At 49.0% G+C, this 282,783-nt stretch overlaps 1 protein-coding gene across 1 annotated transcript; it reads right to left on the reverse strand.

Moving 5' to 3' along the window:
* Positions 1-86,722: 86,722 nt before the first annotated feature.
* Positions 86,723-208,385, reverse strand: tat (tyrosine aminotransferase). Its single transcript, XM_085991976.1, has 12 exons — positions 208,345-208,385; positions 194,962-195,170; positions 194,075-194,179; positions 180,114-180,181; positions 179,161-179,319; positions 173,048-173,186; positions 164,394-164,446; positions 162,989-163,141; positions 140,888-141,016; positions 108,891-108,974; positions 108,712-108,810; positions 86,723-89,034 (listed from the first exon to the last, which is right to left on the reverse strand). The coding sequence occupies exons 2-12, from the start codon at positions 195,164-195,166 to the stop codon at positions 88,885-88,887; spliced, it is 1,344 nt and encodes a 447-aa protein (XP_085848102.1). The 5' UTR covers positions 195,167-195,170; positions 208,345-208,385; the 3' UTR covers positions 86,723-88,884.
* Between the last annotated feature and the right edge of the window lie 74,398 nt (positions 208,386-282,783).

Below are 282,783 nucleotides of genomic sequence, written 5' to 3' on the forward strand. Positions count from 1 at the left end.
GCCTTTCCCCACCAGTACTTCACCTTAGTGCCAGCCGTGGCTCAGTGGGCTGCACTCTCACTTCTGAGTCAGAAGGTTGATGGTCCAGGCCCCACTCCAGAGACTTGAGCCCATAATCCAGCTGACATTTAATGCAGTACTGAGGGAGCGCTGCACTGTCGGAGGGGCAGTACTGAGGGAGCGCCGCACTGTCAGAGGGGCAGTACTGAGGGAGCGCCGCACTGTCGGAGGGGCAGTACTGAGGGAGCGCCGCACTGTCGGAGGCGCAGTACTGAGGGAGTGCCGCACTGTCGGAGGGGCAGTACTGAAGGAGCGCCGCACTGTCGGAGGGGCAGTGCTGAGGGAGCGCCGCACTGTCGGAGGAGCAGTACTGAGGGAGCGCCGCACTGTCGGAGGGGCAGTACTGAGGGAGCGCCGCACTGTTGGAGGGGCAGTGCTGAGGGAGCGCCGCACTGTCGGAGGGGCAGTGCTGAGGGAGCGCCACACTGTCTGAGGGGCAGTACTGAGGGAGCGCCGCACTGTCGGAGGGGCAGTGCTGAGGGAGCGCTGCACTGTCGGAGGGGCAGTGCTGAGGGAGCGCCGCACTGTCTGAGGGGCAGTACTGAGGGAGCGCCGCACTGTCGGAGGGGCAGTGCTGAGAGAGCGCCGCACTATCGGAGGGGCAGTACTGAGGGAGCGCCGCACTGTCGGAGGGGCAGTACTGAGGGAGCGCCGCACTGTCGGAGGGGCAGCGCTGAGGGAGCGCCGCACTGTCGGAGGGGCAGTACTAAGGGAGCGCCGCACTGTCGGAGGGGCAGTACTGAGGGAGCGCCGCACTGTCGGAGGGGCAGTACTGAGGGAGCGCTGCACTGTCAGGTGCTGTCAGAGGCCCCGTCTACTCTCAAATGGATGTAAAAGATCTCATGGCACTATTCAAGGAAGGGCAGGGGAGTTCTCCCCGGTGTCCTGGGGCCAATATTTATCCCTCAACCAACATCACTAAAACAGATTATCTTATCATTTATCTCATTGCGTTTTGTGGGGCCTTGCTGTGTATGTTTAATTCCCAAATATATTCAAGTACTCCTGTAGCTTAACCTGTTCAGCTTTGCAGCCTATCGCTTTCATTAGCTTTGTATCATTTGCACTCTCTTCCAATAGTCCTGTATCTTCCTGTGCTACAAATATTTATCCAATTTTCCTATAAGTTGCATAGTCTCTGTCTCAACTGTGGCAAAACATTCCTTGCTCCAACAACGCTCTGCGTGAAGTCATTTTTCCCAACCTCCCTTGCTTATGACAATTTTAAATTGACGACTCCTTGTGGCTGCCCCTCCAGTCAGTGGAATTAGTCTTAGTATCTCAGGTCTCTCATCCTAACTATAGTTTCCCACACACAGCACTCTATCTGTGGCCTAGTTGATGCTTTGTACGTGTTTATTATTACCTCTTTACTCTTGTAATCTATACTATTTATGAAGTGCAAAATGCCTTTTTATGGCTTTACCTGCCTGCACTCTCACTTTCAGGAAGTCTCTCTATTCATCCACATTCTCCAACGTCTTTCCATTGAGTGTTTACTCCCATTCCTTGTTTTTTCAGCCAAAATGTATTTACATCCACTGACGGGTCTGCCCAATCCACTAGTCTGTCTATGTTCTCCTGGTTAACCTCTCTACTTTTGTGTTGTCAGCAAATGTCAACATTTTATTCCCAATACCAAATCATCAATATACACCAGGAATAAAAGTGGACCCAGCACTGACCCCTGGGGTGCATCACTTCCAATTCTTCTCCAATCTGAGCAACACCCAATAACCCCTACTTTCTATCCATGATGTTATATTTCTCTTATACCATCTGCCTGAATTTTTCTAACAAACCTCCTGCGAGACACCTTATTGAATGCCTTATTAAAATCCATACATACTACATCTGCATTCCCTTATTTGTTCAATCATCACTTCTTCAAAAGAAACTGTATTAAATTTGGCAAACATTAATTGTCTTTAACAAATCCATGCTTTCCTTGATTACATAGAATTACAAGCTCAGAAACAGGCCATTTGGTCCAACTGGTCCATGCTGGTGTTTGTCCTCCACACGAGCCTCCTCCCACCCCTCTTCATCTCACCCTACCAACATAACCTTCTATTCCTTTCTTCCTCATGTATTTATCTAGCTTCCCCTTAAATGCATCTATGCTCTTCGCCTCAACCACTCCCTGTGGTAGCGAGTTCCACATTCTAACCACCCTGGGTAAAGAAGTTTCTCCTGAATTCCCTATTGGATTTAATGATGGCAATTAATGCATGAATTTCTCTATTTTCTAATTTCATCTCAAGTTATGGATTAAAGAGTTTGCTCACAAATTGACATTAGTCTAACAGGTCTATGGTTACTTGTTCAACCTTCTCTCGCTTAGACAAAATTGCTACATTGATTACTCTCCAATCTCATGGCAGAATTTGTATATTTAAGAAGAATTGAAAAATTGTGGAATCACCTTTATTTTTTTCTCCAGCCAAGGGCCCAGAGATTTATCTATCGAATGACTCGAGTGGAATTCTAACCCATAACCCTTGAATGCCTTTTTAATCAGTAGTTAGAAGCTCAATGTGCTATCTGTTGTGCTACAGATGTCTGACTAATCTAGTTGAATTTTTTGAAGAGGTAGATAAGGGAGTGTCTATGGATGTTATTTATATGGACTTCCAGAAGGCATTCGATAAGGTTCCACACAAAAGATTATTAGTTAAAATGAGGGCGCACAGAATTGGTTGTAGCCTTTTGACCTGTGTTGGGAATTGGTTGTGAGATGGGAGACAGAGAATGAGGATAAAGGGTACGTACTCTGATTGGCAGGATGTGACTAGTGGTGTTCAACAGGGATCTGTTCTGGGGCCTCAACTTTTCACCATATTTATTAATGTCTTGGATGAATGAATATAGAGCTGTATATGCAAATTTGCAGATGACGCTAAGTTAGGAGGTACAATAATCAATGGCGATGGGAGCAGGAAGTTGCAAAGGGGCATAAACAGATTCAGTGAGTGGACAAAACTATGGCAAATGGAGTACAATGTGGGCAAGTGTGAGGTGATGGAGTCATAGGCCCCAATTTTCTCCCAGCCGTCGGGCTGGTTTTCAGGCGGGCGGGGGCTGAAAATCGCAGAAATAGGGGGTCATGACCCCCCCGCCCCCCCCCCGACTTTCGCCCCCCGTGTTTCAGCGCGACCCGAATCAGTCCCGCCCGCCGCAGGCGGGAATGGTCGGCGGGAGCCTAATGATCAATTATTGGCATGTTTAATCCTATTTTCAGGGTCCCTTGCAATTTTCAGCCTTTCCCCACGTAAAACACGCCTGGTGGGAACACCACTGATGAAACCTGGCGTGAACAAAGTTGGCTTGCTTGCTTTCAGCTGCAGGTCAATCAGGACTGAAGAGATTTAATCAGACAGCATTTGCAGGCTGCAGGACCTTGTTGCTGAAGGCTTGGGGCAACTTGTTGAAGGCTTAGGCACAGCTGTGGAAGGTTGGAGCCTCACACACTTCTCCAGTGTGAGCTCCTGGGAAGCCCCTCTCACCACCCTAACTCAGCGCCTCCTCAACGGAGGCATCTGCCAGAAGCATGGGAGGCCTTTTGTTCCTTCCCTTCCTGGCATTAGAGGATCTCCAACAGCAGAGGAGGCTGGAGCAACTCCAGCAACAGCAGCACCAGCAGGAGCGACAGGCTGCGGCTCAGCCACCTGGGGCAGCACAGGCCAGAAGGGGCCAGCGCATGGAAGGCCGTCGGCGCAGGAGATACCCCTCAAACAGGGTCTACAGGCACAGGCTCAGCTACCTCAACATGACTGAGCAGCAGTGCCAAAGGCGGCTCCGACTTTCGCGAGAGGTTGTGACTGACATCTGCGCAATGCTGCAGCAAGACCTGGAGCCCAGAGCACCAGGTCCACACTACTTACCAGTGGCCATCAAAGTCGCCACCACACTCAACATTTTTGCCTCAGGCTCCTTCCAGAGATCAGCAGCAGACATCAGCGGTATCTCCTAGGCAGCCGCACACACTTGCATCACGCAGGTAACCAATGCCCTCTTTGCCCTCGCGCACAATCACATCCATTTCACCAGGGATCGCGCAAGTGTGAGGGCGCGAGCGTTTGGACTAGCTCAGCTGGCAGACTTTCCAAGGGTGCAGGGCGTCATTGACTGCACACATGTGGCCCTTAGGGCATCCCACCGCAATCCAGGAGTTTTTGTCAACTGCAAGGGCTTCCACTCCCTTAACGTTCAGTTGGTGTGTGACCACAAGAAGGTGATTTTGCATGTTTGTGCCAGGTACCCTGGCAGCTGCCATGACTCCTTCATACTGCGCCAGTCTACTGTGCCTCCGCTATTCAGTCCGCCAAACGAACTTCAAGGATGGCTACTTGGAGACACGGGGTATCCCCTGCGCTCTTGGCTAATGACGCCATTGAGGAGACCAGCCAGCGAAGTTGAGGAACGCTACAACTCCAGCCACATTACCACCAGATGCATTATCGAGCAAACCATCGGATTGCTGAAGATGCGCTTCAGATGCCTCGATAGATCAGGTGGAGCCCTACAGTACTCATCAGCCAGGGTCTCCAAAATAGTTGTGGTATGCTGTGTGCTTCACAACATGGCACAGCGTCGTGGCTTGCCGATTCCGCGTTAGAGAGGGTGCAGAGGAGGTTCACCAGGATGTTACCAGGGCTGGAGCGCTTCAGCTATGAAGAGAGACTGGGCAGATTGGGTTTGTTTTCCTTGGAGCAGAGGAGGCTGAGGGGGGACATGATTGAGGTGTACAAAATTGTGAGGGGCATAGATAGGATGGATGCTGAGGAGCTTTTCCCCTTAGTAGAGGGGTCAATAACTAGGGGGCATAGATTCAAGGTAAAGGGAGGGAGGTTTAGAGGGGATTTGAGAAAGAACTTTTTCACCCAGAGGGTGGTTGGAGTCTGGAACTCACTGCCTGAAAGGGTTGTGGAGGCAGAAACCCTCACAACATTTAAGAAGCATTTGGATGAGCATTTGAAATGCCATAGCATACAAGGCTACGGGCCAAATGCTGGAATATGGGATTAGATTAGACAGGGCTTGATGGCCGGCATGGACACGATGGGCCGAAGGGCCTCTATCTGTGCTGTATTACTCTATGACTCTATGACTCTATGACCAAGAGGCTCCTCACAGAGCCGCCTCGGATGAGGATGATGCTGAGGATAATGCTGAGGAGGAGGACGGAAACGAGCATCCTGCAGCGGCCCGCCAACCAGCGGCACCAGTGCGCGAGAACATTGCTGGGCGGAATGCAAGGAACGCACTCATCCTGGGCAGATTTGCGAAGCCTGGTACATCAAACACTGCAGCCTCACTGCTTCTTAACTGACCATGGACAGTGGCCCATGCCTGCACATTCCTACCTATTTGACCAGCTTGCTGACATCTGCAAGTTATCCTAAGGCCTCTATGTGATATCCCCATTCGCCAATTGACAGACGCCATAACTGCAGCAGTTGCCACCAGATTTTTTATGTACAGGAAAATGATGGCATTAAAACTATTTACAAAACTTTTCACCCAAGTGACTACCCTTGTGATTAGTGGTGCTTTATTTTTCTCTTACACATGCTCCTACGTAGTGGTACCCCTGTGGCTTCAGCAGATGTGGAGGCCCCTTGCTCACTTTCCTGCTGCGCCTGTCTCGACACCTTTGGCGGGCGTCCTCTGGGGTGGTGAGCCTGTGAGGGCTTGCCAGCAGTCTGCTGCTCCTGCGGCTGTGCAGGGCTTGAGACTCCTATCTCACTGGGGTGTGGACTCCAGTGGGGCTCTGACCGAGGGCTCTGAAGTGGCATGGAAGTGTGAGCGCGTGGAGAGGAGCCCCCACTTCCTTGAGGTGTGCCAACAACCTCCCTCTCATGGGTCAGCTCCCCCTCAGCGCCTGCAAGTGGCTGGAGAGCGCCTTGCTGCACATCAGGGGGGCCATGGGGACCCATCTCAGCACTGGAAGTCCTGCTCAGAGGGACTTCCATGAAGGTCTGGTTTCGGTGCTCAATAGATGCCCATTGCTCCTCAAGAGATGCCATTCTATTCAGAGCACTCACCATGTTTTCGACACCCTGGCGACTAAGCTCCTCCATGGCCGCAGCCCTCCTCTCCTCGGCCGCAGCCCTTCTCTCCTCGGCCGCAGCCCTCCTCTCCTCGGCAGTAGCCAGCCTTACCACGGAGGTTGCCAACCTTTCCGTGGTGATGCTTTCATGCGCCAATGACTCCAATAAGGCTCTGCTCATGCTCACCATGGACTCTTCCATTCGCTCCACACTCGCAGCGATCCTGGAGACAAAACCTGCCAGAGACTCCTGCATCTGTGTATGGAGATCCATCACCTCCTCTCTTGCGGATGGACCCAGAGGCATAGGGTCGACATGCAGCTGAGCTGAGCTGGCAGAGGCCTGCGCCCTCCGACTAGGACTCTCCACTGCTGTCCCTGTCTCCACACTCTACTGATGCTCACTTGTGAGCTGTAATACACCAGGTGACAACACTATTCTATGTCCCGAAGGTCCCACCGAGGTGTGAGTGTCTGCGCTGGTGCTGGGTGCGCTTACTTCTGCTGACGCTGCGCCCTCAGAGGCTGGAGCTTCCTCTGAGGAGTCTGGCTGCAAAGCCTCTTCCTCCTCGGCAGTGGCGACGGGGGCTCCGGATGGTCCTGTGGGGGAGTAAAGGAAAGAGTTAGAGATGTGATGCCAAGGCTACTTGCACATTGGATTTGGCATATGCTCATAAGTCCAAATGATGTGGCTTCAGAATCATATCAGCAACTCATGCTATGTCAATGAGAGAGATGGGGAACTATTCTGTCACCAGCTTGCGGGCTTGCTCCTGTCTCTCCTGCCCCAGCATCCACAGGCACGTCAGCCCCAGCAATCTCGATCGTAGCTTCCCCCCAGGGGCTCAGGTGGGCGATTGAGGGTGGTCCTCCTCCAGTCCTCGCATGCTCTCGTCTATTGTGAGCTCTCTTTTCCTGCAATGAGGGAGACAAGTGGAGCTTGAGTGAGAGTGCAGGAGTGAGTGTAGAGATTGCATAGCATAGATACTTAGAAGGAGACAAAGATGTTGTGAGGCTGCAAGACCAAGGGCCCTCCCTGTGTGTTGTCAGTTGTGTTCCAAGCATCAGAGTGAGAGGCAGTGTGAGGGCTGCATGGTGGAATAGTTATGTGAATGTGAGCATAGAGAGATAGGGAATGGGTAAGGGTGCATGGATGTGACTGTGAAGTGGGATGTGGAGGAAGAGATTGCTGAAGCTGAGTGCTGTTGGGGAAAGGCAATGGGGATCAGGTTGAGGGTGATGGAAACTTCGTACTTACTTTCCCTGTGCAGTGAAGGTCATGGAAGCGCTTCCTGCACTGTATCCAGGTGCGACGGGTGACTCCCAGAGAGTTGACCTCTGCAGCCACCTCCATCCAGGCAGCCCTGGTCTCTTTGGGAGGCCTCTTCCTCCCTGAGCGAGGGTAGAGGACCTCCCTGTGGGCCCTTACCCCATCCACCAATGTCTGCAGTGACGTCTCGTTGAATTTGGCGGCAGCTCGGCCTCTGCCGTTGGCAGCAGCTGGTGCAGGCTCCTCTGCCATTCTGCAAGACTGGTTGAGAAGCCTGCAGAGGTTGAGAAGCTTGCTGGACACTTTAAAAGCACCACGAATGATGACATCACACTGTGGGGCTTTCTGACTGGAAATGGACAATTAGCAAGGGTGCCCACACGCTGGAACTTAATTGGCCACTTGAGGGAAAATTGCATGCAGCTGGCTGACCTATTTTTTTTTCGGGTTGGAACCCGACATTCGGGGGACCCAAAAATTTCCCGCACGATCCGGAAAATCGGGCCCATAGAGTCACAACGGCACAGAAGGATGCCATTTGCCCCATCGAGTCCGTGCCGGCTCTCTGTAGAGCAATCCAGTCAGTCCCATTCCCCCGCTCTATCCCCGTAGCCCTGCAAGTTTATTTCCCTCAAGTGCCTATCCAGTCTCCCCTTGAAAACACTGAGTGTCTCCGCTTCCACCACTTCCGTCGGCAGCAAATTCCAGGTCGTCATCACTCGCTGCGTCAAATAGTTTTTCCTCACATCCCCCCTGTATCTCTTGCCCAAAACCTTAAATCTGTGTCCCCTAGTCCTTGTACCATCAACTAGTGGGAACAGCCTTTCTCCGTCTAGCCTATCCAAACCCGTCATAATCTTGTACACCTCTATCAAATCACCCCTCAACCTCCTTTGCTCTAATAAAACAAATCCAGCTTCTCCAACCTGTCCTTGTAGCTAAGATCCCCCATCCCTGGAACCATTCTGGTAAATCTCCTCTGCACTCTCTCAAGGGCCTTCACATCCTTTCTAAAGTGTGGTGACCAGAACTGGACGCAATACTCCAGTTGTGGCCTAACCAGCGCTTTATAAAGGTTCAGCATAACTTCTCTACTTTTGTACTCAATACCTCTATTTATGAAGCCCAAGATCCCATATGCTTTGGTAACTGTAATGTCCGTGTGTAATTGAGACACGGACTGCAGAAGTTGGTTATAACAGGTGTTTACTGAGTGGAGACAAAACTGGAACTACTATACAAAGTTACTTCACAGGCTTATATACAGGGGTGGTCACTACTGGTACTGCAGTATACAGGGGCTGCAGAATATAGTTCCTTCTGCAAGGTACATACACTACAATTCCTCCCCTTTTAGCTAAACAGTACATAACATTCGATTAATAATTAAATAACATGTTTACAATTACAGTTGCTATATACATTAGCTGAAGTTAATCAATTATAAATTCAGTCTTTGAGGAGGCTTCCTGATTCTGTCCAGATAACGCCTCTTTGGGATATCAGGTTCTTCTGGCAGAGTTGATTCGGAATCAATGTCGTTGTTGGGTTCATCTGCTTCCAATATCACCGATTCTGAGGTAGATGCAATTGGTACTTCGGTTTCATCACCAGGTGTATAGGATCGTGGTGTAGATTTGACGTTTTCCAGTGACTCTAGAATCTGGTCAGCATGGCGTCTTACAATGCTCTCTCCAACGTCCACGGTATACATTAAAGGTCCTTGCCGTGTGCAGATCGTTCCTGGCTGCCATTTCTCTGTGCGGTAGTCCCGGGCCAAAACTGGTTGACCTATCTTGAAACTCCTGGTTGGCCTTTCATTCATATTCTGAAACTGCCTGTTCTCCACATCTCTTCTGATGTTTGGCTTAACCAAATCCAAGGGGCATCTTAGTCTTCGATTGAAGAACATCATGGCTGGAGTTTGGTTGGTAACCACATGTGTTGCATTCCGGTAGGCAAACAAGAAGTTATCCACCTTGTGTTGTAGGGGTATGTCTTCATTACACATTGCCTTGATAGCCTTCTTGAATGTTTGAACGAACCTCTCAGCCAATCCATTGGTGGCTGGATGATATGGGGCGGATGTGTAATGCTTAACACCATTGTTCTTTAAGAACCTCCGGAACTCTTCAGACACAAACTGTGGTCCATTGTCGGAGCAAATCTGTTCAGGCAGCCCATTTCTGGCGAATATGGTTCGTAAGACTGTGATAGTTTTTTCTGTGGTGGTTGAGGACATTTTTATTACCTCTGGCCACTTTGAATGTGCATCCACCGCAATTAAAAACATCGAGTCCATAAATGGACCAGCAAAATCAATGTGTACCCTTTGCCATGGAGATGAGGGCCACTCCCATGGATGTAGAGGGGCTTGTGTTGGGGCATTTTGGACCTTCTGGCATCCTGTACAGCTCTTGGTCATCTCTTCGATTTCTCTATCGATTCCCGGCCACCACACAAATGCTCTGGCTAAGTTCTTCATTTTTACCCCTCCCAGATGACCCTCATGAAGCTCATTGAGCACTCTATCCTTCAATTTGGGTGGAATTACTACTCTGGATCCACACATCAAGGTTCCTCGGCACACTGACAGCTGTTCTCTTCTCGGCGAGAATGCTGGCAACAGTGGTTCACCATGTGCTGGCCATCCCATCACCGTTAAATCATAGACCCTGGAGAATGTCGGGTCATTTCGTGTTTCCTTTTCTATGTTTGCATTCGTCACAGGTAGACATTCGACTATGGTCGAGTGGAATATCTCCACAGGATCCACTGCAGGTGCTTCTTCCACCGTCGGCAACGGTAGGCGCGACAATCCATCAGCATTCCCATGCTGTTTAGTTCCTTTGTACTCTATGTCATATTGGTGTGCCCCTAGGAAAAGGGACCACCTCTGTAGCCGTTGTGCTGTCACTATCGGGACGCCCTTCTTAGGGTTGAAAATGGAAACAAGAGGTTGATGATCAGTTAGTAGAGTAAATTTCTGTCCGTGCAGGTAGTGATTGAACTTCTTCACCCCCCACACCAGGCTGAGGGCCTCTCTGTCAATCTGGGCGTAGTTACGCTCGGCTGAAGTTAACGAGCGTGACACAAAAGCTATCGGCCTCTCTGAACCATCAAGGAATTTGTGTGACAGTACCGCTCCAACGCCGTAGGGAGACGCATCACACGCCAGTCTTATCGGTAGTGATGGGTTGTAGTGAGCCAATACTTCTCTTGGAGTGATCAGGTCTTTACACCTCTGAAAGGCCCGCTTACATTCATCGCTCCATTTCCATGCTACTCCAGTTTGTAGCAGGGCGTTCAGTGGGTGCAGAATTGTGGACAAATTCGGCAAAAACTTATGGTAGTAATTCACCAATCCGAGGAATGACCTCAGTTGCGACACATTTTCAGGCGCTGGAGCCTTAACCACCACTTCAATTTTGTCAGGGGACTTATGTAACCCCTCTTCATCAATCACGTGGCCACAATACGATATTTGTTTCTTAAAAAACTCGCACTTGGGGCGATTGGCTCGTAGCCCATGTTCTCTTAGTCTTGTGAGCACCTGCTCTAGGTTGGCAAGGTGTTCACTGCCATTTTCACCTGTCACTAGGATGTCGTCCAAGTAACACTGAGTCCCCGGAATCCCTTGCAGGACTTGTTCCATCGCTCTTTGCCGTATAGCCGGAGCTGATGCTACTCCGAATACCAGTCGATTATACTGGTAAAGACCTTTGTGAGTGTTTATCGTGAGATACTTCCTAGAGGATTCTTCAACCTCCATCTGCAAATATGCTTGCGCTAGGTCAATTTTTGTAAAACGTTTCCCTCCAGATAGTGAGGCGAAAATATCTTCTATCCTCGGAAGAGGAGACCGTACTGTGTGAAGGACTGGGTTCACAGTCACCTTGAAGTCCCCACAGATGCAAACCTTCCTTGGCTCCTCAGACTTATTGTTTAACGTTTTCTTCATGACAGGAACGATGGGTGTCGCCCACTCGCTCCAGTCTACCTTAGATAACACGCCTGCATTCTCCAGATTCTCCAGCTCTGCCTCGACGGCTGGGCGAATTGCATATGGTACCGGTCTTGCTTTGAAAAACTTGGGAATTGCATTCTCTTCTATTTTTATCGAGGCGGTTACGCCTTTAAGAGTTCCCAGTCCTTGTTGAAATACCTCTTTAGCGTTAGCTAAGATTTTTGACAATCGTCCAGGTGTGACGTCGTCATCCTTTTTACCAGCCACAGTCAGTGCCTGAATGGAGTGCCAGTCTAAACTTATCTTTCTGATCCATTCACGTCCCAATAATGGTGGTCCACCATCTTGCAGTATGTACAGATACAATTTCTGTATTTCCTTGCCGTTGTATTTGACAGGCACCCTTATTTTCCCTCTGGGGTATACTTTCTGCCCCGTATACATCTTCAAGACAATGGCTGTGTCTTTCAAGGGTATGTGTGAGAATAGCCGCTCGTAGTCTCGTTGATTCATGACGGTCAGGGCTGATCCTCTATCCAATTCCATTTTGAATGGTTCGGTGATCCTCTTTTGCGATTACGTTGTGTAGTTTGAGACAGCTTAGTCTCTTGTTCCCAGATTCACTATCGCTCTTCTGGTCTTCGGAACTACTGTCCGTCATCTTTTGTACTTTCCTGTACTTTTCCTTAGTAGTCTTTTTGTTGTCGTTAGTCTTCTTCCCAGACCTGCAAACTCGTGCAATGTGTCCCATCTTTCCGCATTGCCTGCATGTTTTGTCCTTGAACCAGCAGTCCTTCTGGTCGTGGGTTGTTCTGCCGCAGCGATAACATTTTTCAAATCCCCGTGTCATTTCATGGGTGCCATATTCCTGTGGCTTTTGCTGTATTTCCGCAGCTCCCCTTGCTGCTGCTTCGTACGATATTGCCACGCTGAAAGCCTTATCTAGCGTCCGCTCTTTCTCTGAGAGTAACCTCTTCTGGGTTCCTTCACTCAGGAGTCCACAGACAAATTTGTCCCGTAGGGTATCTGCCAGTCCTGCTCCGAACTGGCAGTGCTTTGATAGCTTGCGTAGTTCCGTAAGGTCATCAGCATTGCTCTCATCTTTATGCTGATTTCTCTTGTGGAATTTAAATCTTTCTGCTATCATCAGCGGTGTAGGATTTAGGTGTTCCTGTAGGATATCAACAATTTCGTTAAAACTCTTCTCCCACGGTTTGACTGGAGTGATCAGGTTCCGCAATAGGCCGTACGTTCTTGCGCCCATTAAGTTTAGTAGTACCGATGCCTTTTTCTCATCGGCTACTTCATTTGCCTTGCAATATACTTCGACTCTTTCCACGTACGTGGTCCAGTCTTCTATTTCATTATCGAAGGCAGTGATATTGCCAGTCTTCGGCATCTTGGAGATCTAAGATGGTGCCTCCCGCGCTTTGCCTTCTTCCCCGATTGAACAAAATGGCGCCTCCCGCGCTTTGCCTTCTTCCCCGATTGAACAAAATGGCGCCTCCCGCGCTTTTCCTTTTTCCCCGCTGGATTAAGATGGCGCCTCCCGCGCTTTCTGTCTTTTCCGCTGCTGCCAACGCTGTTGCTGGCGTTTTTATGCCTTGATGGCGACGCCCTATGGTCTTCACGTGCTTCCCCCCCACGCTGCTACCAACGCCGCTCTCCGCGGTCCCCGTGGCAAACTGCGGCTTTCTGCGCTTCTAATTTCTTTTTCTTTTATTTTAATTACTGTTCCCGTCGTCAGAGCAGACCCTATGGGACACTTTCCTCCCTCTTCTCGGGTCTGTACGCTGACCGGCTTCGTAGCACCGGCCGCGCCCTGTGTGCTCCACCCTCTCTCTCTCTCCTCTTCCCGACAACGCTGCTCAGCCCCGTTGAAAAGCCACCCGATCGAGCTCTAGCCTGCCGCAGCCCAGGAAGGATCAGTGTACTACCTGCCACCAGCCCGATTAGCTGGAACACCATAGACTGGAGAACCAAGCCCAGCTCTCGACAGCCTCTCCTGCAAATCTTCGAATTCGATGAATCAGAGGGCGGTTGCCCACGGTCGACGCCCGTTTCTTCTGTTTGTTTTTTCTTTTTGGATCTCTTCCTTCTGGCTTCGACCTCTAATGACTTCGCTTCAGGGATGGATCCCCGTGAGGTGGTGCAGAACTGTAGGTAAGTTCGGATCTGTTCGTCGCCAATGTAATGTCCGTGTGTAATTGAGACACGGACTGCAGAAGTTGGTTATAACAGGTGTTCACTGAATGGAGACAAAACTGGAACTACTATACAAAGTTACTACACAGGCTTATATACAGGGGTGGTCACTACTGGTACTGCAGTATACAGGGGCTGCAGAATATAGTTCCTTCTTCAAGGTACATACGCTACAGTAACCACTCTCTCAATACGTCCTACCACCTTCAGGGACCGATGCACATTAACTCCCAGGACCCTCTGTCCCTGCACACTCTTTAAAACTGTGTCATTAAGTTTATATTAACCTCTCCCTGTTCCTTCTGCCAAAATGCATCACCTCACACTTCTCTGTATTAAATTCCATCTGCCACTTGTCTGCTCATTCTGCTAGCCTTTCTATGTCCTGCTGCAGTCGACTGATATCACGTTTGCCAAACCCCCAAGTTTGGTGTCATCGGCAAATTTAGAAATTCTACTCTGTATTCCAATATCCAGGTAATTTATATATATCAAAAAAATCTGTGGCCCCAGCACTGACCCTTGGGGAACACCACTGTCTACCATGCTCCAGTCTGAAAAACAGCCATTTACCACAACTCGCTGTTTTCTGTCCTTAAGCCAATTCCTTATCCAAGCTGCCACTGACCCACTTATTCCATGAGTCTTAATTTTGTTAACCAGCCTTCTATGTGGTACTTTGTCAAACGCCGTCCGAAAATTCATGTAGACAACATCCACTGCATTCCCTTCATCAATCCTCTCTGTTACTTCATCAAAAAATTCAATTAGATTAGTCAAACACGATCTGCCTTTTACAAATCTGGGTTGGCTCTCCTTAATTAGCTTAAACCTCTCCAAATGCCCGTTAATTTTTTTCTTGATTATTGTTTCTAAAACTTTACCCACCACTGATGTTAAACTGACCGGCCTGTAGTTACTAGAATTGTCTTTATACCCTTTCTTGAACAATGGTGTCACATTTGCCACTTTCCAATCCTCAGGTACCTCCCCCACATCTAGGGAAGATTGGAAAATTATGGCAAGCGCTTCCACTATCTCCTCCCCCAATTCCCTTAGCAACCTGGGATGCAAGCCACCTGGACCAGGCGACTTGTCCACTCTATGCAAACCCAGCCTTTCTAGTACATCCTGTCTATCAATTTTCACCCCTTCCATTGCTTCTACCTTTTCCACTTCTACCAATATTTTGTCAGCATCCACCTCCTTAGTAAACACCGATACAAAGTACTCATTGAGTATTCTAGCCTTGCTCTGCGCCTCTAAGCATATATCACCTTCTTTGTCTCTAATAGGCCCCACCCCGCCTCTTATTACCCGCTTACTGTTTACATGCCGGTAGAAGATTTTTGGGTTCCCTTTTATGTTAACCGCCATTCTACTCTCATATTCTCTCTTTGCCAATCTTATTTTCATCTTCACATCCCCTCTCAACTTAATGTATTTGGTCTGGTTCTCCCTTGAAGAATTCACCTGACATGCATCATACACCCTCTTTTTTTGTTTCATCATCTTCTCTATCTCCCTCGTTATCCAAGGAACCCTTGCTTTGGTTCCCTTATCCTTCCCTCTTGTTGGAATGTACCTAGCCTGTACTTGGAACATCTCCTTTTTAAAGAGCACCCATTGTTCCATTACAGTTTTTCCTGTCAGTCTTTGGTTCCATTTTACCCTGGCTAGATCTTTTCACATCCCATTGAAGTTAGCCCTATTCCAGTTTAGAAGTTCCACTCTAGATTGTTCCTTGCTCCTCTCCATTGCTAATCTAAATCTTATGATACGATGAGGAGGCGGACCTGTGTGGGAGCGGCAGCGGGACCTGAGAGAAGGCGGAACGGCTATAAAAGAGCGTTGCAGAGGAGGCCCGACACCGGAGTGCTGCGAGTTGAGAAAGAGTCGGAGAGCGGGAGCAGTCAAACAACAACAACTGTGAAACCGCTAAAGTGACGTCACAACCAGGGAAGGAGCTGATTGGTAAGTAGGACCTGGTGAGTAATGCTGACAGAATTAGTCTCCACTTGGAGAGGCAAGGATTAATCGAGGATAGTCAGCATGGCTTTGTCAGGGGGAGATCATGTCTAACCAATTTGATTGAGTTTTTCGAGGGGGTAACTAGGTGTGTGGATGAGGGTAGTGCAGTTGATGTAGTCTACATGGACTTCAGTAAGGCTTTTGACAAAGTCCCACATGGGAGATTGGTCAAGAAGGTAAGAGCCCATGGGATCCAGGGCAATTTGGCACATTGGATCCAAAATTGGCTTAGTGGCAGGAGGCAGAGGGTGATGGTCGAAGGTTGTTTTTGTGACTGGAAGCCTGTGTCCAGTGGTGTACCGCAGGGATCGGTGCTGGGTCCTTTGCTGTTTTTAGTGTATATTAATGATTTAGATATGAATGTAGGAGGTATGATCAGTAAGTTCGCAGATGACACGAAAATTGGTGGAGTGGTAAATAGTGAGGAGGGAAGCCTCAGGCTACAGGGCAATATAAACGGTTTGGTTGGATGGGCAGAACAGTGGCAAATGGAATTTAACCCTGAAAAGTGTGAGTTGATGCATTTTAGGAGGACTAACAAGGCAAGGGAATACACAATGAATGGTAGGACAGAGGATCAGAGGGACCTTTGTGTGCACGTACATAGATCCCTGAAGGTAGCAGGACAGGTAGATAAGGTGGTTAAAAAGGCATATGGATTACTTGCCTTCAAGAGCAGGGAGGTTATGATGGAGCTGTACAAAATGCTAGCTAGGCCACAGCTGGAATACTGTGTGCAGTTCTGGTCGCCACACTATAGGAAGGATGTGATTGCATTAGAGAGGGTGCAGAGGAGATTCACCAGGATGTTACCTGGGCTGGAGTGCTTCACCTGTGAAGAGAGACTGGACAGGCTCGGGTTGTTTTCCTTAGAGCAGAGAAGGCTGAGGTGTACAAAATTATGAGGGGCTTGGATAGGGTAGATAGAAAGGAACTTTTCCCCTTAGTAGAGGGGTCAATAACCAGGGGACATAGATTCAAGGTAAGTGGCAGGAAGTTTAGAGGGGATTTGAGGAAAAATGTTTTCACCCAGAGGGTGGTTGGAATCTGGAACTCACTGCCTGAAAGGGTGGTAGAGGCAGGAACCCTCACAACATTCAAGAAGCATTTAGATGAGCACTTGAAACACCATAGCATACAAGGCTACGGACCAAGTGCTGGAAAATGGGATAAGAATGGAAAGGGCTTGATGGCCGGCGCGGACACAATGGGCCGAAGGGCCTCTTTCTGTGCTGTATAACTCTATGACTCTATGACATTGGAACCGGTTCTGGGGGAGGTGGGATCAGTTCAAACCGGACGGTTTGCACCTGGGCAGGGCTGGAACCGATATCCTAGGGGGAGTGTTTGCTAGTGCTCTGGGGGAGGGTTTAAACTAAAATGGCAGGGGGTTGGGAACCTGAGCAGGGAGACAGAGGAAAGGGAAACAAGGATAAAAGCAAAAGATAGTAAGGAGAAAAACAAAAGTGGCAGTCAGAGAAATCAATGGTTTAAATCAAACGTGGCCACAGTAAATAATAATTCTAATAGGTCTAAGAGCGTTAAAAAAACAAGCCTGAAGGCTTTTTGTCTTAATGTGAGGAGCATTCGTAATAAGGTGGATGAATTGGCTGTGCAAATAGAGGTAAACGAATATGATTTGGTTGGGATTACGGAAATGTGGCTCAAGGATGGCCAAGGCTGGGAACTCAACATCCAGGGGTATTCGATATTCAGGAAAGATAGGCAAAAAGGAAAGGGAGGTGGGGTAGCATTACTGGTTAAAGAAGGGATTAACACAATTGTAAGGAAGGATATTAGCTCTGATGATGTGGAATCTGTATGGGTAGAATTGAGAAATACCAAGGGCAGAAAACATTAGTGGGAGTGATATACAGACCTCCAAACAGTAAGGCGGAGGTTGGGGATGGCATTAAAAGGGAAATTAGAGATGCGTGCAATAAGGGCACAGTAGTCATCATGGGTGACTTTAATCTACATATAGATTGGGCTAACCAAATTAGTAACAATACTGTGGAGGAGGAATTCCTGGAATGTTTACGGGATGGTTTCCTGGACCAATATGTCGAGGAACCAACTAGAGATCAGGCCATCTTAGACTGGGTGTGATAAAAATAATAACTTCCGGGAAGTTATGTCATCACTTCCTGTGAACTGTGAACTATGAACTATGAACTGTGTACATACCTCACTTCCTGTCATGTGTCACTTCCTGTTGGACTGGTATAAATACTGGTCTGTTCAGTATTGTAAGAGGCTTCTACCAGAGGCATGGTAAAGACCTCTCTTGTATATAGTGTGTTTATAAGTTACTTAAAGCTTACTTTAAAGTTACTTGATGGTAAGCCTCCTTTTTCTTACATCAATTTAAGTAACTTAGTATTTACACTCACAAATACTAGACCTTCGGACAAACTTGGAATTAAGGATCCAGGGAACCACCCATCATGGAGAAAATCCTTAGACCTATTCGTCTGGACTTGGACCCGAATGCACCAGCAGCTGGCAGGGTATGGAAGCATTGGTACCGTACTTTTGAGAATTTTCTGGATGAATGTGAAGCGGATGCTCCTGCTAGATTGAAGATACTTATCAATTATGTGACCCCAAAAGTGTTCGAATATGTTGATGAATGGGATAATTACGATGAGGTGATTCGGGCACTTAAGAAACTGTATGCCAAGACCCCAAATGAGGTCTATGCTAGACATCTACTGGCCACAGCCCGACAAGGGCCAGGGGAATCAATTGACGAATTCCTGCAAGAACTTCGCAGGCTCAGCGTAGATTGTAACTTTCAGGCAGCCTCAGCTGAGCTGTACCGCCAAGAAATGATTCGTGATGCTTTCATCTGCGGGATTGCCTCTCCATTTATACGCCAGCGTCTACTAGAAAGTAAAACACTTGAGCTACAAAAAGCTTTTGACCTAGCTTGTTCACTGGATTTGGCAAAGAGAAATGCAGACCTCTATCAGCTGCCCAGATCTCGATCTGCTGCTGTAGCTGCAACCAGACAATTCAAGCGGTCTCAGGTGAACCCTATCATGGGGGAATCTAATTCTGATAATTCTGATGAAGAAGAGGAGGACGACCCCACTTTAGCAGCCTCTTGGCAATCTAGGAAGGAATGCTTCTTTTGTGGAGATGCTTTTCACCCTAGGAAAACCTGCCCTGCTCGCAATGCAATCTGCAGTTATTGCGGGAAAACAGGACACTTTGCTAAAGTTTGCCTATCAAGGGCCTCTACGAGGGCCAATCCAGCTAAGGCCTACCGAACTGCCCCAATTAGGGCCTATCAAGATGCTCCAGCTAGGACCTATCAAGCTTCCTCTCGAGCTCTCTCCCGAAGAAGCACACCGAGAGTTTTAGCCACTCTCTGTGCAACGACACCAATTACAGCTGCTTGCCCACAGAACCTGTCTCATGCAGCCACAAAAATTTCAATTAAAGGGCATACCTTAGATGCCTTAATTGACTCAGGAAGTACTGATATTTTTATTAAGGAACAGATTGTTGCGAAATTGAAACTACATGTCTTCCCATCGGACCAGGCAATTGCGATGGCCCAGTCATCACTTAATACCAGAATCTCCGGCTTTTGTGTTGTTGATATGACACTTCATGGTCGTATGTATCCCTCCACCCGACTTTCGGTGCTCAAGGACTTATGTAGTGATCTCCTCTTAGGACTGGACTTCCAAAAACAGCATAAGAAACTCACCATTGAGTTTGGTGGATCCAAACCCGGACTTACTATTTCTAATATACCGTCTAAATTACCATTTTATGCATTATCAGCAGCTTCACTTGATGAACCCTCATTATTTGCCAGTATTCCGCCTCAATGCCAACCGATAATAACGAAATCGCGACGCTTTAATCAGGAAGACCAATCTTTTATTGCGGCTGAAATCTCTCGACTTCTAGCAGAGGATATCATTGAACCATGTTCGTCGCCCTGGCGGGCTCAAGTCGTCATTGTCAAGAACCCTCTAAAACCTCACAAACAGCGACTATGCATCGATTATTCGCAAACCATCAATCAATATACCGACTTGGACGCCTACCCATTGCCACGCATTGATGATATGGTTAATAAACTGGCCGAATACAAAGTGTTCTCAACTTACGATTTAAAAAGTGCCTATCATCAGTTACCCTTGAAGGTCTCAGATAAGCAGTACACAGCCTTTGAGGCTAATGGGCGGCTGTACCAATTTCGTCGCCTCCCATTCGGGGTTACTAATGGAGTGGCTGTCTTTCAACGGGCAATGGATGGCCTGGTTAAGCAGGAAAACCTAAGGGACACTTTTCCCTATCTTGATAACATTACCATTGCAGGTCACGATCAACAGGAACACGACTCCAACCTCCAAAAATTTCGGGATGCCCTCCATCGCCGTAATTTGACCCTGAATGAATCCAAATCTGTTGAGTCGCAACCGACCATCAACATCCTTGGCTACTGCGTAGGCAATGGTATCATTAAGCCAGACCCAGAAAGACTTCGCCCGCTCCAAGAGCTCCCGTCACCTAAGAATCCGGCTTCTTTACGTCGGGCTCTCGGTCTGTTTGCATACTACGCTAAATGGATTCCTCATTTTTCGGACAAAATCCAACCCTTGCTGCATGCTAGATCATTTCCACTGGGAACAGCGGCTGTTGCAGCCTTTAACCTTCTCAAAAAACAGTTGGAGAAAGCGGCTCTTCACTCCATTGATGAGAATCTCCCTTTCGTGGTTGAATGTGATGCCTCGGAGGTGGCGATCTCGGCTACTCTGAATCAGGAAGGTCGTCCTGTAGCATTTATGTCCAGGACCTTACAAGGTGCCGAGCTACATTATCCTCCGGTTGAGAAAGAAGCCACAGCCATCATAGAGGCAGTACGGAAGTGGAACCATTTTCTAGCTCGCCAGCACTTTACATTGATCACGGACCAACGATCAGTCGCCTTCATGCTCGATAATCGAAAACGAACCAAAATTAAGAATAATAAAATACAACTTTGGAGGATGGAACTGGCCTCTTTTGGTTATACCATTCTCTATCGGCCTGGCAAGGAGAATGTGGCCCCGGACACCCTCACACGGGCATTCTGCTCCACTATGTCATCCTCCACCCTCATGGATGTCCACAATGGTTTGTGTCATCCTGGCGTTACGCGCATGCTACATTTCGTACGATCACGGAATCTCCCTTTTTCCACTGGAGATGTAAAGAAAATATGCTCAGAATGCCGGCTTTGTGCGGAATTAAAACCTCAGTTCTTCCGCCCCTCAGATGGTATACTCATACATGCAACCCAACCGATGCAACGACTTAGCATCGATTTTAAGGGCCCAGTGCCCTCTTCAACTCGGAACACATATTTGCTCACCATGATCGACGAATATTCACGTTTTCCGTTTGCCTTCCCCTGCTCCAATATGCTGGCGTCCACAGTAATCTGCTGCCTTGAGCAGGTATTTTCTCTCTGTGGCATGCCGGCTTATATTCACTCAGATCGGGGTCCATCCTTTATGTCGAGGGAACTCAAGGACTACCTCTCAGAACGGGGAATTGCTACAAGCAAAACAACACCATACCATCCCATCGGAAATGGGCAGGTAGAGAGGTATAACGGTATCATCTGGAATTCCGTACGTCTCGCTTTAAGATCTCGGGGCCTACCAGACCAGCAATGGGAAACAGTGCTTCCGGATGCATTGCACTCTATACGGTCCCTGCTTTCTACAGCCACAAATACTACACCTCATGAGCGGTTCTTTGGATTCCAGCGTCGCTCATCTCATGGGACATCACTCCCGTCATGGCTAACTACTCCTGGACCTGTATTACTCCGAAGATACGTTCGGACGTCTAAAAATGACCCTCTTGTAGACGAGGTCGAACTAACCGATGCCAACCCCACCTATGCAAACATACGATATTCCGACGGCCGAGAATCTACCGTATCATTACGGGATCTGGCTCCCTGCCCACCAGGACCTAGTGGGACATCGGGTGATGGCATTTCACCAGGAAACTCTTGGGACCTATCGGGTACCCCTCTCCAGGATCCTGATCGGACACCAACTAGCTTGGTGCCGGTAGAACCCCGTGCTCAAGGTTGCGACCCTCCCAGTACCACGCATGAAAGTACTGGTCCGCCACAGACCAGCTCTGCACCTCCCTCTGAACAGAGGCAGTCTGACTTTGAACCTATTGGGGCTCGTACTCGAAGCCATGATCTCCCCGACCCTTCACAGGGCAATCCAGGCCACACGGACTCTGGCCAATGGCCAACCGCATGTAAGCGGACCAGCGACCCTCTACGATGGGAATCCAAACGGGTGCGACTCTTCCTTGTTCGGCGGCTGCGGACCAAAAGGTAGACCACAGCCTCCTAAACCTGCAGGAGGGAAGAATGTGATAAAAATAATAACTTCCGGGAAGTTATGTCATCACTTCCTGTGAACTGTGAACTATGAACTATGAACTGTGTACATACCTCACTTCCTGTCATGTGTCACTTCCTGTTGGACTGGTATAAATACTGGTCTGTTCAGTATTGTAAGAGGCTTCTACCAGAGGCATGGTAAAGACCTCTCTTGTATATAGTGTGTTTATAAGTTACTTAAAGCTTACTTTAAAGTTACTTGATGGTAAGCCTCCTTTTTCTTACATCAATGGGTATTATGTAATGAGAAAGGATTGATTAGCAATCTTGTTGTGTGAGGCCCCTTGGGGAGGAGCGATCAAAATATGGTAGAATTCTTCATTAAGATGGAGAGTCACGTAGTTGACTCAGAGACCACGGTCCTGAATTTAAATAAAGGAAACTATGATGGTATGAGGCGCAAGTTGGCTAGGATGGACTGGGGAACGTTACTTAAAGGGTTGACGATGGATAGGCAATGGCAAACATTTAAATATCGCATGGATGTACTACAGAATTTGTTCACCCCTGTCTGGCATAAAAATAAAACAAAAAAGGTGACTCAACCATGGCTAACAAGGGAAATTAGGGATAGCATAAGATCCAAGCAGAGGACATATAAATTGGCCAGAAAAAGCAATAATCCTGAGGATTGGGAGCAGTTTAGGATTCAACAAAGGAGGACAAAGGGATTAATTAAGAAGGGGAAAATAAAATATGAGAGTAAGCTTTCAGGGAACATAAAAACTGACTGTAAAAGCTTTTATAAATATGTGAAGAGAAAAAGATTGGTGAAGCCAAGCGTAGGTCCCTTGCAGTCAGAATCAGGGGAATTTATAATGGGGAACAAAGAAATGGCAGACCAATTAAATACATATTTTGGTTCTGTCTTCACAAAGGAGGACACAAATAACCTCCCAGAGATGCCGGGGAACATAGGGTCTGATGAAAGGGTGGAACTGAAAGAAATCAGTATTTGTAGGGAAATGGTATTAGGGAAATTGATGGGATTGAGGGCTGATAAATCCCCAGGGCCTGATAATCTACATCCTAGGGTACTTAAGGAAGTGGCCCTAGAAATAGTAGATGCATTGCTGATCATCTTCCAACATTCAATGGAATCTGGAACAGTACCCATGGATTGGAGGGTAGCTAATGTTACCCCACTATTCAAAAAAGGTGGTAGAGAGAAAATGGGGAATTACAGACCGGTAAGCCTGACATCGGTAGTGGGGAAAATGCTAGAGTCCATTATAAAAGATGTAATAGCAGAGCACTTGGAAAACAGTGACAGGATCGGACAAAGTCAACATGGATTCACAAAAGGTAAATCGTGCTTGACTAATCTACTGGAATTTTTTGAGGATGTAACTGATAAAATAGATAAGGGAGAACCAGTGGATGTGGTGTATCTGGACTTTCAGAAGGCCTTCGATAAGGTCCCGCATAAGAGATTAGCGTGTAAAGTTAAGACACATGGGATTGGGGGCAAGGTATTGACTTGGATTGAGAACTGTTTGGCAGACAGAAAGCAAAGAGTTAGAATAAACGGGTCTTTTTCCGAATGGCACGCAGTGACTAGTGGGGTACCGCAGGGATCGGTCCTTGGACTTCAGCTATTCACTATGGTATGGTATGTTGGCCTTCATAGCGAGAGGGTTTGAGTACAGGAACAAGGGTGTCTTGCTGCAGTTGTACAGGGCCTTGGTGAGACCACATCTTGTGTGCAGAGGCTGGGAATTCTGCGGCGAGTGTCTCACCTCCTGACTCCCCAAAGCCTTTCCACCATCTACAAGGCACAAGTCAGGAGTGTGATGGAATACTCTCCACTTGCCTGGATGAGTGCAGCTCCAACAACACTCATAAGCTCGACACCATTCGGGATAATGCAGCCCGCTTGATTGGCACGCCATCCACCACCTTCAACATTCACTCCCTCCACCACCACTGGCGCACTGTGGCTGCAGTGTGTACCATCTACAAGATGCACTGCAGCAACTCGCCAAAGCTCCTTCAACAGCACCTTCCAAACCCGCGACCTCTACCACTTAGAAGGACAAGGGCAGCAGACGCATGGGAACATCACCACCTACAAGTTCCCCTCCAAGCCACACACCATCCTGACTTAGACCTGTATCGCCGTTCCTTCACTGTCGCTGGGCCAAAATCCTGGAACTCCCTTCCTAACAGCATTGTGGGTGTACCTACACCATATGGACTGCAGCGGTTCAAGAAGGCGGCTCACCACCATCTTCTCAAGGGCAATTAGGGATGGGTACTAAATGCAGGCCTAGCCAGCGATGCCCACATCCCATCAATGAATTTTTAAAAAAAAATTTAAAAAAAGTTTCGGTCGCCTTATCTGAGGTAGGATGTTCGCTGATACCTGGGATGGCAGGAATGATGCATGAGGAGAGATTGGGTCGATTGGACTCGTACTCGCTGGAGTTTAGAAGAATGAGAGGTGATCTCATTGAAACTTATAAAATTCTGACAGGACTGGACAGACTAGATGCAGGAAGGATGTTCCCGATGGTCGGGGAGTCCTGAACGAGGGGACACAGTCTAAGGATAAAGGGTAGGCCATTTAGGACAGAAATGAGGAGGAATTTCTTCACCCAGAGAGTGGTGAATCTGTGGAATTCTCTACCACAGAAGGCGGTGGAGGCCAGTTCATTAAATATATTCAAGAAGGAGTTGGATATATTTCTTAAGGCTAAAGGGATCAAGGGGTATGGGGAGAAAGCAGGGACCGGGTACTGAGTTTGGATGATCAGCCATGATCGCATTGAATGGCGGAGCAGGCTCGAGGAGCCGAATGGCCTACTCCTGCTTCTATCTTCTATGTTTCTATGATCACTCGTACCCAAGTGTTCTCCCACAGACTCTTGGTCGACCTGACCCACCTCATTTCCCAGCACCAGATCCAGCAATGCCTCCTTTCTAGTTGGGCCAAGAGCATATTGGTGAAGGAAATTCACCTGAACACATTTCAGGAATTCCTCCCCTCCTTTCTCTTTACCCTAGCATTATCCCAATCGATATTTGGGTAATTAAAGTCCCCCAATATCACCACTCTATAGCTCTTGCATATCTCTGCGATTTCCCTGCAGGTTTGCTCCTCTACCTCCCTCTCACTATTTGGAGGCCTATAGAATACCCTCAATGGCGTGATCATACCCTTTTAGCTCCTCAACTCTAACCAAATGGATTCTGTCCTTGTCCCCTCAAGAACATCCTCCCTTTCCAACACTACAATGTCTTCCTTAATCAGCACTGCCGCCTCACCTCCCTTTTTTCCTTCCCTATCTTTTCTGAACTATCCAACACACTCACTCTTTCATGCACCTTTTTCCTCTTTTCTACTCCTATATGCTGGTGCCCATCCCCCTGCCAAGTTAGTTTAAACCCTCCCCAACAGCACAAACAAACCTCCCCACGAGAATATTGGTCCTGGCCCTGTTGAGGTGTAACCTGTCTGGCTTGTACAGGTTCCAATGCCTCAGGAATGTAAAGCCCTCCCTCTTGCACCATCTCTCCAGCCACACATTTATCTGTTCTATCCTCCTATTCCTGTACTCACTAGCACGTGGCACCGGGAGTAATCCAGAGATTCCTACCTTTGAGGTCCTGCTTTTTAATCTCTCTCTTAGCTCTCTAAATTCTGCCTGCAGGACCTCAGCCTACTTTCTGCCTATGTCGTTGGTACCGATATGGACTACGACCTCTGGCTGTTCTCCCTCACCCCCCTCAGAGTGTCCTGCAGCCGCTCAGTGACATCCTTGACCCTGGCACCAGGGAGGCAACATACCATCCTGGAGTCACGTCTACGGCCGCAGAAACGCCTGCCTGCTCCCCTAACTATTGAATCCCCTACCACTATTGCTCTTCCACTCTTCCGCCCCCCCCCCGCCACCCCCCAACTGAGCCACTCGTGGTGCCGTGGACTTGACTCTGGCTGTACTCCCCAGAGGAACCATCTCCCTCACCAGTACTCAGAACAGAATACTGGTTGGAGAACGCGATGCACTCCGGGGACTCCTGCACTATCTGCCTGGTCCTCCTCTTCTGTCTGGCGGTCACCCATTCCCTCTCTGCCTGCATTCTAGCGGGGTGACCACCTCTAGAAACGTGCTATCCACGAAATTCTCAGCCTCGCGGATGCACCGCAGTGACTCCAGCTGCCGCTCAAGCTCCGAAACCCGGAACTCGAGTTGTTGTAGCTGGCGACACTTCCCGTACATGTGGTCGTCTAGGCTACGCGAAGCGTCCAGGACTTCCCACATGGCACAGGATGTGCACTCCACGGGACTGAGCTGTCCTGCCATGCCTCTATTTAATAGACTAAGAACTAACCAAGCAGAAATAAACTTAAAACTTAACAAAAAATACTCCCCAGCTACTCACCAATCAGCTCTTTCCCTCTATTTAGTAGGTTTAGAGTCTCACTTTAGACCCAATAAATCGGAGTATTTTCTAAATGGTGAGAAACTAGGAACTGTAAAGGAGAAGAGAGATTTGGGAGCCCGAGTACAGAAATCATTAAAAGCCAGTGACAGGTACAAGAAGTAATCAGAAAGGCTAATGGGATGTTGGCCTTTATCTCAAGAGGGCTGGAACATAAAGGGGTGGAAGTGATGCTGTTCCGAGCTCTGGTTACACCCCATCTGGAGTAGCTGCGTTCAGTTCTGGGCACCACACCTTAGGGAGGATATATTGGCCTTGGAGGGCGTGCAGCGCAGATTCAACAGAATGATAACTGGGGCTTAAAGGGTTAAATTATGAGGACAGGTTGCATAGACTGGGCTTGTGTTCCCTTGAGTACAGAAGATCAAGGGATGATGCTGGAATTTATTATTAAGGACGTGGTAACAGGGCACTTGAAAAATCACAATGTGATTAGGCAGAGTCTACACGATTTTACGAAAGGGAAATCGTGTTTGACAAATCTATTAGAGTTTTTTGAGGGTGTAACTAACAGGCTAGATAAAGGGGAACCAGTGGCTGTAGTATGTCTGGATTTTCAGCAGACATTTGATAAGGTGCCACACAAGAGCATGTTGCACAAGATTAGGGCTCATGAGATTTGGGATAAAATATTCGAATGGATAGAGGATTGATTAACAGACAGAAAACAGAGAGTAGGAATAAATGGGTCATTTTTGGGTTGGCAGGCTGTAACTAGTGGAGTGCTGCAAGGATCAGTGCTTGGGCCTCAGCTATTCACAATCTACATCAATGACTTAGATGAAGGGACCGAGTGTAATGTATCCAAGTTTGCTGACGGTACAAAGCTAGGTGGGAAAGTAAATTCTGAGGAGGACGCAAAGAGCCTGCAAAGGGATATCGATAGGTTAAGTTAGTGGCAGATGCAGATGGAATATAATGTGGGGAAATGTGAAATGATCCACTTTGGTAGGAAGAATGGAAAAGCAGAATATTTTTTAAAAGGTGAGAGATGAGTAAATGTTGGTAATCAAAGGATAGTATTAGATCCAAAGAGGAGTCATATAAAGTTGCCAGAAAAAGTAGCAAGCGTGTGGATTGGAAGCAGTTTAGAGTTCAGCAAGAAAGGACCAAGAGATTGATTAAGAGGGGAAAAATAGAGCATGAGAGTAAACTTGCAAGGAACATAAAAGCAGACTGTAAAAGCTTCTACAAGTATGTAAAAAGAAAAAGATTTGAGAAGACAAATGTAAGTCCCTTACAATCAGAAATGGGAGAATTTATAATGGGGAACAAGGAAATGGCAGAGCAATTAAACAAATACTTTGGTTCTGTCTTCACGGAAGAGGACACAAATAACTTCCCAGAAATGCGAGGGAACCAAAGGTCTAGTGAGAAGGAGAAATTAAAGGAAATTAGTATTAGTAAAAAAATAGTGCTGGAGAAATTAATGGGACTGAAAGCTGATAAATCCCCAGGGCCTGATAATCTGCATTCCCAGAGTAATAAAAGAGGTAGCCATGGAAATAGCCATGGAAATAATGGATGCATTGGTTGCCATCTTCCAAAATTCTATAGATTATGGAACAGTTCCTGCAGATTGGAAGGGGGCAAATGTAACCCCACTATTTAAAAAAGGAGGGAGAGAGAAAACAGGGAACTACAGACCGGTTAGCCTAACATCAGTAGTAGGGAAAATGCTAGAGTCTATTATAAAGGATGTGATAACAGGACACTTGGAAAATATCAACGGGATTAGACAAAGTCAACATGGATTTATGAAAGGGAAATCATGTTTGACAAACCTACTGGAGTTTTTTCAGGATGTAACTGGAAAAGATAAGGGAGAACCAGTGGATGTGGTATATTTGGATTTTCAGAAGGCCTTTGATAAAGTCCCACATAAGAGGTTAGTGTGCAAAATTAAAGCACATGGGATTGGGGGTAATATACTGGCATGGATTGAAAATTGGTTAACAGACAGGAAACAGAGAGTAGGAATAAATGGGTCTATTTCGGGGTGGCAGGCGGTGACTAGTGGAGTACTGCAGGGATCAGTGCTTGGGCCCCAGCTATTCACAATATATATCAATGATGATTTGGGTGAGGGAACCAAATGTAATATTTCCAAGTTTGCTGACGACACGAAACTAGGTGGGATTGTGAGTTGTGAGGAGGATGCAGAGAGGCTTCAAAACAATTTAGACAAGTTAAGTGAGTGGGCAAATACATGGCAGATGCAGTATAACATGAATAAATGTGGAGTTATCCACTTCGGTAGGAAAAACAGAAAGGCAGAGTGTTATTTAAATGGTGATAGATTGGGAAATGCTGATGTACAAAGGGACCTGGGTGTCCTTGTACACCAGTCACTGAAAGCAAACATGCAGGTGCAGCAAGCAGTTAGGAAGGCAAATGGTATGTTGGCCTTCATTGCGAGAGGATTTGAGTACAGGAGCAAGGATGTCTTACTACAGTTATGCAGGGCCTTGGTGAGACCACACCTGGAGTACTGTGTGCAGTTTTGGTCTCTTTACAGCTGGTGATAGAACCAACACGAAGGAAAAACCTACTTGACCTCGTCCTCACCTGTCGCAGGAGCCGACTGGTCTTGGCGGAACCCAAACTGAGCATCAGTGAGCAGGTTATTGGTGAGTAAGTGCTGCTTGATAGCACTGTCGATGACACCTTCCATCACTTTGCTGATGATTGAGAGTAGACTGATGGGGCGATAATTGGCCGGATTAGATTTGTCCTGCTTTTTGTGGACAGCACAAAGTTGGGCAGTTTTCCACATTGTCGGGTAGATGCCAGTGTTGTAGCTGTACTGGAACAGCTTGGCTAGAGGCGCGGCTAGTTCTGGAGCACAAGTCTTCAGCACGACAGCCGGGATGTTGTCGGGGCCCACAGCCTTTGCTGTATCCAGTGCGCTCAGCCGTTTCTTAATACCACATGGAGTGAATTGAATTGGCGGAAGACTAGCTTCTGTAATGGTGGGGGGCCTCAGGAGGAGGCCGAGATGGATCATCCACTTGGCACTTCTGGCTGAAGATGATTGCAAACTCTTCAGCCTTGTATTCTGCACTCACGTGCTGGGCTCCACCGTCATTGAGGATGTGGATGTTCATGGAGCCTCCTCCCCCCGTTAGTTGTTTTAATTGTCCATTCACGACTGGATGTGGCAGGACTGCAGAGGTTTGATCTGCTCCGTTGGTTGTAGGATCACTTGGCTCTGTCCATAGCATGCTGCTTCTGCTGTTTAACATGCATATAGTCCTGTGTTGCAGCTTCATTTTTAGGTATGCCTGGTGCTGCCCATGGCCTGCTCTTCTGTACTCCTCACTGATCCAAGGTTGGTCCCCTGGCATCTGCTTGTGCTGCAATGGAAGCTGAGACATCGCGGAAGTCACACCCCCATCCACATCAATGGGGCTGTGGTGGAAAGGGTGGACAGCTTTAAGTTCCTCGGAGTCCACATCACGGAAGACCTCTCCTGGTCCCTCAATACCTCCTCTCTGGTGAAGAAGGCCCAGCAGCGCCTATATTTCCTAAGGAGGCTGAAGGGATGTAACCTGTCACCCCTGATCCTCTCTAACTTTTACCGCTGCACAATAGAGAGCATCCTGACGAACTGTATCACAGTATGGTATGGCAGCTGTAGCTACTATGACTAGAAAGCCCTGCAGCGGGTAGTCAAAACTGCCCAACGCATTACCGGCACCCGGCTACCGACCATAGAGCACATATACCAGAAACGCTGTTTACGGAGGTCACGGACCATCATCAAAGACCCTACCCACCCCAGCCACAGTCTGTTCGCCCTCCTGTCATCTGGGAGACGCTACAGATGCATTCACACCCGAACGGCCAGATTTAGGAACAGCTTCTTTCCCAGGGCTGTCATCCTACTGAACTCCACAAATAAACTCTAAAGCCTGCACATCTGCCAATGCACTTTATTATGGTTATGTTTATGTTAATGTATTACAAGCCAAATGTATGTTGAATGTTTAAATGTCTTAATCTAAATGTACACTCTCGGGAGCCGCAAGCCTACATTTCGTTGTACTGCACTTGTGCACTAACAATGACAATAAAAGTTGATTTGATTTGATCAGACCCTGCATCATGGTTGGGTCCACAAGTGCTCTAATGGAGTTGTCCATCATAAGAACATAAGAAATAGGAGCAGGAGTCGGCCATTCGGCCCTTCGAGCCTGCTCCACCATTCAATGAGATCATGGCTGATCTTCTGCCTCAACTCCATTCACCGGTCCTATCGCCATATCCCTTGATGCCTTTACTAGTCAGAAATCTATCGACTTCTGTTTTGAATATACCCAATGACTGAGCCTCCACAGCCCTCTGGGGTAGAGAATTCCAAAGATTCACCACCCTCTGTGTGAAGAAATTTCTTCTCATCTCAGTCCTAACTAGCCTATCCTTTATCTTGAGGCTTTAGCCCTTGGTTCTAGACTCCCCAGCCAAGGGAAACATTCTCCCAGCATCCACCCTATCAAGCCCTGTAATAATTTTGTATGCTTCAATGAGATCCCCTCTCATTCTTCTGAATTCAAGAGAATACAGGCCTAGTTTACTCGATCTCTTCTCATACGACAGTCCCGCCATCCCAGGAATCAATCTCATGAACCTTCATTGCACTCCCTCTATGGCAAGTATATCCTTCCTTAGGTAAGGAGACTAAAATTGTACACAGTACTCCAGGTGTGGTCTCACCAAGGCCCTATATAATTGGAGTAAGCCTTCTTTACTCCTGTACTCAAATCCTCTTGTAATGAAGGCCCGCATACCATTTGCCTTCCTAATGGTTTACTGCACCTACACATTCACTTTCAGTGACTCATGTACAAGGACACCCAGGTCCCTTTGAGCATCTGCATTCCCCAAGCTTTCACCATTTAGGAAATGCACTGCCTTTATGTTTTTCTACCAAAGTGGATAACTTCACATATCACTTCCACACTGGAAATCATGGGCTGCATGCTATATGTAAAGCCCTGTTCAAGGTTCGAGCCGGACTCTTCCATGCTCCTTGACATTGCAATCAAGCTTTCAGCAGGCCTACCAATGCACCAAGCATTTCATCGTGCATACCCATCACCCTTCTTTTGAAAGGTGCCCCATCGAAGTCCTCATTTGAGTCTTGGCAGCAGAACTTGTGTGTGACCTTGCCCTCCGGGGAGCTGGCACCTGCACTACCTTTTCCCCCTGCCCTGGCTGCAGGTCACTCATGCCAGGTGACTCACCACGTGCCGATCCCATGTCTATACTACCTTCTAAAGTACGCGTAGTGCCAGTTTCTGAGCTGGTGACTGCGAGTGTGAGATCGAGTGACGGTGTCTCTTCTCCATCACTCTCTTCTTGCTCTTCCTGCACTGGGATGCTTGGAATTCTTGGGTATCTGAAAGGAGGAAGGCACAGGGGGAGGGTTGTGGTGAGGGGAGGGGGGAAAGCAAGATGTGCCTGCTTACACCATCAGCAGCTTGTAAGTGAGAAGAGATTGTGGGATGAGGGGGAAGTGGGATGCGAGAAGGAGGATTAGGTATGAGCATACCATCATCATCAATGGTTTCAGCCTCGCCGATTGCCATGGCCTCAGTGACAGCTCCTCCAATAATGTCAACCACAGTCTCTTCCGGCTGGGTCAGGATATGCAGCCGTGCCTGTCCTCCACTGGTTAGCTGCTGCTGTCTCCTGTTATGTGCCACATTGCCCTGCAAGAGAAAGGGAAATGTGTCAGTGAGTTTGGTGCAATGTGTTTGGATGATTTGCCTGTCATGGTTGAATAGCTGGCAGTGTATGCAAGGTGTGAGATGTGGGAGTGAGGCTTGTAGCAATGGTAAGTGTGTGAGGGTGAGGTGAAGCTATGATTGTGAGGTATGAATCGTGATTGATAGAGATTGTTGGTAGGTGAGTGATGGGAGTGTGGTGCATTGAGCAGTGGGTGAGGCTAGTAGTGCAGTTGGTGGGAGATGGCTTTTGAAGATGCTTTTTGTGTTTGTCAGCCGTGCCACTCTCACCTCTGAATCAGAAGATTGTGGGTTCAAGTCCCACTCCAGAGACTTGAGCACAAAAATCTAGGCTGACACTCCAGTGCAGTACTGAGGAAGTGCTGCACTGTCGAGGTGCCATCTTTCGGATGAGACATTAAACCGAGGCCCCGTCTGCTCTCTCAGGTGGACATAAAAGATCCCACAGCACTACTTCGAAGAGGGTGAACAGCCAGAGGTCGTGGTCCATATCGGTATCAGCAACATAGGTAGAAATAGGGATGAGGTCATGCAGGCAGATTTTAGGGAGCTAGGAAAGAGATTAAAAAGCAGTACCTCAAAGGTAGTAATCTCTGGATTACTCCCGGTGGCACGAGCTGGTGAGTATAGAAATAGGAGGATAGAGCAGATGAATGTGTGGCTGGAGAGGTGGTGCAGGAGGGAGGGCTTCAGATTCCTGGGATATTGGGACCGGTTTGGGGGAGGTGGGACCTGTAAAGGCCAGACGGGTTACACCTCAATAGAGCCAGAATCAATGTCCTCGCGGGGGGGGTTTGCTAGTGCTGTTGGGGAGGGTTTAAATTAATTTGGCAGCAGGATGGGCACCAGGATATAGCATTAGATGGCAGAAACAAAGTGCACAAAGAATTGGGAGAGACAGATAGCACTAGAGTAAGAAATACTGCGGTATTAGGTGGGATCAGACCAAAAGAGAATACAAGAAGGTCTAAGAGAGGTTTACAGTGCATGTGTGTAAATGTATGAAGTGTGGTAAATAAGGTTGGTGACCTGCAGGCACAAATAGCCACATGGGAATATGACGTCGTGGCGATAATGGAGTCCTGGCTCAAAAAAGGGCAGGATTGGGTATTAAATATTCCTGGATATAAGGTGTTCAAGAAGATCGGGAAGGAAAGAAAGGATGTGGGGTAGCAGTATTGGTTAAGGAGAATGCTACAGTGCTGGAGAGAAAGGATGTCCTGGAGGGGTCGAGGACAGAATCTGTTTGGTTAGAGTTAAGAAATAATAGAGGTGCCATTACACTACTAGGTGTATTCTATAGGACACCAACTAGTGGGAAGGATATAGAGGCGTAAATTTGCAGGGAAATTACAGAGAGGTGCAAGAACTACAGAGTAGTGATAATGAGGGACTTCAACTATCCTAATATAGACTGGGATAGTAATAGCGTAAAGGGCAGAGAGGGGGAAGAATTTTTGAAGTGTGTTCAGGAGAACTTTCTTGATCAGTATATTTCTGGCCCAACAGGGAAGGAGTCATTGCTGGATCTGGTTCTGGGGAATGAAGTGGAACAAGTGGAGCAAGTGTCAGTAGGGGAACATTTAGGGAATAGTGATCATAGTATCATAAGGTTTAGATTAGCAATGGAAAATGACAGGGAGCAATCTAGAGTAAAAATACTTAATTGGAGGAAGGCCAATTTCAGTGGGTTGAGAATGGATCTGGCTCGGGTAAACTGGAATCAAAGATTGGCAGGCAAAACTGTAATCAAACAATGGGCTGCCTTTAAAGAGGAGATGGTTTGGGTACAGTCGAGGTACATTCCCACAAGGGGAAAGGTAGGGCAACCAAAGTTAGAGGTCCCTGGATGACAAAAGAGATAGAGAGTAAGATGAAGCAGAAAAAGGGGCGTATGACCGATGTCAGGTTGAGAATACAAGTGAGAATCAGGATGAATATAGAAAGTTCAGAGGGGAAGTGAAAAAGAAAATAAGAAGGGAAAAGAGAGATTATGAGAATAGATTGGCAGCTAACATAAAAGACAATCCAAAAGTCTTCTATAGGCATATAAATAGTAAACGGGTAGTAAGAGGAGGGGTGGGGCCGATTCGGGACCAAAAAGGATACCTACGCATGGAGGCAGAAGGCATGGCTGAGGTACTAAATGAGTACTTTGCATCTGTCTTTACCAAGGAAGAAGATGCTGCCAAAGTCATAGTGAAAGAGGAGGTAGTGGAGATACTGGATGGGATAAAAATTGATAAAGAGGAGCTCCTAGAAAGGCTGGCTGTTCTTAAAGTAGGTAAGTCACCATGACCGGATGGGATGCATCCTCAGATACTGAGGGAAATTAAGGAGGAAATCGTGGAGGTACTGGCCATAATCTTCCAATCCTCCTTAGATATAGGAGTGGTGCCAGAGGACTGGAGAATTGCAAATCTTACACCCTTGTTAAAAAAAGGGTGTAAGGATAAACCCAGCAACTACAGGCCAGTCAGTTTAACCTCGGTAATGGGGAAGCTTTTAGAAACGATAATCAGGGACAAAATTAACAATCACTTGGACAAGTATGGATCAATTAAGGAAAGCCAGCATGGATTTGTTAAAGGCAAATTGTGTTTAACTAACTTGATTGAGTTATTTGATGAGGTAACAGAGAGGGTTGATGAGGGCAATGCGGTTGACGTGGTGTACATAGACTTCCAAAAGGCGTTTGATAAAGTGCCACATAACAGGCTTGCCAGCAAAGTTGAAGCCCATGGAATAAAAGGGACAGTGGCCGAATGGATACGGAATTGGCTAAGTGACAGGAAACAGAGAGTAGTGGTGAATGGTTGTTTTTCGGACTGGAGGAAGGGATACAGTGGTGTTCCCCAGGGGTCAGTCCTAGGACCATTGCTTTTCTTAATATATATTAATGACTTGGACTTGGGTGTACAGGGCACAATTTCAAAATTTGCAGATGACACAAAACTTGGAAGTATAGTGAACAGTGAGGAGGATAGTGATCGACTTCAGGAATATATAGAGAGGCTGCTGGAATGGGCAGACACGTGGCAGATGAAATTTAACGCAGAAAAGTACGAAGTGTTACATTTTGGTAGGAAGAACGAGGAGAGGAAATATAAACTAAAGGGTACAATCCTAAAGGGGGTGCAGGAACAGAGAGACCTGGGGGATTATGTGCACAAATCATTGAAGGTGGCAGGGCAGGTTGAGAAAACGGTAAAAAAGCACACAGGATCCTGGGCTTGATAAATAGAGGCATAGGGCGGGATTTTACTTACCGAGACCAGTTGGGGGCGGGACTGCTGCCTTCCTGGTTCTAGTCCCACCCCCAGTGATGTCTGACGAACAGGCGCTATTTTGCCCTGATTGGCCTTGTTAAGCCCACCCTGCGGGCTTGCAAGCCAATTAGGGAAAGCCAGTGTCGCTTCATCTGCCGGATTTCTTAAAGGCACATGCACCACACTCGTTTGACAGATGATTTGACAGTGTTTGCCAGCATTGAAGTGCTGTCAAACACTGACAATCAATGTACACAGGTGAGCCCTTGCTCCTAGGCTCTCCAATTACTCTCTCCTTAGGATAAAACAGATGGCAGCTGCAGCTGAGATTGCAGGAGCCATCTGTCACTTCTCCCGATGAGATGAGGCTACACAAACACTTCACAGCTTGTCACCTGCAGAAACATCTAACCACATTAAAATTACTTTCACAAAATCTTCTTACCTCTGATACTAATCAGTGTCCCATTGTATCCTTCACACCACTTCTGCAGCTGTCATCCAAACACCAACATAACAACAGACCCACCGCATGCCTCACTTACCCTGGCGGGGCTCCCCGACGTTGGGAAGCCTGCAGCAGCAGTCGAAAAATTGGGAAAATCCTCTTAACTGCCTGTTAACAGGTAGTTAACAGGCAGTTAAGTGGTTATAATCCTCTTCCCACCACTAGGAGTCAGGTCCCTGTGCAAATCGGGGACCTGACTCCTGGGAAGTTTGGTTGGAGGTGGGTTGGAAGCGGGTTCAGGACCCGCTCCCATTCTTTTTGACTTTCCCAGCAGTCCCGCCTCCAAAGCCGCCTCCTCAGGGCTGGTAAAATCCAGCCCTAAGAGTACAAAATCAAGGAAGTTATGAACCACCTTTATAAAGCTCTCGTTCGGCCTCAACTGGAGTATTGTGTCCAATTCTGGGCACCGCACTTTAAGAAGGATGTGAAGGCCTTAGAGAGGGTGCAGAAAAGATTTACAAGAATGGTTCCAGGGATGAGGGACTTCAGTTATGTGGATAGACTGGAGAAGCTGGGGTTGTTGTCCTTGGAGCAGAGAAGGGTGAGAGGAGATCTGATAGAGGTGTTCAAAATCATGAGGGGTCTAGACAGAGTAGATAGAGAGAAACTGTTCCCATTGGTGGAAGGGTCTAAAACCAGAGGACACAGATTTAAGGTGATTGGCAAAAGAACCAAAGGCGACATGAGGAAAAAGTTTTTTACGCAGCAAGTGGTTAGGATCTGGAATGCACTGCCTGAAAGGATGGTGGAGGCAGACTCAATTGTGACTTTCAAAAGGGAATTGGTTAAGTACCTGAAGGAAAAAAATTTGCAGGGCTACCGGGAAAGTGGGGGTGGGGTGGAGTGGGACTAGCTGAAGTGCTCTTGCAGAGAGTTGACATGGGCTGAACGAGTCAAATGGCCTCCTTCTGTGTTGTAACCATTCTATGAAGAGGAGGGTAGTTATCCGCAGTGTCCTGGGGCCAATATTTATCCCTCAACCAACATCACTAAAACAGATTATCTGGTCATTATCACATTGCTATTTATGGGAGCTTGCTGTGCGCAAATTGGCTGCCGCGTTTCCTACATTACAACAGTGACTACACTTCAAAAGTACTTCATTGGCTGTAATGTGTTTTGGGACGTCTGGTGGTCGCGAAAATCACAATATAAATGCACGTCTTTTTTCTTTTTATGCATTCGCTGACCTTGACTACTCGTGTGAGGTCATTAAACTTTCTGCACTGGATCCAGTGCCTTGGGGCAAGACTGCTGACAATGACTACTTCAGCTATCTGCTCCCACTGCCTTCTAACTGAGTCTAGAGGTCCTCCTGACCTCCTGCGGGTAGAGGACCTGTCTGCTCCTTTCTACCCCCTGCACTAAAGCCTCCAGGGCTGTATCTGAGAACCTAGGTGCCCTTTCTCCTCCCTTTTGAGCCATAACTGCACCTGCCCTTTAAGATGTGGAGACTGTGTTTAAAAGTGGAGGCTAGCTTTAAGTAGAGCTAGTTTCACACAAATCTGGGCCTCCTGCTGAGCGCTCAGCCACTCAGCAGCGGTCTCATTGCTGGGCTGCACACATCAATAATGTTAATTAGCGGGTGGCATGAATGTTACATGCTGCCCGCACTACTTTCAACAGGCGCATCATGATCCCTGCGCCCGTTTTCTGGCCTACTCGAATTTTTAGCCCTTGGTCTCCTTAGCTAAGGAAGGATGGCCTTGCCTTAGAGGAGATGCAACAAAGGTTCACTGGATTGATTCCTGGGATGAGATTGCTGTCCTTTGAGGAGAGATTGAGTGGAATGGGCCTATATTCTCTGCAGTTTAGAAGAATGAGAGGTGATCTCATTGAAACATATAAAATTCTTAGAAGGCTTGACAGGGTAGATGCTGAGAGGCTGTTTCCCCAGGCTGGGGAGTCTTGGACTTGGGGTCATAGTCAGAATAAGGAATCGGCCATTTAGGACTGAGATGAGGAGAAATTTCTTCACTCAGAGTGTGGTGAATCTTTGGAATTCTCTACCCCAGAGGGCTGTGGAGGCTTAGTTGTTGAGTACATTCAAGGTAAAGATCGATAGATTTTTGGGCACTAAGGTCATTAATGGATATGGGGACAGGGCGGGAGAGTAGAGTTGAGATTCAGCCGTGATCTTATTGAATGGTAGAGCAGGTTCGAGGGGCCTTATGGCCCACTCCTGTTCCTATTTTTTACGTTCTTATGATCTGATTGAGGTGTTTAACATGTTAAAAAGATTTGTTAGAGTAGATACAGAGAAATTATTTCCTCTGTGGGGGATTAAGAACAAGGCAAAATCATCTTAAAATTAGAGCCAGGCCGTTCAGGAGCGAAATCAGGAAGTACTTTTTCACACAAAGGGTAATGGAAATCTGGAACTCTCCCCCAAAAGGTTGTGGAAGCTGAGTGTCAATTGGAGCTTTCAACACTGAGATGGATAGATCTTTATTAGGTAAGGATATCAAGGGATATGGAGCAATGGCAGGTAAATGGAGTTGAGGTGATCAACCATGATCTAATTGTATGGTGGAGCAGGCTCGAGGACTGAATGGCTTCCTCCTGTTCCTAATGTTCCAATGTATAGAATTGAATGTAATTTTTCATTTTCTACAATTAACATCTCAATCAGATAATCCCTGAATCTTCTAAACTAAAGGGAATACAAGACTGCTCTATGCAGAGGAAATTTGATAGAGGTATTTAAAATCATGAAAGGTTTAGATAGAATACAACAACAGCAACTTGTATTTATATAGTGCCTTTAACGTAGTAAAACATCCCAAGGCGCTTCACAGGAGTATTAAAAGACAAAAAATTTGACACCGAGGCACATAAGGAGAAATTAGGGCAGGTGACCAAAAGCTTGGTCAAAAAGGTAGGTTTTAAGGAGCGTCTTAAAGGAGGAAAGAGAGGTAGCGAGGTGGACAGGTTTAGGCAGGGAATTCCAGAGCTTAGGGCCGAGGCAGCTGAAGGCACAGCTGCCAATGGTTGAGGGATTATAATCAGGGATGCTCAAGAGGGCAGAATTAGAGGAGCGCAGATATCTCTGGGCAGTGTGGGGGGTGGGGGGGAGGTTGTGGGGCTGAAGGAGATTACAGAGATAGGGAGGGGCAAGGCCATGGATGGATTTGAAAACAAGGATGAGAATTTTGAAATCGAGGCGCTGCTTAACCGGGAGCCAATGTAGGTCAGCGAGCACAGGGGTGATGGGTGAATGGGACTTGGTGCGAGTTAGGACAAGGGCAGCCGAGTTTTGGATCACCTCAAGTTTCCTTAGGGTAGAATGTGGGAGGCCACAGGAGTGCGTTGGAATAGTCGAGTCCAGAGGTAACAAAGGCATGGATGAGGGTTTCAGCAGCGGATGGGCTGAGGCGGGGTGGAGATGGGCGATGTTATGGAGGTGGAAATAGGTGGTCTTAGTTATGCCACGGATATGTGGTCAGAAGCTCATTTCAGGGTCAAATATGACACCAAGGTTGCAAACAGTGTGGTTCAGCCTCAGACAGATGTTAGGGAGAAGGATGGAGTCAGTGGCTAGGGAACGGAGTTTGTGGCAGGGACCGAAAACAATGGCTTTGGTCTTCCCAATATTTAAAATTTCTGCTCATCCAGAACTGGATGTCGGACAAGCAGTCTGACAATTTAGAGACCGTGGCAGGGTCGAGAGAATTGGTAGTGAGGTAGAGCTGGGTGTCGTCAGCATTTTTGAGGAGAGGGGTGATGACGGCAGAGTTGAGGGAGAGGGGGGGAACAGTACTTGAGGAGAGAGAACCGTTAACAATGTCCACTAATATGGGAGCCAGAAAAGGAAGTTGGGTGGTCAGCAGTTTGGTGGGAATAGGGTCAAGGGAGCAGGAAGTGGGTCTCATGGACAAGATGAGTAAATAAAGCAAAACTGTTTTCAATGGCTGAAGGGTCGATAACCAGAGGGCACAGATTTAAGGCGATTGGCAAAAGGACCAGAGGCGACATGAGGAAAAACTTTTTCATGCAACGAGTGGTGAGGATTTGGAATGCACTGCCTGAAAGGTAAAGGATACCGATTCAATAGGAGCCTTCAAAAGGGAATTGGATAAATACTTGAAGGTGAAAAAATTGCAGGGATATGGGGAAAGAGCGGGGAAGTGGGACTAACTGAACTGCTCTTCGAAAGAGCCGGCTCAGACTCGATGGGCCAAATGGCCTCCTTCTGAGCTGTACTATTCTATGATTCTATGAGTGATGGCAGAGAGAGTCCTGATAGGCACAGCCAGTAATGGTGGAGAGAGAGTCCTGTTAGACACAGTCAGTGACCAGGGAATCAGGCTGGTTATAAAGAGCTACCTGCCCTTTCCTTTGGCAGTGGGCATGTAGGACCTTGTAAAGCAGGAGGGGAATGTTTAGTTTAGCTGTACATGCTCTGGTCTGATCAACAGGGTTGCTGAGTCAGGGTGACCATTAGTTCAGTTTGTTCAGTGCAAGTTGTTTAGGAGTTAATGACCATCTAAACTCTCCTTGACTTTCAAAACAGCAGCACATTGTGTAAACATCGACCGTAGACCTCTTGCTCAACAACAGCATTCAGCAAAGACAGTAGCTGCTGATCGACACTAAGCACGCAAGATAGTGTCACAGGACTGCGTGTGGAGAACGGCACAGAACACCATGTGCCGTTATCACAAACTACAGTATCTTTAAATAAAGTAATATACCAGAAATAGCTGATCAGATGATTTCACTAAAACTGTAAACCAAATAGTGGGAAAGAGATAGAGGAACAAATTTGCAGGCAAATTACAGAAAGATGCAAGAATTAAAGAGTAGTGATAATGGGGGACTTCAATTATCCTAAAATAGACTGGGATAGTAACAGCGTAAAGGGCAAAGAGGGGGAGGAATTCCTCAAATGTGTACAAGAGAACTTTCACGATCAGTATACTCTTGCTCAAGAACTGGAATGTGCACATATCATGGAGATTATGAAGAGATTGGGAGAGAAGTCAAAAAAATAATTAGGAAGAGAAAGAGGAACTATGAAATTAAATTATCAAGGAACATAAAACAAAATAGTAAAATATTCTACAGGCACATAAATTAAAAAAAAGAAAGTCGGTATGGGAATAGGGCCACTAGGGATGGACAGGATAAAATCACAGGCAGCGATAGCGAAACGGCAGAAATATTAAATAATTATTTTGCTACAGTACTTACCAGGGAGAAGGATCAGGTGGACATGACATCAGAAAATGAAATTAGAATCCGAAATAACAGAAAATGCTGGAAATACTCAGCAGGTCAGGCAGCATCTGTGGAGAGAGAAACAGAGTTAATGTTTCAGGTCAATGACCCTTCGTCAGAACTGGAAAAAGTTGGAGATGTAACAGTTTTTAAGCAAGTGTGGGGCAGGGAAAGGGGGGAGGGGAGGAAGGAGGGGAGGAAAGAGGGGAGGAAAGAACAAAAGGGTAGGTCTGTGATCGGGTGTAAGGCAGGAGAGATTAAATGGCAAAAGGGATGATGATGCAAGGCGAAGGGAGATGGTAATGGGACAAGTAAAGAAACAAAAGATGGGCCCAGAGGAGGTGTAAATGGGAATATCAGAATCATCAACAACAGCTGCTGTCTGGAAAAAAATGATCTGAAATTGTTGAACTCAATATTGAGTCCGGAATTGTAAAGTGCCTAAACGAAAGAGATGCTGTTCCTCGAGCTTACATTGAGCTTCGTTGGAACAGTGCAAGAGGCCAAGGACAGAGAGGTCAGAGTGGGAGTGGGACGGAGAATTAAAATGACAAGCCACTGGAAGCTCGGGGTCACGCTTGCAGACTGAATGGAGGTGTGCCGCAAAGCGGTCACCCAATTTGCGTTTGGCCTCCCCAATGTAGAGGAGACCGCTCCGTGAGCAGTGAATAATGTATACTAAACTGCAAGAAGTACAAGTAAATCGCTGTTTTACCTGGAAAGGAGTGTTTGTGGCCCTGGATGGTGGGAAGGGAAGGGGGTGATTGGTAAGTAGGACCCGGTAAGTATTTCTACAGTTCAGTCGTTAAAGTAAAAGTAAGGTCTGTAGTCTAGAGTAGGTAGTGTTTAAAGGGAAGTAAGGTCCCTAGTGTATTTAATATTCTTTAATTTAAAGGGAGTAAAACATAGAAGATAGGAGCAGGAGTCGGCCATTCGGCCCCTCGAGCCTGCTCCGCCATTTAATGAGATATAGCCCATCATCCAAATTCAGTACCCTGTTCCTGCTTTCTCCCCATATCCCTTGATCCCTTTAGCCTTAAGAAATATATCTAACTCCTTCTTGAATATATTTAATGAATTGGCCTCAACTGCCTTCTGTGGTAGAGAATTCCACAGGTTCACCACTCTCTGGGTGAAGAAATTCCTCCTCATCTCAGTCCTAAATGGCTTACCCCTTATCCTTAGACTGTGACCCCTGGTTCTGAATTCCCCCGCCATCAGGAACATCCTTCCTGCATCTAGTCTGTCTAGTCCTGTTAGAATTTTGTAAGTTTCAATGAGATCCCCTCTCATTCTTCTAAACTCTAGTGAATATAAACCTAATTGACCCAATCTCTCTTCATACGTCATTCCTGCCATCCCAGGTATCAGTCTGGTGAATCTTCGCTGCACTCCCTCCATGGCAAGAACATCCTTCCTCAGATAAGGTGACCAAAACTGCACACAATACTCAAGGTGTGGTCTCACCAAGGCTCTGTACAACTGCAGCAAGACATCCTTGCTCCTGTACTCGAATCCTCTCGCTATGAAGGCCAACATACCATTTGCCTTCTTAACCGCCTGCTGCACCTGCATGCTTACCTTCAGCGACTGGTGCACAAGGACACCCAGGTCTCATTGCACTTCCCCTTTTCCCAATCTATTGCCGTTCAGATAATAATCTGCCTTCCTGTTTTTGCCACCCAAGTGGATAACCTCTCATTTATTCACATTATACTGCATCTGCCATGCATCTGCCCAATCACCCAACCTGTCCAAATCATATTGGAGTTTCTCTGCATCCTCCTCACAGCACACACACCCAGCCAGCTTTGTGTCGTCTGCAAACTTGGAGATATTACATCTAGTTCCCTCGTCTAGATCATTAATATATATTGTGAATAGCTGGGGTCCTAGCACAGATCCCTGCGTTACCCCACTAGTCACTGTCTGCCACTCGGAAAAAGACCCATTTATTCCAACTCTTTGCTTCTTGTCTGCCAACCAGTTCTCTATCCAAGTCAGTACCTTACCCCCAATCCCATGTGCTTTAACTTTGCGGGACCTTATCGAAAGCCTTCTGATTTCATTCAGTTCCTCCCTCGCATTAGACCCTATGTTCCCCGACATCTCTGGGAGGTTATTTGTGTCCTCCTTTGTCAAGACAGAACCAAAGTATGTATGTCATTTGGATGCCATTCCTTTGTTCCCCATTATAAATTCCCCTGATTCTGACTGCAAGGGACCTACACTTGACTTCACCAATCTTTTTCTCTTCACATAGACCCTAGGCAAGACGGAGGGTCAGAGGGATCTGGGTGTGCAAGTACACAGATCCCTGAAGGCGGCGGAACAGGTGGATAAGGTGGTAAAAAAGGCATATGGGATACTTGCCTTCATTAGCCGTGGCATTGAATATAAGAGCAAGGAGGTTATGATGGAACTGTATAAAACACTGGTTAGGCCACAGCTGGAATACTGTGTGCAGTTCTGGTCGCCACACTACAGGAAGGATGTGATCGCGTTGGAGAGGGTGCAGAGGAGGTTCACCAGGATGTTACCGGGGCTGGAGCGCTTCAGCTATGAAGAGAGACTGGGCAGATTGGGTTTGTTTTCCTTGGAGCAGAGGAGGCTTAGGGGGGACATGATTGAGGTGTACAAAATTATGAGGGGCATAGATAGGATGGATGCTGAGGAGCTTTTTCCCTTAGTAGAGGGGTCAATAACTAGGGGGCATAGATTCAAGGTAAAGGGCGGGAGGTTTAGAGGGGATTTGAGGAAGAACTTTTTCACCCAGAGGGTGGTTGGAGTCTGGAACTCACTGCCTGAAAGGGTTGTGGAGGCAGGAACCCTCACAACATTTAAGAAGCATTTGGATGAGCACTTGAAATGCCATAGCATACAAGGCTACGGACCAAATGCTGGAATATGGGATTAGATCAGACAGGGCTTGATGGCCGGCACGGACACGATGGGCCGAAGGGCCTCTATCCGTGCTGTATAACTCTATGACTCTATATCTATAGAAGCTTTAACAGTCAGTTTTTATGTTCCCTACAAGCTTACTCTCATACTCTGTTTTTCCCCCTCTTAATTAATCCCTTTGTCCTTTTTTGCTGAATCCTAAACTGCTCCCAATCCTCAGGTTTGCTGCTTTTTCTGGCCAATTGATATGTCCTCTCCTTGGATCTTATGCTATCCCTAATTTCCCTTATTAGCCACGGTTGAGTCACCTTTTTTTGTTTTATTTTTATGCCAGACAGGGATGAACAAATTCTGTAGTTCATCCATGTAATCTTTAAATGTTTGCCATTGCCTATCCACCATCAACCTTTTGAGTAACATTCGCAAATCCATCCTAGCCAACTCGCGCCGCATACCATTGTCGTTTCCTTTATTTAAATTCAGGACCCTAGTCCCTGAGTCAACCACTTCACTCTCCATCTTAATGAAGAATTCTATCATATTATGATCGCTCCTCCCCAAGGGGCCTCGCACAATGAGATTGCTAATTTATGCTTTCTCATTACATAATACCCAGTCTAAGATGGCCTGATCTCTAGTTGGTTCCTTGACATATTGGTCCAGGAAACTATCCTGTATACACTCTAGGAATTCCTCCTCCACAGTATTGTTACTAATTTGGTTAGCCCAATCTATATGTAGATTAAAGTCACCCATGTTAACTGCTGTGCCCTTATTGCACGTGTCTCTAATTTCCCATTTAATGTCATCCCCAACCTCAGCATTACTGTTTGGGGGCCTGTATACAACTCTCACTAACGTTTCCTGCCCCTTGATATTTCTCAGCTCTACCCATACAGATTCCACATCATCAGAGCTAATATCTGTAGGGGGGCATCTTTTAACTGGTTTACGGTAATTTACCTGGTCAGGCAGCTTTGCCTGCACTCTGACCAATTCCAACCTTTTACCTGGTTTATGGTAATTTACCTGGTCAGCAGCCTTTGCCTGCTACCCTTAAACCAATTTAAACAGTGGTTTCGAATCGCTACCCCACCTTCCAGTTCTGACTGAAGGACTTATAATTAATGATATATTAAAAACGGACAACTGGTCTGGGTGTGAGAAAGTCAAACTTTATTAAACTAAAGAAACTGTAATCATATTTTAAACTATACAACACGAACACAGTAATTACAGTAAATTGCTTAACAGGGGAAGGTAGACGGCAAAAATGAGGGATTAAATGGCTACAATGTTGATTAAACAATCTTAGCAATACCCCCTAAATTACCACCCCCTAACTCCTTACTAGGTTGCCTTGTTGAGGAGTCAGAAAACCTGCTCACCTGTGGTCCAGCGAAGTAAGAGAGAGATAGCTTCTCAGGAGCTATCTTTTATATCCTGCCAACTCCTGTTTGGTGCTGAAAAGGTCTGTGTGCAAAACTCGCGCCCAAAAGTTCCAATACACAAAAGAAAGGCTGTGATTGGCTGATTCAAAGTGGTTGGAGTGATTTAATGTGTCTACACTCTGGGGCCGGAATGTACCCGCCCACATCCGGAGTTCCTTGGGCTGAACAAAAGGAATCCAACTGCCATATTGTCTGAGTGATGGGTGATTCAAACCCATCCATTCCTAAACTGTTGCATATCAAAAGTCCTTTCCACAGCTTCAATGTGCCTCATTGTGTGTGTAGGGAGTTTGAATGGGTTTGGATTTCTGTGTAAACAGAGCTGATTGTTCTGCGGTTAGTCTCAAGTGGGTTAATCCCTTAAGTAAATAAACATCCTGCAGTTTTGTGTAAACAAACCTTGCCTCTCCACAAAGGGAACCTCCCTGGTTTGATTGACAGGTCTTTCACACACACACACTACAAGCTGCTTTTCCAAGCCCCACTGTTCTTGGCCAATGCTTTCTCTGACAGCCATTTTAAAATCTTTGTGATTGACCAAACTCCAGGGAACAATTTTATTAATAAAAATGAACTGTCATTCAGGTGTGCGAATTTTTCCACAGAACTCCTCGATTCCGGTGTTGTCCACGTGCTGTCCATCTCAGAGCAGTCTTTTGTGGCTCTGAGTATGCTTTAAAAACATTGATCCAACCCAGAGGCAATTCAAAACACATAATTCTTCATCCACGATGTGGACCAATATTTCCCGATCTTCAGGGAAAATAGGGGAATTTTGCGAACCCCTACATTCTCCCCTTTTGATACTCCCAACTTGATTGAAGTATCCACTCGAAGGAGTGAGCAAAATTTCCTGACCCCCCGACAAACAACCATCCCCTGTATTTACCTAACAGCTACCTACCACTGATCCCCGTCCTGTCCATTCCCCTCAAATTCAAGAAAAAACCATGGTACGGTAGGCATTTTACAGATACATCAATTTACAATAAGGGGTCTGATACCCCTGTGTCACTTGTTACATTATTCAATGCATCAAAATTTACAATCACTTGTTACATTACAACTTATTACAAAATGTTGCAATCTTAGTTACACAATGTAATCAAAATGACCCCAAGCACAGAGAGGGTCCTACGCCTCTGCTCAACTTGGATTGTCACAAAATAATCCCAAGCACGGAGAGGATCCTACGCCTCTGCTCAACTTGGGGCTGTAACACAAAATACAAAAAATCTTGAACAACACGCTTAAACAAACCCCGACCATCACGTGCCAATGATGGGTCGCAAAATTCGAGTGGGTATTGCTCCTCCCACCCGGGCAGTAAATGTACCTTCCACCCCCCCTTTGATGGTCTTAAACTTTAAAACAGACAGAATGGATTTACAGACCCGCCTGCTCCGCCAGCCCTGAGCCGTTCCCTTGTCCCTTTGTGGAGGCGGGGTACCCTCATGTTTAAAATTACCTTGGCACAGACCGAGACCAGGGAGTATGGGATCGCGACTCCCAGTCCCTCCCCCTCCCGTCTTCCCTCGACTGGCTGCAGAAGATGATGGGTGCCTGTGTGGTGGCTCTCCCTGGCCCCACACTCAAACTTGGATCCCAGATCCGGCCACCCACTCATCCTCCCCAGCCACACTTACACTCTAACTTTGCCCGTGGGCCCCCGGGTGAGTTCCTCCCTTCCCCGAATGCACCCACGCAACTCTTGGATCTCCCCCTCCCCTTTACAATCTTTCCCAGGCCGTCACCACCCACTCCTGGGGAACGCGTCCCTATCAGACAAGGCGCCCGCGCTTCCCCACCATGACTCCTCAACAGCGAGGTCTCCCGCAAGTGAACTTCGGTCAGGATAGTGCTGGGTTGGGGGCCGTGCCCCACCCAGCTGGGGCCATCTCCTCCGCGTAGGAGTAGGCAATTTTCTCCGGACCCTGTCCGGTTTCTCCCGAAGGTCGCTGCGGGGTTTCCCTCTGGATTTGTCCAGTGGCGAGGTGATCCCCAACATTCTGTATCCATATCTTCATTCGATGCCCAGCTCGGGCTGGGCAAACAGGGCTGCTTCATCTTCCACTCTCCTGCAAAACTTAAAAGGACATGCAGCCAGGTCTCACTGACCTGTTGCCTTAGGTGGAGACATGGTCGGGTCCCTTGACCTCAGACCAAAATACAAACATTTGGCGCACATGTAAACTTAAACTTACACTTAAACTCAAAACATTTGAAACATTCTAAACTTAAAATACAAACCTTAAAAGCACGCTATAATCAAAACGATAATCAAAACAAAGCTATAATACAAATGCCTCCCGTCTCCGGGCAGCCAGGCTTATCTCTGGCACTGTCGCAGATTACTGCTGGCTGCAGCGAAACTGGACTGCCTCCTGCCGCAGGTCCCTCGCAGTTTATGGCTGCTGGTTTGGGACCTCTGTTCTTTGGCTTCCCCCTGGTTCGGGAGATTGCCCTTTGTGGCAGGTACTCTGGTGACCATCTTTTCTTGGGCTTGCGGACCCGCTGAGACTTTCTGAGGGGCGTTTCTGTGGGGGAAGCCTTGGCTGATGGACCCTGTGCCTGGGTTGCAGCCCTAGCTGGCTGGGAACCTTCTCCCCCTGGTGCCAGCAGCCTGCACTGTATAAGATACCTGGCAGCCTGCTGGTACAAATCTCCCTCTCCCGATCCAAAACCTGGTGTCAGCTCCCTCCCTATGTCTCCTGCAAGAGGGATTGCTATCCCTGCCTCCCCAGGGTCCCACATCATGGGGGGGACCACTCTGGAAGTGGGCTGGGAAGCTGGTCCTTTTAAATAGGCCACTGCACCTGCGCGGATCTCCTCCCCAGAGTCCCGCGGCAGAGGCTGTGAAATCTCTGTCTTTAAACAAGCAGGTGCGCCTGCGTGAAAAAGCTGAGGAAGAGCCGCTGTGGTCCCGCAGGCAACTGCGCCTGTGCGAACAATCTCTTCACAGGGCTGGGGAACCACTACACTCTCACAGGCAACCGCGCCTGCGCATTCGATTTCTCTAAAAAGGGTTGGAAGAACCGCTGAGTCTTCCAAGCAGGCCGCTGCGCCTGCGCGTATTTTTTGGGAAGCGGGGATCTTTAAACGGCCGACTGCGCCTGCACACTCAGCCTCAAACTGAGCAAGAGCCACTGGGGGTTCCGGATCCGTGACTGCGCCTGCGCGAACCCAGTGCTGGGGAACCTTTTCCCTCAGGCGCGCGGCTGCCACCTGCGCGGGAAAACTGAAGATGATCCGCTGGGGGTATCAAGCTCGCGACTGCGCCTGCGCGAGCCCAGTGTTGGGGAACCTCTTCCCTCAGCCGTGCGGCTGCGCCTGCACAGGAAAACTGAGGAAGAGCCGCTGGGGGTACGGGCTGGGGAACTGCACCTGCGTGAGCAGTTTCTGTGAATGGATGGGCAGCAGCCTGCTGATTTCTAATCCCAGGCTGCTGTTTCTCAGTTTCTGATCCACCTAACTTTTTCAAATTTGAACTTTGGGCAAAACTAAGGTCCCACTGGGGCGGGGAAGTGTCCCAATTTGTGGGCTGGACAACTTTTCCCTGGGAACACGCCACAGTGCCTGTCTTTACAGGCGGTGAACTTGAACTTGTCTGGTCAGCAAACTCACGTTCTCTTACCCGGGTGGCTTTAAATGGGGAATTTTGGACTTGGACCTGCCTTTGGTCTGGGGCCAAAACTATCCCGTGTGCCTCCCTTGTCCCGGATTTCTGCTACCAGACCTGCTCTACAGGGGTCAGCGAACTCTCCTTCCCTGTTCCCCTGCTTAAGCAGCTTAGTCCTCCTTAACTCCATACCCAAACTCTCTTATCTTTCTGTTACAAGGGGTATGATCTGCTCCACTAAACCTTTGGTCGCAGGCCAGCTTATAAGCTGCCATTACCTCCCTAACCTCCCCCTCCTGCTCTGTTACTTCTGAGGTGAGGCGGGCATTCTCTTCCCGCAGTCTCATCTCGTTCCTCTTTGAACTGTAAATTTGACACTTTAGGAACTCTATCTTGTTCCTCGCATGGCTTTTGCCCTCGCTAGCTTCTTGGGTGAGGTGTGCGTTTTCCTCCTGGAGCCTCATCTCACTGTCCCTCGCCTCTGTGACTTCCTGCACAAGGTGCTCTATAAATGCCTGGCATTTCGTGACCTCTAGTGTGAGGCGTGCATTCTGTTCCCGCACCCTCATTCCACTAGCTCTGGCCTCATTCACCTCTCTTATGAGGCATTCTACCTCTGCCTGGCATTTTTCAAGCTGGGACTCCTGATTCTTGGCCTCTTTAACCTCCTCCTGCACATGATAGGTCAGTCTACATGCTGCCGCTAACATCCGCAGGGCTACCCACATACTGAAAGCAAGAAAAGCAATAGCTGGTGCTTTCTCCAGATCCACTTATCATTTCAAGAACTGCCTCCAGTCCTGCCGCGGTCGCCAATTTGTAGGGGGCATCTTTGAACTGGTTTACGGTAATTTACCTGGTCAGGCAGCTTTGCCTGCACTCTGACCAATTCCAACCTTTTACCTGGTTTATGGTAATTTACCTGGTCAGCAGCCTTTGCCTGCTACCCTTAAACCAATTTAAACAGCGGTTTCAAATTGCTACCCCACCTTCCAGTTCTGACTGAAGGACTTATAATTAATGATATATTAAAAACGGACAACTGGTCTGGGTGTGAGAAAGTCAAACTTTATTAAACTAAAGAAACTGTAATCATATTTTAAACTATACAACACGAACACAGTAATTACAGTAAATTGCTTAACAGGGGAAGGCAGACGGCAAAAACGAGGGATTAAATGGCTACAATGTTGATTAAACAATCTTAGCAATATCCCCTAAATTACCACCCCCTAACTCCTTACTAGGTTGCCTTGCTGAGGAGTCAGAAACCCTGCTCACCTGTGGTCCAGCGAAGTAAGAGAGAGATAGCTTCTCGGGAGCTATCTTTTATATCCTGCCAACTCCTGTTTGGCGCTGAAAAGGTCTGTGTGCAAAACTCACGCCCAAAAGTTCCAATACACAAAAGAAAGGCTGTGATTGGCTGATTCAAAGTGGTTGGAGTGATTTAATGTGTCTACACTCTGGGGCCGGAATATACCTGCCCACATCCGGAGTTCCTTGGGCTGAACAAAAGGAATCCAACTGCCATATTGTCTGAGTGATGGGTGATTCAAACCCATCCATTCCTAAACTGTTGCATATCAAAAGTCCTTTCCACAGCTTCAATGTGCCTCATTGTGTGTGTAGGGAGTTTGAATGGGTTTGGATTTCTGTGTAAACAGAGCTGATTGTTCTGCGGTTAGTCTCAAGTGGGTTAATCCCTTAAGTAAATAAACATCCTGCAGTTTCGTGTAAACAAACCTTGCCTCTCCACAAAGGGAACCTCCCTGGTTTGATTGGCAGGTCTTTCACACACACACACTACAAGCTGCTTTTCCAAGCCCCACTGTTCTTGGCCAATGCTTTCTCTGACAGCCATTTTAAAATCTTTGTGATTGACCAAACTCCAGGGAACAATTTTATTAATAAAAATGAACTGTCATTCAGGTGTGCGAATTTTTCCACAGAACTCCTCGATTCCGGTGTTGTCCACGTGCTGTCCATCTCAGAGCAGTCTTTTGTGGCTCTGAGTATGCTTTAAAAACATTGATCCAACCCAGAGGCAATTCAAAACACATAATTCTTCATCCACGATGTGGACCAATATTTCCCGATCTTCAGGGGAAATAGGGGAATTTTGCGAACCCCTACATATCCTTCCTTACCGTTGTGTTAATCTCTTTAGCCAGCAGCGCTACTCACCTCCTTTTCCTTTTTGCATGTCCTTCCTGAATATTGAATACCCCTGGATGTTGAATTCCCAGCCTTGGTCACCCTGGAGCCATGTCTCCGTAATCCCAATTATATCATATCCGTTTACATCTATTTGCACAGCGAATTCATCCACCTTATTACGAATGCTCCTTGCATTAAGACACAAAGGGGGAGAAATTCAGTATCGCCCCGTTTGGGGCGTAAGTATCGAGCGGGCGCGAAATTTTGCGCCCGGCGCAAATTATCGCCACCTACTGCTAAATTGACCTGCTTCGCCCCAGGAGGTGCTTGGAGCACTAAAACAGGCGCTGCACGACTGTCTTAAGGTGCTAAGACTGTGAAGCAAGGCGCTAACACCGAGGGCGGGCGCATTGCAGGTGCGGCCAGTTAGTGATTGCACGCAGACACGCTGGCACCGGTCTGCTCTTAAAGGGGAGGTTCGATCTTGGATTGCAGCCACACCCAGCGCATCGGAGCCCTGATTCTTGGCCTGGACAGACCTGCTGCCACATTCTTACGCCTAGGACCATGGAGAGGGCCAGGGAGCGAGCGCAGCGGTTCAGCGAGGGGGCCTTGCAGGTTCTGGTTGGCGCGGTGGAGCGCAGGCGATCTATCCTGTTCCCAGACAGTGGCAGGAGGCCACTGCCAACAACGACTATCGCAAAGCTTGGAGCGAGGTGGCTCACAGAGTGACCTCCAGCAGTATGGTGCCTAGGACCCCTGTGCAATGCAGGAAGAAGTTCAACGACCTCACTCAGGTCGTCAGGGTGAGTACCCTTTTCAGAATCCTCTTCATCCTTGCATGTCCACCTCACTTTGTGGCCAAAGGGTCCTGAAAGCCCCGATGCCCAGCCCTCATCCAACACCTATGGGCCTTTCATGAAACTCACATGCACATTCAGCACTTTACACACTGTAAGGGCTAATCGACCATGGGAGGCAGTGCAGCCAAGATCAGGGCTTCACACTGTACTCAGAGCCCGTCCTTTCTCTTGCAGGGCAAGCTGGCCCATAACAGGAGGCAGCAGCAATGGACCGGGGGAGGCTGACCTCACCTTCAAGCCCTCACCGATCTGGAGCAGCGAGTCCACCGGATTATGGCAGGCCGGATGATTGGCCCCGTCGCCACTGGAGATGCCGACCCCGTTCTGGACAGCAATGGAAGGTCACCACCTTTTTGACCTCTCTCCTTCCACTTGTGCCTCACGCCAGCATCCTTTGCCACTATTGAACCAATACAGTACATTGCAGCACTCATGCCTCCCTTGCTGCCACCCTGTCCTCACGCTAAAGCCACTCTTGTACCTCCCTGCTTTCAGATGCTGATTCACCAGGTGAGGAGGTGGGCCCTCAAGCTGCCACTGTGAGTGACTCTGAAGGCGACAACGAGGGGGAAGCCGGATCATCAGTGCCACCCTCAGCTGAGGCAGCCCATGGCCATAATGGGGACACGTCTTCCCTGGAGGGGAGCAGGGGGGGAATGGTCTGAGGAGGGTGAAGCTCCGGGGCCCAGCGGGCTGCAGCAACGCGGGCGGGGGGGGGGCGCGGGGGCGGTGTAGGGAAGCTCGGCGGCCTTCTCCCCGGAGGGAGAGTCTGGCCTCGAGTCCTGCTACAGTGAGTGCAGAAGAGGTGCGGCCCCTCGCTGAAATGAGCACCCAGGTGGAGCACAGGCACACTGAGCTCATGGCTGCAGTGGCAAGAATGCCCGAATCCATTGAGTCACTGGCAAGGAGTGTCCAGGACTTCGGCGCGTCACTGGCAATGAGTGTCCAGGACTTCGGCGCAGCACAGGCAAGGAGTCTCCAGAACTTCGGCGCAGCACAGGCAGCTGCCACGCAAGTGCTTAGTGCTGCAATGCAGTCAGTGGCTGGCCTCATGCAGACGCAGATTGAGGCCACACGAGCACTGACTGCTGCCACCCTCGCTGGATCGGGCACAAATCGCCGGGGCCCTCGCCGCGCCGCAGCAGGCCAGCAGGCTGTACTTCAGCAGATTGCTCTGCATGCTGCAGTGCTGCCCCATGGGAGTGCCAGTGTGTCGTCTGACCAGGGAGTTGCTGTTCTCCGTCAGGATGACAGCATTCCTGCTTCAATACTGTCACTTCTCCACTGCAGCTGCCACCACCTGTAGGACAGACTGCTGCTGCCCATGCAGAGTTGGAGCAGTCAGCAGCCGGGCCCTCCAGGCCCAGAGCTGGTCCAGGCCGTCCCTCAAGGGCATCTGCAGGCTCAGTTTCTGACACTCAGCAGCCTTCCCCCAGCCTTGCTGCAGCCACTGGGGTCCCATTGCGGAGGAGCTGCAGGGTGGGAAGGGGCGAATCTCGCAAGCGAAGCAGATCACCCTCGAAGGGCAAAAAGTAGGAGGTGTGGCAAAATGCTGTTAAATGTTTTATTGAAGTCCGAGGATCGTGGTCATTTTTTGGTTACTGTTTTGTTCATTGTCTCCAGGTTGTGAGAGCCAGTTATGTGACTGACTGCTTTTTTGGGGGTTTCTCTCTATTACTTTGTCATGCGGGAAGGGCACACAGTTTGTTCAATAAAGAAGTGTCTTTATTCAGAATGTGTATGTTTGCTCTTTGAACTATTTGTTGCCTTGACCGGCTTAGGGGTTGCGGCACGGTTTCATTCATGTTCTTTGAATGGCAGAAGCCATTCCCTCAGAGGGGGCCCAGAACCGACTTGCTATAAGCTGCTGACAGACGGCCCTTGCACTTTGTGCCTCCCTCCCGTCTTGGTGCTCCTCCTCCTCCTCCTCCTCCTCCTCTGGTGCTCCAATGTCTGGTGGCAGATGCTGAGTCCTGAGGATAGCCAGGTTGTGCAGCATGCAGCACACTACAACGAAATGGGAGACTCGCTCAGGTGAGTACTGAAGGGCTCCCCCGGAATGGTCCAGACAGTGGAACCATTGCTTGAGCATGCCGATTGTGTGCTCAATGATGTTCCTGGTCGCTTGATGGCTCTCATTGTATCATTCTTCAGTAGGGGTGCTGGGCAAACAGAGCGGGGTCATCAGCCAGGTGCACAGAGGATAGCCCTTGTCCCCGAGAAGCCAGCCTCCTGGGTGAGCCAGGGCCACAGAAGTCTGGTGCAGGATGACGGCATCATGACTGCTGCCTGGAAAGTGGGCATTGACAGTGACCATCAGCTGTCTGTGGTCGCAGACCAACTGGACGTTCAACGAATGGAACCCCTTCCAGTTGCGGTAATCCTCGGCATTCTCTTGCGGCGCCCGCAAAGCCACATGCGTGCAGTCAATGGCGCCCTGGACAATGGGGAAGCCCGCTATTCTTGCAAATCCCATTGTGTGCTCTTGTTGCTTGTCCGGGGTCATGGAGAAGGAAATGTACTGACGTCTCCTTTTAAAGAGGGCATTCATGACTTGACGGATGCAGCAATGCACTGCGAACTGGGAGATATTGGCAATGTCCCCAGTAGCAGATTGAAAGGAGCCGGTGACATAGAAGTTGAGAGCCACTGTGACTTTCACTGCCACCGACAGAGACGTCCTGCTCCTCAGTTGAGGCTGCAGATCTGGCTGAAGCAGGTGGCAGAGCTCAGTGACCACCTCCCTGCTGAATCGCAGCCTCCGAAAACACCGCTCCTCAGACATGTTGAGGTATGAGAACTGTTGGCGGAAAACCCTGGGATGGTAAGGTCTTGTGTGCCGACGCCTGTTGGCCCTCCTCCATCTGGCCATGATTGGCACTCTCTCTCGGGGTCTCTGAGCCCTCTCAATGTAATGGAGAAGCCCAACGTTCCCACCCATTGCAGCCCCTATAGTATGTGGCCACTCAAGGTTATGCCAATGAAAAAGCTAACCAACTACAAAGTTCTGGCCAGAAGCCAAAAGTACCTCTGCGAGCGCTGACTCAATGCAGAAAGCTCTCTCCCTTTGTCTCTCTGCAAATCTCTCTCTCTCTCACAGAAGGTGTGGAGATGCCGGAGTTGGACTGGGGTGGACAAATGTAAGAAGTCACACAACACCAGGTTATAGTCCAACAGCTTTATTTGAAATCACAAGCTTTCGGAGCGCTGCTCCTTCTTCAGGTGAAGTGGAGAAATGCATAAAGACACAGCTTATATAGTCAGAGAATCATGTCAGATGTTTACAGGTAACCTTTCCAACTGCCATTTATCACACCTCGGCAGGGAGATAATCACAGCAGTCAAAGGCGTGAATGGTGTCCAAACAGGTCAGTCAGGGAAACATTACATCAAAGAACAATGAGGTGGGGTCACAAGGGGTCAAATACAAGGGCAAAGACGCCCTTGTAAGAACGGGATATGACGCTCGACTCGTCGATCGACAGTTCCGACGGGCCACAGCGAAAAATCGCATAGACCTCCTCAGAAGACAAACACGGGGCACAACCAACAGAGTACCCTTCGTCGCCCAGTACTTCCCCGGAGCGGAGAAACTACGCCATGTTCTTCGCAGCCTTCAACATGTCATCGATGACGACGAACACCTCGCTAAGGCCATCCCCACGCCTCCACTACTCGCTTTCAAACAGCCGCCTAACCTCAAACAGACCATCGTTCGCAGCAAATTACCCAGCTTTCAGGAGAACAGCGACCACGACACCACACAACCCTGCCACAGCAACCTCTGCAAGACATGCCAGATCATCAACACAGATACCATCACCACACGTGAGGACACCACCCACCAGGTACATGGTACATACTCATGTGACTCGGCCAACGTTGTCTACCTCATACGTTGCAGGAAAGGATGCCCCGGAGCATGGTACATCGGCGAGACCATGCAGACACTGCGACAACGGATGAACGGACACCGTGCAACAATCACCAGGCAGGAGTGTTCCCTCCCAGTCGGGGAACACTTCAGCAGTCAAGGACATTCAGCCTCCGATCTTCGGGTAAGCATTCTCCAAGGTGGCCTTCGAGACACACGACAACGCAAAATCGTCGAGCAGAAACTGATAGCCAAGTTCCGCACACATGAGGACGGCCTCAACCGAGATCTTGGGTTCATGTCACGCTACATGTAACCCCACCTGATGCACTGTCATCCAGACTCGAGTCGACATTGGCTTGTTCTCTCTACACAGATGCGGCCGGACCTGCTGTGATTTCCAGCCAAAAAAAATGTTTTTTGTCTGTTTTTTTTGTTTTTCATACAGACCCCAGCATCTGCAATATTTGACCCCTTGTGACCCCACCTCATTGTTCTTTGATGTAATGTTTCCCTGACTGACCTGTTTGGACACCATTCACGCCTTTGACTGCTGTGATTATCTCCCTGCCGAGGTGTGATAAATGGCAGTTGGAAAGGTTACCTGTAAACATCTGACATGATTCTCTGACTATATAAGCTGTGTCTTTATGCATTTCTCCACTTCACCTGAAGAAGGAGCAGCGCTCCGAAAGCTTGTGATTTCAAATAAAGCTGTTGCACTATAACCTGGTGTTGTGTGACTTCTCACAGAAGGAGTGGTCCAAAAATGGCTACTACAAAGAAGCCAGGAAGAGCCCCCTTTAAATAGCACACCCCCAGCCCCACAGCGACTGGGAACCGTTCCAGTCGCTGGGAGCGACAGGCGGAAAGGAGGGGGGCGCCACTGAATTTTCGGTTCGGGGCACCCCAAGGGTGTTGCACCATGAAATGACATCAGGATCTGCGTGCGCAGCTGAGGCGGCGTTGCGGATTAGCGCCGCCGCTAAATGTACGCTCAATTTCGCGAGAGGCGCAGGTCTCGCCGCGCCCTGGCGCTAGCCGCCTCGCGCCCCACTTATCACCCTCTTAAGACGCTAACGGGTGGCACAACCAACTAAATTTCTCCCCCAAAGCCTTCAGGCTTGTTTTTTTAACACTCTCAGTCCTTAAAGAATTATTATTTACTGTGACCCTGTTTGATTTACACCCTTGATTAAGGCTTTCGATAAGGACCCGCATAAGAGATTAGCATGCAAAGTTAAAGCACATGGGATTGGGGGTAAGGTACTGTCTTGGATAGAGAACTGGTTGGCAGACGGGAAGCAAAGAGTTAGAATAAACAGGTCTTTTTCCGAGTGGCAGGCAGTGACTAGTGGGGTACCGCAGGGATCGGTCCTTGGACCCCAGCTATTCACAATATATATATAAATGATCTAGACGAGGGAACTAGATGTAATATCTCCAAGTTTGCAGATGACACAAAGCTGGGTGGGCATGTGTGCTGTGAGGAGGATGCAGAGAAACTCCAGTATGATTTGGACAGGTTGGGTGATTGGGCAGATGCATGGCAAATGCAGTATAATGTAGGTAAATGCGAATTTATCCACTTCGGTGGCAAAAACAGGAAGACAGATTATTATCTGAATGGCAATAGATTGGGAGAAGGGGAAGTGAAATGAGACCTGGGTGTCCTTGTGCACCAGTCGCTGAAGGTAAGCATGCAGGTGCAGCAGGCGGTTAAGAAGGCAAATGGTATGTTGGCCTTCATAGCGAGAGGATTCGAGTACAGGAGCAAGGATGTCTTGCTGCAGTTGTACAGGGCCTTGGTGAGACCACACCTTGTGCAGTTTTGGTCGCCTTATCTGAGGAAGGATGTTCTTGCCATGGAGAGAGCGCAACGAAGATTCACCAGACTGATACCTGGGATGGCAGGAATGACGTATGAGGAGAGATTGGGTCGATTAGGCTTATATTCGCTAGAGTTTAGAAGGATGAGAGGGGATCTCATTGAAACTTATAAAATTCTAACAGGACCAGACAGACTAGATGCAGGAAGGATGTTCCCGATGGCAGGGGAGTCCAGAACCAGGGGTCACAGTCTAAGGATAAGGGGTGAACCTGTGGAATTCCCTACCACAGAAGGCAGTTGAGGCCAACTTATTAAATATATTCAAGAAGGAGTTAGATATATTTCTTAAGGCTAAAGGGATGAAGGGATATGGGGAGAAAGCAGGGACAGAGTACTGAATTTGGACGATCAGCCATGATCTCATTAAATGGCGGAACAGGGTCGCGGGGCCGAATGGCCTACTCCTGCTCCTATCTTCTATGTTTCTAAAAGCAGGTTAACAAGGCCATGAAAATGCAAACAAAACATTGGAGTTCATGTCTAGAGTAAGAGAATTGCAAAGCAGCGAAGTTATGTAAAACGTATATAGAACCTTGGTGAGATCACAAATGGCGTACTGTGCACAGTTCTGGTCTCCATATTATGAAAAGTATATCGAGGCAGTGGAGAAGGTGCAAAAAAGATTTACAAGCATTATACCGGAACTGAGAGGTTCTAAGTATCCAGAATGACTAAACATGCTGGGGCTCTTTCTTTAGAAAAGGGAAGGCTGAGTGATGATCTAATAGAGATCTTTGTAATTATGAAGGGGTTTGATAGGGTAGATGTAGAGAAGAGGTTACCACTTGTGGGGAGTCCAAAACTAGGGGTCATAAACATGATAGTCACTAATAAATCCAATAAGGAATTCAGGAGCAACCTCTTCACCCAGAGAGTGGTTAGAATGTAGAGCTCGCTAGCACATGGAGTAGTTGAGGTAAATAGCAGAGTGCCTTTAAGGTGAAGCTAGATAAGTACATGACGGAGAAAGGAATAGAAGAATATGATAGGGTGAGGTGAAGTAAGGTGGGAGGAGGCTCGTGTGGAGCATAAACACCGGCATGGACCTGTTGGGCTGAATGGCCTGTTTCTGTGCTGTAAGTACTATGTAACTATGATAGATTCAGAACAGATCTAGCAGCTGAAAACTGGGCATCCATTAGGTGCTGTGGGCCATCAGCAGCAGCAGCAGAATTGTATTCCACCACAATCTGTAACCTCATGGCCCAGCATATCCCTCACTCTACCATTACCATCCAGCCAGGTTACCACCAACCCTGGTTCAATAAGGAGTTTAGAAGAGCATGCCAGGAGCAGCACCAGACGTACCTAAAAATGCAGTGCCAACCTGGGGAAGCTGCAACACAGGACTACATGCATGCTAAAAAGCAGAAGCAGCATGCTATAGACAGAGCTAAGTGATCCCACAATCAACGGATCAGATCAAAGCTCTGCAGTCCTGCCACATCCAGTCGTGAATTGTGGTGGACCATTAAACAACTAACGGGCGGAGGAGGCTCCATTAATATCCCCATCCTCAATGATGGCGGAGCCCAGCATGTGAGTATAAAGACAAAGCTAAAGCGTTTGCAACCAACTTCAGCCAGATGTGCCGAGTGGATGATCCATATCGGCCTCCTCCTGAGGTTCCCACCACCGCAGATGCCAGCCTTCAGCCAATTTGATTCACTCCACATGCTATCAAGAAATGGCTGAGCGTACTGGATACAGCAGAGGCTGTGGGCCCAGACAACATCCCAGCTGTCGCGCTGAAGACTTGTGCTCCAGAACTAGCCGCGCCTCTAGCCAAGCTGTTCCAGTACAGCTATAACACTGGCATCTAGCCGACAATGTGGAAAACTGCCCAAGTATGTCCTGTCCACAAAAAACAGGATAAATCCAATCCGGCCAATTACCGCCCCATCAGTCTACTCTCAATCATCAGCAAAGTGATGGAAGGTGTTGTCGACAGTGCTATCAAGCAGCACTTACTCACCAATAACTTGCTCACTGATGCTCAGTTTGGGTTCCACCAGGACCACTCGGCTCCAGACCTCATCACAGCCTTGGTCCAAACATGGACAAAAGAGCTGAATTCCAGAGGTGAGGTGAGAGTGACTGAGCTTTACATCAAAGCAGCATTTGACCAAGTCTGGCATCAAGGAGCCCTAGTAAAACTGAAGTCAATGGGAATCGAGAGAAAAACTCTCCATTGGCTGGAGTCATACCTAGCCTAGACGACATTCAAGCTTGGGCTGATAAGTGGCAGGTAACACAAGTGCCAGGCAATGAATATCTCCAACAAGCGAGCGTCTAACCACCGCCCCTTGACATTCAACGACATTACCATCGCCGAATCTCCCACCTTCAATATCCTGGGGGGTCAACATTGACCAGAAACTTAACAGTACCAGCCACTTAAATACTGTGGCAACAAGAGCAGGTCAGAAGCTGGGTATTCTAGAAACATAGAAAAATAGGAGCAGTAGTCGGCCATTCAGCCCTTCGAGCCTGCTCCGCCATTCAATATGATCATGGCTGATCCTCTATCTCAATACCATATTCCCGCTCTCTCCCCATAACCCTTGATGCCTTTTGTGTCTAGAAATCTATCTATCTCCTTCTTAAATACATTCAGTGACTTGGCCTCCACTGCCTTCTGTGGTAGAGAATTCCACAGGTTCCTCACCCTCTGAGTGAAGAAATTTCTCCTCATCTCAGTCCTAAATGTCCTACCCCATATCCTGTGTCTGTGACTCCTCATTCTAGACCCTCTAGCCAGGGGAAACATCCTCCCTGCATCCAGTCTGTCTAGCCCTGTTAGAATTTTTGACGTTTCAATGAGATACCCTCTTATTCTTCTAAACTCTAGTGAATACCCAATCTCTCCTCATACGACAGTCCTGCCATCCCAGGAATCAGTCTGGTGAACCTTTGCTGCACTCCCTCTATGGCAAGTATATCCTTTCTTAGGTAAGGAGACCAAAACTGCAAACAGTACTCCAGGTGTGGTCTCACCAAGGCCCCGTATAACTGTAGTAAGACATCCTTGCTCCTGTACTCAAATCCTCTTGCAATGAAGGCCAACATACCATTTGCCTTCCTAACTGCTTGCTGCACCTGCATGTTTGCTTTCAGTGACTGGTGTACAAGGACACCCAGGTCCCTTTGTACATCAACATTTCCCAATCTATCACTATTTAAATAATACTCTGCCTTTCTGTTTTCCCTACTGAAGTGGATAACTTCACATTTATCCACGTTATACTGCATCTGCCATGTATTTGCCTACTCACTCAACTTATCGCCTTGAAGCCTCTCTGCATCCTCCTCACAACTTACAATCCCACCTAGTTTTGTGTCGTCAGCAAACTTGGAAATATTACATTTGGTTCCCTCATCCAAGTCATTAATATATATTGTGAATAGCTGGGGCCCCAGCACTGATCTCTGCAGTACCCCACTAGTCCCTCGAGCCTGCTCCGCCATTTAATGAGATCATGGCAGATCATCCAAATTCAGTACCCTGTCCCTGCTTTCTCCCCATATCCCTTGATCCCTTTAGCCTTAAGAAATATATCTAACTCCTTCTTGAATATATTTAATGAATTGGCCTCACTGCCTTCTGTGGTAGAGAATTCCACAGGCCTACCACTCTCTGGGTGAAGAAATTCCTCCTCATCTCTGTCCTAAATGGCTTACCCCTTATCCTTAGACTGTGACCCCTGGTTCTGGACTCCCCCGCCATCGGGAATATCCTTCCTGCATCTAGTCTGTCTGGTCCTGTTAGAATTTTATAAGTTTTCCCTGCTTTCCTGTGACGTCACTCCTTGTTTTTTGTTGTTCTTTAGTGGCTTCCCTGTGATGTCCCACTTTGATATTTTTTTCTTTCACAGGTCCCGCTCAGGTCCGCTGCCTCTGCTCTCTGGCCTTGCTCTGCCGCGCTCTTTATTTGTTCAGCCTCCACTCTTGCTCCTGCTCCCGCTCCCGCTCAGGTTCGCTGCTACCTTCAGCGTGATTGAGTAGACTAGGCCTGTATTCTCTAGAGTTTAAAAGAATGAGAGGTGATCTCATTGAAACATACAAAATTCTTACAGGGCTTGGCAGGGTAGATGCAGGGAGGATGTTTCCCCTGGCTGGAGAGTCTAGAACCAGGGGTCACAGTCTCAGAATAAGGGGTCAGCCATTTAGGACTGAGATGAGGAGAAATTTCTTCACTCAGAGGGTGGTGAATCTTTGGAATTCTCTGCCCCAGAGGGCTGTGGAGACTCAGTCATTGAGTATATTCAAGACAGAGATCGATAGATTTTTGGATATTAAGGGAATCAAGGGATATGGAGATAGTGCAGGGAAGTGGAGTTGAGATAGAAGGTCAGCCATGATCTTATTGAATGGTGGAGCAGCCTCGAGGGCGGAATGGTGGAGCAGCCTCGAGGGCTGAATGGCCGACTCCTGCTCCTATTTCTTATGTTCTTATGTGATCCTACCACTAAACATTCCTTCCCCTCCCCTCCCCTTTCACCATTCTGAAGGGACTGCTCCCTCCCCGACACCCTAGTCTAGTCCTCAGTCACCCCCAACAGCACCTTCCCATGTAAGAACATAAGACGTTAGAGCAGGAGTTGGCCATTCGGCCCTTCGAGCCTGCCCCACCATTTAATAAAATCATGGCTGATCTGATCCTGGCCTCAACGCCACTTTCCTGCCCACTCCCTATAACCCTTGACTCCCCTGTAGCTCATATATATGTCTATCTCCACTTTCAAAACCCGGGAGAGTTCAAAAGCAGCGAGAGCAGAGCGAGAGTGCCAAAACCCGGGAGAATTCAAAAGCAGCGAGAGCAGAGCGAGAGTGCCAAAACCTGGGAGAGTTCGGGAGCAGCGGGAGCAGAGCGAGAGCGCCAAAACCCGGGAGAGTTCATGTGGTAAACCACTGTATTGTATATTGCCACCTCTGGGTGGCGCTGTGTATGGAGGCATGCCTCAGCTGACTCCACCCACCACTGTGTGGGTTTCGTTCAGACTTGTTCAGTCACTCACGAAGAAGCATGGTCTCTTCTTAGCTAATAAAAGCCTTATTCATCTCTTCTTTCGACTCATCATCTCTTCTTCGACTCATCACCTTTTATGAAGTAATTGATAAGCGTATCAATTTTATTAGCTAAAAGTTAAATGGCGACACCTGAGGAGCAACAACAGCAACGGATACAGCAGACATTGCTGAGAGCCCTCAGACCACCACGCCTGGACCTCGACCCTCAAGATGTGGGTGCATCAGCCAAGTTTGAACACTGGCTGAGCTGCTTTGAATCCTTCCTCGCAATCTCACAGGTTACAGAGGAGGATCACAAACTGAAAATTTTGACCGCCCAGGTGAGCCATCAAGTATATATGCTAATCCGGGACTCTAATACGTACGTGGCGGCCCTCGAGCTACTAAAAGGGCAATATACGCGCCCAGTGAACACAATTTACGCCCGACACCTCTTGGGATCCCGCAGGCAGCAACCGGGAGAATCGGTAGGGGCATTTGCACGGGCGCTACTGGCACTCTGCAGAGACTGCGATTGTAAAGCGGTAACGGCTGTGGAGCACGCGCAGGGACTCGCCTGTGATGCCTTCGTCAGGGGCCTCCAGTCAGACCACACCCGGCAGAGACTGCTAGAAAGCAAGGAACCCGACCTGAAGACGGCCATTGCCCTTGCGCTCTCGTTAGAGGAGGCCCACCGAAACCTCGAGGCATACCCCCGTAACGGCGCCGAGACATGGCAATCGAAACCGTGGGACACGGGACCGCCGCCCCCGGCACCAACCGCTGCAGCGACCCAACCGAGACAGCAGCCTCCGGTAAGAACTGCTTCGATGCCCAGTAACCAGGCCCAAAAATGCTATTTCTGTGGCCAGTTAAAACATCCCAGAGCGCACTGCCCAGCTAAGACAGCTACCTGCTCGGGCTGCGGGAAGAAAGGCCATTACGCTAACGCCTGCAAGGGGAAGCCAGCCAGCAGCGCAGCGTGCGGGCCGTGGGAGCAGCCATCTTATCCGCCATTTTGTGTACCCCCGGCCGCATGGCATCCGCCGCCATCGTATCCAACGCACTCAACCGCCATTTCGTCACCGGAACCGACCACCGTCTCGGCGGATGACTATAGTGACTCACTAAGCCACATACTGGCCTCCGTGACGCTGGATCAAGGCCACCCTCACCATCTATCCAGCTCCATGATGGATATCGCGGTAAACGGCCGCGCCACCAGTTGCCTGATCGACAGCGGGAGCACAGAGAGTTTCGTCCACCCCGACACGGTACGTAGCCACTCCCTCACGATTCTGCCAACGCACCATCGCATTTCTATGGCGTCCAAGTCCCAGTCAATGGACATCAGCGGCTACTGTGTGGTGACCCTGTCAGTAGGGGGCACTGAATATCAAAAATTTAAACTGCTAGTCCTGCCCCGTCTTTGCGCTGCCGTCCTGCTAGGGTTGGATTTTCAGTGCCACCTTAAGAGTGTCACACTAGCATACGGTGGACCCCTCCCCCCACTCACAGTCTGCAACCAACAACTTTTAAATCGCCCGCTGCAAACCACCTGCAGCCTTTCCACATTAAAAGTCCCCCCCCCTCCCCTGTTCGCTAACCTCACCCGCGACTGTAAACCCATCGCTACCAAAAGCAGGCGGTACAGTGCCGGGGACAGAGCTTTTATCAGCTCTGAGGTGGAGCGGCTCTTGAAGGAGGGCATTATCGAAGGTAGCACTAGCCCCTGGCGAGCCCAGGTTGTAGTCGTTAAAACCACTGCAAAACGCCACATGGTAATCGACTACAGCCAAACCATAAACCGGTACACCCAGCTGGACGCGTACCCCCTCCCTCGCATATCTGATATGGTCAATCAGATTGCGCAATACAAAGTATTCTCCACCATCGACCTTAAGTCAGCGTACCACCAGCTGCCCATCCGCCATGAGGACCGCCAGTATACTGCCTTCGAGGCAAACGGCCGCCTCTACCACTTCCTTAGGGTCCCCTTCGGCGTCACCAACGGGGTTTCGGTCTTCCAAAGGGAGATGGACCGAATGGTTGACCAGAACGCGCTGCGGGCAACCTTCCCCTATTTGGATAACGTCACCATCTGCGGCCACGACCAGCAGGACCACGACGTTAATCTAGCAAATTTCCTCCGTACGGCCCAACGGCTGAACCTAACGTACAATAAGGAAAAATGTATGTTTCACACCAAGCGCCTGGCCATCCTCGGCTGCGTGGTGGAGAACGGAGTCATCGGGCCCGACCCCGACAGAATGCGCCCCCTAATGGAGCTACCCCTTCCCCACTGCCAAAAAGCACTGAAGAGATGCCTGGGGTTTTTCTTCTACTACGCCCAGTGGGTGCCCCTCTATGCAGACAAAGCCAGGCCCCTCATCAAAGCCACCTCCTTCCCCCTGACACCAGAGGCGTGTGCAGCCTTCACTCTTATCAAGAACGATATCGCGAAGGCCGCAATGCACGCGGTGGATGAGTCCATCCCCTTCCAAGTGGAGAGCGATGCCTCCGACTTCGCCCTAGCCGCGACCCTTAACCAGGCGGGCAGACCCGTGGCCTTTTTCTCAAGGACCCTCCAGGGCCCCGAGACGAGACACTCCTCCGTCGAAAAGGAGGCCCAGGCTATTGTAGAAGCGGTGCGTCACTGGAGGCATTACCTGGCCGGGAAACGATTTACCCTGCTCACTGACCAGCGTTCAGTAGCTTTTATGTTTAATAATAAGCAGAGGGGTAAAATCAAGAACGACAAGATCTTGAGGTGGAGAATCGAACTCTCCACCTACAATTATGATATCTTGTATCGGCCAGGGAAACTCAATGAGCCCCCAGATGCCCTATCACGTGGTACATGCGCCAACGCGCAGAGTGATAGGCTGCAGTCCCTCCACAATGACCTCTGCCACCCGGGGGTCACCAGGTTTTTCCATTTTATCAAATCCCGTAACCTGCCCTACTCCATCGAGGAGGTCAGGACCATGACCAAGAGCTGCCAAATCTGCGCCGAGTGCAAACCGCACTTCTATAGGCCGGACAGAGCAAGCCTGATCAAGGCCACCCGCCCCTTCGAACGCCTGAGCGTCGATTTTAAAGGGCCCCTCCCCTCCGCTGACCGCAATGTGTACTTCCTCAACATAGTTGATGAGTACTCCCGTTTCCCCTTTGCCATCCCTTGCCCAGACATGACCAGTACCACGGTCATCAAGTGTCTGAATGACATCTTCGCTCTGTTCGGGTTCCCCAGCTATATACATAGCGACAGGGGCTCATCGTTCATGAGCGACGAACTTCGGCAGTACCTGCTAACAAGAGGTATCGCCACGAGCAGGACCACCAGTTACAACCCCCGGGGGAACGGCCAGGTGGAAAGGGAGAACGCGACGGTTTGGAAGGCAGTCCTCTTAGCACTAAAATCTAAGGGCCTTCCGACCTCCCGCTGGCAGGAGGTCCTCCCTGCAGCGCTTCACTCCATTCGGTCACTGCTTTGTACTGCCACTAATGCGACCCCTCATGAGAAAATGTTCGTTTTCCCCCGGAAGTCTACATCGGGAACCTCGCTACCGGCATGGTTGACTTCTCCTGGGCCCGTCCTACTGCGGAGGCACGTGAGGACGCATAAAACGGACCCCCTGGTCGAGCGGGTGCACCTCCTACACGCCAACCCCCAGTATGCCTGGGTGACATACCCAGACGGGCGGGAGGACACGGTCTCCATACGAGATCTCGCACCCTCGGGTACCCCTGAATTACCACCGTTATCCCCCTTACCACCGTTATCCCCCTTACCACTGTTATCCCCCACCACCCCTCCCAACCCAACCCCTGCAGACGGCATGCCAAAGCCCCAGGAATCTTCGCCAACCACCCAGACACCAGACCCGACGTCGGATGCTGCAACACCACCGCCGCCACCACGACGATCAGGACGTCAGACAAGGCCTCCTGATAGACTTAACTTGTAGTACCCTTCACCCCGCCGGACTTCACATTAAACAAGGGGTGAATGTGGTAAACCACTGTATTGTATATTGCCACCTCTGGGTGGCGCTGTGTATGGAGGCATGCCTCAGCTGACTCCACCCACCACTGTGTGGGTTTCGTTCAGACTTGTTCAGTCACTCACGAAGAAGCATGGTCTCTTCTTAGCTAATAAAAGCCTTATTCATCTCTTCTTTCGACTCATCATCTCTTCTTCGACTCATCACCTTTTATGAAGTAATTGATAAGCGTATCAGTTCAAAAACAGCAGGAGCAGAGCGAGAGCGTCAAAACCCGGGAGAGTTCGGGAGCAGTGGGAGCAGAGCGAGAGCGCCAAAACCCGGGAGAGTTCAAAAGCAGCGGGAGCAGAGCGAGAGCACCAAAACCCGGGAGAGTTCGGGAGCAGCGGGAGCCGAGCGAGAGCACCAAAACCCAGGAGAGTTCAAAAACAGCGGCAGCAGAGCGAGAGTGCCAAAACCCGGGAGAGTTCGGGAGCAGCGGGAGCAAAGCGAGAGCGCCAAAACCCGGGAGAGTTCGGGAGCAGTGGGAGCAGAGCGAGAGCGCCAAAACCCGGGAGAGTTCAGGAGCAGTGGGAGCAGAGCGAGAGCGACAAAACCCGGGAGAGTTCGGGAGCAGCGGGAGCAGAGCGAGAGCGCCAAAACCCGGGAGAGTTCAGGAGCAGCGAGAGCAGAGCGAGAGCGCCAATACCCAGGTAGTGGTGGAGGAGCCTCAGCCCTTGGCCTTGTCCAACAGGTACGAGATTCTTGCTCCCTGTGTGGACGAGGCCAGGGACTGCAGGGAGGATGAGCAAACTGACCACAGCACCGTGGTACAGGAAGCCATTCAAGTGGGGGGAGCAAAAAGAAACGTTGTAGTGATTGGGGACAGTATAGTGAGGGGGATAGATACTGTTCTCTGCAGCCGAGAGCGTGAGTCCCGAAGGCTGTGTTGCCTGCCCGGTGCCAGGGTTAAGGACATCTCCTCTGGGCTGGAGAGAAACTTGGAGTGGGAGGGGAAAGATCCAGTTGTCGTGGTCCACGTAGGTACCAATGACATAGGTAGGACAAAGAAAGAGGTTCTGCTGAGAGAGTATGAACAGCTAGGGGCTAAATTAAAAAGCAGAACCACAAAGGTAATAATCTCTGGATTACTACCTGAGCCATGAGTGAATTTGCATAGGGTAAATAAGATCAGAGAAATGAACGAGTGGCTCAAAGACTGGTGTGGGAGAAATGGGTTTCGATTTGTGGGGCATTGGCACCAGTACTGGGATAAGAGGGAGCTGTTTCGTTTGGATGGGCTTCACCTGAACCATGCTGGGGCTAGAGTCCTGGCAAATCAAATAACTAGCGCTGTAGAGAGGGCTTTAAACTAAATAGTGGGGGGAGGATCTAGGTGAGCAGGAAATTTAAAAAGTCAATGAGAAATGAGAAAGCAATAGAGCAGGCTAGAGATGGAGGAAATAATAACCAGAGTGTGACAGGAAGGGACAGAGGCCTAGAAATTCAGTTGGCTGCGCCAGCCGTTAGCGCCTTAGGAGGAGCAGATCTCGAGCGCTAGGCGCTTAGCGCCCGGGCGCAGCGCGATCTGCGCCTCGCCCCAACTTCAGTAGACATTTAGCGCCGGCGCAAAGTCTTTGCGCACGCAGATCATGACGTCATTTCGTCGTGCAACGCCCTTTGTGCGCCCGGAACCGGAACTTCACTCGCGCCGTCCCATTGTGCGCCGGGCGGCCCTAACGACTGTGAAGTGGAACGGTACACAGCCGAGGCGGGCCGCGGGGAGCGCAAATTAAAGGGCACTTACCCTGCACTATAAAGGGCAGCCATTTTGCAGCATTCACTCTTGTGCAACGGATTTTTGGAGAGAGACCAAGGAAGAGAGCTTACTGCTTTGGCCCAACACTAGGACAGGTCTTTTTGGCTTCAGGCCAGAGCTTTGCAATTATCTTTGCCTTCATTGAGATCTCAGTGTTTGCCAGCATATTATGGGGGCTGCATTGGGTGCCAACGCTGAGTTTCAGCCTTATGTCGGAAGGGCTTACAGACGCCGTGAGAGAGTGGCAGCCCTGGCTAGACGCAGAGGGGGCAACAGGCGTCGCCAAGTGAGGCCTTACCCACCCAGGGTATACCGCCAGCAGTTCTCCTATCTCAACATGTCTGCCGCGCAGTGTGTTAGGAGGCTGCGATTCAGAAGGGAGGTGGTTGCAGACATCTGCCAGCTGCTTCACAGAGATCTGCGTCCATAGCTGATGCGCAGGACGTCTCTGTCGGTGGCAGTGAAGGTGACGGTGGCTCTCAACTTCTATGCCACCGGCTCCTTCCAATCCGCTGCTGGGGACATCGTTAACATCTCCCAGTTCGCCGTGCATTGCTGCATCCGCCAGGTGACCAATGCCCTTTTCAGAAGGAGACGTCAATTCATCTCCTTCCCCATGACCCTGGACAAGCAGCAGCAGCGTGCAGTGGGATTTGCAAGAATAGCGGGCTTCCCCATGGTGCAGGGCGCCATTGGCTGCACGCATGTGGCTTTGCGGGCACCTCTGGAGCATGCCGAGGATTACCGCAACCGGAAGGGCTACCATTCCCTCAACGTACAGCTGGTGTGTGACCACAGGCAGCGCATCCTAGCTGTCAATGCCCGCTTTCCAGGCAGCAGCCACGATGCCTTTATCCTGCGACAGACAACTGTGGCTGACATGTTCCAGGCACAGCCTCACCCAAGAGGATGGCTTATCGGGGACAAAGGCTATCCTTTGTGTACCTGGCTCATGACCCCGCTCTGCGCGCCCACGACCCCTGCTGAAGAGGCATACAACGAGAGCCATCAAGCGACCAGGAACCTCATCGAACAAACAATCGGCGTCCTGAAGCAACGGTTCCGCTGTCTGGATCGCTCCGGGGGAGCCCCCCAGTATTCGCAGGAGCGAGTCTCCCAATTCGTCGTCGTTTGCTGCATGCTGCACAACCTGGCTATCCGCAGGACTCAGGCACTGCCACCTCACGTTGGACCACCACCTCAGGAGGAGGAGCAGGAGGAGCATGAGGAGGAGGAGGACGAGGAGTACCAGCCCAGGAGGGAGGCAGAAGGTCCAAGGGCTGCCCGTCGGCGGCTTATTGAACGTCACTTCTAGGCCCCCTGTCAGGGAATGGCTTGTGCCAATGAAAGAACATGATTGCAGCCGCTCCGCAAGCCCTCAGCCGGTTAAGGCAACAAACACGTCAAAGATCAAACATGGACAATGTGAATAAATAAAATGGTTTATTGTACAAACTCAGGGCCCTTCCCACATGAAAACCAAGGACACACGAAACCCCCAAAAAACACTCACACACATGACTCACTCCCACAACCTGGGGAGGATTAACAAAAGATGTAAACAAAAATGGCCTCATCCTCGGCCTTCAAAAAACAACCATTCCAAAATACACAACATTTGGACACACCCTCTACTTTGTGTCCCGCGAGGGCGATGCCTTCTGCAAACTTTGCCGGCCCCTGGACGCCCTGCTGCTCCTCCTCAAAGTGAGGCCAATGGCTGCTGCAAGGCTGGGGGAAGGCTCCTGAGGGGCACATGTCGTGACGGCAGATGCCCTTGGGGGTCGGCCTAGACGAGGTCTGGCCCTCGAGGGGCCGGCTGGTGAATGCTGCAGCTGTGGCTGGCCAGCATCAGTCGCTGCAGCAGCTCGTGGCAGCTCCACTGGGGGAGTGGCAGTGGCGGCTGGAGGAATGGGGGCAAGCTGGTGGATGGCAGGCGCTCGCTGGTCGCCTGAGACACTGGCACTTGCCCGGGACAGCACTACAGCATGCGCAGCAATCTGCCGAGGGACAGACCGCTGTGCTGCTGCAGCGCGCCGGGTGCCCTGGCGATGCCGGGCTGACACAGCGAGTGTGGCAGCAGTGAGTGCCCGTGTTGCCCTGTTCTGTGACCGCATCAGAGCAGCCAGTGACTGCACGGCACCACTGATCACCTGGCCAGTCGCTGCCAGAGAGGCCCCGAATTCGGTGACACTCCGAGACAGGGACTCGATTACCTCAGGAATCCGTCCCACTACCCCCATGAGCTCCGTGTGCCAGCGCTCCGAGTCCGCGGACATGTCCTCGAGGCGGCGCATCTCCTCGGCGTTGACCGTCTCCGGACTGGAGGCCGGACTTTCCCTCTGGGGAGAAGGCTGCCGAACTGGCCGACCCTTCCTGCGTTGCTGGACGCCGCTGGGCCCAGCAATTGGACTCCCCTCCGACCCTTCCCCCCTCTGGGGAGAAGGCCGCTGAGCTTCCACCCCCCTCCCGCGTTTCTGCAGGCCGCTGGTCCCAGGAGCTACACTCCCCTCCGACACTTCCCCCACGCTCCCCTCCAGGGAAGACGTCTCCCCTACAGTGGCATGGCTTGCCGTGGCTGAGGGTTCCCCTGATGGGCCGCCTTCCTCTTGCTCCTCCTCCTCCTCCTCTTCTGAGGGGCTGTCACTGGCAACTTCAGGGTCCTCCTCCTCACCATCTGAAAGCAGGAAGGCACAAGAGTAGCTTTAGAGTGAGGAGGGGGCATCAGCGAGGGATGCATGAGTGGTGGCATTCAGCGCATTGGTCGGACAGTGGCAAAGGATGTAGATCTGATGCGCAAGTGGGACGAGAGAGGTCCAAAAGGTGACGTCCTTACCATTGGTGCCCAGAACAGGGTCGGCATCTCCAGATGCAACGGGGCCAATCACCCGGGCACCCATGATGCGCTCCATGCGCTGTTGCAGCTCGGTGAGCGGCTGGATCTGGGGTCCGCCTCCCCCGGTCACAGTCCGGCTCCTCTTATTATTGGCCAGCTTGGCCTGCAAGAGAAAGGACGGCCTCTAGGTACAGTGTGTCGCCGTGATCTTGTGTGCACTGCCTCCCATGGTGGAATAGCCTGGCCAGTGTGTAGCCCTGATCTTGTGTGCACTGCCTCCCATGGTGGAATAGCCTGGCCAGTGTGTCGCCCTGATCTTGTGTGCACTGCCTCCCATGGTCGAATAGCCTGGCCAGTGTGTTAAGTGCACAATGTGCAATTGATGTTCATGACTGTCCCATAGCTGCTGCATGAGGGCTGGCCATTAGGGCTTTCAGGTCCCTTTGCCCATAATGTGAGGTGCACATGCAAGGATGAGGAGGACACTGGAAAGGGTACTCACCCTGACAATCCTGGCGAGGTCATTTAACTTTTTGCGGCATTGTACAGCGCTCCTGGGGACCTCACTGTTGGATGTCACCCTGGTGGCGACATGCCTCCAGGCTTTCCGGTAGACGCGGGCCGGCGGCTTCCTCCCATTGTCTGGGAACAAAATATGGTGTCTCTTCTCCACAGCGCTAACCAGCACCCTCAGATCATGCTCTGAGAAGCGCTGCGCTCGTTCACGGGCCTTCTCCATACTTTGAGGCGCTATTTGGGTCCAGCAGCAGTGTTCAGGCCTAGCTGGAGGGCTCCAGTGTCCAGGGCGTGGCAGCAGACCAAGTCGACCCTTCCCCCTTAAGAGCTGGCCGGCGCCAGGGTGTCTGCTGTCAATCAAGAAATGGCCGCACCTGCGCTGCGCCCGGCCTCGGCGGTATCGCTCAGCACCTCTGGCTTAGCGCCTAAAGAGAGCCGTGCAGCGCCAGTTTTAGCGCTCGAGCAAACTCTTAAGGCGAAGCTAATGAATATCGGCGAAGTGGCCTCGAATTTGCGCTGGGCGTAAACTTTAGCGGCCGCCCGACTTTACCGCCCCAGAAGTGGCTATAATTAATTTCTAGGCCAGAGTGTTTAAAAATAAGAGTGCGACAGAAAAAAAGGCCAAAACAAGGAAAAATGGTGAAAAGACAAAGTTAAAAGCTCTATATCTGAATACACGCAGCATTCGTAACAAGATAACTGAGTTGACAGCACAAATAGATACAAATGGGTATGATCTGATCGCCATTACAGAGACGTGGTTGCAAGGTGACCAGGGCTGGGAACTGGGTATTCCGGGGTATATGATAATTCGGAAGGATAGAAAGAAAGGAAAGGGAGATGGGGTGGCTTTGTTGGTAAAAGATGGGATCAGTGCAGTGGTGAGAAGTGATATTGGCTCAGAAGATCAAGATGTAGAATCGGTTTGGGTGGAGATAAAAAGTAATAAAGGGAAAAAGTCTCTGGTGGGCAAAGTCTACAGGCCCCCAGACAGTAGCAATGCTGTTGGACAGAGTGTAAATCAACAAATAATGGAGGCCTGTAAAAAAGGTACGGTAATAATCATGGGTGATTTTAATCTCCATATTGATTGGACCAATCAAATTGGCCATGGTAGCCTGGAGGAGGAGTTCATAGAGTGCATCTGGGATGTTTTCCTAGAACAGTATGTACTGGAACCAACCAGGGAGCAGGCGACCTTGGATCTGGTACTATGTAATGAGACAGAATTAATAAATGATCTCATAGTAAAGGATCCTCTAGGAAAGAGTGATCATAGCATGGTTGAATTTCAAATTCAGTTGGAGGGTTAGAAAGTTGTATCCCAAACCAATGTCCTGATCTTAAACAAAGGCAATTATAATGGCATGAGGGCAGAACTGGCTAAAGTGGACTGGAAAAACAAATTAAAGGGTAAGAAAGTTGAAATGCAGTGGCGGACATTTAAGGAGATATTTCATAACTCTCAACAAAAATATATTCCAGTGAGAAAGAAAGATTTTAAGAGAAGGGAGCACCATCCGTGGCTAACTAAGGAAGTAAAGGATGGTATCAAATTGAAAACAAAGGCATACAATGTTGCCGAGATTGGTGGGAGACCAGAGGATTGGGAAATTTTTAAAAACCAGCAAAGGATGACTAAAAAAAAATAAAGAGAGAGAAGATGAATTATGAGAGTAAGCTGACAAGAAACATTAAAACAGATAGTAATAACTTCTACAGGTATTTAAAAAGGAAGAGGGTAGCTAAAGTAAATGTTGGTCCCTTAGAGGATGAGTCTGGGGAATTAATAATGGGGAACGGGGAAATGGCAGAGAATCTGAACAAATATTTTGCATCTGTCTTCACTGTAGAAGACACTAACAACATCCCAATAATGGATAATCAAGGTACCACAGGGAGGGGGGGACTAAAGGCAATCACTATCACTAAGGAAATAGTACTCGGTAAAATAATGGGACTAAAAGATGACAAGTCCCCTGGACCAGATGGCCTGCATCCCAGGGTCTTAAAAGAAGTGGCTGCAGAGATAGTGGATGCATTGGTTGCAATATACCAAAATTCCCTGGACTCTGGCGAGGTCCCAGCGGATTGGAAAACCGCTAATGTAATACCCCTATTTAAGAAAGGAGGGAGACCGAAAGCAGGAAACTATAGACCAGTTAGCCTAACATCTGTCGTTGGGAAAATGCTGGAGTCGTTCATTAAGGAAGCAGTAGCAGGGCATTTAGAAAAACATACTGCAATCAGAGTCAGCATGGTTTTAGGAAAGGGAAATCATGTTTAACAAATTTGCTGGAGTTCCTTGAGGATGTAACAAGCAGGGTGGACAAGGGTGAGCCAGTGGATGTGGTGTATTTGGATTTCCAGAAGGCATTCGATAGGGTGCCCCATAAAAGGTTACTGCATAAGATAAGAGCTCACGGAGTTGGGGGTAATATATTAGCCTGGATAGAGAATTGGCTAACTATCAGAAAGCAGAGAGTCGGGATAAATGGGTCATTTTCTGGTTGGCAAACGGTAACTAGTGGGGTGCCACAAGGATCGGTGCTGGGGCCTCAACTATTTACAATCTACATTAATGACTTGGATGAAGGGATCGAGTGTAATGTAGCCAAGTTTGCGGATGATACAAAGATGGGTGGGAAAGCAAGTTGTGCAGAGGACTCAAAGAATCTACAAAGGGATATAGACAGGCTAAGTGAGTGGGCAAACATTTGGCAGATGGAGTATAATGTGGGAAAGTGCGAGGTTATCCACTTTGGCGGGAAAAATAAAAAAGCTAATTATTATTTAAATGGAAAGAGATTACAAAATGTTACAGTTCAGAGGGACCTGGGGGTCCTTGTGCATGAAACACAAAAAGTTAGCATGCAGGTACAGCAAGTAATCAAAAAGGCAAATGGAATGTTACATAGATACATAGAAGATAGGAGCAGGAGTAGGCCATTCGGCCCTTCGTGCCTGCTCCGCCATTCGATGAGATCATGGCTGATCCTTTAATTCAGTATCCCGTCCCCGCCTTCTCTCCGTAACCCTTAACCCCTTTTGCCCGTAGAAATATATCTAATTCCCTCTTAAATATATTTAATGAGCTGGCGTACACTGCCCTCTGTGGCAATGAGTTCCACAGGTTCACCACTCTCTGAGTGAAGAAATTCCCCCTCATCTCTGTCCTAAATGGTTTAGCCCTTATCCTTAAATTATGTCCTCTAGTTCTGTTCTCACCCGCCAAGGGAAACATTCCTTCTGCATCCAGTCTGTCTAGACCTGTCAGAATTTTATACACTTCTATGAGGTCCCCTCTCAATCTTCTAAACTCCAGTGTGTACATCCCTAAACTACATAGTCTCTCCTCATAGGTCATTCCCGCCATTCCTGGTATCAGCCTGGTGAATCGCCGCTGCACCCCCTCCATGGCAAGAACATCCTTCCTCAGATGAGGCGACCAAAACTGTACACAGTACTCGAGGTGTGGTCTCACCAGTGCCCTGTACAGCTGCAGCAAGGTATCCCTGTTCCTGTATCCTTGGCCTTTATTTCAAGGGGGTTGGAGTATAAAAGCAGTGGAGTCCTGTTACAACTGTACAGGGTATTGGTGAGACCACACCTTGAGTACTGCGTACAGTTTTTGTCTCCTTATTTAAGGAAGGATATATTTGCATTGGAGGCAGTTCAGAGACGATTCACTAGGTTAATTCCAGAGATGAGGGGGTTGACTTATGAGGAAAGGTTGAGCAGGCTGGGCCTATACTCATTGCAATTTAGAAGAATGAGAGGTGATCTTATCGAAACATATTTCGAAACACCCTTAACCAGAAACTTAACTGGACTAGCCACATAAATACAGTGGCAACAAGAGCAGGTCAGAGGCTAGGTATTCTGCGGTGAGTGTCTCACCTCCTGACTCCCCAAAGCCTTTCCACCATCTACAAGGCACAAGTAAGGAGTGTGATGGAATACTCTCCACTTGCTTGGATGAGTGCAGCTCCAACAACACTCAAGAAGTTCCACACCATCCAGGACAAAGCAGCCCACTTGATTGGCACCCCATCCACCACCTTAAACATTCACTCCCTCCACCACCAGTGTACCGTGGCTGCAGTGTGTACCATCTACAAGATGCACTGCAGCAACTCGCCAAGGCTTCTTCAGCAGCACCTCCCAAACCCCCGACCTCTTCCACCTAGAAGGACAAGGGCAGCAGGCGCATGGGAACGCCACCACCTGCAAGTTCCCTTCCAAGTCACACACCATCCTGGCTTGGAAGTATATCGCCGATCCTTCATCGTCGTTGGGTCAAAATCCTGGAACTACCTAACAGCACTGTGGGAGTACCATCACCACACGGACTGCAGTGGTTCAAGAAAGCAGCTAACCACCACCTTCTCAAGGGCAACTAGGGATGGGCAATAAATGCTGGCATTGCCAACAACGCCCTGATCCCATAAACAAATTTTTTAAAAAATAGTGAGGGGGCTCAACAGAGTAAATGCAGAGAGGATGTTTCCCCTCATGGGGAAATCTAGAACGCAGGGGCACAGTCTCAGAATAAAGGGTTGTCCTTTTAGAACTGAGATGAGGAGGAATTTCTTCTCTCAGAGGGTCGCAAATTTGTGGAATTCTCTGCCCCAGAGAGCTGTGGAGGCTGGGTCATTAAATACATTTAAATTGGAGATAGACAATTTTTTGCAAGATAAACGAGTGAAGGGTTATGGGGAGCGGGCTGGGAAGTGGCTTTGAGCCCAAGATCAGCCATGATCTTATTGAATGGCGGAGTAGGCTCGAGGGGCCAAGTGGCCTATTCCTGCTCCGATTTCTTATGTTTTTATGAATATTTTCAATGACCCAGCCTCCACAGCTCTCCGGGGCAGAGCATTCCAAAGATTCACGACCCTCTGAGAGAAGAAATTCCTCCTCATCTCCGTCTTAAATGGGCGACCCCTCATTCTGAAACTATATTCCCTAGTTCTAGATTCCCCCACGAGGGGAAACATCCTCTCTGCATCTACCCTGTCGAGCCCCCTCAGAATCTTATATATTTCAATAAGATCACCTCTCATTCTTCTAAACTCCAATGAGTATAGGCCCAGCATGCTTAACCTTTCTTTATAAGACAACCCCTTCATCTCAGGAATTAGCCTAGTGAACCTTCTCTGAACTGCCTACAATGCAAGTTTATCCCTCCTTAAATAAGGAGACCAAAACTACACACAGTACTCTAGATGCAGTCTCACCAGTGCCCTATGCAGTTGTAGCAAGACTTCCCTACTTTGATACTCCATCCCCCTTGCAATAAAGGCCAACATTCCCTTTGCCTTCCTATTTACTTGTTGTACCTGCATGCTAACTTTTTGTCTTTCATGTACAAGGACCCCAGATCCCTCTGTACCGCAGCATTATGTAGCCTCTCTCCATTTAAATCATAATTTGCTTTTTTGTTTTTCCTACCAAAGTGGATAACCTCACATTTTCCCACATTATACTCCATCTGCCACCTTACTGCCCACTCACTTAACCTATCTATATCCCTTTGCAGACTCTGTGTCCTCCTCACAACTTGCTTTCCCACCTATCTTTGTATCGTCAGCAAATTTGGCTACAGTACACTCGGCCCCTTCATCCAAGTCATTAATATAGATTGTAAATAGTTGAGGCCCCAGCACTGATCCCTGTGGCACCCCACTAGTTACAGTTTGCCAACTGGAAAATGACCCATTTATCCCGACTCTTTGTTTTCTGTTAGTTAGCCAATCCTCTATCCATGCTAATATAATTACTCAGCAATAACTTGCTCACCGATGCTCAGTTTGGGTTCTGCCAGGATGACTCAGCTTCAGATCTCATTACAGTCTTGGTCCAAACATGGATAAAAGAGCTGAATTCCAGAAGTGAGGTGAGAGTGACTGCCCTTGCTATCAATTGACAGCTTTTGGCCAAATGTGGCATCAAGGAGCCAGAGTAAAATTGAAGTTGATGGGAATCAGTGGGAGAGCTCTCCACTGGCTGGAGTCATACCTAGCACAAAGGAAGATGGTTGTGGTTGTTGGAGTTCAATCATCACAGCCCCAGGACATCGCTGCAGGAGTTCCTCAGGGCAGTGTCCTAGGCCCAACAATCTTCAGCTGCTTCATCAATGACCTTCCCTCCACCATAAGGTCAGAAGTGGGGATGTTCGCTGATGATTGCACAGTGTTCAGTTCCATTCGCAACTCCTCAGATAATGAAGCAGTCCATGCCCGCATGCAGCAAGACCTGGACAACATTCAGGCTTGGTCAGATAAATGGCAAGTAACATTCGCGCACACAAGTGCCAGGCAATGACTAGCTCCAATAAGAGAGAGTCTAACCACCGCCTCTTGACATTCAACGGCATTCCCATCGCCGAATCCCCCAACAACATTCTGGGGGTCACCACTGAGCAGAAAATTAACTGGACCAGCCACATAAATACTCTGGCCAAAAGAGCAGGTGAGAGGCTGGGTATTCTGCGGTGAGTGTCTCACCTCCTGACTCCCCAAAGCCTCTCCACCATCTACAAAGCGCAAGTCAGGAGTGTGATGGAATACTCTCCACTTGCCTGGATGAGTGCACCTCCAACAACACTCAAGAAACTCAACACCAGCTTTGCCAACCACTCTCTCAACATATCCTGCCACCTTCAGGGGCCTATGCACATTAACTCCCAGGTCCCTCTGTCCCTGCACACTCTTTAAAACTGTGTCATTAAGTCTATATTGCCTCTCCCTGTTTATTCTGCCAAAATGCATCACCTCACACTTAAGCCAATTCCTTATCCAAGCTGCCACTGACCCACCTATTCCATGAACCTCAATTTTGTTAACCAGCCTTCTATGTGGTACTTTGTCAAACGATTTCCTAAATTCCATGTAGACAACATCCATTGCATTCTCTTCATCAATCCTCCCTGTTACTTCATCCAAAAATTAAATTGGATTCGTCAAACACGACCTGCCTTTTACAAATCCGTGTTGGCTCTCCTTAATTAGCTGAAACCTATCCAAGTGCATTTGGAATTTGGAAAATGCAGTGAAAATATGCCAAGCCAGCGAGCTAGCTCGAAAGCACATGAAGACTTTCAGTGAAATCAATAATGATGCGATTGTAATGAGTGAAAATGCTGCTGTCGGTGCTGTGTCCTACAAGGGGAAGAAACGTGGGCAGAACAGAAATGAAAAGCAATCGGAGGATGACATTTTTAATTGTAAACGCTGTGGTTACAAACACCAGTTAAGACAATGCCCAGCGTTTGGAAAAATGTGCACAAAGTGTAATGGAAAGAATCACATTGCCAAACAATGCTTTTTCAAAAGTAAAAACAACGAAAGGGCAACAAGTTAATGTGATTGAGGACACTGATTTAAGTGAGACATTTTTTGTAGGAATGGTGTCATGTGACAATATCAAAAAAGATACAGAAAATGTGCAGCCCTCAGAAATGGACAATGCTGAACATAAAGTCAATGCAGTAAAAGCGGACAAATGGATGATCCCACTGCAGATAAATGGAGCATTAGTTACATTGAAACTGGACACTGGGGCAAAAGCAAACTTAATCAGTATGAGTGACATAAAAAATATGAAAGAAAAACCCAAAATACAGAAAAAGTCAGTACCACTGAAGAGCTATAATGGACAGAAAATAGATAGCTTAGGTGTATGCAGACTTAAAGTGACAGTCAAAGACAAAGTGCATCATCTCATGTTTTCTGTTGTGGCTGAAAGACTTGATTCGATACTAGGTGACAAAGCTTGTGAAGACTTAGAACTGGTCAAGAGCGTCTACAGTATAAACTGTGCCATAAGCAGACCAGATGACTCAGGTGATGAAGCAGAGAGCCCATCAAGGATGAAAAGGCCAAAGGGTATCCATGTCTTCAAAAAGCCTAGTTTCTCCAAGAAGAAAGAAAAATACTTTAAGGTCAAAGAGAAGCCAAAGGAAGAAAAGCACAAAGAGGAAAAACACAAGGAGAAAAAGTCCAAAGATATAACCGCAGCAGATGTTGTTAAGCAGTGGAAAGAGAAAAAGAAAAAGAAGAAGCCTGCACCAGAGCAGGAAGCAGTTCCGGTGGATACTCCTTCTTTCCTCAGGCCAATCTTTGGTGTTCCATTAGCCGAGGCTGCTGAGAGGACTATGCTGTATGATGGGATCCAGCTGCCAGCAGTTTTTCGAGAGTGCATTGACTACATTGAGAGTTATGGCATGAAGAGTGAAGGAAACACTGAAACCCTCTCCAAGCAAAGATCGCAAGGAGACCTCGATCTATACAAGAGCAGATTGATGACAATGCCGCAACCGCATCTTGTCATTCACCGCCAGAACAATCTCATGAAGACACATCAGACTTACCCGTGTTGAGAAGATGCACACGTGAAGTAAAAGAGCCTGATAGACTTAATCTTTGAGTACAATGTAAAGCTTTGAAAATGTGTTGACTGTTTTGAAAATGTTTATGTTTATAGAGCACTAACAAAAGTGTTACTGATATTATCTTTATTGTTTTCTTGAAAGTTGATTGATATTGATTTTGTTAAACCTCAAAGAAAGGGGGATGTAACGATCAATTACATGTCATTCTATAGTGGACACTAGGTGGAGCCGTAGAGCTGTATATAGCTGTATGTATAAGACTACACTACCCAGCTGTATATATATTAAGACTACATTACCCATGAGGCACTAGGCTACCCACAAGGCAACAGTCAAGATGGCAGCCTACACACAGGAGCACACATGCTGCATCTCTACAGATACTGTACCTAGAGAACGTGTACTGAATAAATGACTAGCTAGAAGCTAGCTGTGTTCATAATAAGAATGTCTAGTTATTAATGAACATAACAGATATGGCAGCTCAACATTCCTGGTTACAGGATTTTCAGACGAGATAGAGAGGAGGTAAAAAGGGAGGGTGGGGTCGCGGTATTTATTAAAGAAAGTATTACAGCTGTGAGGAGGGATGATATGTTTGAGGGATCATCAAACGAGGCCATATGGGTCGAATTGAAAAACAAAAAAGGGGCGATCACACTGCTGGGAGTGTACTACAGACCCCCAAACAGTGAGGGGGAGATAGAAGAACAAATATGTAGACAAATTTCTGAAGTGCAAAAATTATTGTGCAAAAATTATAGGGCAGTAATAGTAGGGGATTTCAACTACCCCAATATTAACTGGGATAAAATTAGTGTGAAGGGTATAGAGGGTGCGGAATTGCTGAAATGCATCCAGGAGAACTTTTTTAGCCAGTTTGTAGCAAGCCCAACAAGGGAGGGGGCGGTTCTGGACTTAGTTTTAGGGAATGAAGCTGGGTAGGTAGAAGGCGTATCAGTGGGGGAGCATTTTGGTGCTAGTGACCATAATTCTGTTAGATTTTATGTCGTTATGGAAAAGGTCAAGGATAGACCAGGAATAAAAATTCTAAATTGGGGAGAAGCAAATTTTGCTAAGCTCAGAGGGGATTTAGCCATAGTGGACTGGAAACAACTACTTGAAGGTAAATCAGTGTCAGAGCAGTGGGAGGCATTCAAGGACGAGATCCGGAGGGTTCAGACCAAATATGTGCCCTTAAAGAAAAAAGGTGGGTCTAACGAATCTTCAGCCCCCTGGATGTCTAGGGACATACAGGATAGGATAAAGAAAAAAAGGGAGGCATATGACAGATACTGAGGGCTAAATACTCCAGAGTCTTTAGAGGAGTACAGAAAGTGCAGGGGTACAATTAAAAAGGATATTAGGAAAGCAAAGAGAGAGCATGAAAAATTCTTGGCAAATAAAATCAAGGAAAACCCAAAGATGTTTTATAAATATATTAAGAGTAAGAGGATAACTAAAGAAAGGGTAGGGCCTATTAGAGATCATGAGGGTAATCTGTGTGTGGAGGCAGGAGACGTCGGTAGGGTTCTCAATGAATACTTTGCGTCTGTTTTCACAAAGGAGAGGGGCGAAGCAGATATTGCTATCAGGAGGGAGGAGTGTGAAATATTCGATGAAATAAACATAGTGAGAGAGGAAGTATTAAGGGGTTTAGCAGCTTTAAAAGTGGATAAATCCCCAGGCCCGGATGAAATGTATCCCAGGCTGTTAAGCGAAGCAAAAGAGGCCAGTCAGCCGAACCTCGGTGGTGGGAAAATTATTGGAAAGAATTCTGAAGGACATAATAAATCTTCATTTAGAAAGACACGGATTAATCAAGGATAGTCAGCATGGATTTGTTAAGGGAAGGTCGTGTCTAGAAACATAGAAGATAGTAGCAGGAGTAGGCCATTCGGCCCCTCGAGCTTGCTCCGCCATTTAATGAGATCACGGCTGATCATCCAAATTCAGTACCCTGTCCCTGCTTTCTCCCCATATCCCTTGATCCCTTTAGCCTTAAGAAATATATCTAACTCCTTCTTGAATATATTTAATGAATTGGCCTCAACTGCCTTCTGTGGTAGAGAATTCCACAGGTTCACCACTCTCTGGGTGAAGAAATTCCTCCTCATCTCAGTCCTAAATGGCTTACCCCTTATCCTTAGACTGTGACCCCTGGTTCTGGACTCCCCCGCCATCGGGAACATCCTTCCTGCATCTAGTCTGTCTAGTCCTGTTAGAATTTTATAAGTTTCAATGAGATCCCCTCTCATTCTTCTAAACTCTAGCGACCCAATCTCTCTTCATACGTCATTCCTGCCATCCCAGGTATCAGTCTGGTGAATCTTCGCTGCACTCCCTCCATGGCAAGAACATCCTTCCTCAGATAAGGCGACCAAAACTGCACACAATACTCAAGGTGTGGTCTCACCAAGGCCCTGTACAACTGCAGCAAGACATCCTTGCTCCTGTACTTGAATCCTCTCGCTATGAAGGCCAACATGCCATTTGCCTTCTTAACCGTCTGCTGCACCTGCATGCTTACCTTCAGCGACTGGTGCACAAGGACACCCAGGTCTCGTTGCACTTCCCCTTTTCCCAATCTATTGCCATTCAGATAATAAGCTGCCTTCCTGTTTTTCCTGTGTCTGACAAACTTGATTTAATTTTTTGAGGAGGTAACAAGGAAAGTAGATGAGGGTAGTGCGTTTGATGTAGTGTATATGGACTTTAGCAAGGCTTTTGATAAGGTTCCACATGGCAGACTAGTCACAAAGTTAAAAGCCCATAGGATCCAGGGCAAAGTGTCAAGTTGGATTCAAAACTGGCTCGGAGACAGGAAGCAGAGGGTAATGGTTGATGGGTGTTTTTGTGACTGGAAGGCTGTTTCCAGTGGGGTTCCGCAGGGCTCAGTACTAGGTCTCTTGCTTTTTGTGGTATATATCAATGATCTAGACTTGAATATAGGGGGTATGATTAAGAAGTTTGCAGATGATACTAAAATCGGCTGTGTGGTTGATACTGAAGAAGGAAGCTGTAGACTGCAGGAAGATATCAATAAATTGGTCAGGTGGGCAGAACAGTGGCAAATGGAATTCAATCCGGAGAATCACAGAATCACAGAAACCCCACAGTGCAGATAGAGGCCATTTCGGCCCATCGAGCCTGCACCGACACATATCCCACCCGATCCCCGTAACCCCTACACCAACACATATCGCACTCGATCCCTGTAACCCCACGTATTTAACCCCCCTAACACTAAGGGTCAATTTATCATGGCCAATCAACCTAACCTGCACATCTTTGGACTGTGGGAGGAAACCGGAGCACCCGGAGAAAACCCACGCAAACATGGGGAGAATGTGCAAACTCCACACAGACAGTCGCCTGAGGCCGGATTCGAACCCGGGTCCCTGGCGCTGTGAGGTAACAGTGCTAACCACTATGCCACCGTGAAGTGTGAGGTAATGCATTTGGGGAGAGCTAACAAGGCAAGGGAATACACATTAAATGGAAGGACACTGAGTAGTGTAGAGGAACAAAGGGACGTTGGAGTGCATGTCCACAGATCCCTGAAGGTAGCAGGCCAGGTAGATAAGGTGGTTAAGAAGGCATACGGAATGCTTGCCTTTATTAGCCATTCATAGAATACAAGAGCAGGGGGGTTATGCTTCAACTATATAAAACACTAGTTAGGCCTCAGCTAGAGTACTGCGTGCAGTTCTGGTCACCACATTACAGGAAAGATGTGATTGCACTAGAGAGGATACAGAGGAGATTTACAAGGATGTTGCCAGGAGTAGAGAATCTTAGCTATGAGGAAAGACTGGATAGGCTGAGTCTGTTTTCCTTGGAACAGAGGAGGCTGAGGGGAGATCTTATTGAGGTGTATAAAATTATGAGGGGCATAGATAAAGTGGATAGAAAGGACCTATTTCCCTTAGCAGAGGAGTCAAAAACCAGGGGGCACAGATTTAAAGTAATTGGGGGAAGGTTTAGAGAGGATTTGAGGGGAAATGTCTTCACCCAGAGGGTTGTGGGGGTCTGGAACTCACTGCCTGAAAGGGTGGTAGAGGCAGGAACCCTAACCACATTTAAAAAGTACTTGGATGTGCACTTGGGATGCTGTAACCTGCAGGGCTACAGACCAAGAGCTGGGAAGTGGGATTAGGCTGGATAGCTCTTTGTTGGCCGGCGCGGACACGATGGGCTGAAATGGCCTCCTTCCGTGCTGTAACTTTCTATGATTCTATGATTCTTTTATGTTAAACGCTATTCTACTCTCATATTCTCGCTTTGCCAATCTTATTTTCACCTTCACTTCCCCTCTCAACCTAATGTATTTAGTCTGATTCTCCCTTGAAGAATTCACCTGACATTCATCATACACCCTCTTTTTTTACTTGTACTTCTTGCAATTTAGTATACTGTATTCGTTGCTCATGATGCGGTCTCCTCTACATTGGGGAGACCAAACGCAGATTGGGTGACCGCTTTGCGGAACACCTCCGTTCAGTCCACAAGCGTGACTCCGAGCTTCCGGTCACCTGTCACTTTAATTCTCCACTCCCACTCTGACCTCTCTGTCCTCGGCCTCTTACACGATTCCAACAAAGCTCAACTTAAGCTCGAGCAACAGCACCTTATTATTCTATTAGGCACTTAACAGCTGTTGATGATTCTGCTATTTCCATTTACACCTCTTCTAGACCCATCTTTTGTTTCTTTACCTGTCCCATTACCATCTTGTTTTGCCTTGCATCATCATCCCTTTTGTCATTTCATTTCTCCTGCCTTCCATCCTACCACAGACCTTCTCTTTTGTTCTTTCCTCCCCTCCTCCCTTTCGCTGCCCCTGCAATTGCTCAAAATCTGTTACGCCTCTAACTTTTTCCAGTTCTGACAAAGGGTCATCGACCTGAACCGTTAACTCGGTTTCTCTCTTCACAGATACTGCCTGACCTGCTGAGTATTTCCAGCATTTTCTGTTTTAATTTGCATTTGTGTTGATAGTGGGATTTAGCGATGGTACACACCCCCACCCACACCCCCTCCCACCCCCCCCAACCACACACACACCCCCACCCACACACCCCCTCCCACTCCCACCCTCCCAATTCACAATTCACAATTCAAATCGCTTTATTGGCATGATAAGCTCCCACCCCCCCCAACCACACACACACCCCCAACCACAACCCCCTCCCACACACACCCCTCCCACACCCCACCTCCCACACCCCCCACCCACACACCTCCTCCCACACCCCCACCCACACACCCCCAACCATACACACACCCCCAACCACAACCCCCTCCCCATACCCCCCAACCACACACCCCCCCAACCACAACCCCCTCCCACACACACCCCTCCCACCCCCCCAACCACACCCCCCAACCACAACCCCCTCCCACACACACCCCTCCCACCCCCCCAACCACACCCCCCCACCCACACCCCCCTCCCACCCCCCCAACCACACACACCCCCCAACCACAACCCCCTCCCCACACCCCCCAACCACCCCCCCAACCACAACCCCCTCCCACACACACCCCTCCCACCCCCCCAACCACCCCCCAACCACAACCCCCTCCTACACCCCCACCCACAACCCCCTCCCACACCCCCCACCCACACCCCCCCACCACACCCCCCCACCCACAACCCCCAACCACACACCCCCACCCACACCCCCCCACACCCTGACCCACATTCCCCCCCCCACACCCCCCTCCCACACCTCCACCCACACACCCCACCCACACACCCCTACCCACAACCCCCACACACCCCTCCCGCACCCCCCTCCCACCCTTCCCCACCCACACATCCCCACCCACACACCCTCTCCCTCACCCCCCACCCACACACACATCCCCACCCGCACACACCTTGACCCACACCCCCCCACCCACACACGCTTCCCACTCACCCCCACTCTCACATCCCCACCCGCACCCCCCCACCCACTCACCCCTCCCACACACCCCCTCCCACATCCCACTACCCATCCCCACGACCCACACACCCCTTCCCACACCCCCCTCCCGCACCCCCTCCCACACATCCCCACCCCATCCCACCCCTCCTACACCCCACCCCTCCCCCACCCATCCCTCCCCCCACACCCATTCCAAAGACTGTCCTTGAATTTAACTAATGACTAATGAAGTAAACAAATGCCACATGATAAACACTGCAGGATATTTATTAGAAACACAACAAATCTTTACAATAATGTTATTAAATATGTCATAAAAAAGACTCGCGTGACTAGAGCTGATGCATGAAAAACCTGAAACAAACCAGGCAGCAGAGAAACAAAGGCAACAATCTAAATTAAATCTGCATCCAGTCTGCGCAGAACTCCAAACTTTTACTGAAAACTACCAACAGAAAGACATGTTGATCATTTCGAGGGAATAGGACTGTGGACAGCTCTTTTAGACATGACTTAAATGAAGGAATAGAGAGCCGTATATCCAAGTTTGGTGACGACACTAAGTTCGATGGCTCAGTAAATAGTGTAGATGGGAGCAGAAAGTTGCAAAGGGGCATTGACAGATTCAGTGAGTGGGCAAAGCTGTGGCAAATGGAGTTCAGTGTGAGAAAGTGTGAGGTCACCCACTTTGGACCCAAGAAAAATAAATCAGAGTATTTTCCAAATGGTGAGAAGCTAGGAACTGTGGAGGAGCTGAGAGATTTAGGGCCCAAGTACAGAAATCACTAAAAACTAGTGGACAGGTCTATAAAAATGTGCAGGGCTATGGGGAAAGGGCGGGGGAGTGGGACTAGCTGAAGTGCTCTTGCAGAGAGCTGGCACGGGCTCGATGGGCTGAATGGCCTCCTTCTATACTGTAACAATTCTATGATTCTATTCTAGGTACAAAAAATAATTAGAAAGGCTAATGGAATGTTGGCCTTTATCTGAAAGGGGCTGGAATACAAAGGGGTGGAAGTTATGTTACAGTTATATAAAACCCTAGTCAGACCCCATCTGGAGTAACTGTGTTCAGTTCTGGGCCCCGCACATCAGGAAGCATATATTAACCTTGGAGCTGGTGCAGCGCAGATTCACCAGAATGATACCAGGACTAAAAGGGTTAAATTATGAGGACAGGTTGCATTGATGAGGCTTGTATTCCCTTGAGTTTAGAAGATCAATTGGTGATCTGATCCAGGTGTTCAAGATGATTAAAGGAGTTGATAGGGTGGATAGAGAGAAACTGTTTTCTCTGGTGAGAAAGTCCAGAACAAGGGGGCATAACCTTAAAATTAGAGCCAGGCCGTTCAGGGGTGATGTCAGGAAGCATTTCTTCACACAAAGGGCAGTGGAAATCTGGAACTCTCTCCCCATGCGAGTGGATACGCATGCACTTACTCTACTGCTGTGAGGTTTCGCTGTAGGAAAGTATTAGATTTATCACAGCTTTGCTCAGAATTTGAGCTGAAATCTCTCCCCTTCTACTTTATCGACGTGGTCACAAGATCTTATAGCACCTTCCGGCAGCAATATTCTCAAACCTGTTGCTGTCCTCAGTTTGCATTGTTGTAATGGGAAAACTGAAAAGTTTTTATACACTTAGTCAGCGATCTGCCACCAATGCTCGTGAGGATCGGGTACCGCAACCTTGTAGCTTTCTCAGTGGAGTTAGTGGCACGTAACAAGAGATCCATGATTCTGCAAATCCGTCTACACTGCTCACTATTCCAAGTGTCACACTGATTCGGTGCTTCTATCAGAACTGGGCTGGAGCACAGAGGGGAGATTAACTATCTTCGGGGGAAGACAGGAAGACAGTTATTCACCATCGAAGTCATTGTGTGATGGATTATTAGCAGTGCCAGCAATAAATCCAGGTCCAGATCTGCGTGATGAAAACATTCTCTAGATAGTGTCAGAGAGGCTGAAACTAACCTTTAGTAAATCGGGGATTCACCAGTTCACACCCAGGATCACCCAACATGATCAGATTAAGTTTCATTGTGAATTACTCCACATAAATAATAAATTAAACTTTGTACAGTCATTTTAAATTATATTCGATATGAGTTAAATAGTTCAGACTGAAGCACAGTCCTTGTTTCAACAATAACAACAGCAAATGCTGGAAATACTCAGCAGGCCAGGCAGCATCCGTGGAGCGAGAAACCGAGTCAACGTTTCAGGTCTGGAGTTCTGATGAAGGGTCCCAGACCTGAAACGTTGACTCTGTTTCTCTCTCCACGGATGTTGCCTGGCCTGCTGAGTATTTCCAGCATTTTCTGTTGTTATTTCAGATTTCCAGCATCCGCAGTATTTTGCTATTATATCCTTGTTTCAATAGCTGACCAGCAAACCCTCCAACACACGCTCACTTGTCACATTCCATATCAGACGCGGTGCAATTTTCCTGGGGTTGGAAATGTTCCTCGCAGAACTCGCGGATGCGGTTACACGCTTCCAGCATCAAGTCTTCCGGCACAGTCACCACCACTCTGAAAAAGTTAGGATACTCGAAGCACTGCAAGTAGAAGATGAGGAGTTAAACATTACGATTAAACATATCTGCGCAGATCCCGGGTGTTGGAGTAACATTCGGGAGAAACGGAGTCAACGACCGCCTTTCCCAAAGGTTTCCTACGAAATTCCGCAGAAGTTGGGGCAGATATCGGGGAAACCCGAGGAAACTCTACCTTTTGTCTCCTGAAATGGTATATGTCAGCTGCCACTGCCCAGAATCCCTGCTCATTGCAATGAAACAGCAGAGTTTTCAGAGCCACACTGAACAGAAGGTCAGACTCCAACATTCCCCTCAGCGGATCCATGCTAGGATCACATTAGGGCCATGCTGGATCAGGAAAGGAATCTGTCTCTGCTCCTACTCCAGGTCATATCCAGTGACACCTGATCAAAACTGCCCTTGTGACAAGTCAAGCTCAGCCGTGATGCTACCCCTGGTTGAATGACGCCAATATTCACAGATGAAGACTAGCCCTCGAGTAAGGTGGGTGACTGGCACTTCCTGACAGCGCCTGTGGATGATAAATGGCAGCCTACTGCCCACTCGGATAGACCCCACACCCCTCACTGTAACACTCTGATAAACCCCACACCCCTCACTGTAATACTCTGATAAACCCCACACCCCTCACTGTAACACTGATATACCCCACACCCCTCACTGTAACACTGATATACCCCACACCCCTCACTGTAACACTTTGATAAACCCCACACCCCTCACTGTAATACTCTGATAAACCCCACACCCCTCACTGTAACACTGATATACCCCATACCCCTCACTGTAACACTCTGATAAACCCCACACCCCTCACTGTAACACTCTGATAAACCCCACACCCCTCACTGTAACACTCCGATATACCCCACACCCCTCACTGTAATACTCTGATAAACCCCACACCCCTCATGGTAATACTCTGATAAACCCCACACCCCTCACGGTAATACTCTGATAAACCCCACACCCCTCACTGTAACACTCTGATATACCCCACACCCCTCACTGTAATACTCTGATAAACCCCACACCTCTCACTGTAATACTCTAATAAACCCCACACCCCTCACGGTAATACTCTGATAAACCCCACACCCCTCATGGTAATACTCTGATAAACCCCACACCCCTCACTGTAACACTCTGATAAACCCCACACCCCTCACTGTAACACTCTGATATACCCCACACCCCTCACTGTAATACACTGATAAACCCCACACCCCTCACTGTAATACTCTGATAAACCCCACACCCCTCACTGTAACACTCTGATGTAGGGGGGAGGGTTTTACTTTCCTGGATCACTGGGCCTGCTTCTGGGAAAGGTGGGACTTGTACAAGTCGGACGGGTTGCACCTGAACCAGAGCGGGACAAATATCCTTGCGGGGAGGTTTGCTAGCACTGTTGGGGGGGGTTTAAACTAACTTGGCAGGGGGATGGGATACAGAGGGGAGCTGAAATAGGGGGGGATGTGCTGCCAATTATAGAGAAAAAAACAAGTCAGCTTGGTAGACAGGGCAAATATATAAGGGCAAGGCTGGATGGCATCTATTTTAATGCAAGGAGTCTTGCGAATAAGGTGGATGAACTGAAGGTGTTGATAAACACATGGGAGTATGATATTGTTGCTATCACGGAGACATGGTTGAGGGAAGGGCAAGACTGGCAGCTCAATATTCCGGGGTACAGAATCTTCAGGCGAGACAGAGGGGGAGGTATAAGAGGAGGGGGTGTCGCAATATTAATTAAGGAGTCAATTACTGCAGTAAGGAGGGATGATATATTAGCAGGGTCCTCCAATGAGGCCATATGGGTGGAGCTTAAAAACAAAAAGGGGGCAAGCACTTTGCTGGGAGTGTACTATAGGCCTCCAAACAGTCAGGGGGAGATAGAGGAACAGATATGTAGGCAAATCTCAGAGAAATGTGCAAATAATAGGGTAATAATAATGGGGGATTTCAACTTCCCCAATATTAACTGGGATAGTCAGAGTGTGAAAGGCTCAGAGGGTGTAGAATTCTTAAAGTGCATCCAGGAGAGCTTTTTGAGCCAGCATGTAGAAAGTCCTACAAGAGAGGGGGCGGTACTGGACCTAATTCTAGGGAATGTGGCCGGCCAAGTGGAAAAAGTGCTAGTAGGTGAGCACTTTGGTGATAGTGACCATAATATGGTAAGATTTAAGGTGGCCATGGAAAAGGACAGGGATGGGCCGGAAATAAAGGTTCTAAATTGGGGGAAGGCCGATTTTAATAGGATAAGGCAGGATCTGGCCAAAATGGACTGGGATCAGCTACTTGTAGGAAAATCCGCATCGGAGCAATGGGAGGCTTTCAGAAGGGAGATTGAGATCATACAATGGCAACATGTTCCCGTAAAGGTCAAGGGTGGTTCCAAAAACCACAGGGAACCTTGGATGTCAGGGGATATACGGGAATGGATTAGGAAAAAAAGGAGGGCTTTTGGTAGATACAAAAGGCTAAAGACGGAGGAAGCCCTAGAGGAGTACAAAAAGTGCAGGGGGATACTTAAAAAAGAAATTAGGAGATCAAGGAGGGGCCATGAAATAACACTGGCAAGCAAAATAAAGGAAAATCCGAAGATGTTTTATAAGTATATTAAGGGTAAGAGGATAACTAGGGAAAAAATAGGGCCCATTAGGGACAAAAGTGGCAATCTGTGTGTGGAGCCGGAAGATGTAGGAGGGGTTCTGAATGAATTTTTTGCGTCTGTTTTCACTATGGAGAAGGACGATGTAGACATAGAAATAGGGCGGGGGGACTGTGATATGCTCGAACATATTAACATCGAGCGGGGGGAGGTATTGGCGGTTTTAGCTGGCCTAAAAATGGATAAATCCCCAGGCCCGGATGAAATGTATCCCAGGCTGCTGTGTGAGGCAAAGGAGGAGATTGCGGGGGCTCTAACACATATATTCAGGACCTCTCTGGCCACAGGGGATGTGCCAGAGGACTGGAGAACCGCTAATGTAGTACCATTATTCAAGAAGGGTAGTAGGGAAAAACCGGGGAACTACAGGCCAGTGAGCCTAACATCAGTGGTAGGAAAATTATTGGAAAAAATCCTGAGGGACAAAATTTGTCTCCACTTGGAGAGGCAAGGATTAATCAGGGATAGTCAACATGGCTTTGTCAAGGGAAGATCATGTCTGACTAATTTGATTGAATTTTTTGAGGGGGTGACTAGGTGTGTGGATGAGGGTAACGCAGTGGATGTGGTATACATGGATTTCAGTAAGGCCTTCGATAAAGTCCCGCACAGGAGACTGGTCAAGAAGGTAAGAGCCCATGGAATCCAGGGTGCCTTGGCACATTGGATACAAAACTGGCTTAGTGGCAGAAGGCAGAGGGTGATGGTCGAAGGTTGTTTTTGTGACTGGAAGCCTGTGGCCAGTGGGGTACCACAGGGATCGGTGCTGGGTCCCTTGCTGTTTGTGGTCTACATTAATGACTTGGATATGAATGTAAAGGGTATGATCAGTAAGTTCGCGGATGATACAAAAATTGGTAGGGTGGTAAATAGCGAGGAGGGTAGCCTCAGTCTGCAGGACGATATAGATGGGTTGGTCAGATGGGCGGAACAGTGGCAAATGGAATTTAACCCGGAAAAGTGCGAGGTGATGCACTTTGGGGGGACTAACAAGGCAAAGGAATACACAATGAATGGAAAGACCCTAGGCAAGACGGAGGGTCAGAGGGATCTGGGTGTGCAAGTACACAGATCCCTGAAGGCGGCGGAACAGGTGGATAAGGTGGTAAAAAAGGCATATGGGATACTTGCCTTCATTAGCCGAGGCATTGAATATAAGAGCAAGGAGGTTATGATGGAGCTGTATAAAACACTGGTTAGGCCACAGCTGGAATATTGTGTGCAGTTCTGGTCGCCACACTACAGGAAGGATGTGATCGCGTTAGAGAGGGTGCAGAGGAGGTTCACCAGGATGTTACCAGGGCTGGAGCGCTTCAGCTATGAAGAGAGACTGGGCAGGTTGGGTTTGTTTTCCTTGGAGCTGAGGAGGCTGAGGGGGGACATGATTGAGGTGTACAAAATTATGAGGGGCATAGATAGGATGGATGCTGAGGAGCTTTTTCCCTTAGTAGAGGGGTCGATAACTAGGGGGCATAGATTCAAGGTAAAGGGCGGGAGGTTTAGAGGGGATTTGAGAAAGAACTTTTTCACCCAGAGGGTGGTTGGAGTCTGGAACTCACTGCCTGAAAGGGTTGTGGAGGCAGAAACCCTCACAACATTTAAGAAGCATTTGGATGTGCACTTGAAATGCCATAGCATACAAGGCTACGGGCCAAATGCTGGAATATGGGATTAGATTAGACAGGGCTTGATGGCCGGCGCGGACACGATGGGCCGAAGGGCCTCTATCCGTGCTGTATTACTCTATGACTCTATGACTCTATGACCCCACACCCCTCACTGTAATACTCTGATAAACCCCACACCCCTCACTGTAACACTCTGATAAACCCCACACCCCTCACTGTAACACTCTGATAAACCCCACACCCCTCACTGTAACACTGATATACCCCACACCCTTCACTGTAACACTGATATACCTCACACCCCTCACTGTAACACTGATACACCCCACACCCCTCACTGTAACACTGATATACCCCACACCCCTCACTGTAACACTGATATACCCCACACCCCTCACTGTAACACTGATATACCCCACCCCTCACTGTAACACTCTGATATACCCCACACCCCTCACTGTAACACCGATAAACCCCACACCCCTCACTGTAACACTGATATACCCCACACCCCTCACTGTAATACTCTGATAAACCCCACACCCCTCACTGTAACACTCTGATAAACCCCACACCCCTCACTGTAATACTCTGATAAACCCCACACCCCTCACTGTAATACTCTGATAAACCCCACACCCCTCACTGTAATACTCTGACAAACCCCACACCCCTCACTGTAACACTGATAAACCCCACACCCCTCACTGTGACACTCTGATAAACCCTACACCCCTCACTGTAACACTGACATACCCCACACCCCTCACTGTAATACCCTGATAAACCCCACACCCCTCACTGTAACACTCTGATGAACCCCATACCCCTCACTGTAACACTCTGATGAACCCCACACCCCTCACTGTAACACTGATATACCCCTCACTGTAACACTGACATACCGCACACCCCTCACTGTAACACTCTGATAAACCCCACACCCCTCACTGCAACACTCTGATAAACCCCACACTCTTCACTGTAACACTGATATACCCCACACCCCTCACTGTAACACTGATATACTCCTCACTGTAACACTGACATACCCCACACCCCTCACTGTAACACTCTGATACACCCCACACTGTAACCCTCTGATATACCCCACACCCCTCACTGTAACACTGATATACCCCACACCCCTCACTGTAACCCTCTGATAAACCCCACACCCCTCACTGTAACATTGATACACCCCACACCCCTCACTGTAACCCTCTGATAAACCCCACACCCCTCACTGTAACACTGATACACCCCACACCCCTCACTGTAACCCTCTGATATACCCCACACCCCTCACTGTAACCCTCTGATATACCCCACACCCCTCACTGTAACACTCTGATAAACCCCACACCCCTCACTGTAACACTGATATACCCCACACCCCTCACTGTAACACTCTGATACACCCCACACCCTTCACTGTAACACTGATATACCCCACACCCCTCACTGTAACACTGATATACCCCACACCCCTCACTGTAACACTGATACACCCCACACCCTTCACTGTAACACTGATATACCCCACACCCCTCACTGTAACACTGATATACCCCACACCCCTCACTGTAACACTCTGATACACCCCACATCCCTCACTGTAACACTCTGATACACCCTACATCCCTCACTGTAACCCCACATCCCTCACTGTAACACTCTGATATACCCCACACCCCTCACTGTAACTCTCAGATACACCCCACACCCCTCACTGTAACACTCTGATACACCCCACACCCTTCACTGTAACACTGATATACCCCACACCCCTCACTGTAACCCTCTGATACACCCCACACCCCTCACTGTAACACTCTGATACACCCCACATCCCTCACTGTAACACTCTGATACACCCTACATCCCTCACTGTAACCCCACATCCCTCACTGTAACACTCTGATATACCCCACACCCCTCACTGTAACTCTCAGATACACCCCACACACCTCACTGTAACACTCTGATACACCCCACACCCCTCACTGTAACACTCTGATACACCCCACACCCCTCACTGTAACACTCTGATATACCCCACACCCAGTAAACTTGGATATGTGGCTCTCCTTTCCGTCCCCCCATGGCCTCACCCCTCCCTAACTCTGTAAACTCCTTCAGCCCCACCCCCGAGATATCTGTGCTCCTCTAATTCTGCCCTCCTGAGCATCCCTGATTATAATCGCTCCACCATTGGTGGCCGTGCCTTCTGTTGCCTGGGCCCTAAGCTCTGGGATTCCCTGCCTAAACCTCTCCGCCTCTCTTTCCTCCTTTAAGACGCTCCTTAAAACCTACCTCTTTGACCAGGCTTTTGGTCATCTGCCCTAACTTATCCTTATGTGGCTCGGTGTCAAATTTTTTGTCTTAAAATACTCCTGTGCAGCACCTTGGGACATTTTACTACATTAAAGGTGCTATAAATACTTGTTGTTGTTGTTGTTGTCATCTATGTGGTTAATAAATACAGTGAATAGTTGAAGCCCCAACACAGATCATTGTGTGATGCCACTAGTTCCATCCTGCCAATTTGGATACCTGCCCATTATCCCTACCCTCTGTCTCCTGCTGCCCAGCCAATCTCCTAACCAGGTCAATCATTTGCCCTCAATTTCATTTAGCTTCAATTTTAGCTAACAGTCTCTTATGAGGGACTTTATCAAATGCCTTCTGGAAGTCCATATAACTAATATTCATAAACATCCCCCTGTCCACTACTTTGGTCACCTCTTCAAACAATTGAATCGGGTTCGTAGGCATGACCTACCCTTTACAAATCCATGCTGAAAGATGTTCAGTCACTCTATCCTGAATTATAGACTCTGGTAATTTCCCGACAGCAGGTGTTAGGCTAACCGGTCTATAATTCCCTGGTTTCCCTCTCTCACCTTTCTTAAATAGCGGAGTGACATGCGCAATTTTCCAATTTAAGGAACGGTTCCTGGATTGAGAGAACTTTGGAAGATTATAGTTCGGGCATCTGCAATGTGCTCACCTACTTCCTTTAAAACCCTGGGATGGAAACCATCTGGCCCTGGGGATTTGTCACCCTTTAGTGCCATTATTTTCTTCATTATGCTTAATTTGCTTACATTATTTTAGGTGAGTCCACGTCCCTGATTCAATATTAGTTTCCTTGGGATGTCCGACATGCTATCCTCTTCCTCTACTGTAAATACTGACGCAAAGTAATTATTTAACATGCCCACCATTTGCTTATTTTCATTTATATCACTGTTATCAGTTTTCAAGGGGCCCACATGGCTCTTATTCCGAATATAATTGTAAAAGTTTTTTGTGTTGATTTTGATATCCCTCGCAAGTTTCTTTTCATACTCCCTTTTTGTAGCTCATATGATCTGTTTTGTTACCCTTTACTGTTCTTTGTATCTTTCCCATTCGCCAGGACCGGTGTTAGTGCTTGCATTTTTGTATGCTTTTTCTTTTAGTTTTATACTGTCCCTAACCTCTTCAGTCGTCCAAGGCTGGTTTTTGTTGGCAAGTAGAGCTCTTGCCCCTTAGTGGTATAAACTGATTCTGTATCATATTAAATTCCTTTTTTAACACCTCCCACTGATCTTCTGTCGATTTATCCATTAACAGATTTGTCCAGTTTATTGTGGGCACTCTCTATCTCATCACATTGAAGTCAGCCTTACCTAAATCTAGAATCTTAGTAGCTTTTTTTATTAGTTCCTGGGATGTAGGCGTCGCTGGCAAGGCCCATCCCTAATTGTCCTTAAGAAGGTGGTGGTGAGCTGCCTTCTTGAACCGCTGCAGCCCATGTGGTGAAGGTGCTCCCACAGTGCTGTTAGGGAGGGAGTTCCAGGATTTTGACCCAGCGACGATGAAGGAATGATGATATATTTCCAAGACAGGATGGTGGAGAACTGGGAGAGGAACTTGGAGGTGGTGGTGTTCCCATGCGCCTGCTACTCTTGTCCTTCTAGGTGGTAGAGGTCGTGGGGTTGGGAGGTGTTGTCGAATCATAGCATCTTATAGCACAGAAGGAGGCCATTCGACCCATCGTATCTGTGCCAGCTAAAAAAGAGTCATCCAACCTAATCCCACTTTCAAGCTCTTCGTCCGTAGCCCTGTAGTGTCCATCAGTGGCTCAGTCGGCAGGACCCTCGCCTCTGAGTCAGAAGGTTGTGGGTTCAGAGTCCCACTTCAGGACTTGAGCGCAACAATCTAGGCTGATAATCCAGTGCAGTACTGAGGGAGTGCTGCACTGTCAGAGGTGCCGTCTTTTGGATGAGACATTAAACCGAGACCCCGTCTGCCTTCTTAGGTGGACATAAAAGATCCCATGGCACTATTTCGAAGAAGAGCAAGGGAGTTATCCCTGGTGTCCTCGCCAATATTTATCCCTCAACCAACATCATTAAAGCAGATTATCTGGTCATTATCACATTGCTGTTTGTGGGAGCTTGCTGTGCGCAATTGACTGCCGCGTTTCCTACATTACAACAGTGACTACACTTCAAAAAGTACAACACTGGCTGTAAAGCACTTTTGGATGTCCGGTGGTCATGAAATGCACTATATAAATGCAAGTCTTTCTTTTTACAGCACTTCAAGTGCATATCCAAGTACTTTTTAAATGCAGTGAAGGTTTCTGCCTCTACCACCCTTTCAGGCAGCGAGTTCAAGACCCCCACCACCCTCTAGGTGAAAATGTTCTCCTCAACTCCCCTCTTATCCTTCTACCAATTACTTTAAATCTATGCCCCCTGGTTATTGACCTCCCTGCTAAGTGAAACAGGTCCTTCATATCCACTCTATCTAGGTCCCTCATAATTTTATACACCTCAATCAAGTCTCCCCTCAGCCTCCTCTGTTCCAAAGAAAACAACCCAAGCCTATCCAACCTTTCCTCATAGCTAAAATTCCCCAGCCCAGGCAACATCCTCGTAAATCTCCTCTGTACCCTCTCTAGTGCAATCACATCCTTCCTGTAATGTGGTGACCAGAACTGTACGCAATACTCTAGCTGTGCCCTAACTAATGTTTTATGCAGTTCAAGCATAACCTCCCTGCTCTTATATTCTATGCCTTGGCTAATAAAGGAAAATGTCTCATATGCCTTCTTAACCACCATATCTACCTGACCTGCTACCTACAGGGATCTGTGGACATGCACTCCAAGGTCTCTCTGTTCCTCTACACGTCTCAGTATCCTACCATTTATTGTGTATTCCCTTACCTTGTTAGCCCTCCCCAAATGCATTATCTCACACTTCTCTGGATTGAATTTCATTTGCCACTTTTCTGCCCACTTGACCAGTCCATTGATAGCTTCCTGCAGTCTACGGCCCAGAAATTCAGTGGATGCGCCACCCGTTAGCACCTTAAGAGGGCGCTAAGTGGGTGGGAAGCCACTGGCCATGCCTCCCGCTAAATTTAGCAGGACGCTAATGGCGGTGCTAGCCGTTAGCGCTGCGCCGCTACCAATGATGTCATCGGTGTGCGCAGCACCCTGCCACCGCCCCGATCACGAAATTTAGTAGCGCCCCCTGCTTTAATGCTGGTTGCAATTTGCGACCGGCTCAGGGGGGCCTACCTGCGGCGGTAGAGGCGCTGAGGTGCGGGGTGGCCATTTTTTTTGCTGGCCGCCTGCCAGCACCTCTCCGCGCCGCCGTCCCCGGCCTCCTGAGCACCCCCCCCCCAACCCCGGAGTGCCGACTTCATTCCAAGAGCCTGGCACTGCTCCTCGGTGCCGGGCTCTTTTGCCGGCACTCGCGCTCTTTGAGCACGCTGCAGCAGGCCCCTCCCCTTTAAGAAGGGGAGGAAGGCCTGCAGTACTGCAGTGTGCCGTGCTGCAGGGTGTGGCGCTGCGGCATGTTGCGCAGCGAACTTCAGCTGCAGCACCCCAAGAGGGATGCGGGGCGCCTCGAGTAGCGCCGTGCTTCCCTCTGGGGCGCGCAAACTGAATTTGCAGCGGGCGGCCGCGACTTCTTCCGGGGCGCTACTTCTGGCGCCCCGGCGAGGCTGCGGGGCGCCAGTGAATTTCTACGCCTACAGCTTTCTTCCTCACTATCAGCCACACGTCCAATTTTTGCATCTTGTAGATGGTACACACTGCAGCCACGGTACGCCGGTGGTGGAGGGAGTGAATGTTTACGGTGGTGGATGGGGTGCCAATCAAGCGGGCTGCTTTGTCCTGGCTAGTGTTGAGCTTTTTGAGTGTTGGAGCTGCACTCATCCAAGCAAGTGGAGAGTATTCCATCACAGTCCTGACTTGTGCCTTGCAGATGGTGGAAAGGCTTTGGGGAGTCAGGAGGTAAGACACTCGCCACAGAATACCTAGCCTCTGACCTGCTCTTGTTGCCACAGTATTTATGTGGCTGGTCCAGGTGACCCCCAGGGTGTTGATGGGGTGGGGGGGGATTCATAAGAACATAAGAAATAGGAGCAGGAGCAGGCCATTCAGCCCTCGAGCCTGCTCTGCCATTTAATGAGATCATGGCTGATCCGATTTTGGCCTCAACTCCACTTTCCTGCCCACTCCCGATAACCCTTAACTCCCCTATTGCTCAAAAATCTGTCTATCTCAGCCTTGAATATATTCAATGACTCCGCCTCCACAGCTCTCTGGGGTAGAGAATTCCAAAGATTCAAGACCCTCTGAGAGAAGAAATTCCTCCTCATCTCCGTCTTAAATGGGCGACCCCTTATTCTGAGACTGTGCCCCCTTGTTCTAGAATCCCTGACGAGGGGAAACATCCTCTCAGCATCTACCCTGTCAATCCCCCTCAGAATCTTATATGTTTCAATAAGATCACCTCTCATTCTTCTAAATTCCAATGAGTATAGGCCCAACCTGCTCAACCTTTCCTCATAAGACAACCCTTCCATCCTAGGAATCAACCTCGTGAACCTTCTCTGAACTGCCTCCAATGCAAGTATATCCCTCCTTAAATAAGGGGACCAAAACTGTACGCAGTACTCAAGGTGTGGTCTCACCAGCGCCCTATACAGTTGTAGCAAGACTTCCCTACTTTTATACTGTATCCCCCTTGAAATAAAGGCCAACATTCCATTAGCCTTCCTAATTACTTGCTACACCTGCATGTTAACTTTTTGTGTTTCATGTACGAGGACCCCCAAATCCCTCTGTACTGCCGCATTCTGTAGTCTTTCTCCATTTAAATAATATTTTTCTTTTCTATTCTTCCTACCAAAGTGGATAACTTCACATTTACCCACATATTACTCCATTTGCCAAATTCTTGCCCACTCACTTAACCTATCTATCTATCTTGCTCACTCACTTAACCGTTCTCTCCGATCCAACCCTAACATTGTCATTAAACCTGCTGACAAGGGTGGTGCTGTTGTTGTTTGGCGAATCGACCTCTACCGTGCGGAAGCTGAACGGCAACTCTCTGACACCTCCTCCTACCTCCCCGTGGACCATGACCCCACTACCGAACATCAAGAAATCGTTTCCAAGACTGTCACTGACCTCATCTCCTCTGGAGATCTTCCCTCCATGGCCGCCAACCTCATAGTCCCTCAACCCCGCACAGCCTGCTTCTACCTCCTTCCCAAGATCCACAAACAGGACTGCACTGGTAGACCCATTGTTTCAGCCTGTTCTTGCCCCACAGAACTGATTTCTTCCTATTTTGACTCTATTTTTTCTCCCCTTGTACAGTCTCTTTCCACCTACATCCGTGACTCTTCCGACGCCCTCCGCCACTTTAACAGTTTCCAGTTTCCCGGCCCCAACCGTCTCCTTTTCACTATGGACTTCCAATCCCTCTACACCTCCATCCCCCACCAGGACGGCCTGAGGGCGCTCCACTTCTTCCTTGGACAGAGGCCCGACCAGTCCCCATCTACCACCATCCTCCTCCGCCTGCCTGAACTTGTTCTCACATTGAACAACTTCTCCTTTGACTCCACTCACTACCTCCAAATTAAAGATGTTGCTATGGGCACCTGCATAGGCCCTAGTTATGCCTGCCTTTTCATGGGATATGTGGAACATTCTTTGTTCCAGTCCTACTCATGTCCCCTCCCTCATCTCTTTTTCCAGTACATTGATGACTGTATTGGTGCTGTTTCCTGCTCTCGCCCTGAACTAGATAATTTCATTCACTTTGCTTCCAATTTCCACCCTTCCCTTACCTTCACATGGTCCATCTCTGACTCTTCCCTCCCTTCCTTGACTTCTCTGTCTCCATTTCTGGGGATAGAGTATCGACCAACATCCACTATAAGCCCACTGACTCCCACAGCTACCTGGACTACACTTCCTCCCACCCCGCTTCCTGTAAGGACTCTACTCCATTCTCCCAGTTTCTCCGTCTCCATCGCATCTGCTCTGACGATGCCACCTTCCATACCAATGCTTCTAGTATGTCTTCCTTTTTCCTCAACAGCGGATTCCCCTCTACCATGGTTGACATGGCCCTCGACTGTGTCTGTTCCATTTCCTGCACTTCTGCCCTCACCCCTGCCCCTCCCTCCCGGAACCATGATAGGGTTCCCCTTCTCCTCACCTTTCACCCCACCAGCCTCCACATTCAACGGATCATCCTGCGCCATTTCCACCACCTCCAGCGTGATCTCACCACCAAACGCATCTTCCCCCCACCCGCCCTTTCAACATTCCGAAGGGACCGCTCCCTCTGCGACACCCTGGTCCACTCCTCTATCACGCCCAACACCCTTTCCCCTTCACCCGGCACCTTCCCGTGCAAGCGGAGGAGATGCAACACCTGCCCTTTTACCTCCTCCCTTCCCACCCCTTCCAGGTGAAACAGTGATTTACTTGTACTTCTTGCAATCTAGTATACTGTATTCGCTGCTCACGATGCGGTCTCCTCTACATTAGGGAGACCAAACGCAGATTGGGTGACCGCTTTGCGGAACACCTCCGTTCAGTCCACAAGCGTGACCCTGAGCTTCCGGTCATTTGTCACTTTAATTCTCCGCTCCACTCCCACTCCGACCTCACCGTCCTCGGCCTCTTACATTGTTCCACGGAAGCTCAACGTAAGCTCGAGGAACAGCACCTCATCTTTCTATTAGGCACTTTACAGCCTTCTGGACTTAACATCGAGTTCAACAATTTCCGACCAAAAGTTGGCCCCTGTATTTCTTTCTTTTTTTTTCTCTTGTTTCCTCACATGGCAGCTGTTAATGTTGCTGCCATCATCATCCACACATCATCTCGAGCCATCTTTTGTTTCTTAACTTGTCCCATTACCTCTCCTTTTGCCTTGCACTATCATCCCTTTTGTCAGTCAATCTCTCCTGCCTTCCATCCCAACACAGACCTTCCCTTTATTCTTTCCTCCCCTCCTCCCTGCCCCTGCTTAAAAATCTCTCCTCCCGGACCTTTTCTAGTTCTGATGAAGAGTTCAACTCGAAATGTTGACTCTGTTTCTCCTCTCCTCGACGCTACCTGACCTGCTGAGTGTTTCCAGCACTCTCTGTTGTTATTTCAGATTTCCAACATCCGCAGTATTTTGCTATTGTAACCTATCGATATCCCTTTGCAGACTCTGTGTCCTCCTCACAACTTGCTTTCCCACCTATCTTTGTATCATCCGCAAATTTGGCTACAGTACACTCGCTTCCTTCATCCAAGTCATTAATATAGATTGAAAATAGTTGAGGCCCCAGCACTGATCCCTGCGGCACCCCACTAGTTATAGATTGCCATCCTAAAAATGACCCATTTATCCCGACACTCTGTTTTTTGTTAGTTAGCCAATCCTCTATCCAATCTAATATATTACCCCCAACACCATGAGCTCTTATCTTATAACATAAGAATATAAGAAGTAAGAGCAGGAGTAGGCCATACGGCCCCTCGAGCCTGCTCTGCCATTCAGTAAGATCATGGCTGATCATCGACTTCAACTCCACTTTCCGGCCTGATCTCCATATCCCTTGATTCCCTTAGAGTCCAAAAATCTATCTATCTCAGCCTTGAATCTTCTTCTTCTTAGGCAGTCCCTCGGAACTGAGGATGTACTCAAAGACTCAGCATTCACAGCCCTCTGGGGCAGAGAATTCCAAAGATTCACAACCCTCTGAATGAAGAAATTCCTCCTCATCTCAGTCTTAAATGGCCGACCCCTTATCCTGAGACTATGCCCCCGAGTTCTAGACACTCCAGCCAGGGGAAACAACCTCTCAGCATCAATGCAGTAATCTTTTATGTGGCACCTTATCGAATGCCTTCTGGAAATCCAAATGCACTACATCTACTGGTTCCCCTTTATCCACCCTGCTTGTTACCTCCTCAAAGAACTCTAATAGATTTGTCAAACAAGATTTCCCTTTCATAAAACCATGTTGACTCTGTTTGGTTGTATTATGATTTTCTAAGTCCCCTGCTATTACAGGTAGACTATCCTTTATCCGAAAACCTCGGGACCAGCCGTGTTTCGGTTTTTGGAAAATTTCGGATTTCAGAAGGTATTTTATAAGACTAGGAAATTTGTCGGGGGTGGGCGTCGGCGGGGGGTCGGGGTCGGCGGGGGGGTCGGCGGGGGGTCGGGGTCGGCGGGGGGTCGGGGGTGGGGGTCGGCGGGGGTGGGGGTCGGCGGGGGGGTCGGCGGGGGGTCGGGGTCGGCGGGGGGGGTCGGCGGGGGGTCGGGGTGGGGGTCGGCGGGGGGTCGGGGTCGGCGGGGGGTCGGCGGGGGGTCGGCGTGGGGGTCGGCGGGGGGTCGGCGTGTGGGTCGGCGGGGGTCGGGGTCGGCGGGGGGGTCGGCGGGGGGAGCGTAAGTCATGCGCCACTCTGGTCATGTCGTGCGCACGACTTACGCTGAACGAAAAAACTTTCGGTTTTTAGAGGTTTTTGGTTTTCGGAAGTTCGGATAAAGGATAGTCTACCTGTACTTCCTTTATAATTGATTCGGGCATTTTGCCAATGCTGTTAGGCTAACTGGCCTATAGTTTCCTGCTTTCTGTCTCCCTTCCTTTTTGAATAAGGGCATTACATTTGCGGTTTTCCAATCCACAGGGATTTTTCCTGAGTCAAGGGAATTTTGGAAGATTACAACCAATGCATCCATTATCTCTGTATCTTTTAAGACCCTAGGATGCAGGCCATCAGGTCCAGGGGACTTGTCAGCCTTTAGACCCATAAGTTTGCCTAGCACTTTTTCTCTAGTGATAGTGATTGTTTTAAGTTCCTCCCTCCCTTTTGCCCCTCGATTTTCTGCTATTACTGGGGTGTTTTTAGTGTCCTCTACTGTGAAGACAGATACAAAATATTTGTTCAATGCCTCTGCCATTTCCTTGTTTCCCATTATTATTTCCCCAGTCTCGTCCTCTAAGGGACCAACTTTTATTTTAGCTACTCTCTTCCTTTTATATACTTGTTGAAGCTCTTACTGTCAGTTTTTATATTTCTTGCTAGTTTAAGCTATTTTCTCCCTCTATTATTTTTTTGGTCATCCTTTGCTGGTTTCTAAAATTTTCCCAATCTTCTGGCCTACCACTAATCTTTGCAACATTGTATGCCTTTTCTTTCAATTTGATACCATCCTTAACTTCCTTGGTTAGCCATGGATGGTTCATCCTTCTCTTCGAGTCTTTCTTTCTCACTGAAATATATCTTTGTTGAGAGTAATGAAATATCTCTTTAAATGTCTGCCACTGCTTTTCTACCGTCTTACCTTTTAATTTATTTTTCCAGTCCACTTTAGCCAACTGTCTCCTCATACCTTTGTAATTGCCTTTATTTAAATTTAATACTCTAGTTTCAGACCCAAATTTCTTACCTTCATGTTATGATCACTCTTCCCTAAAGGATCCTTTACTTTGAGATCATTAATTAATCCTGTTTCATTACACATTACCAGATGTAAAATAGCCTGTTCTCTGGTCGGTTCCACAATGTATTGTTCCAAGAAACTGTCCCGCATATACTCTATGAACTTGTCCTCAAGGCTGCTTTTGCCAATTTGATTTGTCCAATCTATATGAAGATTAAAATTGCCCATGATTATTGCAGTACCTTTCTTACAAGCCCCCATTATTTCTTGATTTATAATCTGTCCTATAGTGTAGCTACTGTTAGGAGACCTATAGACTATTCCCACCAGTGCCTTCTTTTCCTTACTATTTCTTACCTCCTCCCAAATTGATTCTACACCTGGAACTTCCGAGCCAAGATAATTTCTCATTATTGTACTGATCTCATCCTTTATTAACAGAGCTACCCCACCTCCTTTTCCTTTCTGTCTATCCTTCCGAAGTGCCAAATACCCCTGAATATTCAGTTCCCAGCCTTGGTCACATTGCAACCATGTCTCTGTTATTACTATTAGATCACACCCATTTATTTCTATTTGTGCCGTCAATCCATCTATCTTGTTACAAATGCTGCATGCATTCAGATAAAGAGCCTTTAATTTTGGCTTTTTATCACTTTTCCCTACTCTGCCCTTATTTGCTGGTGCACTCTTATGTTTGTACGCTCTGTCCCTTCCTGTCACACTCTGGTTTTCATTTCCTATGTCACTACCCTGCACTATTGCTCAGTCCTTTCTCTTTAACTTTCTAAATTTCCCCTTGCTTGAACCATCCCCCCCACTATTTAGTTTAAAGCCCTATCTACAGCCCTAGTTATTCGATTCGCCAGGACACTGGTCCCAGCATGGTTCAAGTGAAGGCTGTCCCAATGGAACAGCTCCCTCTTTCCCCAGTACTGGTGCCAGTGCCCCATGAATCAAAACCCATTTCTCCCACACCAATCCTTGAGCCACGCATTCAACTTTCTGATCTTATTGACCCTATGCTAATTTGCTCATGGCACAGGTAGTAATCCAGAGATTATTACCTTTGTGGTTCTGCTTTTTAATTTAGACCATAGCTGCTTATACTCCCTCAGCAGAACCTCTTTCTTAGTCTTACCTATGTCATTGGTACCTACGTGGACCACGACAACTGGATCCTTCCCCTCGGGGGGCGATTTTGCCAGCCCTGGGGAGGCGGGTTTGGAGGCGGGACTGCCAGGAAAATGGCAGAAACTGGGGAAGGGTACCCATCCCGCCCCCAATCCGCCTCCATGCCATCTTCCCAGGAGGCGGGAAGGGGATTACAGCCACTTAACTGCCTGTTAACAAGCAGTTAAGAGGATTATCCCTATTTTTCCATCAGAGGTGCGGGCTTCCCGACGTTGGGAAACCCCGCCAGGGTCAGCGAAGCGAGCAGTGGGTCTGCGGGGGTCGGAGGGGTCCAAAAGTGCGCTGTGGAGGTGAGTGATGGGTGCAAGTGTGGAGAGGTGAGTATGTGAGGTGAGTGAAAAGTGATAGAAAAAGTTTCCTTGCCTGTGTTTCTTCCTGCAGGCTTCAATCGTTGGGGATGCGGAGGCTCCGGCATCTCAAAGGCAGAGATGACAGAATGGCTGCTGCATTCTCCGATGCACCAGCCATCTGCTTTCTGCTCAGAAAAGAGGTTTGGTGAGCACTGAGTACAGGAACTCACCAAACAACAGAGAATGTCAGCGTTTCACAGCTTCTTAAAGCTGTCAAACGATGACAATTCAGCTGTCAAAAGTTTTTGACAGATGAAACGTCATACACTGACGTTCTCTGTAACCGGCTTCCCCTTAAAGGGCCTGCTCAGCCCGCTGGGCGGACTTAACAAGGTCAATCAAGGGAAAATATGTGGGTTGGCCACAGGTCGATGGAGACAGGACTAAAACCCAACAAGCAGCAGTCCCGCCTCCAACACACCCCCATTGGCAAAATCACTCCCCAAGTTCCTCTCCAGCCCCGAGGAGATGTCCTTAACCCTGGCAACAAAGCCTTCAGGACTCACGCTCTCAGCTGCAGAGAACAGTATCTATCCCCCTAACAATACTGCCTCCTACCACTACGACATTTCTTTTTACACCCCCACTTGAATGGGCCCCTGTACCACGGTGCCGCGGTCAGTTTGCTCAGCGATGGTAATGCCATTGAATGTCAAGGGGCAGTGATTAGACTCTCGCTTGTTGGAGATAGTCATTGCCTAGCACTTGTGTGGCGTGAATGTTACTTGCCATTTATCCGACCAAGCCTGAATGTCGTCCAGGTCTTGCTGCATTTGGGTATGGACTGCTTCATTATCTGAAAAGTTGCGAATGGAACTGAACACTGCAATCATCAGCGAACATCCCCACTTCTGACCTTATGATGGAGGGAAGGTCATTGATGAAGCAGCTGATGGTGGATGGGCCTAGGACACTGCCCTGAGGAACTCCTGAAGCAATGTCCTGGGGCTGAGATGATTGACCTCCAACAACTATAACCATCTTCCTTTGTGCTAGATATGACTCCAGCCAGTGGGGAGTTTCTCCCCTGATTCCCATTGACTTTAATTTTACTAGGGCTCCTAGATGCCACACTGTTTTGCATTTCTCCCTTTGAAATGCAAGATTGAACTCAATCATATTATGGTCACTAGGCTGTTAACTAAATCTGGCTCATTACATATTATTAAATCTAATATGGCATGCCCTTTTATTGGTTCTGGGACATATTGTTGCAGAAAACTGTCCTGAACACACTCAAGAAATTCGCTACCTTTCTGACACGGGCTTGTCTGCTTATCCCAATCTACATGGAAGTTAAAATCCCCCATTAAAACCACCCTGCCTTTATTACATGCTTGTCTAATCTCTGCATTAATACATTCTGCCACTTCACAGTTGGTACCGGGGGCCTATACACAACTCTCACGACATTTTCTTTTTCTTAATTCTACCCATAAATTCTCTACTGCCTGCTTAGCTCTCGTTATATCATCACTATCATAGAGGTAATTTCATCCTTCATCACTAATGCTACATCTCCCCCTCTACCACATTCCCTATCCTTCCGCTGGGATTTGTCCCATTTGAATAGCTGAGCGATTTTCCCGTGGGGGGGGAGGGTAAATGTTCTGCCCGCATTCCCTGCATCAGCATGTGTGTGACCTTGGGAATTCCACCCAATACATCCTTGGGAGGTCACATTGGAGCTCACATCAGCTGAGACCTGCCATGTGCCCTGTGCCTTGTGACCTGTGCCCTCTGCCCTCTGCCCTGTGACCTGTGCCCTACCCCCTATGCCCTTTGCCCTGTGTCCTTTGCCTTGTGACCTGTGAGGCCCCGTAGCAGCATTAGGAACAGAAAACAAAAAGATTGACCTGTTGGGCCTTCCTGCCCTCGGTGCTGTGCTTGCATTGGGACCGATACCCATGTTGTGTCTGTGAAGACCTGACACCTGAGCATTAAATTCACCCGTCAGTGAGGGGGTCACTGAAGAGCAATAGGATTCTAGGCCTAAATGTCTCCTTCAGCCTCACTGCAGGATAAGTTTCTTGACTGAGCGCGAGGCCGAATTTATGAAATCAAGTTACCGTGGCAGGAAGGCAGAAAACTGACTGTTCTGCAATCAACCGTTCGGTGAAGTCAATGTCGCTTTTGAATTCTGGAAAATCATCCATGTCAATTCCAACCTGAAAACAAAGAAATGAGTAAAAGAAAATTGGAGACTGAGTAAACGAGAATTGGTCAAATGGAGCTTCACCCAACTCACCATCAGGTACATGGCTCCACAGGGTCTGACTGGCTGCAAGCCTGGAACCATCGCAAGGGCGTTGAAACACAGGTCAGCATTGGTCTGAGGAAAGAAAAGAATCACAATTACTCTAGCCTTAACTCCAAATTCAATAATCTCCTTTATTCTTCAAATTAACAATCATCTCTTTGTCCAAATAAATGCTCATGCTCTAACAGCTCACCAACACTTTCAGAAAAACTCAACCCGAGCTGTCATCCTGAGATGCCTTTGTCATGTTTTAGTTCTTGTTTAGTTATTGCCCTCTCAGTCCTGGACTGTCCCGCTCTGGCCCTCTCACTCCTGGACTGTCCCGCTCCGGCCCTCTCACTCCTGGACTGTCCCGCTCTGGCCCTCTCACTCCTGGACTGTCCCGCTCTGGCCCTCTCAGTCCTGGACTGTCCCGCTCCGGCCCTCTCACTCCTGGACTGTCCCGCTCTGACCCTCTCAGTACTGGACTGTCCCGTTCCGGCCCTCTCCCTCTTGGACTGTCCCGCTCTGGCTCTCTCACTCCTGGACTGTCCTGCTCCGGCCCTCTCAGTCCTGGACTGTCCCGCTCTGGCCCTCTCAGTCCTGGACTGTCCTGCTCCAGACCTCTCCCTCTTGGACTGTCCAACTCCGGCCCTCTCCTGGACTGTCCTGCTCTGGCCCTCTCACGCCTGGACTGTCCCGCTCTGACCCTCTCCCTCTTGGACTGTCCCGCTCCGGCCCTCTCCTGGGCTGACCCGCTCTGGCCCTCTCAGTCCTGGACTGTCCCGCTCCGGCCCTCTCACTCCTGGACTGTCACTGTAGTGGCGCTTCTTAGTTTCCAAACAGGCAGCCACTGAGCTGTGGGGTTTTTTAACAACGAGTAGACGTGTGGCGAAATAAAACGTTCCCAAACGTAGCTTTGTCTTTTAAACTGTTTACTATAACACTTAACAAACGGAATTACAAAGCAAACACGTATAAACGAACACGATCAAAAACTGTACTGCTCCAAACCTCACAGCTTCTGCCTCCTTCAACCACGTGCAGTTTAAACTGTAAAATGGCTGCACCCATGTGTGGCTTAGGGACTGTTCCATTGTGGCAAGAATGAAGGGGGTGTCTCGGACTACACTACTGGAGCAAGAAAATAGGGGGTTTCTTAATACAATAAGTCGGTCAGGTAAATTAACTGTATTATACCATTTAACCACTATTTTAAAGTATTTTCTTAAGCTTTTATGGCTCTTACAGTCACGCTCTGGCCCTCTCAGTCCTGGACTGTCCCGCTCCGGCCCTCTCACTCCTGGACTGTCCTGCTCTGGCCCTCTCACTCCTGGACTGTCCCGCTCCGGCCCTCTCAGTCCTGGACTGTCCTGCTCTGGCCCTCTCCCTCTTGGACTGTCCCGCTCCGGCCCTCTCACTCCTGGACTGTCCCGCTCTGGCCCTCTCACTCCTGGACTGTCCCGCTCTGGCCCTCTCACTCCTGGACTGTCCTGCTCCGGCCCTCTCAGTCCTGGACTGTCCCGCTCCGGCCCTCTCACTCCTGGGCTGTCCTGCTCTGGCCCGCTCACTCCTGGACTGTCCCGCTCTGGCCCTCTCAGTCCTGGATTGTCCCGCTCTGGCCCTCTCACTCCTGGACTGTCCCGCTCTGGCCCTCTCCCTCTTGGACTGTCCTGCTCTGGCCCTCTCATGTCCTGGACTGTCCCGCTCTGGCCCTCTCAGCCCTGGACTGTCCCGCTCTGGCCCGCTCACTCCTGGACTGCCCCGCTCTGGCCCGCTCACTCCTGGACTGTCCGGCTCTGGCCCTCTCACTCCTGGACTGTCCCGCTCTGGCCCTCTCACTCCTGGACTGTCACGCTCTGGCCCTCTCACTCCTGGACTGTCCCGCTCTGGCCCTCTCACTCCTTGTGGTGATTATTCTTTATGTTTAGTAAGAAGTATTGTGATTGGTTGTTTGTTTCCTGCCTTGGGATATATGCTGTAATCTCATTGGTAGTTGATGTCATGTGATTTGTGGTGGCCATCTTAAATTCAGTTCTTTCCAGCCTTTAGTTGGGACTGGGTGTTGAAAGATGTTCTACAGGATTTTTAAGTTAATAAATTGAAATGAAGAATAGATTTGCCTTTCTAATCTAGGCTTTATTAACTTAAAAATCCTGTAGCACATCTTTCAACACCCAGTCCCAACTAAAGGCTGGAAAGAACTGAATTTAAGATGGCAATTTATTAACTTTATGTCAGAATGGAGCGATATCTTCAACCAGAACGATTCAATGCTGACCCTAATTCTGCAGGAGTGGATGATAAATGGAAACACTGGTATTGTACATTTAAAAACTTTTTGGGCATGTTGGATCAAGAGTCTCTGAATAAGCTGAATATGCTGATCAACTACATTGCTCCGGATGTGTATAAGTATATTTTGGACTGTAAAACTTACGAAGTGGCTATTTCTACATTGGAAAAGATTTTTGTTAAACCAAAGAATGAGGTATTTGCACGTCACCTTCTATCTGCCCGTAGGCAGCAGGTGGGAGAATCTTTGGATACTTATTTACAAGCACTTTGGTGCCTTAGTGTTAACTGTAATTATAAGGCCATGACGGCTGAAGAATATAAGGAAGAATCGGTACAGGATGCTTTTATTAATGGATTACTGTCTAGATCAATTCGTCAGCGGTTGTTAGAAAATAAGACTTTGGATCTTAAGAGTGCTTTTGAGCAAGCTTCTACATTGGATGTGGCTCAGAGAAGTTCGGATTCTTATGCTCTTTTTAATCGGCCTGTGACTGTGGTTTCGGCAGTTCCGGATGAAAAGGAATTATGTGGACTTAATGGGAGTGGTTTACTAGATTCTGAAACAGTTTCTACTTCAGCGGCTGTTGCCTCTAGGATTCAGAAGTGTTATTTTTGTGGGAACGTCCGGCACCCTCGTCTGAAGTGTCCTGCTCGGGAGGCTGTGTGTAGTAAATGCGGCAAGAGAGGTCATTACGCACGTATGTGTAAATCATCAGGTTCAATTACCTCCTCTGTGACTATTCAGCCTTTAGATAGGGCGTTTATTGCATCAATTTCTGCTGCATTTGCTCATGGCCTAAACAAAGCTATAGTTACGGCCCAAGTTAATGGGTTGGAAGTGAAGGCCCTTATAGATACGGGCAGTACCGAGAGTTTTATAAGTCTTCAGTTTGCAAAGGAGAAGCATTTGAAAATTTCGCCTGTTTCCTATCAGGTGTGTATGGCTCAGACGACTCTCACTTCACAAGTAGCTGGTTGTTGCCTTGTGAAATTGATTCTTCTAGGTAATACGTATACTGATATATGCCTATCTGTTTTGCCTAATCTCTGTGCAGATATTTTGATTGGTCATGATGTGCTTCAGTTACACAAGTCTCTCAGTCTTTCATTTGGAGGGACTAAGCCACCTTTATCTATTTGTGGATTAACCTCTTTATCCATTTCTCCATTATCACTTTTTTCCAATTTGATGCCGGATTGTAAGCCAATTGCTACCAAGTCAAGAAGGTATAGCAGTCAGGATAGAGAATTTATTAATTCTGAAGTTCAACGTCTCTTATTGGAAGGAATCATTGAACCTAGTTGTTCGCCTTGGCGGGCACAGGTAGTTGTCACGACTAACGAGAGACATAAGAAACGAATGGTGATAGACTATTCCCAAACTATTAATAGGTATACTCAATTAGATGCGTACCCTTTGCCTAAGATTGATGAGCTTATCAATAAAGTATCTCAGTATAAGGTTTTTAGCACTATTGACCTAAAGAGTGCTTATCATCAGATTCCTATTGTTAAGAAGGATCAACCATATACGGCCTTTGAGGCTGGCGGAAAGCTGTATCAGTTTTGCCGAATACCATTTGGTGTTACTAATGGTGTTGCTTGTTTTCAACGTGCAATGGATGCTTTTATAAGTGATAACTCTCTCTCTGACACCTTTTCATACTTAGATGACATCACGGTGTGTGGCAAATCAAGGGTGGAGCATGATTCTAATTTAGAAAGATTCCTTCAAGCTGCGGAAAAAGTTGGTTTAACTTTCAATAAAGAGAAGTGTACCTTTTCGACCACTGAGGTAAATCTACTGGGGTACATTATCTCGGGAAACAAGATTAAACCAGACCCAGAACGTCTGCGACCATTGATTGATTTACCTTGTCCTACTAATTCTAAGGCTTTGCAACGAGTTGTTGGACTGTTTTCTTACTATTCTAATTGGATTGCAAATTTTTCACAGAAGATCCGGCCTCTTATTCGGGTTACGACATATCCTCTATCATGGGAGGCCAGGACGTATTTTGATAATTTTAAAAAGGATATCCTTGGAGCAGTTGTGCATTCTATTGATGAGCAGGTTCCTTTTGTGATTGAGACGGACACTTCTGATTTTGCAATTGGGGCTACTCTGAACCAAAATGGAAGACCTGTGGCCTTTTTCTCACGTACCTTGAACAATAGTGAAAAAAGGCATTCTTCAATAGAGAAAGAGGCGTATGCAATAGTAGAAGCACTGCGTAAATGGAGACATTATTTATCGGGGCGACATTTTACGTTGGTAACTGATCAAAAGTCTGTGTCCTTTATGTTTGATGTCAAACATTTTGGAAAGATTAAGAATAATCACCACATTATGAATGTGGTGATTATCCTTTATGTTTAGTAAGAAGTATTGTGATTGGTTGTTTGTTTCCTGCCTTGGGATATATGCTGTAATCTCATTGGTAGTTGATGTCATGTGATTTGTGGTGGCCATCTTAAATTCAGTTCTTTCCAGCCTTTAGTTGGGACTGGGTGTTGAAAGATGTGCTACAGGATTTTTAAGTTAATAAAGCCTAGATTAGAAAGGCAAATCTATTCTTCATTTCACTCCTGGACTGTCCGGCTCTGGCGCTCTCACTCCTGGACTGTCCCGCTCTGGCCCTCTCACTCCTGGACTGTCCCGCTCTGGCCCTCTCACTCCTGGACTGTCCCGCTCTGGCCCTCTCACCCCTGGACTGTCCTGCTCTGGCCCTCTCACTCCTGGACTGTCCTGCTCTGGCCCTCTCACTCCTGGACTGTCCCGCTCTGGCCCTCTCACTCCTAGACTGTCCCGCTCTGGCCCTCTCAGTCCTGGACTGTCCCGCTCTGGCCCTCTCACTCCTGGACTGTCCCGCTCTGGCCCGCTCACTCCTGGACTGTCCCACTCTGGCCCTCTCACTCCTGGACTGTCCCGCTCTGGCCCTCTCAGTCCTGGACTGTCCTGCTCCGGCCCTCTCACTCCTGGACTGTCCCGCTCCGGCCCTCTCAGTCCTGGACTGTCCCGCTCTGGCCTGCTCACTCCTGGACTGTCCCGCTCTGGCCCTCTCACTCCTGGACTGTCCCGCTCTGGCCCTCTCACTCCTGGACTGTCCTGCTCTGGCCCTCTCACTCCTGGACTGTCCCGCTCTGGCCCTCTCAGTCCTGGACTGTCCTGCTCTGGCCCTCTCACTCCTGGACTGTCCCGCTCTGGCCCTCTCACTCCTGGACTGTCCCGCTCTGGCCATCTCACTCCTGGACTGTCCTGCTCTGGCCCTCTCACTCCTGGACTGTCCTGCTCTGGCCCTCTCACTCCTGGACTGTCCCGCTGTGGCCCTCTCAGCCCTGGACTGTCCCGCTCTGGCCCTCTCACTCCTGGACTGTCCCGCTCTGGCCCTCTCACTCCTGGACTGTCCTGCTCTGGCCCTCTCACTCCTGGACTGTCCCGCTCTGGCCCTCTCAGTCCTGGACTGTCCTGCTCTGGCCCTCTCACTCCTGGACTGTCCGGCTCTGGCCCTCTCACTCCTGGACTGTCCCGCTCTGGCCCTCTCACTCCTGGACTGTCCAGCTCTGGCCCTCTCACTCCTGGACTGTCCCGCTCTTGCCCTCTCACTCCTGGACTGTCACGCTCCGGCCCTCTCCTCTCGCTCAAAGGAAAGAGTTCATTGCCTAGAGAGGGGAGTGACAAAGTGCATCCTGGCTATCAGGAATTTAAGTTGTGGGGAGATTTTAAGGAAGCTGTTTGTTTGAAATAATGGCGGTTTTCAAGATTTCCGGCACAGACTCAATGGGCCGAATGAGGAAGGAGGCATTGCTGGATCTGGTTCTGGGGAATCAGGTGGGCCAAGGGGATTTGAGTATGTGGTAAACCACTGTTTGTATTCCACTGTGTACATGCCTGTACATGTCTCGGCTGACTCCTCCCACGAGTCCAGGTATAAAGGTGACTGCTCCACAGTCCCCCTGTATTCTGGACCGGTCGACCACTCGAGGCACACCTTCATTCTCTTGTTAATGAAAGCCTGTTAATTACTCGCTTAATCTCAGTCTTTTGAGTTATTGATAGCGCATCAATTTTATTAACAAGATTTTTATAATGGAGAAGATCCTCACACCAGCATGCCTGGACTTAGATCATCGGGAGGCGGACTCATCCACCAAGTTTACTCACTGGCTTAGGTGTTTTGAAAAATTTCTGATCGCCTCCGCTGAAACGGTCAAATCGGACGACGACAAACTGGATGTCCTGACCTCCAAAGTGAACCACCGAGTGTACTCGGTCATCCAGGACGTGACCTCGTACGCGGATGCTATCAAGCTCCTCAAGGACCAGTACACGCGCCCAGTGAACGAGGTGTACGCTAGGCACCTCCTGGGGAGTCGTAAACAACAACCTGGGGAATCGACCGAGGAATACCTTCAGGCACTGTCTGTGCTTGGCCGGGCCTGTGGTTGTAAGGATGCAAAGGCCGCCGTGTACACAGAGGAACTTATCCGGGACGCTTTTGTAGCGGGCCACAGGTCCAATTACACCCGACAGCGACTGTTGGAGCAGAGTGACCTCGATCTCAACAAGGCCTCTGAACTCGCACTATCATTGGACGCAGCCTACCGGGGCATGGATGCCTACTCCTCTGCACCATGGACGCCGCGGGGAACGACAGCCTGGGACACGGTAGGACCGTCTCATAGCGCCGTGCCACCCCAGCCACATCCCAGCAATGGCCCAACTACCGCAGCAGTGTCCCAAGGCCAGACAGCAGTGCCCCAAGGCCAGAAATGCTACTTCTGTGGCCAGGCCAAACACCCCAGAGCGCGCTGCCTGGCGAAAAATGCGATCTGCTCGGGCTGCGGGAAGAAAGGACACTACGCCAGCGTCTGCAGGGCCAAAGCCACCCCGAACCCCAGCAGCGCCGCGTGTGGGCCGTGCGGGCTGCCATCTTGGGCCTCCCCAGCCATGTGCGAACCACCGGAACAGCAGCCATTTTGGACGCCTCCAGCCACATGGGGATCATGGACGCCGCCATCTTGGACGACAGCCGGGACGCAGCAGGCCCCCAACACCGCCTCATCTGATACCTGCAGCGACACACCGACCCCTACGCTGGCCGCCGTTACGCTGGACCAAGCGAGACCGCACCAGCTGGCCCGGTCCACAATGGACATTAAGGTAAATGGTCACGAAACAATCTGCCTTTTTGACTCTGGGAGCACGGAGAGCTTCATCCACCCCAACACGGTGCGGCGTTGCTCTCTCCCAGTCCTGCCTGCGCACCAGCGGATTTCTATGGCCTCTGAGTCCCAGTCGGCGGACATTGGCGGCTACTGCGTGGTGACACTTGTAGTAGACGGGACTGTGTACGATAATTTTAAACTTCTGGTCCTGCCCCACCTCTGCGCTGCCGTTCTACTGGGGTTAGATTTTCAGTGCCACCTTAAAAGTGTTACGATGGCGTACGGTGGACCCCTCCCCCCACTCACAGTCCGCAGCCAGCAGCTTCCAAATTGCCCGCCGCGCACCAGGTGCAACCTCTCCACACTCAGAGTCACCCCCCCCACCCCACTGTTTGCTAACCTCACCCCCGACTGTAAGCCCATCGCCACAAAGAGCAGGCGATACAGTGCCGGGGACAGGGTTTTCATTAAAACCGAAGTGGAGCGGCTCCTGAAGGAGGGGATTATTGAGGGCAGCACCAGCCCCTGGCGAGCCCAGGTTGTGGTCGTTAAGACCGGCGAGAAGCAGCGCCTGGTCATCGACTACAGCCAGACAATAAATCGCTACACCCTGCTGGATGCTTACCCACTCCCCCGTATAGCTGATATGGTCAACCAGATCGCGCAGTACCGCGTCTTCTCGACCATTGACCTGAAATCAGCGTACCACCAGCTCCCTATCCGCCCTGAGGACCGCCAGTATACTGCCTTTGAGGCAAACGGCCGCCTCTATCACTTCCTTAGGGTTCCCTTTGGCGTCACCAACGGGGTCTCCGTCTTCCAAAGGGAGATGGACCGGATGGTCGATCAAAATGCGTTGCAGGCCACCTTCCCATATCTGGACAATGTGACCATCTGCGGCCATGACTTGCAGGACCATGACGCAAACCTCGAAAAATTCCTCTGCACCGCCAAACTCCTCAACCTGACGTATAACAAGGAGAAGTGCATATTCCGCACAACCCGCCTCGCCATCCTTGGCTGTGTTGTGGAACACGGAGTCATCGGTCCCGACCCCGACCGGATGCGTCCCCTTATGGAACTCCTACTGCCCCACTGCCTCAAGGCCCTGAAGAGGTGCCTAGGGTTTTTCTCTTATTACGCCCAGTGGGTCCCCTACTATGCGGACAAGGCCCGTCCGCTGATCAAGTCCACCTCTTTTCCCGTGACGGCAGAGGCCCGCTTAGCCTTCCACCGTATCAAGGAAGACATTGCCAAAGCCACCATGCACGCAGTGGACGAATCCATCCCCTTCCAGGTGGAAAGCGACGCGTCCGACTTTGCCCTGGCCGCTACCCTCAATCAGGCGGGGAGACCCGTGGCCTTCTTTTCACGAACCCTCCAGGGCCCAGAGACCAGACACTCCGCCGTTGAGAATGAGGCCCAGGCTATTGTGGAGGCTGTGCGTCATTGGAGGCACTACCTGGCCGGAAAACGATTTACCCTGCTCACTGACCAGCGTTCAGTTGCGTTTATGTTTAATAACAAGCAGAGGGGCAAAATCAAAAACGACAAGATCTTGAGGTGGAGAATCGAACTTTCCACCTACAATTACGAGATCTTGTACCGGCCCGGGAAGCTCAATGAACCCCCGGATGCGCTATCGCGTGGCACCTGCGCCAGCGCGCAGATCGATAGACTGCGGGCCCTCCACAATGACCTCTGCCACCCGGGGGTCACCAGGTTCTTCCACTTCATCAAGGCCCGCAACCTGCCTTACTCCATTGAGGAGGTCAGGACCATGACCAGGAACTGCCAAGTCTGCGCTGAGTGCAAACCGCACTTTTATAGACCAGACAGGGCTCACCTGATAAAAGCCACTCGCCCCTTCGAGCGCCTGAGCGTTGATTTTAAAGGGCCTCTCCCGTCCTCCGACCGCAATGTGTACTTCCTCAACATTATTGATGAGTACTCCCGTTTCCCGTTCGCCATCCCCTGCCCGGACATGACCAGTGCCACGGTCATTAAATGTCTGAACGACCTCTTCACCCTGTTCGGTTTCCCCAGCTAGATCCATAGCGACCGGGGCTCATCGTTTATGAGCGATGAACTCCGTCAGTACCTGCTCGCTAGGGGTATTGCCACAAGCAGGACCACCAGTTACAACCCCCGGGGGAACGGACAGGTGGAAAGAGAGAATGCGACAGTTTGGAAGGCCGCCCTGCTAGCCTTAAAGTCTAGGGGCCTTCCGGCCTCCCGCTGGCAGGATGTGCTCCCCTATGCGCTCCACTCTATTCGGTCACTGCTCTGCACTGCCACTAACGCCACCCCTCATGAGAAAATGTTTGTCTTCCCAAGGAAGTCCACATCGGGGACATCGCTACCGCCATGGCTGACGTCCCCAGGGCCAGTCCTACTGAGAAGACACGTGAGGACCCATAAAATGGACCCCCTGGTCGAAAGGGTCGACCTCCTCCACGCCAACCCCCAGTATGCTTACATTGCGTACCCGGACGGGCGGGAGGACACAGTCTCCATACGAGACCTCGCACCCTCGGGGGCCGCAGTAACCCACTACCTACTACCACCCCCCCCACGACCCGATATCCAGCCCCAGCAGACGGCGGGCCTGGGCCCTGCGACCCGCTCGACACCTACGAGGACTGCACACCAGTGCCCCAGCCTACGCGGGACTCGACGCCGGAAGCTTCACTACCCCTGCCGTCGCCACGTCGATCGCAGCGGCAGACAAGACCTCCGGAGAGACTCCAATACACTAACTTTTAATACACTTCACCCCGCCGGACTCATTTTTAAACAAGCGGTGAATGTGGTAAACCACTGTTTGTATTCCACTGTGTACATGCCTGTACATGTCTCGGCTGACTCCTCCCACGAGTCCAGGTATAAAGGTGACTGCTCCACAGTCCCTCTGTATTCTGGACCGGTCGACCACTCGAGGCACACCTTCATTCTCTTGTTAATAAAAGCCTGTCAATTACTCGCTTAATCTCAGTCTTTTGAGTTATTGATAGCGCATCAGAGTATAAGAGTAAAGACGTCTTACTGCAATTATATAGAGCCTTGATGAGACCACACCTGGAGTATTGTGTACAGTTTTGGTCTCCTTACCTAAGGAAGGATATACTTGCCATAGAGGGAGTACAACAAAGGTTCACCAGACTGGTTCCTGGGATGGGGGGATTGTCCTATGAGGAGAGATTGAGTAGACTAGGCCTATATTCTCTAGAGTTTAGAAGAATGAGAGGTGATCTCATTGAAACAAACAAAATTCTTGCAGGGCTTGACAGGCTAGATGCAGGGTGGATGTTTCCCCTGGCTGGGGAGTCTAGAACCAGGGGTCACAGTCTCAGAATAAGGGGTCGGCCATTTAGGACTGAGATGAGGAGAAATATCTTCACTCAGAGGGTGGTGAATCTTTGGAATTCTCTACCCCAGAGGGCTGTGGAGGCTCAGTTGTCAAGTATATTCAAGACAGAGATCGATAGATTTTTGAATATTAAGGGAATCAAGGGATATGGGGATAGTGCAGGAAACTGGAGAAGGGGTAGAAGATCAGCCATGATCTCATTGAATGGTGGAGCAGGCTTGAAGGGCCAAATGGCCTCCTTCTGCTCCTATTTCTTACATTTTTATGTTCTTTTGTCAAGTGGAGCAAGTGTCAGTAGGGGAACATTTAGGGAAGAGCGATCATAGTATTATAAGGTTTAGATTAACTGTGGAAAAGGACAGGGAGCAATCTAGAGTAAAAATACTTAATTGGAGGAAGGCCAATTTCAATGGGTTAAGAATGGATCTGGCCTGGGTAAATTGGAATCAAAGACTGGCAGGCAAAACTGTAATCGAACAATGGGCTGCCTTTAAAGAGGAGATGGTTCGGGTACAGTCGAGGTACATTCCCACAAGGGGGAAGGTAGGGCAAACAAAGTCAGAGGTTTGACAAATTTGCTAGAGTTCTTTGAGGATGTAACAAACAGGGTGGATAAAGGGGAACCAGTAGATGTCGTGTATTTGGATTTCCAGAAGGCATTCGATAAGGTGCCACATAAAAGGTTACTGCACAAGATAAGAGCGCATGGGGTTGGGGGTAATATATTAGCATGGATAGGGGATTGGCTAACTAACAGAAAACAGAGAGTCGGGATAAATGGGTCATTTTCCAGTTGGCAAACTGTAACTAGTGGGGTGCCGCAGGGATCAGTGCTGAGGCCTCAACTATTTACAATCTATATTAATGACTTGGATGAAGGGACCGAGTGTACTGTAGCCAAATTTGCTGATGATACAAAGATAGGTGGGAAAGCAAGTTGTGAGGAGGACACAGAGTCTGCAAAGGGATATAGATAGGTTAAGTGAGTGGGCAAAAATTTGGCAGATGGAGTAAAATGTGGGAAAATGTGAGGTTATCCACTTTGGAAAGAAGAATGAAAAAGCAAATTATTATTTAAATGGCGCGAGACTACAAAATGCTGCAGTACAAAGGGATCTGGGGGTCCCAGTACATGAAACACAGAAAGTTAGCATGCAGGTACAGCAAGTAATTAGGAAGGCTAATGGAATGTTGGCCTTTATTGCAAGGGGTATGGAGTATAAAAGTAGGGAAGTCTTGATGCAACTTTACAGGGTGTTGGTGAGACTGCACCTGGAGTACTGCGTACAGTTTTGGTCTCCATATTTAAGGCAGGATATACTTGCATTGGAGGCAGTGCAGAGAAGGTTCACTAGGTTGATTCCTGGGATGAAGGGGTTGACGTATAATGAAAGGTTGAGCAGGTTGGGCCTATACTCATTGGAGTTTAGAAGAATGAGAGGTGATCTTATTGAAATATATAAGGTTCTGAGGGGGATTGACAGGGTGGATGCAGAGAGGATGTTTCCCCTCGTGGGGGAATCTAGAACTAGGGGGCATAATTTCAGAATAAAGGGTCGCCCATTTAAGACAGAGATGAGGAGGACTTTCTTCTCTCAGAGGGTCGTGAATCTGTGGAATTCTCTACCCCGGAGAGCTGTGGAGGCGGAGTCACTGAATATATTCAAGGCGGAGATTGACAGACATTTGAACTACAAGGGAGTCAGGGGTGTGGGGAGAGAGCGGGAAAGTGGTGTTGAGGCCAAGATTGGATCAGCCATGATCTTATTGAATGGCGGAGCAGGCTCGAGGGGCCGATTGGCCTACTCCTGCTCCTGTTTCTTATGTTCTTAGGTCCCTGGATGACAAAAGAGATAGAGAGTAAAATGAAGCAGAAAAAGGGTGTATGACAGATGTCAGGTTGAGAATACAAGTGAGAACCAGCCTGAATATAGAAAGTTCAGAGAGGAAGTAAAAAAGTAAGTAAGAGGGACAAAGAGAGATTATGAGAATAGACTGGCAGCTAACATAAAAGAGAATTCAAAAGTCTTCTATAGGCATATAAATAGTAAACGGGTAGTAAGAGGAGGGGTGGGGCCGATTAGGGACCAAAATGGAGACTTATGCATGGAGGCAGAGGGCATGGCTGAGGTAAATAAATCAATACTTTGCATCTGTCTTTACCAAGGAAGAAGATGCTGCCAAAGTCACGGTGAAAGAGGAGATAGTTGAGATATTGGATGGGATAAAAATTGATAAAGTGGAGGTACTAGTAAGGCTGGCTGTACTTAAAGTAGAAAAGTCATCAGGACCGGATGGGGTGCATCCTAAGATGCTGAGGGAAGTAAAGGTGGAAATCGCGGAGGTACTGGCCATAATCTTCCAATCCTCCTTGGATACAGGGGTGGTGCCAGTGGACTGGAGAATTGCAAATGTTACACCTTTGTTCAAAAATGGGTGTAAGGATAAACCCAGCAACTACAGGCCAGTCAGTATAACCTCGGTAGTCGGAAAGCTTTTAGAAACGATAATCCGGGACAAAATTAACAGTCACTTGGACAAGTATGGATTAATTAATGAAAGCCAACATGGATTTGTTAAAAGCAAATTGTGTTTAATTAACTTGATCAAGTTTTTTGATGAGGTAACAGAGAGGGTTGCTGAGGGTAATGCGGTTGATGAGGTGTACATGGACTTCCAAAAGGCGTTTGATAAAGTGCCACGTAATAGGCTTGCCAGCAAAGTTGAAGCCCATGGAATAAAAGGGACAGTGGCAGCATAGATACGAAATTAGCTAATTGACAGGAAACAGAGAGTAGTGGTGAATGGTTGTTTTTCAGACTGGAGGAAGGTATACAGTGGTGTTTCCCAGGGGTCAGTTCTAGGACCACTGCTTTTCTTGATATACATTAATGACTTGGACTTGGGTGTACAGGGCACAATTTCAAAATTTGCAGATGACATAAAACTTGGAAGTATAGTGAACAGTGAAGAGGATAGTGATTGACTTCAAGAGGACATAAACAGGCTGGTGAAATGGGCGGACACGTGGCAGATGAAATTTAATGCAGAAAAGTGCGAAGTGATACATTTTGGTAGGAAGAACGAGGAGAGGCAATATAAACTAAAGGGTACAATCCTAGTGAGGGGTGCATGAACAGAGAGACCTGGGGGTATATGTGCACAAATCATTGAAGGTGGCAGGGCAGGTTGAGAAAGCGGTTAAAAAAGCATACGGGATCCTGGGCTTCATAAATAGAGGCACAGAGTACAAAAGCAAGGAAGTTATGATGAACCTTTATAAAACACTGGTTCGGTCTCAACTGGAGTATTGTGTCCAATTCTGGGCACCGCACTTTAGGAAGGTTGTGAAGGCCTTAGAGAAGGTGCAGAAAAGATTTACGAGAATGATTCCAGGGATGAGGGACTTCAGTTACGTGGATAGACTAGAGAAGCTGGGGTTTTTCTCCTTCGAGCAGAGAAGGTTGAGAGGAGATTTGATAGAGGTGTTCAAAATCATGAGGGGTCAAGACAGAGTAGATAGAGAGAAACTGTTCCCATTGGCTGAAAGGTCAAGAACCAGAGGACACAGATTTAAGGTGATTGGCAGAAGAATCAAAGGTGACATGAGGAAAAACTTTTTTACGCAGCGGGTGGTTAGGATCTGGAATGCACTGCCTGAAAGGGTGGTGGAGGCAGATTCAATCATGGCTTTCAAAAGGGAGTTGGATAAGTAGCTGAAGGAAAACATTTTGCAGGGCTACGGGGAAAGGGCGGGGAGTGGGACTAGCTGAAGTGCTCGGCAGAGAGCCAGCACGGGCTCGACGGGCTGAATGGCCTCCTTCTGTGCTGTAACCATTCTATGATTCTATGATTATCACATTGCTGTTTGTGAGAGCTTGCTGTGCGCAAATTGGCTGCCATGTTTCATTATTTACAACAGTGACTACACTTCAAAAGTACTTCATTGGCTGTGAAACGCTTTGGGACGTCTGGTGGTCGTGAAAGGCGCTATAGAAATGCAAATTTTTCTTTCTTTTCTCAAGGCTATTAAATAGGGACAGGAGGAGGCCATTCAGCCTCTCGAGCCTGTTATAGGAACAGGAGGAGGCCATTCAGCCCCTCGAGCCTGCTATAGGAACAGGAGGAGGCCATTCAGCCCCTCGAGCCTGTTATACAGAAACAGGAGACTAGGCCATTCAGCCCTTCAAGCCTGTTATAGGAACAGGAGGAGGCCATTCAGCCCCTCGAGCCTGTTATAGGAACAGCAGGAGGCCATTCAGCCCCTCGAGCCCGATACACAGGAACAGGCGGAGGCCATTCAGCCTCTCGAGCCTGTTATACAGGAACAGGAGACTAGGCCATTCAGCCCCTCGAGCCTGTTATAGGAACAGGAGGAGGCCATTCAGCCCTTCGAGCCTGATACACAGGAACAGGCAGAGGCCATTCAGCCCCTCGAGCCTGTTATAGGAACAGCAGGAGGCCATTCAGCCCCTCGAGCCTGTTATAGGAACAGCAGGAGGCCATTCAGCCCCTTGAGCCCGATACACAGGAACAGGCGGAGGCCATTCAGCCTCTCGAGCCTGTTATACAGGAACAGGAGACTAGGCCATTCAGCCCCTCGAGCCTGTTATAGGAACAGGAGGAGGCCATTCAGCCCTTCGAGCCTGATACACAGGAACAGGCAGAGGCCATTCAGCCCCTCGAGGCTGTTACACAGGAACAGGCAGAGGCCATTCAGCCCCTCAGGCTTGCTCTGCCATTCAATTAGATCATGGCTGATCTGTACCTCAACTCCATTTACCCGCCTTAGTTACATATCCCTTGACACCCTTATCCAACAAAAATCTATCATCTGAGTCACCTGAAGATTCTATACCCCAGAATATTGAGCTGCCAGTCCTGCCTCTCCCTCAACCATGTCTCTGTGATAGCAACAATATCATACTCCCATATGTTCATCAACACCTTCAATTCATCTGCCTTACTCGCAAGACTCCTTGCATTAAAATAAATGCCATCCAGCCTTGCCATACTCCCTTGTGCTGTTACATATCTGCTCTGCCTTCCAAGCTGACTTGTTTTTTCCTCTATATTTGGCTGTGCATCACCCCCTACTATAGCTCCACTCCATATCCCATCCCCCTGCCAAGTTGGTGTAAAACCCCCCCAACAGTACTAGCAAATAGTTACTACTAAATAGTTGAGGCCCCAGCACCAATCCCTGTGGCACCCATTAGTTACCGTTTACCAACCAGAAAATGACCCATTTATCCCGACTCTCTGCTTTCTGTTAGTTAGCCAATTCTCTATCCATGCTAATATATTACCCCCAACTCCGTGAGCTCTTATCTTTTATGTGGCACTTTATCGAATGCCTTCTGGAAATCCAAATACACCACATCCACTGGCTTACCTTTGTCCACCCTGCTCGTTACATCTTCAAAGAACTCCAGCAAATTTGTTAAACATGATTTCCCTTTCATAAAACCACGCTGACTCTGTTTGACTGCATTATGATTTTCCAAATGCCCTGCTGCTACTTCCTTAATGAAGGACTCCAGCATTTTCCCAACAACAGATGTTAGGCTAACTGGTCTATAGTTTCCTGCTTTCTGGTCTCCCTCCTTTCTTAAATAGGGGTGTTACATTTGCGGTTTTCCAATCCGCTGGGACCTCTCCAGAGTCCAGGGAATTTTGGTATATTGCAACCAATGCATCCACTATCTTTGCAGCCACTTCTTTTAAGACCCTGGGATGCAGGCCATCTGTGAGGTGGGAATGGGCTTGTTGGGAATAACATTCCTACACTCTGTTCACAAGATTAACTTTTTTGCATCATCTCTCAGACACATCCCTCCAAATGATACCCTCCAGCCCGCCCCCTCCTCCCCTTCCTGCCCCTCCATCCCATCCCCCCTCTGCCCCCTCCCTCCCTCTCCTCCAGCCCCTCATCTCCTCCCCCTCCTGACCCTCTCTGCCTCCCCCTCTGACCCAAGCCCTCCCTCCACCCCCTAATTCCCCTCTGCCCCCTCCTCCCGCCCTCCCTCCCCTCCTCCCTATCCCGCCCCTCCCTCCCCCTCCCACCCTCCTTTCCTCCCACCCTCCGCCCACTCCCTCCCCCTCCCGCCCCCTCACTCCCATCCTGTCCCCTCCCTCTACCGCTCTCCCTCCGCTCACACTCCCTCCCTTTTTCTTCCTCCACCTACCTCCCACCCACCCCCTCTCTCCCTCTGCCTCCCTCCCTCTCTTCTGCTCACCCCCTCTACCATCACAATGGCATTCTACCATCCTGGTCGCATGATACAACGATAATGGAGTTGTTGACCAATCACAGCAATCATTCTCCATCAATGAGTCTATAACAAACCCAGACAGAGGGCGAGGAAAACCCCCAGTGATGGAGAGCTTTGGGAACCATAGGTCCAAAGTCACCTGTTCCTCCCGAGCATGCTACGCTCACCACACGTCATGTCTCAAATTACTCAGATACTAGATCCCAAAATATTATTTTCTGAAAGAGATCTACCTAATTTGCATTTGAATGAATCAATACTTTCTGCTTTGTTGTCAATAATTTATAAAGTGGCAAGATTATTTCACTACTTTGGCACAATATTGGCCGTTTAATACATCTCAACCTCATCCATTCCTGTTACCTCCAGACTCAACTATTCCAATGCCTCAACCTTCTTCTTAGGCAATCCCTCGGAATCGAGGATGACTTGCTTTCACATTAAAAATGAGTTCTCAGGTGACTGATGAGTCCAATGCGGGACCTACAGTCTCTGTCACAGGTGGGGCAGACGGTGGTTGAAGGGGCGGGTGGGTGGGGTGATTGGGTTGATGTGCGCTCCTTGCGCTGCCTGCACTTGGCTTCCGCTTGCTCCCGGCGAAGAGACTCGAGGTGTTCGGCGCCTTCCCGGATGCTTCTCCACCACTTTGTGCGGTCTTGGGCCAGGGATTCCCAGGTGTCGGTGGGGATGTTACACTTTTTCAAGGAGGCTTTGAGGGTGTCCTTGAAGCGTTTCCTCTGCCCACCTTGGGCTCTCTTGCCGCATCGGAGCTCCGAGTAGAGCACTTGTTTTGGGAGTCTCGTATCGGGCATGCGGACAATGTGACCCGTCCATCGGAGCTGATTGAGCGTGGTCAAAGCTTCGATGCTGGGGATGTTGGCCTGAGCGAGAACACTGACGTTGGTGCGCCTTTCCTGCCAATGGATTTGCAGGATCTTGTGGAGGCAGCGTTGGTGGTACCTCTCCAGTGCTTTGAGGTGCCTGCTGTACATGGTCCATGTCTCTGAGGCATACAGCAGGGCGGGTATCACTGCTGCTCTGTAGACCATGAGTTTGGTGCCGGGTTTGAGGTCCTGGTCTTCAAATACTCTCTTCCTCAGGCGACCGAAGGCTGCACTGGCACACTGAAGGCGGTGTTGGACTTCGTCGTCGACGTCTGCCCTTGTTGACAGTAGGCTCCCAAGGTATGGAAAGTGGTCCACGTTGTCCAAGGCCTTGTCGTGGTTTTTGATAATCGGGGGGCAGTACTGTGTGGTGGGGGCAGGTTGGTAGAGGACCTTTGTCTTACGGATGTTTAGTGTAAGGCCCATGCTCTCGTATGCTTCGGTGAAGGTGTTGACGATGGTTTGGAGTTCGACCTCCGAGTGAGCGCAGATGCAAGCGTCGTCTGCATACTGTAATTCGATGACAGAGGATGGGACGACCTTGGATCTGGTCTGGAGGCGACGGAGGTTGAACAGTTTCCCGTTTGTTCTGTAAATTAGCTCCACTCCAGCGGGGAGCTTACTGAGGGTGAGATGGAGCATTGCAGCAAGGAAGATCGAGAAGAGCGTTGGTGCGATGACACAGCCTTGCTTGACCCTAGTTCGTACATGAATTGGGTCTGTGGTGGAACCGTTGGTCAGGGTCACGGCTTGCATGTCGTCGTGAAGCAGGCGGAGGATGGTGACAAACTTTTGAGGGCAGACGAATTTGAGGAGGACACGCCATAATCCCTCACGGTTGGCAGTGTCGAAGGCCTTTGTGAGATCAAAGAAGGCCATGTACAGCGGTTGGTGCTGTTCCCTGCATTTCTCTTGTAATTGGCGCGCGGTGAAGATCATGTCCATTGTGCCCCTTAGTGGGCAGAATCCGCATTGCGACTCTGGGAGGAGCTCTTCGGCCACTGGGAGAAGGCGATTGAGGAGGAATTAAAGCACCCTTTCAGACTCCCACCACCCTGTGGGTGAAAAAAGTTATCCTCAACTCCCCTCTAATCCTTCTACCAATTACTTTAAATCTGTGCCCCCTGGTTATTGACCTCGCTGCTAAGGGAAATAGGTCCTTCCTATCCACTCTATCTAGGCCCCTCATAATTTTATACACCTCAATTAAACCTCCCCTCAGCCTCGTCTGTTCCAAAGAAAACAACCCCAGCCTATCCAATATTCCCTCATAGCTAAAATTCTCCAGTCTTGGCAACATCCTCGTAAATCTCCTCTGTACCCTCTCTAGTGCAATCACATCCTTCGTGTAATGTGGTGACCAGAACTGCACGCAGTACTCTAGCTGTGGCCTAACTAGTGTTTTATACAGTTTTAGCATAACCTCCCTGCTCTTATATTCTATGCCTTGGCTAATAAAGGAAAGTATCCCCTATGCCTTCTTAACCACCTTATCTGCAGCGGCAGCGGCGAGAGGATAAAGAGCGGCCCGAGAGTGAACCTGTATTAAAGCAGAGGCAGCGGCGAGAAGATAAAGAGCGGCCCGAGAGTGAACCTGTATTAAAGCAGAGGCAGCGCGAGGCTCCGATTCAAAAACAACAACAAAGAGTGACGTCACGGGAGAGCAGGTAGGTGACTGGTTGGTGATTATTACAGGTGTTTTTTGCTCTCTAAGTTAGGGAAGGGGGTTAAATTAAGATGTGAGAAACTGTAACTTGCTAGTACTTATTAAATTAATAGCTTAAAGTGAATAAAATAATCAAACAATAAACCTAAAATATCGACTGAATAAAATCTTTAACTAATTAATTAATAAATAAAACAAGGTTAGAGATGGCAGGGCAGGTGGTGTATCATAACTGCAGCATGTGGGAGTTTGTGGAGAGCATCACGATCCCGAGCAGCCACATCTGCAGTGAGTGTCTGCAGCTCGAGGAACTTCGGCTCAGAATTGTTGAGCTGGAGTCCGAGCTGCAGACATTGCGATGCATCAGGGAGGGGGAGAGTTATTGGACACTTTGTTCCAGGCGGCAGTCACACCCTTTAGGTTAAGTAGTACTTTAGAGTTCGTCAGTGGTCAGGGACAGGAGGGTGTGATGCGAGTCAGGAAGGTATGGGAACCCAGGATGTAGTGATGGAGGAGCCTCAGCCCTGGACCTGGGGGGAGAAGGAAGGAATGTGGTAGTAGTAGGAGACAGTAAAGTGAGGGGGATAGATACTGTTCTCTGCAGCCGCAAAAGACAGTCCCGAAGTCTGTCTTGCCTGTCCGGTGCCAGGATTAAGGATATCTCCTCGCGGCTGGAGTAGAACTTGGAGTAGGAGGGGGAGGATCCAGTTGTCATGGTCCATGTAGGAACCAACGACATAGGTAGAACTACGAATGAAGTTCTGCTGAGGGAGTTTGAGGAGCTAGGATCTAAATTAATAAGCAGAACCACACGGGTAATAATCTCTGGATTACTACCTGAGCCACGCGCAAATTGGCATAGGGTCAAGCAGACCAGAGGGTTAAATGCGTGGCTCAAAGAGTAGTGTGGGAAAATGGGGTTTCAATTCATGGGGCACTGGCACCAGTAATGGGGAAAGAGGGAGCTGTTCCGTTGGCACAGGCTCCACTTAAACCAGGCTGGGACCAGCGTCCTGGCGAATCGAGTAACTAGGGCTGTAGGAGGGCTTTAAACTAAAAAAGGGGGGGGGGAGGGGTCAGGTGAGGGGAAATTTAGAAATCTAAAGAGAAAGGTCAAGGCAATAGAGCAGTGTAGAGATTTGGGTAAAAATAAGTGACAGAGGCCTAGAAATTCGGTTGTGGGTTCGCCAGGGCTTTAGCGCCGGAAATTTAGCGCCGGCGCTAAGTCCCCCTGCGCGCGCCAAAAATTCAGTAACGCCGCGCCCAAACGGCTGCCGGCGCTACTAGAGGGTATCAGCGCCTCGAAATGGGCGCTGAGTGCCGCATTGCGGCGCAATTCCGGCGCTGCGGCACCCGATGCGGTGCGGCAGGCTGGGGAAGTGCAGGCCTCCTCCTTCAGTTAAGGAGGAGCTGCCTGCACCCGCCCGCTGGCCGTTCAAATGTTCAGAAAAATGAGCCCGGCACCTCGGACAAGTGCCGGGCTTGCAGGCCAGACGCATCTGTTCCGCGGGGGGGGGTGGAGGAGTCCGGGGAGGGAGGTGCGGGCAGGCGGCCGGCGGGAAAGCGGCCGGCCGCCGCGCGACCTTAATGCGCCGGCGCTAACTCCTGCAAGACTCGGTTGCCAAAGTCTTAGTTGCGGCTGCCACGGGCGAGGCGGCCGCAACTCAATTTCGGCGCTGGGGCCCGTCACCACGGCAACCGGGACGCTGCGCACACCGATGACGTCATCGGTGCCAGCGCAGCGCAACCGGTGTAACGCCGACGGAAGGGCCCCACTGAATTTGCCAACTGGCCATAACTCCGGCGCTCGGCCCTCCAGCGCCCCAAATGGGGCGCTAAGCCTACTGAATTTCTAGGCCAGAGAGTTTAATGGTAGCAGTAAAGCAGAGAATAAGGTCAAAGCAGGGATTAATGGTAAAAAAAATTAAATTAAAGGCTCTTTATCTGAATGCACAAAGCATTTGTAACAAGATAGATGAACTAGTGGCACAAATAGAGATAAATGGGTTTGATCTAATAGCCATTACAGAGACATGGTTGCATGGTGGCCAAGGTTGGGAATTAAATGTTCCAGGGTATTTGACGTTTCGAAAAGAAAGGCAGAATGGAAAAGGAGGGGGAGGAGCCCTGATAATAAAGGATGACATAAGGACAGTAGCGAAAAAGTATCTCGGCTCGGAAGATCAGGAAGTAGAATCTGTATGGGTGTAGATAAGGAATAAGGGATAAAAACACTGGTAGGAGTAGTAAATAGGCCCCCTAACAGTAGCTATACCGTTAAACAGAATATTAATCAAGAAATAGTAGGAGCTTGCAGCAAAAGTATTGTAATAATCTTGGGGGACTTTAATCTTCATATAGACTAGACAAATCAAATTGGCAGTATAATCACCCAACCTGTCCAAATCATACTGGAGTTTCTTTGCATCCTCCTCACAGCACACACGCCCACCCAGCTTTGTGTCATCTGCAAACTTGGAGATATTACATCTAGTTCCCTCGTCTAGATCATTTATATATATTGTGAATAGCTGGGGTCCTAGGACCGATCCTTGCGGTACCCCACTAGTCACTGCCTGCCACTCGGAAAAAGACCCGTTTATTCCAACTCTTTGCTTCCTGTCTGCCAACCAGTTCTCTATCCAAGTCAATACCTTGCCCCCAATCCCATGTGCCTTAACTTTACACACTAATCTCTTATGCGGGACCTTATCAAAAGCCTTCTGAAAGTCCAAATACACCACATCCACTGGTTCTCCCTTATCTATTCTACCAGTTACATCCTCAAAAAATTCCAGTAGTTTAGTCAAGCACGATTTACCTTTTGTAAATCCATGTTGACTTTGTCCGATCCTGTCACTGTTTTCCAAGTGCTCTGCTATTACATCTTTTATAATGGACTCTAGCATTTCCCCACTACCGATGTCAGGCTTACCGGTCTATAATTCCCCGTTTTCTCTCTACCACCTTTTTGAACATTAGCTACCCTCCAATCCATGGGAACTGTCCCAGAGTCTATCGAATTTTGGAAGATGACCAGCAATACATCTACTATTTCTGGGGCCACTTCCTTAAGTACCCTAGGATGTAGATTATCAGGCCCAGGGGATTTATCGGCCTTCAATCCCGTCAATTTCCCTAACACCATTTCCCTACAAATACTGATTTCTTTCAGTTCCTCCCTCTCATTAGACCCTATGTTCCCCGACATCTCTGGGAGGTTATTTGTGTCCTCCTTTGTGAAGACAGAACCAAAGTATGTATTTAATTGGTCTGCCATTTCTTTGTTCCCCATTATAAATTCCCCTGATTCTGACTGCAAGGGACCTACGCTTGACTTCACCAATCTTTTTCTCTTCACATATCTATACAAGCTTTTACAGTCAGTTTTTATGTTCCCTGAAAGCTTACTCTCATACTCTATTTTCCCCCTCTTAATTAATCCCTTTGTCCTCCTTTGCTGAATCCGAAACTGCTCCCAATCCTCAGGTTTACTGCTTTTTCTGGCCTTGGATCTTATGCTATCCCTAATTTCCCTTGTTAGCCACGGTTGAGACAGAGTTAATTAGCAATCTCATAGTAAAGGATCCTCTGGGGCAGAGTGATCATAATAGAATTTCACGTTAATTTTGAGAGTGACTTGCCTAAGTCCAAAATTAGAGTCTTAAACTTAAATAAAGCCAATTACATAGGTATGAGGAGCAAGTTGGCTAAGGTAGATTGGAAAAATAGATTAAAAGGTATGGCGGTAGAGAAGCAGCGGCTAGCATTTAAAGAAATATTTCATAATTCTCAACAAAAATACATTCCATTGAGAAACAAAAACTCCATGGGAAAAGTGATCCAAATGTGGCTAACTAAAGAAGTTAAGGATAGCATTAGATTGAAAGAAGAAGCTTATAATGTTGCAAAGAATAATAGTAAGCCTGAGGATTGGGAGAGTTTCAGAAACCAGCAAAGGTTGACCAAAAAATTGATTTAAAGGGAAAAAATAGACTATGAGAGAAAACTAGCAAGAAATACAAGAGCAGATTGTAAGAGTTTCTACAAGTGTGTAAAAAGAAAAAGAGTAGCAAAAATAAACGTTGGTCCCTTAGCGGCTGAGATAGGAGAAATTATTATGGGGAATAAGGAAATGGCAGAAATGTTAAACAAACACTTTGGCCTAGAAATTCATTGTAGCCACTTTTGGGGCGGTAAAGTGGGGCGGCCGCTAAAGTTTGCGCCCGCCGCCAAATCGAGGCCACTTCTCCGATATTCATTAGCTTCGCCCTAAGAGTTCGCTCGAGCGCTAAAACTGGTGCTGAACGCCTCTCTTTGGGCGCTAAGCCAGAGGTGCTGATCGATAGCGCCGAGGCCGGGCGCAGCGCAGGTGCGGCCATCTCGTGATTGACAGCAGACACCCTGGCGCTGGCCAGCTCTTAAGGGGGAAGGGTCGACTGTGTCTGCTGCCACACCCTGGATAGTGGCGCCCTCCAGCTAGGCCTGAACACTGCTGCTGGACCCAAATAGCGCCTGAAGCCATGCAGAAGGCCCGTGAACGTGCGCAGCGCTTCTCAGAGCGTGATCTGAGTGTGCTGGTTGGTGCTGTGGAGAAGAGGCGCCATGTTTTGTACCCGGACAATGGCAAGAAGGCGCCGTTCCGCGTCTACAGGAGAGCCTGGAGGCATGTCGCCAGCAAGCTGTCAGCCAACAGCGAGGTCCCCAGGAGCGGTGTCCAATGCCGCAAAAAGTTTAATGACCTCACTCGGATTGTCAGGGTGAGTACCCTTTCCAGTGTCCTCCTCATCCTTGCATGTGCACCTCACATTATGGGCAAAGGGACCTGAAAGCCCTAATGGCCAGCCCTCATCCAGCAGCGATGGGACAGGCATGAACATCAATTGCACATTCTGCACTTAACACACTGGCCAAACTATTCCACCATGGGAGGCAGTGCACACAAGATCAGGGCGACACACTGGCCAGGCTATTCCACCATGGGAGGCAGTGCACACAAGATCAGGGCGACACACTGGCCAGGCTATTCCACCATGGGAGGCAGTGCACACAAGATCAGGGCGACACACTGGCCAGGCTATTCCACCATGGGAGGCAGTGCACACAAGATCAGGGTGACACACTGTACTTAGAGGCCGTCCTTTCTCTTGCAGGCCAAGCTGGCTAATAATCGGAAGAGCCAGACTGCGACCGGGGGAGGCCGACCCCAGATCCAGCCGCTCACCGAGCTTCAACATCGCGTGGAGCGCATCATGGGTGCCCGGGTGATTGGCCCTGTTGCATGTGGAGATGCCGACCCTGTTCTGGGCACGAATGGTAAGGACATCCACGTTTGGACCTCTCTCGTCCCACTTGCGCATCAGATCTACATCCTTTGCCACTGTCCGACCTATGCGCTGAATGCCACCACTCATGCATCCCTTGCTGACGCCCTCTCCTCAGTCTAAAGCTACTCTTGTGCCTTCCTGCTTTCAGATGGTGAGGAGGAGGTCCCTGAACTTGCCAGTGACAGCCCCTCAGAAGAGGAGCAGGAGGAGGAGCAAGAGGAAGGCGGCCCATCAGGGGAACCCTCAGCCGCGGCCACCCAGGCCAATGTAGGGGACACGTCTTCCCTGGAGGGGAGCGTGGCGGACGTGTCGAAGGGGAGGGGAGCTCATGGGACCTGCGGCCTGCAGAAACGCGGGAGGGGGGTGGAAGCTCGGCGGCCTTCTCCCCAGAGGGGGGATGCGTCGGAGGGGAGTCCAATTGCTGGGCCCAGCGGCGTCCAGCAACGCAGGAAGGGTCGGCCAGCTCGGCGGCCTTCTCCCCAGAGGGAGAGTCCGGCCTCCAGTCCGGAGATGGTCTTCGCCGAGGAGATGGAACGCCTCGAGGACTTGTCCGCGGACTCGGAGCGCCGGCACACGGAGCTCATGGCGGCAGTGGCACGGTTGTCTGAGGCCATCGAGTCCCTCTCTCGGAGTGTGACCGAGTTCGGGCCCTCAGAGGCCACCAGTCGGGCGGAATTCCGGGCAGATCAGGCAGCGAGTCGGGCGGAATTCGGGGCAGCTCTGGCAGCGAGTCGGGCGGAATTCGGGGCAGATCAGGCAGCGAGTCGGGCGGAATTCGGGGCAGCTCTGGCAGCGACTGGCCAGGTGATCAGTGGTGCCGTCCAGTCACTGGCTGCTCTGATGCGGTCAGTGAACAGGTCAACACGGGCACTCACTGCTGCCACACTCGCTGTGTCAGCCAGGCATCGCCAGGGCACCCGGCGCGCTGCAGCAGCACAGCGGTCTGTCCCTCGGCAGATTGGTGCGCATGCTGCAGTGCTGGCCCGGGCGAGTGCCAGTGTCTCAGGCGACCAGCGAGCGCCTGCCATCCGCCAGCTTGCCCCCATTCCTCCAGCCGCCACTGCCACTCCCCCAGTGGAGCTGGCAGGAGCTGCTGCAGCGACTGATGCTGGCCAGCCACAGCTGCAGCATTCAACAGCCGCCCGCTCGACGGCCAGACCTCGACTAGGCTGACCCCCAAGGGCATCTGCCGTCACGACATGTGCCCCTCAGGAGCCTGCCCCCAGCCTTGCAGCAGCCAATGGCCTTACTTTGAGGAGGAGCAGCAGGGCGGGCAGGGGCCACACAAAGATGGCCAAGGCATCGCCCTAGCGGGCCAAATAGTCGAATGTGTGGCCAGTTGTGTTTGTTTCTTGAGGCCGAGAATTGGATGTTTGTTTTTTGAAGGCCGATGATGTGATGTTTGTTTTTTACGAAGGCCGAGAATGACGGCCATTTTAGTTGCACTATTTTGTTAATCCTCTCCAGGTTGTGGGAGCGAGTAATGTGTTTGAGTGTTTTTTGGGGGTTTCGTCTGTTTTTGGTTTTCATGTGGGAAGAGACCTGAGTTTGAACAATAAAGCATTTTATTTATTAACATTGTCCATGTTTGATCTTTGAAGTGTTTGTTGCCTTAACCGGCTGAGGGCTTGCGGAGCGGCTGCAATCATGTTCTTTCATTGGCACAAGCCATTCCCTGACAGGGGGCCTAGAAGTGACGTTCAATAAGCCGCCGACAGGCGGCCCTTGGACCTTGTGCCTCCCTCCTGGGCTGGTACTCCTCGTCCTCCTCCTCCTCATGCTCCTCCTGCTCCTCCTCCTGAGGTGGTGGTCCAATGTGAGGTGGCAGTGCCTGAGTCCTGCGGATAGCCAGGTTGTGCAGCATGCAGCAAACGACGACGAATTGGGAGACTCGATCCTGCGAATACTGGAGGGCTCCCCCGGAGCGATCGAGACAGCGGAACCGTTGCTTGAGGACGCCGATTGTTTGTTCTATGATGTTCCTAGTCGCTTGATGGCTCTCATTGTATGCCTCTTCAGCAGGGGTCGTGGGCGCGCGGAGCGGGGTCATGAGCCAGGTACACAAAGGATAGCCTTTGTCCCCGATAAGCCATCCTCTTGGGGGAGGCTGTGCCTGGAACATGTCAGCCACAGTTGTCTGTCGCAGGATAAAGGCATCGTGGCTGCTGCCTGGAAAGCGGGCATTGACAGCTAGGATGCGCTGCCTGTGGTCACACACCAGCTGTACATTGAGGGAATGGTAGCCCTTCCGGTTGCGGTAATCCTCGGCATGCTCAAGAGGTGCCCGCAAAGCCACATGCGTGCAGTCAATGGCGCCCTGCACCATGGGGAAGCCCGCTATTCTTGCAAATCCCACTGCACGCTGCTGCTGCTTGTCCAGGGTCATGGGGAAGGAGATGAATTGATGTCTCCTTCTGAAAAGGGCTTCGGTCACCTGGCGGATGCAGCAATGCACGGCGAACTGGGAGATGTTAGCGATGTCCCCAGTAGCGGATTGGAAGGAGCCGGTGGCATAGAAGTTGAGAGCCACCGTCACCTTCACTGCCACCGACAGAGACGTCCTGCGCATCAGCTGTGGCTGCAGATCTCTGTGAAGCAGCCGGCAGATGTCTGCAACCACCTCCCTTCTGAATCGCAGCCTCCTAACACACATCGCGGCAGACATGGTCAGATAGGAGGTCTGCTGGCGGTATACCCTGGGTGGGTAAGGCCTCAGTTGGCGACGCCTGTTGCCCCCTCTGCGTCTAGCCAGGGCTGCCACTCTCTCACGGCGTCTGTAAGCCCTTCTGGCATAAGGCTGAAAGTCAGCGTTGCCACCCAATGCAGCCCCCATTATATGCTGGCAAACACTGAGCTCTCAATGAAGGCAAAGATAATTGCTAAGCTCTGGCCTGAGCCAAAAATACCTGTCCTAGTGTTGGTCCAAACCAGTAAGCTCTCCTGCTTGGTCTCTGTCCAAAAAACCGTTGCACAAGAGTGAATGCTGCAAAATGGCGGCCCTTTATAGTGCAGGGTAAGTGCCCTTTAATTAGTGCTCCCCGCGGCCCGGCTCGGCTGTGTACCGTTCCACTTCACAGTCGTTCGGGCCGTCCGGCGCACAATGGGCCGGCGCGAGTGAAGTTCCAGTTTGGGGCGCACAAAGGGCGTTGCACTAGTAAATGACGTCATGATCTGCGCGCGCAGCAGGGCGCGCGCTAAGACTTTGCGCCGGCGCTAAATGTGTACTGAAGTTGGGGCGAGGCGCAGATCGCGCTGCGCCCGGGCGCTAAGCGCCTAGCGCTCGAGATCTACTCCTCCTAAGGCGCTAACGGCTGGCGCGCCCAACTGAATTTCTAGGCCTTTGTATCTGTCTTCACAGTAGAAGACACAAAAGGCATACCAAAAATGGTGGGGAACCAAGGGTCTAATATGGGTGAGGAACTTAACATAATTAATATAAGTAGAGAAAAAGTACTAGAGAAACTAATGGGGCTAAAAGCTGAAAAAAAACCCTGGACCTGACGGCCTACATTCTAGGGTTCTAAAAGAGGTGGCTGAAGAGATAGTGGCTGCCTTGGTTTTGATCTTCCAAAATTCCCTAGATTCTGGAATGGTCCCAGCGGATTGGAAGGTCGCAAATGTAACACCGCTATTCAAGAAAAGAGGGAGAGAAAAAACAAGGAACTACAGGCCAGTTAGCCTGACATCAGTTGTCGGGAAAATGCTGGAATCCATTGTTAAGAAAGTGGTATCAAGTCACTTAGAAAATCATAGCATGATTAGGCAGAGTCAACATGGTTTTATGAAAGGGAAATCATGTTTGACAAATTTATTAGAGTTTTTTGAGGATGTAACTAGCAGGGTAGATAAAGGGGAACCAGTGGATGTAGTATATTTGGATTTCCAAAAGGCATTCAATAAGGTGCCACATAAAAGCTTATTACACAAGATTAGGGCTCATGGGGTTGGGGGTAATATAGTAGCATGGATAGAGGATTAGTTAACGGACAGAAAACAGATAGTAGGGATAAACGGATCTTTTTCAGGTCGGCAGGCTGTAACTAGTGGGGTGCCACAAGGATCAGCGTTGGGGCTTCTGCTATTTACAATCTATATTAATGACCTAGATGAAGGTACCGAGTGTAATGTATCCAAGTTTGCTGATGATACAAAGCTAGGTGGGACAGTAAGCTGTGAGGAGAACACAAAGAGTCTGAAAAGGGATATAGATAGATGAAGTGAGTGGGCAGTAAGGTGGCAGATGGAGTATAATGTAGGGAAATGTGAGGTTATTCACTTTGGTAGGAAGAATAGAAAAATAGAATATTTTTTAAATGGTGAGAAATTTGCAAATGTTGGTGTTCAGAGAGATTTGGGTGTCCTCGTGCAAGAAACACAGAAAGTTAGCATGCAGGTACAGCAAGTAATAAGGAAGGCAAATGGCATGTTGGCCTTTATTGCAAAGGGGTTGGAGTATAAGAGTAAGGAAGTCTTGCTACAATTGGACAGGGTCTTGGTGAGACCACACCTGGAGTACTGTGCATAGTTTTAGTCTCCTTACCTAAGGAAGGATATACTTGCCTTGGAGGCGGTGCAACGAAGGTTCACTAGATTGATTCCTGGGATGAGAGGGCTGCCCTGTGATAAGAGATTGTGTAGAATGGGCCTATACGCTCTGAAGTTTAGAAGAATGAGAGGTGATCTCTTTGAAACATATAAGATTTTGAATGGGATTGACAGGCTAGATGCTGAGAGGTTGTTTCCCCTGGCTGGAATGTGTAGAACCCTTTTTTTTATTCATTTATGGGATGTGGGCGTTGCTGGCAAGGCCAGCATTTATTGCCCATCCCTAATTGCCCTTGAAAAGGTGGCGGTGAGCTGCCTTCTTGAGCCGCTGCAGTCCGTGTGGTGAAGGTACTCCCACAGTGCTGTTAGGGAGGGAGTTCCAGGATTTTGACCCAGCGACGATGAAGGATCGGCGATATATTTCCAAGTCAGGCTGATGTGTGACTTGGAGGGGAACTTGGAGGTGGTGGTGTTCCCACGCGCCTGCTGCCCTTGTCCTTCTAGGTGGAAGAGGTTGCGGGTTTGGGGGTGCTGCCGAAGAAGCCTTGGCGAGTTGCTGCAGTGCATCTTGTAGATGGTACACACTGCAGCCACGGTACGCCGTCGGTGGAGGGAGTGAATGTTTAAGGTGGTGGATGGGGTGCCAATCAAGCGGGCTGCTTTGTCCTGGATGGTGTTGAGCTTCTTGAGTGTTGTTGGAACTGCACTCATCCAGGCAAGTGGAGAGTATTCCATCACACTCCTTACTTGTGCCTTGTAGATGGTGAAAAGATTGGGGAATCAGGAAGTGAGATACTCATCACAGAGTACCTAGCCTCTGACCTGCTCTTGTTGCCACAGTATTTATGTGGTTGGTCCAGTTAAGTTTCTGGTCAATGGTGACCCCAGGGTGTTGATGGTGGGGGATTCAGCGATGGTAATGCCGTTGAATGTCAAGGGGAGGTAGTTAGACTCTCGCTTGTTGGAGATAATCATTGCCTGGCAGTTCTGTGGCGCGAATGTTACCTGCCACTTATCAGCCCAAGCCTGAACACCATCCAGGTCTTGTTGCATGCGGGCATGGACTGCTTCATTATCTGAGGAGTTGTGAATGGAACTAAACACTGTGCAGTCATCAGCGAACATCCCCATTTCTGACCTTATGTTGGAGGGAAGGTCATTGATGAAGCAGCTGAAGATGGTTGGGCATAGTCTCAGGATAAGAGGTAGGCCATTTAAGACTGCGATGAGGAGGAATTTCTTCATTGACAGAGCTGTGAATCTTTGGAATTCTCTGTCCCAGAGGGTTGTGAATGCTGAGTCTTTGAGTATATTCAAGGCTGAGATAGATAGATTTGTGGACTCTAGGGGAATCAAGGGATACGGAGATGGGGCGGGAAAGTAGAGTTGAGGTCGATGATGAGCCATGATCTTATTGAATGGCGGAGCAGGCTCGAGGGGCCGTATGGCTGACTCCTGATCTTATTTCTTATGTTCTTATGACATGCACTCCAAGGTCCCTCTGTTCCTCTACACTTCTCAGTATCCTACCATTTATTGTGTATTCCCTTGCCTTGCTTGTCCTCCCCAAAAGCATTACCTCACACTTCTCTGAATTTAATTTAATTTGCCACTTTCTGCCTACCTGACCAGTCGATTGATATCTTCCTGTAGTCTACAGCTTTCTTCATCACTACACAGCCAATTTTTGTATCATCCGCAAACTTCTTAATCATGGCCCCTGCATTGAATACTAAATCATAGATATATAGCACAAAAAGCAAGGGACCTAGTACTGAGTCCTGCAGAACCACACTGGAAACACCCTTCCAGTCACAAAAACATCCGTCGACCATTACCCTTTGCTTCCTGCCACTGAGCCAATTTTGGATCCATCTTGCCACTTTCCCTTGGATCCCATGGGCTTTTACTTTTTTGACCAGTCTGTCATGTGGTTCCTTGTCAAAAGACTTGCTAAAATCCATGTAGGCTGCATTAAACGCGCTACCCTCATCGACCCTCCTTGTTACCTCCTCAAAAACTTCAACCAAGTTAGTCAGACATGACCCCTTAACAAATCTATGCTGACTGTCCTTGATTAATCCGTGACTCTCTAAATGAGTGCAAATATAGCCATTGTGCTTGTGTCTCCTAGCTCAAGATAATTTTTAAAGGTATTAAACAAAAGAGCTCCTAGGGTGATGATAATCCCTGTACCACCTTCTGGGTTCTATTGGTTTTCTGCCAAGCTCCAAGTCCCACTCAAAGCATAAAACCCTTGTCTCAAATGTGGACCAATAGGGTCGGTGACCAGGAAGAATAATAATCAGTATTTTAAAATATATGGAAAATTCATATTGGGTGTAAATGATCAAAATTATGCACTTAAAACCATATCCAAACCAAATTAACGGCCAGAGTCAGACCAGACACTAGCCATTGACTGACCAGAGTCTGGCCAGAGACTAGCTAGAAAGCACAGCACAGCATTACCTTCAGGAAGCTGATGGTGTCATCATAAAATTCTTGAGTTGTTTTATTCAGAATATTTTCCAGTGCCCCTTGTACAATTGTGCATGAACCAAGGATTCTTTGACTCAAACAGACCAGGCCAGCTCGGATCTGTTGGAACAAATTATTGGTTTAGTTTGTGTTAGAGAATACAGTCCATCCTCCACAAGACAATACTAACTAATGAAAGAACTAATTACATATTACAGCCAAATTGGATGTGCCTCTTTCAGTGGTGGGATAGGGCTCCTGTTGAAACTGTGCTATGATTAATCTTGTGTCACAATTAGGATGGGTAAATGTGATTAGAAATTCCGGCAGACTGGTTGGGGTGAATGGCCTGTTCCTTTGTTGTAACTTCTAAGTATTTGCTCCCCCTTGTTCCCATATTCCTTTATTCCCTTCTCCTTAATCCACCTCTCCTATCTCATTTTAAATGTTGACAGTTTCTGCCCCAATCACTAACCCTGGGAGTGAATCCCACACCTCATAACTCTCCGTGAAGGAGTTTCTCCTGCCCTCTGTTCTAAATCTCGTACATTTAATCTTGTATCTCTGGCCCCTCGTTCTAGACCCTCAACGGAGCCAGGACCAATATTCTCGCGGGGAGGTTTGTTAGTGCTGTTGGGGAGGGTTTAAACTAACTTGGCAGGGGGGATGGGCACAAGCATATAGGAGTAGAAAAGAGGAATAAGGTGCATAAAAGAGTGAGTGTGTTGGATAGTACTAGAGAAGAAAGTAGTATTAGAGGCGGAAGTAGTACCATATTAGATAGGAGCAGACTAAGAAAGACTATGAAAAATTCAAAAATGGGTTTAGAATGCATGTACATAAACGCACAAAGTGTGGTGAATAAGGTTGGTGAGCTACAAGCACAATTAGCCGTGTGGCAATATGATGTTGTGGCAATAACGGAAACGTGGCTTAAAAGCGGTGAGGACTGGGCATATGGCCTAGAAATTCAGTGGGCTGCGCCACCCATTAGCACCCAAAGAGGGCACTTAGTGGGTTTTACGCCACCCGCTAAATTTAGTGGGACGCTAATGGTGGCGCTAGCCGTTAGCGCTGCGCCGCTACCGATGACATCATCGGTGTGCACAGCACCCCGCTACCGCCCCGATCGCGAAATTTGGTAGCGCCCCCTGCTTTAACGCCGGTCGCAATTTGCGACCGTTTCAGGGGGGCCTACCTGCGGTGGTCGAAGCGCTGAGGTGCGGGGCGGCCATTTTTTCTGCTGGCCGCCTGCCAGCACCTCTTCGCGCCGCTGTCCCCGGCCTCCTGGGCCCTCCCCCCGCGTTGTGCCGGCTGTGTCCCAAGAGCCCGGCACTTCTCCTTGGTGCCGGGCTCTTTTGTCGGCACTCGCGATCTCTGATCGTGCTGCAGCAGGCCCCTCCCCTTTAAGAAGGGGAGGAAGGCCTGCAGTACCGCAGTGTGCCGTGTTGCAGCGTGTGGCACTGCGGCACGTTGCGCTGCGATTTTCAGTTGCAGTGCCCCAAGAGGGATGCGGGGCACCTCGAGTAGCGCGGCGCTTCCGTCTGGGGCGCTGAAACTGAATTTGCGGCGGGCGGCCGCGACTCCTTCCGGGGCGGTACTTCCGGGGGCGCCAGTGAATTTCTAGGCCTATAGGCCTCCAAATAGTGAGAGGGAGGTAGAGGAGCAAATCTGTAGGGAAATCGCAGAGATATGCAAGAGCTATAGAGTGGTGATATTGGGGGACTTTAATTATCCAAATATCGATTGGGATAATGCTAGGGTAAAGGGAAAGGAGGGGGGAGGAATTTCTGAAATGTGTTCAGGAAAATTTCCTTGACCAGTATGTTCTTGGCCCAACGAGGAAGGAGGCATTGCTGGATCTGCTGCTGGGGAATGAGGTGGACCAGGTCAACCAAGTGTCTGTAGGAGAACACTTGGGCATGAGTGATCATCGTATCATAAGATTTAGATTAGCATTGGAGAGGAGCAAGGAGCAAGGAACAATCTAGAATGCAACTTCTAAACTGGAATAGGGCTAACTTCAATGGGATGCGAAAGGATCTAGCCAGGGTAAAATGGAACCAAAGACTGACAGGAAAAACTGTAATGGAACAATGGGTGATCTTTAAGGAGGAGATGTTCCAAGTACAGGCTAGGTACATTCCAACAAAAGGGAAGTGTAAGGGAACCAAATCAAGGGCTCATGGATGACGAGGGAGATAGAGAAGATGATGAAACAAAACAAGAGGGTGTATGAAGCATGTCAGGTGAATTCTTCAAGGGAGAACCAGACCAAATACAGTAAGTTGAGAGGGGAAGTGAAGATGAAAATAAGATTGGCAAAGGGAGATTATGAGAGTAGAATGGTGGTTAACATAAAAGGAACCCAAAAATCTTCTACCAGCATGTAAACAGTAAGCGGGTAGTAAGAGGCGGGGTGGGGCCTATTAGGGACAAAGAAGGTGATATACGCTTAGAGGCGCAGGGCAAGGCTAGAATACTCAATGAGTACTTTGTATCGGTGTTTACTAAGGAGGTGGATGCTGACAAAATAGCGGTAGAAGTGGAAAAGTTAGAAGCAATGGAAGGGGTGAAAATTGATAGACAGAATGTACTAGAAAGGCTGGATATGCTTAGAGTGGACAAGTCGTCTGGTCCGGATGGCTTGCATCCCAGGTTGCTAAGGGAATTGGGGGAGGAGATAGCGGAAGCGCTTGCCATAATTTTCCAATCTTCCCTAGATGCGGGGAAGGTGCCTGAGGATTGAAAGTGCCAAATGTGACACCATTGTTCAAGAAAGGGTGTAAGGACAATCCTAGTAACTACAGGCCGGTCAGTTTAACATCAGTGGTGGGTAAAGTTTTAGAAACAATAATCAAGGCAAAAGGTAACGGGCACTTGGAGAGGTTTAAACTAATTAAGGAGAGCCAACATAGATTTGTAAAAGGCAGATTGTGTTTGACTAATCTAATTGAATTTTTTGATGAAGTAACAGAGAGGATTGATGAAGGGAATGCAATGGATGTTGTCTACATGGATTTTAGGAAGGCGTTTGACAAAGTACCACATAGAAGACTGGTTAACAAAATTGAAGCTCATGAAATAAGTGGGTCAGTGGCAGCTTGGATAAGGAATTGGCTTAAGGATAGAAAACAGCGAGTTGTGGTAAATGGTTGTTTTTCAGACTGGAGGATGGTAGACAGTGGTGTTCCCCAAGGGTCAGTGCTGGGGCCACTGCTTTTTTTGATATATATAAATGACCTGGATATTGGAATACAGAGTAGAATTTCTAAATTTGCCGATGACACCTAACTTGGGGGTGTGCAAACAGTGAGGATGATACCAATTGACTGCAGCAGGACACAGAAAGATTAGTAGAATGGGCAGACAAGTGGCAGATGGAATTTAATACAGAGAAGTGTGAGGTGATGCATTCACAGAATCACAGAATCACAGAATCCCCACAGTGCAGATAGAGGCCATTTCGGCCCATCGAGCCTGCACTGACACATATCTCACCCTATCCCCGTAACCCCACGTTTTTAATCCCCTAACACTAAGGGTCAATTTTATCATAGCCAAATCAACCTAACCCGCACATCTTTGGACTGTGGGAGGAAACCGGAGCACCCGGAGAAAACCCACGCAGACACGGGGAGAATGTGCAAACTCCACACAGACAGTCACGCGAGGCCGGATTTGAACCCGGGTCCCTGGCGCTGTGAGGCAACAGTGCTAACCACTATGCCACCGTGCCTGTGGCATTCTGGCAGAAGGAACAGGGAGAGGCAATATACACTTAATGGCACAGTTTTAAAGAGTGTGCAGGGACAGAGGGACCTGGGAGTTAATGTGCATAAGTCCCTGAAGGTGGCGGGACATATTGAGTGGTTAACAAAGCATATGGGATTTTGGGCTTCATAAATAGAGGTATTGAGTACAAAGGTAGAGAAGTTATGCTGAACCTTTATAAAGCGCTGGTTAGGCCACAACTGGAGTATTGCATCCAGTTCTGGTCACCACACTTTAGGAAGGATGTGAAGACCCTTGAGAGGGTGCAGAGGAGATTTACCAGAATGGTTCCGGGGATGGGGGATCTTAGCTACAAGGATAGGTTGGAGAAGCTGGATTTGTTTTCATTAGAGCAAAGGAGGTTGAGGGTTGATTTGATAGAGGTGTACAAGATTATGACGGGTTTGGATAGGCTAGACGGGGGAAGGCTGTTCCCACTAGTTGATGGTACAAGGACTAGGGGACACAGATTTAAGGTTTTGGGCAAGAGATACAGGCGGGACGTGAGGAAAAACCTTTTTACGCAGCGAGTGTTGAGGATCTGGAACTCGCTGCCGACGGAAGTGGTGGAAGCGGAGACACTTGGCTGGATTTTGTCAATGGGGACGTGATGGAGCCGGGACTCCCACTTTTTGGGTTGTAGTCCCGCCTCCATCGATTTGTGGCCAACCCAAGCAATTTTCCCTTGATTGACCTTGTTGAGCCTGCCCAGCGGGCTCAGCAGCCCAATTAAGGGACACCCAGTTACAGGTGACGTCAGGGATTGACATTTCATCTGTCAAGAGCTTTTGACAGATGAAATATCAGCGTTTGACAGCTCTGTGAATCTGTCAAACACTGATAATCTGACTTCTAACTTGAGTCCTTCTCCACAGACTCAGTTAGAAATCTCTCCAGAACAGAAAGCTGAATGCTGCAGCTTTTGACAGCTCGCGGCCATTCTGCTTTCTGTGCCGGTGAGATGAGGGACTCCCGAGACCTGAAGGAAGGAAGCCTGCATTAGTAAGTAAAGGTAAGTAAAACTTCTTTAAACACTTTACACACACCAAACACACTTACCTCTGCACTCATGCACCCATCACTCACCTGAACACCGGACATCTCGAACCCTCCAAGCCCTTCAGCCCGACGGTCCGCCTCGCTAACTTGGCGTGGTTTGGAGCCATCGGGCAGCCCACACTTCAGGGCTAAAAATAGGGATTAGGCCAAAAACTGCCTGTTAACTACCTGTTAACAGGCAGTTAATTGGCACTAATCCCCTTCCCGCCTCAGGGAGGTGGCTCCCAGCACAGGTCGGATACCTGCCTCCTGGGAAACGGGCATGGAGGCGGGTTGGGGGCGGGAAGGGTTCGTGCCCCCCGATTCTGCAATTTTCCCCCCACTCCCGCCTCCAAACCCGCCTCTGCGGGGCTTGGAAATTCGAGCCCTCAATGTTTGCAAGGGGAGACTGGATAGGCACTTGAGGGAAATAAACTTGCAGGGCTACGGGGCTAGAGCAGGGGAATGGGACTGACTGGATTGCTCGACAGAGAGCCAGCATGGGCTCGATGGGCCGAATGGCCTCCTTCTGTGCCATTATGACTCTATGACCCTCAACTGCTGGAAACAGTCTGCTTCACTCTACCCTGTCCCATCCTTTAATCATTTTAAACATCTACCATAGCACCCTGTATTCTGTGTTGTTCTAATGAAGAAAGACCAAATTTTTCAAGTCTTTGTATTTGTATTTCTTTACACCAGGTAGCATCCTTACACAGTATTCACTGCACAAAGACAGGCCATTCAGCCCAACAGGCCTGTGCCGGTGTTTATGCTCCACACGAGCCTCCTCCCACCCTACTTCATCTAACCACATCAACATATTTCCCTATTCCTTTCTACCTCATGCGCTTGTCTAGCTTCCCCTTAAATGCATCTATACTATTCGCCTCAACCACTCCCTGTGGTAGCGAGTTCCACATTCTCACCACTCCCAGGGTAAAGAAGTTTCTCCTGAGTTCCCTATTGGATTTATTAGTGATAATCTTATATCTATGCCCCCTAGTTCTGGTCTCGCCCACATCTGGAAACATCTTCTCTACATCTACCCTATCAAACCCTTTCATAATCTTAAAGACCTCTATCAGGTCACCCCCTCAGTCTTCTCTTTTCTAGAGAAAAGAGCCCCAGCCTGTTCACTCTTTTCTGATAGCTATAACCTCTCAGTTCTGGTATCATTCTAGTAAATCGTTTTTATACCTTCTCCAGTGTCTCTATATCCTTCTTATAAAATGGAGACCAGAACTGTTCGCAGTACTTCAAGTGTGGTCTAACCAAGGTTTTAAACAAGTTTACACACTGTTTGCAACCTTGGTGTCATATTTGACCCTGAAATGAGCTTCTGACCACATATCGGCAGCATAAGTAAGGCCGCCTATTTCCACCTCCATAACATCGCCTGTCTCCGTCCTTGCCTCAGCTCATCCGCTGCTGAAATCCTCATCCAGGCCTTTGTTGCCTCTAGACTTGACTATTCTAACACACTCCTGGCTGGCCTCTTGAGCATCCCTGATTATAATCGCTCAACCATTGGTGGCTGTGCCTTCAGCTGCCTGGGCCCTAAGCTCTGGAATACCCTGCCTAAACCTCTCCGCCTCTCTTTCCTGCTTTAAGACGCTCCTTAAAACCTACCTTTGACCAAGCTTTTGGTCATCTACCCTAATTTCTCCTTATGTGGCTCAGTGTCAATTTTTTTTTCTTATTTTACTCCTGTGAAGTGCCTTGGGATGTTTTACTATGTTAAAGGCACTATATAAATACAAGTTGTTGTTGTTGTTGTTTCACACAACTTCTCTGCTTTATAATTCTATCCCTCTAGAAATGAACACCAGTGCTTTGTTTGCTTTTTTTATGGCCTTATTAACCTGCACTGCTACTTTTAGTGATTTGTGAATCTGTACCCCAGATCCCCCTGTTCCTCTACCCCATTTCGACACTTATTTTTCAAGGAGTATGTGGCCTCCTTATTCTTCCTACCAAAATGTATCACCTCACACTTATCTATATTGAAGTTCATTTGCCAATTATACAGCCATTCTGCAAGTTTATTAATGTCTTCCTGTATTTTGTCACAATCCTCCTCTGTATTAACTACACCGCCCAATTTGGTGTCATCCGTAAATTTTGAAATTGTTCTTCTGATTCCCGAGTCCAAATGGTTTATGTAAATGATGAACAACAGTAGTCCCAGCACCGATCCTTGTGGAGCACCACATCCCACCGTTTGACAATCTGAGTAACTATCTTTAATCCCTGTTTTCTGTTTTGTAGCTGGCTTGCTATCCATTCTGCTACCTGTGTCAGCCATGGCTCAGTGGGTAGCACTCGCTCCTCTGAATCAGAAGGTTACGGCTTCAAGTCCCATTCTGCTACCTGTGTCAGCCATGGCTCAGTGGGTAGCACTCGCTCCTCTGAATCAGAAGGTTACGGCTTCAAGTCCCATTCTAGAGACTTGAGCACAAAGATCTAGGCTGACATTCCAGTGCCGTGCTGAGGGAGTACTGCACTGTCAGAGGTGCCGTTTTTCAGATGAGACGTTAAACCGAGGCCCTGTCTGCTCTCTCAGGTAAACGTAAAAGATCCCATGGCACTATTTTGAAGAAGAGCAGGGAAGTTAGCCCCAGTGTCCTAGCCAATATTTATCCCTCAATCAACATTTAAGACAGACTGGGCGAGAAACTGATGTGCTTACCGCCACCTGGTAACGCCAGTGATGTGTGAAAAAAATGGTAGCCACCACTCTTGCGCCAGCTGGAGGTGGTCCTGGCGGCAGCCGCCACCGTATTGGTCACCCCTTTGCGCTGGCAGTGCCCTGAAAAAAAAATGGTGGCTTGGACACGCCAATTTAACATCACGTATGCGAACTTTGACCTTAGCACTCAAGTCATTGCTGGGTCCTAAGCATGCCAGGTTAACCTGGCGTGCAAGCAGGCTGACAGATGCTGATAGGGGCCATATCTGCCGCTGTTAAAGGGACGCACACATCAATCAGGTAAGTTTGAATGGAAGGGTTTGGACTTTTTTTACATTTTATTGAAGTGGTGGCTTGCTGCAATAGATGTGAAAAGTTTTTTTTAAGTGTTTTGGAAGTGCTGCTGGACGCTTGCAAGGGCTCGGATGGTAAGTGAATGCATTTGCGAAGACAGAACATGCTGCAAATACTCAGCAGGTCACGGAACATCCATGTTATTCTTCCTGGTAAATACTGAGGCAAAGTAATTATTTAATATTTCTGTCATTTCGCTGTCATTACCTGTGAGTTCATTGTATGCATCCTTTAATGGCCCTACCCCTATCTTAATTTTCCTTTTGTTATTTATGTATTTGTAGAATATTTTACATTTATTTTATATTCCTTGACAATTTAATTTTGTAATTTCTCTTCACCTTCCTAATTGCTTTTTGACTTCTTTCTTAAACTTTTCACAATCCCTTTTGTCGTCCTCTCCTTTGTTGTATATGTACTTAGTGTATACCTTTTTCTTTAGTTTCAATTTTGCTCTTAACTCTTTATTCATCCATGGTGTGTCAGTACTAGCTAGTTTGTTCTTGTTTTTTTGAGCAGAATACAGAGGGATCTGGGGGTCCTTGTACATGAATCACAAAAAGTTATCATGCAGGTACAGCAAGTAATTAGGAAGACAAATGGAGTGTTGGCCTTTATTGCAAAGGGAATGGAGTATAAATATAGAAACATAGAAGATAGGAGCAGGAGTAGGCCATTCGGCCCCTCAAGCCTGCTCCGCCATTCAATGAGATCATGGCTGATCATCCAATTTCAGTACCCTGTCCCTGCCTTCTCCCCATATCCCTTGATCCCTTTAGCCTTAAGAAATATATCCAACTCCTTCTTGAATATACTTAATGAATTGGCCTCCACTGCCTTCTATGGTAGAGAATTCCACAGGTTCATCACTCTCTGGGTGAAGAAATTCCTCCTCATCTCAGTCCTAAATGGCTTACCCATTATCCTTAGACTGTGACCCCTGGTTCTGGACTCCCCCGTCATCGGGAACATCCTTCCTGCATCCAGTCTGTCCAGTAGGGAAGTCCTGTTACAACTGTACAGGGCATTGGTGAGACCACACCTGGAGTACTGTGTACAGTTTCGGTCTCCTTATTTAAGGAAGGATATACTTGCATTGGAGGCAGTTCAGAGAAGGTTCACAAGGTTGATTCCGGAGATGAAGGGGTTATTTTATGAAGAAAGGTTGAGCAGTTAGGGCCTATACTCATTGGAGTTTAGAAGAATGAGAGGGGATCTTATTGAAACATATAAGATTCTGAAGGGGCTTGACAGGGTAGATGCAGAGAGGATGTTTCCCCTCGTGGGGGAATCTAGAACTAGGGGGCATAATTTCAGAATAAGGGGGCACCCTTTTAAATCGGAAATGAGGAGGAATTTCTTCTCTCAGAGGGTCGTGAATCTTTGGAATTCTCTTCCCCAGAGAGCTGTGGAGGCTGGGTCATTGAACATATTTAAGGTGGAGATAGATAGATTTTTGAACGATAAGAGAGTCAAGGGTTATGGGGAGCGGGCAGGGAAGTGGAGTTGAGGCCAAGATCAGATCAGCCATGATCTTATTGAATGGCGGAGCAGGCTCGAGGGGCCAAATGACCTACTCCTGCTCCTATGTCTTATGTTCTTATGTAATATATTTCTCCTGAGCTCTATTGATGACTGTTTTAAATATTTCCCACTGCTGTTCTATCTCTTTGTCAATTTTTTTCCAGTTTATCTTCGCTAGTTCCATTCTCATCCCCTCAACATTAGCTATTTCCAATCTATTACTTTAAGTCTTACTTATGTCTCTCTTAATCATTATCTTAAACCTTATTATGTTATGATTGCTATTGCCTAAATGTTTCCCTCTGCTTAATTCTCTTATCTGCTCTGATTTTTTCCCATTACTAGATCCAGCAGTGATTCCTCTCTTAGAAACATAAACATAGAAGATAGGAGCAGGAGTAGGCCATTCGGCTCCTCGAGCCTGCTCCGCCATTTAATGAGATCGTGGCTGATGATCTAAATTCAATACCCTGTCCCTGCTTTCTCCCCATATCCCTTGATCCCTTTAGCCTTAAGAAATATAGCTAACTCCTTTTTGAATATATTTAACGAATTGTCCTCTACTGCCTTCTGTGGTAGAGAATTCCACAGGTTCACCACTCTTTTTGGGCTTCTTACATACTGGGTCAGAAAGGAGTCCTGTACACACTAAAAATGCCATTCCCTTTTCCCCTTTCATTACCTCTTCCTGCTAGTTTATTTGGGGGTAGTTCAAATCTCCCATGCTTATTATTCTATGTCATAGCATTATAGAACATACAGCACGGAAGGAGGCCATTCGGTCCATCATGCCTGTGCAGGCTCTTTGAAAGAGCAGCTATCCTTAATCCCACACCGCCGGCTTTATGTTCGTAACCCTGCAAATTCCGCATCCTCAAGTACCTGTTCAACTCCCTTATAAAATTATTCATGGAATCAGCTTCCACCACCTTTTCAGGTAGAGCGTTACAGATCCCGACAACTCTCTAAGTGGAAAAAAATATCTCTTCATCTCCCCTCTACATCTTTTGCCAATGATTTTAAATCTATGACCCATGGTTATTGACCCATTCGCCAGAAGGAATAGTTTTTCTCTATCTACTCTATCAAAACCTCTCATCATCTTGACAACCTTTATTGGGTCACCTCTTAACCTTCTCTGTTCCAAGGAGAACAGTCTTAACTTTACCAACCTCTGCAAGAACTAGTGATAATGGGGGACTTCAATTATCTTATTATAGACTGGGATAGTAGTAGTGTAAAGGGCAGAGTGGAAAGAATTTCTGAAGTGTGTTCAGGAGAATTTTCTTGATCAGTACATTTCTGGCCCAATGAGGATGGAGTCATTGCTGGATCTGGTTCTGGGGAATGAGATGGGTCAAGTGGAGCAAGTGTCAGTAGGGGAGCATTTAGGGAACGGTGATTGAAGGTTTAGATTAGCTATGGAAAAGGACAAGGACAAGGAGCAATCTAGAGTAATACTTAATTGGAGGAAGGCCAATTTCAGTAGGTTGAGAACGGATCTGGCTCGGGTAAACTGGAATCAAAGACTGGCAGGCAAAACTGTACTCAAACAATGGGCTGCCTTTAAAGAGGAGATGGTTCTGGTATTGTTGAGGTACATTCCCACGAGGGGGAAAGGTAGGGCAACCAAAGTCAGAGGTCCCTGGATGACGAAAGAGATAGAGAGTAAGATGAAGTAGAAAAAGGGGGCGCATATGACAGATGTCAGGTTGAGAATACAAGTGAGAACCAGGCTGAATATAGAAAGTTCAGAGGGGAAGTGAAAAAGGAAATAAGAGGGGCAAAGAGAGAGTATGAGAATAGACTGGCAGCGAACATAAAAGGGAATCCAACCCTCAACCAACATCACTAATAAAAAAATGAGTATTACATAGATTTACATGGAATATACAGCACTGAAACAGGCCATTTGAAACAGGCACAGAGCGGGATTAAATGGAGTGGACTTGAACAGAGTGCTTTATTTGGGAATTTAGAAAGAGTGGGAATTCGGAGAAGAGGGGGAAGGAGTTGTTGCTTTTTGCCTAGACTACTTGTAGTGCTTTGTGTTACAGTAGATATTTAATTTCAGTACCCTTAACTTAATCTAGATCAAGTAAGTAGTCAAGAAACTACACTGTAAACTAAGTTACCTAATTACAAATTTAAGTAAGAACATAAGATAAGAAATAGGAGCAGAAGGAGGCCATTTGGCCCTGCCATTCAATAAGATCATGGCTGATCTTCTACCTCATCTCCACTTTCCTGCACTATCCCCATATCCTTTGATTCCCTTAATATTAAAAAATCTATTGATCTCTGTCTTGAATATACTCAATGACTGAGCCTCCACAGCCCTCTGCGGTAGAGAATTCCAAAGATTCACCACCCTCTTAATTAAATAAAACAAGGTCATATAGGGATGGCAGTGCAGGTGGTGTGCCACAACTGCAGCATGTGGGAGCTTGTGGAGAGCATTGTGATCCCGGACAACCACGTTTGCAGTAAGTGCCTGCATCTTGAGGGACTTCAGCTCAGAGTTTATGAGCTAGAGTCTGAGGTGCAGACATTGCAGGGCATCAGGGATGGGGAGAGTTACCGGGATACTTTGATCCAGGAGGCAGTCACACCCCTTAGGTTAGGTAGTGGTACAGGTCTGGTTAGTGGTAAAGGAGAGGAGGGTGTGACTGCAACTCATTCAGGTAAGAGGACCCCAGTGCTGGAGGAGCCTCAGCCTTTGCCCTTGTCTATCAGGTATGAGGTTCTTGCTGCCTGTGTGGATGAGGGAAAAGCCTACAGGATGGATGAGCAAGCAGACCATGGCACCATGGTGCAGGAGGCCATTCAAGTCGTGGGGGAGTGAAAGGGAATTTAGTTGTGGTAGGGGACAGTATAGTCAGGGGGATAGATACTGCTCTCTGCAGCCGCGACTGAGTGTTCCGAAGGTTGTGTTGCCTGCCCGGTGCCAGGGTTAAAGACATCTCCTTGCGGCTGGAGAAGAACTTGGAGTGGGAGGGGGAGGATCCAGTTTTCATGGTCCACGTAGGAACCAACGACATAGCTAGAACTAGGAATGAGGTTCTGCTGAGGCAGTTTGAGAAGCTAGGATCCAAATTAAAAAGCAGAACCTCAAAGGTAATAATCTCTGGATTGTTACCTGAGCCACGCACAAATTGGCATAGAGGTTTAAATGCGTGGCTCAGAGTGGTGTGGGAGGAAGGGATTTCAGTTCATGGGGCACTGGCACCAGTACTGGGGAAAGAGGGAGCTGTTCTGTTGGGACAGGCTCCATTTAAACCGGGCTGGGATCAGTGTCCTAGCGAACCGAATAACTAGGGCAGTAGACAGGGCTTTAAACTAATGAAGGGGGGGGGGGGGGGGATTCAGGAAAGAGTAAATTTAAAAGCAGCGAGAGAAATGTCGAGGCTCTAGAGCAGAGCAGAGTTTTGAGTAAAAATAAGCAGAGTGGGTCAGGAAGGGACAGAGAATAACAAAGGTAATAGGACATCAGTGAAATCAGGGAAACATAGAAATAAGTCAAAGCTAAAGGCACTACATCTGAATACGTGAAGCATTTGCAACAAAATAGATGAATTAATAGCGCAGATAGAAATTAACAGGTTTGATCTAATAGCCATTACGGAGACGTGGTTGCAAAGTGACCAAGGTTGGGAACTAAATATTCCAGGATACTTAACTTTTAGAAGAGATAGGCAAAATGGAAAACGAGGAGGGGTAGCCCTGATAATAAAGGACGGGATAAAGACAGTAGAGAGAAAGGATCTTAGCTCCGAAAATCAAGAAGTAGAATCATTTTGGGTGGAGCTAAGAAACAACAAGGGGCAGAAAACATTGGTGGGAGTTGTTTATAGGCCCCCAAACAGTAGTTGTAATGTAGGGCAGAGTATTAATCAGGAAATTAGAGGCGCATGTAACAAGGGTAATACAGTAATCATGGGGGACTTTAATCTACATATAGACTGGGCAAACCAAATGTGCAGTAATAGTGTGGAGAACGAATTCATGGAATGTATACAAGATAGTTTTCTAGATCAGTATGTTGAGGAACCAACTACGGAACAGGCTATTTTGGAGCTAGTATTGTGCAATGAGAAAGGGTTAATTAATAACCTTGTAGTAAAGGGGCCTTTAGGGAAGAGTAACCATAATATGATAGAATTTTATATTGAGTTTGAAAGTGATTTAGTTAAATCCGAAACTAGGGTCTTAAATCTAAACAAAGCAAACTATGTAGGTATGAGGGGTGAGTTGGCTAAGGTAGATTGGGAAACTACATTAAAAGATATGAAGGCAAACAAGCAATGGCTAGCATTTAAAGAATTAATATATAATTTACAACAAATATACATTCCTTTAAGGCACAAAAACCCCACAGGAAAGGTGGTCCAACCATGGCTAACAAGAGAAGTTAAAGATAGTATTAGATCAAAGGAGGAGGCTTATAATATTGCCAAAATGAGTAGGATTCCTGAGGATTGGGAGGATTTTAGAATTCAGCAAAGGAGGACCAAGAAATTGATAAAGAAAGGGAAAATAGAATATGAGACTAAACTAGCAAGATACATAAAAACAGACCGTAAAAGTGTCTATAGGTATGTAAAAAGGAAAAGATTAGCGAAAGTAAATGTGGGTCCCTTACAGGCTGAAACAGGAGAAATTATAATGGGGAATAAGGAAATGGCAGAGAAATTAAACAAATACTTTGGGCTGGATTTTGTCAATGGGGATGTGATGGAGGCGGGACTCCCACTTTTTGGGTTGTAGTCCCACCTCCATCGATTTGTGGCCAACCCACGCGATTTTCCCTTGATTGACCTTGTTGAGCCCGCCCAGCGGGCTCAGCAGGCCAATTAAGGGACACCCGGTTACAGGTGACGTCAGGGATTGACATTTCATCTGTCAAGAGCTCCCAGCACAGGTCAGGTACCTGCCTCCTGGGAAACGGGCATGGAGGAGGGTTGGAGGCGGGAAGGGTCCATGCCCCCCGAATCTGCAACTTTCCCCCCACTCCCGCCTCCAAACCCACCTCCACGGGGCTTGGAAATTCGAGCCCTTTGTATCTGTCTTCATGGAAGAAGACGCAAAAAACTTCCCGGAAATAGTGGACAACCAAGGGTATAGCGAGAATGAGGAACTGAAAAATATTAGTAAAAAAATAGTACTGGAGAAATTAATGGGACTGAAAGCCAATAAATCGCCATGACCTGATGGCCTACATTCTAGGATTTTGAAACAATGGCTATAGAGATAGCGGATGCATTGTTTGTCATTTTCCAAAATTCCATAGATTCTAGAATGGTTCCTGCAGATTGGAAGGTAACAATTGTAACCCCACTATTTAAGAAAAGAGAGAGAAAATGTGGGTGGTATGTTGGCCTTCGTAGCGAGAGGGTTTGAGTACAGGAACAAGGATGTCTTGCTGCAGTTGTACAGGGCCTTGGTGAGACCACATCTTGAGTATTGTGTGCAGTTTTGGTCGCCTTATCTGAAGAAGGATGTTCTTGCCATGGAAGGAGTTCAGCGAAGATTCACCAGGCTGATACCTGGGATGGCAGGAATGACGTATGAGGAGAGATTGGGATGATTGGGCTTGTACTCGCTGGAGTTTAGAAGAATGAGAGGCGATCTCATTGAAACTTATAAAATTCTGACAGGACTAGACAGACTAGATGCAGGAAGGATGTTCCCGATGGTCGGGGAGTCCAGAACCAGGGGTCACAGTCTAAGGATAAGGGGTAGGCCATTTAGGACAGAAATGAGGAGGAATTTCTTCACCCAGAGAGTGGTGAACCTGTGGAATTCTCTACCACAGAAGGCAGTCGAGGCCAATTCATTAAATATATTCAAGAAGGAGTTGGATATATTTCTTAAGGCTAAAGGCATCAAGGGGTATGGGGAGAAAGCAGGGACCGGGTACTGAAATTGGATGATCAGCCATGATGGCATTGAATGGCGGAGCAGGCTCGAGGGGCCGAATGGCCTACTCCTGCTCCTATCTTCTATGTTTCTATGGAACTACAGACCAGTTAGCCTGACATCAGTAATAGGGAAAATGCTAGAATATATTATTAAGGGTGTGATAACAGGGCACTTAGAAAATAATAATAGGATTGGGCAGAGTCAACACGGATTTATGAAAGGGAAATCATGTTTAACGAATTTTGAGGTTGGAACTAGCAGAATAGATAAGGGGGAACCAGTGGATGTGGTGTATTTGGATTTTCAGAAGGCATTCGATGAGGTGCCACAGAAGAGGTTATTAAACAAAATTAGGGCTCATGGGATTGGGGGTAATATAGTAGCATGGATTGAGGATTGGTTAACGGACAGAAAACAGAGTGTAGGAATAAACAGGTCATTTTCCGGTTGGTAGGCTGTAACTAGTGGGGTACCGCAAGGATCAGTGCTTGGGCCTCAGCTATTCACAATCTACATCAATGATTTGGATGAGGGGACCAAATGTAATATATCCAAGTTTGCTGATGATGGGTGGGAATGTAAGTTGTGAGGAGGATGCAAGGAGGCTTCAAGGGGATATAGACAGGCTAAGTGAGTGGGCAAGAACATGACAAATAGAATATAATGTGGAGAAATGTGAAGTTATCCACTTTGGTAGGAAAAATAGAAAAGCAGAGTATTTTTTAAATGGTGAGAGACTGGGAAATGTTGGTGTTCAGAGGGACCTGGGTGTCCTTGTACACAAATCACTGAAGGTTAACATGCAGGTACAGCAAGCAATTAGGAAAGCAAATGGTATGTTGGCCTTTATTACAAGAGCTTTTGAGTATAGGAGTAAAGACGCCTTACTGCAATTATATAGGGCCCTGGCGAGACCACACCTGGAGTATTGTGTACAGTTTTGGTCTCTTTACCTAAGGAAGGATATACTTGCCATAGAGGGAGTGCAACGAAGGTTCACCAGACTGGTTCCTGGGATGGGGGGATTGTCTTATGAGGAACGATTGAGTAGACTAGGCCTATATTCTCTAGAGTTTAGAAGAATGAGAGGGGATCTCATTGAAACAAACAAAATTCTTACAGGGCTTGATAGGGTAGATGCAGGGAGGATGTTCCCCCTGGCTGGGGAGTCTAGAACCAGGGGTCACAGTCTCAGAATAAGGGGTCGGCCATTTAGGACTGAGATGAGGAGAAATTTCTTCACTCAGAGGGTGGTGAATCTTTGGAATTCTCTGCCCCAGAGGGCTGTGGAGGCTCAGTCGTTGAGTATATTCAAGACAGAGAGCGATAGATTTTTGAATATTAAGGGAATCAAGGGATATGGGGATAGTGCAGGAAACTGGAGATGAGGTAAAATATCAGCCATGATCTTACTGAATGGCGGAGAAGGCTCGAAGGGCCAAATGGCCTACTCCTGCTCCTAATTCTTATGTTCTTATGTGCCAGTGTTTATGCCCCACACAAGCCTCCTCCCACCTCTGTTCATCTAACCCTATCAGCATCTCTTTCTATTCCTTTCTCATTCATGTCTTTAGCTGGATTCAACTTAAATGTATCGATGCTATTCGCCTCAACTCCTCTTTGTGGTAGCAAGTTCCACATTCTCACCACTTCCTGAGTAAAGAAGTTTCTCCTGAATTCCCTATTAGATTGATTAGGGACTATCTTATATTTATGTTCTCGTTTTGGTCTCCCTATAAGTGGAAACAGCTTCTCTATGTCTATTCTACAAAATCCTTTCATTAAAGACCTCTTAGGTCACCCCTCAGCCTATTCTTTTCTAGATTAAAGAGCCCCAGCCTGTTCAATCTTTCCTGACAGGTATAAATCTGATAAATAAAGAGGAGGTACTAGAAAGGCTGGCTGTACTTAAAGAAGATAAATCACCAGGATCAGATGGGATGCATCCTAGGATGCTGAGGAAAGTAAAAGGTGGAAAGTGTGGAGGTACTGGCCATAATCTTCCAATCCTCCTTAGATACAGGGATGGGGGTCAAAGGAGTGGAGAATTTCGAATGTTACACCCTTGTTCAAAAAGGGTGTAAGGATAAACCCAGCAACTACAGGCCAGTCAGTTTAACCTCGCTAGTGGAGAAGCTTTTAGAAACGATATTCCGGGACAAAATTAATATTCACTTGGACAAGTGTGGATTGATAAAGGAAAGCCAGCACGGATTTGTTAAAGGCAAATCGTGTTCAATTAACTTGATTGAGTTTTTTGATGAGGTAACAGAGAGGGTTGATGAGGGCGACGCAGTTGATATGGTGTACATAGACTTCCAAAAGGCGTTTGATAAAGTGCCACATAATAGGCTTGCCAGCAAAGTTGAAGACCATGGAATAAAAGGGACAGTGGCAGCATGGATACAGAATTGGCTAAGTGACAGAAAACAGAGCGTAGTGGGGAACGGTTGTTTATTGGACTGGAGGAAGGTATACAGTGGTGCTCCCGAGGGGTTGGTACTAGGACCACTGCTTTTCTTGATATATATTAATGACCTGGACTTGGGAGTACAGGGTGCAATTTCAAAATTTGCAGATGACACAAAACTTGGAAGTATAGTGAACAGTGAGGAGGATAGTGATAGACTTCAAGAGGACATAGTCAGGCTCGTGGAATGGGCAGACATTTGGCAGATGAAATTTGCATAGAATTACATCGGATATATGGCACAGAAACAGGCCATTCGGCCAAACCAGTCCATGCCGGCGTTTATACTCCACTCGAGCCTCCTCCCGTCTTTCCTCATCTAAATCTATCAGCATAACCCTCTATTCCCTTCTCCCTCATATGCTTGTCTAGCCTCCCCTTAAATATATCAATAAATCTATCTATATCAAGGCAGCCGCGATCCCGCGCAATCAGCTCGGCACTCAGAGTGCCGGGCTAATCGATCGCTGGCAGGAACCCGCAAATAAAAATAGAACAGGAAAGGTAAGTTTATATCCACTTACCTCGGTCACCTCGCCTTTAATCGTTGCCCCCAAAGCAGCCGGCCATCCGATACATGCCTCCTGCAGCTGTCGGCACTGCTGCAGGGGGCGGAAGTCAATTTTGGGTTCGGGGCGCTACCGGGGCGATACGCACGGCGATGACGTCACGATCACTGGCCGAAGGAGTTCGGGGCGCAATGCTGTAGCGCCGCTGCAGAACTCCCGCCGAATATGGTGGGAGTCAATGTCAGTGACGCGCTCAGTCGCAAAGCCATTAGCGCCCCTAATGGGAGGCGCAAAACCACCCAATTTCACCCCCATAGAGTACAAAAGCAAGGAAGTTATGATGAACCTTTATAAAACACTAGCTCGGCATCAACTGGAGTATTGTGTCCAATTCTGGGCACCGTACTTTAGGAAGAATGTGAAGGAGTTAGAGAGGCTGCAGAAAAGATTTACGAGAATGATTCTCGGGATGAAGGACTTCAGTTACGTGGATAGACTAGAGGAGCTGGTGTTATTCTCCTTAGAGCAAAGAAGGTTGAGAGGAGATTTGATCGAGGTGTTCAAAATCATGAGGGGTCCAGACAGAGTAAATAGAGAGAAACTGTTCCCATTGGTGGAAGGGTCGAGAACCAGAGAACACAGATTTAAGGTGATTGGCAAAAGAACCAAAGGCAACATGAGGAAAAAATTTTTTTTAAGCAGCGAGTGGTTAGGATCTGGAATACACTGCCTGAGAGGGTGGTGGAGGCAGATTCAATCGTGGCTTTCAAAAGGGAATTGGATAAGTACTTGAAAAAAATTTGCAGGGCTACAGGGAAAGGGCAAGGGATTTGGACTAGATGAAGTGCTCTTGAAGAAAGCTGGCACGGGCTTGACAGGCCAAATGGCCTCCTTCTGTGCTGTAACCATTCTATTCTATGATTCTCTCCTCATAACTGAAGTCCCTCATAGAGTCATAGAGTTATACAGCACAGAAAGAGGCCCTTCGGCCCATCGTGTCCATGCCGGCCATCAAGCCCTGTCTATTCTAATCCCATTTTCCAGCACTTGGTCCGTAGCCTTGTATGCTATGGCGTTTCAAGTGCTCATCTAAATGCTTCTTGAATGTTGTGAGGGTTCCTGCCTCTACCACCCTTTCAGGCAGTGAGTTCCAGATTCCAACCACCCTCTGGGTGAAAAAGTTTTTCCTCAAATCCCCTCTAAACCTCCTGCCCCTTACCTTGAAACTATGCCCCCTGGTGATTGACCCCTCTACTAAGGGGAAAAGTTCCTTTCTATCTACCCTATCTATGCCCCTCATAATTTTGTACACTTCAATCAGGTCCCCCCTCAGCCTTATCTGCTCTAAGGAAAACAACCCCAGCCTGTCCAGTCTCTCTTCATAGCTGAAGTGCTCCAGCCCAGGTAACATCCTGGTGAATCTCCTCTGCACCCTCTCCAATGCAATCACATCCTTCCTATAGTGTGGCGACCAGAACTGCACACAGTATTCCAGCTGTGGCCTAACTAGCGTTTTGTACAGCTCCATCATAACCTCCCTGCTCTTATATTCTATGCCTCGGCTAATGAAGGCAAGTATCCCATATGCCTTTATAACCACCTTTTCTACCTGTCCTGCTGCCTTCAGGAATCTATGTACATGCACACCAAGGTCCCTCTGATCCTCTGTCCTTCCTAGGGTCCTACCATTCATTGTGTATTCCCTTGCCTTGTTAGTCCTCCCAAAATGCATCACCTCACACTTTTCAGGGTTAAATTCCATTTGCCACTGTTCTGCCCATCCAACCAACCCGTCTATATCGTCCTGTAGCCTGAGGCTTCCCCCCTCGCTATTTACCACTCCACCAATTTTCATGTCATCTGCGAACTTACTGATCATACCTCCTACATTCATATCTAAATCATTAATGTACACTACAAACAGCACAGGACCCAGCACCGATCCCTGCGGTACACCACTGGACACAGGCTTCCAGTCACAAAAACAACCTTTGACCATCACCCTCTGCCTCCTGGTAACATCCTGCTAAACCTCCTCTGTACCCTTCTAAGGTCTTTACATCGTTCCTGAAGTGTGGTGCCCAGAATTGTCCACAATATTCCAGCTGAGGGATAACCAGTGATTTATAAAATTCTGTCATATATCATTGACATCTTTCTCCCTCCACTTCACTTCCACCAATAGATGGTCTATAGTATACACAATATCTACATATCTTTCTCTTCCTTTCTCCTTCATGTGCTTATCTAGTTTCTCCTTCAATGCATCTGTGCTTTTCGCCCCAACCACTCCCTGTGGTAGCGAGTTCCACATTCTCACCACTCTCTGGGTAAAGAGGTTTCTCTTGAATTCCCTATTAGATTTATTAGTGACTATTTTATATTTATGGCACCCGCTTTGCAGCAGTTTAAAGACTAGGGGGGACAAATTGGGTGTCGCCCATTTTGGGTGCTAATATTGGCCGGGCGCAATGTTTAGCGCCCGGCGCTAATTATCGCCTCCAACTGCAAAATTTGCCTCTATCGCCTCTGGAGGTAATTTGAGCACTAAATTAGGCGCTACACACCTCTCTTATGGCGCTAACATCGGAGAGTGAGGCGCTACCTCAGAACACTACCAAAGCTCAGGCGATGTCAGTTGCCATGGAAGCCACAGACTGGCGCCGTCCAGTTTTTAAAGGGGAGGGGCCATCTTGCTGGCCAGCCACACCCTGCTTATTGCAGCCTTGAATCTCGGCCTGGAGAGACCTCGAAAGCAATTGTGTTGGAAGCACTAATGGACAGGCCCAGGGAACGAGCTCGGTGCTTAGGAACTTCAAAAGTGGTGCTGAGGACCAAAACTCCTTAGGACAGCATAAAATCTTTCCAGAACCTCTCTCCCTCTCAACCTGCGTGTACCAAAAATTTTGCGGACAAGAAAAGGCAGGAAGCGCTCGCCTTTAAATAGCGCTCCCCCAGCCCCTTCCCGACTTGAAAACGTTCCCCTCTACCTGTTGTTCCTAGCGGCAGGCACTAAGGCAGGGGGCGCAATCAAATATCCAGTCCCGGGCGTTACCGGGGTGTTGCACGCTCGACTGATGTCACGATCTGCAGGCGCAGGAGATCGTGGCGGTAGTGTTTAGCGCCGCCGCAAAACGATTGATCAATTTCGCGAGCAGCGCTAAAATCGCCACGCTCGGGCGCTAAGTTCCTCCGGAGGCGCTAACGGGAGGCACTAACCAACCGAATTTTTCCCCCTAGGATCATGTCTGGCTCCCAATATTTTTTTCAGTGACCCTTTTCTACCGATCGGTCAGTTTCCCAGTGACCCTTTTCTACCGATCGGTCAGTTTCCCAGTGACCCTGGCCTGGCGATCGGTCAGTTTCCCAGTGACCCTCTCCTACCGATTGGTCAGTTTTCCAGTGACCCTGGACTACCGATCGGTCAGTTTTCCAGTGACCCTTTTCTACCGATCGGTCAGTTTCCCAGTGACCCTTTTCTACCGATCGGTCAGTTTCCCAGTGACCCTGGCCTACCGATCGGTCAGTTTCCCAGTGACCCTGGCCTACTGATTGGTCAGTTTTCCAGTGACCCTGGCCTACCGATCGGTCAGTTTCCCAGTGACCCTGGACTACCGATCGGTCAGTTTTCCAGTGACCCTGGCCAACCGATCGGTCAGTTTCCCAGTGACCCTCTCCTACCGATCGGTCAGTTTCCCAGTGACCCTGAACTACCGATCGGTCAGTTTTCCAGTGACCCTGGACTACCGATCGGTCAGTTTCCCAGTGACCCTGACCTACCGATCAGTCAATTTCCCAGTGACCCTCACCTCTCTGCTAAAGATGTCGTTTCGGTCGTGTATGAGAATCCAGCCCATTCGCCAGCCAGGTACGAGCCACCGTTTGGCCAGACCACCACAGGACAGGATGGGGACACTGCTGCTCAGAGAGGCAAGGGCAATGAACTTGCACTCAGGGAAGACCTGGAACAGACACAGATTTGTAGGTTAGAGACCAGCTTAATGAAAAGATTTATTCCATAAAGTTAGGCAATGGAGAAAGTACAAAAATTGTGGGTAAAGGTGAATCAGGATTGCATCGTGCATGAACCCAGAGTCTGCACCACATCAACGTCAAACCCAGATTGCAATAAGCTGCCGGCAATATACCAAGGAACAGGGCATGAAGGGTGGGGAGTGAAGGACAGGGCGAGCCACACTGTGTATATACCAGGGCTATTGCCACACACACTGCAGTGTATATACCAGGCCTATTTTTTTATTATTCGTTCATGGGATCTGGGCGTCGCTGGCAAGGCCAGGATTTATTGCCCATCCCTAGTTGCCCTTGAGAAGGTGGTGGTGAGCCGCCGCCTTGAACCGCTGCAGTCCGTGTGGGGATGGTACTCCCACAGTGCTGTTAGGGAGGGAGTTCCAGGATTTTGACCCAGTGACGATGAAGCTTCTTGAGTGTTGTTGGACTCATCCAGTTAAGTGGAGAGTATTTCATCACACTCCTTACTTGTGCCTTGTAGATGGTGGAAAGGCTTTGGGGAGTCAGGAGGTGAGACACTCGCTGCAGAATACCCAGCCTCTGACCTGCTCTTGTTGCCACAGTGGCTGGTCCAGTTAAGTTTCTGGTCAATGGTGGCCCCCAGGCTATTGATGGTGGGGGATTCGGCAATGGTAATGCTGTTGAATGTCAAGGGGTGGTGGTTAGACTCTCGCTTGTTGGAGATAGTCATTGCCTGGCACATGTGTGGCACGAATGTTACCTGCCACTTATCAGCCCATGCCTGAATGTCATCCAGGTCTTGTTGCATGTAGGCATGGACTGCTTCATTATCTGAGGAGTTGTGAATGGCACTGAACACTGCAGTCATCAGCAAACATCCCCATTTCTGACCTTATGTTGGCGGGAAGGTCATTGATGAAATAGCTGAAGGCCTATTGCCACACACTGTGTGGTGTATAACAGGGCTATTACTGCACCAGAGCTGTTCCAGCAACTGTCTAAAGCCATTGATCTGTTGTGTGCCAATGAGGCTTAAGGAACTCAGTTGGAGTGTTTGACCCTTACAGTGGCAGCGTGTGGGTGTTCGGGTCTGATCCCAGCTCACAGTTACTGCAGCCACACAGCATGTTAATGAATAGGACATGTATAGAGTCCATTGCAAGTACAAGGCACATCTTGGCACACATGTTGCTCCGACTCAGTCTACCCAACTTTCCTCACCATATCTCCATAGATTTCATCGGCCACGATTGGAAGGTAATTTCTTGTTGCGACTGAAAGAGGAACAAACCTGAGCATCAGACGCTATAGTTAATGCCGGAAACGTACAGGTAAAGAACAGTGAATATTTCTCCTAGTATGTTATTTGTTGAATTTTTGTAATACATCTCTCAGTTTCTGCTGATTCCCAGTCCCCCTCGCTTACCCTTCCCCAGTTTCCCTCCTCCCAGACCCCGTCCCATCTCTAATGCCCCTCAGATAGTCTAGAAGACCCTTGGGAATTAATTCGCTTTTAATTTTTCCTAAATGAGCAGACACTTAAGTCTGGATATTCCTTCGCTCAGGCCATTGAAACTGGGTAGAGAGTGAAATCCAGCCCCAACATAGCTTCCACCCCCCACACCGCTGACCCCAGCCACCCATTCACCCTGCCCATCACATAGAATCACAGAATCATACAGCACAGAAGGAAGCTATTTGGCCCATCGTGCCTGTGACGGCTCTTTGAAAGAGCTCCCCAATTAGTCCCACTCCCCTGCTCTTTCCCAATAGCCCTGCAAAATTTTCTCTTCAAGTATTTATCCAATTCTCTTTTGAAAGCTGTTATTGAATCTGCTTCCACTGCCCTTTCAGGCTGTGCATTCCAGATCATAACAACTTGCTGTGTAAATAAAATTCTCCTCATATCCCCCTAGATTTTTTTTGCCAATTATCTTAAATCTGTGTCCTCTGGTTACCAACCCTTCTAATAATAATAATAATAATAATAATAATCAACTTTATTGTCATTGTTAGTGCACAAGTGCAGTACAACGAAATGTAGGCTTGCGGCTCCCGAGAGTGTACATTTTGATTAAGACATTTAACATTCAACATTCATTTGGCTTGTAATACATAAACATAAACATAATAAAGTGCATTGGCAGATGTGCAGGCTTTAGAGTTTATTTGTGGAGTTCAGTAGGATGACAGCCCTGGGAAAGAAGCTGTTCCTAAATCTGGTCGTTCGGGTTAGGGTCACCGGAAACAGTTTCTCCTTATTTATTCTATTAAAATCCTTCATGATTCTGAACACCTCTATCAAATCTCCTCTTAACCTTCTTTGCTCTAAGGAGAACAACCCCAGCTTCTCCAGTCTCTCCACATAACTGAAATCCCTCATCCCTGGTACCATTCTAGTAAATCTCCTCTGCACCCTCTCTAAGGCCTTGACCTCCTTCCTAAAGTGTGGTGCCCAGAATAACTGACAAGAGGGAGATGGGGCCCAGTTAGTGATGCATTACTACCATGGACCCCAGTACCCACCAGGAGAAGGATAGTGAGAGACCCTGGGCCAGCTGAATCCCTTTTTGGAGGGAGACAGCCCAGGAGTGGGCACCTGTCCCTCCCTTCAAGCATCAGAAACAAATCAGGTTTTAGGTCTTAGCTCCGTCCAAGGCCGAAAACACAACTTGGAGGCCTCCTGAACATGGTTCCCATTTCCTGAGGTGCTGGAGCAAGTGTCCCTCTGTTGCCCTGGCCACCCTTTTCGGATAGTTTCTGGATATTCAATGATCGTAACCCAGGAAACTGGGCCTAGATCCCAGCAGGGTGGAAATCATCCGGTCCTGGAGGTTTGTCTACCTTAAGTCTCATTATTTTCTCCATTACCATTTTTCTACTCATATTGAATCCACTGAGTTCCTCCCCTTGACTTAAGTTTAGGTTCCTGTGAAAGCTAATACAAAGTCCTCATTTAGCAAGTCTGCCATTTCCTTATTATCCATTATAGCCTCACCTGTATCTGTCTTTATTCAGCCCACATTCCCTCTTACCACTCTCTTTCTCTTCATATATTTATAAAACTTTTACTGTTAGTTTTGATACTCCTTGGTTTTTCAGCCCATGGTATTAAATGAAGTAAGTGAGGAAATTGTTGATGCTTTCGTCATGATCTTCCAAAACTCTTGATTTGGAATTGCCCTCTTGGATTGGAAAATTCCCAATGTCACTCCATATTTAAGAAGGGTGGGAAAGATAAACCAGGAAATTATAGGCCTATTAGTCTAACGTTAGTTGTGGGGAAGTTACTAGAATCTATTATGAGGGACAGAGTGACTGAGCATTTGGACAAATATGAGTTGATCAGAGAGCCAGCATGGATCTGCAAAGGGCAAGTCATGCCTAACTAACCTAGTGGAATTTTTGGAGGTGGTAACTAACATGGTAGATGTAGAGTGCCTATGGATATTATTTATATGGACTAGGTTTCACACAAGAGACTGTTAAAAAAATGAAAGTGCATGGAATTGGAGCCAACCTATTGTTGGATAGGGAATTGGTTAGTAGGTAGGAGACAGAGAGTAGGGATAATTGGCAGGTTGGGTCTAGTGGTGTTCCCCAGGGATCTGTACTGGGGCCCCAGCTTTTCACCATATTTATCAATGACTTGGATGAAGGAATAGAGAGCCGTATATCCAAGTTTGGTCAAGAAAGGAGGGAGACAGAAAGCAGGAAACTATAGGTCAGTTAGCCTAACATCTGTCATTGGGAAAATGTCAACATGGTTTTATGAAAGGGAAATCGTGTTTGACAAATTTGCTAGAGTTCTTTGAGGATGTAACAAACATGGTGGATAAAGGGGAACCAGTAGATTTAGGCCTAGAAATTCAGTGGGCCTTGCGCCCACTTAGCGCCTAAAGAGGTCTTTTGCGCCGGCGGGGTGGTAGCGCTGAAATTGAGTGCAGCGGTATTGGCGGCGGTAGCCGTTAGCGCTGCGCCGGGACCGATGACGTCATCGGTGTGCGCGGTGGCCCGTAACGCCCCGAAACCGCGCCGATCCCCATATTTATTTGCGCCCACCTCCTCCGAAGCGGGTGCAAACAGCGAACAGAAAACGGGGCCGTCCTGCTGCCATAGTGGGGCGCTTTAAAGCTGAAGGTGCGGCCGGCTGCTTTTTCGGCGGCCGCCTGCCCGCACCTCCTTCCCCGGCCTCCTCCACCCCCCCCGCGGCATTGCCGGCTGGTTTCCGTGGAGCCCGGCACTTCTCCGTTGTGCCGGGCTCTTTTGCCGGCACTCGCGATCGGGGCTCCGGCCGTTGCAGGCACCTCCCCCTTAAGAGAAGGGGGAGGCCTGCAGTACCGCAGCCTGCCGCACCGCATCGGGTGGCGCTGCGGCAACTAGCGCGCCGATATTCAGTTGCAGCGCCCCAAACGGAGGCGGGCACACCCTGGTATAGCGCCCGCTTCCGAATTGGGGCGCAGAAGACGAATATACGGCGTGCGCTAATGCCTCCCCGCCCAGCGCTAACTTTTGGGCGCGAGCGAGCTGCCCGCGCCCAAGTGAATTTCTAGGCCTTAGTGTATTTGGATTTCCAGAAGGCATTCGATAAGGTGCCACATAAAAGGTTACTGCACAAGATAAGAGCGCACGGGGTTGGGGGGTAATATATTAGCATGGATAGAGGATTGGCTAACTAACAGAAAACAGAGAGTCGGGATCATTGGGTCATTTTCCGATTGGCAACCAGTAACTAGTGGGGTGCCGCAGAGATCAGTGCTGGGGCCTCAACTATTTACAATCTATATTAATGACTTGGATGAAGGGACCGAGTGTACTGTAGCCAAATTTGCTGATGATACAAAGATAGGTGGGAAAGCAAGTTGTGAGAGGACACACAGAGTCTGCAAAGGGATATAGATAAGTTAAGTGAGTGAGCAAAAATTTGGCAGATGGAGTAAAATGTGGGAAAATGTGAGGTTATCCACTTTGGAAAGAAGAATGAAAAAGCAAATTATTATTTAAATGGAGTGAGATTACAAAATACTGCAGTACAAAGGGATCTGGGGGTCCTCGTACATGAAACACAAAAAGTTAGCATGCAGGTACAGCAAGTAATTAGGAAGGCTAATGGAATGTTGGCCTTTATTGCAAGGGGTATGAAGTATAAAAGTAGGGAAGTTTTGATGCAACTTTACAGGGCGCTGGTGAGACTGCACCTGGAGTACTGCGTAAAGTTTTGGTCTCCATATTTAAGGAGGGATATACTTGCATTGGAGGCAGTGCAGAGAAGGTTCACTAGGTTGATTCCTGGGATGAAGGGGTTGACGTATGACGAAAGGTTGAGCAGGTTGGGCCTATACTCATTGGAGTTTAGAAGAATGAGAGGTGATCTTATTGAAACATATAAGATTCTGAGGGGGATTGACAGGGTGGATGCTGAGAGGATGTTTCCCCTCGTGGGGGAATCTAGAACTAGGGGGCATAGTTTCAGAATAAGGGGTCGCCCATTTAAGACGGAGATGAGGAGGAATTTCTTCTCTCAGAGGGTTGTGAATCTTTGGAATTCTCTACCCCAGAGAGCTGTGGAGGCGGAGTCAGTGAATATACTCAAGGCGGAGATTGACAGACATTGAACTACAAAGGAGTCAAGGGTTATGCGGAGCGGGCGGGGAAGTGGTGTTGAGGCCAAGATTGGATCAGCCATGATCTTATTGAATGGTGGAGCAGGCTCGAGGGGCCGATTGGCCAACTCCTGCTCCTGTTTCTTATGTTCTTATGACACCTAAGTTAGTTGGCTCAGTAAATAGTGTCGATGGGAGCAAAAGTTGCAAAGGGACATTGACAGATTCAGTGAGTGGGCAAAACTGTGGCAGATGGAGTTCAATGTGGGGAAGTGTGAGGTCACCCACTTTGGACCCAAGAAAGATAAATCAGAGTATTTTCTAAATGGCGAGAAGCTAGGAACTGTGGAGGAACCGAGAGATTTAGGGCCCAAGAAATCACTAAAAGCTAGTGGACAGGTGCAAAAAATAATTTAAAAGGCTAGTGGAATGTTGGCCTTTATCTCAAGGAGGCTGGAAGTTCTATAAAGCACCGGTCAGACATCATCTGGAGTAACTGCATCCAGTTCTGGGCCCCGCACCTCAGAAAGGATATATTGGGGCAGTAATTCCTCCCCAAACGCGTGAGTACGGAAGGGGTACTCACGCGTCTGGCCGGAGGAAATGCCGGTTTTCAGCATGCACAGCGCATGCGCTGAAAACCGGCATTTCCTCTCCTCTAACCCAAGAGTTGAAGAGGCTAGCGCGTGCGCTGTAGGGGGCAGCACGTGCGTCTTGGATTTCCTCTGTTTTGGGGGATTTGTGCATGTGTAAAGGCCTCTGGTCTTTACGCTTGTAAAAAGCACACGTAAGTATTTATTTTTACAGGTAAGTGGTGTTTCAGTGCAATTTAGAATTTTTTTTTCCACAGGTTTATTATTTTAAAGAATCTACAATAAGGTAAGTTTAGTTTTAGACCCTTTTTATTAAAAATATATTTTTTTCAAAAAAAAAAATTATTGTTTAAATTATTTTAAAAAACTTATTTATACTTAATTTACTGATTGGGATGTTTTTAAAAATTTTATTTAAAGTTTAAGTAATGTTTTGGGGTGCAGTACTTTTCATGAGTTTGACAGTTCTTACTCTCAAACTTATGAATGAAGTTTCCCCTTCCCTGATTGGCTGAACAGTGCTCACCTGATCCCAGCCGGCACATCGCACTAACTACGCCACTGGGTCAGGTTAGCACAGCGCGCCGACATCAGAACCGGGCCACTGACAGGAAATCCACTGCGGGCCAGGTTTCAGATGTCGGCGCGCAGGGTAAGTGCACATCGGGGGCTTGCATGCGCGGCAAGCCCCCGACACCAAGTTCTGGGCCAATGTCCTTGGAGGGGGAGCAGCGCAGATTCACCAGAATGATACTGAGGCTAAAAGGGTTAAATTACGAGGAAAGGTTGCACAGACTAGGCCTGCATTTCCTTGAGTATAGAAAATTAAAGGGTGATCTGATTGAGGTATTTCCTCTGGAGGGGGGTATCCAGAACAAGGGGGCATAACCTTAAAATTAGAGCCAGGCCGTTCAGGGGTGATGTCAGGAAGCACTTCTTCACACAAAGGGCAGTGGAAATCTGGAACTCTCTCTCTCTCAAAAAGCTGTTGAGACTGGGGGTCAATTGACAATTTCAAAATTGTGATTGATAAGCTTTTGTTAGGCAAGGGTATTAAGGGTTATGGAAACAGGGCGAGTAAATGGAGTTAAGATAAAGATCAGCCACGATCTAATTGTATGGTGGATCTGGCTCGAGGGGCTGATTGGCTTCCTCCTGTCCCTAGCAAGTGTTTTTTTCACATTCCCTTTTTGTACCTCAGTAATTTCTTTGTCTCCCTTTGTTGTTTTATAGCTCTCCCTCTGCTGCATTCCTGCTTTTTCTTGCACCTCTATCAAATTATTTTTTTTTGTTCTAATAAAGTCCCAGTTTTTATGGTCTCTCCTCATAATTAAAGCTTCCCACCCCATATACCACCTTAGCGAATCTCTTCTACACTCTCTCCATTGCCGATATCTTCCCTGAAGTAAGTTTGGTGTCAGCCTTGGCTCAGTGTAACATTTTCACCTCAGTGTCAGAAGGTTGAGGGTTCAAGTCCTACTAATCTTGAGACTTGAGCACATAATCCAAGCTAACACTCAGTGCAGTACTGAAGGAGTGCCGCACTGTCGGAGGGTCAGTACTGAGGGAGCGCTGCACTGTCGGAGGGTCAGTACTGAAGGAGTGTTGTGCTGTCGGAGGGGCAGTACTGAGGGAGTGCTGTACTGTCGGAGGGGCAGTACTGAAGGAGCGCTGCACTGTCGGAGGGTCAGTACTGAGGGAGCGCTGCACTGTCGGAGGGTCAGTACTGAAGGAGTGCTGTACTGTTGGAGGGGCAGTACTGAGGGAGTGCTGTACTGTCGGAGGAGCAGTACTGAGGGAGTGCTGCACTGTTGGAGGGGCAGTACTGAGGGAGCGCCGTACTGTCGGAGGAGCAATACTGAGGGAGCACTGCACTGTCGGAGGGGCAGTACTGAGGGAGTGCTGTACTGTCGGAGGGGCAGTACTGAGGGAGTGCTGCACTGTCGGAGGGTCAGTACTGAGGGAGCGCTGCACTGTCGGGGGGTCAGTACTGAGGGAGCGCTGTACTGTTGGAGGGGCAGTACTGAGGGAGCGCCGCACTGTCGTAGGGTCAGTACTGAGGGAGCGCTGCACTGTCGGAGGGGCAGTACTGAGGGAGCGCTGTACTGTCGGAGGGGCAGTACTGAGGGAGCACTGTACTGTCAGAGGGTCAGTACTGAGGGAGCGCTGTACTGTCGGAGGGGCAGTACTGAGGGAGCGCTGCACTGTCGGAGGGTCAGTACTGAGGGAGCGCTGCACTGTCGGGGGGTCAGTACTGAGGGAGCGCTGTACTGTCGGAGGGGCAGTACTGAGGAAACGCTGCACTGTCGGGGGGTCAGTACTGAAGAAGCGCTGCACTGTCGGAGGGTCAGTACTGAGGGAGGGCCACACTGTCGGAGGGGCAGTACTGAGGGAGTGCCGCACTGTTGGAGGGGCAGTACTGAGGGAGCGCTGCACTGTCGGAGGGGCTGTACTGAGGGAGTGCTGCACTATCGGAGGGTCAGTACTGAGGGAGCGCTGCACTGTCGGAGGGTCAGTACTGAGGGAGCGCTGCACTGGCGGAGGGTCAGTACTGAGGGAGCGCTGCACTGTTGGAGGGTCAGTACTGAGGGAGCGCTGCACTGTCGGAGGGTCAGTACTGAGGGAGCGCTGCACTGTCGGAGGGTCAGTACTGAGGGAGCGCTGCACTGTCGGAGGGGCAGTACTGAGGGAGCGCTGCACTGTCGGAGGGGCAGTACTGAGGGAGCGCTGCACTGTCGGATGGGCTGTACTGAGGGAGTGCTGCATTGTCGGAAGTGCTGTCTTTCGGATGAGATGTTAAACCGAGACCCCATCTGTCCCTCAGACGAATGTAAAAGATCCCTTGGTACTATTTGAAGAAGAGCAGGGGAGCTCTTCCCTGTGCCCTGGCCAATATTTATCCCTCAACCAACATCACTAAAAAAAAGGTTTTCTGGTCATTGTCACATTGCTGTTTGTGGGAGCTTGCTGTGCGCAAATTGGCTGCTGCGTTTCCTACATTACAACAGTGACTACACTTCAAAAGTACTTCATTGGCTGTGAAGCGTTTTGGGACATCCTGAGGTCGTTCCATGCAACATCCATCTGCTCAATCCACTGTTTACATTCTCCTGAAGTTGCTTCATGATAACCACACTCCCTATTACAGGACACTTTGGTTTATCCGGAGGTTATATGTCCGGAATACTCGATCTAACAGCAAAAATCAGGAGCCGTTTTCTATAAGTTTTTTTAGTTCTCGTTGCTTTTTTTTCCCCAGTCTGGCACTGCAAGGTCTGTAGCTATAGCAACAGCTTCAGCTAGAGACGCTTGCAGCTGCAGCCGACTGTTTAGAAGCTGTTGCTAAGCAACAGTGTTTGTTGTCAGATACGGAGATGATAACCTCCGTATGCTTCAACATTAACTTTGTATGTCCGGCAGTTTTGATAGATCAGTCCCGTCGGTGCCGGATATAACAAAGTTTCTTGTATTGTGCAGTATTGTGTCCCCTCTGTTGCACCACAGCAAAGTGAGAGAGGGAATGAAATCTGCACCAACTATACACTGTCCATCAATCATATTCCCATAACCGTTACCCTCCTAGCGTTCATAGGCAGCTCTCTGAAGTCTCCCCCATTGACAAAACCCAACCTGTAACCACAGCCCTGGTTATGGAAAATGTTCAAACCCTAGTACTAACCAGCGAGAATCTTTTGGAGATGGGATTTACTGAAGACAGAGCCACAGGGATTAGAGGGATTGTTCACAATGATGCAGGCAGTTTTATCATCAATCAACGCTTCCATTTGTTTCAGGTCAATTTCCCACGATTTTTCTGGCTGTAATCAGTCAGCAGAAAAACACAATCAATTTCTCAGCAAACAGCATCTATTGACAAAGTGTGTGTGTGTATAACCCACAGTATAGCAAATACCCAAACCTAATGTGTGTATAACCCACAGTATAGCAAATACCCAAACCTAATGTGTGTATAACCCACAGTATAGCAAATACCCAAACCTAATGTGTGTATAACCCACAGTATAGCAAATACCCAAACCTAATGTGTGTATAACCCACAGTAGAGCAAATACCCAAACCTAATGTGTGTATAACCCACAGTATAGCAAATACCCAAACCTAATGTGTGTATAACCCACAGTATAGCAAATACCCAAACCTAATGTGTGTATAACCCACAGTATAGCAAATACCCAAACCTAATGTGTGTATAACCCACAGTATAGCAAATACCCAAACCTAATGTGTGTATAACCCACAGTATAGCAAATACCCAAACCTAATGTGTGTATAACCCACAGTATAGCAAATACCCAAACCTAATGTGTGTATAACCCACAGTATAGCAAATACCCAAACCTAATGTGTGTATAACCCACAGTATAGAAAATACCCTTAAAAAAAAATTCTTGGGATATGGGTGCGCTGACAAGGCCAGCATTTATTGCCCATCCATAGTTGCCCTGGGAAGGTGGTGGTGAGCCTTCTTCACGAACCGCTGCAGTCCGTGTGGTGAAGGTGCTCCCACAGTGCTATTAGGGAGGGAGTTCCAGGATTTTGACCAAATGACAATGAAGGGATGGCCGATATATGTCCGAGTCAGGATGATGTATAACCCACAGTACATGCAGTATATGGGTATAACCCATAGTACACGCAGGGAGGTTTACTAGTGCTGTGAGGGAGGGTTTAAAATAATTTGGCAGGAGTAGGGGCACCAGGAAGAAACATTAGAGAGGAGAAACAAGGTGCACAGAGGTCTGGGAGAGGCAAATATACTAGAATAAAGAATAGTTCAGAAATAGGAGGGATTAGACGGGGCAAATGTGAGGCAGCCTAAGATGGGTTTGGAGTGCATGTGCATAAATGCACGGAGCGTGGTAAATAAGGTTGGTGAGCTGCAGGCACAAGTCGCCACATGGGACTATGATATATTGGCAATAACAGAGACCTGGCTCAACGAAGGGGAGGATTGGGAACTTACTATTCCTAGCTACAAGGTATTCAGGAAAGATAGAGAAGGAAAAAAAGGAGTGGGCAGTGGCAGTATTGATCAATTAAACTATTACAGCATTGGAGAGGGATGATGTAGTTGAGGGGTCAAAGACAGAATCTATTTGGTGAGAATTAAGGAACAATAGAGGAGCTATTACGCTACTGGGTGTATACTAGAGGCCACCAAATAGGGGGAAGAAGATAGAGGAGCAAAGTTGCAGGCAAATTACAGAAAAATGCAAGAACTAGAGTAGTGATAATGGGGGACTTCAATTATCCTAATGTAGACCGGGATAGTAACAGTGTAAAGGGCAAAGAGGGGGAGGAATTCCTCAAATGTGTACAAGAAAACTTTCTTGATCAGTGTGTTTCCAGCCCAACAAGGAAGGAAGCAGTGCTGGATCCAGTTCTGGGAAATGAAGTGGGGCAAATGGAGCATGTTTCAGTAGGGGAACATTTGGGGAACAGTGATCATAATATCATCAGGTTTAGAATAGTTATGGAAAAGGACAAGGAACAATCAAGTGTAAAAATACTTAACTGAAGGAGGGTTAATAAAAAGGGATCTGGCCCAGATGGATAGGAATTGAAAATTGGTAGGCAAAATAGTAATTGAACAATGGGAGGTCTTCAAAGAGGAGATGGTTCGGGTACAGAGTAGACACATTTCCCTGAGGGGGAAAGGAAGGGCATCCAAAGCTAGAGCTCCCTGGATGACAAAGGATATAGAGATTAAAATGAGACAGAAAAAGCAGGCTTATAACAATTGTAAGGTTCAGAATACAGTAGAGAACCAAGCTGAATACAGAAAGTACAGATGAAATCTAAAAAATGGAATAAGAGGGGCAAAGAGAGGGTATGAGAGTAGATCGGCAGCTAACATAAGATGGAATCCAAAAGTCTTTATTGAATATATAAATAGTAAAAGGGTTCACCCGAAACGTTGACTCTATTTTCTCTCCACGGATGTTGCCTGGCCTGCTGAGTTTTTCCAGCATTTTCCGTTGTTATTTTGGATGATCTCATACTTGCCTATATTGAACTCCATTTGCCACATTTTTGCCCATTTACTTAATCTATTAATATCTCTGTAATTAGATGCTTCCATCTACACTGCTTACAATGCCGCCTATCTTTGTGTCATTGGCAAACTTGGATATGTGGCTCTCCATCCTATCATCTAAGTCATTAATAAATACGGTGAATAGTTGAGGCCCCAACACATATCCCTGTGGGACACCACTAGTCACATCCTGTCAATTAGCATACACAGTACATGCAGTATACGGGAATAACCCACAGTATATGGGAATAACGCACACTATAGCAAGTACCCACACCTAATACGAGTATAAAGCACAGTCTCTCTACACGCGCATTATTATATGGATATAAAGCAGAGTACATGCACTATATGGAATAACCCTCAGTAGATTTGTTAGGAACATAGTAACAGGAGGAAGCCATTCAGCTCCTCAAGCCTGCTCCTCCATTTAATTCGATCATGGCTCATCTGTATCTTAAATCCATTTAGCCGCCTTTGCTCCATATCCTATAATAATACTCTTATCTAACAAAAATCTATTGATCGGTGCTGAAAATTCGAATTGACTCCCAGCATCCACAGCCTTTTGGGGGAAATATCCAGATTTCCACTCCCCTTTGTGTGAAGAAGTGCTTCCTGACACCACCCCTGAACGGCCTGGCTCTAATTTTAAGGATCTGCCCCCTTGTTCTGGAAATCCCCCACCAGAGGAAATAGTTTCTCTATCTAGCCTATCAATCCTTTAATCATCATAAACACCTCGATTAGATCACCCCTTAATCTTCTATGTTTGAGGGAACACAAGCCCAGTCTGTGCAAACTGTTCTCATAATTTAAGCCTTTTAGCCCTGGTATCATTCTGGTGAATCTGCGCTGCGCCCCCTCCGAGGGCAATATATCCTTCCTGAGGTGCGGGGCCCGGGTTCTGTACAACTGAAGCATAATTTCCTCCTCTTTGTATTCCAGCCCCACATGAGATAAACAACAACTTTCATTTATATAGCGCCTTTAACGTAGTAAAACGCCCCAAGGCACTTCACAGAAATATCAAATAAAATTCAACACCATGCCACATAAAGAGATATTAGGACAGATGACCAAAAGTTTGGTTAAAGAGGTAGGTTTTAATGTTTAACAAATTTGCTGGAGTTCTTTGAGGAGGTAACGAGCAGGGTGGACAAGGGTGAGCCAGTGGATGTGGTGCATTTAGATTTCCAGAAGGCATTCGATAAGGTGCCACATAAAAGGTTACTGCATAAGATAAGAGCTCATGGAATTGGGGGTAATATATTAGCATGGAGAGAGAATTGGCTAACTAACAGAAAGCAGAGGGTCGGGATAAATGGGTCATTTTCCGGTTGGCAAACGGTGACTAGTGGGGTGCCACAGGGAACGGTGCTGGGGCCTCAACTATATACAATCTACATTAATGACTTGGATGAAGGGCCTAGAAATTTGGTGGCGCCCTGTTCAAGCTCGCTGGGGTGCCGGAATCACCGCTCCGGACGGAGCCGCTTGCGCCATCCCGATATTCCGTTTCAGCGCCCCAAACGGAAGCGGGGCGCTGCTCGAGGCGCCCCGCGTCCCGCTTGGGGTGCTGAAACTGAATATCGCAGCGCAACGTGCCGCAGCGCCACACGCTGCGGCATGGCGCGCTGCAGTACTGCAGGCCTTCCTCCCCTTCTTAAAGGGGAGGGGCCTGCACCAGCGCAATCTCCGATCGCGAGTGCCGGCAAAAGAGCCTGGCACCGAGGAGAAGTGCTGGGCTCTTGGGACACAGCCGGCACTGCCCGGGGGGGATCAGGAGGCCGGGGAGGGTGGCGCGAGGAGGTGCTGGAAGGCGGCCAGCGAAAAAAATGGCCGCTCCGCACCTCCCCTTTAATTAGCGCCACTACCGCCACAGGTAGGCCCCCCTGAACCGGTCGCGAATTGCGACCGGCGCTACGGGGGGGGGTGCGACCCAATATCACGTTCGGGGCGGTAGCGGGGCGCTTTGCACACTGATGACGTCATCGGTGGCGGTGCAGCGCTACAGGCTAACGCCGCCATTAGTGCCCCGCTAAATTTCACGGGGGGCGTGGCCAGTGGCGCTAAAGCCACTAAGTGTCCTCTTTGGGCGCTAACTGGTGGCGCAGCCCACCGAATTTCTAGGCCAAAGAACCTGCAAAGGGATATAGATAGATTAAGTGAGTGGGCAAACATTTGGCAGATGGAGTATAATGTGGGAAAGTGCGAGGTTATACACTTTGTCAGGAAAAATAAAAAAGCAAATTATTATTTAAATGGAGAGAGATTACAAAATGCTACAGTTCAGAGGGACCTGGGGGTCCTTGTGCATGAAACACAAAAAGTTAGCATGCAGGTACAGCAAGTAATCAAAAAGACAAATGGAATGTTGGCCTTTATTTCAAGGGGGTTGGAGTATAAAAGCAGGGAAGTCCTGCTACAACTGTACAGGGTATTGGTGAGACCACACCTGGAGTACTGCGTACAGTTTTGGCCTCCTTATTTAAGGAATGATATACTTGCATTGGAGGCAGTTCAGAGACGATTCACTCGGTTAATTCCAGAGATGAGGGGGTTGACTTATGAGGAAAGGTTGAGCAGATTGGGCCTATACTCATTGGAGTTTAGAAGAATGAGAGGTGATCTTATTGAAACATATAAGATACTGAGGGGGCACGACAAGGTAGATGCAGAGAGGATGTTTCCCCTCGTGGGGAAATCTAGAACGCGGGGGCATAGTTTTAGAATAAAGGGTCGCCTTTTAGAACTGAGATGAGGAGGAATTTCTTCTCTCGGAGGGTCGGAAATCTGTGGAATTCTCTGCCCCAGAGAGCCGTGGAGGTTGGGTCATTAAATACATTTAAGATGGAGATAAGACAAATATTTGCAAGATAAGGGAGTGAAGGTTATGGGGAGCGGGCAGGGAAGTGGCTTTGAGCCCAAGATCAGCCATGATCTTATTGAATGGTGGAGCAGGCTCGAGGGGCCAAGTGGCCTATTCCTGCTCCTATTTCTTATGTTCTTATGTTCTTAAGTAGCGTTTTAAAGGAGGGGAGAGAGGTAGAGAGGCGGAGAGGTTTAGGGAGGGAATTCCAGAGCTTAGGGCCTAGACAGCTAAAGGCACGGCCACCAATGGTGATGCAATTAAAATCGAAGATGTTCAAGAGGCCAGAATTGGAGGAGTGCAGAGATCTCAAAGGCTTGTAAGGCTGGGGGAGGCTACAGATATAGAAGGGGCGATGCCATGGAGGGATTTGAAAAGAAGGATGAGACTTATAAAATCGAGGCATTGCCGGACCGGGAGCCAATGTAGGTCAGCGAGCACAGGGGGTGATGGGTGAACGGGACTTGGTGCGAGTTAGGATGAGTTTTGGATGAGCTCGTTTATGGAGGTTGGAAGATGAGAGGCCGGCCAAGACAGCATTGGAATAATCAAGTCTAGACCCACAGGACATGATTAGATGGGTATAACCCATATTATAGCAAGAATCCAACCCTAATGCAAGAAACCAACTTCTATGTAAGATGATATTTTACTAATCTCCCCTTTAATTCTTTTTGTGGTTATTCTAAACTTGTGACCTTCCTACAGACCAAGTCTCAGTTGTGGTCTATTTTTGCAATGCCTTTGGGAATCCACTGCCGTTGTGGGAGACGGAGAAACATCAGCCACAGCAGGCAATGTTACCCAGATCCATTACCTTCTGCCCCACAACTCATACTTTGCTCACTCTGGTGCTACATACCAGTAAGTTGTAGAGTTTGACCTCAATGCCCAGAGACACGGCCAGTGTTTTATAGAGGGAGAAGCCGGGCCTGGGAATCAGGATGTTCTGGCCCGGGTTTGCCAAGACAGAGATGGCCATTTCAATGGCCTGACTGCAGCCACTTGTCAAAATCACATCCTAAGAAGGAAAAAAAATTTGATGTTAGTCAAGCTCATTAACTGCATGTTCGCTGTTTGTAACCAGCAAATCAGAAATATATGGGCAGCTTTAAACACAATAACATTTACATTCAGGACAGCGCCAGACTACCACCCCCTCCCCCACCCCCTCCCCCCCCCACCCACTTCACTAAACCTCCTCCTCCCCCATTCCCCACTCCCTCCCTGACACATCCCCTTCCCCCTCCCCCACCTCTCCTCCCCCCCATTCCCCACCCCCACCCCCTCCTTGACACATCCCCTTCCCCCTCCCCCACCTCTCCTCCCCCCTTCTCACCCCTCCCCATCCCCTCCCTGACACATCCCCTTCCCCCTCCCCACCTCTCCTCCCCCCATTCCCCACCCCCTCCCTGACACACCTCCTTCCCCTCCCCACCTCTCCTCCCCCCATTCCCCACCCCCACCCCACCCTGACACATCCCCTTCCCCCTCCCCACCTCGCCTCCCCCCATTCCCCACCCCCTCCCTGACACATCCCCTTCCCCCTCCCCACTTCTCCTTCCCCCATTCCCCAGCCCCACCCCACCCTGACACATCCCTTTCCCCTCCCCACCTCTCCTCACCCCCATTCTCAACCCTCCCCACCCCCTCCCTGACACATCCCCTTCCCCCTCCCGCACCTCTCCTCCCCCCATTCCCCACCCCACCCCCTCCCTGACACATCCCCTTCCTCCTCCCCCTCCCCCACCTCTCCTTCCCCTCACTCTTCCACCCCCGCTCCCACCACAGAGCCTAATGTTCCTGGAACATTACCTTTGCCATCAGAGGTGACTCAGGGCAATTGTAGAAATTAGCCACAGCATCCCTGCTGCTCTGATAGCCTACACGGAAAGAAGCAGAAATAAGCAAGGATACAATTCCAACCCTTTCTCATCTACTCACAAGTCAATACATCCTTCCTTTACCTGACAAACAATTGAAGGCTTTCGATCAGAAGGAACATTGGAAACACTGTGGCGTTAACCTAGAGAACCTGAGCATTCAGAGAAATGTGCTGAAGAGATTAGGAAACAACTAACAAAAGCAAAACGAATAAACCAAAGCTAAACAAAGTACAGGGTGAGAGAATTACTGTAGAATTAGCTGCTGGATTGAGCACTGACTGGTTAATGGGAATCAGAAGGCGAAGCCAGATGGAGCAGCAGTTTGACAGCAGTTCTAGAAGACAGGAGCAGGAGTCGGCCATTCTGGCTCCTTCCTCTTCATACTATTTGTAAAGTACTTCTATATAAAATTTGCTGATCACATTGAGCCATGAAATCCGATGAATATTACATAGGATTACATAGGATATACGTCACAGAAACAGGCCATTCAGCCCAACCAGTCCATGCCGCTGTTTATGCTCCACTCGAGCCTCCTCCCGTCTTTCATCATCTAAATCTATCAGCATAACCCTCTATTCCCTTCTCCTTCATGTGCTTGTCTAACCTCCCCTTAAATGCATCTATAGTGATCTGGGATGTAATGCTTAAGTTATCCACCAGATGGAGACAAATATGAAGGGATCACAATTACCAGTGTTTTAAGGTAATGTCCTGGCACACCACTTATTAAGGTAGTGGCATTGCATTCTGGGTATGACTCAGAGGTTGATCCTCCATCGTTTGCTCGTGCAGTAAGTAATAGAGTGTGGTTGTTTTCAGCTGCTATAGTAGGACAGCTCTCTGCTTTTGATGTTCAGATTCAGACCTGGAAAGAATACTGTGAGTTACTGGAGCATTTCTTTGTAGCAAATGATATAGTTGATGTCGGGAAAAGGAGAGCTATTTTGCTCACTTCCGTGGGAAGTCAGACGTATAGTTTAATGAGAAACTTATGCAGTCCTGAAAAGCCTGGGGACGTACCATTTGCTAACTTAGTGGACTTGCTAAAGGATCATTTCAATCCCAGACCGAGTGAGATTGTACAGCGTTTCAAATTTAATTCACGGAACAGGAAACCGGGAGAGACTGTATTCGATTATGTAGCGGTGTTGAGAAAATTGGCACATGATTGCAATTACGGGAACAACCTGAAAGACATGCTGAGAGATAGGCTTGTTTGCGGGATAATGGATGCTCGAATGCAGAGGAAATTATTGTCTGAGACTGGGCTTACGTATGAAAAAGCGTTGGAACTTGCTCAATTAATAGAGACAGCTAACCGTGATGTAAAAGACATACAAGGTTCAGACTGGGCTACGACAAAGCATGTTGCAGGTCCGGTTGTGCACAAGTTAAATATGAGTCGGAAACCACAATGTGAGCATGTAAAGGCATGTTATAGATGCAATGGAGATCACCTGGCAAGGGAATGCAGGTTTCTGGAGGAAAAGTGCCACAAATGTGGGAAACAAGGACATATAAAACGTGCATGCCGAGCAAAAGCTACCCTGGAGGTATACAAACCTCAAGGGGGAGAAAAGCAAAACCTAGTAAGAGAAGTGAAAAAACAGGGAGCACATCACATCAGCAGAGAAGCTGAGAAAGAAGACGACATGTTCATATTGCATAGTATGGTAGAGGACATTCCAAAAGTGGATCCTATCACTTTGCAACTGACAGTAAATGACTCTAAGGTGAACTTTGAGGTGGATACCGTATGTGGTGTTACCATAATGAACAGGGAGGAGTACTCAAAATTGTGGAACCGTGCGAAAGTTCCAGAGTTAAAGTCTTGCTCTATGCAGCTTAAAACCTATACCGGTGAACGAGTGGCGACATTGAGTACAGCTACTGTAACTGTGCAACACAGGGAGACCGTGGAACAGCTACCTGTAGTTGTAGTATCGGGTTCTGGACCAAACTTGTTAGGTCGGGGCTGAATACGAGAACTTAAATTAGATTGGGGAGCAATAAATTAACTAGAGGGAGGCAAACAACTGTCTTTGCAAGAAGTGTTGATTGAACATGAGAACGTGTTCAAGGAAGAACTTGGCACATTTAATGGCCCCCCAGCTAAGATTTATGTAGACAAGGAGGCACTGCCAAGGTTTTTTAAACAACGACCTGTGCCGTATGCCATGAAACCGAAGGTAGAGGCTGAACTTGACCGTCTGTTGAGAGAGAACATTCTGGAACCCGTAAAATGTTCAGAATGGGCAGCTCCCATTGTACCTGTTTTAAAACCAGACAATTCGATAAGAATCTGTGGAGATTATAAATTGACTGTAAATAGGGTGTCTAAACTTGAACAGTATCCTATTCCTAAAACTGAGGATCTTTTTGCAAACCTGGCTGGAGGGAAGAAATTCACAAAGCTGGATATGAGTCATGCATACTTGCAGATTACACTAGATGAGGAATCCAAGAAGTATGTAACCATAAATACACACAAGGGTTTGTTTACCTATAACCGTTTACCATTCGGTGTCTCATCTAGTCCAGCTATCTTCCAGAGGACTATCGAGGGTGTACTGCAAGGGATTCCACATGTTTCAATCTATCTGGATGATATTCTGGTGACGGGAAGAACCGACCAGGAGCATCTGAGCACTCTGAGAGAGGTACTACAAAGATTGGATAAGGCTGGATTACAGCTCAAGAGGAGTAAGTGCACTTTCCTGGGGATGAGGCCGTGTTCCTGGGACACAGAGTGGATGCCACAGGGCTCCATCCAATCAAGGAGAAGGTACAAGCACTGCAGAAGGCCCCATCTCCTACAAATGTGACTGAGTTAAAAGCTTACCTGGGACTGCTAAACTATTATAACAGGTTTTTACCAAACTTGGCAACAATGTTAGCACCTCTTCACAAACTACTGCGCAAGGAGACACAGTGGCAGTGGGAAGAGGAACAGAGGGTTTCATTTGAACAGTCCAAGAAACTGATGCTGTCCTCGGATGTGCTGGTTCACTACAATGCAGAGAAAGACATCATTCTCTCTTGTGATGCGTTACCTTACGGGGTGGGGGCAGTTCTTTCACACAGCTTGGAAGATGGAACGGAAAGACCGATAGGGTTTATGTCTCGAACTCTGACCCCAGCGGAAAAAAACTATTCCCAGTTAGATAAAGAGGGATTAGCAGTAATGTTTGGGTTGCAGAGGTTTCACAAGTACATATATGGCAGGAAATTCACCATATGCACCGATCATAAACCTCTTCTATCTCTTTTTAATGAGATGAAAGCAGTACCACAGATGGTGTCACCCAGGATCCAGAGGTGGGCAGTGACGTTAAGGGTGTATGAGTATGTCATCGTTTACAAGGCGGGCAAGTACCACGGGAATGCAGATGCCTTGAGCCGTCTTCCACTACCAGGTACACCTATCCGTGCAGTTCCAGAGGACAGAGTTTTGATGTTGGAGGATACGGATACGGCAATTGTGACCGCAGAACAAGTAAGGACTTGGACTGGTAAAGATCCAGTACTGTCTAGAGTCCGAGAATATGTAATGAGGGGTTGGCCACAACATCTGGAAGAGACTGATTTCATACCTTACAGTGTCAGGAAGACAGAGCTGAGTGTGCAGGATGGTTGCGTGTTGTGGGGAGCTCGAGTGATTATTCCACAGCCAGCACAACAGTCTATCCTAGTGCAACTACATCAGTGTCATCCTGGAGTTTTGTGTATGAAAGCATTGGCAAGGAGTTACTTGTGGTGGCCAAAGCTAGATGAGGAGATAAAAAATCTAGTCAAGACATGTAGCACTTGTCAAGTGCACAGGAAGGCACCAGCAGTGGCTCCACTCCACCCCTGGGAGTGGCCGGATAAACCATGGAGAAGATTACATGTAGATTATGCAGGTCCATTCATGGGAAAGATGTTCCTCATAATCATTGATGCTCATTCCAAATGGATGGATGTGTATCCTGTAAATTCTGCTTCATCTACTGTTACTATAGACTGCCTGCGTAGGAGTTTTAGTAATCAAGGGATACCGGAGATCGTAGTAAGTGACAATGCCACGTGTTTTGTGAGTACAGAAACAAAAGAGTTCATGAGAAACAATGGCATAGTGCACGTGACTTCAGCTCCTTATCATCCGTCTTCAAATGGACTTGCGGAGAGAGCCGTACAAACATTTAAGGAGATGATGAAAAAAAGTGCGGAAGGGAGTTTGGCAGCAAAAAAGTCACGAGTTCTGTTTAGCTACAGAATAACACCTCAATCTACCACAGGACTCTCTCCTGCTGAGTTGTTGTTAAGACGTCGACTACGCTCCACTCTTGACCTGGTTCACCCAGATCTAAAAAGGAAGGTGGAAAACCGACAAATCAAACAAAAGGAGAACCATGACAAAAGGACAAAGAGCCGCAGTTTTGGAGTAGGAGATGCGGTCCTTGTCAGGAATTTCAGTTATGGTCCAAAATGGATTCCTGGCGTCATAGACTCAATGACCGGTCCAGTTTCATATACGGCCATGGTGGGAACTGGTCAGGTAGTACGCAGACATGTGGATCAGATACTGACCAGACAAAGGGAAGTCGAACTGGAGGTTCCAGAGGAAATGTTGGAGGACAAGTTGGTCCCCAGTTATCCAAATGCATTGGTGGTACCAACACCACGAACAGAACCAGTTATACCTGGACCCCTTCATCAAGAGGAAACCATCGTAGCAGAGTCAGATACTCCGAGTACTGCTCAGGAGCAGCAGGTGGCTCTACCACAACCAAGCAGGGACTTGATTGTAAGACGTTCAACAAGGTCTCACAAGCCGCCAGAGAGATTGATCACGACCTGCTAGATTCGTTAAAGGAGTTTCCTTATGGACATTTTAAGAATGTTGTTAAGAAATTATTGTAAACATAAGAGGAGGGGGATATAGTAATCGGGGATGTAATGCTTAAGTTATCCACCAGATGGAGACAAATATGAAGGGATCACAATTACCAGTGTTTTAAGGTAATGTCCTGGCACACCACTTATTAAGGTAGTGGCATTGCATTCTGGGTATGACTCAGAGGTTGATCCTCCATCTTTTGCTCGTGCAGTAAGTAATAGAGTGTGGTTGCTTCCAGCTGTAAAGCTATGTTCTCTGCTACATATGTATAATTAAACAGTTAAAGTTTTGGTTCCTGAAGTCTGGCTTCTCTCAGTTTCTGACCTTACCACTCGGATATCACAGCATCGATACTATTCGCTTCAACCACTCCCTGTGGCAGCGAGTTCCACACTCTCACCACTCTCTGGGTAAAGAAGTTTCTTCTGAATTCCCTATTTGATTTCTTGATGACTATCTTATATTGATGGCCTCTAGTTATGCTGTTCCCCACAAGTGGAAACATTCTCTCTGTATCCACTCGATCAAAACCTTTCATAATTTTAAAGACCTCAATTAGGTCACCCCTCAGCCTTCTTTTTCCAAGTGAAAAGAGACCCAGTCTGTTCATCCTTTCTTGATAAGTATACCCTCGCATTTCTGGTATCATCCTTGCGAATCTTCCCTGCACTCTCTCCAGTGCCTCTATATCCTTTTTATAATATGGCGACCAGAATTGTATGCAGTACTCCAAGTGTGGTCCAACCAAGGTTCAATAAAAGTTTAGCATAACTTCATCTATCCCACTAGAAATAAACCCTAGTGCCTGGTTTGCTTTCTTTATGGCCTTGTTAACCTGTGTCGCTACTTTTTGTCATTTGTGTATTTGTACTCTGAGATCCCTTTGCTTCTCTACCTCACCCAGACTCACACCCTCCAAGTAATACGTGACCTCCCTATTCTTCCTACCAAAATGTAATATCTCACATTTATCTGTGTTGAATTTCATTTGCCAATTATATGCCCATTCTGCAAGTTTATTAATGTCTTCCTGTAATTTGTTGCAGTCCTCCTCAGTATTAACTTCGTCGGCGACGAAGTCCAACACTGCCTTCAGTGTGCCAGTGCAGCCTTCGGTCGCCTGAGGAAGAGAGTGTTTGAAGACCAGGACCTCAAACCCAGCACCAAGCTCATGGTCTACAGAGCAGCAGTGATACCCGCTTTCCTGTATGCCTCAGAGACATGGACCATGTACAACAGGCACCTCAAAGCACTGGAGAGGTACTACCAACGCTGCCTCCACAAGATCCTGCAAATCCATTGGCAGGATAGGTGCACCAACGTCAGTGTTCTCACTCAGGCCAACATCCCCAGCATCGATGCTTTGACCACGCTTGATCAGCGCCAATGGACGGGTCACATGGTCTGCATGCCCGCTACGGGACTCCCAAAACAAGCGCGTTACTTGGAGCTCTGACACAGCAAGAGAGCCCCAGGTGGGCAGAGGAAATGCTTCAAGGACAACCTCAAAGCCTCCTTGAAAAAGTGCAACATCCCCACCGACACCTGGGAATCGCTGGCCCAAGACCGCACAAAGTGGAGGAGAAGCATCCGGGAAGGTACTGAACACCTTGAGTCTCTTCGCTGGGAGCAAGCGGAAACCAAGCACAAGCAGTGCAAGGAGTGCACGTCAACCCAAGCACCCCACCCACCCGCCCCTTCAAGCACCGTCTGCCCCACCTGTGACAGAGACTGTAGGTCCCGCATTGGACTCATCAATCACCTGAGAATGCATTTTTAATGTGGAAGCAAGTCATCCTCGGTTCTGAGGGACTGCCTAAGAAGAAGAAGATTAACTATTCCCCCCCCCCCAATTTGGTGTCCTCCACAAATTTAGAAATTGTGTTTTCGATTCCAAAGTCTAAATCGTTAATATAAATTGTGAAGGACAGTGGTCCCAGCACTGATCCTGGTGGAACACCACTACCCACCTTCTGCCACTCTGAATAGCTACCCTTTACCACTACTCTCTGCTTTCTGTCTTGAAGCCAGCTAGCTATCCATTCTGCTACTTGTCCCCTGACTCCGCATTCTCTGACCATATTCATTAGTCTATTATGTGGTACCTTATCAAAGGCCTTTTGAAAATCTAGATAAATTACATCTACTGCATTACCCTTGTCTCTGTTACCTCTTCAAAAAATTCAATGAGGTTGGTCAAACAAGACTTTCCCTTTTGAAATCCATGTTGACTATTCATTATTATATTTTTTGTTTCTAGATGTTCTTCTATTTTCTCCTTTGGCAGGGATTCCATTATTTTTCCTATCACCGATGTTAAGCAGTAATTATAGTTCCCTGGAAATGTTCTATCTCCCTTCTTAAATATCGGTATTATTTCTGCTATCCGCCAGTCCTCTGGCACTACACCTTTTTCTAATTAATTATTAAATATGTGCAATAATGCCTCTGCTATCTCTTCTCTAGATTCTTTTAAATTGCACGGATGTAATTCATCCGGACCAGATGTCATTTCCTCTTTGTGTTTGACTAGTTTATTTAATATATCTCCTCTTTTTATTTTAAATGCAGTTATTTCATTACTAATCTCATGATCCAATGTCATGTCCACCTGTTCTATCTCTCTGGTAAATACGTAGGCAAAGTAATTATTTCATATTTCTGCCATCTATCACTGCCTGTGGTATTATCCTGTCCATCCCTTAGTGGCCCTATTCCCATCTCGACCTTCCTTTTTTTATTTTTGTGCCTGTAAAATATTTTACTATTTTGTTTTATGTTCCTTGATAATTTAATTTCATAGTTCTTCTTTGCCTTCCTAATTGTTTTTTTGACTTCATTACTAATCTCTTCGTCTTTTTCCTTATCATGCTCGCCCCTGTTGTCCATGTACTTAATGTATGCCTCTTTCCCTACCCTCAATTTTTCCCTTATGGCTTTATTCATCCATGGTGTCTCATTAGTGTTTAGCTTGTTCTTGTTTTTTAGCGGAATATATTTTTCCTGGGCTCTGTTGAACACTGTTTTAAATGTTTCCCTTTGCTGTTCTACATCATTGTTTGACAATATTATTGTCCATTTCATTTCCCCCCAAGTTCTATTCTCAGCCCCTCAAAATCAGCTTTTCTCCAATCTATTACCCTGGTCTTCATCATACTTATTTCCTTCTCAATTATTATTTTAAAGCATATTATATTATGGTCACTATTGCCTAGATGTTCCCCTACTTTTACTTCTCTTATCTGCTCTGTTTCATTCCCCATTAGTGGATCCAATATCAAATCCTCCCTTGTTGGGCTTTTTACATATTGGGTTAGAAAGGAGTCCTGTACACATTGTAGGAACTCCATTCCCTTAGCCCCTTTACCTACCTCTTCTGTCCAATTCATGTTGGGGTAGTTGAAATCCCCCATGATTATTATTCGATGTTTTTTACTAATTTCCCTAATTTGTTTGCATATTTCTTCCTCCACTTCCCTTCCACTGTTAGGTGGCCTGTAGACTACTCCTATTAGTGTGATTGATCCTTTATTATCTTTTATCTCTATCCACATGGATTCTATTTCTGTCTTGCTGATAGCTGCATCACTTTTTTCTACTGCCATTATGTTATCCCTAATAAGTACAGCTACTTCACCTTCCCTTTTCCCCCCTCTATCTTTTCTAAATATATTGTACCCTGCAATGTTTAATGCACAGTCCTGATTTTTCTGTAGCCATGTCTCAGTAATCCCTATTATGTATGGTTCCTCACAACGCATGATTACCTCCAGCTCTCCTGTTTTAAGAACATAGGAGCATAAGAAATAGGACCAGGAGTAGGCCATTCGGCCCTTCGAGCCTGCTCCGCCATTCAATGAGATCATGCCTGATCTTTTGCCTCAACTCCATTCACCGGCCCTATCGCCATATCCCTTGATGCCCTTACTAGTCAGAAATCTATCGACTTCTGTTTTGAATATACCCAATGACTGAGCCTCCACAGCCCTCTGGGGTAGAGAATTCCAAAGACTCACTATGCTCTGCGTGAAGAAATTTCTTCTCATCTCAGTCCTGAATGGCCTACCCTTTATCCTGTGGCTGTGGCTCCTGGTTCTAGACTCCCCAACCAAGGGAAACATTCTCCCAGCATCCACCCTATCAAGCCCTGTAATAATTTTGTATGCTTCAATGAGATCCCCTCTCATTCTTCTGAATTCAAGAGAATACACGCCTAGTTTACTCAATCTCTTCTCATACAGCAGTCCTGCCATCCCAGGAATCAATCTCGTGAACCTTCGTTGTAGTCCCTCTATGGCAAGTATATCCTTCCTTAGGTAAGGAGACCAAAATTGTACACAGCACTCCAGGTGTGGTCTCACCAAGGCCCTATATAATTGGAGTAAGACTTCTTTACTCCAGTACTCAAATCCTATTGTAATGAAGGCCAGCATACCATTTGCCTTCCTAATGGCTTGCTGCACCTGCACATTCACTTTCAGTGACTCATGTACAAGGACACCCAGGTCCCTTTGAGCATCTGCATTCCCCAATCTTTCACCAATTAGGAAATACCCTGCCTTTCTGTTTTTTCTACCAAAGTGGATAACTTCACATTTATCCACATTATATTCCATCTGCCATGTTCTCGCCCACTCACTGAGCCTGTCAAGATCCCCTTGAAGCCTCGATGGATACTGTGTGCTTTGCTGTACAGACAACTTAACACATTTTTAATAGCAGTTCCTTTCACTTTATTTTTAACCATATAAGAGAATTAAACAGCTTTTAAAGAGATCTGAATCAATTATTCACAATACAGGAAACTTTCTGGTATCCGGCACTGACGGGACTGAGCTGTTGCCGTCCCATCAAAACTGCCGGACAAACCAGCGCTAATGTTGAAACATACGGAGCTCAGAAGCTCCGTGTGAAGCAACAAACCCTGTTGCTTAGCAACAGCTTCAAAACAGTCGGCCGTAGCTTGCAAGCGCCTCTGTAGCTAAGCAACCGCTTCAGCTAGACCTTGCAGAGCCTGACTGGAGAAAAAAAGCAACGAAAAGAAAAAAAACTTATCTGAACCGACTCCTGAATTTTGCCGGTGGATAGAGCCTCCGGATAAACGAAAGTTACCTGTATATATAAATGATCTAGACGAGGGAACTAGATGTAATATCTCCAAGTTTGCAGACGACACAAAGCTGGGTGGGCGTGTGTGCTGTGAGGAGGTTGCAGAGAAACTCCAGTACGATTTGGACAGGTTGGGTGATTGGGCAGATGCATGGCAAATGCAGTATAATGTGGATAAATGCGAGGTTATCCACTTCAGCGGCAAAAACAGGAAGACAGATTATTATCTGAACAGCAATAGATTGGGAAAAGGGGAAGTGCAACGAGACCTGGGTGTCCATGTGCACCAGTCGCTGAAGGTAAACATGCAGGTGCAGCAGGCAGTTAAGAAGGCAAATGGTATGTTGGCCTTCATAGCGAGACGATTCGAGTACAGGAGCAAGGATGTCTTGCTGCAGTTGTACAGGGCCTTGGTGAGACCACACCTTGAGTATTGTGTGCAGTTTTGGTCGCCTTATCTGAGGAAGGATGTTCTTGCCATGGAGAGAGTGCAGCGAAGATTCACCAGACTGATACCTGGGATGGCAGGAATGACGTATGAGGAGAGATTGGGTCGATTAGGCTTATATTCGCTAGAGTTTAGAAGAGTGAGAGGGGATCTCATTGAAACTTATAAAATTCTAACAGGACTAGACAGACTAGAGGCAGGAAGGATATTCCCGATGGCGGGGGAGTCCAGAACCAGGGGTCACAGTCTAAGGATAAGGGGTAAGCCATTTAGGACTGAGATGAGGAGGAATTTCTTCACCCAGAGAGTGGTGAACCTGTGGAATTCTCTGCCACAGAAGGCAGTTGAGGCCAATTCATTAAATATATTCAAGAAGGAGTTAGATATATTTCTTGAGGCTAAAGGGATCAAGGGATATGGGGAGAAAGCAGGGACAGGGTACTGAATTTGGATGATCAGCCATGATCTCATTAAATGGCGGAGCAGGCTCGAGGAGTCGAATGGCCTACTCCTGCTCTTATCTTCTGTGTTTCTATGTCTATACAGATAGGCTGAGGAATGATTTTAATTTAGACAAATGTACAGATTGGAATAGAAACAACAAACGGACGCCTAATGAAAGAGTCATGTTTTAGTAGTCTGGTGGGAATTCTGGGATTGACATAAACCCAACACCATCAAGTGCATCGCCTAAGAGGAGACACCATTAAAATTCCAAGAAGTTCTCATACAAAAGAAAAGTAAGAAAAAGCAACTAAAATAATCAGTTAAATTAAAAACGTAAAGTTGAATAAATTAAAACAAAAATTCTGCGCAGTGCCAACCATTCATGAAAGGCATTAAGTGAACTGTAGGCTCAGTTTAGAGCCGGAAGATGTAGGTGAGGTTTTAAATGAATATTTTGCATCTGTGTTCACTATGGAGAAGGACAATGTAGGCATAGAAATCAGGCAGGGGGATTGTGATATACTTGAACAAATTAGTATTGAGAGGGAGGAGGTACTAGCGGTTTTAGCGGGCTTAAAAGTGGATAAATCCCCAGGCCCTGACGGGATGTATCCCAGGCTGCTGTGTGAGGCAAGGGAGGAGACTGCAGGGGCTCTGACACAAATTTTCAGAACCTCTCTGGCCACATGGGAGGTGCCAGAGGACTGGAGAACAGCTAATGTAGTACCATTGTTCAAGAAGGGTAGTAGGGATAAACCAGGGAATTACAGGCCAGTGAGCCTACATCAGTGGTAGGGAAATTATTGGAAAAAATTCTGAGGGACAGAATTAGTCTCCACTTGGAGAGGCAGGGATTAATCAAGGATAGTCAGCGTGGCTTTGTCAGGGGGAGATCATGTCTGACCAATTTGATTGAATTTTTTGAGGTGGTGACCAGGTGTGTGGATGAGGGTAGTGCAGTTGATGTAGTCTACATGGACTTCAGTAAGGCTTTTGACAAAGTCCCACATGGGAGACTGGTCAAGAAGGTAAGAGTCTATGGGATCCAGGGCAATTTGGCACATTGGATCCAAAATTGGCTTAGTGGCAGGAAGCAGAGGATGATGGTCGAAGGTTGTTTTTGTGACTGGAAGCTTGTGTCCAGTGGTATACCGCAGGGATCGGTGCTGGGTCCTTTGCTGTTTGTAGTGTATATATTAATAATTTAGATATGAATGTAGGAGGTATGATCAGTAAGTTCGCAGATGACACGAAAATTGGTGGAGTGGTAAATAGCGAGGAGGGAAGCCTCAGGTTACAGGACGATATAGACGGGTTGGTCAGATGGGCAGAACAGTGGCAAATGGAATTTAACCCTGAAACGTGTGAGGTGATGCATTTTGGGAGGACTAACAAGGCAAGGGAATACACAATGAATGGTAGGACCCTAGGAAGGACAGAGGATCAGAGGGACCTTGGTGTGTATGTACATAAATCCCTGAAGGCAGCAGGACAGGTAGATAAGGTGGTTAAAAAGGCATATGGGATACTTGCCTTCATTAGCCGAGGCATAGAATATAAGAGCAGGGAGGATATGATGGAGCTGTAGAAAATGTTAGTTAGGCCACAGCTGGAATACTATGTGCAGTTCTGGACACCACACTATAGGAGGGATGTGATTGCATTGGAGAGGGTGCAGAGGAGATTCACCAGGATGTTACCTGGGCTGGAGCGCTTCAGCTATGAAGAGAGACTGGACAGGCTGGGGTTGTTTTCCTTAGAGCAGAGAAGGCTGAGGGGGGACCTGATTGAAGTGTACAAAATTATGAGGGCCATAGATAGGGTAGATAGAAAGGAACTTTTCCCCTTAGTAGAGGGGTCAGTAACCAGGGGGCATATTTTCAAGGTAAGGGGCAGGAGGTTCAGAGGGGATTTTAGGAAAAACTTTTTCACCCAGAGGGTGGCTGGAATCTGGAACTCACTGCCTGAAAAGGTGGTAGAGGCAGGAACTCTCACAACATTCAAGAAGCATTTAGATGAGCACTTGAAATGCCATAGCATACAAGGCTACGGACCAAGTGCTGGAAAATAGGATCAGAATAGGCAGGGCTTGATGGTCGGCGCAGACACGATGGGCAGAAGGGCCTCTTTCTGTCCTGTATAACTCTAGGACTCTATAACATGTTGGCACTACCAAGTCATTGTGAAAAAGAAAACTGAAACATTTAAGATGCTGAGGAGGATTGACAGGGTAGAGACTGAAAGGTTGTTTCACTGGCTGGAGAGTCTAGAACTCGGGGGCACAGTCTCAGGATAAGGGGTCGGCCTTTTGAGACTGAGATGAGGAGGAATTTCTTCATTCAGAAGGTTGTGAATCTTTGGAATTCTCTGCCCCAGAGGGCTGTGGATGCTGCGTCGATGAGTATAGTCAAGGCTGAGATCGATAGATTTTTGGAAAGTGGAGTTGAAGTCGAAGATCGGCCATGATCTTATTGAATGGCGGAGCAGGCTCAAAGCGCATATTATGTTTATATTTTATTTATATTATTATGTTCTTATAAGCCACTCAGTTGTACCAAACCGCTGCGACAAAGTCAGCACTGTGGGAGCACCTTCACCACACGGACTGCAGCGGTTCAAGAAGGCGGCTCACCACCACCTTTTCAAGGGCAATTAGGCATGGACAATAAATGCTGGCCTGGCCAGCGATGCCCACATCCCTCGAACAAATACATTAAAAAAAAAGAAAGGATTTATTAGATGATTCTTGGGCTGAATCTATTTGGCTTGAGTTGAGGGACAGAGGAGGAGCTGTTAGATTGTTGGGAGTTTTTTTTATAGAGCTCCAAACAGTGAGAAGGAGATAGATGAGAAAATTTGTTGGCAAATTTGAAAGGCATGCAACAAAGAGAGAGTAATAATATTAGGGGACTTTAATTACCCTAATATAGACTGGGAAAAACATAGTGCTAAGGGTAGTTTACAGCCCAGATCCCATCACTATGTAAAGATTCTAAGTCAGTACCTACGGATGATGCATAGCCGTTGAATCTGCCAGAATCCACGGCATCTTTCATGGCCTGTGAAACCTCGGCATCAGTCGGAAGATTCCCGAACACTGTGGGATCACCTTTAGGAAAATGACAGCCAGATTATTAAATGCTGCAACACATTCATCAGCCCTGGGCTCAAATGGGGCGGCTTCCAACTAACCATACCCACAGCCAATTATATTCCCTTTTCTCAGAATAAATCTCACTGTGAAATCTGGGAAACCACCTAGTACAGCCTTTGGTGGGAGAAGGCTCACGTGGAGCATAAACACCGGCATGGACCAGTTGGGCCATGGACCAACCCCACCCCTCCCTTACCTGTCACTCGATCCCAGGCTCTGCCCTTCGACCCGCTCACCTGTAACTAAACCTCAGGCCCTGACCCTCGCCCCCCTCACCTGTACCTCATCTCCAGGCCCCTCCCCTCCCCTCCCTCACCTGTAACTAAACCCCAGGTACTGACCCTCCCCCACCCCCACCCCCACCCCCACCTGTCCTTCAATCTCAGGTCCTTTTGTATTTTTGAAAAGTTTCTCTGACAGATTCGAAGTTATTCTTGATGTTTTTATTTATTCTGTTGGATGACCATTTGAAAGTTGAATAAAATCTTGTATAGTCTGCGAGCCTGGTTTCATATCCAGTGAAGTGGGCTGTGGTAGTTTATTCACAATTTACCCAGAATCTTACCCCATTCATTTCAAAAATTGATCAACAGGTCAAAAATTTAACACATTTTGAAAATTTGCTTGGAACTTTTTCCAACCTGAACCGAGCCCAGAATCTGAGATGTGATTGGACAAACAGTAACTGTGTGGGCCGAATGCTGTATAAAATGAGGTAATTTCACTGCCCCTCTTACCGATAGACAGGGAGATCATGGCTTTGTCAGGGTTCGGCTCAATCTTCATATTGTCCACGATGGCGCGGATTGGGTTGAATGTGCGTTTAGACATTTCCGAGGCCCGGATATTCCATTTGGTTCGTTTGGTTTTTAGCCTCCCAGAATAAGCAAAACCGCTGCCATTCAGGATGGAATCGATGATCAGAAAGTTTTCACTGGCCATTTCACTGGGGAATAAGAAGGGGAACGTAACAGATCAGAGATCAGAGACCTCAATTCAAGAACTGGCGAAGAACCAGACTTCACCAATAATCAGGGAAACAATTACATATTCGGGAATAACCACTTCGATATCCCTTCCCATCCATACAGGCATAACTGCGACAAACAGACAAATACTAACGGAAAACAGCTCCTGCAGCTCTGTCGAAGCCTGGGTCTGTACATTGTCAATGGTAGGTTCATGGGAGACCTCCTAGGAAGATCGACCTATTGCTCACCTCTTGGCTGTAGCACCGTAGACTATATGATTACGGATTTGGACCCATCCTCTTTCAGAGCATTCACAGTCAAACCACAAACAACACTGTCAGACCACAGTCAAATTACTATGTATCTTAAAAAGACAGAAACAACCAACACAGAAACACAACCCAGTAAGCTGTACAACACCAAAAAATCGTACAGATGGGCCAAAAACAGCACGGAAAAATACCAGAAAGCAATTAGCAATCAATCAACTCAAGCTCTCTTGGACACCTTTCTGGATAACATATACACTCACAATAAAGAAGGCGTAAACCGGGCAGTGAATAACCTAAATAATATTTTTGATAATTTGGCAACAAGGTCAAACTTGAAAGCTCGCAAGAACAAACCCAAAACAAAAAACTATGAAAAATGGTTTGACCCAGATTGCCATAACATGAGGAAAAAACTTAGAAAAATATCAAACCAAAAACACAGACAGCCAGAAAACGAGGAATTACGCCTTACTTATTGTCAGACACTAACACAATACAGAAACACACTCAGAACCAAAAAAGAGCAGTATATTAAGAATACACTCAGCTCCATTGAGGAATCCATTGATTCCAATTGTTTCTGGGACAACTGGAATACATTACACAAAAAACAACACGACGAATTGGCCATTCAAAATGGAGACACATGGGAAAACCACTTTGAAAAATTATACCAGAAAAACACACTAAGGCCAGAGCAACACCAAATATGCAAAAAACTGGAAAAGCTCGAAATGGCCATAAAAGATAACCAAAACCCGCTAGACTCCATAATAACAGAAAAAGAACTATTTGAAAAACTCAAGGACCTGCGACCTGGAAAAGCTTGCGGTGCAGATGGCATACTAAGCGAGATGATTAAACACACAGACGATAAAATGAAACTGGCTATCCTAAAACTCTTCAACTTGGCTCTGAGTGTCGGTTACTTCCCTGATATCTGGAACAAAGGACTCATAACGCCCATATACAAAAGTGGGGACAAAGTCGACCCAAATAACTATCGAGGCATCTGTGTAAACAGTAACCTGGGGAAGGTATTCTGTGGTATCATAAACAAAAGACTTATAAACTTCCTTAAGGAGCACAAAGTCTTGAGTAAAAGCCAAATTGGATTCCTACCAAACTATAGAACATCAGATCATATCTTCACCCTACAGACCCTAATTGACAAACATGTTCATCAAATCAAAAGCAAAATCTACGCATGCTTTATAGATTTCCAGAAGGCTTTCCATTCCATCTGGCACGACGGTCTATTCCTCAAACTTATTGAAAGCGGGGTAGGGGGAAAAACATATGATGTAATTAAATCAATGTATACAAACAACAAATGTGCAGTTAAAATTGGAGACAAACAAACAAAATACTTCCCACAGGGGCGGGGGTGATGCAGGGCTCGCCCATCTCACCGACACTCTTTAATATTTACATAAATGAATTGGCAAAACTACTTGAACAATCTACAGCACCCGGCCTCACCCTATATGAATCCAAGGTTAAATTCCTCCTCTATGCAGATGACCTGGTTCTGCTGTCACCAACTAAGGAGGGTCTACAGCAGAACCTGGATCTGCTGGAGTCGTTCTGCCAGACCTGGGCCCTGACAATAAATCCCCAAAAAACCAAAGTCCTTGTGTTCCAGCAAAGACCCAGACATCAGGGACCCAAAATAAATTTCACACTAGGAACAACCAACATTGAACAAACCACTAACTACACATACTTGGGCTTAAAAATCAGTTCTACGGGAAATTTTCATCTGGCTGTGAATGAACTGAAAGAGAAAGCAAGAAGGGCTTTCTATGCCATTAAAAAATCAATCCAAATAGAAATCCCAATTAGCATTTGGCTCAAAATTTTTAAATCAGTAATTGAACCAATTGCACTCTATGGCAGTGAGGTGTGGGGACCGCTAACACAACAAGAATTTGCAAAATGGGACAAACACCCAATTGAGATCCTACATGCAGAATTCTGTAAAAGTATCCTCCGGACTCAAAGGAAAACCGTAAACAATGCATGCAGGGCAGAACTAGGCCAATATCCATTAATAATCACTATCCAAAAAAGAGCCACCAAATTTTGGAAACACCTAAAAATGAGCAACACCCACTGCTATCATTACGAAGCCCTGAAATGCCAAGAGAGGACCATAAAGAAGAATACCCTCAGTCAACTAGTCCTGGGACTCAGTGAAGTAACTACTAACACTACTAACAATAACCAGCCCCAGGACAGTGACAGCGTAACACAAAGAATTCGACCCAACACAATCGTCACTAAGCAAAAGGAAAAATATCTGTCATATTGGGCAGAAACAACAAAAACCCAAAACAAACTCAATTGCTACTTGGCCCTAAACAGACAATACAACATGGCTGAGTACCTGACCATGGTAAAGGATAGCAAACTGAGAAAAACCTTGACAATGTACAGACTTAGTGAACATAGCCTGGCGATCGAAAAAGGTAGACACAGGCAGACCCGGCTACCAAGAGAGGACAGGATATGCTCTCACTGCAGTCAGGGAGTGGTGGAGACAGAGATGCACTTCCTCACAGCTTGTAGAAAATATCAGGGCATAAGGGAGAATTTCTACCCAAAATTCACAAAAATATGCCCGGAATTCAGAAATTTGAATGACGACCAAAAACTCCCATACCTACTAGGGGAAGAGAGAAATTGTGTAACCTTAGCGGCACACTATGTTACAGCTTGCCATAAACAGAGGGACAACCACTAAATATAAGAAAAGAGTATATACAAATTATATGAATGTATATTTATACACTCAGGGATATATCTGTTTATACACTGTGTGGATAGATCTGTATTTTTTGTGTTCAACCATGAATGTTTTTTGATGCTTTGGCAACATAAGATGTACCTTGTCATCATGCCAATAAAGCGATTTGAATTGAATTGTATTGAATTAAAAGGAAGGAGAAAAGCAGAGTGAAGGGAAGGAGAAAAAGTGATAGACTGCAGTAATGCCAACCCCACCGTCTCATAAATCATGAGACAAACTCTTAAAAATCACGAGGTTTGGTAAGAAATCATGAGTTGGTATTTTTTTCCTGCCCGACCCCTCGCTGACCTTTGCTCCTGGACAATTTGTGCATTCCGTGATTTTGCTCCTTTTCAGTCACAACCGTCCCTCCTGCCACATCGTGGCCGCAACACTCGTTCCGCTATTCGGAAGCTGTCCTTACTCCATCCGTTCATCTCAGCAAGTTATAAAAATTTGTTACTTGTAAGGCAGCGATGGAAGGTGCATTTCCAGTCCCCTCACCCTCAGCAGTCGCTGACCATATTCCCCAATTTCCCCAACTCCCTTCAAACACTCTTTAACGGACGGCTTGAGACACAGCGGTGGACGCGGGTATTTTCACAGGCTAATCGCCCCCGCTCCAGAATCCCCCCCAATCCCTGTATTGTAGAAGGGGAGAGTGGAGGGGAGAGGAGAAATGGATGGATAGAGAGGAGAGGGGGAAGGGGAGAGTGGAGAGGGAGGAGAGAGGGATGGAGAGGAGAGGGGGAAGGGGAGAGTGGTGAGGGAGGAGAGAGGGATGGAGAGGAGAGGGGGAAGGGGAGAGTGAAGAGGGAGGAGAGAGGGATGGAGAGGAGAGGGGGAAGGGGAGAGTGGCGAGGGAGGAGAGAGGGATGGAGAGGAGAGGGGGAAGGGGAGAGAGGGATGGAGAGGAGGGGGGAAGGGGAGAGTGAAGAGGGAGGAGAGAGGGATGGAGAGGAGAGGTGGAAGGGGAGAGTGAAGAGGGAGGAGAGAGGGATGGAGAGGAGAGGGGGAAGGGGAGAGTGGCGAGGGAGGAGAGAGGGATGGAGAGGAAAGGGGGAAGGGGAGAGAGGGCTGGAGAGGAGAGGGGGAAGGGGAGAGTGGCGAGGGAGGAGAGAGGGATGGAGAGGAGAGGGGGAAAGGGAGAGTGAAGAGGGAGGAGAGAGGGATGGAGAGGAGAGGGAGGAGAGAGGGATGGAGAGGAGAGGGGGAAGGGGAGCGTGGAGAGGGAGGAGAGGGATGAAGAGGAGAGGGGGAAGGGCGAGTGGAGAGGGAGGAGAGAGGGATGGAGAGGAGAGGGGGAAGGGGAGAGTGGCGAGGGAGGAGAGAGGAATGGAGAGGAGGGGGAAGGGGAGAGTGGCGAGGGAGGAGAGAGGGATGAAGAGGAGGGGGGGAAGGGGAGAGTGGAGAGGGAGGAGAGAGGGATGAAGAGGAGGGGGGAAGGGGAGAGTGGCGAGGGAGGAGAGAGGGATGAAGAGGAGAGGGGGAAGGGGAGAGTGGCGAGGGAGGAGAGAGGGATGAAGAGGATAGGGGGAAGGGGAGAGTGGTGAGGGAGGAGAGAGGGATGAAGAGGAGAGGGGGAAGGGGAGAGTTGCGAGGGAGGAGAGAGGGATGAAGAGGAGAGGGGGAAGGGGAGAGTGGTGAGGGAGGAGAGAGGGATGAAGAGGAGGGGGGAAGGGGAGAGTGGAAAGGGAGGAGAGAGGGATGAAAAGGAGAGGGGAAGGGAAGAGTGGCGAGGGAGGAGAGAGGGATGAAGAGGATAGGGGGAAGGGGAGAGTGGTGAGGGAGGAGAGAGGGATGAAGAGGAGAGGGGGAAGGGGAGAGTTGCGAGGGAGGAGAGAGGGATGAAGAGGAGAGGGGGAAGGGGAGAGTGGTGAGGGAGGAGAGAGGGATGAAGAGGAGGGGGGAAGGGGAGAGTGGAGAGGGAGAACTAAGCTCTGCATTTTCGCTGCATTAAAGCCAGGCTCCAGTTTCCAGCGCCTGTGAGTTGCGCATCCTCCGCAACACGGACTGTGCAACCTGCTGCCGAGGGCTGGATTTTGCCAATGGGGAGCTTTTGGAGGCGGGACTCCCACTTGTTGGGTTTTAGTCCCGCCTCCATCGACTTCTGGCCAACCCACGCTATTTTCCCTTGATTGATCTTGTTAAGCCCGCCCAGCGGCTTTAGCCGGCCAATTAAGGGAAAGCCGGTGACAGAGAATGTCAGTGTATGAATTGTCATCATTTGACAGCTGACATTCTATGTTGTTTGATGAGTCCTTGTATTCAAGACTCATCAAACCTCTCTGCTGAGCAGAAATTAGATGGCTGTTGCATTGGAGAATTCAGCAGCCATCTGTCATCTCTGCCGGTGAGATGTGAGAGTCTCCGCATCCCCAACTGTTCTGCAGGAAGAAACAAAGGTAAGTAAACATTTTCTATCACTTTCCACTCACCTCACACACTTACCTCTCCACACTTGCATCACTCACCTCTACAACACACTTTTGGACCCCTCTGATCCCCGCAGACCCACTGCTCGCCTCACTGACCCTGGCGGGGTTTCCCGAAGTCGGGAAGCCCGCACTTGCAGGGGTAAAATGGGGATAATCCTCTTAACTGCCTGTTAAATCAAAGCTCCGCAGTCCTGCCACATCCAGTCGTGAGTGGTGGTGGACAATTAAACAGTTAACAGGAGGAGGAGGCTCCAAACATATCCCCATCCTCAATGATGGTGGAGCCCAGCACGTGAGTGCAAAAGACAAGGCTGAAGCATTTGCAACTATCTTCAGCCAGAAGTGCCGAGTGGATGATCCATCTCGGCCTCCTCCTGAGGTCCCCAGCATCACAGATGCCAGTCTTCAGCCCATTCAATTCACTCCACGTGATGTCAAGAAATGGCTGAAGACACTGGATACTGCAAAGGCTATGGGCCCTGACAATATTCCGGCAATAGTACTGAAGACTTGTGCTCCAGAACTAGCTGCGCCCCTAGCCAAGCTGTTCCAGTACAGCTACAACACTGACATCTACCCGGCATTGTGGAAAATTGCCCAAGTATGTCCTGTCTACAAAAAGCAGGACAAATCCAACCCGGCCAATTACCGTCCCATCAGTCTACTCTCAATCATCAGCAAAGAGATGGAAGGTGTCGTCGACAGTGCTATCAAGCGGCACTTACTCAGCAATAACCTGCTAACTGACGCCCAGTTTGGGTTTCGCCAGGGCCACTCAGCTCCTGACCTCATTACAGCCTTGGTCCAAACATGGACAAAAGAGCTGAACTCAAGAGGTGAGGTGAGAGTGACTGCCCTTGACATCAAGGCAGCATTTGATCGAGTGTGGCATCAAGGAGCCCTAGCAAAACTGAAGTAAATGGGAATCAAGGGGAAAACTCTCCATTGGTTGGAATCATACCTAGCACAAAGGAAGTTGGCTGTGGTTGTTGGAGGTCATTCATCTCAATCACATGACATCACTGCAGGAGTTCCTCAGGGCAGTGTCCTAGGCCCAACCATCTTCAGCTGTTTCATCAATGACCTTCCCTCCATCATAAGGTCAGAAGTGGGGATGTTCGCTGATGATTGCACACTGTTCAGCACCATTCGAGACTTGTCAGATACTGACGCAGTCAGTGTCCATATGCAGCAAGACCTGGACAACATTCAGACTTGGGCTGACAAGTGGCAAGTAACATTCGCACCACACAAGTGCCAGGCAATGACCATCTCCAACAAGCGAGACTCTAACCATCTCCCCTTGACATTCAATGGCATTCAATGGCAATGGCTGAGTCCCCCACTATCAACATCCTGGGGGTTACCATTGATCAGAAACTGAACTGGACCAGCCATATAAACACTGTGGCTACAAGAGCAGGCCAGAGGCTGGGAATTCTGCGGCGAGTGTCTCACCTCCTGACTCCCCAAAGCCTTTCCACCATCTACAAGGCACAAGTCAGGAGTGTGATGGAATACTCTCCACTTGCCTGGATGAGTGCAGCTCCAACAACACTCAAGAAGCTCGACGCCATTCAGGATAAAGCAGCCCGCTTGATTGGCACTCCATCCACCACCTACAACATTCACTCCCTCCACCACCGGCACACTGTGGCTGCAGTGTGTACCATCTACAAGATGCACTGCAGCAACTCGCCAAAGCTCCTTCAACAGCACCTTCCAAACCCGCGACCTCTACCACTTAGAAGGACAAGGGCAGCAGACGCATGGGAACATCACCTACAAGTTCCCCTCCAAGCCACGCACCATCCTGACTTGGACCTGTATCGCCGTTCCTTCACTGTCGCTGGGCCAAAATCCTGGAACTCCCTTCCTAACAGCATTGTGGGTGTACCTACACCATATGGACTGCAGCGGTTCAAGAAGGCAGCTCACCACCATCTTCTCAAGGGCAATTAGGGATGGGCACTAAATGCTGGCCTAGCCAGCGACGCCCACATCCCATCAATGAATAAAAAAAACCTACTTGCTAACAGGCAGTTAAGTGGCTGTAATCCCCTTCCCGCCTCGGGAAGGTGGCTCCCAGCGCGGTTCAGCTACCCGCCTCCTGGGAAGATGGCACGGAGGCAGGTTGCGGGCGGGATAGGCACCCACCCCCAGATTCTGCCATTTTCCCAGCAGTTCTGCCTCCAAACCCGCCTCCCCAGGGCTGGCAAAATTCCCCCCTTTGTGTGGAGAGTGAGAGCTGGAGAGAGGCCGGGGGAGAGACAGAGCCCAGCACCAGGAGGGGGGAGAGACCGGCCTAGAAATTCAGTTGCGTTCGCCAGCCGTTAGCGCCATAAGAGGGGCAGATTTCGAGCGCTAGGCACTTAGCGCCCGGGCGCAGGCCGATCTGTGCCTACGCCCAACTTCAGTTGACATTTAGCGCCGGCGCAAAGTGTTTGCGCCCGCTCAGCTGCGCGCGCAGCTTGTGACGTCATTTCGTCGTGCAACGCTATTTGTGCGCCCCAAACCGGAAATTCAGTGGCGCCCGCCCAATGTGGGCGTGGCGCTGTTAAGAGCTGTGAAGTGGAACGCAGCAGAGGCCCTGCGGGCCTCGGGGAGTGCTAATTCAAGGGCACTTAGACTGAACTATAAAGGCCAGCCATTTTGCTCCAATGACTTTAGTGCTTTGGATTTCTGGACAGAGACAAAGGAACAGACGTTACTGATTTGGGACAACATAGGAGAGGTATTTTTGGCTTCTGGCCAGAGCTTGGAAATTTGACTCATTGTGATTTCACTGTTTGCAAGTTTATTATGGGGGCTGCATGGGGTTCCAACCCTCAGTTCCAGCATTATGTGCGAAGGGCTCGCAGACGCCATGTGAGAGGGCCAGCCATGCCTAGACGCAGAGGGGCCATCAGGCGTCGGCAACGTAGGCCTTACCCACTCAGGGAATACCGGCAGCAGGTGTCCTATCTCACCATGACTGCCGCGCATTGTGTTAAGAGGCTGCGCTTCAGAAGGGAGGTGGTTGCAGAGATCTGCCAACTGCTTCACAGAGATCTGCGTCCACAGCTGATGTGCAGGACGTCTCTGTCGGTGGAAGTGAAGGTCACGGTGGCTCTGAACTTTTATGCAAGCGGATCCTTCCAAGCCGCTGCTGGGGACATAGCGAACATCTCCCAGTTCGCCGTGCATCGCTGCATCCGGCAGGTCACCGATGCCCTTTTCGCAAGGAGACACCAATTCATCTCCTTCCCCATGACCCTAGAGAGGCAGGAGCAGCATGCAGTTGGATTTGCCAGGATCGCCAACTTCCCCATGGTGCAGGGCGCCATTGACTGCACGCATGTGGCTATGCGGGCACCTATCGACAATGCCGATGATTACCGCACACGGAAGGGCTACCATTCCCTCAATGTACAGCTGGTGTATGACCACAGGCAGCGCATCCTAGCTGTCAATGCCCGCTTTCCAGGAAGCAGCCACGATGCATTTATCCTGCGCCAGACTACTGTGGCTGACATGTTCGAGGCACAGCCTCCACCAAGGGGATGGCTTATTGGGGACAAGGGCTACCCTTTGTGTACATGGCTCATGACCCCGCTCCGTGCGCCCAGGACCCCTGCTGAGGAGGCATACAACGAAAGCCATCAAGCCACAAGGAACATCATAGAGCAAACGATTGCCGTCCTCAAGCAACGGTTCCGCTGCCTGGATCGTTCCAACGGATCTCTACAGTATTCGCCGGATAGAGTCTCCCAGTTCGTCATCGTTTGCTGCATGCTGCACAACCTGGCTATCCGCAGGACTCAGGCACTGCCACCTCACGTTGGACCACCACCTCAGGAGGACGAGCAGGAGGACCATGAGGAGGAGGAGGAGGAGGAGGAGTACCAGCCCAGGAGGGAGCCACAAGGTCCAAGGGCCGTCCGCCGGCGGCTTATTGAACGACACTTCTAGGCCCCCTGTCAGGGAATGGCTTGTGGCAATGAACGCACCTGAATGCAGCCGCTCCGCAAGCCCTCAGCCGATTAACGCAACAACCACTTGAAACATGACACCTGGACAAGCTGAATAAATAAAAAGCTTTATTTAACAAACTCAGGGCCCTTCCCACATGAAACAGAAAAACAGACAAGACCCCCAAAAAACAGTCAAAAACATATCTCACTCCCACAACCTGGGGAGGAATAACAAAACTTGTCCATCCAATTGGCCTTCATCCTCGGCCTAACCAAGACAAACCCCCCCATACAGAACACAAACACCCCCATATAAAAAAACAGTTGGCAACACACTCTGCTTGGTGTGCCGAGAGGGCGAGTCCTTGTGCAGGCTTCTCCGGCCCCTGCCCGACCTGTTGCTCCGCCTCAACCTGGGCCCTGTGGGTGTTGCAAGGCTGGGGGAAGGCTCCTGAGGGGCACAATGCGTGACGGCAGATGCCCTTGGGGGTCGGCCTAGACGAGGTCCGGCCCTGGAGGGGCCGGCTGCTGACTGCTGCAGCTGTGGCTGGGCAGCATCAGTCTCACAGCTTGGCTGGGGGAGTGGCAATGGCGGCTGCAGCAATGGGGGCAAGCTGGCTGATGCCAGGCGCTCGCTGGTCGCCAGAGACACTGGCACTCGGCCGGGCTGGCACTGCAGCAAGCGCAGCAATCTGGTGAAGGCCAGACCGCTGTGCTGCAGCAGGGCGGCGGGTGCCCTGGCGATGCGTCTGTGACACAGCGAGTGTGGCAGAAGTGAGTGCCCGAACTGCCCTGGTCTGTGCCCGCATCAGACCAGCCAGTGTCTGCACGGCACCACTCAGGAACTCTCGACTCGCGTCCTGTGCTGCCGCGAGTTGGTCGACACCCCTGGCCTGTGAGTCCCCGAAATCGGCCACACTATGAGCCAGGGACTCAATGGCCTGAGGCAACTGTCCCACAACCCCCATGAACTCGGTGTGGCGCCGCTCCGAGTCCGCGGACATTTCATCAAGGAGGCGCACCTCCTGGGCGAGGACCGTCTCCGGACTGGAGGCCGGACTCTCCCTCTGGGGAGAAGGCCGCCGAGCTGCCCGACCCTTCCCGCGTGCCTGGACGCCACTGGGCCCAGCAACTGCCCTCCCCTGCAACACTTCCCCCCTCTGGGGAGAAGGCAGCCGTGCTGCCCGACCCTTCCCGCGTGCCTGGACGCCACTGGGCCCAGCAACTGCACTCCCCTGCAACACTTCCCCCCTCTGGGGAGAAGGCAGCCGTGCTGCCCGACCCTTCCCGCGTGCCTGGACGCCACTGGGCCCAGGAGCTACATCCCCCTGCAACACTTCCCCCTGGCTCTCCTCCAGGCAAGACGTGTCCCCTCCATTGCCATCCCCTGGCGTGGATGAGGGTTCCCCCGATGTGCCGCCTTCCTCTTGGTCCTCGTCGTCCTCCTCTTCCGAGGGACTGGCACTCTCAGCTTCAGGGACCTCCTCCTCACCAGCTGAAAGCAGGAAGGCACAAGAGTAGCTTTAGAGTGAGGACAGGGCGTCAGCGAGGGAGGCATGAGTGTTGGCATTATGCGCATTGGTGGGACAGTGGCAAAGGATGTAGATCTGAAGCGCAAGGGGAACGAGAGAGGTCCAAACGGTCATGTCCTTACCATTGGGGCCCAGCACAGGGTCGGCATCTCCAATAGCTACGGGGCCAACCACCCGGGCACGCATAAGTCGAGCCACGCGCTCCTCCAGGTCACTGAGCTCCTGGAACTGGACACGGCCTCCCCCGGTGACAGTCCGGCTCTTCAGATTCTGTGCCAGCTTGGCCTGCAAGAGAAAGGACGGCCTCTAAGTGCAGTGTGGTGCCCTGTTGTTGTGTGCACTGCCTCCCATGGTCGAATAGCTTGGCCAGTGTGGTGCCCTGTTGTTGTGTGCACTGCCTCCCATGGTCGAATAGCTTGGCCAGTGTGTAAAGTGCAGAAAGTGCTATTGATGATCATGCCAGTGCCATAGCTGCGGGAGGAGGGCTGGCCATTAGTCCTTTGAGGTCCCTTTGCCCATAATGTGAGGTGCACATGCAAGGATGAGGAGGACACTGGAAAGGGTACTCACCCTGACCAACCGAGTGAGGTCGTTGTACTTCTTGCGGCATTGGTCTCCAGTCCTGGGGACATCGCTGTTGGCTGAGACCCTCTGGGCGATTTCCCTCCAGGCTCTCCTGTACTGCCTCCTGGGAGCCTTCTTGCCACTGTCCGGGCACAAGATCTCTCTTTTCTTTTCCAAACCCCTAAGCAGCACCCTCAAAGCATGCTCTGAGAAGCGCTGCGCTCGTTCACGGGCCTTCTGCATGGCTTCAGGCGCTATTTGGGTCCACCAGCAGTGTTCAGGCCTAGCTGCAGGGCTCCACTATCCAGGGCGTGGCAGCAGACAAAGTCGACCCTTCCCCCTTTAAGAGCTGGCCGGCGTCAGGGTGTCTGCTGTCAATCAAAACATGACCGCACCTGCGCTGCGCCCGGCCTCGGCGTTATCAGTCTGCACCGCTGGCTTAGCGCCTAAAGATAGGAGTGCAACGCCAGTTTCAGCGCTCGCCCAAACTCCTTGGCCAAAGCTACTGAATATCGGCGAAGTGGCCTCCACTTTCCGGCGGGCGCTAACTTTAGCGCCCGCCCGACTTTACCGCCCCAAAAGTGGCTACACTGAATTTCTAGGCCACAGAGCCCAGCACCGGGAGGGAGGGAGTGAGAGAGGGAAGTGAAACCGAAGCCAAGCCCGGCTCTCCGACACATTCATGTGCTTTAAGCCCGGGAGCGTCGACAGTGGCTCGGATTCTCCCCCATGTTTTGCATTAAAGCTGCTGCGGGCAAGTCACTGCTTTTCCCGGTCAATGTGCATGGGCTGGGCTGGGCTGGGCTGAGTTTGGGAGCCCGGAATTGGGTTTTATTGAAGCCCCGGGCGGAGCTGCCCTGTTAGAATGAAACTACCCGAGAATCCCCATCCCGGAGCCCGTGACTTCCTTCCCGTATTGTGCTATGGAGCCAAGGGGTGGTCTTTGTGCCGCCCATCCCCCCCGTTCCTGCAGAGGTGGCCCAATAGGCCTAGGTACCCCAGGACCAGGCTCCGATTTGGGCCTGGGCCACTCGCCCTCAATTAAAAATGGCGCTCACTTTTGCTGTTGTGAACAGTTGACCCCTGCCATCCCCTAGTCACTCACTCGCTTAGAGGCCGCTGCCTTTTCTAATGGGCCATGTAGAGGCCATTCCCCGCCGACTGCACATGCGCAAATCACATTTTTTTAAATCACGAGATTTAGGTGTTCCATCGCAAATGAAGCTTTATTTCACTCTGAAATCGTATCTCTTGCGATGGAATCGAGAGAGTTGGCAATACTGGACAGATGAAGTGAAGGCAAGAGGTAGGGGATGAAGGGAAGATGAAGGGAAAGAGATGAAGGGAAGGAGAGGATTTCTATATTTACTGGAAGGATAAAACCCGCTTTCTTTCATTCACATCGGTCAACTGAGCCCATTTTAAAAGCTACACTTGTCAAACATCAACGGCACAGACTATTCTACTTATAAAAGTCATTGTAATAATTAAACCGAATTTTAGTTCTAATAAAAATAATTAGTTCCGATTTCTATTTTGTTCTAAACAAAAAACAATGAATGACGTTTGATTGAATGACTCAGTGCCTGAGTCGGGTACCTGGAGAAAGTTCTGAAGGTGTCCGGAGAAGGCTGCAGTCCCAGTGGACAGTGAAGACACTGGATACTGCAAAGGCTATGGGCCCTGACAATATTCCGGCAATAGTACTGAAGACTTGTGCTCCAGAACTAGCTGCGCCCCTAGCCAAGCTGTTCCAGTACAGCTACAACACTGACATCTACCCGGCAATGTGGAAAATTGCCTAAGTATGTCCTGTCTACAAAAAGCAGGACAAATCCAACCCGGCCAATTACCGTCCCATCAGTCTACTCTCAATCATCAGCAAAGTGATGGAAGGTGTCGTCGACAGTGCTATCAAGCGGCACTTACTCAGCAATAACCTGCTAACTGACGCCCAGTTTGGGTTTCGCCAGGGCCACTCAGCTCCTGACCTCATTACAGCCTTGGTCCAAACATGGACAAAAGAGCTGAACTCAAGAGGTGAGGTGAGAGTGACTGCCCCTGACATCAAGGCAGCATTTGATCGAGTGTGGCATCAAGGAGCCCTAGCAAAACTGAAGTCAATGGGAATCAAGGGGAAAACTCTCCATTGGTTGGAATCATACCTAGCACAAAGGAAGTTGGCTGTGGTTGTTGGAGGTCATTCATCTCAATCACACGACATCACTGCAGGAGTTCCTCAGGCAGTGTCCTAGGCCCAACCATCTTCAGCTGTTTCATCAATGACCTTCCCTCCATCATAAGGTCAGAAGTGGGGATGTTTGCTGATGATTGCACACTGTTCAGCACCATTCGAGACTTGTCAGATACTGACGCAGTCAGTGTCCATATGCAGCAAGACCTGGACAACATTCAGACTTGGGCTGACAAGTGGCAAGTAACATTCACACCACACAAGTGCCAGGCAATGACCATCTCCAACAAGCGAGACTCTAACCATCTCCCCTTGACATTCAATGGCATTCAATGGCAATGGCTGAGTCCCCCACTATCAACATCCTGGGGGTTACCATTGATCAGAAACTGAACTGGACCAGCCATATAAATACTGTGGCTACAAGAGCAGGCCAGAGGCTGGGAATTCTGCGGCGAGTGTCTCACCTCCTGACTCCCCAAAGCCTTTCCACCATCTACAAGGCACAAGTCAGGAGTGTGATGGAATACTCTCCACTTGCCTGGATGAGTGCAGCTCCAACAACACTCAAGAAGCTCGACACCATTCAGGATAAAGCAGCCCGCTTGATTGGCACTCCATCCACCACCTACAACATTCACTCCCTCCACCACCGGCGCACTGTGGCTGCAGTGTGTACCATCTACAAGATGCACTGCAGCAACTCGCCAAAGCTCCTTCAACAGCACCTTCCAAACCCACGACCTCTACCACTTAGAAGGACAAGGGCAGCAGACGCATGGGAACATCACCACCTACAAGTTCCCCTCCAAGCCATACACCATCCTGACTTGGACCTGTATCGCCGTTCCTTCACTGTCGCTGGGCCAAAATCCTGGAACTCCCTTCCTAACAGCATTGTGGGTGTACCTACACCATATGGACTGCAGCGGTTCAAGAAGGCAGCTCACCACCATCTTCTCAGGGGCAATTAGGGATGGGCACTAAATGCTGGCCTAGCCAGCGACGCCCACATCCCATCAATGAATAAAAAAAACCTACTTGCTAACAGGCAGTTAAGTGGCTGTAATCCCCTTCCCGCCTCGGGAAGGTGGCTCCCAGTGTAAGATTCGAAATTTTCAGCAATAATCACGCAAGAAAACCGGATAAAATAAGACTGTTTATTGACCAAAGTAAGCTTGCACAGAAAAACCTTTGATAAAAGGGCATACAAAATGGCCGCCGGGCCTCGTGATCAGTTTTCTGGACCATTTTATTTCTGTTACTGCAAGCCAGACAGGCTTGTGGATTGAAGACAGTAAGCCCGCGAAAGCCAGTATCTGGGAACCGAAACTCAGGGAAACAGCATACATATTCAATGGATTCTAAGTACAGGATGGGACCCATCAAGATATGGGCGGACAATGCAAAAACACTTATACCCATTTATTGTACAAAGGAAAAACCGTTTAACAGCCATCAAGGAAAATCTCCGGACCGATCAATATGCGAACCGAGTCGCGATGACAATGTAAAAGACATTAAAAGACATTATCGGCCAGGAAGGCCAGTTAAGTTATCACCGGCTCCCGTTACAAGACAAAGCGCCCCTGCAGAGATTTCTGCCCGCCAAAAATAATTAACAGTTCGCTCCTCCAGTGTCTCCCTGATGAGAGCAAGAGAGGGCACAGGGACTATGAGTTGCTACGGGATGAGATCCTGGAGATTATGGGAGAGGGGGACGGAACTCCGTTCCTCCGTTTAGAAAAGACAGTGCAGCTAGAGGGAGAACCCCCACGGGTTTTCGCCGGAAGGTTGTGGCCCGTGTATCGGCGCAGCTGCCCGGGAGGACCGGAACGGGACGCGCTAAATAATGAACAAAGGGCTCACTGACTTCGGTGCCTGGTAGCAGGTTGCTTGCCAGTAGTGAGGGAGCAGGCCAAAGCATGGTTTGACCCCACTAACGCCTGCTCCACGGAGGAACTAGTACTAGATCAGCTCACGATCAGTTACAGGAACAACAAGGGTAAGAAAATGCCTGTTGTAAAAGGAAAGGTGCATGAGGTGAGGCCCGCAGCTTCTGCTAAAAAGGAATGGCATCAGGAGGGAAATCGCCCTCCCCAAGCCAACAGCAGTTGTTACGGGTGTGGGAAGGAGGGTCATTGGCGCAAGGACTGTAGAAATCCATGGAAGGATAAGAGAGAGAGAGCGTTCGCCGCAGCCCAAGCCCGAGCCATAGCCCAAGTCCAAGCCCACGGCCAGATCGTTACCCCAGCACCAGCACAAGCCCAGACCGCTGCCCCAGCACCAGTCCAGAACCCAACCGTAGCCCCTGCCCCAACCACAGGGGGTGGTGCGGTCGTGGATCCCGCTGCGATCGAGTCAGTCTTGGAGACTATGCGGTCCCTGATGACCTGGCAGGGGAAGGTAGCGGTCGCCAACAGCCCTATCGCTCCCGAGACCCCAACCGAAACACCTAAATGACTGACGCCCACGCAGCCCGTCTACTTGTGTCCGCTCCGCTATGACGCCTGGAGAAGACATGTGGTGGAGATGGAGGTGGAAAGACAAAAGGGTAGTTACCTGTTGGATACGGGAGCTTCGTGTACCGTGATCCACACAGATAAACCTTTCGCCTCACCTCTGTCCGCCCAGGCTCCATACTCAGTAGCGGGTTTCACAGGCAGAGAACAGGCTGGCGCGTACTCCATCCCGCTCTCCATTCAGTTGGGAGCACTCCACACCACATGGACGTGCATCCTATTGAAGTGGAATGAGGGGGGTGGAAAAGGCATCCTCGGGGCTGATTTCTTGGTGGAACATGGGATCCTCGTGGACCTGAGAAATCACTGTCTCTGGGGAGCCGAGAGCGGTTTAGGTAAGGTAGTCGTAATCCCAGGGAAGGAAGAAAAGGGGGCCCTCTGCACTATGAAGCCGTCAGGAGGTTACGATCTCAAACTCATGGTAGCGAACGTCCCAACGGACTTGCAGACGTGTGTGTCGGAAAATCTGACCGCGTTTGCCACCCACAAGCACGACTGTGGGAGAGTCACCGGGTTTGAAGTCAGCATAGACGGGGACCCCATGATCCGACCCCAAAAGCAGTATAATTTCCCCAAGGAGGCAGAACCCGACATGGAGACAGCAATATCTTCGTTGGTGCAGCAGGGCGTATTGAGAACAATAGCCACTCACGTGAACTCCCCATTATGGCCGGTAAAGAAGCCGGACAATTCGTGGAGAGCCACGGTGGACTACAGAGTCCTCAATAGTAACATCCCAGCCTGCGCGCCCACGGTAGCAGCAGTTGCAGACCTAATAGGGAGTATTCCAGCATCGGCGACCACGTTCACGGTGCTGGACATCTCGAACGGTTTCTGGTCCATTCCGCTGCGGCGGGAGGATCAGTACAAGTTTGCCTTTACTTTCAAAGGGCAACAGTACACTTGGAACTGCTTACCACAGGGTTTTCACAACAGCCCCAGCATTTTCCATCAATGCATGGCGGGGAGTTTAAAAGAGTTTAGCCAGCCCAACCAGATAGTACAGTATGTGGACGACTTACTCCTGTTCACGGACACAAGGGAGGAGCACGGCCCACTATTAGCCGAATTGTTGGAACTGTTAGAAAGGAAGGGTTTCAAAGTAAACCCGAAGAAAGCCCAGATCGGCCAGCAGGAAGTCAAATTCCTGGGTCTGGCCATCCGCGCTGGGGAAAGAGCCATAGATAAGGCCAGAAGGGAATCAATACAAGATCTGCCGATCCCCAACACAGTAACTGGTGTAAGGTCCTTTTTGGGATTGACCGGGTACTGCAGAGATTTCATCGAGGACTATGCTGCCACGGCAGCCCCGCTACTTCGACTCTTACACAAGGGAGTCGAGTGGTCTTGGGATGAGGGGTGCCAGGCAGCATTCGAGAAGTTGAAAAGAGATCTGCAGACCGCGCCAGCCCTAGGGGCCATAGATGGGGGAGAGGAGTTCTTCCTGGAGGTAGCCGCTAGTGGGGACAGCCTGAGCGCAGTGTTGCTCCAGGAGCGGCACGGCAAGCTGAGACCAGTAGTTTATTCCTCCAGGGTGCTCACGGATGTAGAGAGGGGTTTCTCCAATTGCGAACGGCATCTCCTGGCCACGCATTGGGCTGTGAACAGATCAGTGATCTTCACAGGAACCTCTCCCATCACGCTCCTCACCCATCACAGCCCCACAAAGATGCTTCTGGATGGAAGGATTAAGGATGGGACCGTAAGCAGCGCTCGGATTGCGCGCTGGACCCTCCTCCTTTCCCAGATGGATCTCAAAGTTAAAGGCCTTTGCGCGCCAAGGCTCGCAGCCAACATGGCATACCCCGGAACAGCCCATCGGTGTTCCGTAGAGGGGGTATGGGAGGTCAACATAGGTTTACGGGCCAGGATACACCCCACAGGCCGCGAAATCTACGTAGACGGTTCTAGCACTGTATCTGCTGGCGAACGACTCACAGGGTGTGGAGTTTATGACCCTGCGGCAAACATTGCCCTGGCGATTAAGCTCCCCAGCACTATGAGCGCACAGCAGGCTGAACTGTCCGCGGTGGCGTACGTGGTTACCCACCCCGAGATTTTCCCAACCCCATACACGATTTGCTCAGACAGCATGTTCACATGCAATTCGTGTACAGAGTACCTCGCCATCTGGTCCCGACGCGGATATACCTCCGCGGACGGGCGGCCTTTAACAGTTAAGCCCTTGCTAGAGAAGATCCTGGCAGCTGAGGGCGAGGAAGGGGAGGTGTTCATCCATAAGGTGAAGGCTCATTCCACCACAGAACCCCGCAGTCAGGGCAACCAGCAGGCGGATGCGCTAGCCAGGGAGGGTGCTCGCAACGGCATTCTCTGGGACCCCTATGAACCAGGACCCGTGGCGGCGATCCAAGGCAGGGAGGGAATACCAGGGAACACAGGGGTGACACCGCCCCCAGACCTAAAGACCGTCCAAACCCTGGGTCCCGCCCTAAAAGCAGTCCTAAAAGCCATCACAGAAGGCAAGCAGGTAGAGGGTCCGTACAGTACGGCAGCCCTCACAGTCAAAGAAGGTATGCTGTTCCGAGAGGAGCAGTGGGTTGTGCCGCAGCAGCACCGGAGGGAATTCCTTCAACTGGCCCACGAGGGTCCAGGAGCGGGACACCCCGGGCCTGAGGTCACCTGGCAACGGGTAGAGCAGGTGGGATGGTGGCCGGGACTTCGGGACGATGTCCGCGAGTTCTGCACAAGCTGTCTTGTGTGTGCTGCAAACAACCCAGACCCCCACAAAAGGAAGGTGCCCATGGGGCACATCAGGAGGGTAGAGGGACCATGGCAGTCGATTCAGGTCGACTACATAGGGCCCCTGCCCGCCGCCCAGGGAGGCTATAAGTATTGCCTTGTCCTGGTAGATGTGTTCACCAAATGGGTAGAAGCTTTCCCGTGCAGAACAGCTACGGCACTGGGTACTGCTAAGATCTTGATTCAGGAAGTGTTCTCACGGTGGGGACTCCCCCGTTTTGTAGAGTCCGACCAAGGGAGTCAGTTCACCGGTCAAGTAATGCAGAACGCCCTCATGCTCTTGGGCATTGAGGGGAAGTGGCACGTAGCATACAATCCCCAGTCACCCGGGATTGTTGAACGCATGAATCGGACCCTCAAGGAAAAGCTGAGGAAAGAGACAATGGGCTCGCCCCAGAAATGGGCAGAGGTCCTGCCTTTAGTCCTCATGGGGATCCGAGCCAGCCAGTCCAAAAGTACGGGGTATTCTCCGCACGAATTAATGACTGGAAGGATCATGCGAACCCCCACCCATGTACTAGCCCCGGTGCTCACTGAGGGCCAGCTCCGAGAGGTGAAACGAGACAAATTCGTCCAAACCCTTTTGGAGCGCCTGAAACAGATTTATGGGCAGGCGGCTGGGAACATGGGAAGACAGCACCAGGGAAATAGACTGTTACTGGAACCTCGTAAGCAACAAGAGTGGGTAGTCGGAGACCAGGTCATGGTCCGAAACTACGCCAGGGTAGGGAGTTTTGAACCACTGTACATGGGGCCTTACAGCATTGTGGACAAGGCCAGCCCCATGGTTTATGCAGTGAAGGTGCCCCGACGTACCAAATGGTTTCACATTAACCAGTGTAAACTGTTTAAATCGGGTGCACAAGGGCCATCAAAGGGGACCAGGTCTGAGAACAAAGATCCTCAGCCTGTAACAGAGTCACAGACCACACAGGCTGGAACAGTAGCCTGCGTGAAGGGAGAGGCCATCCCATTGGAGTGGGAGGTCTCCCCTCTAGAATGGGATTCGAACGAGGAAGAGCCCGAACAGCTCGACCCCGCCTTAGACCCAATCACGGAGGAGGAGGAGTCAGAGGACGACGATCCCGCCCTCGACTCAAGCTTGGGGGAGGTAGGGAATGGGGGCGGAGACTCACTACCTGTAGGGACAGGTGAGGTGGAGTCGGAAGCCACAGATCCCAACTCCGGGGGGGCGGAGCCTGAGGGAAGGGAGCTGGAGCCGGCAGCTGTGGAGGAACCACAGGCTGTGACGGTAACAGTCCCAACCCCCGGTCCATCAGCCCCGGGAGCCCAACCCAAAGCAGCCCCTCGTAGGTCGGCTCGAGCGCCCCAGCCCAGAAAGTTTTGGCCAGATTCTCCCCATTTTTCCCAACCTCGGTTTAGAGCAGCCCCAGGAAGGCATGGTTCCCGTTCAACAGCGACAGGCTGCGGGGGATCAAAGCCGAGGGCCAGTGCAGCCCCACCGCAGGGTGTGGCGTGCGACAGCCCTCACAGGGATTAGGCAAGCCGCCCCGCGGAGGGCGGCACTGTACATAAGTTAAGTTAGGTAATTATGGTGATAGTTTAAGGAATATAAAGTATATGGTGTTAAGATGTGTTAAGAGTACAATTTTGAAATCTGCCCGGTATGTGTGTTTGTTTGGGAGCGGGGTCCAGGAACCCGCGCGTCCATTTAATTAGGCCAGCACCTATTGGGAGCCCGGCTACATCATTTTATTGGTTACAGAAACCTGGGATATGATGAAAAAGATTCTCATCGCGTTCGTGGCGATCGGGTGCGGGTGGGCCTACCGAGGCCGCACCAAGGACGTCATCATCTTCGGGTGCTCCGGGGACACGGCCCCCATCGCAACGGATGGGACAGGGGAGCGAGAAGTTGAGGAAACCGCCACCTACTTCCACCAAGGGAGATGGCCAGGTTGGCTGGGAACGAATTCTACGGAATACTCCAGCAATTTCGGTTTTGCCTACCAAGAGACTTCATTAACGTGCCCTCGGGTGAGGATCCTTGCACCCAGAGTCAGCGTTACCGTGGGAAAGAGGATCTGTCTGGTGTGTAATGGGAACGTACCACTAAGGCGATGGTGGTGGCTGCGAAAGCTGGGAAAGGACATGAGAAACTCTACGGTCGAGTGGGAACGACTGGGTAATAATACCCATCGGACTATTACGGGGACTCATGGACAATTACGTGTGTGTTGGGACAAATGGTGGGAACCAGATGAAGGAATATATGTCTGTATGTGGGGTTCGAGACACGTTTGCCCCAAGGGCGTATCCATCTTCTTCCAGAGGCAGTGGCAGGATGAAGGAAAGGGGATGAGATGGGACGTCAGCACTCGAGCGTGCGGAGCCCCATACTCCCCTATTCCGGTAAACGCCACTGAACTCATCACCCGCCCACGCAAGCCCCTGCCCACGCTTCCGGTAGCACTAGCCCAGAAAGAAGGGTGCCCAACCACCACCAAGGGACCCGGGAACGGTTTAGTATTGGTACCCACCGGTCAGGTGCTGTACCAAGGGGTACACTACGCGGTGGCCTCAGTGATTTTGAATCTCACGGAGGTATGATTGCCGGGGTGGTGTCCCAAAGAAACGGAACAATTATACCAGGTCCTGTTAACCCGAATGTTCAGACAGTTTTACGAATTTGACTTTGCCGACATCGACAAAGACAAATTATACACCACACCGCCAGAAGTTTTGGATCGAGTCGGGAGGCAAAGAAGGGGTACAGTAAATGACATATTCACTGCTTTTAATACCGGGACATCTGTCGTCAACGCTCTAGATAACGTGGAGCTGCAGACACAGATCAACGGTTTAAAAGCCCAGTTAAGGAACATACTGACAGACGAAAATAAGGTAGTGGGTTCTGAATTGCATGAGGACCAGGCCATGACACTACACTTTAAGGAAATAATAGCTGAGCTGGAGAAACACGCGAGAACGGTAAATGCGCTCATTAAGGAGGATCGGAATGCGTCCGATCAAGCTGCGCAAAACGAGGCCTGTGTGCTATACGGGGCGTGGTTACTGGGCGAGGGCTGCAGTAATCTTGAGGATTTAAAACAGGGTTTGGTCCCGTCCTGGATCAGCAACAAGCACTTGCAAGCGCTCCACCCTTTTGAGAATATATTAAGCCCGTGCCAGCTCAGACTAGCTGCAGAAGCGTACCCAGTCCCAGTGGACTGCGGACGTTCGAATCATACTATCATGGGGATAGTGGTAAGAATGCCGGTGTTGGGTCCCGCAGCAAAGCCCGCCCCGGTATACAGGGTAGAGAACATTGGAGTCATTCAGGGGGGCGCACACATTCGTTACGCAGTGGTCCCGCCTTACGTCATCAGATGGGAGCGTACGATGACAGGCACCGACCTCTCGGGATGTCGGAGCCGGGGAGCACACATCATCCTGTGTCCCCAGCACTTGAATGCCTTTTTGAAACCACAGTGCGGGTTCAGAACCGCTAGCGCGAAGCCGATAAATTGCACCATGGAGGCAATGGCAGAGGACCATGTGCCCCCGCAGGTAGCATATATCGGGGGTGGGACATACTGCGTCACCACTGCAGCGCCTCATTACCGCTACGGACAACACGAGAGGTGTTCGGTCAGTGATAGCAGTTTCTGTTTCAAACCCAGGGCCGAAGTTCAAGTGGCACAACAATGAATTGTTCCCATTCCTGCACCCTCCACCGTTCACCTCACTGTCAAAGAGAATTTCACAGACTTGTAACGATTCGTCGCGCATTTTGGTTATGTCATTCCCCCTCTTCCCGAACACCTCACCAAGATTTTAAAAGCCGTTATAGTTTCACAGAAACATTTTTACACACTGGAGCAGAAGACTTTAGAGATAGGAAAAGACATATTGGACATAACCATCCCACCATGGTGGGACTTTTTCACTAACATAGAGGTCCCGGCCTGGATTAGAATAGCATCCCACATCCTAGTAGTGTGTCAGGTTTTAATTGTGATATTTTTGCTTTTCGTGCATTGCAAAAGAGGCAAACGCCTCCGGAGGCACGAGAACACAGGAGAATGGAGAGAACGCTATGTGCGAATGGGGGAAGAAGACACCCCACTTTAAGCTGCTAGTATTGAAGGTTAAGCGTCCCTCCATTTTTAGATTTTGGCCATTTGCGTGTTTTGTTTTGGTTTTAACGATATGAATATTGTTATGTTATTAGTCGTTCTTAAGTTTTTGGATTAATAAAAGGTGTATGCAGGTGATGCAAGGGGGTATCAACCCCTGCACATCTGACAGATGAATGTGTTATAGTTTAAGATATGCTGCCTATGATTGTTCAAGTGTGCAAAAGGTAATTTTTGTTTTCTTCGGAAATGGGAACTGCATGTGTCGTGAGGGTCATAGGTAGTTAAGTGCCAGGAATGTTTGGATGTGGGGAATCAGGGAAAATTTGCTCACCAAAGATTATTGATACTTTAAGCAAGCTATCAGTATCACAGGGGGGCCTGTAAGATTCGAAATTTGCAGCAATAATCACGCAAGAAAACCGGATAAAATAAGACTGTTTATTGACCAAAGTAAGCTTGCACAGAAAAACCTTTGATAAAAGGGCATACAAAATGGCCGCCGGGCCTCGTGATCAGTTTTCTGGACCATTTTATTTCTGTTACTGCAAGCCAGACAGGCTTGTGGATTGAAGACAGTAAGCCCGCGAAAGCCAGTATCTGGGAACCGAAACTCAGGGAAACAGCATACATATTCAATGGATTCTAAGTACAGGATGGGACCCATCAAGATATGGGCGGACAATGCAAAAACACTTATACCCATTTATTGTACAAAGGAAAAACCGTTTAACAGCCATCAAGGAAAATCTCCGGACCGATCAATATGCGAACCGAGTCGCGATGACAATGTAAAAGACATTAAAAGACATTATCGGCCAGGAAGGCCAGTTAAGTTATCACTGGCTCCCGTTACAAGACAAAGCGCCCCTGCAGAGATTTCTGCCCGCCAAAATTAATACAAAGACAGGACTATGATTTGGCGGGAGATAAGACTGTCCCAAAAGAGTATAACTATGGATTGAAAGTCCATCTAAGTTACTTCTTCTTCTTGGATGACTTCAGACTTCTACTTCTTCAAGAAACAACTTCTTCTACAAGGAACGAACGGACGAACGAAGGACGGACGGTGCCAGGATCGGCGCCTCTTCTACCTCGGTAGCTTCGGAATCGATGAAGATGCTTCGTCTTTTTAAAGACGTTTCGGACGGATAAATTTCGGTGAAAAGACAACGTGGTCGGTGTTCAGCCAGACAAGGCTCGGCCACAACGAGAAGACGACGAGGGTGGCCCGGGTACTGGGGTCGGGAGATCATCGACGACCCAGGCCGAAGGAGAAGAAACCCTCTGGAAAACCGACGATCCAGGCCGGAGAGATTCTCCCATGTGCAGGCAGTTCTTCAACAGCCTGTAGCTGATGGTCTGCTCCATGAACCCAAATCCACAATAGTGGATCTCAACCTTGACGAGCGCTCATCGAGGCTGTGTCTACCCCGCCGCCTCGATAGAGAGAGAGAATATCGACTGCGCCAGAAGTTTCCAGATCCACATGACGACGGAAAGCGGTGCCAAAAGGCTGCGAACCCCCTTTTTCGCGATTTTGAGAGTGGTGAGCATGATCCCAAGTTCCCCAGGTCGAAACTTAGTTTAGGTATAGGGGAGGGAGTTAAGGGTAATCGTAATGTGTTTTCCCTTTTACGATGTGCCGTGTGTTCCCCATTTCCATAGAGTCAAGTTCATAAATTTGTGCATGATTGTAGTTACTTTAATCTGTGCCTATGACATGTATTTTGTAATGCTTCAAACTGTTTAAAAATAAAAGCATCCATTTCATGCTATTCAGCCTGGTCTATTGAGTCCTTCCTCTGCACTACTGTTCTCTGCATCTAAGTCCAAGGTCTAGAACCGTAGGGGAAGTGGGTCGAACCACTCAAGGGTAATTATTGCACAAAGCCTGGCAGGAGACCAGAACGAGCAAGAGAAACCCCCTACACCAGCACGGGTCAGCTACCCGCCTCCTGGGAAGATGGCACGGAGGCAGGTTGCAGGCGGGATAGGCACCCACCCCCAGATTCTGCCATTTTCCCGGCAGTTCTGCCTCCAAACCCGCCTCCCCAGGGCTGGCAAAATTCCCCCCTTTGTGTGGAGAGTGAGAGCTGGAGAGAGGCCGGGGGAGAGACAGAGCCCAGCACCAGGAGGGGGGAGAGACAGAGCCCAGCACCGGGAGGGAGGGAGTGAGAGAGGGAAGTGAAACCGAAGCCAAGCCCGGCTCTCCGACACATTCATGTGCTTTAAGCCCGGGAGCGTCGACAGTGGCTCGGATTCTCCCCCATGTTTTGCATTAAAGCTGCTGCGGGCAAGTCACTGCTTTTCCCGGTCAATGTGCATGGGCTGGGCTGGGCTGGGCTGAGTTTGGGAACCCGGAATTGGGTTTTATTGAAGCCCCGGGCGGAGCTGCCCTGTTAGAATGAAACTACCCGAGAATCCCCATCCCGGAGCCCGTGACTTCCTTCCCGTATTGTGCTATGGAGCCAAGGGGTGGTCTTTGTGCCACCCATCCCCCCCGTTCCTGCAGAGGTGGCCCAATAGGCCTAGGTACCCCAGGACCAGACTCCGATTTGGGCCTGGGCCACTTGCCCTCAATTAAAAATGGCGCTCACTCCCGTTGCCTCCCATCAAATTTGCTGTTGTGAACAGTTGACCCCTGCCATCCCCTAGTCACTCACTCGCTTAGAGGCCGCTGCCATTTCTAACGGGCCATGTAGAGGCCATTCCCCGCCGACTGCACATGTGCAAATCACATTTTTTTAAATCACGAGATTTAGGTGTTCCATCGCAAATGAAGCTTTATTTCACTCTGAAATCGTATCTCTTGCAATGGAATCGAGAGAGTTGGCAATACTGGACAGATGAAGTGAAGGCAAGAGGTAGGGGATGAAGGGAAGATGAAGGGAAAGAGATGAAGGGAAGGAGAGGATTTCTATGTTTACTGGAAGGATAAAACCCGCTTTCTTTCATTCACATCGGTCAACTGAGCCCATTTTAAAAGCTACACTTGTCAAACATCAACGGCACAGACTATTCTACTTATAAAAGTCATTGTAATAATTAAACCGAATTTTAGTTCTAATAAAAATAATTAGTTCCGATTTCTATTTTGTTCTAAACAAAAAACAATGAATGACGTTTGATTGAATGACTCAGTGCCTGAGTCGGGTACCTGGAGAAAGTTCTGAAGGTGTCCGGAGAAGGCTGCAGTCCCAGTGGAGGCGAAGTGAGGAGGAAGGGTTGTCATGGGCTCTAAAAGCAGGGCTGGGTGGGCGGGGAGCCTGGCTCCTGCTACCCATTGGTCCCGGGCGTGGGCTGTGTCCGGCTACCGACCCCAAGCCCAACTTTCCCACTGACGTCCGACATTTACCTTTTCAAACTTGACAAAAACAAAAAGGACAGAAAACAAACTCGAATTACTCAATAAAAGTAAACAGTAGTCACACGATTTTCAGAGACCTTTGCACCTAGTGGTTGGGATCTGAGAAAGTGTCAGTTACGTGACGATCTCTGCAAAGCTTTTTGTATTTTGCTGTCATTTGTTTACTTTTTGCTTGGCTGCGATTCCCCGATCATCAGCTTGAGTCGATGGGAAAGTTTCGTGGGCCGGAGTCTCTCAACTGTCATATTAACAACATAAGAAATAGGAGCAGGAGTCGGCCATTCGGCCCTTCGAGCCTGCTCCGCCATTCAATGAGATCATGGCTGATCTTCTGCCTCAACTCCATTCACCGGCCCTATCGTCATATCCCTTGATGCCCTCACTAGTCAGAAATCTATCGACTTCTGTTTTGAATATACCCAATGACTGAGCTTCCACAGCCCTCTGGGGTAGAGAATTCCAAAGATTCACCACCCTCTGTGTGAAGAAATTTCTTCTCATCTCAGTCCTGAATGGCCTACCCTTTATCCTGAGGCTGTGGCCCCTGGTTCTAGACTCCCCAGCCAAGGGAAACATTCTCCCAGCATCCATCCTATCAAGCCCTGTAATAATTTTGTATGCTTCAATGAGATCCCCTCTCATTCTTCTGAATTCAAGAGAGTACAGGCCTAGTTTACTTAATCTCTTCTCATACGACCGTCCCGCCATCCCAGGAATTCATCTCTTGAACCTTTGTTGCACTCCCTCTATGGCAAGTATATCCTTCCTTAAATAAGGAGACCAAAATTGTACACAGTACTCCAGGTGTGGTCTCACCAAAGCCCTATATAATTGGAGTAAGACTTCTTTACTCCTGTACTCAAATCCTCTTGTAATGAAGGCCAGCATACTATTTGCCTTCCTAATGGCTTGCTGCACCTGCACATTCACTTTCAGTGACTCATGTACAAGGATACCCAGGTCCCTTTGAGCATCTGCATTCCCCAATCTTTCACCATTTAGGAAATACTCTACCTTTCTGTTTTTTCTACCAAAGTGGATAACTTCACATTTATCCACATTATATTCCATCTGCCATGTTCTCGCCCACTCACTGAGCCTGTCGAGATCCCCTTGAAGCCTCTTCACATCCTCTTCACAACTGACACTGCCACCTAGCTTTGTATCATCAGCAAATTTGGAAATGTTACATTTAGTCCTCTCATCCAAATCATTGATATGGATTGTGAATAGCTGGGGCCCAAGCACCGATCCTTGCGGTACCCCACTAGTCACAGCCTGCCATCCTGAAAAAGACCCGTTTATCCCTACTCCTTGTTTTCTGTCTGTCAACCAATTCTCAATCCATGCTAGTACATTACCCCCAATTCCATGTGCCCTAATTTTGTTCACCAACCTCTTGTGTGGGACCTTATCGAAGGCCTTCTGAAAATCCAGATCTACCGGTTCCCCTTTGTCTACTCCACTAGTTACATCCTCAAAGAACTTCAATAGGTTTGTCAAATGGGATTTCCCTTTCATAAATCCATGTTGACTCTGCCCAATCTTACGATTAGTTTCTAAGTGCCCAGTTATTGCATCCTTTATAATAGATTCCAGCATTTTCCTAACTACTGATGTGAGGCTAACAGGTCTGTAGTTCCCCGTTTTCTCTTTCTCTCCTTTCTTAAATAGTGGGGTTACATTTGCTATCCTCCAATCTGCAGGAACTATTCCAGAATCTATAGAATTTTGGAAGATGACAACCAATGCGTCCACTATTCCAATGGCCACCTCTTTTGAAACCCTAGGATGTAGGTCATCCGATCCTTGGGATTTATTGACTTTTAGTCCCATTAATTTTGCTAGTACTGTTTTTTTACTAATAGTAATCTCTTTAAGTTCCTCATTCTCGTCACACCCTTGGTTTTCTCGTATTTCTGGGAGGTTTTTGTGTCTTCCTCCGTGAAGACAGAAACAAAGTATTTATTTAATTTCTCTGCCATTTCCTCATTCCCCATTATAAATTTTCCCGTCTCTGACTGTAAAGGACCTACATTTACCTTCGCCAGTCTTTTCCTTTTCACATACCTATAGAAGCTTTTACAATCCGTTTTTATATTTTTCACTAGTTTGTGCTCATATTCCATTTTCCCTTTCTTTATCAATTTCTTGGTCCCTCTTTGCTGATTTCTAAAAAGACCCCAATCCTCAGGCTTTTTCTGGCAACTTTATAAGCTTCCCCCTTTGACTTAATACTAGCTTTAATTTCTTTTGTTAGCCATGGTTGGATCACTTTTCCTTTGGGTTTTTATGCCCTTGAGGAATATATGTTTGTTGCAAATTATGCATTATTTCCTTGAATGTTAGCCATTGTATGTCCACCTTCATACCTTTTAGTGTAATCTCCCAATCTACCATGGCCAACTTGTCCCTCATACCCTTGTAGTTTCCTCTGTTTAGATTGAAGACCTTAGTTTCAGATTGGACTACATCACTCTCAAACTTAATGTAAAATTCAATCATATTATGGTCACTTGTCCCTAAAGGCCCCTTTACCACAAGATTATTGATTAGCCCTTTCTCATTACACAGTACCAGTTCCAGAATAGCCTGTTCCCTGGTTGGTTCCTCCACATACTGATCCAGGAAACCATCTCGCATGCATTCGAAGAATTCGTCCTCCACACCATTAGTGGTAATTTGATTTGCCCAGTCAATATGTAGATTAAAGTCCCCCATGATTACCATATTGCCCTTGTTAGATGCACTTCTAATCTCTTGATTGCTACTGTGCCCTACATTACCACTACTGTTTGGTGGCCTATACACAACTCCCACCAATGTTTTCCACCCTTTGCTGTTTCTTAGCTCCACCCAAACTGATTCCAGTTCTACATCACGATCTGTCAAGCCAAGATCTTTTATCTCTACCGTACCGATCTCATCCCTTATTAACAGCGCTATGCCACCTCCTTTTCCTTTTTGTCTGTCCTTCCTAAATGTTGAATACCCTGGAACATTCAATTCCCAGCTTTGGTTACCCTGCAACCATGTCTCTGTAATGACAATTACATCATACCCATTTACTTCTATTTGTGCCATTACTTCATCCACCTTGTTGCGAATGCTACGTGCATTTAGATAAAGTGCCTTCAACTTTGCCTGTTTAATATTTTTCTGCACTTTGACCCTTTTTACTGTTGGCCTTTGTTTCTGCTCCCTACTAGTTTTGCTGACTACTTTTCTAACTTGCACTTCCAGCTTTGTTTCTCTCCTTTCTGGGCCCACACTTAGGTTCCCAGCCTAATCCAGACTGTTTGAACCTGAATATTAAGGGGCTCACCCCCAGTCAAGCTCGGTGGGGTAAAGGAAGCAGAGCGAGGGGACCAGAGATGAGAAAAAGCCGCACAAGGGCGACAGGGCAGAGGGTCAGTCACATCACGGGCTTGGGCTTGGGATTGGGACCCATTCTCTAGAGATACACAGGCTACCCTTGTCTATGGTGCTATTGATGATTAAACAGTGGCTGGTGGCACAACCTTGATGTGGTCCCTGGCCTCTACTAACCGCTAAAGTAGCTGCCGCGTGGCAAAAGATTGGTCTTTCAGCAGCCTGGCCGTTTACCATCTCCCAAGTACGTGGAACCCACTCTATTGATAGAAAACAGCTGCAACATCACTGGTACAGAGCGATGTTTTGGAAAATATTTTACAAAGGGTGCAGAACATCTAAGTTTTCTGTGTGCTGAACTGTTCCCTTCATCCCCCTCTCCGACCTAATCTTGAGTGTTGACAGATTCTGCCTCAACCACTAACCCTGGGACTGAATTCCACAGCCTCACAACTCTCTCTATGAAGAAGTTTCTCCTGCCCTCTGTTCTAAATCTTGTACATTTAATCTTGTATCTCTGGCCCCTCGTTCTAGACCCTCAACTACTGGAAACAGCCTGCTTCTCTCTACCCCGTCCCATCCTTTCATCATTTAAACACCATCATTTCTCCCCTAATCTGTGTTCTAACAAAAATACCCCATTTTTCAAAAAGACTTGCATTTTGCTAGCACCTTTCATGACCTCAGGACGTCCCAAAATGCTTTAGACAATGAAGTACTTTTGAATTGAAATCACTGTTTTAATGTAGGAAATGCAGCAGCCAATTTTGCACAGCAAGCTCCCACAAACAGAAATATGATAATGATTGGACAATCTGTTTTTGTTACGTTGATTGAGGGATAAATATTGGCCAGGATACTGGGCCTGCTGTTCTTCGAAATAGTGCCATGGGATCTTTTACATCCACCTGAGAGAGCAGACAGGGCCTCGATTTAACATCTCATCCGAAAGACAGCACCTCCGACAGTGCAGCACTCCCTCAGCATGGCACTGGTGTGTCAGCCTAGATTTTTGTGCTCAAGTCTCTGGAGTGGGACTTGAGTCCTAAACCTTCTGACTTAGACGCGAGAGTGCTACCCACTGAGCCCCAGCCGACACTTTCTTTGTATTTGTATTTCCTCATACCAGGCATCATTCCAGTGATCTGTGCTAAAGTGACTAAGAATTTATTTTTACAGCTTAACTTTGGAGTATCTCACTCACTGGATCTTGTGGTCAGGGTACCAAATTCCCTGGAAACAACCAAAGGGACATTCAACACATTTTTTAAACATTCTCCCCAATTTCTCTCTCCAATTCTCTGTCCCTCTCTCCAATTTTCTGTCCCTTTAATTTCCTGGGTTTCCCAGCCTGACTACTTCAGTATTTAGAGATAGGGGCTGGTATCCTTGCCCATTAGGCAGTGGCTCCTTCACCTGAGCCCATAATATATGATGGTAACAGTCCAGTAGGACTAGAGCTCACTCCCTACTAGTAGGAGTTCCTCCTCCACCGCGTGTGTGCACCAGAAGGTGCACCTCTACACAGCCAGAGGTAATTCTCAGCCACACAGGCCACGGTCTCCTGTTCAATGATACTAAACCCAAAGACCGGACATCTGTAGGAAACACTTTTAGGGAGCCCCTTGATTCAGCTATGCGGTTGGATTACTGATAGAATAGTGTTTTGGTCATTAAGGTCATTTCCATTCTCGAGCCCACAAGCACCTCACAGACCATAAGACCCAAAGAGTTAAATTCACAGAGTTACGGTTAGCTTTCCCAGATACCAATGATCCCGGCTCGCAGATTTCTCAAACTGCCATGGTGGGATTTGATCTTGCGTTCTCTGGATTATTAATCCATGGCCTCTGGATTAGTCCAGTAACTAGTCTTGTTGTTTTAAGGCAGTGGTTCTCAAACTGGGGTCCACGGAGACACTCCAGGGGATCCGCAAAGCATTGACCAATTATTCGTTGGCGAAGATCTTTGAAAAATTGCAGACTGTAAAAATGAATCAATGAAGGTCAGGGAGGAGACGGCACCAGAGTTCCTTCCAATGACCTCTGTGGGAGGAGGGTGCTGGTTGGCTGGCTGGTAAGGCGGTGAAGGGCAACTTATTTGGAAAAGCCTCCCATTGGGGCCCAGCTTTGTTTATTTTTCAGTCTCATGGGGAGGAGAGATGTGGCTGAGAAGAGCAGAGTTAGTAATGCTGCAGGAGGTGGGGCGGCCTTCAGTTTACAGCACTGCAAGGGGGAAGGGAAACGTTGCAATTGGCGAGGCCTTTCGGGGTAAATTCCGGGCACTGAGCAGTGGAGAAAGTGGATGAGACCACTTGCGGCTCCAGATCGTGGACTTGCATGTTAGAAATCTCTGAAACTTTGGACACTGTGGTTTACAACCTTCAAAAAAAAATTATTTCGTTTCACTTTTGCTTTGCCCTCAAGCCGATTGTGCGGATATATTCGGTGGCGAGTCCTGCGATCCTTTGGCCTGGCTCAGTGCTCCGTGCCCGGCTCCAGGTGAATGTGTGACCGAGGCCCCCTCTCTCAACGAGTGGTTGGGATTTGGAATGCACTGGCTGATGTGTGAGGGATGCAGATTCAATAGGAGCCTTCAAAAGGGAATTGGATAAATATTTGAAGGAGAAAAAAATTGCAGGGGTATAGGGAAAGAGTGGGGGAGTGGGACTAACTGGATTGCTCTTCGAAAGAGCCAGCTCCTTCTGAGCTGTACTATTCCATAATTCTATGAGTCAGTAAGTTTTAAAGTTTAACCAAGGGCGAGTCGCCATCGTTCACCGCGAGTCCCCTCTGACTTCATGCGGTCTGCTGGAAGGTTTTTATTTGTTGCGCGAACTTTTCCCGAACCAGTTGCGTGGGATAATCTTGGATCATCAATATCGGAGAGTTGAAACCGCCACTGGGCCGAATCGAGCCGAAATCCCGTTGCCGTGGCAGCACTGATTTATGGGCGGAAAGTTCTGGCAAAGTTGTGTGGTGGAGGGGCGGGGATGTTGGAGACCCAGGGCCCATCAGGTTACTGGCTGTTGTGTTTTTGGGGGGAAGGGAGAGGAGAGTTCGGGTTTGTGTGTCACTGGCTGGAGGCGGCAGTGTACGGACTGGCGGAGAGCTGGAAATATAAGGACTTGTTCCTGACCCGCTGGGACCATCCTGACTGCGAAAAGAACAAGTTTGATGTGGATGTCGGCAAACAAGTGTGAAGCAGACGATCCCAATCACTCAAGCAGCTGTATGTTTTGGGAGATTTTTATTTGTTGGTGTCCAGAGCCGTCTTTTGTCTCCACTAGTCCTATCACCATCTCGTCTCATTCTGAATACCTCTTAATGTCTCTTCACTTCTCTTTTGTTCACTTCTCCCAGCCTGGCCTCTTAATCTATTTCATTTCCTGTGCTTCTTTAGTCTTGACAAAAGGTTCACCCGAAACGTTGACTCTATTTTCTCTCCACGGATGTTGCCTAGCCTGCTGAGTTTTTCCAGCATTTTCTGTTGTTATTTTGCATTTATGTAACATCTTTTACAACCCCAGGATATCCCAAAGCGCTTTACAGCCAATAAAGTACTTTTGAAGTGTAGTCACTGTTGTGATGTAGGAAACGCGGCATCTAATTTGCACACAGCAAGCTCCCACAAACGGCAATGAGATAATGACCAGATCATCTGTTTTTGTTATGTTGATTGAGGGCTAAATATTGGCCAGGACACTGGGGAGAACTCGCCTTCTCTTCTTCAAAATAGTGCCATGGGATCTTTTACCTCCACCTGAGATAGCAGACAGGATCTCGGTTTAACGTCTCATCCGAAAGACAGCAGCTCCGACAGTGCAGCGCTCCCTCAGTACTCCCCCTCCGACAGTTGAGGAACCAACCAAAAACAGGCTATTTTAGATCTAGTATTGTGCAACGAGAAAGGGTTAATTAATAACCTTGAACTGCTGCAGTCCGTGTGGTGAAGATACTCCCACAGTGCTGTTAGGTAGCGAGTTCCAGGATTTTGACCCAGCGATGATGAAGGATCGGTGATATATTTCCAAGTCAGGATGGTGTGTGACTTGGAGGGGAAGTTGGAGGTGGTGGTGTTCCCATGCATCTGCTGCCCTTGTCCTTCTAGGTAGAAGAGGTCGCGGGTTTGGGAGGTTCTGCCGAAGAAGCCTTGGCGAGTTGCTGCAGTGCACCTTGTAGATGGTACACACTGCAGCCACGGTACGCCAGTGGTGGAGGGAGTGAATGTTTAAGGTGGTGGATGGGGTGCCAATCAAGCGGGCTGCTTTGTCTTGGATGGTGTTGAGCTTCTTGAGTGTTGTTGAAGCTGCACTCATCCAGGCATGTGGAGAGTATTCCATAACTCTCCTTACTTGTGCCTTGTAGATGGTGGAAAGGCTTTGGGGAGTCAGGAGGTGAGACACTCACCGCAGAATACCTTGCCTCTGATCTGCTCTTGTTGCCACAGTATTTATGTGGCTGGTCCAGTTAAGTTTCTGGTCAATGGTGACCCCCAGGATGTTGATAGTGGGGGATTCAGCGATGGTAATGCCATTGAATGTCAAGGGGAGGTGGTTAGACTCTCGCTTATTGGAGATAGTCATTGCCTGGCACTTCTGTGGTGCGAATGTTACCTGCCACTTATCAGCCCAAACCTGAACGTCGTCCAGGTCTTGTTGCATGCGGGCATGGACTGCTTCATTATCTGAGGAGTTGTGAATGGTGCTGAACACTGTGCAGTCATCAGCAAACATCCCCATTTCTGACCTTATGTTGGAGGGAAGGTCATTGATGAAGCAGCTGAAGATGGTTGGGCCTAGGACACTGCCCTGAGGAACTCCTGCAGCGATGTCCTGGAGCTGTGATGATTGACCTCCAACCACCACAACCATCTTCCTTTGTGCTAGGTATGGCTCCAGCCAGCGGAGCGTTTTCCCCCTGATTCCCATTGACTTCAGTTTTACTAGGGCTCCTTGATGCTACACTCGGTCAAATGCTGCCTTGATGTCAAGAGCAGTCACTCTCACCTCACCTCTGGAATTCAGCTCCTTTGTCCATGTTTGGACCAAGGCTATAAAGAGGGCAGGAGCCTAATGGTCTTGGCGGAACCCAAACTGAGCATCGGTGAGCAGGTTATTGGTGAGTAAGTCCCACTTGATATCACTGTCGACGACACCTTCCATCACTTTGCTGATGATTGAGAGTTGACTGATGGGGTGGTAATTGACCGGGTTGGATTTGTCCTGCTTATGTGGACAGGACATACCTGGGCAGTTTTCCACATTGTCAGATAGATACCAGTGTTGTAGCTGTACTGGAACAGCTTGGCTAGAGGCACGGCTAGTTCTGAAGCACAGGTCTTCAGCACGACAGCTGGGATGTTGTCAGGGCCCAAAGCCTTTGCTGTATCCAGTGCGCTCAGTCGTTTCTTGATATCACGTGGAGTGAATCGAATTGGCTGAAGACTGGCTTCTGTGGTGGTGGGGACCTCAGGAGGAGGCCGATATGGATCATCCACTCGGCACTTCTGGCTGAAGATGGTTGCAAACGCTTCAGCCTTGTCTTTTGCACTCATGTGCTGGGCTCCACCCTCATTGAGGATGGGGATATTCATGGAGCCTCCTCCTCCCATTAGTTGTTTAATGGTCCAGCACCATTCTCGACTGGACTGCAGAGCTTTGATGTGATCTGTTGATTGTGGGATCGCTTAGCCCTGTCTATAGCATGCTGCTTCCGCTTTTTAGCATGCATGTAGTCCTGTGTTGCAGCTTCCCCAGGTTGGCACCTCATTTTTAGGTACACTTGGTGCTGCTCCTGGCATGCTCTTCTACACTCCTTGTTGAACCAGGGTTGGTGGTAATGGTAGAGTGAGGAATATGCCGGGCCATGAGGTTACAGATTGTGGTGGAATACAATTCTGCTGCTGCTGATGGCCCATAGCGCCTCATGGATGCCCAGGTTTGAGCTGCTAGATCTGTTCTGAATCTATCATGGGGTAAAAGCAGGAATAAATTGTCAGAAAACATATTTGAAAGTTCTTTATCTGAATGCACGCAGCATTCGTAACAAAATAGACGAGTTGACGGTACAAATAACTACACATGGGTATGATCTGGTGGCCATTACGGAAACATGGCTGCAAGATGATCATGACTGGGAACTAAACATACAAGGGTATTTGACAATTAGGAAGGACAGACAGGAAGGAAAGGGAGGTGGGGTTGCTATGTTAATCAAGGATGGAATCACTGCAATAGTCAGAAATGATATTGGGTCAAAGGATCAGGATAGTGAAACAGTTTGGGTGGAGATAAGGAATAATAAGGGGAAAAAGTCACTAGTGGGCATAGTCTATAGGCCTCCTAACAGTTGCAACTCTGTTGGTCGGAGTATAAATCAGGAAATAGTTGGGGCTTGCAATAAGGGAACAGCTATAATCATGGGGGATTTTAACTTTCATATTGACTGGACTAATCAAATTGGGCATGGCAGCCTTGAGGAAGAGTTCATAGAGTGTATTAGGGATGGGTTCCTTGAGCAGTATGTAACTGAACCAACCAGGGGGCAGGCAATCTTAGATCTGGTCCTGTGTAATGAGACAGGATTAATAAAAAATGTCCTAGTAAAGGATCCCCTTGGAATAAGTGACCCGAACAGCACCTCATCTTCCGATTAGGCACTCTGCAGCCTTCCGGTCTCAATATCGAGTTCAACAATTTCAGATCATAACCTCGGCCCCTATTTCATTTTTACTTATATTTTTCCACTCCTTTCCTCCCCCCCCCCTTTCCTTTTGTTTCTCTCTCACACCTGGCAGCTATCTTTTGCCCTGCCAGTACACTTTACACCTAATCCCAGCCTATTACCATCTCGTCTAGCTTCTAATCTCTTTTACTTCTTTTGGTTCTTTTATTCTTTTGTCCGATCGCAGCCCTGCCTTCGATCTAGTTCCTTTTCTCTCCAGTTTTGAAGAAGGGTCAAACCCGAAACATCAACTCAAATTTCTCTCCACGGATGTTGCCTGACCTGCTGAGTTTTTCCAGCATTTTCTGTTGTTATTTCGGATTTCCAACATCTGCAGTATTTTGCTATCTGACCATAATATGGTTGAATTCCAAATTCAGTTTGAGGGTGCGAGAGTTGGATCTCAAACCAGCGTACTGAGCTTAAATAAAGGAGACTATGAAGGTATGAGAGTAGAATTGACTAAAGTGGACTGGGAAAACAGATTAAAGTGTAAGACGGTACAAGAGCAGTGGTCTACATTCAAGGAGATATTTCACATCTTTCAAGATAAATATATAACGGTTTAAATCAAACATGGCCACAGTAAATAATAATTCTAATAGGTCTAAGAGCGTTATAAAAACAAGCCTGTAGGCTTTGTGTCTTAATGCGAGGAGCATTTGTAATAAGGTGGATGAATTGGCTGCGCAAATAGAGGTAAGCGAATATGATTTGGTTGGGATTACGGAAACGTGGCTCAAGGATGGCCAAGACTGGGAACTCAACATTCAGGGGTATTCGATATTCAGGAAAGATAGGCAAAAAGGAAAGGGAGGTGGGGTAGCATTACTAGTTAAAGAAGGGATTAATACAATTGTAATGAAGGATATTAGCTCTGATGATGTGGAATCTGTATAGGTAGAATTGAGGAATACTAAGGGGAAAAAAATGTTAGTGGGGGTGGTATATAGACCTCCAAACAGTAAGGTGGAGGTTGGGGATGGCATTAAAAGGGAAATTAAAGAAGCGTGCAATAAGGGCACAGCAGTCACCATGGGTGACTTTAATCTACATATAGATTGGGCCAACCAAATTAGTAACAATACTGTGGAGGAGGAATTCCTGGAGTGTTTACGGGATGGTTTCCTGGACCAATATGTCGAGGAACCAACCAGAGATCAGGCCATCTTAGACTGGGTATTATGTAACGAGAAAGGATTAATTAGCAATCTTGTTGTACGAGGCCCCTTGGGTCGGAGCGATCATAATATGATTGAATTCTTCATTAAGATGGAGAATGAAGTAGTTGACTCAGAGACTAGGGTCCTCAATTTAAATAAAGGAAACTCCGATGGTCTGAGGAGCGAGTTGGGTAGGATTGATTGGGGAATGGCACTCAAATGGTTGACGGTGGATAGGCAATGGCAAACATTCAAAGACCAAATGGATGAGCTACAGAATTTGTTCATCCCAGTTTGGCATAAAAATAAAACAAAAAAGGTGACTCAACCGTGGCTAACAAAGGAAATTAGGGATAGCATAAGATCCAAAGAGAGGACATATAAATTGGCCAGAAAAAGCAATAATCCTGAGGATTGGGGGCAGTTTAGGATTCAACAAAGGAGGACAAAGGGATTAATTAAGAAAGGGAAAATAAAATATGAGAGTAAGCTTGCATGGAACATAAAAACTGACTGTAAAAGCTTTTATAGATATGTGAAGAGAAAAAGATTGGTGAAGTCAAGCATAGGTCCCTTGCAGTCAGAATCAGGGGAATTTATATTGGGGAACAAAGAAATGGCAGACCAACTAAATACATATTTTGGTTCTGTCTTCACAAAGGAGGACACAAATAACCTCCCAGAGATGCCGGGGAACATAGGGTCTGATGAAAGGGTGGAACTGAAAGAAATCAGTATTTGTAGGGAAATGGTGTTAGGAAAATTGATGGGACTGAAGGCCGATAAATCCCCAGGGCCTGATAATCTACATCCCAGGGTGCTTAAGGAAGTGGCCCTAGAAATAGTAGATGCATTGCTGGTCATCTTCCAGAACTCGATATACTCTGGAACAGTACCCATGGATTGGAGGGTAGCTAATGTTACCCCACTATTCAAAAAAGGTGGTAGAGAAAAAGCGGGGAATTATAGACCGGTAAGCCTGACGTCGGTAGTGGGGAAAATGCTGGAGTCTATTATAAAAGATGTAATAGCAGAGCACTTGGAAAGCAGTGACAGGATCGGACAAAGTCAACATGGATTTACAAAAAGTAAATCATGCTTGACTAATCTACTGGAATTTTTTGAGGATGTAACTGGTAAAATAGATAAGGGAGAACCAGTGGATGTGGTGTATTTGGACTTTCAGAAGGCTTTCGATAAGGTCCCGCATAAGAGATTAGCGTGCAAAATTAAGGCACATGGGATTGGGGGCAAGGTATTGACTTGGATAGAGAACTGGTTGGCAGACAGAAAGCAAAGAGTTGGAATAAACGGATCGTTTTCCGAGTGGCAGGCAGTGACTAGTGGGGTACTGCAAGGATCGGTCCTAGGACCCCAGCTGTTCACAATATATATTAATGATCTGGACGAGGGAATTGGATGTAATATCTCCAAATTTGCAGACGACACAAAGCTGGGTGGGAAGGTATGCTGTGAGGAGGATGTCGTGAAACTCCAGTACGATTTGGACAGGTTGGGTGATTGGGCAGAAACATGGCAAATGCACTCTAATGTGGATAAATGTGAGGTTATCCACTTTGGTGGCAAAAACAGGAAGGCAGATTATTATTTGAATGGCAATAGATTGGGAGAAGGGGAAGTGCAAAGAAACCTGGGTGTTCTTGTGCACCAGTCGCTGAAGGTAAGCATGCAGGTGCAGCAGGCGGTTAAGAAGGCAAATGGTATGTTGGCCTTCGTAGCAAGAGGGTTCGAGTACAGGAACAAGGATGTCTTGCTACAGTTGTACAGGGCCTTGGTGAGACCGCACCTTGAGTATTGTGTGCAGTTTTGGTCGCCTTACCTGAGGAAGGACGTACTTGCCATGGAAGGAGTGCAGCGAAGATTCACCAGGCTGATACCTGGGATGGCAGGTATGACGTATGAGGAGAGATTGTGTCGATTGGGCTTATACTCACTGGAGTTTAGAAGATTATAAAATTCTGTCAGGCCTGGACAGACTAGATGCAGGAAGGATGTTTCTGATGGTCGGGGAGTCCAGAACCAGGGGTCATAGTCTAAGGATAAGGGGTAAGCCATTTAGGACTGAAATGAGGAGGAATTTCTTCACCCAGAGAGTGGTGAACCTGTGGAATTCTCTGCCACAGAGGGCGGTGGAGGCCAGTTCATTAAATATATTCAAGAAAGAGTTGGATATATTTCTTAAGGCTAAAGGGATCAAGGAATATGGGGAGAAGGCAGGGACAGGGTACTGAATTTGGATGATCAGCCATGATCTCATTGAAAGGCGGAGCAGGCTCGAAGGGCCGAATGGCCTACTCCTGCTCCTATCTTCTATGTTTCTATATTCCACTGAGGAAAAAGGGGAGTAAAAGAAAAGGCAGCCATCCGTGGCTAAGTAAAGTAATAAAGGATAGTATCTGGCTGAAAACAAGGGCATATAAAGTAGCCAAATCTAGTGGGAGGATAGAAGATTGGGAAGCATTTAAAAGCCAGCAAACAATAACTAAAAGATTAATTAAGAAAGGGAAGATAGATTATGAAAGTAAACTAGCAAAAAATATAAAAACAGATAGCAAGAGTTTCTACAGCTATATAAAAAGAAAAAGGGTGGCTAAAGTGAACGTTGGTCCCTTAGAGGATGAGACCGGGAAACTAGTGGTGCAGAACATGGAGATGGCAAAGACGCTGAACAAATATTTTGTATCAGTCTTTACAGTAGAGGACACTAAAAATATCCCAACACTGGACAAACAGGGGGCAATGGGGGGGGAGGAGCTAAACACGATTAAAATCACTAAGGAGATGGTACTCGGTAAAATAACGGGACTTCAGGCAGATAAATCCCCCGGACCTGATGGCCTACATCCTAGGGTCTTGAGAGAAGTGGCGGTAGGGATTGTGGATGCATTGGTGATTATTTTCCAAAACTCCCTGGACTCAGGAAAGGTCCCGGCAGATTGGAAAACTGCTAATGTAACACCCTTATTTAAGAAGGGAAGTAGACAAAAAGCTGGAAACTATAGACCAGTTAGCCTAACATCTGTGGTTGGCAAAATGTTGGAGTCCATTATTAAGGAAACAGTAACAGAGCATTTGGATAAACATAATTTAATAGGACAGAGTCAGCATGGTTTTATGAAGGGGAAGTCATGTTTGACAAATTTGCTCGAATTCTTTGAGGACGTAACATACAGGGTGGATAAAGGGGAACCAGTGGATGTAGTGTATTTGGACTTCCAAAAGGCATTTGACAAGGTTCCACACAAAAGATTACTGATCAAGATAAAAAATCATGGGATTGGAGGTAATATACTGGTATGGGTGGAAGATTGGCTATCTAACAGAAAACAGAGAGTTGGGATAAATGGTTCGTTCTCGGGCTGGCAATCATTAACTAGTGGTGTTCCGCAGGGGTCAGTGCTGGGACCCCAACTCTTTACAATCTATATTAACGATTTGGAGGAAGGGACCGAGTGCAACATATCCAAGTTTGCCGACGATACAAAGATGGGAGGGAAAGCAGTGAGTGAGGAGGACATAAAAAACCTGCAAAAGGATATAGACAGGCTAAGTGAGTGGGCAGAGATTTGGCAGATGGAATATAATATTGGAAAGTGTGAGGTTATGCACTTCGGCAGAAAAAATCAAAGAGCAAGTTATTATCTAAATGGAGAGAAACTGCAAAGTGCTACAGTACAAAGGGATCAGGGGGTCCTGGTGCATGAAACACAAAAAGTTAGTATGCAGGTGCAGCAGGTGATCAGGAAGGCCAATGGAATCTTGGCTTTTATTGCAAGGGGGATGGAGTATAAAAACAGGGAAGTCTTGCTTCAGTTATACAGGGTATTGGTGAGGCCACACCTGGAATACTGCGTGCAGTTTTGGTTTCCATAATTAAGAAAGGATATACTTGCTCTCGAGGCGGTTCAGAGAAGGTTCACTCGGTTGATTCTGGAGATGAGGGGGTTGACGTATGAGGAAAGGTTGAGTAGGTTGGGCCTCTATTCATTGGAGTTCAGAAGAATGAGAGGCGATCTTATCGAAACATATAAGATTGTGAGGGGGCTTGATCGGGTGGATGTGGTGAGGATGTTTCCACTGATGGGTGAGACTAGAAATAGGGGGCATAATCTTAGAATAAGGGGCTTCCCTTTCAAAACTGAGATGAGGAGGAACTTCTTCACTCAGAGGGTAGTAAATCTATGGAACTTGCTACCCCAGAAAGCTGTGGAAGCTGCAACATTAAATAAAATTAAAACGGAGATAGACAGTTTCCTAGCAGATAAGGGAATTAGGGGTTACGGGGAGAGGGCAGGGAAGTGGACGTGAGTCTAGATTCAGATCAGCCATGATCCTATTGAATGGTGGAGCAGGCTCGAGGGGCCGTATGGCCTACTCCTGCTCCTACTTCTTATGTTCTTATCCCATTTAGCACGGTGGTAGTGCCACACAACACGATGGAGGGTGTCCTCAGTGTGAAGACGAGACTTCGTCTCCACTACCAATGCTATCATGGACAGATGCATCTGTGACAGGTGAGGACAAGGTCAAGTAGGTTTTTCCCTTGGCCTAGAAATTGGGTTTTGGTCTTGCCAGGGCTGTAGCGCCAGAAAGTTTGCACCAGCGGTAATGCGGCAGCGCGCGACGAAAATTCGGGTGCGCCGGGCCCAGACGGCGGCAGGCGCTAAAACCCTCCTTTAGCGCCTCAAAACGGGCGTGAACTTGGGTTTCCCGGCGCTAATCCCCCGCTGCAGCACCCGATGCGGTGCGGCAGGCGGGGGAACTGCAGGCCTCCTCCTCCTGTTAAGGAGGAGCTGCCTGCAGCCGACAACTGTCCGGCGGATTGACCCAACATCTGAGCCCGGCACCTCGGGGAAGTGCCGGGCTCGCATCAGACACTGATCAGGGCCGCGGGGGGGGAATGCAGGAGTCCGGGAAGGGAGGTGCGGGCAGGCGGCCGCCGGGAACGCGGCCGGCCGCCGCTCCACCTTTATGCGCCGGCGCACACTGGGGGAAGACTCTGTTGCCAGAGTCTTAGTTGCGCCTGCCACGGGCGAGGCGGGCGCAACTGAATTTCGGCTTGGGGCCGGGTTACCACGGCAACTGGGACGCTGCGCACACCGATGACGTCATCGGTGCCGGCACAGCGCTACCGGTGCAACGCCGATTTAGGGCCCCAGGGAATTTCTCAACTGGCCATAACTCCGGCGCTAGGCCCTCTAGCGCCTCAAATGCGGCGCTAAGCCTACCGAATTTCTAGGCCCCTGTGTTGGTTCACTCACCACCCACCTGTCGCAGGCCCAGACTGGCAGTTATGTCCTTCAGGACTCAGCCAGTAGTGGTGCTACCGAGGCACCCTTGGTGATGGACATTGAAGTCCCCCACCCAGAGTACATTCTGTACCCTTGCTACTCTCAAGTGGTGTTCAACGTGGAGGAGTACTAATTCATCAGCTGTGGGAGGACAGTAGGTGGTAATCAGCAGGAGGTTTCCTTGCCCATGCTTGACCTGGAGCCATGAGACTTCCGGAGTTATTGTTGAGGACTCCCAGGGCCACTCCTTCCTGACTATGCCACTGTGCCGCCACCCCTGGTGGGTCTGTCCAATGGTGATGGAGGAGTTTGGGACATTGGCTGAAAGGTATGATTTTGTGAGTATGACTATATCAGGATGTTGCTTCACTAGTCTGGGACAGCTCCCCCAATTTTGGCACAAGTCCCCAGATGTTGGTGAGGAGGACTTTGCAGGGTCGACTGAGCTGGGTGTGCCATTGCTGTGTCTGTAGCCAGTGCTGAGGTCGATGCCGGGTGGTCCGTCTAGTTTCATTCTTATTATTTTGTTTTGTAGCGGTTAGTAACAACTGAGTGACTTGCTCGGCCATTTCAGAGGGCAGTTAAGAGTCAACCACATTGCTGTGGGTCTGGAGTCACATTTAGGCAGACCAGGTAAGGACGGCAGATTTCCTTCTCTAAAGGACATTAGTGAACCAGGTGGGCTTTTACGACAATGCGATAGTTTCATGGTTACCATTACTGATACTAGTAATTATTCCAGATTTATTTAATTAACTGAATGGTGGGATTTGAACTCACGTCTCTGGATCATTAGTCCAGGCCTCTGGATTACTAGCCCAGTGACATTCCCACTACGCTACCATTCCCGTGGTTGCCATCCTTTCCATTGCAGCATCTATATTGCCCATAGCATTCACCACGGCATTGCTCATGTTTAGCATGGACTCCTCCATTCTCTGCACACTCTCAGTTACCGTGGAAAAAAACCCACTCAGAACCTCCTGCACTTGTTCCTGAAGCTCCAGCATGGCTCTCCTTCTGGATGGCCCCAGAGGCTCAGAGTATACATTCAGCTGAGCAGAGCTTGGAGAGCCCAGCGTCCTCCAGCGAGGACTCTCCACTACTGTCCCTGCCTCCAACATCTGCTCCTGCTCACCTATGAGCTGTGATACACCAGGTGACAACACTACTCTATTTCGCACAAAACCCACCGAGGTGTGCGTCTCTGCGCTGGTGCTGGGTGCGCTGAGTGCTGGAGACGCTGCTCTCTCAGAGACTGGAGGCTCCTCTGAGGAGTGCTCCTGCTCTTCCTCATGTACAGTGGGGGGTGGGGCTCTCGATGGTCCTGTGGGGGAGTAAATGCATGAGTTAGACAAGTGAAATGTAGGTTTCAGATACATGCCATTGTGCAGATGCTCAGTACTCATTCTCAATGAACATCATATCCCATATTAGTCACTCATGATTGCTAAATCAGAGGGTTGGAAATCAATTCTCTCACCAGCTTGCTGTTCCATGCCCGTCTTTCTGTCCCCCACTGCTAACTCCTCTGCACCTCCAGCGATCTCCAGGGCTGCCTCCACAGCGCTCGTAAGGTGAGCCAGGGATGGTGGTCCTCCTCCTGTCCTCCCCCTCTCCCTTTTATTGTGGGCTCTCTTCTCCTGTAGTGAGGGATACAAGTGGAGTTTGAGGGAGACTGATGGAGTGAGTATTAAGAATGCATGACATAGATGTTTAGAGGCAGACTGTGAAGGAGTGAGGTGCACTAACCATCTTCCCTCCCTGTGCATTTTAAGTTGTAGGCATTGCATAAGGGTGTGAGTGTTGCACATCAAGATGGGGACGTGATTCTGTACAGAGAGAGGGATGGGTGAGGGTGCAAGGGATGTTAGAGTGAGTTGGGATGTGCAGGGGAAGGTTCCCAATGCAGATTGATGGGGATGATAAGAGCTGGAAGGCAGATTGAAGGTAAGTGTGATGTTATACTCACTTTAGCTGATCTCAACAGATCATTAAACTTTTTTCGACACTGAACCCATGTGCGTCTGCACACAGACCTCGAAATCACCTCCTCAGCAATTTGCAGCCAAGCTGCCTTAGTTTCCCGAGGAGGCCTCCTCTTTCCATTTCCAGGGAAGAGGACCTCCTGACATCCTGTAACTCCCTCCACAAGAGCATGGCGGGAGCCCTCATTGAACCTGGGTGCCGCCTTAGTTTGTTGCGCTGCCATTCCTGCAGCAGCCAGCAGTTCTGAGAGCGGCGGTGGACCAGTGAGGAGCGGCGGCGGTTATTTAAGGCGAGCCCAAGGCGCAGGTAGGCCCCAGAGTGGCGGCGGTTATTTAAGGTGAGCCCGAGGCGCAGGTAGGCCCCAGAGCGGCGGCGGACCTGTGAGCAGTGGTGGCGGTTATTTAAGGCGAGCCCGAGGCGCAGGTAGGTTTACCAATCTCAGAGGTCCGACAGGCGCAGCTCCGAGTAGATAGCGCCGACCTGTATGGCTGCTGTTTTACGAGCTCCTCCCCCCAAACTGGTATTTTAATGTTGTATTTAATGTATTTAATGTTGTATTTTAATATATCGTACTGTTAGTTTTTTAGTATTCTACTGTTTAGTATTTAGCATTGTAGTTTTAGTATTAGTAGTTTAGTTGTTTTTTTTAAAGTATTCTACTGTTTAACCGCTCCCCGCCCCTGCTAGCCTGGACCTGCTACTGGGCCCGGCCTCGCCGCTCCCCCCGCCCCCGCTGGTCAGGTCCCGCTCCTGGGCCCCAGCCTCACCGCTCCCCCCGCCCCCGCTGGTCAGGTCCCGCTCCCGGGCCCAGCCTCGCCGCTCTCCGCCTGCTCCCCCCCCGCCGGCCAGGACCTGCTCCTGGGCCCGGCCTCGCCGCTCCCCCCGCCTCCGCTGGTCAGGTCTCGTTCCTGAGCCCCAGCCTAGCCACTCCCCACCCCCGCTGGTCAGGTCCCGCTCCCGGGCCCAGCCTCGCCGCTCTCCGCCTGCTCCCCCCCCCGCCAGCCAGGACCTGCTCCTGGGCCCGGCCTCGCCGCTCCCCCTGCCTCGGCTGGTCAGGTCTCGTTCCTGAGCCCCAGCCTAGCCACTCCCCGCCCCCGCTGGTCAGGTCCCGCTCCCGGTCCCCAGCCTCGCCGCTCTCCGCCTGCTCCCCCCGCCGGCCAGAACCCACTCCAGGGCCCAGGCCTCGCCGCTCCCCCTGCCCCCCCATTGGCCAGGACCTGCTCCCGGGCCCCAGCCTTGCCGCCCCCCCCGCCACCCCCAACTAGCCAGGGCCCGCTCCCGGGCTCCTTTCTCGCCCTCTCGCTCCTCGCTGCTCCTCTTCCAGATCCCGCAGCCAGGTCTCTCTCCTTCCCTCACCAAACCCAGTATGGCGCCGACGAGCGTAGCCGCCATTTTACGAGCTCGTCCCCAACTTTCCACCTTATTTATTATTTTATTGTTATTATTAAACACTTTTGTACGTACTGTTTCTTCGCTTATCCGCTACGATCGTCAATCACTTCTGGACATAAGATCGTCCGGGGATATAGGACCTACCCCCGATTTTTTGAACTGGGATTCTGCTGCTACTACCATCTACCCTCCCACCAGCTTACCTGACTTCATTCCTGTGATCAGGAAGCGACGACGGCGCAAGCGGAGCAGACGAGCAGGTGCATTAGTGAAGCTGAGGCGACGTGAACACCGCCCCACCTTTCGAGTATTCTCCTGGCGAATGTGCAGTCACTGGACAATAAGCTGGACGAACTCAGGGGGAGGCTCACCTTCCAGCGAGACATTAAGAACTGCAACGTCTTGATTTTCACTGAGACTTGGCTTGATCCATCGATACCGGCTTCGGCCATTCAACCAGAGGGATTCAACATTCACCGGCTAGACCGAACAAAGGACTCGGGGAAGAATAGAGGGGGTGGAGTATGCTTTATGATCAACAATTCTTGGTGTTCCGATGTGGAACTACTTACATCTTCTTGTTCACCCGACCTCGAACACCTGATGATCAAATGCCGACCCTTCTACCTCCCGAGAGAGTATATTCCACCACAGGCTGATGCAAATAGGGCACTAAACCAGCTGTATGGGACCATTAGCAGGCTTGAAACTTCCCATCCAGAGGCTGCATTCATCGTGGCTGGTGATTTCAACAAAGCCAATCTGAAGAAAGTACTGCCTAAGTACCATCAGCATATCACCTGCCCAACACGAGCCAAGAACACACTAGATCACGTTTACACTCCATTCCGGGATGGATACAAGGCCCTCCCCCGCCCTCCCTTCGGCAAATCAGATCACGACTCCATCCTGCTGCTACCCACCTATAGGCAGAATCTGAAACAGGAAAAGCCTGTGATGAGATCTCTACAACGCTGGTCGGATCAATCAGATGCTATGTTACAAGACTGTTTTGATTCCACTGACTGGGATATGTTCCGGAATGCCTCGGACAACGACATCAACACATATACAGATTCAGTCATTAGTTTCATAAACAAGTCCTGTCTCGTTACACAGGACCAGATCTAAGGTTGCTTGCCCCCTGGTCGGTTCAGTTACATACTGCTCAAGAAACCCATCCCTAATACACCCAATGAACTCATCCTCAAGGCAGCCCTGCCCAATTTGATTTGTCCAATTAATATGATAGTTAAAATCCCCCATAATTATAGATGTTCCCTTATTACAAGCCTCAACTATTTCCTGATTGATACTCCGTCCAACATAGTTGCAACTGTTCGGAGGCCTATAGACTACGCCCACTAGTGTTTTTTCCCCCTTATTATTCCTTACCTCCACCCAAACTGTTTCATTATCCTGATCTTTTGACCCAATATCATTTCTCTGTATTACAGTGATTCCTTCCTTTATTAAAATAGCCACCCCACCTCCCCTTCCTTCCTGCCTGTCCTTCCTGATAGTTAAATAACCTGGTGTGGCGGTCCTACGGGTTGTCCTTTACATTGAGTTACATAATTCCCTTTAACTTACTTATGTATGTATAACTTACCTAACTGTATGTACTTAACTAACTTATTTGTGCAACTTACCAGTTGGGGCTGTTGCCCCTTTAACTTACCTGTTGGGCCGTTGCCCCTTTAAGAGGCGACCTAACGCGCTGACATCACGCATCACGTGACGCATGCGCGCCGGCCGCCGGCCCAACTCGGGTTTCCAAGACGGCCGCCGGCATAGCCCGGCCTACCGTGACTTCGGCCGCATCGGCCAGCAGGCGGGAGCAAAGCGATCCTCCACTCCCGCGGCAAGTACCGGCATAGTTCAGCCTTACAACCCTGGCCTCAAAGCCAGCCTTCGTACCAGGGAGATGTACGATGCAACGGCGCAGGTCACGTGACCGCCTAAGCGCACGTGAACGTGCTGACGTTATGACGCGGTCACGTGACGCCTAAAGCGGGAATAAAGAGCCGAGTGTGAGGAGGTCATGAGGCTCCCTACACACTCCCCACGGGACTGGGAATTCAGTCCTTGTGGAGTCCCCACTGGGACAAGACCTACAACATGGTGCTCCTGCAGTCAGCCATCTTACCTGCTACCTTACCTGCTGTAATTATCCTGTGACCTACAACATGGTGCTCCTGCAGTCAGCCATCTTACCTGCTACCTTACCTGCTGTAATTATCCTGTGACCTACAATATGGTGCTTCTGCAGTCAGCCATCTTACCTGCTACCTTACCTGCTGTAATTATCCTGTTCTGGTAAATAAACAACTTATTTATAGTTCGTCGAAGTTAAACTCTTTCATTTAGTGGTGATTTACACGAACCGCTACATTGGTGACCCTACGACGTGAGTACGGGAGCTCATTAATTCCAACGCTACATTGGTGACCTCACGACGTGAGTACGGGAGCTCATCAATTCCAACGCTACAATGGGTGAACCCGTATCCGTGAACGATTTTCACGGTAGCAACGCACGCCTGAACCTCGTCTTCACTCAAGACGACCAACGCACAACCGACGAACAACATGGAACCGCTTAATACAGATTCCACCAAAAGGGACCCCGTTTTTGCAAATGTCTTCGCAACGGAAGCGCAGCTTGGAGGTGAGCCCGTTTGTTATGAATAATTTTATAGAAGTAGAGCACGACCAACGGCAACAGTCGTCCACCAGCGCTACAATTGGTGGGTTTGTGAACGTTTTTCACAAACGAAGCATGCAATGGAAGCATCAGCCGTTCTGCTGTCGCTACCACAATTCAGGGAGCCACAGTCTCCCTCGTGCTTTTTGAAGGAAGAAGCCCTGTTCGCTGAGAACAGCGATGCGGTACAGACCATGGTCTCCGTATTCGATTCTTCTACTGCCACACGGTTCGTCTGCCTCTACATCCAAAGTAACAGCAAGTATACATCTCTCCAAGCGCGGGGTACAGCATGTTCGGGCCCACAAGATCGGAGCGCACCCCGCGGGGATACCACGAGGACTCATCCCCGCAACATACGAGGACGCATTCCTCACCTATGAGAACCCCTCCCTCGTGAACACCGATGACTCTTTCCCCGCTGACGACGCACCAGCTTTTCAGCTTGCTGGTTGTGTTACTTACTACATGATTCGGCGAGAAGAAAAGTGTGCCGCCCTTCTGGCTGTTTTCAGCTTGCTGGTTGTGTTATTTACTACATGATTCGGTGTGAACAAAAGTGTGCCGCCCTTCCGGCTGTTTTTTCTTAAATTTACAATTGTTACATGTGTTGCCGCCCTCCAGGCAGGGTTAATCTCTCTTGAAAGCAACAACAACCTGGACCGTTGCCGCCCTTTCTCCAGTTTTCCTTGTATTTAACGCAAATGTTTATTGAAGCTGTATACATCGAGGACGGGTCTAACGGGCATTCCGCGGCTGCGATCAGCCACGTGAAAGTTGCTAGCCTCACCGATCACAGGTCAACGTAGCAACTCTTCACCCTCCGTTCTGTTCATGTCGTAGCATTATGGCACGCACTGTTCCGTGCGTTCCAGCCTCCTGAAGGTTTCGCTCATCAGTCAACGGAGACATCGCCCGCGTCCGCCCAATCAGCCCGTCACTCTGACAAGGCCTGCTGTTTCGCACGTTTCTATGGTCCTTCGCCTGACGGATACGTTTTATTCGCCATGACGCGCGTAAGGATCCGCTTACGAGTAGTATCTTTATACCTCGTCTACTAAGTCGAGACAGCATGACCGCTGTGACTACCAGCTCGTCAGACTATCTCATCCTTGGACTTTCGTTAAAGCGAATTCTGGGGGGGCCTGTGTGGCGGTCCTACGGGTTGTCCTTTACATTGAGTTACATAAAGGTCAAGGGTGGTTCCAAAAACCACAGGGAACCTTGGATGTCAGGGGATATACGAGAATGGATTAGGAAAAAAAGGAGGGCTTTTGGCAGGTACAAAAGGCTAAAGACGGAGGAAGCCCTAGAGGAGTACAAAAAGTGCAGGGGGATACTTAAAAAAGAAATTAGGAGATCAAGGAGGGGCCATGAAATAACACTGGCGAGCAAAATAAAGGGAAATCCTAAGATGTTTTATAAGTATATTAAGGGTAAGAGGATAACTAGGGAAAAAAATAGGGCCCATTAGGGACAAAAGTGGCAATCTGTGTGTGGAGCCGGAAGATGTAGGAGGGGTTCTAAATGAATTTTTTGCATCTGTTTTCACTATGGAGAAGGACGATGTAGACATAGAAATAGGGCGGGGGGACTGTGATATGCTCGAACATATTAACATCGAGAGGGAGGAGGTATTGGCGGTTTTAGCTGGCCTAAAAATGGAAAAATCCCCAGGCCCGGATGAAATGTATCCCAGGCTGCTGTGTGAGGCAAAGGAAGAGATTGCGGGGGCTCTAACACATATATTCAGGACCTCTCTGGCCACAGGGGATGTGCCAGAGGACTGGAGAACCGCTAATGTAGTACCATTATTCAAGAAGGGAAGTAGGGAAAAATCGGGGAACTACAGGCCAGTGAGCCTAACATCAGTGGTAGGAAAATTATTGGAAAAAATTCTGAGGGACAAAATTTGTCTCCACTTGGAGAGGCAAGGATTAATCAGGGATAGTCAACATGGCTTTGTCAAGGGAAGATCATGTCTGACTAATTTGATTGAATTTTTTGAGGGGGTGACGAGGTATGTGGATGAGGATAACGCAGTGGATGTGGTATACATGGATTTCAGTAAGGCCTTCGATAAAGTCCCGCACAGGAGACTGGTCAAGAAGATAAGAGCCCATGGAATCCAGGGTGCCTTGACACATTGGATACAAAACTGGCTTAGTGGCAGAAGGCAGAGGGTGATGGTCGAAGGTTGTTTTTGTGACTGGAAGCCTGTGGCCAGTGGGGTACCACAGGGATCGGTGCTGGGTCCCTTGCTGTTTGTGGTCTACATTAATGACTTGGATATGAATGTAAAAGGTATGATCAGTAAGTTCGCGGATGATGCAAAAATTGGTAGGGTGGTAAATAGCGAGGAGGGTAGCCTCAGTCTGAAGGACGATATAGATGGGTTGGTCAGATGGGCGGAACAGTGGCAAATGGAATTTAACCCGGAAAAGTGCGAGGTGATGCACTTTGGGGGGACTAACAAGGCAAGGGAATACACAATGAATGGTAAGACCCTAGGCAAGACGGAGGGTCAGAGGGATCTGGGTGTGCAAGTACACAGATCCCTGAAGGCGGCGGAACAGGTGGATAAGGTGGTAAAAAAGGCATATGGGATACTTGCCTTCATTAGCCGAGGCATTGAATATAAGAGCAAGGAGGTTATGATGGAGCTGTATAAAACACTGGTTAGGCCACAGCTGGAATACTGTGTGCAGTTCTGGTCGCCACACTACAGGAAGGATGTGATCGCGTTGGAGAGGGTGCAGAGGAGGTTCACCAGGATGTTACCAGTGCTGGAGCGCTTCAGCTATGAAGAGAGACTGGGCAGATTGGGTTTGTTTTCCTTGGAGCAGAGGGGGCTGAGGGGGGACATGATTGAGGTGTACAAAATTATGAGGGGCATAGATAGGATGGATGCTGAGGAGCTTTTTCCCTTAGTAGAGGGGTCAATAACTAGGGGGCATAGATTCAAGGTAAAGGGCGGGAGGTTTAGAGGGGATTTGAGAAAGAACTTTTTCACCCAGAGGGTGGTTGGAGTCTGGAACTCACTGCCTGAAAGGGTTGTGGAGGCAGGAACCCTCACAACATTTAAGAAGCATTTGGATGAGCACTTGAAATGCCACAGCATACAAGGCTACGGACCAAATGCTGGAATATGGGATTAGATTAGACAGGGCTTGATGGCCGGCGCGGACACGGTGGGCCGAAGGGCCTCTATCCGTGCTGTATAACTCTATGACTCTATGACCCTATGACTCTAATTCCCTTTAACTTACTTATGTATGTATAACTTACCTAACTGTATGTACTTAACTAACTTATTTGTGTAACTTACCAGTTGGGGCTGTTGCCCCTTTAAGAGGCGATCTAACGCGCTGACGTCACGCATGACGTGACGCATGCACGCCAGCCGCCGGCCCGACTCGGGTTTCCAAGACGGCCGCCGGCATAGCCTGGCCTACCGTGACTTCGGCCGCAACGGCCAGCAGGCGGGAGCAAAGCGATCCTCCACTCCCGCGGCAAGTACCAGCATAGTTCAGCCTTACAACCCTGGCCTCAAAGCCAGCCTTCGTACCGGGGAGATGTACGATGCAGGTCACGTGACCGCCTAAGCGCACGTGAACGTGCTGACGTTATGACGCGGTCACGTGACGCCTAAAGCGGGAATAAAGAGCCGAGTGTGAGGAGGTCATGAGGCTCCCTACACGCTCCCCACGGGACTGGGAATTCAGTCCTTGTGGAGTCCCCGCTGGGACAAGACCTACAACATGGTGCTCCTGCAGTCAGCCATCTTACCTGCTACCTTACCTGCTGTAATTATCCTGTGACCTACAATATGGTGCTTCTGCAGTCAGCCATCTTACCTGCTGTAATTATCCTGTTCTGGTAAATAAACAACTTATTTATAGTTCGTCAAAGTTAAACTCTTTCATTTAGTGGCGATTTACACGAACCGCTACACTGGTATGTTTAATTCCCAGGCATTGTCACCCTGCAGCCATGTTTCTGTAATGGCCACAAGATCATACCCATATGTAGTTATTTGTGCCATTAACTCGTCTATTTTGTTACGAATGCTACGTGCATTCAGATAGAGAACTTTCAAATATGTTTTGTGACACTTAGTTCCTGCTTTTGCCCTTTTTATTACTTTGTTGAGATACCGCGGCAAACGTGGGAGTCGAGACCAGAGTTGGTGAAACACAACTGCTTTAATCTACATCATGGCAAAGAGAGCTTGAAAAGCCCGCGCAACCACTTAAATACTCCCCAGACAGGAAGTGCTCCCGGCAGCCTGTCCCTGTGGGAAACAAGTTGCCGGAGGAAAGGGCCCCCGGCTGGGGGCGGCTGCTGCCGGCAGTGCGCCTGCGTAAACTGTCCGTGCCGCCGTGAGCGGATTATGTCCAATGGTGGCGTGTCGCCACAGAGCTCCCCCCAGAATCCGCTTAGGAGGAGTGGATGAGTCGTGACGGTGGTCTAATGGTTCTGCCGGAGCGGCTCTGAGTGGTCGCCGGTCTAGTTGGTGGGGCTGGGTGGTTCGCCGCCGGCTGTGCTGGCTTGCTGGCGGGACGGCCTCTAGTTGGAGGTCGGGCCACGGGGACCTGTTCCCCTGGTTCTGTGTGTGCTGGTTTGAGCCGGTCGATGGAGACTGTTTTGACCCTGTCGCCGAGTCGCAGCTTGAAGACCTTGTCCCCGGTTTGTAGTACCTCGTACGGTCTGTCGTACGGGAGTCGCAGGGGTCCGCGGTGCGCGTCGTGTCGCACGAAGACGAAGCGCGCCTGCTGTAAGTTTGGCGGGACGTGAGGTGCGAGTTCGCCGTGTCGGTTGACCGGAAGTGGGGCGAACGGTTGAGCGGAAGAGAAAGAGTTGAGCCGCTGCTGTTCGGCCGACCAAGGCGTGGTGGCCTCCGGGAGGAATTCGCCTGGTACGCGCAGCGGTTGTCCGTAGACTAACTCCGCTGCTAAGGACTGGAGGTCTTCCTTGACCGCGGTGCGTAGGCCTAGTAGCACCCACGGTAGGCGGTCAGTCCAGGTACTGCCCGTCCTGCAGGCCGGCGCGGAGTGAGGCCTTGAGTGACCTGTGGAAGCGTTCACAAAGCCCGTTGGCCTGCGGGTGGTACGCCGTGGTTCGGTGGAGCGTCACCCCGAGGTTGCGTGCTGTGGCCGTCCAGAGTTTGGAGGTGAACTGGCCGCCTCTGTCGGAGGTTATGTCGGCTGGTACGCCGAACCCCGCGACCCAGGTGTTAACGAATGCCCTGGCGATGTCGGCTGTGGTGGTGGAGGTCAGCGGCACTGCCTCAGGCCAGCGTGTGTAGCGGTCGACCATCGTGAGGAGATAAGTTTGGCCTTGCGATGGCGGCAGAGGACCGACGATGTCGACGTGTACGTGGTCGAAGCGGCGGCTGGGTAGCTCCCAGGGGTGCTTTTGTGTGCAGCTGTACCTTAGCCCATTGGCAGGCGAGGCAGGAGGTGGCCCACGTCTGAACATCTTTGCTGAGGCCGCGCCAGATGAAGCGCTGGGAGAGGAGTTTGATGGATGCGCGGGAACCCGGATGGGAGAGCCCGTGGAGCGCGTCGAAGATGTGGCGGCGCCAGGTTGCAGGGACGACCGGCCTGGGTTGGCCGAGTGAGACATCGCAAGTGACTGCCGTGGCTTCGGGCCCGTGCGCGACCTTGGCTAGGCGTAGCCCTGGCAGGCTGGTAGCTGCCGAGAGGAGGTCTGGGTCCGTGAGCTGGGCCGCTGCTAGTTGCGCGTAGTCGACCGCGAGGTGATTCGCGCAGATGGCGGGATGGGAAAGGCAGTCGGCAACAACGTTGTCTCTACCGGAGACGTGCTGGATGTCCATGGTAAACTCGGACACGGCCGCGAGCTGGCGTTGCTGCCTAGCGGACCAGGGTTCGGTGTGCTTGGCCATCGCGTATGTGAGCGGCTTATGGTCCACTTACGCGGTAAAGGGACGGCCCTCCAGGAGGAAACTGAAATGGCGGACCGACAGGTGGAGCGCGAGGAGCTCGCGGTCGAAAGCAGAGTATTTGACCTCCGGGGGGCGCAGTTGGCGGCTGTAGAAGGCAAGTGGCTGCCACGCGCCATTGACCCATTGCTCGAACACGGCTCCGACCGCGTGGTCGGAGGCGTCGGTGGTGAGCGCGACCCGAGCATCGGCCCTCGGGTGCGCGAGCAGGGTGGCGTCGGCGAGCGCGTTTTTGGTGGCGTCGAAGGCGGCTGACGTGTCAGTGGTCCAGGCTACGGCCATCTTGCCGGATTTACCTCGGAGGGAGTCGTATAGGGGCTTCATGAGCGCTGCTGCTCTGGGGATGAACCTGTTGTAGAAGTTCACCATCCCGAGGAACTCCTGGAGGCCCTTGATGGTTTTGGGGCGGGGGAATTGCTGGACGGCCTGCACCTTGTTGGGCAGGGGGACGGCCCCAGCAGGGGTGATGTGGTGGCCGAGAAAATCGATCTCGGTTAGGCCGAATTGGCACTTCGCCGGGCTGAGGATGAGCCCGTGTTGGGCCAGGCGCCCGAACAGGATGCGAAGGTGTTCGAAGTGTTCCTGTTGGGAGGAGCTGGCCACGAGAATGTCGTCTAGATAGACGAATAGGAAGTTCAGGTCCTGGAGGACTGAGTCCATAAGGCGCTGGAAAGCCTGGGCTGCATTCTTGAGGCCGAAGGGCATTCTCAGGAACTCGAACAGGCCGAATGGGGTGATGACAGCCGTTTTGGGGATGTCCGCGGGGTGTACGGGGACTTGGTGGTAACCGCGCACCAGATCAACCTTGGAAAAGACGGTTCGTCCGGCCAGTCGGGCCGAGAAGTCCTGGATGTGCGGCACCGGGTATCGGTCGGGGGTGGTGGCGTCGTTGAGGCGGCGGTAGTCCCCGCAGGGGCGCCAGCCTCCGCCGGGCTTGGGGGCGATGTGGAGGGGCGAGGCCCAAGGGCTGCTGGAGCGGCGGATGATGCCGAGTTGCTCCATGGTGGTGAACTTGGCCCGCGCGATTTCCAGCTTGGCCGGGTTGAGTCTGCGGGCGTGGGCAGAGACTGGGGGGCCGGTGGTGGGGGTATAGTGCTCCACACCGTGTTTGGCGGCTTTGGCCGAAAAGGTCGGGTTGGTGAGGGCGGGAAACTCGGCTAGAAGTGCCGAGCAGTCGTCCGTGGCTCTGGCGAGGCAGTAGGTCGTCAGGCCGGCCGAACGGGCCGGGGTGAATGCGCCAGGGATGGGGGCCATAGTGTTGATGTCGACGAGGCGGTGCCTCGGAATGTCGACAAGGAGGCCATGGGTGCGTAGGAAGTCGGCGCAGAGGACCTTGGCTGTGAGGAACTCCCAGCGGTAGCGGCGGCCTGCGAGGTCGAGCGTGACCATGCGGGTGCCGTATGTGCGGATGTCAGAGCCATTGGCTGCGGCCAGCGTGATACCCCGTGCGCCGCGTTGGATTTCGAGGGCGGAGGCGGGGGTGATGCTGTGCTGGGCTCCTGTGTCGCACAGAAATCGGCGGTTGGTGCTGTCATCGGTGACATACAGTAGGGGCCCCTTTTGCCCCGCGGCCATCGTGGGGGCCGGTGCGGGGGGGGGTTTGAAAGTGCACGGTGGCTTGCAGCGTTGGGCCCTAGTGCCAAAACGGGTGTGGTAGTAGCAGTGACCCGGAGTGGAAGGACGGTCGGGCCTAGTGGGCCGGGGAGACCGAGTGGTCGTTGCCGTGAGGTCGGGCGCGACGTTGCGGGCGGTCTGCGCGGAGAGCAGCCAGTCGGCCTTTTCGGCTATCTCATTCAGGTCCGTGGAGCCAGACTCCACAATGAGCGGGCGGATGCTGGCGGGGAGCTGCCGAATGAAAAGCGTGCGAAAGAGGGCGCCGGGGTTTTCGTCGTCCGAGAGGGACAGCATGTGGGAAAGCAGGTCCGACGGTGAAGCGTCACCAAGGCTTGGGAGATCGAGGAGTTGGCAGTTGCGCTGGTAAGAGGGCGCCTGAAATTTTTTAAGAAGCGCGGCCTTCAGATGTTCGTACTTGCCTTCCACTGGTGGATCCTGCAGCGCTGCCCAAACCTTGGGAACTGTGGCGTAGGTGAGAGAGGCGATGAGGTAGTCGTACTTCGTGGCGTCGACTGTAATGCTTCTCAGCCGGAATCTGGACTCGGCTTGAACGAACCAGGCCTCGGCCAGGTTCTCCCAAAAGTCCGGTAGTTTAACCATGACTGCGTTTGTATCCGCCATGCTAGCTTAGGATTCGTCCTGAGCGTCGGGGTCACCAGTGTTGTGATACCGCGGCAAACGTGGGAGTCGAGACCAGAGTTGGTGAAACACAACTGCTTTAATCTACATCATGGCAAAGAGAGCTTGAAAAGCCCGCGCAACCACTTAAATACTCCCCAGACAGGAAGTGCTCCCGGCAGCCTGTCCCTGTGGGAAACAAGTTGCCGGAGGAAAAGGCCCCCGGCTGGGGGCGGCTGCTGCCGGCAGTGTGCCTGCGTAAACTGTCCGTGCCGCTGTGAGCGGATTATGTCCAATGGTGGCGTGTCGCCACAACTTTACCTTTTACTCCATACCTTCTGCCCCTTCCTGACACGCTCTGGTTTTTAATTTCCCCACTGCTACCTAAGTCTATGACCTTCTCTGTTGTCATTTTTGTTATTTGCTCTCCAGGAACCTCCCCCCCACTAGTTAGTTTAAAGCCCTCTCTACAGCCCTAGTTATATGATCCGCCAGGACTCTAGCCCCAGCACTGGCCAAGTGAAGCCCGTCCCAACGGAACAGCTCCCTCCTGCCCCAGTACTGGTGCCAGTGTCTCAGGAAGCAAAACCCATTTCTCCCACACCAGTTTTTGAGCCATGCATTTAACTCTCTAATTTTATTTGTCCTAGCCAAATTCGCTCGTGGCTCAGGTAATAATCCAGAGATTATTACCCGTGAGGTTCTGTCTTTTAATTTGATCCCTAGCTGCTCATACTCCTTTAACAGAACCGGTTTCCTAGTCCTATCTATGTCGTTTGTACCAACATGGACCACGACAACTGGATCCACCCCCTCCCACTGCAAGTTTCTTTCCAGCCCAGAGGAGATGTCCTTAACCCTGGCACCAGGTAGGCAACACAGCCTACGGGACTCTCGCTTCGGCTGCAGAGAACTCTATCTATCCCCCTAATAATACTATCCCCTACCACTGCAACATTTCTATTTACTCCCCCCTCTTGAATGGCCCCCTGTTTCACGGTGCTGTGGCCTGGTTGCTCATCCTCCCTGCAGTCCCTGCGCCTGTCCCCACAGGGAGTAAGAACCTCGAACCTGTTGGACAAGAGCAAGGGCTGCGGCTCCTCCAACACTACCTCCTGGATCCCAGTACATGCCTCACTCGTAGTCACACTGCCCTGTCCCTGACCATGGGCTACATCTGAATTAATTAACTTCATAGGTGTGACCATCTCCTGAAACACAGAGTCCAGGAACTTCTGACCCTCCCTGATGTGTCGCAGTGTCTGAAGCTCAGACTCCAGCTCATCAACACGGAGCTGGAGTTCCTGTAGCAGCAGACACTTGTCACAGACGTAATCACCGTGAGCCTCAATGGGGTTCACCGGCTCCCACATCTCGCAACAGTAACACATCACCTGCTCCATTCTATGTAATTAATTGCACCCCGGCCGCGATCTTCGGTAGCGCCCCCTGACTTAACACTGGACGCTATGTCCGACAGGGTCAGGGGGGCCTACCTGCTGCCGGGGCAGCGTAAATTAAAGGGGAGGTGCCAGGTGGCCATTTTTGTTGCTGGCCACTTGCCAGCACCTGCCCCCCCTTGCTGTCCCCGGCCTTCTGTACAGCCCCCCTGCGGGGTGCCGGCAGCGCTCCGTGAGCCTGGCACTCCTCTTGAGTGGCACTCCGATCCCTGGTGGCCCAGCTGGGCCCCAGGTCGCGCTGCGCTAGGCCCCTCCCCTTTAATAAGGGGAGGAAGGCGTGCAGTACTGCGGCGCGACATGCTGCAGCGCGTGACACCGCGACACGTAGCGCCGTGATATTCCCTCGCAGTATTCCAGTAACACCCCACCTCCCTCTTGGGGTGCTACCAGTGAATTTCGGGCGCGGGTGCGCTAATTTTTTTGGGGTGCCCCGGTGAAGTTAGCGCCACAAAGGGGGCGCGACCCAATTTTTGCCCCATGCGGTTCATATACACAAATCTTTGAAGCTGGTAGGACAAGTTGATGAAGTTGCTAAAAAAGCACACGGGATCTTTGGTTTTATAAATAGAGGCAGAGAGTAAGGACCCTATGGTAAACATTTATAAATCATTAGTTAGACCTCAGCTAGAGTATTGTATCCAATTATGAGCACCATGCATTAGAAAGGATGTCAAGGCCTGGGAGAGGGTGCAGAGGAGATTTACCAGAACGGTACCAGGGATGAGGAATTCAGTTACACGGAAAGACGAATGAAGCTGGGATTTTTCTCCTTGGAGCAGAGAAGGTTAAGGGGAGAATCAAAGAGGTGCTCAAAAAAATTTGCAGCGTAATGCGGAAACAGCAGGAGTGTGGGGCTAATAGCTCGCTCTCTCAGAGAGTTGGCACTAGCAAGATGGGCCGAATGGACTCCTTCTGTACAGTAAGATTGTATGATTCTAAGATCGCATCTAAAGCGTGCTATATGTTCCCCAAAAGTGTTGGATGAGACTGTTCACAGGGAGCTTTACTCTGTATCTAACCCGTGCTGTACCTGCCCTGGGAGTGTTTGATGGGACAGTGTGGCGGGAGCTTTACTCTGTATCTAACACGTGCTGTACCTGCCCTGGGAGTGTTTGATGGGACAGTGTAGAGGGAGCTTTACTCTGTATCTAACCCATGCTGTACCTACCCTGGGAGTGTTTGATGGGACAGTGTAGAGGGAGCTTTACTCTGTATCTAACCCGTGCTGTACCTGACCTGGGAGTGTTTGATGGGACAGTGTAGAGGGAGCTTTACTCTGTATCTAACCCGTGCTGTACCTGCCCTGGGAGTGTTTGATGGGACAATGTAGAGGGAGATTTACTCTGTATCTAACCCGTGCTGTACCTGCCCTGAGAGTGTTTGATGGGGCAGTGTGGAGGGAGCTTTACTCTGTATCTAACCGGTGCTGTACCTGCCCTGGGAGTGTTTGATTGGACAGTGTAGAGGGAGCTTTACTCTGTATCTAACCTGTGCTGTACCTGCTCTGGGAGTGTTTGATGGGACAGTGTAGAGGGAGCTTTACTCTGTATCTAACCTGTGCTGTACCTGACCTGGGAGTGTTTGATGGGACAGTGTAGAGGGAGCTTAACTCTGTATCTAACCCCTGTACCTGCCCTGGGAGTGTTTGATGGGACAGTGAAGAGGGAGTTTTACTCTGTATCTATCCCGTGCTGTACTTGCCCTGGGAGTGGTTGATGGGACAGTGTAGAGGGAGCTTTACTCTGTATCTAACCCGTGCTCTACCTGCCCTGGGTGTGTTTGATGGGACAGTGTAGAGGGAGCTTTACTCTGTATCTCACCCATACTGTACCTGCCCTGGGAGTGTTTGATGGGACAGTTTAGAAGGAGCTTTACGCTGTATCTAACCCGTGCTGTACATGCCCTGGGAGTGTTTGATGCTGATACTAGGTGCTAAAAGTGGAAGATGGATCTATGTCCTATATCCCAGAAGTGCATAAAAGTGTTCCATCCCAGGAGATGTATTGGAGTTCCCTATCCCAGGAGGTGGATTGGAGTTCCCTATCCCAGGAGGTGGATTGGAGTTCCCTATCCCAGGAGGTGGATTGGAGTTCCCTATCCCAGGAGGTGGATTGGAGTTCCCTATCCCAGGAGGTGGATTGGAGTTCCCTATCCCAGGAGGTGGATTGAAGTTCCCTATCCCAGGGTGTGGATTGGAGTTTTTATTTTATTCGCTTATGGGATGTGGGCATCGCTGGCAACGCCAGCATTTATTGCCCATCCCTAGTTTCCCTTGAGAAGGTGGTGGTGAGCTGCCTTCTTGAACCGCTGCAGTCCATGCGGTGAAGGTACTACCACAGTGCTGTTAGGGAGGGATTTCCAGGATTTTGACCCAGCATCGATGAAGGATCTGCGATATACTTCTAAGTCAGGATGGTGTGTGACTTGGAGTAGAACTTGGAGATGGTGGTGTTCCCATGCACCTGCTGCCCTTGCCTTTCTAGGTGGAAGGGGTCGCGGGTTTGGGAGGTGCTGCCAAAGAAGCCTTGGCGAGTTACTGCAGTGCATCTTGTAGATGGTACACACTGCAGCCACGGTACGCCAGTGGTGGAGGGAGTGAATGTTTAAGGTGGTGGATGGGGTGCCAATCAAACAGGCTGCTTTGTCCTGGATGGTGTCGAGCTTCTTGAGTGTTGTTGCAGCTGCACTCATCCAGGCAAGTGGAGAGTATTCCATCACACTCCTTACTTGTGCCTTGTAGATGGTGGAAAGGCTTTGGGGAGTCAGGAGGTGAGACACTTGCCGCAGAATAACTAGCCTTTGACCTGCTCTTGTTGTCACAGTATTTATGTGGCTGGTCCAGTTAAGTTTCTGGTCAATGGTGACCATTCAAGATGTTGATGGTGGGGGATTCGGCGATGGTAATGCCGTTGAATGTCAAGGGGTGGTGGTTAGACTCTTGCTTGTTGGAGATAGGCAGTTCTGTGGTGCGAATGTTACCTGCCACTTATCAGCCCAAGCCTGAAAGTCGTCCAGGTCTTATTGCATGCGGGCATGGACTGCTTCATTACTTGAGGAGTTGTGAATGGCACTGAACACTGTGCAGTCATCAGCGAACATCCCCATTTCTGCCCTTATGTTGGAGAGAAGGTCATTGATGAAGCAGCTGAAGATGGTTGGGCCTAGGACACTGCCCTGAGGAACTCTTGCAGTGATGTCCTGGGGCTGTGATAATTGACCTTCAATCACCACAACCATCTTCCTTTGTGTTAGGTCTGACTCCAGCCAGTGGAGCATTTTCCCCCCGATTCCCATTGACTTCAGTTTTACTGGGGCTCCTTGATGCCACACTCGGTCAAATGCTGCCTTGATGTCAAGGGCAGTTACTCTCACCTTACCTCTGGAATTCAGCTTTTTTGTCTATGTTTGGACCAAGGCTGTAATGAGCTCGGAAGCCGAGTGGTCCTGGCGGAACCCAAACTGGGCATCAGTGAGCAGGTTATTGGTGAGTAAGTGCCGCTTGACAGCACTGTCAATGACACCTTCCATCACTTTGCTGGTGATTGAGAGTAGACTGATGGGGCGGTCATTGGTCAGGTTGGATTTGTCCTTTTTGTGGACAGGACATACCTGGGCAGTTTTCCACATTGTCGGATAGATGCCAGTGTTGTAGCTGTATTGGAACAGCTTGGCTCGAAGTGCGGCTAGTACTGGAGCACAAGTCTTCAGCACGATAGCCAGGATGTTGTCAGGGCCCATAGCCTTTGCCATATCCAGTACGCTCAGCCATTTCTTGACCTCAAATTGTGAATCAAATTGGCTGAAGACTGGTTTCTGTGATGGTGGGGACCTCAGGAGTAGGCTGATATGGATCATCCACTCGGCACTTCTGGCTGAAGATGGTTGCAAACGATTCAGCCTTGTCTTTTGCACTCTCATGCTGGGTTCCACCATCATTGAGGATGAGGATATTCATGGACCCTCCTCCTGCCGTTAGTTGTTTAATGGTCCACCACCATTCACGACTGGATGTGGCAGGACTGCAGAGCTTTGATCTGATCCATTGATTGTGGGATCGCTTAGCCCTGTCTATAGCATGCTGCTTCTGCTTTTTAGCATGCATGTAGTCCTGTGTTGCAGCTTCCCCAGGTTGGCACCTCATTTTTAGGTACACCTGGTGCTGCTCCTGGCATGCTCTTCTACACTCCTTATTGAACCAGGGTTGGTCCCCTGGCTTGGTGGTAATAGCAGAGGGAGGGATATGCCAGGCCATGAGGTTACAGATTGTGGTAGAATACAATTCTGCTGTTGCTGATGGCCCACAGCGTCTCATGGATGCCCAATTTTGAGCTGCTAGATCTGTTCTGAATCTATCCCATTTAGCACGGTGGTAGTGCCACACAACACGATGGAGGGTGTCATCAGTGTGAAGACGGGACTTCGTCTCCACAATGACTGTGCGGTGGTCACTGTTACCAATACTGTCATGGACAGATGCATCTGTGACATGTAGATTGGTGAGGACGAGGTTGTGGTAAACCACTGTGTTCACTGTTGTTGTTGTTGTTGTCGTTCACTCTTGTTTCACTGTTATGCCTGACTATGCCTCAGCTGACTCCGCCCCTGGGCTACCGAGTATAAGAGCGGCCGCATGGCAGCTCCTGGCATTCGGTCGTCCACTTGAGGCATAGTCCTGATCTGTCTGAAGTGCAATTCAGTAGTTAATAAAAGCCTGTTGTTCTGAACTCTGCCTAGCCTTTTATTAGAATTGATAGCGCATCAATTTTATTAACTACTGAAAAAAAAAAAAACGATGCTGCAGATTCTTAAGATCAAGTGCCTGGAACTCGACCCGCAAGAACCGGACTCGACTTCTAAGTTCTCGCACTGGCTGCACTGATTTGAGTCCTTTCTGACTGCATCCGGCGAGACCGTCGCCGCTGATGCCGACAAGCTCAGGGTGCTGAACTCTAAAGTAAACCACCGAGCTTTTGCCCTTATCCGGGACGCTACGAGCTACCAGGGGGCTATCGACATCTTGAAGGAGCAATACGCACGCCCGGTCAACTATGTTTACGCAAGACATCTCCTGGGGTCTCGCAAACAACAGCCCGGCGAACCCACAGAAGCATACATACGGGCGCTGAAGGAACTCGGCCGAGCCTGCGAATGCAAGCAAGTAACAGCCACGGAACATACGGAGGAGCTCATCCGGGACGCCCTCGTGGCGGGCCTCAGGTCCACTCACACACGGCAGCGACTGCTGGAAAGTAGCGAGCTCGACCTGAAGAAGGCGATTTCACTCACCCTCTCGTTGGACGTAGCCCACCGGAACATGGAGGCCTACTCCCCGGACCGCGCGGCCGCCTCATGGATGCCGCAGCCGCCGCCACCTTGGGACGCGGCGCCGCCACGGGCCCTGGCCTCAACTGCTGCAGCGATGTCCCGCCCGAGCCAGAAATGTTATTTCTGTGGCCAAACCAAACACCCCAGGGCGCGCTGCCCGGCGAAAAACGCTGTCTGCTCTGCCTGCGGTAAGAAGGGACACTACGCTGGCGTCTGCAGAAGCCAGAAGACCCCTACCTCCAGCAGCGCCGCGTGCGATTCGTGGGAGCGGCCATCTTGCCTCCCTCCAGCCTCGTGGGGATCGGGATCGTCATGGGCGCCGCCATTTTGTCCTTCCTCTCCGACGCCGCCATCTTGTCTGCCATTCTGCCAACGGGCCCCCGACTCACCCACCGCCGCCTCACCGGGGTTCTACAGCGACGCTACCGACTCCACAGCGGCCTCCATCACGCTGGATCAATCCAGACCCCATCAGCTAGCCAGGTCCACGATGGACATCCAGGTAAATGGCCGCGCCACAACTTGCCTTTTTGATTCCGGGAGCACGGAGAGCTTCATACACCCTGATACAGTATGGCGCTATTCTCTCTCGGTCCGGCCAACGCGCCATCGGATCTCCATGGCCTCGAAATCCCACTCAGCAGACGTCGGCGGCTACTGCGTAGTGACCCTCTCGGTGAAGGGCTCCGTATATAAAAATGTAAAGCTCTTCGTCCTGCCACATCTCTGCGCTGCCGTTCTACTGGGGTTGGACTTTCATTGTCACTTTAAGAGTGTCACCTTGACATACGGTGGACCTTTTCCCCCACTCACTGTCTGCAACCAGCAGTTTTTAAATAGCCCACCGCGCCCCACCTGTAGCGCCTCCACCCTCAAAATCACCCCCCCCCCCCCGTTCGCCAACCTCACCCGCGACTGCAAGCCTATCGCCACAAAGAGCAGGCGATACAGCACCGGGGACAGATCCTTCATAAGATCTGAGGTGACGCGGCTCCTGAAAGAGGGGATTATTGAGGATAGTACCAGCCCCTGGCGAGCCCAGGTGGTAGTCGTTAAGACCGGCAACAAGCAGCGCCTGGTCATCGACTACAGCCAGACTATCAACAAGTACACCCAGTTGGACGCATACCCCCTCCCCCGCATAGCCGACATGGTTAATAAGATAGCGCAATACCGCGTTTTCTCGACCATTGACCTCAAGGCAGCATACCACCAAATCCCTATCCGCCCTGAGGACCGCCAGTACACAGCTTTCGAGGCAAACGGCCGCCTTTTTCACTTCCTCAGGGTTCCTTTTGGCGTCACCAACGGTGTCTCCGTCTTCCAGAGGGAGATGGACCGGATGGTCGACGAGAATGCATTACAGGCCACGTTTCCAACGATTCAGCCTTGTCTTTTGCACTCACATGCTGGGTTCCACCATCATTGAGGATGAGGATATTCATGGACCCTCCTCCTGCCGTTAGTTGTTTAATGGTCCACCACCATTCACGACTGGATGTGGCAGGACTGCAGAGCTTTGATCTGATCCATTGATTGTGGGATCGCTTAGCCCTGTCTATAGCATGCTGCTTCTGCTTTTTAGCATGCATGTAGTCCTGTGTTGCAGCTTCCCCAGGTTGGCACCTCATTTTTAGGTACACCTGGTGCTGCTCCTGGCATGCTCTTCTACACTCCTTATTGAACCAGGGTTGGTCCCCTGGCTTGGTGGTAATAGCAGAGGGAGGGATATGCCAGGCCATGAGGTTACAGATTGTGGTAGAATACAATTCTGCTGTTGCTGATGGCCCACAGCGTCTCATGGATGCCCAATTTTGAGCTGCTAGATCTGTTCTGAATCTATCCCATTTAGCACGGTGGTAGTGCCACACAACACGATGGAGGGTGTCATCAGTGTGAAGATGGGACTTCGTCTCCACAATGACTGTGCGGTGGTCACTGTTACCAATACTGTCATGGACAGATGCATCTGCGACATGTAGATTGGTGAGGACGAGGTCAGGTAGGTTTTTCTCTCGTGTTGGTTCTCTCACCACCTGTCGCAGGCCCAGACTGGCAGTTATATCCTTCAGGACTCGGCCAGCTCGGTCAGGTGGATTGGAGTTCCCTGTCCCAGAACCAACATCCTGCTAAGCGATTAAGATGAATCAATTTTAAATTAGAAACCGAGGGAGTGATAGCTCGGTCAGGAGTTCCCTATCTCAGGAGGTGGATAGGAGCTCCCTATCCCAGGAGGTGGATTGGAGTTCCCTATCCCAGGAGGTGGATAGAAGTTCCCTATCCCAGGAGGTGGATTGGAGTTCCCTATCCCAGGAGGTGGATTGGAGTTCCCTATCTCAGGAGGTGGATTGGAGTTCCCTGTCCCAGGGGTTGGATTGGAGTTCCCTATCCCAGGAGGTGGATAGAAGTCCCCTATCCCAGGAGGTGGATTGGAGCTCCCTATCCCAGGAGGTGGATTGGAGTTCCCTGTCCCAGGAGGTGGATAGAAGTTCCCTATCCCAAGAGGTGGATTGGAGTTCCCTATCCCAGGAGGTGTATTGGAGTTCCCTATCCCAGCAGGTGGATTGGAGTTCCCTATCCCAGGAGGTGGATTGGAGTTCCCTTTCCCAGGAGGTGGATTGGAGTTCCCTATCCCAGGAGGTGGATTGGAGTTCCCTATCCCAGGAGGTGTATTGGAGTTCCCTATCCCAGGACATGGATTGAAGTTCCCTATCCCAGGAGGTGGATTGGAGTTCCCTATCCCAGGAGGTGGATTGGAGTTCCCTATCCCAGGAGGTGGATTGGAGTTCCCTATCCCAGGAGGTGGATTGGAGTTCCCTATCCCAGGAGGTGTATTGGAGTTCCCTATCCCAGGAGGTGGATTGGAGTTCCCTATCAGGAGGTGGATTGGAGTTCCCTATCCCAGGAGGTGGATTGAAGTTCCCTATCTCAGGAGGTGGATTGGAGTTCCCTATCCCAGGAGGTGGTTTGGAGTTCCCTATCTCAGGAGGTGGATTGGAGTTCCCTATCCCAGGAGGTGGATTGGAGTTCCCTATCCCAGGAGGTGGATTGGAGTTCCCTATCTCAGGAGGTGGATTGGGGTTCCCTATCCCAGGAGGTGGATAGAAGTTCCCTATCCCAGGAGGTGGATTGGAGTTCACTATCCCAGGAGGTGGATTGGAGTTCCCTATCCCAGGAGGTGGATTGGAGTTCCCTATCCCAGGAGGTGGATTGGAGTTCCCTATCTCAGGAGGTGGATTGGAGTTCCCTATCCCAGGAGGTGGATTGGAGTTCCCTATCCCAGGAGGTGGATTGGAGTTCCCTATCCCAGGAGGTGGATTGGAGTTCCCTATCCCAGGAGGTAGATTGGAGTTCCCTATCCCAGGAGGAGGATTGGAGTTCCCTATCCCAGGAGGTGGATTGGAGTTCCCTATCGCAGGAGGTGGATTGGAGTTCCCTATCACAGGAGGTGGATTGGAGTTCCCTTTCCCAGGAGGTGGATTGGAGTTCCCTATCCCAGGAGGTGGATTGGAGTTCCCTGTCCCAGGAGGTGGATTGGAGTTCCCTATCCCAGGAGGTGGATTGGAGTTCCCTATCCCAGGAGGTGGATTGGAGTTCCCTATCCCAGGAGGTGGTTAGGAGTTCCCTATCCCAGGAGTTGGATTGGAGTTCCCAATCCCAGGAGGTAGATTGGAGTTCCCTATCCCAGGAGGTGGATTGGAGTTCCCTATCCCAGGGGTTGGATTGGAGTTCCCTATCCCAGGAGGTGGATTGGAGTTCCCTATCCCAGGAGGTGGATTGGAGTTCCCTATCCCAGGAGGTGGATTGGAGTTCCCTATCCCAGGAGGTGGATTGGAGTTCCCTATCCCAGGAGGTGGATTGGAGTTCCCTATCCCAGGAGGTGGATTGGAGTTCCCTATCCCAGGAGGTGGATAGAGGTTCCCTATCACAGGAGGTGGGTTGGAGTTCCCTATCCCAGGAGGTGGATAGAAGTTCCCTATCCCAGGAGGTGGATTGGAGTTCCCTATCCCAGGGGTTGGATTGGAGTTCCCTATCCCAGGAGGTGGATTGGAGTTCCCTATCCCAGGAGGAGGATTGGAGTTCCCTATCCCAGGAGGTGGATTGGAGTTCCCTATCCCAGGAGGTGGATTGGAGTTCCCTATCCCAGGGGTTGGATTGGAGTTCCCAATCCCAGGAGGTAGATTGGAGTTCCCTATCCCAGGGGTTGGATTGGAGTTCCCTATCCCAGGAGGTGGATTGGAGTTCCCTATCCCAGGAGGTGGATTGGAGTTCCCTATCTCAGGAGGTGGATTGGAGTTCCCTATCCCAGGAGGTGGATTGGAGTTCCCTATCCCAGGAGGTGGATTGGAGTTCCCTATCCCAGGAGGTGGATTGGAGTTCCCTATCCCAGGAGGTGGATTGGAGTTCCCTATCCCAGGAGGTGGATTGGAGTTCCCTATCCCAGGAGGTGGATTGGAGTTCCCTATCCCAGGAGGTGGATTGGAGTTCCCTATCCCAGGAGGTGGATTGGAGTTCCCTATCCCAGGGGGTGGATTGGCATTCCCTATCTCAGGAGGTGGATTGGAGTTCCCTATCCCAGGAGGTGGATTGGAGTTCCCTATCCCAGGAGGTGGATTGGAGTTCCCTATCCCAGGAGGTGGATTGGAGTTCCCTATCCCAGGAGGTGGATTGGAGTTCCCTATCCCAGGAGGTGAATTGGAGTTCCCTATCCCAGGAGGTGGATTGGAGTTCCCTATCCCAGGAGGTGGATTGGAGTTCCCTATCCCAGGAGGTGGATTGGAGTTCCCTATCCCAGGGGTTGGATTGGAGTTCCCTATCCCAGGAGGTGGATTGGAGTTCCCTATCCCAGGGGTTGGATTGGAGTTCCGTATCCCAGGAGGTGGATTGGAGTTCCCTATCCCAGGAGGTGGATTGGAGTTCCCTATCCCAGGGGTTGGATTGGCGTTCCCTATCTCAGCACTAACATCCTGCTCAGCGATTAAGACTAATCAATTTTAAATTAGAAAGCGAGGGAGTGATAGTTCAGTGATGTCGGGCGTTACAGATCTGTGATTGTAACATTGTAGAAACACACCAAGGAACTCCCTGCACCAGGAGGACAGAAGGTGAGACACAGAGGAACTGAACACTCAGTCTTTACCGGCAATTTCTGTAAGGGCGTCGCTTCTAATTGCTCTGACTGTAGCTCAAAAGGCATCCTCTCTTCTGTCTGGTGTCTGCTGGTCCCTATATACCTGTCCCGTAAATGCCTTAAACTCATACGGATTGCGTTCTCAATTCTGGTCCACTCATTTTCGATGCCCTCATGTCCCGTCATTTCTAAATTAGAACCCGTACCCTTTTTCTGTTTCCCCGTCCCTCACCTCCCATTCTTAGTTGCCTTCTCTTCTGTTGATTCAAGTGTAGCACACCAGAAACCTGACCGGGAAGATCAGACTGATGCTGTAATCACAGCAGCACTTTGCACCTCACTTGTGCTGGTGTGAGATTTTAACAGCGAAATAAATCTGCAGGAAAGGCACCAGTTAATTAACTCTGCCCTTTACTTACCTTTTCAAAATATTACAATTCAGCAAAAAGCAAATCTTACAACTGCATTCTGGCCAAAGCAATCCAAGGAAGTGAACACTCCACTCACTGCCTCCTGCCAGAGATCGGAAAGCACGAAGTGCCACAGTCCTTTGCTCTTTTCTCTCTCTTGTCTTTCTCACTTTTCGTTCCTCTCTGTGTGTTGCCCTCTTTTTCCCTGTACGGTTATGTCTGTCTGTCAGTCACCCTTAGCCCTTTCCTCTTTCTCCCTGTTGCCCTCTTATTCTCCTTCACTGTGTCTACCCCTTTCTCTGTCTGTCTGTGTCTCTTTCTCTCCCTCTCCCTGTCTGTGTTTGTCACACTTGCAGTGTTGCAATCTTAAATCTCAGTTGCGAAAAGGAAACACACAACATTGTTGGAGTTGGAGTTCAGGAAGAGTTGTAACACTGCAGGAAATGCACAGCATTGTTGGAATTGTAGATCAGGCAGGGTTGGAACACTGCAGGAAATGCACAGCATTGTTGGAATTGTAGATCAGGCAGGGTTGGAACATTGCAGGAAATGCACAGCATTGTTGGAATTGTAGATCCGGAAGAGTTGGAACATTGCAGGAAATGCACAGCATTGTTGGAGTTCAGGAAGAGTTGGAACATTGCAGGAAATGCACAGCATTGTTGGAATTGTAGTTCAGGAAGAGTTGGAACACTGCAGGAAATGCACAGCATTTTTGGAATTGTAGATCCGGAAGAGTTGTAACATTGCAGGAAATGCACAGCATTGTTGGAATTGTAGTTCAGGAAGAGTTGGAACAATGCAGGTGATGTGCCTCAATAAGTTCCGAGACTCGATGTTAGCGAAACAAAATAAGGCTTTTATTAACTTAGAAAGTAACACGTAAAAGAGAGAGATGTCTTCCTTCTGGAGGCTGAGGCCACACTGAGCCAGCTTACAAAAGGGGCCAGGTATGGGCGGAGCCCTACACACAGCACATTCCAGCACATTCCAATACATAATACAATGAGGACTGGGGGAAGGGAAATGACACTGAAACCGACCACAGTCACAGGCAGTGATGAATGGAATATATTTCATCACATTCACCCCTTCTATAGATTTAGTCTGTTCGGGGGTTTGAAAGTCCTCTGCGACCGACGTGGTGCCGCGGGTGTCGGCTGGGTGTCCCCGGTAGCCTCCTGGGTCTCTGCCGGGGGTGCTGCCAGGGTTGTTGAAGGGGTAGTTGGTGGGGGTGCCGTTGGTTGATGTTCTTCCGGGGGTGATGAAAGAGTAGTGGGTGGGTAAGGGTTGCTGTGATCGTTGAAAAGAGTAGTGGGTGGGTAAGAATTGCTGTGATCGTTGTCGCTGCTATTGCCGTGGTTGTTGTCGATGCCGGCTGGGGCGACGTCTTTTATGGACACGGTGTCCTCCCTTCCGTCGGCGTGCCGGACATATGCGTATTGGGGGTTGGCGTGGAGTAGGTGTACTGGCTCCACGAGAGGGTCCGTCTTGTGGCCCCTCACATGCCTTCGCACGAGTACCGGACCTGGGGTGGAGAGCCATGACGGCATGGATACACCTGAGGTGGATTTCCGGGGAAAGACAAACATACGTTCATGAGGCGTGGCATTAGTGGCCGTACACAATAGCGACCGTATCGAATGGAGCACATCCGAGAGGACTTCCTGCCAGCGGGGGATAGGGAGGCCCTTGGTCCTTAGAGCTAGAGTGACTGCTTTCCACACTGTCCCGTTCTCTCGCTCCACCTGGCCGTTACCCCGGGGGTTGTAGCTGGTGGTACGGCTCGTGGCGATCCCCTTGGACAGCATGTACTGGCGTAGCTCTTCACTCATGAAGGACGCCCCCCTATCCGTATGGATGTAGCTCGGCATACCGAACAGGCAGAACAGGCTGTTGAGGCATTTAATGACCGTGGCGCTGGTCATGTCTGGGCAGGGGAAGGCGAATGGGAACCGGGAGTATTCGTCCACAATGTTCAGGAAGTAAACATTGCGGTCGACGGACGGGAGGGGGCCCTTGAAATCTAAGCTGAGCCGCTCAAAGGGCCGTGTAGCTTTGATTAAGTGGGCTCTATCTGGGCGGTAGAACCGAGGCTTGCACTCAGCGCAAGTGCGGCAGTTCCTGGTCAGAGACCGAACTTCCTCAATCGAGTAGGGTAAGTTACGGGACTTTATGAAGTGGAACAGCCGCGTGACCCCTGGGTGGCAGAGGTCGTTGTGGAGGGTCTGTAGCTGATCCCCGGTGGCGCTGGCACACATCCCTCGTGAGAGGGCGTCAGGGGATTCGTTAAGGGCCCCTGGCCGGTAAATGATGTCGTACTCGAAGGTGGAGAGCTCGATCCGCCACCTAAGAATCTTATCATTTTTAATCTTCCCCCTCTGTTTATTGTTGAACATAAACGCTACCGACCGCTGGTCGGTAAGTAGGGTGAAGCGTTTGCCGGCTAGGTAGTGGCGCCAGTGGCGCACTGCCTCCACGATGGCTTGGGCCTCCTTTTCCACGGAGGAGTGTCTGATCTCGGGCCCTTGGAGGGTCCTCGAGAAGAAAGCTACGGGCCGCCCCGCCTGGTTGAGGGTGGCCGCCAAGGCGAAGTCAGACGCATCACTTTCCACTTGAAATGGAGTGTTCTCGTCCACTGCCTGTAGCGTGGCCCGCTCAATATCCTGCTTAATGCTTTTGAAGGCGGCGTGGGCCTCAGCAGAGAGCGGAAAAGAGGATGCTTTCAAGAGGGGGCGGGCTTTGTCGGAGTAGTTGGGGACCCATTGGGAATAATAAGAAAATAACCCCAGGCACCTTTTCAGGGCTTTGGGAGTGTTGGGCAGGGGCAGCTCCCGTAGGGGGCGCAATCGGTCGGGGTCTGGTCCGATTTCCCCATTCTCCACCACGCTGCCTAGTATGCAGAGGCGCGTGGTGTTGAAAACGCACTTGTCCTCGTTGTAGGTGAGGTTGAGTTTTTGTGCGGTTTCCAGGAACCTCTCGAGGTTCGAGTCGTGATCCTGCTGATTGTGGCCGCAGATGGTGACGTTGTTGAGGTAGGGGAAGGTTGCCTGCAAGTGGTGGTCATCGACCATGCGGTCCATCTCCCTCTGAAAGACCGAGACCCCATTCGTCACCCCAAAGGGGACTCTGAGGAATTGGTAGAGGCGTCCGTTCGCCTCGAAGGCGGTGTACGGGCGGTCCTCTGGTCTGATAGGGAGCTGGTGGTACGCTGACTTGAGGTCGATGGTGGAGAACACCCGGTATTGGGCGATTTGGTTCACCATTTCTGATATGCGGGGTAGCGGGTAGGCGTCTAGTTGGGTGTACCTGTTGATCGTTTGACTATAGTCGATCACCATCCGTTTCTTCTCGCTACCTCTTACCACTACCACTTGGGCGCGCCACGGGCTGTTGCTGCGTTCAATAATGCGCTCTTTCAGGAGCCTGTCTACCTCGGTCGCGATAAACCGCCTGTCCTCCCAGCTGTACCTCCTGCTTTTGGTCGCTATTGGCCGGCAGTTAGGGGTAAGGTTCGCGAATAGCGAAGGTGGCTTTACCTTCAGGGTAGCCAGACCGCACACTGTGAGGGGCGGCTGGGACCCACCGTACTTGAGCGTGATGCTTTGGTGGTTGCACTGGAAATCCAGGCCCAAGATCACGCTCGCACATAGGTTCTTCATGATTAACACTTTAAAATTATCGTATACAGTTCCGTTAACGCCCAATTGTACCGTGCAGTAACCCAGAATGGTCGATGTCTGGGTTTTATCAGCCATAGAGATGGTACCCTGAGTAGGGACCACCTTTAGGGAGAGTTCACTCGATTAATCCCGGGGATGAGGGGATGGACATATGAGGAGAGGTTGAGTAGATTGGGACTCTACTCATTGGAGTTCAGAAGAATGAGAGGCGATCTTATTGAAACATATAAGATTATGAAGGGGTTGGATCGGGTGGATGCAGGGAGGATGTTCCAGATGATGGGTGAAACTAGAACTAGGGGGCATAGTCTTAGAATAAGGGGCTGCTCTTTCAAAACTGAGATGAGGAGGAACTACTTCACTCAGAGGGTGGTAGGTCCATGGAATATGCTGCCCCAAAAAGCTGTCGAAGCTACATCATTACATAAATTTAAAACAGAAATAGACAGTTTCCTAGTAGAAAAGGGAATTAAGGGTTACGGGGAACGGGCAGGAATTTGGACATGAGTCTAGGTTCGGATAGGTCATGGCCCTGTGGGTAGCGGAGCGGGCCCAGGGGCCGTGTAGCCTGATCCTGCTCCTGTTTTCGTGTGTCTAATGCTGTTAGATTCAGGAGATAGTCCTGTCATAGTGGATTGGCGGTTAGGATCAGATCAGCCATGATCTTATTGAATGGCGGAGCAGGCTCGAGGGGCCAATTGGCCTACTCCTGCTCCTATTTCTTATGTTCTTATGTTCTTAGTTGCTGTGCCAGTTCAGGGTGGATAAAACTCTCCGTGCTTCCACTGTCAATTAAGCATTTAACCCGGCACCCGTTTACCTCGATGTCCACCATTGATTTGGATAGCGGGTGCGGCCTGGTCTGGTCCACTGTGACCGATGCCACTGTAGGGCCCTGATCGATACAAGATGGCGTCCACGCTGTCTGCTCATAAGATGGCGGACCCCACGAGGTCGGGCAAGATGGCGTCCACGATGGCCGCTCCCACGGCGCACACGCGGCGGTTGCGGGTTTTCCGGCGGTTGGTTTTCCGGCGGAGTTCCCTCTGCACACCTTCCCGAAGTGCCCCTTCTTACCGCACTTAAAGCAGGTGGTGCCTTTCGCCGGGCACAGGTTTCTGGTGTGCTTTGGCTGCCCGCAGAAGTAGCAGTTGGGTCCCTGATGCGTCGCGGCTGTCGTAGGGCTTCTGGGGGGAGAGCTGGGCCCCGCCGGTGTCGGGCTGCCGGGCGGGGAAGATGCCTTCCAAGATGGCGGCGCCCTCGGTGCGCACGTGGCGGCGTGGACGGCGCAGGCTGAAGAGTAGGCGTCCGAGTTTCTCTGGGCCACATCCAGGGACCGCGCGGTGTCCGCAGCCTGTTTCAGGTCCAACCCCGTTTTTTCCAACAGTCTTTGCCGGATGTAAGTGGAGCTGAGGCCTGTGATAAAGGCATCGCGAACAAGCTCGTCGGTGTACACTGCGGCTTTTACATCTCGGCACTTACAGTCTTTGCCAAGCATTTTCAGGATGCTTAGGAACTCCTCCACCGATTCCCCAGGTCGCTGTGCGCGAGTAGCGAGTAGATGCCTAGCATACACCTCATTCGTAGGCTGCTGGTAATGCGCCTTTAAGATGTCGCAGGCGGCCAGGTACGTATCGGCGTCTTGGATGAGGGGGTAAACCCGGTGGCTTACCCAATTCCGCAGAATTCCGAGTCTCATCCTCGCAGCGTCCGTAGCGTCTTTGACGGCTGCGGAATTGTCCAGGAAGAATTCCATACACTCAAACCAGTGTCCGAAGCGTGCTGATGCGTCCGGAGCATGTTGATCCAAATCCAAACATTCGGGTTTCCGGAGTTGGTCCATAGTGTTGAAAAATAAGTTAATAAAATTGATGTGCCTCAATAAGTTCCGAGACTCAATGTTAGCGAAACAAAATAAGGCTTTTATTAACTTAGAAAGTAACACGTAAAAGAGAGAGATGTCTTCCTTCTGGAGGCTGAGGCCACACTGAGCCAGCTTACAAAAGGGGCCAGGTATGGGCGGAGCCCTACACACAGCACATTCCAATACATAATACAATGAGGACTGGGGGAAGGGAAATGACACTGAAACCGACCACAGTCACAGGCAGTGATGAATGGAATATATTCCATCACAGCAGGAAATGCACAGCATTGTTGGAGTTGGACTTCAGGAAGGGTTGGAACATTGCAGGATATGCACAGCATTGTTGGAATTGTAGTTCAGGAAGGGTTGGAACATTGCAGGAAATGCACAGCATTGTTGGAATTGTAGATCAGGAAGGGTTGGAACATTGGCATAGTGGTTAGCACTGTTGCCTCACAGCGCCAGGGACCCGGGTTCGAATCCGGCCTCGGGTGACTGTGGAGTTTGCACATTCTCCCCGTGTTTGCGTGGGTTTCCTCCAGGTGCTCCGGTTTCCTCCCACAGTCCAAAGATGTGCGGGTTAGGTTGATTGGCTATGATAAATTGACCCTTAGTGTTAGGGGGATTAAATATGTGGGGTTATGGGGATAGGGTGGGATATGTGTTGATGTAGGGGTTACGGGGATTGGGTGGGATATGTGCCGGTGCAGGCTCGATGGGCCGAAATGGCCTCTATCTGCACTGTGGGGTTTCTGTGATTCTGTGATTGCAGGAAATGCACAGCATTGTTGGAGTTGGAGTTCAGGAAGAGTTGGAACATTGCAGGAAATGCACAGCATTGTTGGAATTGTAGATCCGGAAGAGTTGTAACATTGCAGGAAATGCACAGCATTGTTGGAATTGTAGATCCGGAAGAGTTGTAACATTGCAGGAAATGCACAGCATTTTTGGAATTGTAGATCCAGAAGAGTTGTAACATTGCAGGAAATGCACAGCATTGTTGGAATTGTAGATCCGGAAGAGTTGTAACATTGCAGGAAATGCACAGCATTGTTGGAATTGTAGATCCGGAACATTGCAGGAAATGCACAGCATTGTTGGAACTGTAGATCCGGAAGAGTTGTAACATTGCAGGAAATGCACAGCATTGTTGGAGTTGGAGTTCAGGAAGAGTTGGAACATTGCAGGATATGCACAGCATTGTTGGAATTGTAGTTCAGGAAGAGTTGGAACATTGCAGGAAATGCACAGCATTGTTGGAGTTGGAGTTCAGGAAGAGTTGGAACATTGCAGGAAATGCACAACATTGTTGGAGTTGGAGTTCAGGAAGGGCTGGCACATTGCAGGAAATGCACAGCATTGTTGGAGTTGGAGTTCAGGAAGGGTTGGCACATTGCAGGAAATGCACAGCATTCTGGGTGTTGTAGTCCTGTAACAACATAACACTTCAATGATGGAAGTACACAGGTTGTCAAAATAGGTTGAAGGGTCGATAGCGAGAGGGCACAGATTTAAGATGATTGGCAAATGAACCAGAGGTGACATGCAGAAAAGTGGTGCGGGCGCGCTGGGCTGGGTGGCCTCCTTCTGTGCCGTAAACGTCTCTGATTCTATTAAGAACCCAAAGGGACATATTCATGTAGAGGCAGAGGACACGGCTAAAGTATTAAATGAGTACTTTGCATCTGTCTTCAAAAAGGAAGCGGATGATGTGAAGATTACACTAAAAGAGGAGAGGGAAGTTATGGACAGGATAGTAATAGATAGAGAAGACATACTCAAAAGATTAGCATTACTGAAAGTTGGTAGGTCACCTGGTCCAGATGGAATGCATCCTGTGTTGCTGGAAGAAGCAAAGATAGAAACAGCAGAGGTATCGGTCACAATCTTTCAATCCTCATTGGATACAGTAGTAGTGCCGGAGAAATGGAGGGATGCTAATGTTATACCACTATCACACTAAACCCTCATCACATTGAAAAAGTACTTGGATATGCGCTTGAAGTGCCGTAACCTACGGGCTATGGACCAAGAGCTGGAAAGTGGGATTAGGCTGGAGAGCTCTTTTTCGGCCGGCACAGACACAAGGGGCTGAATGGCCTCCTTCTGTGCCGTAAATTTCTATGATTATATGATTCTAAACTTTTTTTACGCAGCGAGTGGTTAGGATTTGGAATGCACTGCCTGATAGGGTGGTGGAGGCAGATTCATAGAAACATAGAAACATAGAAGATAGGAGCAGGAGTAGGCCATTCGGCCCCTCGAGCCTGCTCCGCCATTCAATGAGATCATGGCTGATCATCCAAATTCAGTACCCTTTCCCTGCCTTCTCCCCATATCCCTTGATCCCTTTAGCCTTAAGAAATATATCCAACTCCTTCTAGAATATATTTAACGAATTGGCCTCCACCGCCCTCTGTGGCAGAGAATTCCACAGGTTCACCACTCTCTGGGTGAAGAAATTCCTCCTCATCTCAGTCCTGAATGGCTTACCCCTTATCCTTATACTATGACCCCTGGTTCTGGACTCCCCGGCCATCGGAAACATCCTTCCTGCATCTAGTCTGTCTAGTCCTGTCAGAATTTTATAAGTTTCGATGAGATCCCCTCTCCTTCTTCTAAACTCCAGCGAGTATAAGCCCAATCGACCCAATCTCTCCTCATACGCCATTCCTGCCATCCCAGGTATCAGCCTGGTGAATCTTCGCTGCACTCCTTCCATGGCAAGAACATCCTTCCTCAGATAAGGCGACCAAAACTGCTCACAATACTCAAGGTGCGGTTTCACCAAGGCCCTGTACAATTCAATAGTAGCCTTCAAAACGGAATTGGATAAATACTCGAAGGAGAAAAAAATTGCAGGGCTATGAAAGAAAAAATGAAAGACTTGCATTTATATAGCACCTTTCACGACCACCGGACAGTCAATGAAGTACTTTTCAAATGGAGTCACTGTTGTAATGTGGGACATGCTGCAGCCAATTTGCACACAGCAAGCTCCCACAAACAGCAATGTGATAATGACCAGATAATCTGTTTTTGTCTTGTTGGTTGATAGATAAATATTGACCAGGACACCGGGGATAACTCCATATGGGGAGAGAGCGGGGGAGTGGGACTAACTGGATCACTCTTCGAAAGAGCCGGCGCAGACTCGATGGGCCGACTGGCCTCCTTCTGTGCTGTACTATTCGATGGTTCTATGATAGGTTAATATTTTAGAATTTCTAGAACTCTCCCAAAACACCTACACATCTCCTTCTGTCTCCACTTTAAAAACCTTCTTAAAACCCATCTTTTTGACTCGGCTTTTGGTCTCCTCTCCTGACCTTACCACTGTGTCTTGGCAATCGGAGTCGCTCCTTTATTTTTTATTTTTCCCTCTGTGAAACAACTTGCCATGCTTTCTACTTTAAGCAGTTGTATGAAAGGCTGATATTTAGAGTTATTTAGTAGATGAGAATCAATTATGTATAAATTCAAGTGTAGCCATTGACCAACGAATATAACCCATAATTACTCCTGAGTAACTAAAAGAATAAAACTTGTTCAAAATACAGCTGTGAGGGCAGTCAAAAGCAGTTTGGACTAAGTTCTGATAACAAACAGCCACAGGCTGTGAGTGAAGGTTAAATTGCTAAATAACATATTATGATAAGTATAAATTAGAATTTGCTTAACAAAACTAATTGCAAAGATATTTTAAAAATAATTAGTATAAGGACATAAAATGAAAGAGATACCTCAAGACTAGTGAAACAGTGCTGATATGGGCCCTTGGTATAAAGGCCTTGTACCAGGGAGGCAGGAAATGATAGAGATGTGGTAAATTCCAATGGGGTGAAAAATTATAAACATGATAAGACAGCAGGATAGGGTTGACGGAAAAATACTGGAAAGGCGGGATGCTACCTTAGTCTGAGTGACAATGGTATTTTGACCATTACAACCAATTAAAAAAGGTGATTTTGTTAAAGACCATATATGGACACTGGCCAACCCAACTTTTGATAAGAAAATGGTTAAAACCTCGATACTCAAATAACAACTTTACACAGACTTACTGCGAGAACAAAGGAACAGACTTAAGACAACGTCATCTGTGTCCGAGAGGTTCCAGAGATCATATAAATATATTCAAGAAGGAGTTAGATATATTTCTTAAGGCTAAAGGGATCAAGGGATTTGGGGAGAAAGCAGGGACAGGGTACTGAATTTAGATGATCAGCCATGATCTCATTAAATGGCGGAGCAGGCTCGAGGGGCTGAATGGCCGACTCCTGATCCTATCTTCTATGTTTCTATGAGACCAAGGGCTGTGAGCTACTCGTTAAAACTATCGCCTAATGTTAAGTATATTACGCTGTAAGCTTAATAACTCTTGCTCTATTGCTCAAACATACTAACTGCTGTCTATTGGTGTCTTGTCCAAGAACTCTGAGAGATGATTAAGATCTTACAATTGGTACCCCAGATGGGACAAGACAAAGTGGCTAGTATTGTGTAATAGATCGGACCTCAAAAGTAGCTTTCTGATCAGCTGCTACCCTTGAGGAGGGATAAACCCCGCAGGGAGTGGGGAGTGCCTGAGAATTGCGCGCCGATAGTTATTGATGTTAGAGGTCTGTTAGGAAAATCACCAAATGGCTAGTAAAAGTTTTGTTAATGCATATAAGAGTAAATTAGACAGAGGCGCCTGTGCGGAGGAAGTACAGGTATTATTGATGGAACGTTTAACCAAAGGAGACCGAGTCCCGTTGAAGAAGTGATAAACTTGATTCAGGAACGTGTGAATCAGGAAAAACACAACGAGTTAAGAGAGAAACTTCTTTTTCTTAGGCAGTCCCTCGGAACCGAGGATGATTTGCTTCCACATTAAAAATGACAGGGTACTGCAGGGATTTTATTGAAGACTATGCAACCACGGCAGCCCCTTCGCTTAGACTCCTTAGGAAAGGAGTAGGATGGTATTGGGATGAGAGTTGAAAGGAGGCATTTACTCACCTAAAGGAAAATTTACAAACTGCACCCGCACCAGGAGCAATAAACAGGAACAAAGATTTTGATCTGGAGGTAGCAGCTACTGGGGATAGTTTGAGTGCAGTGTTGCTCCAAGAACGACATGACAAGTTGAGGCCAGTGGCTTATGCCTCCCGAGTCCTGACAGATGTGGAGAGGGGTTAATCCAACTGTGAAAGACACCTTTTGGTGAGCTATTGGGCCATCAAACGTTTCCAATTATTTACGGGGTCATCTTTAATAACCTTACTGACATGTCATACCCCGACACAGATGCTATTGGACGGGAGGATAAAAGATGGGACAGTGAGTAGCAGTCGTATTGCCCACTGGACATTGCTTCTCTCCCAGATGAACCTGAGGGTGGAAAGATTGGCGGAACCTAAGCTGGCCTTGAACATGATTTATCCAGGGACGAATCACGTCTGCACGATAGAAGGGGTATGGGATGTAAACGTGGTATTCCGGGCCTGGCAACATCCGACAGGGAGAGATATATATGGGGGTGGGTCCAGCTCAGTGACAAACGGAGAGTGTAGGACAGGGTGTGGGATTTATGACCCAGGGGCTGGGAATAGAGAAAGCCATCAAACTCCCCAGCACACTGAGCGCAGAGCAGGCTGAGCTGGCGGCTGTAGCTTATGTGGTCAGGCATCCCGAGGAATTCCCAACCCCCTACACAATATGCTCAGACTCGATGTTCACGTGCAATTCTTGCACTGAGTATCTGGCAATATGGGCTAGACGAGAATTCAAGTCCGCCGACGGGAAACCGTTAGTAATCGCCCCACTGCTGAACACAATCCTGGGCGTTACGGGCAATAAAGGGAAGCATTACATTGAAATAGTGAAGGCGCACTCAAAAACCGAGTCTAAATGGAAAGGTAACCAGAAGGCCGACGAGTTGGCAAAAAAGGGGCCAGGGAGGGAGTACTTTGGGACCCGTACCGATCTGGACAGATCGCGGCCATAAGGGATATGGAGGGCCCACAGGAGGTGAAGTTGCCCCCAGGCCTGACCCAGGTTCAAGCACAAGATGCGGTTTTAAAAACCGTGATTAAGAAAAGGGTAGAAGGGGAACCAATTGATGGTCCTTTTGGAGCAGCAGATATAGTGGTCAAAGAGGGGATGTTGTTTAAAGGGGAAAGGTGGATCGTGCCCACACAGTACCGGCAGAATTTATGCAGCTAGCTCGCGGGGGACCGGGAGCTGGACATCCAGGGCCGGAAAATTCCTGGAAGAAAGTGGAGGAGGTGGGTTGGTGGCCTCATATCAGGGAAGAGGTGAAGGAATATTGCAGTGAGTGCCTAGTGTGCGCTGCGAATAATCTAGAACCCCACCGTAGAAAGGCACCGTTGGGACAGATTAGGCGGGTAGAGGGACCATGGCATTCATAGAAACATAAAAACATAGAAGATAGGAGCAGGAGTAGGACATTCGGCCCCTCGAGCCTGCTCCGCCATTCAATGAGATCATGGCTGATCATCCAAATTCAGTACCCTGTTCCTGCCTTCTCTCCATATCCCTTGATCCCTTTAGCCTTAAGAAATATATTTAACTCCTTCTTGAATATATTTAATGAATTGGCCTCAACTGCCTTGTGTGGTAGAGAATTCCACAGGTTCACCACTCTCTGGGTGAAGAAAGTGCTCCTCATCTTTGTCCTAAATGGCTTACCCCTTATCTTTAGACTGTGACCCCTGGTTCTGGACTCCCCCGCCATCGGGAACATCCTTCCTGCATCTAGTCTGTCTAGTCCTGTTAGAATTTTATAAGTTTCAATGAGATCCCCTCTCATTCTTCTAAACTCCAGCGAGTACAAGCCCAATCGACCCAATCTCTCCTCATACGTCATTCCTGCCGTCCCAGGTATCAGCCTCGTGAATCTTCGCTGCACTCCTTCCATGGCAAGAACATCCTTCCTCAGATAAGGATCCTTAGATCCTCTATTCTATACAAATAGACTTCATTGGGCCCCTGCCCACCACAAAAGCAGGCAACAAGTATTGTCTGGTGTTGGTGGATGTTTTCTCTAAGTGGGTTGAGGCCTTCCCTTGTCGAACAGCCACAGCATTAAACACGGCTAAGATCCTAGTAAGGGATGTATTCTCCCGATGGAGATTGCCCCAGGTGGTGGAATCAGGTCAGGGGAGCCATTTCACAGGACAAGTCTTGCAGACCACCCTGAAACTTTTAGGGACACAGGGGAAAATGGTATGTGGCCCACAACCCCCAATCATCGGGAATAGTGGAAAGGATGCACCGGACCTTAAAGGAAAGGCTTAGGAAGGAGATAGGGGGGTACCCAAAGAAATGGGACGAGGTCCTGCCTCTAGTTCTCATGAATATCCGGGCCAGCCTCTCCAAAAGCACAGGGCACTCTCCGTATGAGCTGATGACCGGTAGGGCGGTGAGGACCCCGACTCACGTGTTGGTACCGGTCCTGACCGAAGCCCAAATGAGGGAGGTCAACCGGGACAGGTTCGTAAAAGACCTGCATGAGACCTTGAGGAAAGTACAATGGGAGAGATTGTGTAGAATGGGCCTATACTCTCTGGAGTTTTGTAGGATTCACAAAATCCAGAAAATACAGTCTAGATTGGTAAAACCCCTGAAGTGGCCACATTGTGAGAACACAAGATGGAGTTGGCAGTTCTCATGGCTCAGTTCAAAAGGACACACCAGCAGTATCTTCCAGCAGTCTGAGTCATCACCGATTAGAAAATTCCAGAACTTACTGCTATTGATATGATAATATGGTTACAGCAGTAACGAAGTCAAAACAAAAGTATTTGCACCTGGAGGTGCGCTAATTGCTAGCAAAATGCAAACCCATCTCTGAAATCGCTGAGCACAGAAAAAAAAACATTATCTGTACCAAACTCAGAGGGACACAGGACAGATCCCATCAGTTTCATTTACAAGACATTAAAATAAAGTACTTGCTTTTGTCAAAGCAGCCTGTCCATTACCTTGACAAAAGAAAACCCCTGATTTGGCGCCGAGATAAGGACAAGGAAACAGTATAACTGGTTGAGGGAAAATCAACAGCAAGACATTCATTCATTCAGTGAGATTCAGCCAGATCCATCACAGATTCACACAGACACGAGGTCAAGGACAGAGGGAGGAGGACCCACAAGATTGTGCAGGAGAGAGATTCAGAAGTTCAGTCCAGATCCAAGACCATCAGGAGTTCGAAGGCCGAGTGGAGAGGAGACGGTTCGAGGAGTTCGGAGGACTTTCAAGATTGTGCAGGAGAGAGATTCAGCCAGACTCAGACAGATCCACAAGATTCACCAGAAGCAGTGAAGTCCAAGTCCAGGTACCATCAGGAGTTCGAAGACCGTGCGGAAGAGGAGACGGCTCGAGGAGTTCGGAGGACTTCCAAGTTTGTGCAGGAGAGCCGGTCCAGGAGCCGGTCCCATAAGGAAGATTGGAGATCCCAGACGTAACAAGGAGTACCAAGGTCCAGGAGAGTTTTAAAATTCTGGTGAGCATAAAGGCCCAACTCTACCTAACTGACATAGTTGAGGTATATTTTAGCAACGGGAGAGTTTGTAACATTAAGGGTTTTGTAATTCAGGAGTGTGATTTATCCCTCGGTGTGTTCGTGCGCTTTTCCCACCCCCGTTTTAGTATACCGCTGATTAAGAATTGTTGTATGATTTAAGATAGTCAAATTTATTCCTTGTGTGTTAAATTTAGTTCCCATTGGGAGACGTGCTAATGATTTTTGTCTAAATTGATTCTTGCATTCTCTGTGTTTATTCTCCTTGAAAATAAAGATATTTCTGATTTAAAACTCACCTTGTCTCACCTGATCCCTTTGTCTTCCGAGTCACAAGTTGGGCCACACATCAAGGTTGTCTGGCAATAAGCCCAGTGTCTAGAACCGGTGAGGGGGGAGCGCTTCGGAACCGCTCATGAGCAGTGCGAAATCAAAACCGATCTAGCACACCATAAGCTCGTTAAAACGACCCCTTACAGTTTAGAAGAATGAGAAGTGATCTCATGAAAACATACAAGATTCTGAGGGGGATTGACAGGGTAGATGCTGAGAGATTGTTTCCCCTGACTGGAGTGTCTAGAACTAGGGGACATAGTCTCAGGATAAGGGGTCGGCCATTTAAGACCGAGATGAGGAGGAATTTCTTCACTCGGGGTGGTGAATCTTTGGCATTCTCTGCCCCAGAGGGCTGTGGATGCTGAGTCTTTGAGTATATTCAAGGATGAGATCGATAGATTTTTGGACTCATGGGGAATCAAGGGATATGGAGATCGGGCGGAGTTGAGCTCGAAGATCAGCCATGATCTTATTGAATGGCGGAGCAGGCTCGAGGGGCCGTATGGCCGACTCCTGCTCCTAATTCTTATGTTCTTACACCATTCGGGAATCATGTTTGTGGTTGCAGAAATGCCTGTCCGTGTTCCTAACTATGGAATCCCCTATGACTGCTGCATTTCTACTCTTTTTCCCCTGTGTGCAGTCAAATCTCTCGCGGTGCCGGGGGTTTGATTCCTACTGCATTCTTCCAAGGAGTCGTCACCCTCCCTGGTATTCAAAACTGAAAACCGGTTAGCGAGTGCCACTGGCTTGGGGGATTCCTGCGCTACCTGAGCCTTCCTCCTACCCTGTCTGGTGATCACCCACTCCCTCACCTCCTGCACCTTCTGTGGCAGTAGGGTGACCCACTTCCAGGAAACTCTCGAACTCCCTGATGCACTGCAGTGACTCCAGCCGCTCCTCAAGCTCCGAATCTCACAGCGTGAGCTCGAGCAACTGGCAGAGCTTCGTGCACACCGTGATCCTACTCGTGGATCACTGTCCAAACCCCCGGGTTAGGGAGAGGATAGCTCAGCCAGGGTCGCTGCTCTGATTACTATCCAGTGCCCCCATCGGAAAGGTGCATGTGTGTGATAGCATGGGCTTGGGCTTCGCTGTGAAAATTCCAATGGTTCAATAACCTGTGATCCTCACTGTTTAGACTCTCGCATTAAGAATGGCCGCATGAGTGAAGGATCGGAGAGGGCCCAGTCATCGTGGAACAATACCGAATCCCCGCCAGAGCCAGCACATTCAGGAGAGGGGAAGTGAAGGCTACAGACACCGCCCCACGCTGGGTACAGGCACCGCCCCGCGCTGGGTACAGGCACCGCCTCACGCTGGGGACAGGCACCGCCTCACACTGGGTACAGGTACTGCCCCGCGCTGGGTACATGCACGGCCCTGCGCTGGGTACAGGCACCGCCTCGCGCTGGGTACAGGCACTGCCTCACGCTGGGTACAGGCACCGCCTCGTGCTGGGTACAGGCACCGCCCCGCGCTGGGTATAGGCACCGCCTAGTGCTGGGTACAGACACCGCCCCACGCTGGGTGCAGGCACTGCCTCGTGCTGGGTACAGGCACCGCCCCGCACTGGGTACAGGCACCGCCTCGCGCTGGGTACAGGCACCGCCCAGCGCTGGGTACAGGCACCGCCTCACACTGGGTACAGGTACCGCCCCACGCTGGGTACATGCACGGCCCTGCGCTGGGTACAGGCACCGCCTCGCGCTGGGTACAGGCACCGCCTCGCGCTGGGTACAGGCACCGCCCCGCGCTGGGTACAGGCACCGCCTCGCGCTGGGTGCAGGCACCGCCCCGCGCTGGGTACAGGCACCGCCCCGCGTTGGGTACACGCACCGCCCTGCGCTGGGTACAGGCACCGCCTCGCGATGGGTACAGGCACCGCCCCGTGCTGGGTACAGGCACCGCCCCGTGCTGGGTACAGGTATTGGCCCACATTGGGTACAGGCACCGCCCAGCGCTGGGTACAGGCACCGCCTCACGCTGGGTACAGGCACCGCCCCGCGCTGGGTACAGGCACCGCCCCATGCTGGGTACAGGCACCGCCCCACGCTGGGTACAGGCACTGCCCCATGCTGGGTACAGGCACCACCTTGCGCTGGGTACAGGCTGTGCCTCGCGTTGGGTACAGGCACCATAAGCAATGATTCACGAGGAACATTTTGCCCTAATTGATCAGATCTGGTTCGGTCCAATCAGGTCACATTCAAACATGGCCTCTCCATTCGAGCAGGCCAAGACATGTAAATTTTGATTGGGGCAGAGGGGTGGAAGAGGAAAGACCCACCCCAGGAACTTTGGGCCGTGGAGCGGCCCTTAGCACTATTACTAGCAGGAGTATAACATGTGGGAGGTATCAGCGCTGTGTTACAATGCACCTGGCTTAATACAGACCACTCCCATTACATGAGGTTCCATGATTCCCCTCTGAATACTTACTTCCTTCACAGGCCCTTTATCAGCACTTTACAGCAAAGAGCTGGGCACCTGTTCTAGGGTAGGAGACCAACATAACTCGAGACAGCCTGCCATTTTACAGATCTGTGAGGTTTCCCTTGGCTGTCAGGTGGTACTTCTTAGAGGTGGACGGAAGTACTGAGTGGGGTGCCCTCGGGCTCAGTGCTGGGATTATTACTGTCTCTAACTTGCGTCAATGGCTTGGATGCAGAAACTCAATGTAAACTGGTCGAATTTGATGATGATATCAAACTAGGAGGAGCTCGGGAGTTGGAGGGGGCAGCTCCGAAATGATAGAATGAGGTGGACATAATTTGCAAGTGGGCAGAACAACGGAAGGTGGAATTTACAGCGTAAGGTACAGTAAACAGGAAGGAAAAGAAGATAAAACACATACTTCATGAATGGTATTAAAACAGATAAGGATGATGCTGAACGAGACCTAGGAGTCTCCGTCGAATGGACAGCCAACATATCCAACCAATGCAGAGGAGCAGTGAACAAAGCCCGTAATATGTTGAACAGCATCGTTAGAACAGTAGAATAAACGTCAGAGGGGATAACGGTCACACTGTACAGGGTCTCTGGTCAGACAGCTCCTTGAGCACTGTGTCCAGTTCTGGTCAGACCCACCTTGAGCACTGTGTCCAGTTCTAGTCAGTCCCACCTTGAGCATTGTGTCCAGTTCTGGTCAGACCCACCTTGGGCACTGTGTCCAGTTCTGGTCAGACCACACTTTGAGCACTGTGTCCAGTTCTAGTCAGTCCCACCTTGAGCACTGTGTCCAGTTCTGGTCAGACCCACCTTGAGCACTGTGTCCAGTTCTGGTCAGACCCACCTTGAGCACTGTGTCCAGTTCTAGTCAGACCCACCTTGAGCACTGGGTCCAGTTCTGGTCAGTCCCACCTTGAGCACTGTGTCCAGTTCCGGTCAGTCCCAACTTGAGCACTGTGTCCAGTTCTGGTCAGTCCCACCTTGAGCACTGGGTCCAGTTCTGGTCAGACCCACCTTGAGCACTGTGTCCAGTTCTGGTC

The sequence above is a fragment of the Somniosus microcephalus genome, chromosome 6 (assembly GCF_052327205.1).
Source record: "Somniosus microcephalus isolate GS21.2 chromosome 6, FLI_Smic_1.0, whole genome shotgun sequence".
In the NCBI taxonomy this organism is placed as follows: domain Eukaryota; kingdom Metazoa; phylum Chordata; class Chondrichthyes; order Squaliformes; family Somniosidae; genus Somniosus; species Somniosus microcephalus.

Excerpts from the sequence above, each read along its gene's own strand:
- tat (XM_085991976.1), bottom strand. The coding sequence starts at position 195,166 with ATGGCCAGTGAAAACTTTCTGATCATCGATTCCATCCTGAATGGCAGC. Across the intron at positions 108,811-108,890 it reads GTGGAGCCATGTACCTGATG|GTTGGAATTGACATGGATGA; the intron begins GTGAGTTGGGTG and ends CTTTGTTTTCAG. Across the intron at positions 89,035-108,711 it reads TTTTCTGCCTTCCTGCCACG|TGCTTCGAGTATCCTAACTT; the intron begins GTAACTTGATTT and ends TTCTACTTGCAG.